The sequence below is a fragment of the Vulpes vulpes genome, chromosome 16, assembly GCF_048418805.1.
Source record: "Vulpes vulpes isolate BD-2025 chromosome 16, VulVul3, whole genome shotgun sequence".
In the NCBI taxonomy this organism is placed as follows: domain Eukaryota; kingdom Metazoa; phylum Chordata; class Mammalia; order Carnivora; family Canidae; genus Vulpes; species Vulpes vulpes.
The window spans coordinates 52788941-53040252 of NC_132795.1; the positions used below are offsets into that span (position 1 = coordinate 52788941).

Genomic DNA, 251312 nt, shown 5'->3' on the forward strand with positions numbered 1-251312 from the left:
GACGTGAATGCAGGCTGCGGGTGTGCAGGTGGGAGGCTGGGGTGCAGGAGTGGCCTCCGCACACCTGGGATGGGGGAGGTCTTCAGAGCCTGGAGCAATTCCCAGTTGCCCAGCAGGGGGCGGAAGTGTGCAGGGGGCTTGAGCCTTGAAGGTGGAGTTAAGTCAACATTAGGAAATGGAAAAAAAGAAAAAAAAAAACATTAGGAAATCGAGGTAAGGAAAGTACAGCTGACCCTTGAGCCATGCAGGTCCAATTACAAGGGGCTTGTTTTTCGGTCTATACATTGCTATCAACATGTTTTCTCCTGTGGTTTTCTTGATAATGTTTTCTTCTCTCCAGCTGACTTTGCTGAAAGAATACAGTATACATATATCTGTGTGTGTGTGTATATATATATATATATGTATATTTAAGATTTTATTTATTTGATGGAAAGAGAGCACAAGCAGGAGGAGGGGCAGGCAGAGGGAGAAGCAGACTCCCCGCTGAGCAGGGCGCCCCACATGGGACTCCATCCCAGGACCCTGGGATCATGACCTGAGCCAAAGGCAAACGCTTCACCGACTGAGCCTCCCAGGTACCCCAAGAATACTGTATATAAGACACGTGACAGAATAGGTGCTATTCAACTTGTTTCTGTTACCGGTAAGATCTCTGGTCAACAACAGGCTATAAATAGTTCAGTTTTTGGTGAGTCTGAAGTTACAGGTGAATTTTCAACTGCATGGCAGGAGGGGGGTTGTCTGCACCCTGAGCCTCCGCATCGTTCAGAGTCAGCTGTAGGGACCCCTGGGCGGCTCAGTGACTGAGCATCTGCCTTCAGCCCAGGGCGTGACCCCGGGGTCCTGGGATCAAGTCCCACATCGGGCTCCCCGCAGGGAGCCTGTTTCTCCCTCTGCCTGTGTCTCTGCCTCTCTCTCTGTCTCTCGTGAATAAGTAAAATCTTGAAAAAAAAAAAAAAAAAGAGCTGTATTTCCCAGGATATGTTCAGTAAGGTCCTGCTACCATGGCCAGGAAATAACACTGCCACCGTGTCACGGTTCTGTGTAGGGCGTCGCGAGAAAGTCACTGCTTTCTGAACCCCAGACTGGTTAAACCAAAATCAGGGGTTTCAAGATGAGAATGAAAACAAGCCTGTAGGAAAGCTGACTTACGGGCAAACCCTCGTTCGCACATGGGGGCCCCAGCCAGGCTGATCCCGGCTCCCCGGCCAGTGGCACCCCCTGTTCTCCCACTGAGCCACCCCATGTTGGAGGCGCTCAGGTGCAGCTGCGTCCTGCGGGGGACTGAGCAGAGTGGGGCAACACCCAGGCCAGCGGGAAACATCAGGACCCTTGTGTCTGGACCGCTGTTCAGGATGAGGGGAGCCCTGCGAGCTGCTTGGGGAGGGCCACGCACAGGTGGTTTCCCTCGGGTCTGGAAAGAGCACTGCTACTGCCAGCGGGCCCGTCACCCAAGCTGGCCCAGTCGAAACCAGAGCAGAGAGGCTTCGAGACTGAGTTGCTGAGGTGGAGTCCCCTTGAGAGAAGGACCATGAGCTCCAAGGGCTGGGTCTGGGGGCTGCCCAGTTGCTCTCTTTCCCTAGGCCCAACCGTTCAGGTCTTCCTTCCACTGCACGGAACACCTCTGATGCCCTTCCTCTCTGCGCTGTTAGCCTGAGCTCCCTGCACCTGGCTTCTGATGCTGCGACAGACAGCATTGTAACCTATAAGAAGTCACTCTGGGTACAGCAAGGAAAACCGAGAAGTGTCATCTAGATGACAGAAGGCGGTGGTCTGGAGAGAAAAGAGATGCTTAGTAGTAGCATCAGCAGGACTTGTTGGGGGGATGAGTGAGGAGGAGGTGGGAGCGAGGTGTCAAGGGGGATGCCCATGTTTCTGGAAGGTTCTTTCATGGCAGGGCTCTGCAGGGGAGCAGGGCTCAGGGGAAGGAGGACCTGTAGTTTTAGAGATATCAAACTTGAGGAGTCTTGGGGACACGCCAGTGGGCTGTCACACCGGGAGTTAAGGGGCTGAGGCTGGACTATGACACAGAACTGAGGGCCCTCGGCGGCGTGGAGAGGCGTGGAGACGGGAAGGCTACCCCAGCAGATGGCTTGAGGGCAGAGGTCTGCCATCCCAGGCTAGCCCCCAGGAACAGGCGGGCACAGCGTATCATGGAAGCCAGGGGTGAGTGTTGCATGGGGTCATGGAGCTGAGACCCAGAGGTGCCCTGGGACTTCACAACCCTGAAGTGCAAGGTTGCAGCGTGGCAGAGAGACCCACGAGGAAGCGGATCAGCCGTGTAGGCAAGTCTTTCAAGTAGGGGGATGAGGGAGAGAAAACAGGGAGGGAGCTCCCAGGGGGCTGTGCACCCAGCTAAAGGTCATTGCTTTAATGGCTTCACTCATTCATTGCACCAGAGTCACTGGGTGCTCACTGAGTGCCTGGCTGCTCTGGGTGCTGGGGACACTGCTAAAACAGAGGGGCCAGTCTCTGCCATGGTGGAGCACAAAATCCCTAGGTGCTGGAGGAGAAAGCACCTCCTTGAACAGTTTTGCTGAGGTGTAATGCACATACAACGAATGCTCATTGTGAGTGTACACTTGAGTGATTTTTTAGCAAATGTGCAGAACTGTGCAGCCACCACCACAAGCCAATTTTAGAGCCTCTCCGTCCCCCACCAAGATGCCTCATGTCTGTTTGCAGTAACTCCCCCTTCCTCCTCCCAGCCCCTGACAACCACTAACCTACTTTCTGTTTCTGTAGATTGGTCTTTTTTGGACATGTCATATAAATCCTACAATATGTGTGTTTTTGCCTGTAGCTTCTTTCACTTGGCGTGTTTCTGAGGTTGTAGCACGTACCAGCGTTTCATGCCTTTTTCCCACTGAGTGGTATTCCTGCGCACGGGTGGAGAGACCACGCCGTGTGTGCCCACCACCCAGCTAATAGCTAATGGCCCGCGAGTCGTTTTCACTCTGTAGCCACCGTGAGTAACGCTGCCAGGAGCATATGTGCAGTCCTTAGGGGGACCAATGTTTTCATTTCTGACGGGTAGGTATCTAGGAGAAGGATTGCTATATCACAGATAAATCAAGGTTTTTTTTTTTGCAAAGATTTTATTTATTTATTCATGATAGATATATATGTAGGGAGAGGCAGGCTCCATGCCGAGAGCCCGACGTGGGACTCGATTCCGGGACTCCAGGATCGCACCCTGGACCAACGGCAGGCGCCAAACCACTGAGCCACCCAGGGATCCCCTAAATCAAGTTTTTAAGAAGCTATTCCCTGAAGCAGGTTGTGCCATCTTGCATTCCCACCAGCCTTGTGTGTGGTTTCGCTCTCTCCGTGTCCTCACCAACACTCTTTTTTTTTTTTTTTTTTTAATTTATTTATGATAGTCACAGAGAGAGAGAGAGGCAGAGACACAGGCAGAGGGAGAAGCAGGCTCCATGCTCCGGGAGCCCGACGTGGGACTCGATCCTGGGTCTCCAGGATCGCGCCCTGGGCCAAAGGCAGGCGCTAAACCGCTGCGCCACCCAGGGATCCCACCAACACTCTTTTTAAGGACAGCCACCTTCATGGATGTGAAGTAGCATCTCACTGTGGCTTTGATTTGTATTTCCCCATGACTTAATGATGACGAGCCTCATTTCCCGTGCTTGGGGAGCATGCACTTGTCTTCTTGAGAGAAACCATATTAAAGGGATGCATTTTTCACTGCTAGTAGGAGATGGAAACTTACCCTTGGTCCTGTGGTGGAAGGTTTCATTGACTCTTCTGTGAAGCCTTTACTGACTGCCCTTGTCTACGCTGGTCTCTCCATTCTCTTAAAATGTAAAGATAAGTCAGATCATATCTGAGGCTTGATGCCCTCCAAAGGAACTGCCCCTGGATCTTAGAATAAACTCGGGCTCCCCACCTCTCTGACCTCCTCTCCCACTGCCCTCTCCATTCTGCACCTGCTCATTTTGCTGGAACCGCGAGCCTCTGAGTGTGCCCCGCTCATCCCTGCCTCAGGGCCTTTGCACTGGCAGTCCCTTCTACTTGGAATTCTTTTCTCCTTGCTCATTGTGGGCTGGCTCCATCTTACTGCTGTTTGGAGCAGTCTAGCCCTTTCCTCTTTGAGAAACTTTCCTGACCATCCTTTTCTAATGAGCCAAAGTCTTTTACCACCTTCTGTCTGTTTCAAAGCATGTTATCACTGTCTGGAATTATCTGAATCAGGTGTTTACTTCTTTTTTTTTCCCCCTTTCTCTGCCACAAAGCCATCAGCAGGGCTACCCCAGCATTCAGCTGGCACTGGCCCGGCAATAACAGGCCCTTCATAAATGACAACTGGATAATGGGCCAGAGGGAGACTCAGGTGTCTGCTCACTTGTGACTGTCCTCACCCTCCACTCCTGTGGCTCTTCCTGCCCAGGCCTTTGCCGTCCGTCCCCAGGCTGAGGTGAGGCAGAACTGGAGACCCGGGTGACATTCTGGCCTGCGTGGCCTCGACGGTCACCCGCTGAAGCATTTTTGGAGGGTGCTAGAGTGGCAGGTGCTGGGGGCATCGGCAGGCCAGGGCAAGACCAGACCATGTTTGAGGAATGGCTTAAAATCTGAGGAAATTTACTCCTAGGAAGGGATTTAAGGGTAACACAAAGTATTTGAGGGGGTGCAAGGTGAAGAGGAGTCATAGGCAATGGGATATGTAATGGGGGTGCCTCGGGGCAGAACAAGGAGCGGTGGGCAGAAGAAAGGAGGAGATAGATGTTGGTTTGGCTTAAGGAGGCCCTTTCCGGGGGCACCTGGATGGCTCAGCGGTAGAGCATCTGCCTTTGGCTCAAGGTGGGATCCCGGGGCCCTAGGATCTGCCTCTCTCTCTCTCTCTCTGTCTCCCATGAATAAATAAATTTTATATATATATTTATATTTATAAATTATATATATATATATATTTTTTTTTTTAGGAGGGCCTTTTGGTTAGCACTGCCTAGTTCTGGAATGGTTCCTCTTGTGAGGTAGTGAGCCTCCTGTCCCCGGGAGAGTACTAGTCCCCACGGTGTGGTAGAGAGGACACACCATGGAGGAGGCAGCTGGAACAGGTGGCTTGCCAGCGCCCCCCCCCCCCAAACCTCTAGGAATCTGCTTGGCTGAAGGTGTGAGCTGCACTGTCCCAGCATTCAGAGGTGCCCTAGGACTTTGATCTGGTGCTCCTGGAAAGGGAGAAAGCGCCCTTTCAAGGCAGGGGGAGGACGGCGAGCAGTGTGCGTGTGCCAGCCCAGGCACTGGGCAGCAGGGAGAGGATGTGCCCCATGCCCAGGCCCTGAGAGTGAGTTTTCCACCCGCCTGCTGATTTGTGGAGTATCCCCCGGCCCCCGGCAGGTCGGCGGTTGAGGGCAGGGGCTTGTCTCATTCACATCGGCATCCCCAGTGGTGCTCACAACAGTGTCCAGCACTTAGCTGGTGCTCAATAGACCTGACTTCCAAGCCTGGCTCTGGAACCCGAGTCCTTGGGAGAATCCATGAGCCTCCCTGGCCATGTGCTCTCAGCTCCTTGAGCTTTCCCAGTCGGCTTCCTCGGTCCCTCACTGTGAGTGGTGATGTGAGGGTGACAGTCATCCCTACCAGCCAGCTGGTGTCTCAGTGGCGATGATCACATGTCGTTGTTGGTGGGCCCCTCCGTTCCCACTCTCCCCTGGGCAGGGAGTTGCCAGGTCCCACCCAGTGGCCTACGGAGAAGAGCACTCTGGCAGGTGGAGGCAGGTGGTGGGAGGGCAAACTCCGGGCTGGCAGAGGGCTGGGCGGGGTGAAGGCTGAGTCACAGCCACAATAACTGAGGGGTGTGTCCTGGTGATCCAACACTCACTTCCACTCACTTCCGGCCAGGAGGGTGCTGTGTGGCTCATGCCTCCAGGCAAGGGAGCCCAAACAAAGAGGCTTTGAGAAAGAAAGTAAACAGGAGGACAAGTGGAAAATTTCAGCCACCAGCCACCTGGGAACCCCCTTAGCTTGAGATGATCTTCAGAGCACCAGCTCCCCACCGACACATGGCCCAGCCTGTCCCTGGCCTAGAGTGGCGTTCTGGTCTGCGAATCCAGGTGACCCTCCAGGTACCCACTTCGCAGCCATCCGTGCCCCCATGGCCCCGCACTGTCTTCTCCAGGACCCCGGCTCAGGCAGTGCCCACAACCTGGCATGCTCTTCAGCTCGCACGTCCACCTGCTGAAATCCTGCCCCTTCCCAAGACCCAGTTAAAACACCATGTCCTTGAGACTTCAAGCCGTTTTCTGATGCAGCACCTGCCCCGTCCTCTGCTGGCCCTTGACATTTCAGGCCTTGGGGAGCACGCCCTGCAAGTCTGTTGGTGTTCCACACTTCCCTTCTGCTCCCCTCTCTCTCCCACACTGGATCATCTTCCCTTCTCCCCTCTCCCGGCTTGAATATGGCTCTGGTGGCCTCAAACATCTTCATATAACTCCACACATATTTACCCAAATATGTCACAGGTGCTTTTTCTGATCTCACAGTTCTATGACACAAGAGTCTGTAAATACGAAATGATTGCCCATCGAAAAACATACATTGCCGCTTCTTGGTACTTATCCAAAGGAGCTGATGACTCAGGTCCACACAAAAACCTGTGCGTGAACGCTCACAGCAGCTTTACTCATAATTGCCAAAACTTGGAAGCTACTGAGATGTCCTTCGGCAGCTGAATGGATACACTGTGTTGCGTCCAGATAACGGAATATTATCACAGATAATAAGAATTGAGCTATCAGATCACAAAAAGACATAGAGGAGACGTAAATGCACGTTGCCCAAGTGAAAGAAGCAAATCTGAAAAGGCCATACACTGTGTGGTTCCCCTCCATGACATTCTGGAAAAGACAGAACTCTGGAGACCGTGAAAGACCAGTGGTTGCCAGGGGTTGGAGGGAGGGAGGGCTGGGCAGGCAGAAGATGCAGGATTTTTAGGGCAGTGAGACTATTCTGTATGACACAGTGAGATGGACACATGTCATTGTGCATTGGTCAGAATCCATCGAATGTTCGACAGGCTGAGTACTGCAATCTGCAGTTTGGTGGGTAGGGATACTGGTGCATCAGCTGTAACAAATGCGCCGATACGGATGTAAATAGTGGAGAGATCTCGGGTGGGGGAAATGTGGGCAGGTGGGAACTCCGTACTGGCTGGTCAGTTTTTCTGTAAACCTAAAACTGCTCTAAAAAAGTCTATTCATTAAAAATAAAAGAAAGCACCACTTTTTTTTTCTCTCTCTCTTTGGCACTGATGTGAAGATGTTCCTCCTTCGGAGACTGCTTATCTCCCCTCCGTGTGGTTCTTCTCTTTTTTTCCCTGAAGGCCTGAGCCACAGGAAAAGCTCCAGGAGCTTTGGCTGTTTCCTTCCAGGCCCGGTGCTGTAGGCAAGAGGTTTGCACATCTGCACATCCAGGGTTTGGGGCGCAAACAGTGTCTGAGTCCCAGGTAGGGGGCTCTGGGGCCCTGGCAGCCCTGGTTGGGCCCATGGAGCGGGGCTCTCACAGCCACAAACGCGGGCAGAAATGGCTGCTTCAGATCCTGCCATCATCCCTCCCTTCCTTGAGCTTGGTTTGTCACTTCTCTGAACCTTGATTTTCTCATCTCTAAATGGAGAGGATCATTCCTACCCCACAGTTGGGAGGATTAAAATCCATTCCTGGACCACTCCCTACTGTCAGGCATGGGCATGGCTCCTGGCCTCTGGTCGGGACGGGAAGGCCCATGTACTTAAAACATGTCCAACCTGAGATTTGACAAATGAAGAGAGCAGGAGAGTTGCAGGAGACGACTTCTGTGTTCTCAGGAGGCAGTTTCCACATTGCCTTCTGGAAGAGTCCAGAGGAGGGCCTCCAGGGAGGAGCGGTGTCTGGGAAGGCACGTGAGCCATTAGTCGGCAAGGAATAGACAGTAGGAACCAAAGCAGGAAAGTTGGAGAGAGCACAGCAGGGCAAGTGCCTGGAAGCCGCCTCTGACACCTGCAGGGCTCCAAGGCCAGTGCTCAGACAGGCCTCCAGACCAAGGACACCAGCCAGTGACACAGCCCCTGCTCCCCCTGTGCCCTCTCTGCTGAGAGGCCCAGCATGGTCTGGGGGAGTGCGAAGCCAGACAGAACCATGTGACCTGGGGAAAGTCACTTTACCTCTCAAACCTCAGTTTCCCCAAGTGCTCAGTGGGATTGTTGTGAGTTGCTATCCATAAACCACCATCATGGGGCCTGTTACCACGGAAAGGGGTCATTTGGGTGGCAGCCATGATTCTTATTGGGGGCCGGGAGAAGCCAGGGCCATTTGAACCCCTTGGACCTTTCCTGGGTTCCTCAGTCGGTGCCCATCATAGGCTGACAGAAGGCCCCACCAACTGCACGAATGAGGGAATGGCAGCTCTCTCCCAAGATCTGGTCCCAGGGAGGGCCTGGCTTGCTCTGGGCGCAGAGCAAGAGTGCCATGACCTATCATTAACCCAGGCCCGGCTGGGCGGGCAGGCTCTCCCAGGAGCCCCTGTGATACTCTGGTGGGCCTCCGTGGGTGCACCTGCCCCAATCTGAACCCCCAGCCACAGGCTGGAACCAGCTGCACAGAGAACAGAGTCATCACAGCAGGAAGGGTGCGTGTGGAGCCTGCCAGAGGGACCGCGGAGGGGGCCTCGGCCCTGCTGTCCTGCACCCCAGGCCCCCCAGGAGCAGCCGGGCCCCAAATGCCTAGAACGTGGCTACCAGGAGCGTGCACTTGGCAGGATGCTGGATTCAGCCCCGGCCAGGCGCCCCTGACCTTGGTCTTAATCCAAGGGGAGTTGTTCGCCCACAGCCTTGAGGAATCTGTCTGCCGCTGACCTCAGGCCAGCAGCCCCTCACTCCCACTGCCCCCGTTTCCTGCCCCTGAAATGCGTCCTCCCAAGGCTTGCTTCTCGTCTTCGAGGATCTGCTCAAACTCTGCTTTGCTCAGGAGCGACCCAGGACCCCCAAGTGTTTGCCCGGGGCCCTCAGGAGCCTTGCTCGCAGCCTGCCTCCTCTGGTCCGCCGTCAGCAGGAGGTGCTCACAAGTGGGGAATGCATATTCTTCATTCATGCCTCACTTGGTCCCCAGTATTAGGTGTCTGCTGTGTCAGAGGGAGAGGTAGGGATAGTGTGGGGACAGAATGTTGGAGAAGGAGCCCTGACCATAATGACTGGAAAACCTGTACAACTCACCTGACTTTCCTGGGCCTCTGCGTCCTCACCTTACAAGGAGGGTAGGACTCACCCGGTCGTCCTTTGGGGTCTTCTGGCTTTGATCCTCTGTGGTCCAAATGCTCTCCCCAGCCTCTTCCTGCCAATCTCTTCCTGCCCTGCTGCCTGCCCGGTACTGCTCACGTGAAGTCATCACCCCCGGTGTTGACTGCTTATTCTCACTTTCTCGTCCATCATTCACACACCTGGGGAAGAAAAGGAATATTCCTGAGTCACACACACTTCTGAGGCTGTGCCACATGGTGTTCATAGCTCTGGGTCCGTTGATTCAAAACCATTTGTCCTCACCCTGGCAGCCCCTGGCTTGGATCTCTCCTCTGCCACCCAAACCCAGAGAGAAAGTGGTTGCCGTGGGCTGCCCACCAGGCAGAGGAATTGCTTGAACTTGGCATGGAGGGTCTTGGCCTTGCCCCCCTTCCCCCCCAGTGGGGCTGTGTGGATCGGAGGGTGGTTCTGAAGTGCTGTTCTCAGACTCGGTTGGCGGCTCCCACGGAGGGAGAAGGGGGACACGGGGATGAGGCGGAGGCAGGAATGGAGCTCGGGAGGAGCAGAGGGCCGTGGGAGTGGGAATGCGGTCGGCAGGGTGGGGTGGCCTGTGAGAGAGACGGCGCCCACATTCCTCCGTGGTGCTAACCTGAGCGAGCGAGGCCACCTCCTCTGGAACGAGGTCTGCTCTCCCGAGCAGCAGCACCCTTTGGCTCTGCTGCTCTTGGGCCAGGGGTGCGGGAGATGGAGAAGCAGCTCGCATGTCCCTTTGGGCCTGCCAGGCTCCCACCCGCCCACTCTCCCCTTGTCAAACCAAGGCGTGGATCTGGCGAGCAGGTGCACGACAGCGTGGGCTAGTAGCTCTATGGAGATGGCACCTACTGTGTGCCTGGCACTGTATGAAGGATTTTTCATCTATTATTGAATTTATTTATTTTTAAAATATTTTATTTATTTATTCATGAGAGACAGAGAGACAGAGAGAGAGGCAGAGACACAGGCAGAGCGAGAAGCAGGCTCCCTGCGGGGAGCCCGACACAGGACTCAATCCCAGGACCCCGGGATCACGCCCTGGGCCAAAGGCAGACATTCATCCACTGAGCCACCCAGGTGTCCCCGTCTGTTCTTGAATTTAATTCCCTAGTGGCCATCTTGTTATTGGGGGTGAGCCAGCACTCCCCCGTCCAGATGAGGACATTGAGGCTGAGAAGTGAGCTGACTCTCCCAAAGCTGTATCCCCAAAACTATGCTAAAGAATGAAGTCTCTCAAAACAGAAGGAAAGCAAAGCAAAATGCAAAGAATGAGGAACCTCTGAACCTGTGACTGAGTCCTAGGCTTTCCTAATTGCTGGTGGAAAAAAAAACAAAAAAACTTTTTAGTAAAAGATTAAATAGCCCGTGTAGCGCAGGCCTCTCTTCCTTTCTTCTGACGCTACCCAGTTACACATTAACCAGAGTGGTGGTTCCTTGGGATCCTGCCCTCCGCTGCCCTCGGTAGTTTCTTGTACTACTGACTACTGCAGTGATGGGGGTATTCTGACACATAAAATCCTGGGCCTGAGACCATTCCACCAAGAAGTGCTCCACCCACCCCAGGTGAGGAGGTGTGGCCACCCCTGAGGCAGAGACCTGGCCCCCACCTCCAGTGTTTCACAGATGGTGATTGAATGTGTCAAGGACAGACACATGGACACAGGTCCTCTGGTCACAGCTGGTCTGGGGGCCAGGAGGAGCCCTCGATGCCTCCCCACTGTCTTCAAGTTGCGTCTTTATCTGTAGCACTCTCCATGAATCTTGTGTAGCACTCTCCATGAATCTCCATGATCTCATGTGATCAATAGCAGCATTTTATGGGTGTGCTTTCATTTTATAATGTAATTATGGTATACACCTTCCTTTACAAGTTGACATTCATAACATTCATCTGTTACAAAAGGGCAAAGTCACTTTTTTTTTTTTTTGGAGGCACATTTTGAGACCAAGGTTTTTAAAAAAATTAGCTTGGGTGTCTAATTTCATTTTGTATCAAGGAAATCTGGAATCACAGAAGTAGTTGCATATGGTAATACTGTGAAACAAAATAAAACAAGATTTTGTTTTACAATCACAGGATGCCCTTTCATTTAGCTGATCCGGGAGCCCGCCAAGGGAAAGATGATACTTTGGATTCAGAGTGGAATCACTGTTGGCATCCAGAACTTTCTCATCCTCCTGAACTGTGGGAACTCAAAGAGGGAGTGTGGGAGTGAGTGGATATGTTCATCTGAGGGGAGGAAATACTTTACAATGTAGTACATAAAGTCTAGGCATTGTTAAGTGCTTCCTTCAAAGTTTCAAAAGGTTCACTTTCATGGATTGGTTTCTTTATTGTCACCTGTTCCATTTTGGTAAGAATGGCGACACTGTAACCTTGAACCCTCTTCCCCCCAAAAGAAACCCACGAGCCTTGGCACTTAGAGAAGAATCCTTCAGGAATGGTGCTTTCAAGCCTTGGGAGGCATAAGAACCAATTGAGGAACTTGTGGAGAATGGCTCCTGATGCAGGGTGTCCTGGAGACGCCCACTTTGGGAGATGCTGTCCGGTTGGTGTGACCACATCCTGCTGACTTTGCGTGGGCCCAGGCTCCAGGCCTGAGTGTCCTGCCCAGCAGAGTTGTCGTAAGTGCAGCTGTGAACTTGATGGTATAATTGTATGAGAGCAGACGTGCACAGGCCAGAACGAAATGAAACAAAGCGAAGCAAGAAAGGCCAGGATAATTGCCTCCTAATCAATGACACATTTGCAAGGAATCCAGATCTTTCTACAACTTGGCAGGGAAGAGCTTCATTCTGAGGTAAATCCAGACATGTGCTCCTCTAGCCACAACAGTTAACACTTTGGTGGCTCTAAAGTATTCATAGTTGATACAGAGGACCACTTGCATCTGGCTTATTTGATCACAGTTAAAATTTTTTATTTATTTTTAGTATTTAATTTTTTTAGATTTATTTACTCACGAGGCACACAGGGAGAGAGGCAGAGACCTAGGCAGAGGGAGAAGCAGGCCCCCTGCGAGAGTCTGATGTGGGACTTGACCCCCATCCCAGGACCCTGGGATCACAGCCCAAGCCGAAGGCAGACGCTCAACCACTGAGCCACCCAAGTGTCCCCATAGTTAAAATTTTTTTAATGATCAATATATCCTGAGGCACTCTTACAAAATGTGTGTGTGTGTGGGGGGGGGGGAGTTCCTTAGAAACACTCAACAAACGATAACTATGCCAGGATCCATCCTAAGAGCAAGTATGGTCTCCCAAATCTTTGAGGTTTCCCTGAGCACTGGATTCTACGTTTATCCCTATTTTACAGTTGAGAAAACAGAGACCTGGAATGGCAAAGTAACCTGCCAACACCCATAGCTATTGGCTGCTCAGATGCCTTCCCCACCTTATTTCCCCTCATGCTTGCCATGCTCTGGCCAAGCAGAACCCTCCTCTCTTCCTGGAGAGCAGGTTTTCTTGCCTCTAGGTCTTTCCTCGTTTCAGTTCACTTTGGCTCATTTAAATACCACTGCCTCCAATTTTGTTGCCCTCCCCCTGGAGGGTTTCTGGTTCTCGAGGATCCCTGCTGGCCGTCCATTGGGAGGTCTCTTCTAGACTCTGTGTCTTTGCCCAGTCTTCTCAGGAGGAGAAGCAGGACCCAGGTCCATCCCTCCCTGAAATGCCAACTCCCCCCTCCCGTGCCCTCCATAATCTAAATACTGGGGTGAGTGAATGTCTGTGGCAGATTTTGACTTTTCTTCCTGAACAAGGAACATATATGTGTAAGAAAGACTATTTTAGGGACACCTGGGTGGCTCAATGGTTGGGCGTCTGCCTTTGGCTCAGGGCGTGATCCCAAGATCCAGGATCGAGTCCCACATCGGGCTCCCTGCGTGGAGCCTGCTTCTCTCTCTGCCTATGTCTCTGCCTGTGTCTCTCATGAATAAATAAATAAAAATTTTTTAAAGACTATTTTACCAGCAATACAAATGTATCTGGGTGGTTTTTTTTTTTTTTTAAGATTTTATTTATTTATTTGAGAGAGAGAGAGAGCATGAGCAGGTGGAAGGGCAGAGGGAGAAGGAGAAGCAGACTCCCAGCTGAGGAGTGAGCCTGATGTGGGGTGCAAGCAATCCCAGGACCCTGAGATCATGACCTGAGCCCAAGGCAGATGCTTAACCGACTTTGCCGCCCAGGTGCCCCTGGAGAATGTTTTCACCTCAATGAAAATGTTTTGACTTGGGCTGTTTACCCAGGTTGCTTAGTGGGGAAATGGCTGATAAAGGACTACCTGAGTCAGCCTTGGTCCCAGACCCCGGTAAGGCATGTTTTGTGGAGAGGAGGGAGCAAAATGGCAGTTGGCAAAGTGTGACCACATGTTAACTGCTGAGATACTGAGCGCTCATACCTGCTCTCCACGCTTTTGCTTTTTTTTTTTTTTTTTTGCAAAAAAAAAAAAAAAAAAAGCCCTGTGGGATGGGCTCTGTTATCACCCCCACCCACATCACAGATCAGGACAGAGAGAGGCAGACTGCTATAGTAACTGGGCCAGGGCCCTTCAGTGGGGAAGGGGCAGAGGCAGGATTGGGCTCCAGGCCAGTCTGAATATCACTGAAGGAGGCTGGACACAATATTGTGAAATGTTTGTGGGGATCCAAGTTGGGATGATTACAGCTGGCAAAAGTGGAATTCTCTGGAAAAATACCCAGATAAGCTGCTGGGATGGAAGGCAACGGTGTCAAATTGCTAGGTGCAAGAAAATGAGAGAGGAATTTTGGTTTTGTCCTAATGTAAGGAGTGAATTGGACAGTTAGGGAGTCAGGGCCAGGGTCCCCAACAAGAAAATACAGAGTCAGGACAGCTAAGATAATACAGCCCTGACACCCTGCGCTACAGCTTAGATGGGACCACACTCACATTCTGCTTTGCAGCCCTTGCAGAAATGACTTCTGCAAAATGTCCTAAAATAAGACAATTAACCACAAAAGCATTTGTCAATATCTTGGGCAGTGGGCAGTTAGGACCTAAGCACCCAGATGTCAGGGGGAAAAAAAAGTGGACATTAACCTAATAGACAGATTCATGTCCAAAGCCCTGATGGGCATGACTCAGCACACACCTGATTACTTAAGATAGTTCTGCAAAAGAGCTCATAAAACCCCCTAAACTTAGAACTCCTCTTGGGAGCAGCCCTCTCGGGGGGGCCCCCTCTCTCCCTCTCTGGAAGTTTTATACTTTTGCTCAATAAAATTTGCTTGGCTGCCCCCACTCATTGTCTGCTCTACCTCTTCATTCTTCGAAGCAGGGAGACCAAGAGCCACGGGTGTAAAAGGGAACACAAATCCTTTCCTAAGAAGGAAAGAAAGAGACCAGAAAGGAGCCGATGTGCAGAGGCTGGAGTGCTGCCTGGGTCACGTGGCAAAGAAGTGACTTTTGGGACTAGGATGCCAGAAAGGCTCAGGAGGTGTCTTGTTGCTGGGCAGTGCCAGGCTCGCTGCCTCCCCGTGGTGCTCCGTCTGCGGGAACCTCTGCCAGCCTCACCAGTGCTTGGTGGGAAGGGGCATGTGTGTGTGCGCGCGTACCAGGAGAAGGGGATGGGGGCGAGTGTGTGGGGATGAGCAGGAGGCTGGAGGCTCAGGTGGCCGGCACCTGTCCAGGAACCTCTAACCGCAATTGGATCATAAGCACAATCGAACAATTTAACATTTGTGTCCTGAGCTGCGGAACAGGATGTCAGGGCCGTATTATCTTAGCTGTCCTGACTCTGTATTTTCTTGCTGGGGACCCTGGCCCTGGCTCCCTAACTGTCCCACTAACTCCTAACATTAGGACAAAAGCAAAGTTAACAAATTAGCAACGCTATTTCCCTAACAGTTTGGAAAGCGAAAAACCACTCTCTTTCTTCGTGGACTCTCTCAGTTCCTATCCACAGGTAGTAGAATCCTACAGTCCTCACCATGCTGTGTCCTCCTTTCCCTCTGACCACGGTAGTTTAAGCATTTTCCGGTATCGCTGCACTGTGCTCCTGACTACTCTCCAGGCAGGTGATGTGGAACCAGCATGGGCCTGGGTTGGAGGGACCTGGTTGGCTGGTTTGTTTCTTTATTTTAAGGACTTGATTTATTTATTCATGAAAGACACACAGAAGCAGAGACACAGGCAGAGGGAGAAGCAGGCTCCCTGCGGGGAGCCCTGTGCAGGACTCACCCAAAGCCCCGGGTGAAGGCCCTGAGCTGAAGGCAGACGCTCACCCACTGAGCCCCCCGGGTGCCCCCCCCCCCCCAGACCTGGTTTCTGATCTGGCTCTGCCGTTTGCTCTCTTTACTCCAGCCACCCACCCCTCCCGCCCTCCCAGCTGCCCGGGCTCAGGCTCCAACTCCCCCCCCCCATAGTCTCATCACCTCCAAGAGGACGGCGGGAGGCAAGGCTTGGAAAGTGCTAAGGGCAGCGCTCCGCGAAAGTTAGCTAAGTTAGCTATTTTTTTTACCCCTTATTCTCTCTGTAGAATGGGGCTAATACTTCATCAGTCAAGGTCTGGTAAGAACTAGAAGTAAAGTTCATTGTGCAGTGCCGGGCCCTCCTATGCCCTCCCTGGCGGCCCCGTCCACACACACTGTCTACCCGGCTTAGAATAAGCGGCTCAAGAGGGATGGACGCTCGTGGCGGGAATCTAAGGAAGCCCTGTCGACATCGGCTTCTCCGAGTGCCCCCAGGAGAGGAAACTTTCAGAACGACTACTTCCCCAAAGTCCCCGTCAGGTGAAGTGCTGCCCTTCCGCGCCCCCGGCGCCTGGGTACCAGCAAAGCCGCCCGCCTCCGGGCCCACCGACCGAGCCCCAGCCTCCCACCGCCCGGGAGCCACCCCGGGACAGTGACCCCCAGCGCCGCATCGGGCGGTTAAGTAGGCACTCCCCCTTTGATGGACAGGAGGCAAAGCCAATGGCGCTCGGGGGGAGGTCCTTTCGCGCGCCGGGGGGCGGGCCGCCTCCGAAAGCCCTGGCCCAATCAGGGGAGCCGAAGGGGCGGTGGGGCGGGGCCCGGCGCCCAGCAGCCAATGGGGCGAGCGCGGCGGGCGCGGCGGGGGCGGGGCGCTCGGGGCTGGCGGCAGCGGCGGCCGCGGCGGGGCGGGGCAGGGCGGAGGAGCGCGGCCCGAGCGAGGGCGGGAGCCGGAGACGCGGTCGCGGCCGGAGCGGGGTGCGCGGGAGTCGGGAGGCGAGCGGCGGCCGAGGTGAGGGGCGCGCCGCGACGGTTGGGGCGGCGCGGGGGCGCGGGGGCCGAGCCCTGCCAGGCCGCCGCGCTCCGCGCCCGGTGGGGGGAAGCCTCTGCGGGCGGCAGCCTCTGCGGGCGGCGCGCGGACTTCCTGTCGCCGTGGGAGGGGGCGTGTCCGGGGCCGCGGGGCGGGCGGGGGTCGCGGGGGGAGGAGGCGCGGGCGCGCTCCGGGGCGGCGGCGAAGCCGAGGGGCTCCGGGGGCGGCTGCGGGAGCGGCGCGGGAGCAGCGGTGTGGCTGGTAAGCGCCCGCGGGCGGGCAGGGCAGGGCCGGGTCCGGGGGGCGGCGGGGGCGGGCGGGGCACAGCCGCGGACGAGCCTGTTTGGGGCGCTTTGCCGGCCGCCCTCCATTTCCTTCCTCCCCTCGGTCGGCGCGTCCCTCCTGGCGCCCCGGGGGTCGGGGCGGCGAGGCCTTCCCGGCGAGCAGGTCCTAGGGCCGGGGGGACGCGCAGGGGAGCTGGGGCCGTCGGCCCGTGCCGCTCTCGGAGTTCCCCAGACTCCCTGATGCTTACAAACGCGGGCGCCTTCTCTCCTCTGGGGTTTCGGAGCCTGCCAGGGCACCGGAGGGGGTCCCGGGCTGGAGGGGTAGCGATTGCCACTCCGTAATTTCAGTGCTCGGGGCTCCCCCCAGAGAAGGGAGAGTTTCGTTTCGGAGGGAGTTGGTCGGGAGAGCAAGTGCGCAGCGTCCTTGGGGCCCGCACAGCTGCAGCCCCGGAGGATGCTGCTCTCCGGTGGGGGGCCCAGGGAAAGATGGCCTTCAAGGTGGGGTGCGCGTAAGCACTGTGGGTCTTCCCTCCCCTACTGCAACTGCCCTCTGTGTTTTTGCGGTTAAGGGAGGGTAGGCTGCCCAGAATCTCCAGGGCTACTCATTACACTGTTTACCAAACACTCCCTGGCTACCCTGATGAAAATCAAGAGAAGAGCTAAAAGAATTCAAACCTGAGCTGCTGACGGTGAGCTCACAGCTTCGTTCCCTCCTCTGCAGTTATATGCTGGAGGTTCTGTTTTAAACCTCCTGGGGCTGCCAGCCTGGAGCCCTGGGCGTGGAGACCAACCAGGTGGGCGCTGCTGAGCGCCAGCCCTCCTGTTCTTGCCCCACATGTTCTTACTCCACTTGATTCACAAGCCTGCTTGCAGCCTCCACGTACAGGCATTGAATAGGAGCCAGTGCAACTTGGGTTTCTCGTGATTCACACGGGAAACTTATCTGTGTGCATTTAAACTTAATTTGGAGCTTGGCAATCAGTCTCCTTGATGAGGTTATACTAGTTCACATATGAGGCCACTAGATCAAACACTTTTTTGCGGTGTGTGATTTTCTTGTGGCCATTGTCTTCAAGCTTTAAAGAAACTGACCGGTAGGCTGCTGATATTTATTACTTGGGAAAGTAACCTAACACAGAGGAGTAGAAGAGCGATTAAGTCTGCACTCTTGATTCACTTTTTGGGAGAAGAATAAAAACTCATTTCAGTGGAAAGGGCATGCTCAGCTCATGCTGTTTGGGAACTGGAAGTTTATTACTTTTAGTTTCAAATATATGAGAGGTCATAATGCTTAAATAACCGAAAAGTATGCCTATGTCAAAAACAATGAGTTTTGGACATAGCCTGCCACGGGGAGATGAGCTTGTCTTATCCTAGTCCTGGATGCCCAGTGCAGATCTCTGACAGCCAGACCATTTCTCAGGTGGGAGCTGAGGGGCATTTGCTCTTTATTTTTTCATCTTCTTCTCTGTTCACTTGAAAGTCTGTGTAGACTGGATTCCTGCTTCTGACAGGGTCATCCATTGATTCCAGGATGTTATAGAATATCAAAAGATTTCAGTAATAGTGCGTTGTGTTTAGAGAATGGGTAGCATTTACCAAGTGCTTTCTGGCCACCCTCACCTGAACCTCCCAGCTGACTCGAGCCTGCCTTATCTGCCATCAGATTGTCATGGCCGCTTTGCAGAGGCCACCTTAGATTATGGGGGTAATGACTACATTCATGTGAGCTGTAGTGCTGGCTCAGTTTTTTTCCCCAATTAGGTTGTTTGGAACTGCAGAGGCATACCTGAGAGCAGTGCAGCAATGCCTGAGTTATGAAGTCAGTTTACATTCCACAGGTAGAGACCTTTCTTTATGGCCCTGGCAATGATCCTTCACATATCTGAAAGCATCTTAGTGGCTGAAACCTGACTCCTGATGGGTCCCAGTGGTGGTCTCTGGGATGGCTCTGTAGGAATTCCTTCAAATATTTAGTATTCAGATGATTATGTTCTGTCTGCTGACCAGAGACAGTCTTAAAAGAGGAATTCTCAAAGTATACTCAGAAGTATTCTGTGCCATGCAACATTCTTGGCATATGTGTAGTTCCAAAGATAACTATTTGAAGGACAGTGGCCATCTAAGAGCACATGTGTTGGTAGTTTGATTAAAAGCACGTAAAACAAGTGTCTACTTTATGTATTATTGACTTCTTTTTGTTCCCATGATTGCACATTCGTTTGCTTAATAAAATAGCACCATGTAATCTCTTTTATTTTCTAGAATAAAATCTTTATTTTGTTTGTAATTTTTTTAAAAAGATTTTATTCATTCATTCATGAGAGACACAGCAAGGCAGAGACACAGGCAGAGGGAGAAGCAGGCTCCCTATGGAGCCTAATGCGGGACTCGATCCCAGGACACCAGGATCACGACCTGAGCCAAAGGCAGATGCTCAACCACTGAGCCACCCAGGTGCCTGTTTGTAATTATTATTATTATTTGTAATTATTTTTAAAGACTTATTTATTTGAAAGAGAGCCTGTGCACATGTGTACGGGGCGCGGGGTAGGGTGGTAGGGAAGGGCAGAAAGAAAGGGGAGGAGAGAGAATCCCAGCAGACTCGGTGCTGAGCGCTGTGTCTGATGCAGGGCTTGATTCCATGACCCTGAGATCATGACCTGAGCCCAAACCAAGAGTAAGACACTGAGCCACCTCTTAATTTTTTAATTAAAAATTAAAAATTAAGGCCTCTTAATTATTTTTAAAGATTTTCTTTAGCCTCCCCCTCCCCCTCCCCGGCTCCACGTTTTGCCTCCCCAGGCAGGACCTGAATTTACAACCCTGAGACCGAGACCTAAGCTGAGATCAAGAATCAGACGCTAGACCAACTGAGCCACCCAGGTGCCCCTTAAAGATTTTTTTAAGATTTTATTTTTACTTATTTATTCATGAGAGACACAGAGAGCCAGAGACACAGGCAGAGGGAGAAGCAGGCTTCCTGCAGGGAGTCTGATGCAGGACTTGATCCCAGGACCCTGGGGTCACGCCCTGAGCTGGAGGCAGACGCTCCACTGCTGAGCCATCCAAGCGTCCCAAAGGTTTTATTTTATTTTATTTTTTTTAAATTTTTATTTATTTTCATTTATTTATGATAGTCACAGAGAGAGAGGCAGAGACACAGGCAGAGGGAGAAGCAGGCTCCATGCACCCGGAGCCCGATGTGGGACTCGATCCCGGGTCTCCAGGATCGCGCCCTGGGCCAAAGGCAGGCGCCAAGCCGCTGCGCCATCCAGGGATCCCCTCAAAGGTTTTATTTTTAAGCCCTCACGCAATGTGGAGCTCAAACTCACAATTGCAAGATTAAGAGTCACATGCTCCACTGACTGAGCCAACCAGGTGCCCCGAAATCTTTATTTTTTAATTGAGATATATTTGACATATATTTGTGTGTATTTCGTTAAGCAAATTCAATATCAGAAAATCATTGGAGTGTTTCTTGGCTGCAGGCACTGAACTAGGTAGAGAGAAGGATACACAGAAATGAAGAAAATGCCGTCTCCACCAGGAAAGACCTCAGCAAGAAGCCTTGAGAAAGCTGAGGGTAGAAACTTTGCTATGAGTTTAGCAACTGTATGTGTGGTGGCTTGTGTAACACACTCTGTGGCTGTTTGAGATTTGTGTGGTGCTTTTCCTCCCTAGAAATGTGGGATGGTGGGGTGGGAGGATTGTGGATGGAGATGAGGAGCCCTGGGCCTGCCTCTCCCTCACTAACCTCGAGGCCTAGGACAGTCACATATCTTAGGGTCTCAGTTCTTATATTTGTAAGATGAGGGGCTGAGAGGTTCTTCACCTTTTGAGAATCTGATAAAAATTGTGGGCTCCTTCGCAGAAAGCACGCAGTTTCAGAGGCCTGGCCCAGATTGAAGACTCCAGGACTGCCTCATCTCTAAGCTCCCTCTCATCGCTGATTATTCTGTAATCCTATTTTCTCGGTCATCTTTGAGCTAATAATAATGATGACTTGTATTTATAGAGGACACATTCTAAAGCATTTTCACCTCTGGGTTTTTGTTGTTCTTAAAACGTCTGAGCAGCATGGGTGGCAATGGATATTCCTTCTTGTGATGATCAAAGGGGTACAGGCAGGGTGGCTACAACTCTGGTGGAATTACACAGCCAGAGGCTTGTCCTGGGACCAGAACTGGGGTACCTGATTGCCAGCTTGGGGTTTTTCCATTAGGTTTTGCTTCCTTGGTGGTTGTTGTTACGAGTTATGTTTGCCAGTGTAAATATCCCAGAATGTGTCACTTGTAGAGAAAACTATTTGCTCATCTGCTGAAAGGGCTGTTTTTTTTTGTCTGAATTTGGATCACTAAACACCTTCCTGCCTGATTGTCAAAAGGATACTTATTTTGTTTTTGTTATTTTTTTCTTACCATATTTTTCGTAGGGACATATTTGTAGGAGTTAGGTGCTTTGAGCAGACTTGTTTAATGTTTATTGATTAAAGGGTACATTGAAGTGATTATTTCTCAGTTGCTTAGCACTTGAAGCAGTTGTAAAATAAATGTTAAGTGAAAACTCCAAATGTTGGACTTTTCTATCCAAATGTGTACTTACAGATGAGACATCCCTTGCGGCCTGTGAGGCTCCTCTCTGGGCCTATAGCCGCTGGGTGGGTTTGAGAGTTGGATGTGGATTATGCCAATGACCATGACTATCCAAGAGTGGCTTCTTGTCACCTCTGGCCAGATTCTAAGTATTGTAGGGACTGATTTTTTTATTAAGAGAGCACAAGAGTCTCAGCTAGAGCTCATGTATGCAAAAGAACATGGAATTTTAAAGACTCACAGATGTTGGTGGTTTGTTACTGATGAATCATCATAGTAAAGGTGATTTGAATACTCATGGAAATATAGGATGGTGGTATACAGTAGGTATCACTCAATGTGGTGTGAATCTATGTATGGTCCTGTCTTACTGTTATGTTACGTCTGGTACTATTATTCATTGTCCAGACATGGATAAAGGTATTTGTTCGTTTCACAATACACTTCTGTAGGATACCTGCAAGAATGAGGCAGATATGCACGATCTCCCTGACATTGAACAGAAAGCTTGGCGCCATATGTCAGCTTCCTTAAATGCATTGCTCCCCAGCGAGAGGAATTGGTAGAGGCTAAAAGCAGCAGTGAATTCTGAGCATTAAGCAGTTGAAAGTCACCAAAAAAATAGAAGCCTGGCCAGGAAATGAGGCTGTTGGAGGACAAGGCCCACAACGAAGGGTAAGCATCAGGTTGCTGCCACCTTGCTGGGATGGTGTCCAGTTAAACACATGATCTGCCATAATGCCTTCTTCGTTAGCTCTGCTGGTATTTACAAGCCCTACTCTAACCAGGAAACTTGCATCCTTAGATTGGCTCTTCTCTTCCAGTAGCTTCCTGCCTGTGATTTAAATATCGGTAGAGTGGCAGAGCTGTCACTTGTGAACTCCATTAGGCTGCCAATGTTGAAGTGCCTGCTTTTTATTTTAATTTCACTCCTGAGGGGCAGCTCAGGTGGCTCAGTGGTTTAGAGCCACCTTTGGTCCAGGGCGTGATCCTGGGGACCCGGGATCAAATACCACGTCGGGCTCCCTGCACGGAGCCTGCTTCTCCCTCTGCCTGTGTCTCTGCCTGCCTCTCTCTCTCTCTTTATTCATGCGAGAGACAGAGAGAGGCAGAGACACAGGCAGAGGGAGAAGTAGGCTCCTAGGGAGCCCGATGTGGGACTCAATCCCAGGACCCTGGGATGATGACCTGAGCCGAAGGCAGACACAACCACTCAGCCACTCATGTGTCTCAGGTAGCTCATTTTTTATTTTATTATCTTATTATTTTTAAATTTTTAAAAAAGATTTTATTTATTCATGAGAGGCACAGGGAGAGAGGCAGGGACACAGGTAGAGGGAGAAGCAGGCTCCCTGTGGGGAGCCCCATGTGGGACCTCATCCCAGGTCTCCAGGATCACGCCCCGGGCTGAAGGCGGTGCTAAACTGCTGAGCCACCCAAGCTGCCCTCAGGTAGCTCATTTAACAAGGATCACTGGAGGTGCCCCTGGAGGCTCCAAGATTGACGTCAAAGTTTCCAGGAAGCAGTGGCTGCATTGGAGCAGTGGCTCCAATGAGAGGGCTTCCAGAGGGATTGGCAGCAGTCTTGCCTCAGTTTCTTTGCCTGCATTTACATTTTTAGTTGATAATGCAGTGGCTCCTGGGTTCTGCTGCCTTTCCCTCATGGTTTTTGCTCACATATTCATGAAGTCAGTAGGTAACTTTCACCACTGGTTCCTGCAGAAGGTCATGTTGCAGTAAGGTATAGGAGGTAACATGGTTTCAGAGTCACACAGCCTCAGTTTGAGTTCAGCTCTACCAGGAGATAACTGGGTGGCCTTCCTTTTTTTTTTTTTTTTAAAGATTTTATTTGTTTATTCATAAGAGACAACAGAGAAGGAGGCAGAGACAAGAGACACAGACAGAAGGAGAAGCAGGTTCCCTGAAGGGAGTGTGATGTGGGACTTAATCCCAGGACCCCGGGATCATGCCCTGAGCCAAAGGCAGATGCTCAACCAGTGAGCCACCCAGGTGCCCCCTAGGTGGCCTTCCCTAGGCACATGCTTTAATGTCTTCAGAACCGGGATACTGACAGCCCCTTCCTCATACGACTGAGGGAGGGCAGTATGGGGTATTGGACCTTGAGAGGTCAGCTCCTGTGCCAGGTCCATAGTGCTGGCTCAGTAACTTTGGTATTGCTCAAAGTACAATGTCTACTTAAGTGAATTTGCTAATTAAGTAAAATGCACTGTTAAAGTGCTTCATTTGATGTTATGTTATCCAGTTCTGTTGAAAATCCTCCTACCATGTGTTCTTCAGCCAAAGTATATTCAATCTATTTGGACCTTTCTTTGGTGACTCAGGGTTGTAGGGATGATGTCGGGGTTGTTGATGTGGGTGAGGCCTCTGGCCCTCCTTGGGATACCTCCCATCCTGGCACTTGCCAGGCCTGGTCCCTCCCCTGTCTTCTCACCACCCCTCTGCTTCTGCTTGCTTCTGCCTGCTTCTGCCCTTTCTGGTGGGTTGAGGGCCTGAGGGTGGTCCTATTGTCTTTGGGTTGTGAGGAGCGACCCAGCTTCACCAAAGCCTTGCTCCTTCTGGGTTGGTGATTCTGTGCCTGAGTTGAATGTTCTAGGTTATAGAAATCTTGAACCTGGGATGACAGGCTGATACTGTGACTGGAGGCGTGTGGTGAGGGTGATGATGGCTCATGCTGAAGTGATGAAAAATATCAAGACTTGAGAAAGCAAGTTGTAAGGTGTATATAGACTCCTCATCTGTGTAAAATATTTAAATATATACAGCAATAGTAAAGTTGCAGAAACTAATGGAAAGTTTCTTTGTTTCCCAGACTGTACCATTACTCTTTTACTTTTAGAATTACTGTTTAAGTAATAACTTGATTTCATAATGAAAATAAGTATATGGATATATAAACAGCTTGGTTGTATAGGCATTTGCAGTTTACCAGAACTTTCCCATAGCTTGCATTTTGTTTCCAGAGCATCCATGTTGGTTGGCTTCCCTCCTCCTTATTCAGAGGAGAAAAAGACGGAGGCCTGGAGGGTTGGTGGTTTTGCCTCAGGTGAACTGACCATGCCCCCACACAGGCCTCCACCCTAATTTGGGCTCCCAGGCTAGGTATGGGGCCTGCAGGCAGTCTTTAATATATAGAATAAACTGTGCTTAGTGTTTGGAAGTTTCCTATTCAGTTGAATGAAATTTTATTATAAAGTGATGCCCAAACCATAGTTTGTGAACATTTTCATATTTTAAACTGTTTGTGTTCCATTGTACCCAATTATGTTGTCGCCAACTGAGCATTCCAAGTCTGTGTGAGTTGTGGTCTTCAGAGGAACCACAGAGCAGGCTGTGCTCCCTGCATAGACCTCCAAGCCCGCTATTAGTGGGTTTTGTAGCTGACTGGTTGCTGGAGGATAGAGCTGCCTTGCCTGGGTGCTATTTAGCTTGGACATGACAGTGTTTTAATTAAGCAATTGTGATGTCTGCACCAGCAGCATCAGCTAAGGAGTCTGGCCAGGTGCCAGTGAGGAGGCCTGTAACAGTGGGGGTTGGTCAGGGGTGGGGGGTCACTATCTGGGACAGGCGTCTAGGTTCCAGGATTTCTGAGGGATCGAACAAGAAGCTTTACATTCCTACTCATTCTTGCAATAAGATGGTGTTAACTCTGTTTTACACATAAGCAAGTCAGAGCTCTGAGAGATAAAGTGATCTTCACAGGGTCACCATCAGAGCTGGCCCTCGGCCTGACTCTGAAGCCACATTCTTTTTTTTTTTTTTTTTTAAAGTAAGCTCTAGGCCCAACCTGGGGCTTGAACTCACAACCCTAAGATCAAGCGATGTGCACTTTATCAGTCGAGCCAGCCAGGTACCCCTGAAGCCACACTCTTGTCAGTTATCTTGCTGCCTTGAATAAGTGGATTCTGGGTCACTTGCCCTTGTATGAAAATACATTTTTTTAAACATTAATCTTCCTCACCTCTCAGAAACAGAAGAGACAAGTTAAGTGGTCTTTTGTTTTAAGATAATACCTGCCACTAACTTGGTTAAGATAACCTGAAAGTTGGTAGCAATTTACCCAGGAGGGAGAGGAGGGCAGAAAAAAGGAGCTGCTTCTCAACAGCCTAGCTGCTTGGTGTGTGATCAGCATGGTGGCCATCATCCACCTGTCCACGGTCTATGCGTCTTCTATCTACCTGTCCACCTGCTGCCCCTGTCCTGCTCCCGACTGGTGAGAGGGGGAAGCAGCATGCTTGGGAATTCCAGAGCTCCTGGCTTAGGTGCACCCTTTCCTTACCTTCCACTGGCTGTATTTTGAAAGGTGTCATGTGCTGTTCAGAAGTAGTGAGTTGAAGGAGATTAAATTACATTTCTGTAGAGCATTCATTTTGCACTATGAAAAATTGTGAAAGATCTTCACATTTTGTTGACATTGTGATATCAAATGAAGATTAGTTGAGGTAAATTATAAATTAGAGCAGAGGGTGGTTTTTATGCTTGTGATAATTGTCAAAAGGCTTTTTCCTCCCATTCTTTTATTAATTTTATTATTATCATTATTATTAGTTTTTTAAAATATTGAAGGTGCAATATAGAAAATAGGATTTTCTGAATAAAGAACTCTTTGTGTTTTACCTTGCACATGCGTAGAGATTTTTAATGTACCTTAGGTGGATAGCTGTCACCTATGAGTTGCCTGCTTTGTTCCAGGCTTCGGCGCATTGCCTCTGTCTACCTCTGAGGTTACTAGTTTGAACCCAAGGACACTGCAGGTAGTGAGACCATGTGCCAAGTCCAAGGACATTCAGGTTGTCAATAGAAGAGCAGCTCTGAAGCCTGCATCAACCACACACCTCTCTTTCACTAATCTTTTGCTGTTCGGATTTTGTATTCAGATCCACTTAAATGTTTTATAAGGTTTTTTTTTTTTTTTTTTACTGTTGTCTTTGATAAGACTTTTAATGATTGCATAATCCTGTGGATGTAATGGGATTAAACCATTTTCCAAATGCTGGCGGTTTTAGGTAATTTCCAACTTTTTTGCTATTGTAGATGAGTCTGTAGTTTGCAACTTCATTTTCCTTTTTTCATTTATGTGATTAGTTCCTGGGAATAAATTCTCAGAAATAGAAATCCTGGATTAAAGGGTATGAACATTTTAGAGTGTTTTGAATACCTCCTCTGTTGCTTGTGGGTTTATTTTTCTGATGTTTATAGGTGAAAGTATTGAAAGATTCTTTCTCTTTAAGATGCCTTGGCCTCTAGAACTTCCAAGTATCTGTGAGATAAGAAACTTTCATGAGGTTTTCTCAAATGAGTCACGTTTCCTTTCTAGGTTTCTGGATATCATTTTACTTGACTCAGATGCTCTCCTTTCATAAGCAAAGAAACAGGGTTTGAAAAAGCCTTACTACTGTATTTATAATCACCTGAGCTCATGTTCTACATTCCCAAGGTTATAAATGTGGTTGCATCCCTTCCTCAATCTAGCCATCCTGATACTCGGAACCACAGCATCTCTTTGAACTTTTTTCTTTTCCTCATTTACATATTGTATATCAGGAAGGACACTGTCGGGATGCCTGGGTGGCTCAGCCTTTGGATCAGGGCATGATCCCGGGATCCAGGATTGAGTCCTACATCGAGATCCCCGCAGGGAGCCTGCTTCTCCCTCTGCCTGTTTCTCTGCCTCTCTCTCTCTCTCTCTCATGAATAAATAAATAAATAAATCTAAAAAAAAAAAAAAAAAAAAAAAAGGAAGGACACTGCCAGGTTGTTGCCTCCAGAGTCACTGGTGTGGCAGGACAGCCTGGGGATCAAGGGATCCTGCAGATTTTGCCTTGTGTAACAGCTTCTGGAAGCCCTGTTAGAGACCAGCATCTCAGAGAACGTACTAGGAGGTTTATAGCATTGGTGCTTATTATTCTTCTTGTTTTTGTGTTTGTTTTTCTGTTGGGAAGCTTTGCTTTATCCTTCACTCTTCTTCATGGTGTCCCTTCAGCATGGGCTGGCTCCCACTTTCTCATCAGCCACTGTCCCTTTGGTATCTACCCTCAGATTGAGCAGAGTCCTGTTTTCCTGGTGGCTCCTTTTCCAGGGTCCGCAAAAGAAAACATGCTTATGAGGGATGAGGAGGGGCTCAGGTGGGGAGCAGTGCTGGGCCTCCAGGCCTCCTCCTCTGCCTTGGACTCCCGCTGTGCCCCCAGCACATCCTCCCATCAGCTGGGCTTCAGTTAGACCTGGCCTGCTTCCTTTTAGCCCTCTGGTCTGTGGGGCTGTGTGGGGGGGACGACAAAGACTTTTTTCTTGGTTCCTCTTATCCTAGTTAAGAAAGGCTGACATCCACAACAAAACAGAAGACATTACTACATGCTAAGGTAGAAATAAGAGGAAATGATCACAAACAATGCAGAAGCGTGATGGGAGTGTTGCCTCTTAGACAACGCTCGAGTGGGTTTTTGCTGCTGGCACTGCATGGAAGCCTGACTGCGTTCGCTCTGCTAGATGCCATTCCTGCTGCCCCTCCCCACCCGCGTTTCTTCTGTCAGTAAACCCAAATTTTAGAGTCATGCTTTGCTCTGTGCTTGGCAGCCTGTGTTTGTATCACAGGTATGGAAATCGTACTTTGCCCTGGTTTCCACAGATGCCTAAATATGCCTAAGTTGGCTGTTGCCTTGGCAACTGGCTGAGCCTTTGGTGGAGTTTGGTGAAGGCTCTGGCATCCTTGCAGCTTCTCAGCTAAGCTGGATGGTAACCACCAAGCTCTAGAGGCACATGCTCTTAGCTTCCTTTTCTCTTTTCCCACACTTCCTGTCTTATTTCCTGAGAAATGTCTGCTTGGCTGCCCTGACTGGGTGCGTGGCATGTGGGGGACTGATTAACTTCAGGACAGGCCCTTTGATAACTGACCATGAGGCGATTCCTTAGCAGTCTTTCAAGCATCATTCTGGGTTCAACAGGGTGCAGGTTGCTGCCCCATCTGAACTTGTTTTTTGCTTAATTATTATTATAATGATGTTTAAAAATGTAATACTTGTGGAGGCTTATTTTGTGGCAGGTGCCCCACTTTTCATCGCACGATTTCACTTATCCTTATGACAACTTGGTTTGACAGGTGGAAAGTGGGCTTAGGTTAAGTGGCCAGCCTCCTAGCTAGGCCTTGGGGTCTGTGTGTTCCATCAGTGAGAAGCTTGGGGTTGTGGAATTCAGCAAGCTAGGCCTGATGGCATCATCAGTAATGCCAACAGAAAGTTAAGTGTGCCCATTTTGTCCTGGACACCTCCCTTCTCTGATTGGTTCCCTTAGCAGTCAGAAATGTAATCTTTGTCTGACTGTCACATCAAATTGCCTTGCTCAAGGATGGAAACATGATTGGAACCTAGTTTCAGGCCCTCACATGGTAGACATTGTAGACACTTGGAGTTACCAAATATATATGTATTTACTGTTAGCAGAATTGCATAACCTCATCCTGGGTCCCAAACAATTGCCTCGTAAATGGCATTCGAAATGCACATTATTTAAAAAAAATGAAATGCACACTATTTAGTGCTAGGCTTAAAGGAGGAGGAGATTTAGGGCACTCCGGTGGCTCAGATGGTTAAGTGTCTGCCTTCAGCTCAGGTCATGATCTCCGGGTCCTGGGATGGAGCCCCGCATTGGGGCTTCCAGCTCAGCGAGGAATCTCCCTCTTCCTCTGCCTCCTCTGCCTCTCTCCCTGCTCATGCGTGTGCGCTCTCTCTCTCTCTCTTACTCTCTGTAGCAAATGAGTAAATAAAATCTTTAAAAACAAGAAAAGAGACTTATAGGCACACTGTTTTTCCCACATCAGACAGTTGTTTTCTTGTTTTAATTTTTAAGGCCCTGCCCAGTGGACAGAGTAAGTTGCTTTTAAAGTTTGTATCCTCTGTAGAGGGTGGAATGAAATAGCATCTGTGATCTTGACTCAGCCCCTGACATAACAATCATTATTCTGACTGGAAGTTTGCAAGCTGCCATCCTCCTGGCATCAACAGCTGCTAGTTCTTTAAATATTTACATTTAATAAGTTTATAGCTCTGTTTCCTTCTCAGGCTTGCCACAACTTCATGCCAAACACATAACTGTACCTTTAGGGTTATTCTGAAACATGGCTGCATGCCAGGGTTAGGTTTCTCTGCAGCCAGCTCACATCATGGAGGAGCAGGTGGACGGGGTTCTGCTTGTGCTAACTCAGCATTGCAGTGTCCAGTTATTATTCCTGGTTAGTTGGAGCAGGAGCAGCCCTGAGGCTGGGAGAGGGAAGTTATCCCCTTGTCTATGCACCTAAGGGATGACTGTTGGAAGTCAGGTCCTGAGGGAGTTGGGGAGGCATTCTAAATAGTTTCTGGTCTAGGGCAGCCCTGGTGGCTCAGCGGTTTAAGCGCCACCTTCAGTCCGGGGCATGATCCTGGAGACCCGGGATTAAGTCCCACATCAGGCTCCCGGCATGGATGGAGCCTGCTTCTCCCTCTGCCTGTGTCTCTGCCTCTCTCTCTCTGTGTCTCTCATGAATAAAATGAATGAATGAATGAATGAATGAATGAATGAATAAATAAATAGTTTCTGGTCTAAAGGGGTGAGGCAGGGTTGGAAGATTCCAGATGTGAAGTCCAATAACATGGAGGTTAGGGAAGTGGTAGGGGTGCAGGGAGGTGGTGGCTGATGAGAGAATATGTAGGATTTTTGAGTTGGGGAGGCAGCTGTGTGGCTTCTCTCAATGGTTGGGGGCAGATGTTCAGGGGCTGCAGTGGACCCACAGACCTTCCACATGTGTATCAGTGTTGTCCTATACTGGGTCCATGGGACTTCTCCCTCGAGCCTTCTTCCAATGTGACTCTCCCCACAGGGTGAGGAATCTGAAAGGCCAAGGGTTGTGTCTACCTGGAACCTGTCCGTGCTTCTCCTTCCAGATCATGCATGGACATAGAGATCCTGGAGTTCCCCCGAGACCCACTTATAACAACCGTGTGGGCCTCTTCCCTGGCTGGGTCCTACTGAGGGCGGACTGTGCCTCTGAGTATACATGCTTAAAGCTGAGAGGTGGCCAAATGGTTGTTGTGTACAGGTAGTGTATGCGTGGAAGGAGCTGGGGTGTGTTGGCTGGAGTGTTCCATGATTGCACGTGGGGGTCTTGTGGTACAGGGCACTGCTCTGGATTCATTGTATATTTGGTTTCTTGAAATACAGAATCCATGCTTATTTATTGAGTGTGCTTGGCCCTGCCATCTCTGTTGCTCTTGCCACCCTGCAGAGCTGGGAGAGATCCCTCCGAGTTTGACAGCTGGGGTTGGGAGAGGTGGGTTCCAGAGGTTCAGCTGTTCTTGCCACTAAACCAATCACAGATGGTAAGGATCACTTGTAGTGTTCCATTTTATCTAAGATCTTTTAGGGTTTGACAAGTTGAGATCTTTTGGATTTTGTTAGCATTCTGGCACAGCATCAGAAGATTCCAGCCTATATTGTGGTCTTATTTTATTTCCACTTTAGTTCAATGGACTTTAGCCTGGAAGATTCCCAGTGACCAGTTTTAATGTTGACATAAAAAACTTTTCCTTGCAGCAAAACACAGATACTCTGGCTTTTGGGTAAATAGTTTTTCTAGAAACAAGGCATTTCACTTCTTCAGCAGCCAGGCAGTGCTCTAGGAAACTTTTAGGGCACATACTACTACTTTTTAAAAAAAATTTATTTATTTATTCATAAGAGATACAGAGAGGGAGGCAGAGACATAGGGAGAGGGAGAAGCAGGCTCCCTGTGGGGAGCCTGATGTGGGACTTGATTCTAGGACTCCGGGATCACACCGTGAGCCAAAGGCGGATGCTCAACCACTGAGCCACTCAGGTGGGGCACCCACTTCTTGTGTCTTCTTGTCCTCTGGGAGGGGAGGACACAGTGTCTTGTGTCACTGCTCCAGTGACAGTGTCCCACTGTACACATGACTTTTGCCAGGGCTGCTGGAGCTGGGGTAATTCCCCTCCAGGGGCAACTGCTAGGTTGAAGATGGAAATGAACTTGGGAACTACCTGAGGATTGTTCAGCCGTCCGTGTCCCTAGCTCAGTGGGTCACAAAAGCTGGTCTGAAGTGGTGTTGTCACCAACATGAGAAAAAGAAGGACTGTGTTTTTTATTTTATTTTATTTATTTATTTATTTATTTATTTATTTATTTATTTATTTATTTATTTATTTATTTATGTTTTATTCATTTATGATAGTCACACACAGAGAGAGATAGAGGCAGAGACACAGGCAGAGGGAGAAGCACGCGCCATTCACCGAGAGCCCGAAGTGGGATTCGATCCCGGGTCTCCAGGATCGAGCCCTGGGCCAAAGCCGGGCGCTAAACCGCTGCGCCACCCAGGGATCCTGGACTGTGTTATTTTTATATGTTAAGATTAGCAATTACCTTTTCTTGGGAAGGGCTCTCTTTTAGCAGAAAATTATGGCCATTCTATCTTTTAGTTTTATTTATTTATTTTTAAAAAAGATTTATTTATTTATTTATTTATTTATTTATTTATTTATTTATTTATTTATTTATTTATTTATGATATACATAGAAAGAGAGGCAGAGACACAGGAGGAGGGAGAAGCAGGCTCCATGCCAGGAGCCCGACGTGGGACTCGATCCCGGGACTCCAGGATCGTGCCCTGGGCCAAAGGCAGGCGCCAAACCGCTGAACCACCCAGGGATCACCTATTTATTTATTTAAGAGAGAGAGAGTACAAGGGGGCAGAGCAGCAGGCAGAGGCAGAGGGAGAAACAGGTTCCCTGAGAAAACAGGCTCCCTGAGCAGGGGAGCCCGACTCAGGACTACTTTTACACATCCCATCCCTGGTTCTGTATCTATCCCAGGACCCTGGGATCATGACTTGAGCTGAAGGCAGATGCTTAACTGGCTGAGCCACCCAGGTGCCCCAAACTGGTAGTTTTAAAAGAGTATTCTTATTTGACAAAATAAAAAGTAAGCAGCTTTATGTTATTCTCCTCCCAAATTTTATTCTCTTTAAATAGGCTCCATGCCCAACATGGGGCTTGAACTTACGATTCTGAGATCAAGAGTCTCATTCTCTACCCACTGACCCAGCCAGATGTCCCTATTCCTCCTAAATTCTAAATAGTTTTATTGAGTACAATTAACAAGCAGAAAGTTGGATATGATTAAAATTTATAGTTTGATAGATTTTGACATGTGAATATACCTGTTAATACACTATCATCAAGATATTGAACCTATCCATCACCCTCAAAAGTGTTCCTGAGCTACTTTAGTCCTTTGCATCTGCCCCTCTCCACTCCTAGGCACCTGTTGGTCTGCTTTCCATTTGTATTTTCTAGAGTTTTACAGAAATGGAATCCTATACTATGTACTTGTTTAAGTCTGGTTTCTTTCAGCAAAATTATTTTGGGATTCACCTATGTTATAGCATCTATTAGTATTTCATTCTTTTTCATCTAGTGTGTGGTTTTGCCACAGTTCGCTCATTCACCTGTTGATGGACATTAGGGCTATATGGGGTTTTGGCCTATTACAAGTAGAGCTGCAGTGAGCATTTGTGTATAAGTCTTTGTATGTCCATAAGCTGTCATTTCTCTTGGGTAAATACTAGAGTGGCATGGGTGAATGGTATGGTAATGTTTAACTTCTTAAAACACTGCCAAGCTGTTTTGTGTTTCTAAAGTGCCACACCATGTCACACACAGCTGTGTGTGAGAGTTCCAGTTCCTGCATGTCCTCACCAATCCTTGCTATAGTCTGTCTTTAATTGTTGCCATTTTGGTAGGTCTGTAGTGGTGTCTCATTGTGGTTTTAATTTACATTTCCCTAATGTCTAGTAATATTGGCCACCTTTTCGTATTTACCTAGTGCTCACTTTGGCAGCACATATACAGATCATTTTCCCGTTTAAAAAAGTTGGTTTGCTTATTTTATTACTTATTTTTGAGATTTTTTTTGTTCTGGATACAAGTCCTTTATCAAATACCTGATTTGTTGGGATCCCTGGGTGGCGCAGCGGTTTGGCGCCTGCCTTTGGCCCAGGGCGCGATCCTGGAGACCCGGGATCGAATCCCACGTCGGGCTCCCGGTGCATGGAGCCTGCTTCTCCCTCTGCCTGTGTCTCTGCCTCTCTTTCTCTCTGTGTGTGACTATCATAAATAAATAAAAATTAAAAAAAAAAAAAGTTTAAAAAAAATACCTGATTTGTGAATATTTTCTTCTGGTGTGTAGCTTGTCTTCAGCCTCTCTCTTTTTTTATTTAATTTTTAAAAAAGATTTTACTTATCTATTCATGAGAAACAGGCAGAGACATAGGCAGAGGGAGAAGCAGGCTCCCTGTGGGCATCTCAATGCGGGACTTGATTCCAGGACCCCAGGATCATGACTGGAGCTGTAGGCAGATGCTCAACCGCTGAGCCACCCACCCAGGTGCCCCTCTTTTCATTTGGTTAACAAGTGTTTTTTGAAGAGCAGAAATTGAAGCAATTTGATGAAGTCTCTTCTATGGTTTTTTTTTGGGGGGGGGGGGTTCATGTCATAGTTAAAAATCTTTGCCTAATCCAGGGTCAGACACACAGAGAGAGACAGAGACACAGGCAGAAGGAGAACCAGGCTCCCTGTAGGGAGCCCAGTGCAGACTTGATCCCAGGACCCCGGAATCATGCCCTCAGCCAAAGGCAGATGCTCTACTGCTGAGCCACCCAGGTACCCCTCACACATATTTTCTTATATCTGATGTAGAAGCTTTATAGTTTTAGGTTTTACATTTAGGTCTTTGATCCATCTAGAGTTATTTTTTGTGTATGGTATAAGGTATGGAATGTTGTTTATATTTTCACATGTGGATAGATATCCAATTGTTTTAGCACTGGTTTTTAAAAAAATCCCCCAAATTTTGGGGGAAATTTTTAGTGAAATCCAAAGGTCTAGGAATTGTGGTTCTAGGCACACAGATCTCCTCCCTTTTGTAACTGCTTACTAGTTATCAGCTTTATGCAGACTTGCTTTTCTTCATTTCACTTGTGACTTAAGCCCCTTGACAGCTGAGGCCCTCTCACTGGGTCAGGTGTGAGAGGGGCTGAGGGAAGTGTGCTGGGGTCTCCTGTGATCTCTTCCTCTATTCTGGGTTTTCCAGAGCCCTGGGTACAGAGCCTTTAAGGACTTTTTGGTGGGTAGGTTCTGGGCAGTGTCTCCTGTGTAGAGGTGATTGTGGAGGCCTTCTACATACAAGGAGATGAGGGGACAGTAAGCCTTCTGTGCCTGTGTGGGTGAGGTGGGGCCCAGACTAGGGATGTGGGAAGGTGAATGGGGTCATTCACCATCTGTGTGGGCTGGCAGCAGTGACCTGTATCAGACTGAGGGCCCTTAGCCCAGTTTTAGGACCGTGTGTGAGGGGTAGGGGTGCTCGCTCTTCTTTGCCCTTCAGTCCCAAAGGGGTCTGAGCAGCCTCCACCTTTGTACTGATATGCAGCAGCTTCACAGGCAGCCAGAAAGTCTTCTTCATCTGCTTTTTGACCTGTGCACAGTTGATCTTAACTTGTGTACTGCTGGTACTATTAGTACTGACACTCCTAATATCATCACTAGCATTTAACAACAGGTGAGTTTCTCTTGCGCTCTAAATCCTTTGTATGCATTAACCATTTAATCCTTACAACATCCTATGGTGGGGTGGCAGGGGGTGGGATCTACAGCCCATTTTACAGATGAGGAAAGAGGTGCAGATTAGGTGACCAGATGTGAAAGGTCTTTGGGCCGTGCTTATCATTACATTACTGAATGTTGGAGGAGGGATTTGGTTTAATATTTTTCATTAACCCTTTTGAACCAAAATAGAAAGGGTGTTTTATGTGCTCTTTTCTGAGTCTTCATTTCCTTATCAGCAGTGGGAACAGTTGGGCTGCTGTTTGACAAGAGTAAAATTCTTTGTGGCTCCCTGTTGCCATCACAATAAAGTCCAAACTTGTGATTTGGCCCCAGGCTACCCCTTCAACCTTATCTCTTGCCATACTGAACTTGTGTGTTTCTCCCTTTCCAGAGATCCTGCTATCTCTGCCACAAGCGCCTTTTTGTCCAGTCTTTGCCTGCCGAACTCCTACTCATCCTTCAAAACTCAGGACTACTTTTACACATTCCATCCCTGGTTCTGTAGAGTACCAGACCCTTACCTGTCCCAGTGCTTCTCATATGTGGTATGATTGCCTGACTACCTGCTGGTCTGCTGAACTGGAAGCTCAGTGAGGTGGAGGCTTTTTTATTGGAATCTACCTGCCTTTTATATTGGAATCCACAATTCTTAGATCTGTGCTGGCATATAAGAGGCAGGGAGACATTTGTGGCATGAACGAATGTGTGAGTAATATGCAGACCCTCAATTCTCAGGGCTGCCTTAAATAGGGGAAGTGACATTAGCTGCAGAAATTAGGTGTATTTAAGGGATCCCTGGGTGGCTCAGCGGTTTAAGCGCCACCTTCAGTCCAGATCCTGGAGACCCAGGATTAAGTCCCACATCAGGCTCCCTGCATGGAGCCTGCTTCTCCCTCTCACTGTGTGTCTGCCTCTGTCTCTCTCTGTGTCTCTCATGAATAAATAAAATCTTTAAAAAAAAAAGTATCTTCCTTTATTTTTATTTTTTTGATAAGTATTTATAATTACTTTTTAAGATTTTAGCAGTGCTAAACCGCTGAGCCACCTGAGCTGCCCGCATCTTCCTTTAAATCCTGAGCTGGGCTTACGTAGATTTTTTTTTTTCCTCTTTGAGATTTTTTTTTTTTTTGAGACTAACTTTTCTATTGTGTTAAGAAACATACTATTTCTTTGACCGTCTTTTAGATCATGGATTTAAGTTTGTGTATTTTTTCCCCCAAATGTTATGATGGCATAATTTTTATGGCAAGCTCAGTAAATAATTTGAATTTTTGAAAATGTTTCTTTGGAATGTTGGAGCCAACATGGATTAAGTGTAGTTTGGTGTCTCTTTTTGAAAGAGAAGGAAGTTTGATGAAAAACGTTAACTGTGTTTATTTAGTACAGAGAGCTATTTAGAAATGTTTTGCTGCATTTCACTCTGGTCCACATGCCATGACTACACAATTTTATTCCTGAGCTGCTGTGTCCTAGGAGCAGTTAGACCTCGGGCCAGTGGACCTTGAGGCTGGCCTCATAGGGGTTGGTGAGAGATATGAACTTTTGAATTAAATTTTCAGTTCATTGCAGAATATATTTTCCCCTTGAGTTACTGGGAGGCAGGGTTCCTCAGTCTCACCTGTCTGGTTTTTTATTTGGGGATGATAGTGGAGCGAGGTAAGGGAAATACAAGGTTAAGTTGGATCTTTATGGAAATGAGTTAAAGTTTTATTTGGCTGTGGTCCATTCCTGTTCTTGGCATGTGCCTGACTTCTGAACATGGCACCAGTGGGGTGTGTAGCTATTGTTCCTAACTCAAAGTGGGTGGTCTTGAGCCACCATGGTGATTGGCCAGTGAGGTTCCTAAGGGAAAAAGCTGGCTGTATTCAGGGATGTCACCTAGGGGTTTGAGTTGGAGTCCTCTGTGGAAAGCTAGCCAGCCCATATGATAACTGTGGTAACTGGTCCAGCACCTACCACGTGGTAGGTACTGCACATACATTCCATCCAACTCTCCCTGTAGTGCTTCAGGACTAATACCACTATCTCCTTTTTATATATAAAGGAAATGGCTCCAGAGAGGAAAAAGGACCGTGTTCACGGTCCTGTAGCTAGTAAGTACAGAGCCAGGATTTAAAGTTGGTCTCTCTTGGTCTTTGACTTATGCTATGGGTTTGGTAGATGTGCCACATATTTTTGAGTTCCTTGGCATAGACCCCTCTCTCAGTGTCCAGTGGATCTGTGCCAGGCTGCAGAGAGCAGTGAGCGTAGCTGGGGATGTGAGCATGTGACCTCTGCTCACACAGCTCTGCATTGGGTTGTCAGTACTGATAAATGTCCTGTGTTCATCTGAATGCTGTGAAGTACATGGCTCTGTCCTGCTCTGTGGGGCTGGTGGGGCACGGATAGAGCTGCAGACGCTCCCCAGTCACAGGGCCTCCATGAACGTGTGGTGTGATGGGCAGTCAGGGTGCAGGATCTGAGATGCCGTAGGAGTGGGACCAAGGGGCTCTGCTAGTAGCACGACTGGAAAGGTCGCTCTTTTCAATTTTGTTGAGCCACATTGATGCTGCCTTTGATTTATACTTGTGGGTCTTTCAGCTGGGTGGCCACTGCTCTTTCCTAAATAGCTGGGATGTTTGCCAGACTTGCTGACCACTTCTGTGGCTGAGCTTTGTGGCTTACAACAGCGGGATCGTTTTGCTTAGCTTGGATCGCTTTTCCTTTTCCGTTGGGCAAGTTCTCTTTTGCTAGCTATCATTTCCTTCTTTTAAGTCTCCCAGTGGAGCTCCTAGTCTTTTTTTCATGTCTCTCCTTTGTCGAATACTTCTTTTTTCTGTATCAGTTCTGGGAAAAGGGAAATTGACTTGGGGTGGCTTTATCAAGATTACAGAGCAAGAGAATCATCAATTTTGAAATGACAGCTCCAGCCTCCTGGCTCTGGACATTTGCAGTGGGCCAGACCCTGAGGTTCAGTCAAGATGACCTAGATGTGTCCTTTGCACTGGTCCTGTGGGTGTGGAGACAGGCAGCCAGCAGCTCTCTGTGGACCCACAGTGGACAAGTCAGTCCTGCATTCCTACAGCAAGGCGGGGCATGGTGGAGGTGGATGTGGGTGGAATTGCTTCAAGTGGAGATAGGGCTGTGGAGCCTGGGGCGGGAACCTGGCTTTGTTCAGTAAATCCAGGGTGGGGGTAGTGTGGGGGCACTTGCTGGATTACAAGGATTTTTTTTTTTTTTTTTTCAAACTCCACTCTTCCTCCAGAATATGATGTGGTATAGAGGCGGACACAGGTCAAATCAGCTGAAGCTGGATAGCAGGTGTGTGTGGGGGGTGGGGGTGTGGAGGGTGCAATTCATTGTGCTCACTTGTTTGTGTTTGTGAGTGTTTCAAAACCAGATGGACCCTTCTGAGGGGTTGACTGAGGGCTGGTGCATGGTTTCGCTGGTTGGGGGTGCTGGTTAGTATAGGGTGGTCCTGTGGAGCCCTGGAACTGGGTCTGGCTATGGTCAGGGTCGGGGGAGGGGACCTAGAGTTCCCCCCGTGGAGCCTCCACGTGGACCCATCTTCAGGCTCTAATGAGTGGAGTGTGGAGCCCAGAGAAGTAGCTCTGGGGGTGAGCATCCTGTTGTGGGAGGTGTGCTGTGCTGAAAGAGGAGAGGGCTTCCCTCTGGTCATGTTGTTCCCACACACTTCCTGATTTCATTTTTTATAGGAAGCAGCCGGCTTTCCTGACTTTTGGTTACCTCAACAAACAGACCAACATACATCCATTTTTAGGATTTAATGTAGAATAAGGAAAATGAGTTATTGGTCCCACCTCTGTTTTCCAGCTATCTTCCCCACCCCCACCTTGCCTTTTTTGGGCAAGCAGTTGCCTTTTTTGGAGTAGTCTGTCATAACAGCTTGGCTTTACACTCTCATCATTATTAAATTGGTGGCATTCTTGATGCACCAAGGGGAGGAGACCTGTGTATCTGTAACGGGGAGGTGTTCAGCCCTTCCCCAGGTTGTAACAGTTAAATTAGGCCACAGCTTTGCAAACTCTTGACACAGGTGAGTTAAGAGAAATTTAGTTTCCAGTTCTCCTTCTGGTGTACTTTGCTCCTTATTCCCGGATGCCCTAGAGCACTGAGTAAAGGGAGTGGTTTTTCCACTTGGAGCCATCTTTGCATCGGGTGTAGCTACCCAGCTGTCCTGGGTCAGTCATCATGCTTTTGTCTCTGGCAGGTGAGTTCTCACTGCATTCCCCAGATTCATTTTGGGGATACGGGCAAACACAGGCTGGGAGCAGAGTTTTATTAGGCTAATAACATCAACATCAGAGTACCTTCAGGGAAGCCTGGGGCTTTTCTTTCAGATTGGAAATTGAGAATTCTGAATTAGGTACTTTTATTAATTTGACCTGGTCTTTTTTTTAAAGATTTTTTTAAAATTTATTTATTCATAGAGACACAGAGAGAGAGAGAGAGAGAGAGAGAGGCAGAGACACAGGCAGAGGGAGAAGCAGGCTCCATGCAGAGAGCCTGACGTGGGACTCGATCCAGGGTCTCCAGGATCACACCCTGGGCTGCAGGCGGCGCTAAACCGCTGCGCCACTGGGGCTGCCCTTGACCTGGTCTTTAAACAGGTTGCACAGCTGTTCTATTTTCACTGATGGTAGGAAGAATGTTTTTAATGCTCTGGTAAGGGCTGTGCCCCATAGGTTGTGTGTATCTCCTCCAGCCAAGTCTTCTAGTTCATTTCCCATGAGGCAGCACTGTTACTAGTACTTGACGCCTGACCAGTGGTCACTCGGCATTTGTCTCATGAGCCAGGGATACCAGTCAGCTAAATGAAGAGGCTGGATAAAGTAAGAATTGCAGGGAGCAATGAATGATTTAGGCATTTATTTTTATTTTTATTTATTTAAAAAAAATTTTATGTATTCATGAGAGGCACAGAGAGAGAGGCAGAGACATAGGCAGAGGGAAAAGTGGGCTTCCTGAGGGCAGCCCGATGTGGGACTTGATCCCTGGGTCCCAGGATCACTCCCTGAGCTGAAGGCAGACGCTCAACCACTGAACCACCCAGGATTCCCTAGGCATTTTATTTTTAATTAAAAAAAACCCATAAGTGTATCTCATGTGCCAATCATTTATTGACATTTTCTTTTACTTTGAATCTGCAGATCAGAACTATTCATTGGGTTCTTGCATAAACCATACCCATAACCTGTTGTCTTCCATATTCAGGTTTTGCTTGAAGAGGATTGAGAACTAATACAATGCATGAAGCAACTTGAGTTGCTAAATTCTAGATTTTTACAGATTTTCACCCAATCCTTTATACTTGTCTTATCTGTGTCACCCACATCTGTAATTTAGAGTTTATAAAAGTTAAAAAAAAATTAGCAACTTGTGATTTTCATAGAAACTACTGTGGAGTTATTACATGAGTTTACATAGTTAAGAGAGTGTATGTGTGTATATGTATATACATGTATGTGTATATCCATATATGAATGCTTTTATACATATATGTTTATAGGTGCAATTGGCATAAATAAGTTTGGGGATGTTTATTTTTTATTTTTATTTTTTTAAAAATTTTTATTTATGATAGTCACACACACACAGAGAGAGAGAGAGGCAGAGACTTAGGCAGAGGGAGAAGCAGGCTCCATGCACCAGGAGCCCGATGTGGGATTTGATCCTGGGTCTCCAGGATCGCGCCCTGGGCCAAAGGCAGGCGCTAAACCGCTGCGCCACCCAGGGATCCCCGGATGTTTACTTTTAAAATAAAAACTCCCAGTTATCTTACCACCAAAAGATGGGTTTATTTGAGAATAAGAGAATTGCAATTTGGGACAGACAGACAAGCTTTGGCAAAACCAGAGGCAAGTCCAAGGGAATGAAGGAGAGGTAAGTGCTTTTTGAAGGAGAAAGGGGTAAGCTGGGAAGGTTGTTATAAACTAAAATTCCATTGGAGTAACCTGGGAGTTCAAAGTATGGTGGTTTTTCATTGGCTGAGCCCTTGATGGAGAAGGAAAGCATCTCTTCCTCTCACTGGAGTAGCATGTGTGCCAGGTCAAATCTGTGTAAGGTCAAGTCCATCTCTTGCTGTTGGGTCTGCAGTTGACTAACCAGTGGAAGAGCTTGGGAGCTCCCCCTGTCAAAACTTCCCAACTCCATTTTAAAGGAGCTTTTGCGTTATTAATTTACACAGGGACAAACACTGGCTTAGCACATCAGGCTGCATGTGGGTCTGTTTGCAATGTGCAGTTGATATGCCAAGGGAATCTTTTAGTAAATTATGAATTAGATCGGAATTTTGCTTTCAGGAAGCTTCCAGCCTAGTGGGGGTCATGTCTGTATTTTAGTAACTAAAACACAAAGAGTGGCAGATAGGGGCTCCTGGGTGGCTCTGTTGGTTAAGCATCTGCCTTCAGCTCAGGTCATGATCCCAGGACCATGGGATAGACAAACCCTGCTCCGGGCTCCCTACTCGGCAGGGAGCCTGCTTCTCTCCGTCTCCTCCTCACTTGTGTTCTCTCTTGCTCTGTTTCTCTCTCAAATAAATAAATAAAATTAAAAAATAAAAAATGGTAGATACTTTCAGAGAGAACGTGTACTCCCAGCAGAAAGGGATCAGAGATTTCATAGAGAAGCAGGTATTTGATCTATGTCAATCATTTCTTTCTGTATTTAGTTGAATATTTCTCTCTGAGTAGAAATTCAAACAGATGTAATATCATTGGGTCTTGGGAAGTTGTAAGAAAATCTAAAGTAGTTTTGAAATTTCTGTGTCTCAAACCTTTGTAGAGGCACAGGCTGTTTCTCCTAAGTGACAAAACTTCCTGACACCTCTGTGCTCTGCTTTGGGGAATTGGGTCAAGAGGGATGATGTTCCTTTGGAGTCAGAAAACAGTGTATACCAGTCCCGGGTCTGTGGTCCTAAGCTAATGTGAGCATAATGTCACGTCAATGGAAGACAGTGGGTAGGGTGACCTGACAGACTGGGAAGGAACCAGGGGAGGATTGATTGTCTCCAGGGGGGTGGAGGGATTCCCCAAAGCCCAGTTGGAATGCTGTTGCCAGAAGAAGATGTGGGTACTGGGCAAGGAGCAGCCTGTTTAGAAATGCATGATAGGATGTGTAGGGTGTACCATAAAATGGGATAATATACTAACCAAGGGCCAGGATGCACTTTCTTGTGTGTCTCAGATGAGTTCCCCCGAACTTCTTTAGGCTAAAAAGTATAGCACATCATCCATAGGAACTCAAGAAGTATTGTGATATATGGGAATTCAGGAAATGTTTCCAGACTGCTTCCCAAAACTTACTGTTGGTATGAAAGGTGAAGGCTTCTTATGCTCTGTTTGTGGGTGGGTGAGTTCAAGTGAGGAGAAACTGTCATCTGGATGCAGAGAGCCCAGCTTTCCAGTCAGCAGTCTGACAGAGGGTGGACTCTTGGCTCTGCCACCAACCTGATGTGGACCTTGTGCCCTTCTTTTGTTGTGTGTAAACAAAAGCTGTTTGTACTATTCTTTATTAGATTTCTCAGAGTAACAGGTTATTGCCTTTGTTACTTTATGTTCATGCCAAGTGCAACAAAAGATATACACATGGAGGTCGTAGTAAAGCTCCAGTCCCAACACTGGAGATAAATCAGGACTGACCTGGTGCAACAGAGCCTTCCACAACTTTCTCTAGGCTCTCACCAACATCAGCGCATGTTTGAGTAAAAGCAAGAACGTTAGGCACCACTCAGCAGCTGGCTGTTCTCACTTCTCTTTAACTTACTTTGAGTACAAAATACCTAACAGTGAGCTATGTGTTGTAGGTGTTTATTGTTGAATGGAGTGTGTGAATGAATCCCTCACTCTGGATGTCTCCCCACGTCAGTAGTCCTTGATAGTTACGCCAGATTGAATTGCTTCAGCTTTTTTGTAGGCAATAATTGCACCAACAGGGTGTGAGTTGTGTGCCTTTTCTGGGCATTTCCACCAGCACTAGACATTGTGTTTGCTAATCTTAGGGGAGAAAATAGCATCCCACTGTTATGTTACGTTTTCCTGAGTATCTGTGAGGCTCTCATTACACATATTTATTAGCCATTTGTATTTCTTCTAGGAGTTCTTTATCCATATTTCTTGTTCATTTTTTTCTTTTATTGGATTTTCTTTTCTGTTTTTGGGAGCTCTTGTATATTGGGCTATAAATCCTTTGTTGTATGTATTGCAAATATGTCCCTTGGGCTATTGTTTCTATAATTTGTTTTTATTTTGTTTAGATGTCTTTTCCTATAAAGTTTAAAGATTTTTATGTGGTCATATATGTCTCTTTATAGCAGTTAGATTTCCTGTTCCACGGTCTAGAGAAGACTACAGACCAACTTCCTGTGTATGTGTATGCATATGTTTGTTTATATTTACTTGCAACATTTCTAAATATATTTTTAAATCTATTTCTAAATAGAACAGTAATATGAATATAGTGGTATATTGAAAGATTACAGAGAGTAGGTGGGTGGGGGGATAGTGAAATAGATAAAGGGGATATGTGGTACAATTATTGTGGTGAGCACTGAGAAATGTATAGAATTGTTGAACCTTGAAACTGATATAACAGTGTATGTTAATTATACTTGTATTAAAAAAAAATTTACTCTCCATAACCAAGTAAGGTTTATTTTTGAAACTACAGAGGTAGCCTAACAGGAAGTATGTTGGCTGGAGAAAGCCTTGGCTCAGGGCTTAAGAGCATGGTGTGTCCCAGTCCTGATGTCTGTTATCAGTCTGGCTTTGGCTGTATTATTTAAATCTCCTGAACTTCAGTGTCATCTGTAAAATTAGCAGGACAAGAATAGTACCATCATATAGGGTTGATGTAAGGGGTGAATGTGGGATAATACATGCAAAGTGATTAGAGCAGGGCTTGATGCAGAGTAAGTGCTCAATTGAAGTTATGCTTAACAATTCAGTATATAAAATTAAAAAGAAAACCTATATTGACTATATCAGCAGATGTTTTAAAAGGCATATAATAAAATGTAGCAGCTAATCCTTTTTTTTTTCTCAAAGATTTTATTTATTTATTCATGAGAATACACAGAGAGGAGAGAGAGAGAGAGGAAGAGACACAGTCAGAGGGAGAAGCAGGCTCCATGCAGGGATCTCGGGTCTCCAGGATCACGCCCTGGGCTGAAGGCGGCACTAAACCGCTAAGCCACCTGGGCTGCCCCTAACAGCCAATCCTAATAAAAATCTGAGTAAAATGGTCAGAGAAGGAATCTACATTAATATGAAAGTATTTTTTCAGAACTTGGCAGCGAGCATGTTAAGCCATCATCCCATTAAGCTGCAGCATGACAGGGAGGTGTGCATGCAGCAGTGTTCCTCCACACCTGTGAACCCCCATATGATCCTGTGGGTGTGACAGGCTCTTGGGGAAAGGGCCAGAGGAATAGCTGTGGCGGTGTCTGCGCAGTTGGAGCTGGCCCTGTGCCTGTCTTCCGTCTGGAGCATGTGACCACCTGTCCCTGAGGACTTCCTACTGGCCTTTTACCACCAGGTGTGGCTCCTGGCCTCACCCTTCAGGAACCAGGAATGAATTCCTGGGGTTGGGTGGGGAAAGAGGATTGTTACTGTGACAAGCCACTTCACCAAGGCCGGGGGAGCAGTAGTTGGGTAAGTACTGGGAATCAAGTGTCTAGAGTGCTGGGGGCCAGCTGCAGGCACGGGTAACCTGGCAGGTGCCCATGGTTCTGTCCTCTCTCTGAGAGAAATTGGCTTGGCCACAATTTCCAACCTCTCCCTTCTTCTTCCACATGCAAATTAAGCGGGCGGCTCTTGAAATGAGAGAGGGAGGCAAGGCCTGGATACTCTGAGCTCTGGATGGCTTCAGGTCAGATTGCAACTTCTAGATTCACCTGGAAAGTCTTTAGGGGCTGGGAGGTGCGGAGTCTTAGCATTGGTCTTTGGCCTGATTTTGTTGGACACCTGTGTTTCTCTCCTTGTGTGTATGTTATTCTTTCTGTCTTCTGTAATATTTTATTTACTCATCAGAGACACAGAGAGGCAGAGACATAGGTAGAGGGAGAAGCAGGGGATCCTGATGCTGGACTCCATCCCAGGACCCCCAGATCACAATCTGAGCCAAAGGCACATGCTCAACCGCTGAGCCACCCAGATGTCCCCTCCTTGTGTCTTTCTTTTTTTTTTTTCTTTTCTTTTTTTTTTTTTTTTTTTAAATATTTTATGATAGGCACACAGTGAGAGAGAGGCAGAGACACAGGCAGAGGGAGAAGCAGGCTCCATGCACCAGGAGCCCGACGTGGGACTCGATCCGGGGTCTCCAGGATTGTGCCCTGGGCCAAAGGCAGGTGCTAAACCGCTGCGCCACCCAGGAATCCCTCCGTGTGTCTTTCTTATGGTACTTGTCTGATCTGCCTCTAGTTTTGAAATGTTTTATTAGACAATGTAAAATTCATGTAAAACGACAGGTGATGAATATGTAAGTTTTGAAACATAATAATAAAGATCTCAAATCAGCCTCCCAGCTTGGGAATTTAACAATCTTGCACCATAGGAAGCTCCTGGGAGACATTTCCTGCCAAGGGGTAAAGGTATTCCAGGATGTTTTATCATTTGCTCATTACCTTTTTAAAAAAAAGAATATTGGGGCACCTGGCGGCTCAGTTGGTTAAGCATCCGACTCTTGATTTTGGCTCAGGTTATGATCTCAGGGTCCTGGGATTGAGCCCTGTGGCAGGCTCTGTGCTTATCGGGGAGTCTGCTTGAGGATTCTCTTGCTTTCTCCTCTCCCTCTGCCCCTCCCCCTGCTCATGTTCTCTCTCAAATCTTTAAAAAACAACTTATAAATGTTTGTATAAATAATATATTCACTTTATGAGCTTTGTAAAAAGGGAATCATAAGTAATTTGCAAATTCATTTTTACTGCTGAATAGTATTCTGTTGTGTGCATTGTATTAGGGTTCTCCAGAGAAACAGAACTAATAGAATATGTGTATCTATAGAAAGAGATTTATTTTAAGGAATATGCTCACATGGTTATGCAGACTGACAAGCCCAAATCTGTAGTCTGGGCCAGCAGGCCCAGCCCTAGCAGAGACTGGTACAATTCCAGTCCTGTCTGAAGGCTGACAGGTAGAGGATTCCCTCTTACTGGGGAGGGTTTTTTTTTTTTTTTTTTAATCCTGTTCTTATCTTCAGCTGATTAGATTGGGGCCCTCCCACATTGTGGAAGGCAGTCTACTGATTAAAAGGCTAACCTTGGGGCATCTGGGTGGCTCAGTCAGTTAAGCTTCGGACTTTTGGTTTCGGCTCTTGTTGTGATCTCAGGGTCATGATATCGAGCCCCATATCAGGCCCTGTGCTCAGCAGGGAGTTTGTCCCTCTCCCTTCGCTCTTCCTCCTGCTCCCCCCCCCCCCAATAAAAAAATAAAAATAAAAATAAGGTAAAATGTTAATCTTATTTGAAAACACCTTTGGAGAAACACCCAGAATAGTGTTTGATCAAAACCTGGACACTCTGAGACCCAATCAAATTGACACATAAAATTAATCCCATTTGTAAACATCATCACCCACACTGGCTATTGTTGCACTTTTTAAAAAATTATTTTTTATTTTTTTAAACAGAGAGCATGCAAATGTGTGCACATGGGGAGGGGCAGAGGGAGAGAGAAAGAATCCTAGGTAGACTCCCATGCTCAGCACTGCACCAGCCAACTGAGCCTTGACAGGACCCTGAGATCATGACCTGAGCTGAAATCATCAGATGTTTAATGGACTGAACCACCCAGGGGCCCCTATTATCATACTTCCTAATTGTACCCACCTAGTGGCTGTCAAATGTTCCTCTCATTCTGGCCTTAATTTATGGATAAGGTTATGGTTACAGATGAGGTTATGGTTACAGATGAGGATGAACATGTTTTGATATGGGTGTTAGCAATTCATGGGTTCTCTTTGGGGATATGTCCGATGAGTCTTTTCCTGTACTTCTCTTTGGATTGTCTATATTTTTCTTATTTATTTGTGTTGGTTCTTCTTCATTCTGCATAGTGGCCAATTTGCTGGTTCTATGAGACAGAGATGTTGCCTCTACCTTGTCCATGTGTTTTTATTGTCATCATGCTATCTTTTTAAATTTTTATTTATGATAGTCACACACACACACACACACACACACAGAGAGAGAGAGAGAGAGAGAGGCAGAGACATAGGCAGAGGGAGAAGCAGGCTCCATGCACTGGGAGCCCGACGTGGGATTCGATCCCGGGTCTCCAGGATCGCGCCCTGGGCCAAAGGCAGGCGCCAAACCGCTGTGCCACCCAGGGATCCCCTCATCATGCTATCTTTTGTTAAACATTTTTAATTTCAGTGCAGTTTACTATATTAATATTTTCTTTAATGATTGGTACTTTTTTTAATGGCTTTTTATTTTTATTTTATTTTTTAAAAGATTTTATTTATTTATTCATGAGAGACGCAGAGAGGGGCAGACACACAGGCAGAGGGAAAAGCAGGCTCCATGCAGGGAGCCTGACGTGGGACTCGATCCTGGGTCTCCAGGATCATGCCCTGGACTGAAGGCGGCGCTAAACCTCTGAGCCACCCAGGCTGCCCTTTTAATGGCTTTTTAAAGGAAATCCTGGGGTGCCTGGGTGGCTCAGTCAGTTAAGCATACAACTTTTGGTTATGGTATCAGGGTCCTGGGATTAAGCCCCTTGTTGGGCCGAGCTTAGTGTGGAGTCTGCTTGAGATTTCTCTCTCCCTCTCCCCTTCCTGCTGGTGCTCTCTATCCTTCTCCCTCAAATAAATAAATAAAATCTTAAAAAAAAAAAAAAAAGGAAATCCTTTCTTGTCTTGAGGTCATAAATATTTTATTTTTTTATTTAAAGATTTTATTTATTTATTCATGAGAATCACAGAGGCAGAGATGTAGGCAGAGGGAGAAGCAGGCTCCCCACGGAGAGCCTGATGCTGGACTGATCCCAGGACCACGGGATCATGACCTGAGCCGAAGGCAGACACTTCACCAACTGAGCCACCCAAGCACCACTCTCCCCCCACCCCCATTCTGCCTTTTAATAGAAGTATTTTGGTTTTAACTTCCTTATGAGTAAACCAGAAGGACAGAGACTGTAAGTGTATCTCTATATCCCTTAAAATTAGTATTTTATGGTGAGCATGTGATGAGAGCTTAATAAATGCTAATAATTGAGTATTGGTATTCGGTTTGAATGAGTTAGTAAGTTAAACTCACTCAGGTTTGGACCTGTGAGAGAGTGTCATGATGGGACTAGATACCCCTTTCATAACAGGCATAGAGGATATGGTGGAGCGTAGCTCCTACGCAGCACTAGCCAGGTGGATTTGCTGACTCTCCCTGACCCACCTTCTGGTGCAGCCTCCTTGAAGGTCAGCTGGGTCTGCAGAGCAGATATCTGTGCTCCAGATGGCTGCCTTGCATTGGTCTGCAGTGGAGAGAGAAGGAAAAGAGGCCTAATTTCCATTGCTTATGATTTTTTTAAATTTTGTTCCTTTTTTCTTTAAGATTTTATTTATTGATTTATTTGAGAGAGTGAGAGAGAGAAAGAGTGAGTGAGCACACAAGCAGGAGGAGTAGCAGGCAGAGGGAGAGGGAGAAAGGTTCCCCCCGAGCAGAGAGCCTGACTTAGGGCTGGATCCCAGGACCCTGGGATCAAAACCTGGGCTGAAGGCAGACACTTAACCAACTGAACCACTCAGATGTCCCATTGATGTACAATGTTATATTAGTTTCAGGTGCACACATAGTAATTTGACAATTTTACACATTATGCAGTGCTCACTCACCATAGTAAGTGTAGTCACCATCTGTCAGCATGCAGTGTTGTTACACTATTATTGGCTGCATTCCCTATGCTGTGCTTTTCATCTCTGTGACTTATTTATTTTATAACTGGAAGTTTGTTCCTTTTTATTTTTTAATTTATTTTTTAAAAAGATTTTATTTATTTATTCATGAGAGAGAGAGAGAGAGAGGCAGAGACCCAGGCAGAGGGAGGAGAAGCAGGCTCCATGCAAGGAGCCCTATGTGGGACTTGATCCCAGGTCTCTAGGATCACGCCCCGGGCGGAAGGCAGACGCTTAACCGCTGAGCCACACAGGCATTCCAGTTTATTACTTTTTAAAGATTTATTTTTATTTATTTTAGAGCATGGTGGGGAGGGGCAGAGGGAGAGGGAGAGAGTCTCAAGCAGACTGTGTCAAATATGGAGCCCATTGAGCCCATCGTGGGATTCAGTCTGAGGACCCTGAAATCATGACTTGAGCCAAAACCAAGAGTGGGACCCTTAACTGATCGAGCCACCCAGGCACCCCAGAAGTTTGTACCTCTTAATCTCCTTCACCTGTTTTGCCCATCCCTGCACCCACCTTCCTTCTGGCAACCACTAGTTCTCTGAATTTATGTCTTTGTTTCTACTTTTTGTTCTGTTTTTTTAGATTCCATGTATAAGTGAAATCATATGGTATCTGCCTTTTTCTGACTTACTTCACTTAGCATAATGCTGAGTCCATTCATATTCTTGCAAATGGCAAAATCTCATTCTTTTTTATGGGTGGCTGATATTTCTGTGCATATCTAGGTACAGATACATATATCACATCTTTGTTACCTATTCATCTATTGATGGACACTTGGGCTGCTTCCATGTCTTGGCTATTGTAAATAATGCTGTAATAAACATAGCGATGCATATATCTTTTTGAATTAATGTTTTCTTTTTCTTGAGTAAATACCCAGCAGTAGAATTCCTGGGTCATATAGTATGTCTATTTTTAATATTTTGAGGAACCTTCATAACCATTTGCCACATGGTTACACCAATTTACATTCCTACCAACAGTGCGTGAGCATTCCCCTTTCGCTGCAGCCTCACCAACACCTGTTTCTTGTCTTTTTGATTTTAGCCATTCTAACAGGTGTAAGGTGATACCTCATTGTGGTTTTGATTTGCATGTCCCTGATGGTTAGTGATGTTGAACATCTTTTCATGTATCTGTTGGTCATCTGTATGTCTCATTTGGAAAAATGTCTATTTAGTCCTCTGCCTATTTTTTATTTTTTATTTTTTTGGTGTTGAGTTGTCTAAGTTCTTTATTTTGAATATTGGACCCCTTTTCAGATAATATCACTTGCAAATATCTCCTTCCATTCAGTAGGTTGCCTTTCTGTTTTGTTGATGGTTTCTGTTTTTTGTTTTTTCTTCGTCATGCAGAAACTTTTTATTTTGGAGTAGTCCCAACAGTTTGTTTTGCTTTTTCCCTTGCCTGAGGAGACATCCATAAATATGTTGCTAAGGCTGATGTCCAAGAGTTTACTGCTTATGTTTTCTTTTAGGAGTTCTGTGGTTTCGAGTCTCATATTTAGGTCTTCAATCCATTTTGAGTTTATTTTTGTGTACCATGTAAGAAAGTCATCCAAATAGCTGTCCAGTTTTCCCAGCACCATTTATTGAAGAGACTGTCTTTTCCCCATTGGGTGTTCTTGCCTCCTTTGTCAAAGAGTAATTGACCATATAAGCGTGGGTTTATTTCTGGGATCTTTATTCTGTTCCATTGATCCGTGTCTGTTTTGGTGCTGGTTCCATATTATTTTGATTACCACAGCTTTGCAGTGTATCTTAAAAACCTGGGATTGTGATGCCGCCACCTTTGTTCTTGCTTATGATGTTTTAATGATGATCTCCACCTAGGGGCTCCTGGGTGGCCCCGTTGGTTGAGCCCTTGCCTTTGGCACAGGTCAGGGTCCTGGATCGAGCCCCGAGTAGGGCTCCCTGCTCAGTCTGCTTCTCCCTCTCTCCCTGCTTCTCCCCCCTCCAGCCTCGCTCATGCTCTCTCTCAAATGAATAAAGAAAATCTTTTAAAAAATATTTATTTCATGAGAGAGAGAGAGAGAGAGAGAGAGAGAGAGAGAGAGAGAGAGAGAGGGAGAAGCAGGCTCCATGCAGGGAGCCCAACGTGGGACTCCATCCCAGGACACCAGGATCACGCCCAGGGCCAAAGGCAGGTGCTTAAACCGCTGAGCCACCCAGGCTGCCCAAGAAAATCTTTTCTTAAAAAAAAAAAAAAAAAGAAAAAGAAAAAAAAAAAGAAGCTTGTATTTGGTCACTGACCTCTGCCCTCCAGGAAGAGCACTTAACTGTTTTCCCCTGGGGAGGAATTAGGCATCCTCCAACAGACCAGGAGCATCAAGAGAAAAAATATCCTTCTGGAGCACCTGGGTGGCCCAGTCAGTTAAGCATCTGACTCTTGATTTTGGCTCAGGTCATGATCTCAGTGATCTCAGGGTCATGAAATCAAGCCCTGCATCCAGCTCCTTGCTGGGCATGAAGCCTGCCCCCACCCACCCACCCCCCCACCTCCATGTGTACGCTTTCTGTCTCTCAGAAAAAGAAAATAAAATCCTTTCTCATGGAAATCAGTGGAGAGGTAGATGGAATACAAATAAAATTCGTGTTCAATTGATAGAGGAGCGTGTTGCATGTGGTACCTGTCCTCTGGTGCTCACAGGGAAGAGCTGTGAGGGGACAAAGGTGCTGCTGGCTCCTTGGTGGAATTGACTTTTTGTTCTGTTGTACCTAGGTCTTGGTGGGCCAGATGGAGGGCAGCCAGAAGGAGAGTGGATAGAGGGATTTGGAGGGTTCTAGACCAGGTGTTTCGTATCATTTAATCCCCTCAGCAACTTGGAGGGGGTTGCTGGTCATCTTTCCACAGTTGAGCAGCCCACCCCCTGGGCATCTGGGGAAGGCTGCTGGGCCCAGCCCTGGTGTAGGGCTTGCCAAGCCTGGTGAGCCTGGGCACATGGCCTGAGAGCTTGCCCCCGAAGTCTAAACTGTCAGATATGTAAAGTCCAAGGCATGTTTGGAGAATTTCTAATTCGATAAAACATTTAAAAAACTAATAGAAAAAGCCGTGGCTTTTTCTCAATGTGAAGTTAAAGAACGAAGCCTCAGTGGAGGGCTGTCGGTCAGTGGCACTGTTGTACAGAGTCCTGGTTGCATAATTTCGAGCACTGGGGAGGTTTTGACCTGAATTTTGCAAGACATTCTTCAATTACTGGATAAACAAATAATGAAGCTGCTCATCGATGAGAAACATGGCAAATTCTGTCGTTTGTAAACTTGTTTTGGAGAACAAGGACAAGTTTTTTTTTTTTTTTTTTTTTCTTTTTTTAAAGGATTGTTTTTTAAAAAAAAAAAAAACCCACTGCTGGTTGTCTCTGTCTTTCAGTAACTTTGTTGCAGGGCACTTGGGCAGGAATATTTCACATAAATTCTTCCCTGGGCTGACCTTTAAGTTCAAGACATTTGCTCAGGTGCCCAGGCAGATATCTGGCTGCTCTAAGGTGTTTATTTTGTGTCAACTCCAGCCATAAAAGTTTTCTTAAATCTGGTGCAGAATGAATTAAATCCCCACTTGTGCTTTCTAATTTGAAAATCCAGGTGTGTGCTTTTGTTTCTAGAGATGTGTCCTGTTTTCAAATAGGAAGGTGCTCTTACAAAGCAGCACACTAGTTCTATTAAGTGCAAAGCAATTTAAAAGCAGGAGTGAATTTTCAGTTCTTGTGAAGCCGTAGGCTCAGTCCTTCCCAGCATGGGCTCCTGGTCAGAAAGACCAAGCCAACTCCTGTTTCTTCCAGCCCATTCCCTGTGCAGAACTACAGTTTCAGATTTCCTCCTGCAGCTCTGACCGCAGTTCATCTTTTCTCTCCATACATAGGAAATTCTTTTTTAAAAACAGAATTATCACTGGGTGGTATGTATTATTGGTTTCACTCCTTGAGCCAGCAGACCCTCACGACCTGCTGAGTGAATGCAGAGAGGCACCAGAGGGGAGAGGCTAGGTGGGAAGAGGGGCAGTGGGAGCCTGGACCTGTGCCTGGCCAGCCCTGTGAGCGGTGGGGTGGGGGAGACCAGGCAGGGCAGCCTCGTGGTTTGGGGGTCACTTCTGCCAACCCAATTGATTATCCCAGTAAGACGTTCTGTGTCCTGTGGCATGCCCCATTAGCCACTTTGGGTGGCCTTCGGCTCACGGTGGGGGGGCCTTGCTGTCATTTCAGGGTGCTTACTTTCTTTGAGACTGTTTAGCACATTGTTTTATTTTTTATTTTTTATTTTTTTAAGATTTTATTTATTCACAGACACAGAGAGAAAGAGGCAGAGACACACAGGCAGAGGGAGAAGCAGGCTCCATGCAGGGAGCCTGATGTGGGACTCGATCCCGGGTCCCCAGGATCACACCCCAGGCTGCAGGCGGCACCAAACTGCTGTGCCACCGGGGCTGCCCAGCACATTGTTTTATTTCTTTATGTGTGTCATCTTCTCTGGCTGGACTTTATTTATTTATTAAGTAGGGTCTATGCTCAGTGTGGGGCCCAGTGCCGGGCTTGAACTCATGACACTGAGACCAAGACCTGGGCTGAGATAAAAAGTCAGAGGCTTAATCGGCTGAGCCACCCAGGCCCCCACCCCCCCACCCCCCGCTGAATTTTAAAATGAAGACCTCGGGGGCACCTGGGTGTCTCAGTTAAGTGTCTGACTCTTAATTTTGCTCCTTGTATGTTGGCTTTGCAATCAGTGGGGAGTCTGAGATTCTCTCTCTCCTTCTGTCCCTCCCTCTGCTCGTGCTCTCTCACTCTTTCTCTCACTCTAATCTTAAAATAAAATGAAGCCCACATTGCTGTTGACTCCTTCTTGTGAAGGATATAATGAATATTTATTAGCCAGTTAAATTTTTTATGTTATTTCTGTGATAAAAAGTTTTTATTTTGGAAAAAAAAAGTAGGTATACAGAAAAGTTGCAAAGATAATACAGAGCATTCTCATATACTTTCCCCTAGTTTCTCCTAATGTTAACATATTATGTAACTACAGCACAGTTGTCAAAATGAAGAATTTCCCGTTGGTGCAGTGTTATTAACTAAACTACAGACTTGACTTGGATTTCACCAGTTTTTCCACTGAGATTCTGTTCCAGGATCCAGTCCAAGATAGCACATTGAGTTCAATTGTCCCGTCTCCTTGGTTTCCTCCATCTGTGACAGTTTCTTTTTCACGACCTTGACAATTTTGAAGAGTGTCAGTCGGATATTTTGTGGAATGTCCCTCAATTTGGGTTTGCCTCATGTTTTTTCTCACATTTTGTATTGGACTTAGGAGTTTTGAGGAAGAATACTGCAGAGGCAAAGTGCCTGCCCTATCACCTCAAATCAGGGAGTACAGTGACGTCAGCATGATTTAGCCCTGGTGAAGTTCACCTTGTGGGCTTAGTATTTTTATGCCTTGGTTTTACACATGTTTTACATGGGCTCTGGTTCCCCATAAAGTTGCCATTCCTTTCAGGTGAGGACCTCTGTTCTGCTTGCTTTATGCCTCCCCTTCCCTGACAGGATTCGTGCTGTGGACTTGCCGAGTCACATAAAAACACATTTGGACTGTCTTGATTACATGAGTATTTAACAATTTTCACAATCACAAGTAAAACAAGATTGGTCCTATATTGGTAATTGTTAAAACTAGGCATCATTATTCTAGTCTCTACTTTTTATACGTATGACATTTTCCATAAAAGTTGAAGAGGAAAACATTTCCAGTCTACAGATATAATGAATCCCAGATTGTTTTGATAGTGTAGGTGTTATGATGTTGGTTGTTGCCAGAGTTGTTCAGGCTGTTACTCATCTTAAAAGTATTTGATTCTTCCCCCGAGGCCTCCATAGGAAGAAAAACTTGTGTGTAAACCCATATTAAGTGGTACCACTAGTAATTATATAAAAATAATATTTCTTAACATCTTGGAGGAAGAAAAATAATTGGTGTGCCATCAGAAAATAATTCTACATAGAATGAGGTTACAAATCATTTGGAATTCATTTGTGGAACAGAAAGAAAATCTTTACTATTTATCGTCATTTTTTTTTTTAAGATTTTATTCATGAGAGACAGAGAGAGGCACAGAGACACAGGCAGAGGGAGAAGCAGAGAGAGGCACAGACACAGGCAGAGGGAGAAGCAGGCTCCATGCAGGAAGCCCGACATGGGACTCTATCCTGGGACTCCAAGATCATGCCCTGGGCCAAAGGCAGGTGCTAAACCGCTGAGCCACCCAGGGATCCCTATTTATTGTCATTAATTTGTTGGAAAGAGCATCTGAATCTAACAAATTTGTTTTTTTTTTTTTTTAAGGGTTTTATTTATTCATGAGACAGAGAAAGAGAGAGGCAGAGACACAGGCAGAGGGAGAAGCAGGCTCCATGCAGGGAGCCTGATGTGGGACTCGATTCCAGGACTCCAGGATCATGCCCTGGGCTGAAGGCAGGCGCTAAACTGCTGAGCCACCCAGGGATCCCTGAATCTAATGAATTTGGGCACGGTCTATTATATGTGCACAATTTTGACATTACAAACTGTGAGTCTGGTGTTAAATAAATGTAGCAGAGAAATACTGATACCATTTAAAGATCCTAGTTACCCTTCCTGAGCCTCAAGACACTTTTGTTTTTTTAAAGGAGTTTATTTGAGAGAGAGATCTAGCGAGGATGAGTGGGATGAGGGACAGAGGGAGAAGCAGATGCCCTGCTGAGCAGGGAGCCTCGCATGGGGCTTGGTCCCAGGCTTCGAGATCATGACCTGAGCCAAAGGCAGATGCTTAACTGACTGAGCCACCCAGGCACCCCTCAAGACACTTTTTAATATGTAGGGAATTGTAAGTGGATTTTGAAGGGGAGTGTACTGGGGAAACAAGCACAGAAGGATAAGCTTGCTCTGGGTAAGCTTGCTCTTTGAGTTCCCCTCCCATTAATCTGCAAACACATGGTCACAGAGTGAGGGTTTGGGAAAATGAATGCTGTCACAAAGCATAATAAGCACACTCAGTGCCACATGTTAAGTCCACATCCTGGCCCTGGAAGTTAGTACTCTTGACAATTAATAAAATATCCCCCAGCCTTAATCCAAGTGCATAGGTCCTGTCACAGGACTTCTGACCTATCAGAGGTCTTTGTACAGATTGGCATGTGTATGTTCATTGTCTGAGTTTGGTGGTCACTCAGCTCTGTGGGTCACGTGTGCTGTTAGAAGCACTGGGATCTCTTGTCTCCTCTTAGGGAAGGGGCTGTATGGCTGCTGACTCCCCTTTCTCAGGGTTATCACTGGGAGGGTCAAGTTGTGAGAGCCTGAGAAGTCTCCTTTGCCTGCGTGTGGCTGGCACTGAGGAGGGGGCCCTTCATTTGGTCCTGTTCATCTGGTAAACTAAGATGTGCATATTCTGCATATTGTCTCCCTTAGACCTACCTCTGTATGGAATTAATTTGCATGACGTTGAGGTCTTAAAGAACCTCTGTACTGTGAATGAGATTATTGGTCTGAGGCTGGGACCAGCATCTTCTGCTTTTGGATGCAGCTGGAGAGCCTTGACGCCTCCTGGGACTTAAGCTTGTTTACAAAAATGGTTCATAAAATCTCAGACTTTATGGAGTGAATTGTGGGGTACACCCAGGCATCCCATCTCTTGGCTTTCCCACATGAAATATTGCATTGATGAAGCCTGCTGCAAGGGTACTGCACCTCTCTTGATGATGAGGTATCGGGCTTTGGTTAATAAGCTTCTTGCTCTAGGGTTTATCCAAAACGAGATTTGATGGAAGTCTTGCAGGCAGGGGTGTACCCTCTATATCTGTTGGAGCTCAGAGATTGGGAGTGCTGTGGTCCTGAGCGCCTTCTGTGTGACAGTGGTCTCTCCACAGCCCTTCTACTTGCTGCCATGGAGTCACCCATCTGGCTTTAAAATCTCATAAGGAGGGATCCCTGGGTGGTGCAGCGGTTTAGCTCCTGCTATTGGCCCAGGGCGTGATCCTGGAGACCTGGGATCGAATCCCACGTCGGGCTCCCGGTACATGGAGCCTGCTTCTCCCTCTGCCTGTGTCTCTGCCTCTCTCGCTCTCTCTGTGTGACTATCATAAATAAATAAAAATTAAAAAAAAATCTCGTAAGGAACTCAGTTTATTTCTTCATTCTAAAGTCAGTGCATGGACTCTGTGTAAAATACAAGTACAAATAATCAAAAAGAGAAAATCACTGTCAATACGTTGACGTACACTTTCCCAGATCATTACATTTACTCACAAATGTGATTTTTAAAAACAAATACGATCATAGGATTTAAACTGTTTTGTAACTTGTCCTTCTTTACCTTACTCTCACACGTGGGAGAAATGTGTTCCTCATCTATACTCTGTCTTAAGCTGGGTCACCTGTCACAGATGCACAGCATCAGCTGCCAGGCCAAGCAGCTTGCTTTCTCCCTGTGACTCCTGCCAGGTGGCTCGCAGTGTGCCCTTGAGACTTGTTCTGGACTCGGCACTCTCTGCCACTTAGCCCAGTTGGCCTCTTGGCAAAGTCCCCTTACTTTATTTTCCTTCACAAGACTTTTGAACCAGCCCCGTCCATGCCCATACTTTGTTCCTTATGATCACTATGGGTGTGTTGCATTCAGATTGTGTCATTGATTCCCTGATTTTCTGACATTTATTTAATTGATTTCCTGCTGTCTCACTTTCCTGGGGGTTAACTTTATGCCTCTGCCACCTAAGTATGTGCCTTCCGTATTTTGACCCTATCCCTCCAGAGACCTCTTTGACCCTTCTGTGACATTAACCATGATCAGTATCATTGGGAGCTTCCAGTTCTGTCATCGGGATGACTTCACTGGCTGCCATTTAAAAATACCCTACCTGTACATTGTCTCATTTTATCTTCACAAGCCCTGGGTGATACTTGAGGCTGTCTTCACCTTACAGGTAGAGGAACCTAAAAGCTTGCCAGGTCCTTTATCTGCTCACTGCCTATCTCTGTTGCTTGGCCCCTCTCAGCTCTGTGTTTCCCATGCGGTGTCTGTGACGATCCTGTAGGGGACCAGCCTCTAACCTCCTCACTTGGCAGTACCTTGTCCCATGTCAAAGAACAGTTTGGAGCATTGTGATTGTTTAAGAATAGTAGACTTCAGTTTCAAATAGTCAAAGTAGAAGAAAAACATAAAATTTGTAAAATGAGATGCACTTTTAAGTTTATAATTGGTATTCTATTTATAAGATTATTTTTGTATTTATTTTAGAGAGAGAGATTGCATGATTAGGGGGAGGGGCAGATGGAGAGGGAGAGGCAGAGACTCTCAAGCAGACTCCACACTGAGCATGGAGCCTAATGGGGGCTTGATCTCAGGACCCCAAGATCATGACCTGAGCCAAAGCCAAGAGTCAGTTGCTTAACCATCTGAGTCATCCAGGTGCCCCAATTGGTGTTCTATTTTAATCACATTTCAGACCTGCGAATGGAAGCTTTTAGGGATTAGAGACCATGTCTTTTAAGTTGAATTTATATAACACCAGTGCTTACAGACTTTAGATTCACTCATTAAACTCTAAATGTATACTAATTACATGCCAAACTGAAGTATGGTATTGTTGATCTTTTTTTAAAGGACTATTTATTTGATAGAGTGCGCAAGTAGGGGGAGCAGTAGGCAGAGGGAGAAGCAGGCTCCCTACTGAGCAAGGAGCCAGATGTAGGGGCTCAATCCCAGGACCCTGGGATCATGACCTGAGCTGAAGGTAGACACTTAACCAACTGACTGAGCCATCCAGGTACCCCAGTATTCTTGGTCTTTTCCCATTTTCCCTCTCTTCTTTATCCTAAGCACTGGTCCAAATGGAGAAGAAGTAATGGGAGCATTCTGGAATGCTAGTGATCATGATTTCCATTTATTTATATATTTATACCTCTCCTGGTTTCACAAAGAGTTTGAGTTGGTTGTTTGGGACTGCCAAAAAGAAATAAAAGGCAGAACTGAATTCTTCCTTTGCCATCTCCAAAGCAACGACAATAAAACATGTTTATTTCTGATGAGGACCTCGGAGGTCACCAGCAGTCTCCCACACCATCCCAGCATGCTTGTGGGACCTGACAGGCTCTGCTGTCAGAGAGAACCCCCTGTAGCAGCTTTATGCACTGTGACTGCTGTGTGACCGTGGGCAGGCCACTTCCCCCAGGGCTCTAGTTTTCTCATCTGAAAAATGGGCATAGGACTCTCACTTTGCAGAGTTATCATGAAGAGTCATTGCTTGTAAAGAAACTGGCAAATGTGTATAAAATATCATAAAATAGTCCTTATTTTATCCTCTATTTGGAGGGTTTCTTTTTTTTTTTTTTATTTTAAAGATTTTATTTATTTGAGAGAGAAAGCTCGAGCAAGGGGAAGGGCAGAGGGAAAAGCAGGCTTCCCATGGAGCAAGGAGCCCTAGGTAGGCTCAATCCCAGGATCCTGGGATCATGAGCCAAAGGCAGATGCCTAACCAAATGAGCCACCTAAGCGCCCCTATTTGCAGGGTTTCTAAACATCAGTTCATAATGGTATTTTTACTGCCGTGGTGCTAAAATAGCAACATTGTAATTCTTTACAAAGCTAAAGATATTTAGTTTGAGGCTTTAATTTTTATTTATTTATGATAGTCACAGAGAGAGAGAGAGAGAGAGAGAGAGGCAGAGACACAGAGGGAGAAGCAGGCTCCATGCACTGGGAGCCCGACGTGGGATTCGATCCCGGGTCTCCAGGATCGCGCCCTGGGCCAAAGGCAGGCGCCAAACCGCTGCACCACCCAGGGATCCCCCTAGTTTGAGGCTTTTGATATAATTCTGAAGTTGTATGATTTGCTTTTTAGTGTTAAAATGCCTTTTTTCTTATTTAAATGCCTTTGAAATGAAATAATGGGAGGTGATTGGTTTTTCTTTTTAGTGCTCTCAATGGACAAAATAAAGTTGGTAGCCTTGCACTGGGCGCTTCTGCCTTCAATGGGATACTCTGGTCAGTAAAGCTGGAAGAGGAGGCTCCAGCCTGAGAGGCAAGTGACACAGTGCCTTTTTTACCTGACTCAGCTCAGTGCCCAGTCTCCCTGGGGATTTCTCAATCCACTCCATTTTCCTACACCGAGCTCCCTGCTCAGGTCTGCTGTGCAGCACTTGTCACACTGTGAGGTCCTCTGGGTGCTTGTCTGTCTACCCTACTGAACTCTAAGTTCCATAAGGGTAAGTGTGGGGGATCATTTAGCTTGTAACTTCCAGAGTCTAGCATAGAGAGGGCACATAGAAATAAATGAGGGGGAAAATCACATCAATAAACCTCCAATAAAACATGAACAGAGCATATCTCTAACTTTATTCCTGAAAATATTCCCATACTCACCACAAATCTTCTTCACTCCTTTTTGAATTTAGACCTTCCTTCAGGGATCATTTTCCATCTTCAGTGAGTTGCCCAAGGAAGACTTGAGCTGGTCCCATAATTGCAAGTGACATCTTAACCACTGAGATGTTGTTAGGAGCCCAGGTATATCTTCTCACGGTGGCATTTTATAAAATCTGTAAGAAAAGAAATTAACATATTTTTCATATCACATTGGTGCTTTGAAGTTTTTCTCAATTGGGCTTTCTGCTTTAATTAGTTTGGCTTCATTTTTTTTTTTTTTTTCTTTAGCTTTGGGCAAGTGCCAGGGAAGCAAAGAAGCTTATATAAAGGGTTTTAATTTTTTTTTTTTTTTACTTTGCCAAAGATAGGACGGGTACTTAGTTCAGCTTGTTCTGGCACCTTCTTCTTTGATTGCGAATGTTAGAAATTTGGCTCGGTTTATTCCCTTCTATAGGCAAAATGGCTCTATTTATGTCTTGTTTCATGAAAAATATGAAAGGCTAACACATAGGATTTGAACAATAGCCGCTACCCTCTCCCTCGCCCAGAAAAAAAAAAAAAAAAAAAGATTGACCTATCAGAATGTTTTATATAACCTGTTTAAATTCTAGGACTTAAGATTTATTTATCATTTGAAGAAAAAGAAAAACTAATACCTATCATTATGGCATTAGATTTACTTGTTTACTGACTGTCAAACAGCCATTGGAGCCGGTCACTGAAAGCTGCCATTTCTAAGTCACTGGCTGATGTTATCACGCTTTTACTACTGTGATATTGGAGAGTTGAGTTAACCTGGTTAAAAGTGCACCGTTCAGGTTCATCAGAATCATTAGTGTATGTTAGAGGATCAGCAGATCCAAGAACTGAGACCCAGTGCGATGAGGGTACGCTGGCACTGTGCAGAGCTTGGCGGCATCTTGCAGGCCAGTCCTTGGTGAAAGGCAGTTGCTGCTGTGCTGCCCATGGGGGTGGGGGGCAGTTCTCTTGTTCAGGCTCTGCAGTGGGCTTCTCTCCTGTCTTCTCTCGGTCGTTCCCCTTCCTCTTCCTTTTCTTTTTATTGAGATCTTAATTTACATACAACCAAATGGACCCATGTAGAGACTTGAGCAAATGGAGATGCCTGTGTAGCCACTGTCCCAAGCCAGACAGAGAACATTTCTGTCACTTTAGAACTTATCTCATGCCCTGTACAGTCAGCCCCCACCCGGCCCCTGGTCCCAGGCAAACATTGATCTGTCACTATGGATTTGTTTGGCCTGGTTTAGAATTTCATGTAAATAGAATACCCAGTGCACCCTTTTGCATCAGGCCTCTTTTGCTTGCTGTGAAGGTTATGTGATTTACCCATTTGCCTCTGTCAGAAGTTTATTCTGTTTAAGTGCTGAGGTGTTTTGTGCTGCTTGGTGATGCTGCACACAGCTGTTTCCATGACCTGTATGGAGAAGTGGTTGGAGGAATCAGGGCTCTGTGGAAGTATGTGCATGGTCTGTTTGCAGATCTCCTTCCCCCAACTCTCCTCAGCAATTGAGGAAGGCTGGGGGGAAGAGTAGAGGAAGTACCTTGCCATCCAGGACATCACTAGTCCCAATGATCCTTGAAGAGTTTGGCTTCTCAGAATAGCTCTGTTCTGGTTATCTCCAGCCTCTGGTACCAGATACAATCCTGGTTTGCCTTTTGGGAATTGGGGAGATGGGGGTTCCTAATGGTGTGAGGCTTTGTGACCACAGGGCCTCTTCTAGAGCTTTTGCATGACTTCCACCATCCTGGCAGCTGCTAGACCACCTGGCTCTGTGTTTAGGGCTTGCTAAGTTCAGGGACATGAGAACCGTGGAGCCCATCTAGCACGAGGTGGCCAGGTACCTCCACCTGTCACACCAGAACCTCCACCTGCCTTTGAATTGTCTGGCTATTCCCTGGCCATGTCCGGGCTCAGCTGTTAGCTTTAGTCGAAGAGGGAGGACTGATGCACAGAACTGCAGTTTGTACTGTTTTTATGAACAGCCTGATTCCTATGTGCCCATAACCTCTTTAAGAATCACCTTGCCTGAGTCACTGGTTGTTTCTGGCTGGGGAAGGACCACGGAAGGGAGGAGAAAGAGATGGCAGCTAAAGTGCATGGGGTTTGTTTTTGAGTTGATGACAGTATACTAAAATTGACTGGGGTGATAGTTGCACAGCTCTGTAAATACACTAAAAACCATTGAATTATGTACTTTAAATGGCTGAATTGTATGGTATGTGAATTACATCTCAATAAAGCTATTTTAGAAAAAGTGTGGCAATAAAGCCAGAGCAGACTGATAGAGGAATGGGGGGGGGGGGGAGTCGCATGGTGAAAATTTTATTCTTTCCCCCATGTGACACAACCTGATGCCAGAGATCCTCGTTCTTCCCAGGTCTAGTTCCGAGGCAGGCATGAGTGTGGTACAGAAACGATGGGCTTTGAACACGTCAGGTGGACCTGAGTTCGAATTCCATTCTGCCATTATTTGCTGGATGATACTGAGCAGGTTGCTAAGTTTCTCTGGTGGTTTCCTTTCTGTAAAATGGGGGTAGAAGTACCTCTCTTACTGCATCTCTCAGAAGAGCTCAGCAAAGGCTGCCATTTGCACCATGTGCCGACCCTAGAACAGAACAGCAGTATCAGAGAGAAGCAGCTGGTCTGATGTGGCCCGGATGCCTGTGCCTCGGGCTCGCTTAGTGACAGCTGCACGTGCACCCCGCCATTGGTTGAGGACTGATGTCCTGAAGGTGTGGGTAGTCTTCAGCTAACTGGCTGGGTTTTGTTTTGGAATTTTTTTTCCTGCCTTAATCTGCATGGTTTGAGTAATCGTATGGGAAGCTCTTGGAGAACCTGCTCCTGTCCCCACTACCCCCCACCCCCCACTTGGTGAAGCCTTCCCTGACACCCTCTCGCCCAGGTCACCGCTCCCTTCACTGTGTTCCTTCTGCCCTGCTCGGACAATTCGGGGCAGGGACGTTGGCTTTTACCATGGGGGCCCCGAGGCCTCAAGCCCTGTGCCGGCACTAATGTTTGTTGAATGAATGCCCAATGGTTTCAAGTCTGGTGACAGAAACCAGATTGGAACTGGAAATACTAGTTTAGGCACCATGTGCTGCAAGAGGTTAGCTGTTGGGTTTCCCTGGAGAAGTGTTTCTGTCCCAGTACCACCTTAGGGGGCAGGACAGCTGCCTGAGCCAGTCTTGTCTTCTGCCAGAGGGGTGCAGGGCAGCTGGTTTCCAGCTAGGAAGCCCCCACCTGAGGTGATGGGGAGGGGGAGAGAATGCCTCAGCCACCTGGAGAGCTGGGCTCATTACCCCATAGTCCCACTGCTCTCTGTATTCTCAGTTCACTTCAAATCAGATTTTATCATGTGGCAGCTGTATCCAAGACCCACTTCTAATATACCGAGGGAAACCAAGATGGAGAGGCAGTGTGGTGTAGTGGCTAATAGCTGGATTCTGGAGCTGACTGGGTTTGGATCCTGGCTCCACACCATGTGCTGGCTTTGGGATGCAGGGCAGGTAATATAACCTCCCTGTACCTCAGTTATCTGAGCTGGAAAATGGAAGAGGTGACAATCCCCCGATAGGATTATTTTCATGATTAACCATAAAATAACCATTATATAAATATCAAACAGCTTGTGTTTGTTGGATTACGATAGATAGGTAGGGAGGTAGATAGAATGAGTGAGGGTCTTAAAAAACCAAAATGAGTAAATCTACCTTGCTGTGATTGTCCTCTCTCATAACCAAGAGCCTTAAGTAGGACTCTAGGGCAAAGAAGAGTTTTTGGTCATGCTAGCTGATGAAAAGGAAAAGTAGATAATCAGCTTGCTCTGCCAGAACTCAAGTGCTTATTCTTTTTTAGTGGAAGGAAATACGCCCAGCAAAGGACTTTTGTGACCATATTTTTGTGCTACTTAAACTTAGTTGAAATGCTTGGGAAGATAACTGCCAGGCTGTTCGTTTAGGAAGCCTGACTGTGTGTTGTGGTCAAGTACCTGAAGTAGTCTCCAGAAACATTATTCAGCCTTTTCCAGCCTTAGTGTCCATCACTGGACAAAATGAGCGTCAGAGCCATTCAGCCCCCCAGCAAGCCCCGAGACGAAGCAGCTGGCCTCCCTGCAGAGCAGTGTTGGCCTCTCTGTGAGGGTGCGTGGGACCTAACTAGGCGGACTGGGAATACAGTGAGGTTTGCGATGGGTTGTCTTCTGTGGGTTGTTTTGGGAGCAGGTGGGGGAGAGGGTGGTATAATAATTTTCCAAGTGGTATGAATTATTATCATATGTCAAATAATTGACCCTTGTGTTGATATGGTCTTTGCTTCATTGGTGTTTTTCCATCAAAGAATTTCTAAACATGGATTTTGGAAAGATATTTTTAACCTATTTTGTTTTGTGTTATTGAGTCAGACTAGGGGGCCCATGTTGCAAGGAGGGAATGGGCCGGCTCTGTTCTGGCCACCATCACTTCAGTGCAGCATCTAGCTTGCCATGGCGTTGGGAGTGCACATGAATCTTCTGGGAGGGTACTTCGGGGAAACTGAGCTTGAAATATTCATTTCTTGTGTTTTTACAGAGTGGTTTCAATACCTGCTCTTTCTTGTAGTATTTCTAGTGTTTCTATTTTTTGATATTGTTGCATACTTTTTTTTAAAGATATTTTTTCCTTTTTTTTTTTTTAAGTTTTTATTTCTTTATTCATGAGAGATGCAGAGAGAGAGAGAGGCAGAAATGCAGGTAGAGGGAGAAGCAGGCTCCTTGCAAGGAGCCTGATGCGGGACTCGATCCCAGATCCCGGGATCACACTGAGCCAAAGGCAGAAGCTTAACTGCTGAGCCACCCAGGTGTCCCTGTTGCATACCTTTTAAAAACACTTTTTATTGAAACAATATACATACAAACATACAAGTGCACATATTGTAAGGGTGTTTAGCAGTGAATTTTCACAACTGCAGCTCATGAACAGCTCAGCAAATAGCCCTGCTCAGAAGCATTCCTGGGAACCCTTTCCTGCCTGGTCCTTATTCCATTCTGTCTTGGCTTCAAGCCCCATAGGGTAGTTGTGCCGCCTCTTCACTGTATCTAGAGGGAATTTTACTGTATGTATTTTCGTGGGTGCATACATTTTAAAATGAATCAGGACTTCCTCCTCCCCTAAAATTAATTATTTATTTATATAAATAATATACTTATATAAATAAATATATGTATATATATTTTCTTTTTCTTTTTCTTTTTCTCTTTCTTTTAATTTGTTGTAAAACTCTAGGAAGAAAGGGGGCTTGTAAATTCTAGGAAGAAAGCCCCTTCTAGGGGCTCACACTTGGATATTTGAGTGCCTTGGGAGGCAGTCATGCTGCAGAGAGGCTGGGGTCTCCACCACTGAGCCTGCATCTGTCTTCCCATGCATCTCCCACTGTGGAGCTGCTTTGTCTTACCGTGTGGAGTCACAAAGAGAAGTTGAGTTTTACATGTAGGGACAGTGTAAGATCATCCTGTGCAAGGAAGTCTCTATATTACATTAACTCCTGTGACGCCTGGCACCTTAGCTCCAGTGCAGGTCTTTTCTCCCTCCTAAGTGGAAGGATCAAGTACAAGGAGAAATCCTAGGACTATCATATGCAGTGTAAAGTAGTTTATATGCAAGTTGATTTTGGGGAGGGAGGGAAGGTAATAGGACTTCTGTTCTCAGATCTGCTCTCTCTGACTTTATCTCAAATCCCAAGATTTCTGTTTGGCCCCTCTCTGAAAGGAAAGCGCTTTTGAAAAGAAAAAAAAAAAAAAAAAAGAAAAAAAAAAAAAAGGAAAGCTCTTCTGTGATTCTGTGATGGTCCCAGCAGGCCTGGAGCAGAGGTCTGAGAACCTGGTGCCTGTACGGTGCCTGCAGCAGTGTAGGGGACTGGCCTTATCTAGCTGCAAGGAGCCGGCAGCCAACAGGAAATGATGAAATGTGCTGGGAGAATTCGGCTGGGAGCTGGAGGTCAGACATACCAGCAGGGTCGGAAGGAGGCAGGTACGGAAGCTGATCTGCAAAGTGAGGCGGTGAAGCTGGCGTTTGACAGCAAAACGTGAGTGTGCTATTTAAGGCATATATTTCCTTTAAGGGAGACCTTTTTAAAAGCAGAGTTTTCATTGATATTTTTTCTTCTGAAGAGTGTTTCTGAGTGTTTGATTTAGCAGAAATCTCACCTTTTAAACACACTTAGTTTTAGAGCTCCTTGATGGAAATGTTCACTCAGTTCAATATTAACCGAACAGTGTGGAGTGTTTATCCAAAATGCTTTGAGAAAATGTAAGAGTAAATGTTTGATTTCCTTGGTAAATAGATTTTGGCCTAAACAAATGAAAGACGTGCTTTATAATTTTTACTCTGGTTTTAGAACATATATACATGTTTCATTCCTAAATAGATGGAATAAATTAGAAACTTTGGCATGGCTTAGGCCAGCTTACATACTTCGAGCTGTATTGTTTTCTTTCTGGGGAGCTAAATGAGTTACTTGAGTTAACTATTAATAGAGGGTTGGTTTCTTTTCCTACTGTCAGGCACTCTGTCTTTTACATTCTGCCATTTCCTTTCTTAAACAGCCAAATCTAACCTACAAACACGGAAATGGGACTCGGGAGAAAAAGCGAACAAATTAGCTTCTCCGGTTGACACTAATTGCTGTTTCATGGCCGTCTGCTCCAGACTCTCAGAATTAGCATGTGGCTTGCTCCAAGGCCCCCTCTGCCTTCCTCCTCCGGCAGTTCTTTCTTATTCCTCTTTACAGCTGGACCCGGTGTCCTCTGCTCCGTCTGACTGCTGGTCACTAGACACTATGCTTTTATTTTTAGTAAATAGCAAAATGTAAAAGTTTTATTGTTCCAACAACTGAGAAGCCTTACATGTGTATTTCTTGTTTCTTCTCTGGAAGTCATATTCTGGAATTGAAAAATTATGGTTCCTCTTCCCTCCTTTTTGTTTATGAGTACTGTGCTTCTAATTAGAGTGTTTTTAAAAAATCCTGATACTTGAGTGATCCATCCACTAAGGGAATATGCTTTTGGATTATTGCTGTGAACATTTGAAAGGCAGTGTAATGGTCTTCCTTCTGTTTTCCAGAACGTGCAATACCGGTACAGTCTATGCCACCTAGAGAAGTGTATTTTCTTGTTAGGTTGTTACTGTATGATTTGTGTATTTCTGATACTTTTAGGGTTGTGTTTTCTTGTTTTTTATTAGTCCCTCGAATATGTGATATTTTTCTCAGACCTTAATGAGGTCCAAAGGTTTTGCCCTTGCTGTTGTAATTCTAAGTATCTCCTCAAATTCTTTGCTTCTTCATACTAAGGTATCTTACTGAATTCTAGATGAACTTTAAATGCTGCGTTTATAAGAATAATAGTCATAACTTCAGACTGAACGTATCTTGCAGGTCTGAGATTTATTCCAGTAGTAAGATTCATCCTCTCCTTACCCCCTTTCTTTTTATGCATCGTTAGTCCTCCGTTTTGCCCAGCCATGTAATTCTGTTATTCATTTGGTGGCATAGTTGAAAAGATGGGAACATGATATTTAGAGTTGTAATGGCTCTTGCTGGAGGTATAGTCTGGCCCCTCTTTTCTTAAGAAAAAACAAAAACAAAAACAAAAAAACCCACAAAGGAATTAAGACCAAGACACATATACCTTGTTGACTTGTCCAAGGTCACACAGCTTGTTGGTAGCTGAGCTTCTAGTCAATATTCTAGACTGGCTTCTGGGTCACTGGCCTCTCTTCTACCAGCTTTCTCCACATATTGTCTCAAAATTAATAGGGCTTGGCTAAGAATGACTTTTTTCTTTGATGAATCCCATTTTCATTTGTTTGATTTTCCAAATATTCGGTTTTTTTGGAGTAACTTCCCTAAGTTAGTACCACTGGGCAAAGTATACAGTGAATTATCAGAAGCCTGAAGAAATTGGCATTTCTCCCTCCGAGAGATTTTTTTTCTTAAAAAATAGAGTTCTCGACTATGTAAAGTTTTTCTTGCTTTGCTACTAAACCGTGCCTTACTCAGTTGTTACTGTTATAAGCATACCTCATTATATGATTACCTGCTAGCTGAGAAATCCAAACTTAATAAACTCATAGCCATTACAAGAAATAGACCAAAGTACTTGGTTCTTTGAAAGAGGATTCTTTAGGATCAGAAAGAAAACCCTGAAGTCTGGGGGCATTTCAGTCCCTCTGAGGAAGTATCCACAGCATTAAGTCTGGACTGTGGCAGACTTTAAAACAATACTCTATCATGTAAAAAAAAAAAAAAAAAAAAAAAAAAAAAGAGGGTAATGATTTAATATATGAAAGTGGAATTTATGCAACTTTCCAGAATCAGTTAAAAATAGTCTCTCCTAAAAATTGATTTGACTTCTGAAATTCAAGTCTGGGAATTAGACGCGAATAGAGGCCTGAGAGCAGTGGGTGACTCTTCTTAGACCCTGATGTGGTGCCACTGTCCAGAATCACTTTGAATTCCTTGCAGAGGTTCACAGAGTGGTAGTTACTTGTATTTTCTGAAGTATTTAAGAATATATGCCTTCAAGAATTTCAGAAAGAAGTACACTACAGGAAAACAGGTATTTTCATAAACACTTTCATTGTATTTGAAATTGTGCTCAACAACTTTATACCTATTTTACTTTATATATATATATATTTAAAATTTATTTTTATTTATTTGAGAGAGAGCAGAGTGAGAGAACACGAGTGGAAGGGGAAAGGCAGAAGGAGAAGCAGGCTCTCTGCTCAGGGAGACTCAATCCCAGGACTCCGGAATCATAACCTGAGCTGAAGGCAGACACTTAACCCGCTGAACCACCCAGGCACCCCCTTATTTTAATTTATAAAACTTAAGAACGAAGTAGCATATGTGATCAGTGTTTCTATGCAATAGGGTGGCACTGTGTCTTCCCTCCTGCAGCTCTGGCAGGCAGTTTTGTCATTAACCTTGAAGAAGCTGCTGTTTTCGGTTGAAGAGCCAGATGACCACATCTGAAGGCCAAAGAAAGGGCAAAAAGGGAGCAGCTTGGTTCACTTCTCCCATAATTTAGTTATCTTTGTTTCCCAACTAGCATTTTATCTTTACTGTTATATTTTCAGTACATATTAAGTATAGAATAGTTTAACTGGCTTCCTTTTCTTAATATATAATTGACCTTCTTAATGTATATGTACGTATATGTATAATTATGCATGTAAATATCTGTATACATAGGTATATAATTAGTATATGATTGCCCTAGTCAGTAAGTAATGCTTGATATTCCTCCTTGCCACTTGCTTCTGCCTACATTAGTTTGGATTCTGGTGTGCCTGTGAATCTAAAGATGTGAAGGGGATATGGTACTGGCTTTGCTGTAGACTGAGGAGGGTTAGGGCAGCCCCTGGGGTGCTTTTGGCCCCGAAGCCTCTCAGAGTTCATGCTGTTGGTGTCATCCAGGCCTTCCTCATTTCCATCTCTCTTCGGGGCTTCTCTCCAGGACAGCTTCTAGCAGTGGCCTTAGAACCTTCTCTTAAGACCTTGAGAAAACTTTTGCCAGTATGCTGGCTAGATCCTAGATCCTAGATCCTAGAGCGAGGGAGAGAGGAGAGTGAGTGCACACACGTGTGTGTGTGTGTGTGTGTGTGTGTGTGTGTGAGAGAGAGAGAGAGAGAGAGAGAGAGAGAGAGAGAGACAGAAAGAGACACCATGAGGGAAGTAACAGTGGAAAACACGAGCCATTAATTTGAATGAATGAGTGATTTGCAGTGGTCCCCTTTCTGTGGAGGCTGTTTTTGAAGGCACTGTAGTCCTGTTTCACCAGACTGGTCTAAATACATTTGCATCTTACAGTTCTGCCTTGAAACCAGGGGACAGACTACTTAACATCTCCTCCAGTCCTGGGAATCTGGCCTAAATATTTCTTCTCCTTAGACTCTGTCATGACTGAATCATATGAAATGAATCTTTACATGGACTAATGAAGCATATTGTTCTATTTTTGGTTAACTTAAAGAATCTAACAGGAAGTATTCTGAATTTGAAATGTGTGCCAATGGCCATCAGAGTATTAAGGGATAACAATAATCCTCTCCTCTCCTCTCCTCTCCTCTCCTCTCTCCTCTCCTCTCCTCCCCTCCCCTCCCCTCCCCTCCCCTCCCCTCCCCTCCCCTCCCACATGAAGCCTGTGCTGAATTTCTTTATTTTATTTTATTTTATTTTATTTTATTTTATTTTATTTTATTTTATTTTATTTTATTTTATTTTTATTTTTATTTTTTATTTTTATTTTTATTTATTTATTTATTTTTTTGTGCTGAATTTCATATTCAGTCTTGTTTCCCATCGGGGTTGTTCTGCAGTGGAACAGTTGTTAAGGGGGATCAGGGGAGAATGATTTTGCTTACTTGACAAGATGTTAATGTGGTTACAGGCTAAAACATTGAACTTCCCAATTTGGAATTCTGTCTTTGTTTTCAGTATCGGTAAGGCTAGTATGGTGAGATAAATGAAGTACAAGGCAGCGTGTGGACAGCAAAGTGACCTCTGTATAGTTCTTTTCCACTATGATCTGACGCATAAAGAAAAAATAGCACAGGGCACAGTGGTCTGATGACCAAATACTTGTTGACCTGGAGAGCAGAAATGTTTTGTTAATTTTCCACCTATGAGTGTGTTCAGTGCAGGTTCCTCTAGATCTGGCCTGTGCTGTGTGGAAGAACGTTATACGACAAGGCCCCAAGGCCGTGCAGAGAAGGATCAGAGCCACTCGCAGAGAAGGCTTTGCATATTTCTTGTTCAATGCCAAGACATTACATTTATTCTTGGCCTCATCCAGTAGACTGCTAAGGTTGATGAGTGTGAGTTTGGGATAGTAGATGTTGTCCTAACGGCGAAAACTCAGAGCAAGGCTCATGTAGGCTATGATCATCCTGGCAACCTGACTGCTCGCACTGACAGATGTGCAGGCACCTGAGCAAGCTCTGTGCTTCTTTCCAACCATTCATTAGGTCACCTCCTGGAGGGACAGTTCACCAGGATGCTGGGTGGCTGGATTGGGTGATGTGCTCACTTACGCCTGCATATGTTCATACATCATTCAGTTTGCCCACTTGGCAGAGTCTCTTGTCCACTGAGTGTACCTCAGGTCTTGTGCCAGCCCTGGGGTCCATGATGGTCGAGACTCCGTTCTTACCCCTGAAGAGCTCATAGTCCAGTGGGGTAGAGACTTCTAAGTGCCAGGGTGACGAGTCTTCTCAAAGAGCTGGAGGCACCTTATTCTGCTGTGGAGAATGGAGAAGGTTGGGGAAAATATCACAGTTTGGTAGTGGGTTTCAGAGAGAGGGGCCTGTTGGGCAGATGAGGGAGGCAGAGGACACAGGAGAGGCAGGGAGAGGGAGAGACTGTGCCGAACCTGGGAGTGTGACATGGCCAGACTGCAGCACACAAGTCGATGTGCTTCAGGTTCCTCTGACTTAGCAGGCCCAAACCAGTTCTTTTCCATCCTAAACCAGTTCTTTCTTCTGAACTGTTTCTCTTTGTGGCAGTTCCTATACCTTGCCTCCAGAATGAGGAATTTTTAATCCCTTTTCCTCCTCTGCACCTCCGTTCCTGGCATAATCACTTACTGTGTCCTCTGTTCTTCCTGAACATTGCTCCTCTGTCCTGGTCTCCGAACCATTTCTCTTCCTCTCTGTCCTCTAGAGCTGCCCTGGCCAGTATAGCAGCCACTGAGCACATGTAGCTATTTATATTAAAATGAATGAAAAGTCAGATTAAAAAGACAGTTCCTCAGTTGTACTAGCTGCCGTTCAAGTATTTTGTAGCTGGTGGCTGGTCTGTTGGACAGCCCAGGTCTAGAGGCCTGATGGTGTGTTCTTCACTCTCCATTGGAGGAAGCTTTCCCTCCTGGACTGTGACCAGGTCCCTCCCCATGACCTTCCCCAGGAGCCCAAACCCCTGGCCCTCAAGGGGTTTCGCCTGCTGGCACCTGTTTTACCTCCTGGTATCTAGCTCTTCTCTCTCCTGCCTGCACCCCCCCCCCCCCCTTCTTGATCCTTTCATACGTTTTTACCTTAGTGCCTGCTACACTTTCTCTCTCCAGAATATCATTCCCTGCAGGCTGCAGATCTAGCGCCCGGCTCTCCCTGGCTTTCTTCAGGTTGGTCTCATTTTCTCTTTGTACTCCAGCGTACTTATAATCACATGGTGGTACTTGTCTCTTAGAGAGTACTGACAGGTGCTTATCCTGTGGTGTCGTGGTTTGTCTCTCTCTGTGGCAGGCGTGCTGGTTAGGCTTTGGGGACACATAGATTTAATTTCAAAACCAACCCTTTACTTGCCAGGTAGCTTTGGGAAAGATATTTAACTCGTATTCTCTGAGTTTCAGTTTCTTCATCTGTAAAATAAGTCTGGTATTTTCCTTGTGTTAAATGAAACCAAATGCTTAGAGCTCCTGCCCTGTGCTCTGAGGGCTCTTCCGTTGTAGCTGAGCCATCACTCTAGAGTCATCCTGGTACCTGTCGGCCATGTGAAAGCCGCATTATCTACAAATAATGATATTTTGTTTTCTAATTCTTGTACCTTTTACTGATTTTTCTTCTTGCATTGGCCAGTACCTGCAGTACAGTTTGAATAGAAAAGGTGGTAAGAAGCAGCCTTTTCTTGTTCTTGTGCTATTTGCTACAGTTCTGGTGAGTTGTTTTGTTGGTCTTCTTTGGTTTTGCTTGAGATCTATCATGCCCCCCACCTCCATTGCATTTATTTTCTCTCTCACTTTTTTAGTCTAGAAGTTAAATTCTCTGTCTAGCCCTTTAGTGCTTATGCCCCAAATATCTTTTCTCTCTCCTCTCTGAAGGATTTAAAACATTTTAATTCCACACCCCTCCCAACTTATCCTGGATTTCTTTTCTGAATTTTAAAATCCTAAAAATTAGATACTGTGTTTCATATAATCAATGTTTATATGTCATTGTATTTACCCTTATATTTGCTTACCATTTTTTCTTGTGCTTCAAACTTTCCCTCTGAGATCATTTCTTTTTGCCTGAAATAGATCCTTTAGAATTTTTTTCTTGTGATGTCTTTGGAGGGTGGTGGTGGTGGTATCTATTTTATGTTTGAAAATCTCAAGTTCTTATTAAAAACTAGTTTTGCTGAGTATGGAATTCTGAGATGGCAAATATTGTTGCTCGGCATGTAGAATATATCACTGCAGTGTCTTCTGGCGTTTATTGTTGTTCTTGGTCCAGTTATCATTCTTTTTGGTCTTTTCTCTTTGGCTGCTCTTATGACCTTTCCTGTGCCTTTGAGGTTCTAAAGTTTTACTTTAATTTATCTTGGCATGGCTCTTGCTTTCTTTCTAAAATCTTGCTTGAATTCATTGGGCTTCTTTGATCTGTGGTTTTGTGTCTTTCAGCATGCTGAAAATGGTCTTTAAAGATTGCTTCTTACCCATCCTTAATGTTACCTCCTTCTGGAAGTTTCTTAGATGTAAGTTAGGCTTCACTGTTTTTCCCAAGTCTTTAAACTGTTATATTTTCTTTCTTTGTCTCTCCTTGTTACCTGAGAGAAAAAGCTGACTTACCTACTTATATTCCTTCTTTAAATTTACCTTTTTGTTGTCTTTAGATTCCTTTATGATAATTTAGAGTATAATAGAGTGATGTAATTATAGTTTATTCAGCTTTTAAGATTTTTCAGTGGGAGACACATTAAGATACCTGGTTTACCTAGCTGCTGGAAACAGAAGTCTATTCTGTCATAGTATATGTTTGTACACATACAATGAGCCTAGCACATTCCATGACTCATTCATTCCAGACATGTTTATTTTGCTCCTATTGTGCATCACTGCTAAGGATGCAGGGATGAACTCAACACAGTTCTTGTTCTTCAGGAGCTTCTGTTCTTCTGGGTGGTGAGAGACAGTATATAAATACATAATTTGTCATGAGAAACTGAGTATTATTTAAAAAATAAAGCATCTTTTGGGGGCTGATGTGTCAGAGAAATGGGGACGGGTTAGGCTTTTTAAAGAAGGTGGTATGTGATGATGATGTGAGGGAGCAAAGTCTGCAGACCCTGGAGGAGGGGTGTTCCTGGCAGAGAGGAAGCAGGTGTGAAAGTAGGCCTAAACCTGGTGCATTTAGAGGTCCGTGGGAAGGTCACCGTAGCTGGAGGAGCCAGGGCTAGGGGTTGGAATGAGCCAACACTGAAGCTAGGAGCTGGGGCCAGATCACATGGGACCTTGTAGGTCAGAGTGAGGAGTGTAGATTAGTAATTAGTGTTTTTCAGCATACTGAAAGACAAAACTATTGGCAAGTTTGGTGGCTTGACCCAGGGTAGCTAAAGCAGAGATGATGTGAGGTGGCTACACTCAAGACCATGTAGTAACTGGTGTGCAGAGAAGAGGGAAGAGTGTGGAGGCCTGGGCCCTGTGGGCTTTATAATGGTGAAGGTGCTGCTGGATGGGGTTGGAAGGTGTGTGGGCACCTGTACTGAGTGAATATAAGTAATACACACGGACACGAAGATAAAGGACATGGATTCCTTTACCAGAAATCTTGGATTTCGTGCTTATGGACGTTACAGAAGGGGCCTAGGGCACTGCCTTGTTTTCCTTTTGAATTTTCAAGGGACCTAACCAGTATTCTTAGGACCAAAATTAAATACACATATGCAAAAAAGAAAACCCCCAAACTCACATATTGCCATCTAGAGAGGGTGGATAAAGTTCCCATTTACTTGAATATTTGCTCAAGTGTCTCCCCCTGAGGGAAGACCCTTCACTGACCACCATCCTGTGTGTGCTAGCCCCCAACACTCTGTCCCTACTGGCTTCATGGCCTAGCCCAGCCCTCGGCACCACCGGCTGTGACATTTCCGTCCTGGTCTGTTTGCAAGTCCTCCAGGCCCTGGAACATCCGTGATGACTTTCTCACCCCGTTTGCCCCTGTGCCCCATGTGCCCTGTGCCTGGCATGTCAGAACCCCTCATTACACTTTGCTGAATGAAGCAGTTCACATTTTGGTACATAGCCTCCTGGACTGTTCTTCTGTGTAATCACCCATTCTTAAATCTGTATTTTTAAATAAGCTAAAGTAGTCAGTGATTTAGACCTCAGGTGCTGCAGCAAAGCACGACCTGGGCCCTGGTGGGCATCCGGTGCTGTCTCCAGTCTGCGTCCAGCCTCTCGGAGCAGCTCCTGAGCCTGGGCTGTGGTTGGAGCACCTCATCCTCACTCTCACCTGGCTTCAGACTGCAGGCGTCCCCCTTCTAAACCCCCCTCCTGCTTGCCTTTCCACCGTCCTCTACCCTCTGTCCTCCCTGTCCCCTAATCAAGTGTGACCTTGTCTTCTCTTTCTGGCTGTACTGTGAACTCCTGGGCTGAAGGGCTGGGTCTTATTACGAACTTCACTTTGCTCCTTTCTGCCAGCTCTTAGCAAGGTTTCTGGCATTCAGAAAGTCAGTGTTTAAAAAAAGAAAAGGAAAAAGTAAAAAAAAAAAAAAAAAAGGGATAAGTTTTATACAAAAAATTATAAAAATCTATTTGATTTAATCTAATTTTGCTGAGTTTATCAGAATACATTACATATTTTATTGAAAATGTTTAAAAATTTGGTACACAGGCTATTTCTTGAGCTAGCCAAACTGACAAATATTTTTTTAAGGATAGGCTCTTTAAAAATCCTTTTGGATGGAGCACCGGGGTGGCTCAGTGGTTGAGTATCTGCTTTTGGCTCAGGTTCGGATCCCGGGATCCTAGAATCAAGTCCGTCATCAGGCTCCTCACATGGAGCCTGCTTCTCCCTCTGCCTGTGTCTCTGCCTCTCTCTGTGTGTCTCTTATGAATAAATAAATCTAAAAAATAAAATCTTAGACAGTCCTTTTGGAAGCTTCCCTTTGATTTTACTTCCCCCAGCTCCAAAGCATATAATCATTGCTCCTCACAATCTTGTCAGTTTGTCACACCAGGTCCAACCTGGCCCTGAATCTTTCTCTGGAGCAGAATGCTTTGGCTTGGGGCCTTGTACCTCTGAATGAAACGGAAGATTGTGTTGACAAAGTGGCACCGTAGTTGAGTGCGTAATAGTTACAAACCAAATCCTTCTGTGGTTTGAATGACCTTTTTTTTTTTTTTTAAACTTCAAAGGCACATATTCACAGCACTGCTTGAGAAGTACTTGAGCAGTTTGTTTCCTGGTGGCTCTGATGAGCGTGAGGTTTCATCGGTGATCTCCCACCTGCGCTCGCACCAGGACGAGCTACTTTTCATTGCACGGAGAGCAGCAGCGCGGGGCAGACGTCACTTCTTGGAGTGTCATGAGTGACTCAGGCTGGGGACCTGGATAGCGTGACCTTTGGCACCCTGCCACTCTTTGGCAATGATCTTTCTCTTCTTCAAAGCCACAGCCCTGTCCCAGGGCTTGGCTGCAGAGCCTGTGTGCTCCTGGGCCACAGTCTGTACCTCCTCTGCCTGGAGCGCCCTTGCCTACTCTCCAGCTGGTGAATCCCCACTTGGGCTGTCAGCCCTGTGCCTCTGGGTGGCCCCTTCTGGGTGGTCCCACAGAGTTTTGTGCAGCAGTTTCTCCTGGCACTTGGCGCTGTGGTGGAGGTTAAGTGTCCATCAAGCCTGTGAGCAGGAGGATGCCTCCGTGTCGCGTCTGATGTCCTGGCTGAGGCTGGCCCCCAGTCGCCCTCACTCTGGCAGCCCGCTGTCATCCAAGACCCCCATGCTGGCACTGTGCCAGGACGCAGACAAAGGCCATTTGATCCTCACAGCCTTGAAGGCAGATTGGATTCCATGTTACAGAGCAACAGTATCAATCACAGACCTCTTAAGTATTTTGCCAGGGGTGGCTGGGCCATTAAGGGGTCATGCCAGAGCGCCTCGTGAAGAATTCTAGACACAGGTTTCAGAGGCCTTCTAGATGGGTGCATCCGGGTATGCCGCGTGCTTCTCACCTGCTGTCCTCAGTTTGCAGGTGGGCTGCGGCCCCTCTCGAGAGCAGGTGGTGTGCTCGGTCCGACATGGGGCCGCCGCTCTACACAGGAAAAGAGGCAGCGGGGAACTGTCCACAGAGGCCCTTTGTATGACAGGAAGTCCCACTTGTAGAAGGGGCTGCCTCAAAGTGGAGGGGCTGAAAGAAGCCAAGTAGTTGACCTGAGGCCACTGTGACTCATGCGTGTTGTTAATAATGCCCTTTGTTGAATCTTGGGAACCTGCTTCAGCAGACCTCGGAGGCAGCCTGTAACCTCCTGCTCCCGGCGGGCAGTGCACTCCTCTTCCTCTCTTTTCCTATCATGTCTGTCCTTGGTGAATGACCCCATTTTCTTGCCTGAACAAAGGACAACCTCCTGACCCATTCTGTATTTTTTCCTTCTGCTTTTGCCAGAAGACTCTTTCTGGCTCATCTGGGACTACGTTACTTTTCCTTTTTAGGATTTAAGTAGGTCTCTTGAGTTGTAAAACTTGCAGCTCAAGGAAGAAGTATCCCACTGGGCAAGTGCTTCTGACTGAGAGAAGGAATTTTCAGGGAGTGTTTGATGTGGCTCCTCAAAGATTAGTGCAGGGAGAGTGGGGCTGCATTCTCAGAGTCTCAGAGAGTCTTGGGTAAGGATGAAATGAGGGTACCCAAATCGACAGCCCGGTTCCCTGGAACTTCATCACACACATCTTCTATACCTGTGGCCATCTGTCACCTGTTAGGTAGTACCCTTAGGATGTAAGGACACCCTGAAGTGATTGGGGGAAGTGGTGGCGGTGAGGAGTTGATGTGTCCTTGTGTGCTCTCCATCCCTGACCACCAGTGGGATGTGAGATGAGCCGCAGACTTCCAGGAGGGTTTGTGGGCATGTGCGTGTGCGTGTGTGTAAAATCCCACTTGTGTGAAGGCGTTCTCTGGTTATGTTGTAATAACACTGCTTCGGTTTTTGGCAGGCAGTTTTATGTGTTGTGGTGTGTCTGGGGCTCTTTGCTGGGTTGACATGGTGGCAAATCAATGAGCGCTTGTTCTTTAGTCCCTTAAAATGAGTCTTTGTTGAATGTGACTGCCTGGGCAGTCGGTCTAGAATGCTTACCCTCGTGAGGCAGAAGCCACATCTGTTGAACGTGTTTAATCCTGGGTAACAGATACTGTCTTGAGATTTTGGTGACCTCGGGTCATCACCCTCTTCCACATTTATAGTGGTAGAAAAATCAGAACTGCGAAGACCCTTATCATCTAGCTCACCACCTCCACGTTGTGGAGGAAGGACAAGTGTCAGTAGGGTCTGAGTGGGACAGATCCACAGATGACTAGAGCTCCCTCCCCAGTCATGGGATGCTACCTGGGGCAAGTGACTCAGTGGCTCAGCCTTTGTTTGACTGTGTGTGCAATGAGGCCTATAGACTTGATGTATGAGGGGCCACGTGTGGAATGGCCCAGAGTGTGGTAGCTACCAGTGTGTTACTCCTGTCACCATGTCAGGAGCCAAGAGGGACCTGAGATGTGTGCTGAATTCTGGCACAGGGTGTCAGACCTGCCCCGACAAGTCCTTAGACTTTATTATCTTTGTCCGTTCTTCATCCTTGGGCTGCTGTGGACTTGGGGCACTTGTACTTTTGGCTGCCCTGCCCTGGATTATGTTAGATACATTACTTATGTGTCCCACTCGGTCCAAACATTTAAACTGGCACCACAGGTTGTCAGCTGTGGCCAAGTGAGCATAGTGTGACTCGAACGCAGTGGGAATGGTGAGGCTGGAGGGGGCTGGTGGTTGAAGCTGGGAGGCCTGGCTGGCCACGCTGACTCGTCTTGGAGGGGATTCCAAGTTGCAGCATAACCTAACCTTCCAAAAGGCATGTCAGCCGCTGCGGCAGCATCATGGAGGATAAAAGGAAGGGGCACTAGACTTGTAGGCTGTTAGTGGTCTAGGCAAAAGCCGGTGATGGCTTTACCAAAGATAGCCACTGTTGTGGGAATGGGTGAAGCAAGAGGATTCAGGAGGGACTAGAGTTGTCAGTCAGCTCATGGAAACTGATTTCATGTGGTGGGGTCAGTAGGGAGTTGGGTTTGGGAAGAAAAGGAGTTTCCACCTTGAGCAGTTGGATGAGTGTTGGGACCATTTCCTAATGTGGGAAACCCTAGGGCTGGAGTGGGCTCAGGGAGGGTAAGAAACTGTTTGCAAGGACTGTGTGATGGCTCAGCAGAGGTGTCTAGAAGGCAGTTGAATACGTGAGTCTGGACTTTTGGGCCAGAGACTCAGATCAGGGGACATGATACGATATGTGGGAATAGAAGAGCTTCTTAGGTAACATGTGCTGCTAGAGAGTAGGGCCTGAGTCAGAACCCTGGGGAATGGCAACATCTAAGGCCCGGGCAGAAGAAAGGAGGAAAAAGCAGGAGGGGCAGTGTTGTGAACACTGGGGGGTGTGATTGTAGAAGGAGAGCATGGGGTGGGGTAGGGAGGAGAGGGTAAGGGTACCGAGAAGACCTGAATCTGCAGCCTGACACGGGAATGGCCTTTGCTTTCTTGTCTGATTAGTCCCGTCAGAGATGGGAGAAGAAGCTGCAGGCGGAGATGTATGGTCAACTCTGATAGGAAGCTTAGCTGTGAGGGGTGATTGGGGGAGTGAGGTCCAGCGGCAGGATGAGGGCCCAGCCTTAGACGGGGTGGGGGTGGTGGTGGCGGGGCCAGCCAGTGGGCGCAGATGCCTCTGAGGGGTAGCAAGAAGCATCGGGCCTTCTGACCGTCCACCTGCCCGTGTTCTGCGAGAGGGAAGGGAGGCAGCCAGGGAGAAGGTCTGCAGGAGCCTGTGGAGAGAGCTGGGGAGAGCTGCCTGGAGGAGGCAGTGACGAGGACCCCCACCCCCCACCCTGAGGAGGTATGACTTCCAGGCTGCTCAGGGCTGGAGGCAGGGTGATGGGTTGAGGGTGGTGTTACCACTGGGCAGGTGTGACGGCTCTGGTTCCCGTGGTGCCATGAGGGTAAGAGGGTTGAAGACAGGGCGCTGGCCAGCCCAGGACAGAGGAAGGAGGAGGTGTGGAAATGGGGAGGATTTGTCTGATGAAAGACGACTAGGTATTACTGCCCCCTGAATTTCTGTTGAGTTTTTCCATTAACGTGAATCCTAGTCCAAAGGAAGAAGCATGGTTTTTATAGTTACGGAGGGAGGTTCTATGGTTACAAGTAGGAGTCAATTGAAAGTAAACACTGGGGAGTAAACATTGAGAAAGTGTCCGGGCGTCTGAATGATGAAAACTTTATTGTGTGCCCACTACTCTGCTAGGCACTTTGGCGCCTACAAAACAAATGAGGCTCTTAAACATCTCCCAGGGGCCCGATCTGCCTCTCCCTCTAAGTGTCGCTGACAGGTGGCCCGCCAGCCTCTCCTTGAACTTAAGCGAGGACACTTCCTGAGGATTCCTTCCTGGTATTGGAGAGCTTGAATTTAAGTGAGTTTTTCTTTGTGTAAAGTCATGATCCCTCCCCTTGAAACGTGGATCCAGGTTTGTTATGTGAAGGAACAATATTTCTCTTTCCCCAGCACAAATACTACATGTCTCTTAAAAATGCACATGCTAAAGTTGTTTCACAGAAACAAGGCACTCAGCTCCATCACCACGTGTTCTCATCCCTGTCACCCCTGACTTGATTATTTGTTGGTTTAGACATTCAGTCACTTTGCAAATATTTGAACGTCTACTTCATGCTAAGCAGTGGGGTTACAAAGATGAAAACACAGAATTCTTGGCTTTTAATTTATATGTAATAAATGTCTCTGCTCAGTTTTTTCACTTATACCCAATTTCAAACATAAAATGATTTACCTGCTTGCCCTTTAAAATGGCTATGTGGTATCCACTCTGTCCATTCACCATTGTTTTCTCAGTTTGTGAGCATTGACTTGTCTCTAGTCTGCTGTTATAAATATCACTGGGATGAACATTTTGTTCAAGCTATTTTTTTCTTTGAGTTTATTTGCTTGGGGCATATTCCCCAGAGTGGGACCGCTGGGCCAAAGGTTGATAACTCCCTTGTTCTGTATTTCCAGATTTTTCCATGAAGCCTATCAGCCATGTTAGAGTACATTCTATTTTCCTATACCCCACCCAAACTGGCATTGTCCTTTTTTCTTTTCTTTTTTTTTTTTTTATGATAGTCACACAGAGAGAGAGAGAGAGGCAGAGACACAGGCAGAGGGAGAAGCAGGCTCCATACACAGGGAGCCCGACGTGGGATTCGATCCCGGGTCTCCAGGATCGCGCCCTGGGCCAAAGGCAGGCGCTAAACCGCTGCGCCACCCAGGGATCCCCTTTTTTCTTATTTTTATAAGTTATTTGTTTTTTTAAAAAAGTTGTGCTATCAGCCATGTTAGAGTACATTCTATTTTCCTATACCCCACCCAAACTGGCATTGTCCTTTTTTCTTATTTTTATAAGTTATTTGTTTTTTTAAAAAAGTTGTGCTTTTTCCCCCTACACAGTAATTTGTTGTGCCAGATTTGGCTAAGTTATGCTGCAGTAGCAAGCGAACCCCAAATCTCAGACTTACATAATAAAAATGTCTTATTCTCTCTCTGCATATCCCTTGTGGGGTGTTGGGGGGTGCCATTTTGCACAGTCACGTTGGGACCAGGACGATTCAGGAGATTTCCCCATTCCTATAGCTGCAGTGTGATCCTTCCCAGTGGATGACAGCCAGGAAAGAGAGGGCTGGGTACTTTGAATAGGCTTTTCACTAGGTATGTGGCCTGGCTTAGCAGATGGAACTTCTGTGAGCATTCCTGTCTGTGTCCCAGCTGTCTTTTTTCCTTTGTGCACATTTCTGACAACTTCCTTGTGTGGGGATTAGGATCCTTGGTCTTCATAGGAGTCCTTAATATATTCTCAGTAATAAGATTTTTATCAGTTGTGTTGAATCCATTTTTCTTTGCTTTTTACCTTACATTTTATCGTGCAGAGGTTTAAGTCTTGGGCACATCCATCTTTTTTTTTTTTCTTTCTTTTATTTCTTTAATATCACAAATTTATTTTCTCTTTCTTGGCCCCGTGCCCAACATGGGGCTTGAACTCATGACCCGGACATTAAGAGTTGCACACTATACCTAATGAGCCAGCGACGCGCCCCTACAAGTTTATCATTTTCTTAAAGCCAGAGAATAGACTATTTCTTTGAGTTGCTTCAAATAGACTTTTTGCCTCCAAATGACACTTCACCTCCTCTAAATATATAATATCAGGTGGTTTTAACTAAGTTAACTTTGGTCCTTGGTGATACTTGTTCTGTAACATGAAAGAAATCTGAGCACAACAGTGCAAAACCTCCTCATGATTAAAAACAAAACAAAACAAAACAAAACACTGAACAGAGTAGGAATAGAGGGGAGCTTCATTGGCCTGATAAAGGGCATGAATGAGAACTCATTAGGTTTGGAAAGAAAAGACTGAAAGGACAAGGATGTCTACTCTCATCACCTCTGTTCACATTACCCTGGAGGCTCTACCTAGGGAAGTGGAGCAAGAAAAAGAAATAAAAGACATATAAATTGTAAAGAAAAAAATAAAGCTATCTCTGTTTGCAGATGTCATGTTCTTGTGTATAGAAAACCCTAAGGAATTCACTAAAAAACTAGTAGAACTAATATCTGTGTTCAACACAGTTGCAGGATATATAAGATCAATTTATAAAAATAATGGTATTGCTATACATTAGCAATGGATAATCCAAAGAATTACAAGACTCATATACTGGAAACTGCAAAGTATATATTGTAGAGAGAAATTAAATGTGACCTAAATAATGGAAAGATATCCCACATCCAGGGACTGGAAGACTTGATGTTGTTAAAATGGCACTACTCCCCAAGTTGATTTACAGTTTCAATGTGATTCCTACCAAAAATCTCAATTGCCACCTCTTCCCCCTTTTTGGTAGAAATTGACATGCTGATCCTAAAATTCTTATGGAAATATAAGGTATCCAGAATAGTCCAAATAATTTTGAAAAAGTAGAACAAAATTGAAATATTCATACTTCCTCATTTCAAAAATTTCTACAAATCTATAATATATAAGACAGTGTGGTATTGGCATATAGGGTAGACATATAGATCAGTGGGAGAGAATTGAGAGAACAGAGTTCAACTCTTATATTTATATGGTCACTTGATTTTGGATGAGGCCAGCAAGCCAATTGAATGGGGGAAAGAACAGTCTTTCGACAGATAGTGCCGGGACAACTTGATATCTACGTGTAAAAGAATGAATTTGGACCCTTAACCTCATACCAAATACAAAATTTAGTTCTAAATAAATCAGAGACCTCAATGGAAGAGCTAAATCTATGAAACTTTTAGAAGAAAGCAGGCACAAATCTTCTTCCCCTTGGATTGGGCAGTGGTTTCTGAGATATGACACCAAAACACAAGGGAAAAAATAGATAAATTGGATTTTATCAAAATTAAAAACTTGTGTGCTTCAGAGATACCAAGAGAGTGAAAAGACAGCTCACAGAATGGCAGAAAATGTTTTCAAATCCTGTATCTGGTAGACAGAACAGATATATAAAGAACTGGATTAAAACCCAGCAATGAAAGGACAAATAACCCAATTAAGGGCAAAGGATCTGAATAGACACTTCTCCAGAGATGGTGTACAAATAGTCAAAAAAGCACATTAGTCATTAGGGAAATGCCGATTGAAACCGCATTGGGATGTTACTTAACCCCCACTAGGATGTCTGTAATAATAAAGGCAGCCACTGACTAGTGCTGGTGAGGATGTGGAGACATCTGACCCTAGCCACAGCTGAGGGGTAGTGGGGGTATAAAATGGCACAGCTGCCTCGTGGAACAGTCTGGCTGGCTGTTGGAAATAATTTTTGAAAACAGTTCCTCAAAAAGCTGGAGAGTTGCGATATGACCCTGCAGTTCAACTCCTAGATACCTACCTGAAAGAAGTGAAGACATATGTCCAAACACAAGAGTTTTGCATAAATGCTCACAGCAGCATTTATAATAGCCCCAAAGTGGAAACAACCCAAATGTCCATCAGCTTGGATGGCGCAGTATTTCGTGATAAAAAGGAACAAAGTACTGGTATGTGCTATGGCATGGATGGACCTCGAAAGCATTGTGCTGAGTGAAAGAGGCGGTCATAAGAGATCACATGCTGCAGGATTCCACTGATGGGAAATGTCGAGAATAGGCAAATCCAGAGAGACAGTAAGTAGGTGAGTGGTTGCCTGGGGCTGGAGGTGCAGGGATGGGGTGACTGCCAGACGGTATAGAGTTTCTTTTTGGGGTGATGAAATGTTTTAAAACTGACTTTGGTGATGGTTACACAGCTCTGAACACATGAAAAAAAAAATCACTGTGTACTCTTTAAATGGGCAAATTGTCTCTCGATTTAAAATAGGAAAATTTTCCTGTTAAAAAAAAAAACCTAGCAAAATTCCAACTTCTTAAACCATTGGCCCTCCCACAGCCTCTTTAGGCCAAATGATATCATTCCTTTGTGTGTTCCTGAGATAAAAACTTTGTTGACCCTCCTAAGTTGTGACTTCCAGGATTAAAACACAAAGCACCCAAGGTACAGGAGGAGGAGGCAGAGGCAGAGGATGCTGGCATAAAGGGGAGGGACTGGGAGCAGAGAAGACCAGGGCCTGGCAGGTGCTCCATCTCCAGGGCCTGCTAGTCTCCCTGTGTTCAGAGCAAGGCTAACGTTCTGGTGGCACCACTTGCTGCTTTACCCGCTGACCTTGGTGACTCCGCTTCTGTTCTCCTCCCTTCCCAAATCTGTTCAAGGAGGAGCGGATGTCAGAGAGTGCCTGCAGGGCTGCGGGCGCCTGTGTGTCACCTGTATTCTCACCTCCAGGAGCCTGGCTCACTCAGCACACGCGTAGGCTTGTTGACCCTCTGCTGTGCAGCTCCTGAATTTCAAGGTGGAGAAGAGATGGGCTTACCCTTGAGCAGCTCATAGTCTGATGATTTACTCTGCAGGGCGTCTTCTTCCTTCGTTGCACAGAAAGCTAAAAATCTGTTTTTGCAGTAAGCTGCTCTCTGAATTAGCGAGCAGTTAAGAAGGAATTTGGGTTTTTATGCCAGCGCTCTTGCCGTTTGGTGCTGGTTTTGACTGTGTCATAGATGACTGTGTAATAGGCAGCATGTGTGGGGCTGATCACAAGCATTGGCCTCCTGGAGCCTCATCGCCCCGGAGGAGATCCCCTGCTGCAGGGTACACTGTGCATGCGCCAGGGGAGAGAGCCCCACTTGAGAAATCTAGCAATCGTGTCTGGTAGAGCACTCCCATATTCCACAGTTTATCGGACGCCTGGTAAATGCAGATGCCACTACAATGCCAGCTTGCAAGAAGTCAGGAGCTTTAGCTTGTTCATTGTGATCTCACATTGCTGTAACATGGTAGGTCTCGAGATCTGTTTATTAGTGAATGACTGGGTGAGTAGAGGGACCGATGGCGAGATACAGTGACATCGTTTGTGGAAGGGTCGGTAACTGTCCCTCAGTCCTCCCAGAGCTGGGCAGGGCAGGGAGCAGATGCTGAGGCTGCACAGGTAAAAGCCACCACTGTGAGCACTGGAATTGGAGCTCCCGCACCTTGGTCTTCTGTACAATCCAGGCCCACTCCAGCCCAGAGCACAAAAGTGGTTACGTTTCTCATCAAAGGGTTTGCACCGTGGGAGTGTGTCCTGGCCCTGCTGAGTGTTGGCTCTTGTGGGGACCGCGGGGAGGGGAGAGGCTGGAGTCCGCCTAGGCCTGCTTCAAATAATTTTTCTTTCAAATCTTGGGACTCTGCCTGTACATGTTCTTGAACCACTGTTTGTATTCTCACATTAATATCAGATTTGCAAATGTGTCATTTTTGTCCTTTTTAAAGTAACTTTTTTATTTTTAAAACTGTGGAGCACCAAGTCAATATTTAGCTTTGGGAGATTTTTAGTCTGAGTCTCCACATTCCCAGGGTGCCTGCCAGCAGAGGGAAGTCTCACAAGTATGACTGCAAAAAATCAGTCCTAGGCACAGACCCTTCCGCTGATGTGTTTCCATCGCATGAGAAAAATGAGTTTAGGGGCATGGCTAAGTGCTTTTGGCTCCAGCTCCTCCTCACATTGGGTGAACTAACGGCTGATGGGCTGTACTGAGACCACGTGACTTTGGGTCTTGCCTCCCTTTGCTGCCGATTCTCATAACCTGGGACTGTTTCTACCTAGAACCGAAAGAGGAGCTGGCAATGACCAGGGAGGGGGGTGGCCATCCACTTGTTTGAGGAATTAGCACCCACTTGTTTGAGGAATTAGCACGTAAAAGACACCAGGGGTAAAGCATAGTCATTTTAAGAGTGACTACAGGACTCCAAGTCCAGAGTTTTGAAATGCTAATTTCTCACATAGAGAAGTCTATCACCTCTAATGATCAAGATCTAGTTCAGATGGTATGTTCTCTCTCCCTTTGTCTTCCCTTCACCTGTGATCCTGTCTGTCTTTCTTTCTCTCTCTATTTTTAAAATTTATTTATTTTAGAGAGAGAGAGAGAGAGAGAGAGAACCTGAAACAGCCTCTGTGGTGAGTATACAGCCTGACTTAGGGCTTGATTCCAGGACCCTGGGATCTTGGCCTGAGCCGAAACCAAGAAATCGGCCTCTTAAGTGACTGTGCCACCCAGGTGCCCCATGCTGTCTCATTTTTTGGGTAGTTGTTCTGGGTTATACGTAGCTAAAAGGGCAGGACTCTGCCCCCGTGGATTTCTCACGGAGTAGAAGGACCTCTGTGAGCCTCACAGTTGGCACGCGACGGGAGTGCTGACTCTTAACTCGGCCAGGCTGGTGGGAGATGGTGGAGCCCAAAGGACCTGGGGAATTGCCAGGTGGCCTGTTGGAGCCAGGCATGTCTGTACCTCCTCTGCTCGATGTCCTTGACACACAAGTACGAGGTCTTCCTAGAGGAAAAACTTCCTTATCCACTTCTGAAGCCTGCTCTGTGACAGAACAGCATATTTTAAGATTTGAGTTCACATCCTGTAAGATAATCGGAAAGGAAAGGTCAAGCATCTTAACACCTCCTTGGATATCCCAAAGGTGGAGGCTTTATTAAGTATTTTCAGCTTCTGGGGCTTTCCTTTCTTCTTCATGCCAGTTTTAAGAATAAAATAGATACACCTTTCTCTGGATCTTTCAGAACCATCTCCGTTTTCATTTTTAGGCCTTAGGAATGCACTGCTGAGTATTTGTGATTCATATCTTCTGCTTCTTGGTGAGCCCAGGAAATGGTTTAGAAACTAACCCCCTAGTGAAGATCGAGAGTGAGGGATTTCAAGATACCCTACCTATGCTTACCTAAAGTTGACTGCTTGCCATGCTTCAAAACCATTTACATTCTGCATGGGTCGGAAGGCATCAGTTCTTAGCGCTGTCCCTTTGAATCTAGTGTTTAGCAAGATGATTTTGTTTTACTCTGCAAAAGTGTGGGCAGGGGGTGGTGATGATGTGATCTGGAGAAAGACTGCTGGGTGAGAACAGGGGAGCCTTCTGGAGGTGGGAGTAGGGAAGAGAAGCTGTTCCGGCTTCATGTCTGTACAGCTGGCCCTAGTGTGGGATTCTCAGCAGTGCTGGACTTCCCTGCCTCCTGGGGCTTCATGGGGTCAGTGGAAAGGTCTTGGGGCCCATGTCCCTGCTCCTTACCCCCCAGCGGCCCTTGGGCACATCTGGGTCGGGGAGGGGAGAGCTGAGCTCAGGAAATGCAGGGCACAACTGCTGCTGGGCATGTGCTTGAAGGACCATTGAGCCAGAGAACCAGGGTGGAGGGGGCAGGGGTCAGGGGTTGACATTGGTGGGATAGAAATTGAAAGAGTGAGGTCATTTTGTTTTACACTCAGGATTCTTTTAGAACTCCTGCGTCATCGTTTCCGCTATTGTCTGCCTGGTGGCGGTCACTGTCCCCTCTCACGGGGCAGCACTGCAGTGGCTGTTTTGCCATTCCCCTGCCGTGCCAGGCAGGCCTTCCTGCCTTCAGACACGAGCTTCCTTTTGCCACGTGCCTTTCCCCTGGAGGCTCTCACAGCCTTCAGCTTTGTCTCAGATGTCACCTGTTCAGCAGCTCTAGCCGCTCCCTGTAAAAGTACAGCCTCCTTTCCGCCTTCTGCTGGTCACTTTTCCTGCTGTGTTTCTCCCCATAGCGGCTACTCTGATTTATTCTCTGTCGGCCACTTACACTGGAGTATGACTCCACAAGGATGGGGATATTCGTCTGCTCCATATCCTGTTGGATTCCCCAGCACCCAGAACATAGTGTGACTGTAGGTATTGAAAGAATGGGAAGCAAACAGCGAGTGGGTAGTTACCATTGTATTCCCAAGGGATATATGCTAATTTAATGAAAAGTAAAACCTTCCCTTTTGATTACTGCTTTTATTTAATAAAAAAGGCCTCTTCATTTCTCATTTTGACACAAAATGCATAATATACATTTTCACTGAACACTTTGAACCAGTGGCGGCCCCAGTCTGTCCTGAGCCTGCACTCCCAGGCTCTCCTTAGCGTGTCCGAGTCTGAATAGAACTTTGAAGATCACCTACTTGATGAACAAGGGGAGTCTTGTGCTAAGTCCAAGGTCATTCTGCTGCATCTCATCTCATTTGCACTAGAACCAGGAAAGGGAACCAATATTTATTTTTTGCCACGTAAGAGAGGCATATTCTTGCATTACCGAAGCTAATCCTCATTAAGAAGCCTGCAACGTGCTCATCATCATGCCCATTTTATGAGTGGGATGTCAGAGGCATAGAGCAGTAATGTGATTTGCTAGGGCATGTGGCTAGTAAGACTGAGATGGCTGGATCAGTCCCCTTCCTAGCCACCGCTGCTGGGGACATCCCTGGAGCCCCTCACAGGGTACACAGATCTCCTCAGCTGTGGTGGTGAGCACGTAGAGCATGCTTTCCAAATCTTCTGTTTGATGCTGCTGCTGGTCCGTCACCTGTGTTTCCCTTGGCTCAGTGTGTTCCAGTTTTCCTGCGGTGAGTGTGTTCTCAGGTGGACCTTTGTCACTGTGGGCAACACTCCTGCTCAAAGCTAGCTTGTGTTTGAGTGGTTTTCCTGGGCTTTTGATACAAACTAAATTGAAATCTCAGTGATTATGGGGCTTGATGAATGATTTATGTTGCAAAATACTTTAAAATTAGCCCTAAACAAACAAAATAAATTTTAAGAGATTGCCTAAGTATGGTTACTTCATTGAAATTGGTCACAAAAAAAAAAAAAGAAAAGAAAAAGAAAAAGAAAATGGTCACCAACTGGCAGCAAAGCTTTTTGCAAACAAGTTTTTCTGGTGTGTAAATGAGTGTGTAGTATATCTAAAACAGGTCTTTGGGCATGTGGAAGAGTGGCATGGGAGAATAATTATTTTCATGGGAAAAAGAGAGGAGGGCTATAGCAGTTAGGGCAGGGTAAGGGGAATGCAGGTTAGGAGGCAGGTCCTGGGCTACTGAGGAAAAATGGCACAGATAGCACAGGACTGAGGTTTCCTAGAAATTCTCTCCCTGGGTCCATTCTTCCTTCAGCGACTGTCTCTGAGCAGCTAAAGGCACTGTGACAGGCACCAGGGTACCCCCAGGAGCTAACAGTCTGGTTGGGAAAATAAGGCTCTAACCAAATAATGGCACCATAGAGGACCTATACTGGGACAGTGATGTGGGGGGGTCATTGTTGTGATTGGGGGGGGGGCTTCTCGTTGGAGGTGACACTCAAACTGGGCCTAGCAGGTGGGTAGGAGTAACAAGGAAGGGCAGTCTCAGTGCACTGCCCCTATGGTTGTTCAGGGCCTGGCTAGAGGTGAAACTGGGCCAAGCAGGTAGGGCAGGCCAGTGCAGGGCCCCCCAGGGCTGAGACCTGGGGCTTATGTGTGCAACTGCTACATTAAAAGGTTTGTATAAATGTAGTTGGAGGACATGCCATGGAGATGGGGCCCAAGGGGAGAAGGTGGGGGGCAGTGCACACAAGTGAAGGGGAAGGGTGGTCACATATACAAAATACCTTAAAAAGTTGTACATTAATGATAGAAACTGCACTGTAGTTCCTTAACCACATTTACTAGTATTTGAGCACTTAGTATAGCACACTCCAGGGCTTCAGTTATGCTTTTTGAATTTAGTTTGGCTTTTATTAAAAACCTCGACAATCTTCTTGTCATGAATACACATTTCTGTGCTCTCATCAAACTCTAAAACATATAAGGTCTTATTCATATCAAGTTGCTGGTAAAATAAGAGAAAATTTTCAAAGCTTCCTTTTACTTTCTTTGTCTCACGTTTCTCCAGTAGGGAAAAGGACTGGGAGACTGTCAAAGAACTGGCTGTTCTCATAAGTATTTGAGGAGAACAGTGTGAGTCATTGTAGCTTTTTGCTGGTATTTTAGTATCCGGTTTATTTTTAAACAGTTTTGTGCAACTGGAGTTTCTTCCGTGGTTTCTGTTGCCATGGCTCCATAATATTTCCTCAAATCTGCTTGTTCATCCTTTCACACACTTCAGCATCAAATTTACAATTCCTTAGAATCAGAATATCTTATTATATCCAAGAATGTTTCTCCAGTTGCAATAGCATTTTGCTCCAAAGTGGAAAAGTTAGTTGTTTTTCCCATCAGAGATGATGGGAGGAGAGAGGGTGTAGTTCTGTGAAGGATAGTGCAGTGAGGGATGAGTGGGGGCCCTTAGGAGGCTCCCAATGGTGGTCTAAGCAGAGGACCAGTGACATCTGTGTGGAACCATTTCCCCTTTACATTCCACTGGGACATGGGGGACACAGGATTGGCAAGTTGCCATGTTTGCTTGGGACATGCTGGCATTGGACGTTTTGGCTCAGACGTCCAGCAGACTCTTGGTTCTTAGTTCTTCTACAGTGTGAGTGTCTGTTCTCTCACTCTATTTATTTTTAGACTTGATTGAAACTTCTACCCTGGGAAAATCTCTTGTTTTTGTTTTTTGTTTTTATTTTCTTTTTAATTTTTTTAAAGATTTATTCATTCATTCATGATAGACATGGAGAGAGGGGGATCCCTGGGTGGCGCAGCGGTTTGGCGCCTGCCTTTGGCCCAGGGCGCGATCCTGGAGACCCGGGATCGAATCCCACGTCGGGCTCCCGGTGCATGGAGCCTGCTTCTCTCTCTGCCTCTCTTTCTCTCTCTCTCTCTCTCTGTGTGACTATCATAAATAAAAAAACATTAAAAAAAAAAAAAAAGACATGGAGAGAGGCAGAGACACAGGAGGAGGGAGAAGCAGGCTCCATGCCAGGAGCCCGACGCGGGACTCGATCCCGGGACTCCAGGATCGCGCCCTGGGCCAAAGGGAGGCACTAAACCGCTGAACTACCCAGGGATCCCCTGTTTTTTGTTTTTAAAAGACTTTATTTATTCATGAGAGATGCACAGAGGGGAGCAGAGACATAGGCAGAGGGAGAAGCAGACTCTCTGCGGGGAGCCCGATCCGGGACTCCATCCCAGAACCCTGGGATCATGACCCGAGCTGAAGCCAGCCATCCAGGTGCCTCAGGTCTCTTGTTTTTAAGAATCTGTAGTCAAAGGAAAAACAGTGCTGGTCCTGGCAGTCAAATGCCCTCTCTTCCCTGAATTTAGGATGATTCAAGGAGATACTTTTCTGCATTTCATTGCTTTGAGCAATGTGTATTTCTTAGAGTTATTCAGGATTTAAAAGAAAGTCCCAGAATAATACTGAGCCATAGAGATAGTTTGTTTCCAGTCTCTAAAAGTCTTTATCTCTTTGACTTTTCAGGGCTAACCAGGTTTTCCTCTGACACATAAAGGTAGTATCAAACTAGGTTCTGGGTGGGGCACCTGAGTGGCTCAGTGCATTAACGCATCTGCATCTGCGTTTGGCTTGTTGTGATCCTCGGGTCTTGGGATTGGCCTGCATAGGGCTCGCTGCTCAGTAGGGAGCCTGCTTCTCCCTCTCCCTCTGCCACCCCCTTGTGCACGCACACAAACTCTTTCAAATAAATAAATGAAAGCTTTTTAGAAAAACCCAACTAGGTTCTGGGTGTGTGTTTGGGGTTCATTATAGGGGACAGTCTGACCAAATGTTTTCAAATTCTGTAAATATAAATGTTGACTCAATAATAGAGCAAGTCCTAATACTTGAGAGTTTAAAGCATATAGTGACTGGGCCTTTGGTTCCTGACACAGTTGCTTCTTCTGACTCAGACCCTTTTGCAAACAACAAAAACATACAAAACTGGTTCCAGGTCCTTCGGTGGTTGTTGCCCAGGAAGCTCCAGGTGGGAAGGTCTTCTGAGTGAGTGACTGACTATACAGGCTGGCCTTGTAGAAGAATTTACTTTTTAAGAAACACTGAAAAATTAAATTTTGCTGTCAGCTCAAGAAACATTTTATGGTTAATCATCTGAGTAGTCTTTTTTCCATGTAATCAAAGAGTTGTCAGTATGTGGCTTCGTGAATGAAATTGTTAACAACAGAATATTGCTGTTAAGATCTTACAGATCTTGTAATGTGGTAGTTGTGCGAGGTAGGGCTGGATGAGAGAGGATGGTCAGGGAGGCTCTGAAGACCTCTGGGCGGAGGCCCATGTGGTATCAGGGAGCTTGCCATGCAATTGTCTTGGGAAAGAACATTCTAGGGAGAGGGAGCAGTGTGTGCAAAAATCTTGAGGCAGCTTAGTGTGTGCGAGAAACAGCAGGAAGATTGTAGCTCGAGCAGAACAGGGCCAGTGAGGGAGAGTGGAAGAGGGCAGTAGGGGACAGGTCGTGATGGGACTTGGCAGCAAAGGTGAGCATTTAGGGTTTAACTCAATGTGATGGGTGTTGAGCAGGGAAGGGACAGGATTTAAGTTTTTAAAATGGTTGCCCTGGGGAGCCTAGAAATTAAAATTAACGGTGGATTTTCTGATCTACCTAACATTGGGGTTCCCTGAGAAAACATTAAACTTTTGTTTGCATTTTAACTTTGGAGATTGATTGATTGATTGATTGATTGATTGAAGATTTAACTTACTTTTTCATGAGAGACACACAGAGAGAGGCAGAAACAGGAGAAGCAGGCTCCATACAAGGAGCCCGATATGGGACTCGATCCCGGAACCCCGGGATCACGCCCGGAGCTGAAAGTAGCTGCTCAACCACTGAGCCACCCAGGCATCCCAGCTTTTAGAGTTTATTGATACCACCTGTATTTCTTGTATTTGGGATTCTGTGAAGTTTTCTGGCTTCTTTTTGAAGAGAGGTGTTGTGTAAATAAATAATACTCTGGTGGTTGACAATAGTAATGACAAAATGATCTTTGGATAGTCCTGTCAATTTAAAAATGTAACTATTAACAGTGTATGACATTGTTCTCAGCCCAGCCAGCAGCTGGACGATGATAAGTTATGAGAAACTCATCAAATTGAAACCACATGGGGATTTTGGTATAGAAATGTGACCCCTGTTCCTCCTTCCTTCCTTGCTGTTCCTGTTTCAAGGTGGGTACCCGGCCATGCTGTCTAGCCTGCTGAAGCCCAGGTGCTCTCATTGACCCTTCCCGCCTCATCCCACCCCTGGGCCTCCCCAGTGGAGAGCAGGTACTTCCACCCGTGACTGAAGTACTCCATCTGCCAACAACACGTAGGAGAAATTGTCAGTATCAGTTTTACTTCGTGGGTAAGGAAATCGAGGCTCCGAGAGGTTAGGTAATGTGCCCATGGTTCTCCAGCTGGTGTGTGGCAGGGCTGGGGTCGTGCTTATTAGCTCATTCCCCTTCTCACATGTCACTGCCCTGTGTATGCTGGGCTCTATGCCCAGCTCTGGGGAGCACCTGTGAACAAAGCAGGCCAGGGGTACGGGTCTGTCCCCCCGCTTCCCCTAACCTGTTTGAGCAGGCGTGCTTCCAGAACAGGATTCCTGCACAGGTGCTCAGCGAATGCCAGATAAGTGAGTGCACACACGCATGCATGCCTGCTGACGTTGTATCCTTATTGGAGTCAGCACCCAGTGGAGTGCTGGCCCTCTAGGTCCCCACAGTCAGACTCATGTCGTTCACCTCTGCCCCTTCTTGGGGTTTTCTGTCGCTGTGTCTCATCCAGGAGACAGTGTGGCCTGCCAGCTAAGGGACAGTCTGTAGGACACCTGCTTTGAGTCCCAACTTTGCTGCCTGAGAGCTGTGTGGCTTTGGTCAAGTTTCTGAAACACTAGTGTACCTCATTTCTTCATCTGTAAGATGGGGTGGTAGCGGTGCTGCCTCATAGGGCTGTGCTGACAATGAATGGTGCCTCATACCTGGGAAGCACTCAAGAACTATCGACTGCTACTATGAATTCTGTTGTCTCGTGGGGACAAGAACTGAGCCTCGCTCACTTCTGAGGGTGCTCTCAACCCCCCGCCACTCTTAGTATGGGATCTGGCACTGGACCAGGGCCTAGGAAATGTCAGATGAGGGAAGGTCCAGGAAGAGTCCCATCTGCATGGTGCATCTGGGGGCCTTGGGGCTCCGACGTCATGAGACCCTTTTGAGGAGCAGGGCTGCCAGGACCATGGCAGCTTTTGGCCTGTTGTCCTGGCCTTTTCTCCTGCCTGTCCTGAGTTTGATAGCTTCCCTTGACTTGTCCTACTCAGCTTTCCTCTTCTACCCACTGCGTCCCCTGTCAGACTTGATGTCCCATCCAGTAAATTATTAAATCAGCTCAACTGTTGCATACCCGTCTTAGCAACAGTAACTGAAATGACTCCTCATCACCCCCTTTGACCCAAATGCATTTGTTCTTTGCTGCATCTGCTGTAGCCTCAGTAGCAATGTTTCTAAATTTATAGATTTCATTTGCTTAATATTTTCATGGTTTTAATAAAGGAAGTACATGCAAATACATTTAACTTAAAAAGAATATAATATACCAGGACCCTGAGTATTAGTTCACTTTAAAGTCTTCAAGATAATCTAACTTCTCATTAGAAGCTACTATATTATACATGTGGCATCTGCCTCTAAGATTAGGACTATCAGTAAGAAATAAAGTATACTTAGAGATAAATTTACTTTTGAATTTGAACCATCAGAAACTTATATTTTGTAATGTTTAAATTTTCCTATTGATTTGAACCAGAGATTGAATAATCCAAACCGTGAAAGTGTTTTTGTTTTTTATCAGCATGCTGTTGATTCTTTTAAGGTGACCTACTTGCAGACTTCCAAATGCATTTTTGAAATATTTCAGGGAGTTTAAAAATAAGAAAGACAGTTGCTTTCAAAATTCATTTCTTTGATAACATGTCCCTTTATTTAGTGAGTATGAATGTGGGCATCCATGTGCTTTTTGGGTCTGGATTGAGTGGGTATCTGACCTGTACTGGGCTCCGAGACAGGAGGACATGAAGGCCAACAGAATGTGTTGGGTCCAGAGAGGGGTCTGGGCGGTGGGCCTTGGTGCTGCTGTGTGTTCTGGCTGTGAAATTGGGGGCAGAAGAGAGAGGGTTTTGGGGTGGCATCCCAGGGGCCGGTGGATAGACCACAGAGCCAGAGACTTTCACTTCCTGTCTCATATTGAGCAGGGTTCAGGGCCCAAGGACTTTTGTATTCAGTACAACTGACTTTGTGCTGTGATTGGGATATAAAAATAGACACCATGTGGTCCTTGCCCTAAGGCACCCTTTACCTCCTGATTGAGACAGATCTGTGGATGACTGTGTTTATCTAAGTTTGGATGGAGTACTTACTGTAGGCGAGGAGCATGCTACTCAGGGCAGCGCAGGCTGCAAAGCTTAATTCTGACTGGGAATAAGACTCCATGGAAGAGGTGTGACATTTGATTTTGATCTTGAAGAATAATTTGTAACTTGCCAGTCATCTGGGAGGTGGTTCCAGGGAGAAGGAATGATGTGGAGGGAGGTGTGAGGGCCCAAAAGGGCTAGGCTCTCCTGGGCCCTGGGGATGACAGGAGGGGCTCTGAGGCCTAGAAGGTGGGTAACCCTTCTGCATTGTCCCAGTCAGGAGTGGGTCATCCTCTAGAGAGCACGTCATAGGATTGGCAAGATGTCCCCCGCCATGTGGCAGATGTGCGCTCCATTCTAGAAGGTGGACAGGCTAACCTTATGAGAAAACCTTGAGGAATCGCTTGTGGGGTTCAGAGATGCTCTTTTTGCCCGCAGTTTGGAAGCAGGATTAAGCCCTTTGCAGGTACACTGCTCCCACCTAATGCTCCCTAATTTCTTGACTGCCCCCCATCCACCCCAAGGTGTCACTGTGCCTGACCTCCCAGCAGGGGGTCTACATCAGGAGCCCAGGACCTACGGGGTTAGAGTGCCTGTTACAGTGTATGTGGCAGTCATGCCTCTTTTTACTCATTTTGTAAAGTGTATGTGTTAATTGCTATCAACTTTCCCTTTAAACTTTAGCATCTTTATGTGCAGACCTTATAGCCCAGATGACATTTCTGTGATGTGAACATACTCAGGAAGCATGGGCTGTACTTTGAGGTGTGTTTTGCAGTGAGCCCCTGAGAGTGGGTCCAAGCTGGACTTTGGGGTCCAGGTGAGAATGTCCTCACAGGGTGGCTGTGAGGCTCGGATCTGATAAAGAAGGAAAGTACTTTGCAGCCATGAAGGTCACTGCAAGCACATACTCTTATTATGACTTGGCTTTAATCCACTCAAGTTCTCCCACAGTCTCTTGCCAGTAGGAGGCTCTTGTGAAACATTTGAAGCTCAGAGAAATTTAAGAGTTTAATCCCACACTCTTTAGTGTGGGTAGTGGGATGCTGAGAAGTTGCCCAAGGTCTCAGCTGTTTAATAGCAAATTAGGACTGAGTCTTCCAAACATTGGCTAAGAGCCCTCAGTAACAGCAGAAAATGGCTTCTAAATCATCAAAAATTAAATTCTGTTCAATATAGTTTTGTTGGGGTTATTTGGGGCATGTGAATACCTCTGTGAGTGTGTGTGTGTGTGTGTGTGTGTGTTTGTGTGTATGTGTTTTAAATTGGCATTCCTGGCAGGATGTACCCAGCAATTCCTTGAACCACACTGATTAACCATTGCCACCACTGCCTCCATTCTTGCCTCTTGAGGGGAATTGTGTTCAGACATTCACACTGTCCCACTGGTTTAAAGGACACTGGTCCACCAGGATATCCATGTGCAGGTAACTGGTGTCCACGCTCACCTGTCTCCACCACAGCCTAGGCCTCCTTTCCACATGAACTTGCTCTTCGATTGTCCCTTCTCTGTCCATTTCTTATTCACGTGCAATACTGTGTAATATGTGTATTATACCTCCTACAATATTCTGATCACCATGTGAGACAGGACCCCCACACAGGCAGCAGCATTTTTCTGCCAAGGTGTGTCTTGGGATCATCCTTTCTCATGGGCATGTAATGTGCCCCTGAAATGTAGACAGAGGAGGTCAGATTGAAATCTTATTAAACCATAGCCGGGAGGTTCTCCAACTGTCATGAGAGCGCATGAGCCTGATGAAGCATTAGGACAGTAATGGGCTGTGCCCCCATCCTGGCTCTGACTAGGAAAGACCCAAACCCCTGAGGTCCGCCTGTGAGGGCCTGGTGTCAGGAGTGACAGGAAGACAGCCTGGGCAGCGAGGGGGAAATGCTTGCTATGCAGCTGAGAAAAGCAGACCACAGGAAGGCTCATCAGCTGTGATTGTGGCAAAGACAGACTGCAGATGGCAGGGGAGGAAGAGCCCGAGTAAGGAGAGCGAGGGTCGGTAGGACAGGGCCTGGCCACAGGGAGCCCTCCGTGACTCCCCTGCGTCAGCCACGGCAGGGGACAGTGGGGCGGACCCCAGGGCGGGCTCAGCGGCAAGCGCAGCTAGGGACGGGCCCTGGCAGCCTGGCTGTGCTGGACCGCGGTGGCACTGTGTTTCAGATGGTGGGAGGGCTTCCCTGTTTTCCCTGAACCTTCCCCCACATGACATTCTCTGTGGGAGGAGAGAGCTGCTCCGAGGCGCCAACTATAACAGAGTAAGAGGTGTCTTCCCCCCACTCTACTCTGGCTCTCCTTCCATCTGTGAATCTCCGGAGGCCGTGCCCTGTTTGCTTTGAGCGAAGAGCCTGCACGTCCCCCCAGAGTTCCTGAGATTCCCCTTCTTCTCACCAGCACTCTCTTAGTTTGCCTCAGGGCACTTGGTGCCCAGAAGTGCTTCGCCCCCTCTGCTAGTTTTAGGGACAGTTTCCATGGCCACCCCAAGCTGTCTGCTCACAGATGCTGTGTTTGAATCTCCAGCAGCACGTTTCAGTGTGTCCAGCCCACACTGCTCACCCTGGTGGGTGCTTCTGGAGGGGCCTCCTCTCCTTCCCCTGGCCCGTGACTTGCCCAGCTGTGGGTCTTGGTGTCCTTTCCCTGGAGGGGACAGCCTTTAAAACCCAAGCATCCTGTAGCACATACGCAGCTTTCCGTTGTTGAAATAAATGCACTACACAATGTTCCGGAGATGTAAGTCACTTTGTTTGCTGATCTCTATCTCTTCCTTTGAGGACTGTTCACTTTTCCAGATGAAATCACTGGAAGCAAAATAGGCTGTGCCAGATATTTAAGCTATTTTAAAAAAAAAAAGTGTTCCTGTCTTGTTAATGGTGCAAAGCAGTAGATGACCTCCCTTGCTCCCTGAGCACCCACCACATGGGAGGCGGCCAGAGAGCTAGAGAGAAGCAAGAAGTGCCCTGTCCTTTCTCACAGGGGACTGACTGGACACCCAAGAATAGCCCAAGCCAGGGCTTGAGGCAGAGGGGACCCAGGAGCCTGTGGGCCCCCAGGGGTGGTCAGACCTAGGGGACTGAGCTGTAGAAGGGCTCCCTGTGTGACTGGTAGACAGTTGGGAACTGAGCCTCATACAATACCCCCACCCCACTATTTTTGTAAACCCATTTATGGTTTGGTTTACATATGCAGTGTTGTTTCTTTCCTTTTTTTTTTAATTTAATTTTATTTATTTATTCATGAGAGACAGAGAGGCAGAGACACAGGCAGAGGGAGAAGCAGGCTCCTCATAGGGAGCCCAATGGAGGACTTGATCCTGGGCCCCAGGATCACGCCCTGAGCCGAAGGCAGCCAGCCGCTCAACCGCTGAGTCACCCAGGTGTCCCTGCAGTGTTGTTTCTAAAAGAATTCTAACCATTTGAGTTAAAACATCTCCATAATAATGCTCCAATTACTTTCCACCTGTGGATCTTCAGTCTGTATAAATCAAAACTACTGAGACTTCCATTTTTCTCATTCTGAATTCATCTAGCAAGTTTTTACTGAGTGACTGCTATGTGTCAGACCTTGGGGTCCAGGATGACAGTGAACAAAACAGACAAAAGTCCCTGCCTTTCCAGAGCTCGAATTCCAGAGGGGAAGACAGAGAATAGACAATGAACAAAGGATCAAGTAAATGATAGGATTTGTTGGAAGGAAGGAAGTGCTTGGTGGAGAGAAATAAAGCAGAGAAAGAGTCTGGGAGTATGAGAACTGGTGCAGGAGGACACAGGGGTCCAAGAAGACCTGCCTGGGGGCAGGAGGTGGCCAGCCTCCTGCTGTGGGCTCCCCAGAGGAAGCTGATCCCAGGGAGTGGAGGAGCAAATGTGGCTGTGCGAGGCCATGCCAACCAGCAGAGGCCTTTGGAGGTGACACGGGGAGCGGAGTCGGCACACTCTGTGTGGGGACTCTGGCTTTTACTTTACTTGAGGGCAGTGATGTGGTAGGACCTGAGTTTTGAAAGGATCACTGTTGGGAATAGACTTGAAGGGACAGGGGACACTAGGATACCCAATGAGGAGATGCCTGCGGTCATTGCAGGGGAGTGGTGGTGGTGGATTTGGACGCAGAGCTAGTGGGGTTTGTGGAGGGGCGGTTGCTCCTTGGGCATGCCCGTGGGCTTCAAGCTTCCTCTCTTGAAGCTGTGGGTCAGTCCTGTGGTCCAGGGGGGCCCTCCTCCCTCCGTTCAGCAAAACACAGGCCGCTAACGGAACAAAGAGGGGTATTTTTATTAACTAGTTTTTGTATTGTAAAAGTATTATATGCCAATAGTCATAATTCCTAAATAGTTTAGAAGGTTATGAGGTGGATTGCAAGGTCCCCGCCCCACCCTTAGGACACCTCCAAGAGCAAATCAGAGACCTCACTGGGACTTTGTGTGCACAGGAACACTTTGGTGGACACCAAATTGGTTTTTAATACCAGTGAGCTCAACTCCTGCCTACCATGCTACACCCACTGTCCCCACTTGATATGTGGGCACATCTTTTGTGTCTGCACACACAGTTCCCTTCCCTCTCTCCTCTGGCTGCCCCTGTTCCTGGAGAAGGGTACCGGCATCTTTGATTCTTGATGGACAGTCATTTTCAGTGTTGTTTCTTTTTGTTGCTATTACAAGTAATACCACGGTGGATACCTACATTTGACTCTTGAATGAATTCATCTGTAGGATAAAGTTTCAGAGGAAGCAGTTGGGTCAAAGGGTAGGTGTTTTTCTTTTGTTAAATACACCACACGTTGAGAGGCGGCGTGTAACAACACATAAGGACAAACCTGAAATGACCATGCATATGCATTGCTTGGTTTCCAGAAGCATCTCTTACAGGCACTTGAGGCCCAAATTTTTGGCCAGTAGACCAGACAGAGGGATCTGAGTTACCATGCAGCTTATCAGTGATTCCAGGTCCCCCTACCCTGATTCCTCAGGGCCATCTCAGGCCAGCACATGGGCTCCCACCCTCCTGGGTCCTGGGACGGGCCCAGCACCCAGTGGATCTTTGCTGCTGCCCTCCCTCTTCTGGAAAAGCTGCTCCCCTGTCCTTCACATGCCTGCTCACCCTCACGCTGCGGCTGTTTGTACCTCGCCATGTGTCAGCCTGCCCTGCCAGGATGTCAGCTCCAGGCAGGTGAGACTGTGTCTGTGATGCTTGGCTCTGTCCTGGGGACCTAGCCACAGTGCCTGACACGGAGTAGGTACTCAAACATCAGTTTGTAGAATGAATGGGTAAATTTGCTCCTTACTTTATAAGGAATGATCCTCCCCTCACTCTGGGCCAGACAGTGGCTTAGAAGCATTTCTGGTCCCTTCCCCTTGTGGGTAATGAGGAAACCAACCTTAGGTCCGGTGTGTGCTTGTGGTGAGGCCCGCAGGGCAGCAAGGGCCAGGTCAGTGTTGGCGGGCAGGGGGGCAGCAGGGAGGATAACTTCCCCCTGCAGTCACAGGGGACTCCAGAGGCCTTTCCATCCCCGGGGGACTCTCAGCAACATGCTGCCTTCACTCTGAATGTTCTTGTGTTATAGTAATAGTCTTTTGGCCTAATGACCCGTTCTGTTTTTTCTTTTGGGAACAAATTAAGGGCATTAAGAGGGAGCTAAATGTACTTATGTAATTTGTACTTTCTGTTTACTTGATACCTGTTATCAGACCCAGAGGGGAAGAAGGTTATACCAGTTCCCAGCCAGGGCCAAGGGCACCTTGGCAAGCTCTATTAACCTCTGAGATTCTGTACACCCTTTGAGGAGTAGCTATGACTCATCAGTGTTTATATCCGTCAGTGGCAGAAGTCACTGGAATCCAGAGATCTGGAGGTCTTTCCCTGCCTCGTTCCTGGATTCCAGGATTCTCAGATTCTTGCCAAGTGCCTCCTAGAATGTGCACTCAGCCAACATCTATTGAGGGCCTACTTTGTGCCCAGGACACACAGAGGACCATGAATGTGCATTTCAGAGGGGTGTGGAGGGAAGGGGGTGACGCTTTGTACGCCTAGGATTTCCTTGCTCTCAAGCCTCAGGCTTGCTGCACATATACCTTCAATGGGCAGACAGGGTTCCAGGCAGAAGCACGCTGTCCCTGCCTCTTGAGCAGCTGAACTTTAGGGTCTTCGAGGGGACCCTGCCTGAGAGACCACACACTGCCACACTCATGACCAGCAGTTCACGGGGTGGCTGCCGCAGAGCCACCTTCCTCCCAGAGCCCCTGGAAAGAGGAGAGGAAGGCTGCCAGTCCTGTCCTTTTGCACTCCCTCGGGTCTTTGTTGAGTGCCTCTCTGTGCAGCCCAGGGTGAGCTAGACCTGAGTGGTAAGCCGGCTGCACTCCAGGACCTCCGGCCCCTCCCAGCCTGCTGGACCTCCTGGTGACTCTGTCCCTTAACCAGCCTCTTGCTCTCATCTCTCTCTCTCTCTCTCCCCTCCTGTTTTATGCGATAGGAAATGCCTCCTGTTTTGTGTGATAGGAAATGCCTGTGGTCTTATCATCCAGATCGCTAGCTTCATCCTTACTTAATCTTGTCATTCTGTTATACAAACCAGCCATCAGAATGTTTATTTTGGTAATAAGGTTCCTAAAAATCAAGAAAAAAAATCTTTACTTACTTCCTGATTGCTCCTTTTTCATAGCAGCTTATTCCTCTTTTATGGGTACAATAACCCTCAATTTTCTTGGAGAAGTCTTAAGAGTTTATGAGAATTTCTCTCCTGTTCCCTGAAGTATCTGTGTTTTTGCAAGAGATCAGCTCCAAATAAAAGTTGCCCTGATGATCTTGGTCCCTTCATGGTTGGGTGTTTATTTCATTATTTCATGATTTTGAGGACCCTTGGTTATCAGTTCGTGTTTATCAGAGAACAACAGCACTGGTGTGTGGGCAGCAGTTCCAGGTTCCGGACTTTTTCCGTGAGAGGCTAGGCACTGTCCCAGGCGGGCCTCCCTGAGCGGAGTCTGGGCTTGCTGGTCACAAATGCAGTTGTAACCATTCCTGTGATTGCCCCTTAGAGACTCCCCCTGCCACCCTTCCCTCCCCTCTGCCATCTTTCAGCCCTGTGCTTGGCTCTCCTATCCCGGGGAGGCTCATTCCCACCCTGGCGTTTGGGATGGTTTTCTCGGTTTTCTCCCAGCCCAGGCCTGTATGCTTGCTTCTGGCATGTCCGCCAGCCTGCTGCTCTGCTGCTGGCTTGTTAATAGGTTCCTTCTTATGGGCCCAGCGGACCCTTGCGGGGAGGTAGGGAGAGATGTGTGCACCTCTCTTGAATTGGCTGCTTCGTTGTGATTTGCGGGAAAGAAATAAAGCTAGGGGAAATCCATGGTGAACATATTTTCTTGGCTTTGCTTTTCCCATTATGATGGGAAGGAATCAAGCATAACTCAACATATGCCACCTTGTACCAAAGGTTCATTTCAGAATCTGGTGTTGGGAATTTGGATGGCATTTCCCTGTCACCAGGTTAGACTGTAAAAGCCTAAGACAGCATGCCCCAAGAGGTAGATGGGGACTGGAAGTATGTGCAGCCCTTGTTCAGAGTTAATGGAACTCATTTGGCATGACAGTTGAGTATTGTAGTTCAGTATCGTAGGCAGAAATAATCGGCCAACTACAGGGTGCTAGATAGTGTGACAGACCTAGAGCAGGGCTAGCCTCCATCCCTGTCTTTGGAAAGAGTGGCACTGGCTCATTTGTCTGTCACTTTGCACTTTTCCAGAGTGTTCCCACATCCATTATCTTGCCCGAGCTTCTTCATGCCTTGGGAGGTAAGGGCGCCAGCAGTGTCCCTGCCTTACAGAGGAGGACAGGGCTCTCGGGACAGATGCCTGAGTTTGCAGAGGTAGAGCATGTCTATGCATTTTCCACTCGCTGCCATGCCTCCTTCCCGGGAACTTCACCATTCCATTGAGAAGCACCCAGCTAATTAAGAAATATATGTTATATGTTTTTGGCATTGATAGACATATTTCAGGAGTATTCAGTACCGTTTGGCATTAGAGGCCAGCTCATTCCACAGCATGTCTCCAGGCTTAGCAATAGTTTAGGCTGGGTCAAGGCCCGAAAGAATGAAGGAAGCAGAACCAGGGAATTTGTCCGACCTGATCTCCTTTTGAAGGAACGGGTTTGTGAATTCTCTTATCCTCAGAAGCCTCAATTTCTCTAACATGTTTCTTTAGTCCAGAGGGTGCTAAAACCAGATTCATTTTTATGCTTAGAGACATTTGTGTGTGAAAAAAAATTCTGAGTAAAATTCCCTGATAGTCCGAGGACCTTCGGGGATGTTGTGGACATCATTGTTAATAAGACATCCTGAGAATCAAGCCCCCTTTTCTAAGGGAGCAGCCTGCCCTTCAAGTGGGGTTTCCAAACCTGGGAGTGACTCAGGGCTGGATGAGCAGTGTCTTGCTGCAGTTGGGCAGCATGGAATCAGATGGTCTGGGTTGAGTCCTGGTCTAGCATTTACAGGCTGTGGGCCCTTGACCAGTGATTTGAATCATATGTGCCTCAGTTGTCTTACTGTAAAATGGGGACAGTGTTCATCTTTTGCAGTTTTTGAGGGATAAAAATATGTCTAAAGGTCATGTAGACCCCTGGTGGTGCTAAGAGGTGCTTGGTGCATGGGAGCAGCTGTATTATTGATTTATTCCTACCTGGCCTCCCAGTTAGAACAGCAGAACCACATCCAATTGAAGCAGGCTTGCTGCTTGACACAAACATGACCAACTTCAGCCAAGAGACCGCACTTTGGGGGTATCGTTCAGTCCTTAGATAGTTATTGAACACCTGTGTAGTGCCATTAGGCAGCTCTTCTAGTTCCTTCCTTGCTGGTCTTGCTTTCCCTGTGGGACTGAGCCTGGCTTCTGGGGTATGGCCTCATCTACCACTGGTTCCCACTCAGGAGGGGGCACACTCAAGTGAGCATCCACACACTAGAACAGAGCTCCAGTGTTTGGCTGGACATTAGGGGGCTTTGTTCAGGAAGCTCATTTTTTCTCTTAGAGCGTAGGCCGTGCCCTGTGCCCTCCCATCTTACCTTAGAGTTATTTGCAGCTCTAGGCGCCCTAATCACATGTTCTACCCCCACACCCCCCTTGAAAGAGGCAGTGAAAAAAAATAAAAAGAATAAAGAGGGAATGAAGTGATCCAGGAAACAGGCTGTGGGGAAGAGCTCGCATTGTATCGTCCATGAGTGATGAAACTATGGATGATCCTTCTTCCTCTTCGTCCCTTCGTCCTTTCCTTGCCAAACTCTCTTCTTGAGTTGTCAATGGAAACATCGGTTATTCTGTTTTTCTAAGTTGCAAATACATTAAAAAAAATACCCAAGCTGATTGGTACACTGAGACCGCTTAACATTGGGTATTTCTGCTTTATCTTGTCTTACGTGAATATGTAGAGCAGGCATTATGAGGTTTTTTTTTGTTTGTTTTGTTTTTATTCATGAGAGACACAGAGAGAGAGACACACACAGAAAGAGGCAAAGACACAGGCAGAGGGAGAAGCAGGCTCCATGCAGGGAGCCTGATGTGGGACTCGATCCCGGGACTCCAGGATCATGCCCTGGGCTGAAGGCAGGCGCCAAACCGCTGAGCCACCCAGGGATCCCCTGAGATCTTATTTTGATTGTCATCAAGCATTTATTATCAATTTCACTTTATTTACAGCACTAAAAAGGCAAAGAATATTTCTTCTGTTTGCATTTGACCAATTTAAAGTTTGGGTTTTTCCTGAAGATTTTCCCACTATTTTAGGCCAGTTTAGTTGTTTTCAGTTTCACTTAAAAGAAACTGAGGCCTAGTTCATGTGCTATTTGTATTCCCAGCACTAGCTTCTTGAAACTTAGATCTTTGTTGAATGAATGAATCTGGCTCACCACAAGCAGCTGACAATGGCAGGTCTTCCCCTCCTTCCAATTTTAAATTTATACAAGACCATGTGTCACTGAGTCAGTGATACTTTCTGGGCTCCTTTCTTCCAGTCCCCTCCATCGCTGAGGCTGGTTATGGTTGGTGTGACTTGGGAGGTCATGTGGGCCTAGAAAAAGTGCCTGATCTTGTGCCACGTTGAGTTGTGCCAGTCAAATCTGTTCATAAAAGAACGAATCTCGCTGTGAGAGGGCTCACAGGCTGGGAGCTGATTCTGTTACTTTTGTAAAATCACCAGTCATGAATTTCCTTGGCCTCCCTTGACCCATCTTGACCGCCCTCCATGCTTATAGATGGGAAGCCCTTCTCCTGGGTGCCCATGTAGAGAGCCCATCTGCCTGTAAGTCCTTTTCTAGCTTGCCCCATACCCTCAGGAGGAAAGCCCTCTCGTTCTTGCTTTCTTGGTATTTTCATAGCAGTTTACTCATAATACCCACAAACGGCTCATTATATGCCATGTACTATAATAGGAAGATCTTGCATTTTAGAACCACAAAGCCTAGTCTTGAGTCATGATTTCCCCATTTATAACATTAAACAAGTTACTTGGCCTTCAGTTTCTCATCTGTGCAAAGGGAATAAGAATATCTACCTCATGGGACTATTACAAAAAATAAATGAGATTGTAGAATATTGCTAACATTGCACTTGGACGGACATTTATAGCTTTGAATGCACATATGAGAAAAGACAGGCAGAAAAATAATGAGCTACACTTTCATGTTCAGATCTAGAGAAAGAACAACTTGAAGCCAAAGGTGGTGGAAAGAAGGAAATTAATAAAGGGAAGAAATCAAGGGAAAAAAAGATATTCAACAGACAGGTGAAAGAAAGCAGGTTGAGAGTAGATTCTTTGAAAAAAATACAAATTGATAACTCTGATAAGACTGATCAAGAGAAAAGGCACCAAAATCTAATGTCAAGGATGAAAAGAGGGCACGACTATGGATCCCCTCAGTCTTTAAAATGATCATAGGAGGATAGTGTGAACTACTTTATGCCGATAAATTTGAAAAAATATCACCTGGCTTCCCTAAAAAGCCATAACTCCACAAAGAAATAGAAAATACACAAATAGTCTTTTCCCTTTTAACCAGAATCTGTGTTTAAAAGTGTTTAAACGAACTAGGGGTGGTGGAAGGGGAGGTGGGCAGGGGGTGGTGGCGACTGGGTGACGGGCACTGAGGGGGGCACTTGATGGGATGAGCACTGGGTGTTATTCTTTATGTTGGCAAATTGAACACCAATAAAAAATAAATTTATAAAAAATAAAATAAATAAAATAAAATAAAATAATAAATAAAATAAAATAAAATAAAATAAAATAAAATAAAATAAAATAAAATAAAATAAATTTAAAGAAAACTCCAGGGCAGCCCGGGCGGCTTAGCAGTTTAGCGCCGCCTGCAGCCCAGGGCGTGATCCTGGAGACCCAGGATCAAGTCCCATGTCGAGCTCTCTGCATGGAGTCTGCTTCTCTCTCTGGCTGTGTCTCTGCGTCTCTCCCTCTCTGTGTCTCTCATGAATAAATAAATAAAATCTTAAAAAAGAAAAAAGAAAATGAAAGTGAAAGAGAACTCTAGGCCCCAGTGACTTCACTGACAAATTCTGCCAAACATTTAAGGAAAAATTAAGCCAATCTTACATAAACATCCATTTGTGATAAAAGCTCTTAGTAGAATTCCAGTAGAAAGAAACTTTCTAACCTAAAAAGTGTTATTTTAAAATACTGTATCACAAACATCATGCTTCATGGTGAAAAAGAGAAAGTTCTGTCCTTGAGGCCCGGGATCAGCTTGGTGCTGGTACAGCTGTCACCTTGGGGACTGTCACAACTGCTGAGCACAGTGCCAGGGTAGGCACAGGGCCCTGGACTGAGAGAGCATTACCACGCTGCCACCATGGGACTCAGGTGAGGAAAGCTGGGCTTTCCCTATTCCCATTGGTCAGCCAAGAGCATGCCTTGACTCCAAAGCCCTCTGCAGCTCCAGTGTTATTTGGTTTTGTTACTTGGCGATTCAGGTTCTTTCTCTTAGGAGGAGTCGAGTGTGTCTTTTTTTTGCTGAGCCCAGTGGCAACCTCTTCTTGGCTCCTGGCACTTAGTAGGCTGTTAACAAATCTTATGCAGAACTGACCATCCATTTGTGTCTAAACCATGGCCAAACCCTGGCAAGTGCATCCCTCTGCCTGAGCTCTTCAGGTATTGACTGCTTCTTCCAGAGCAGGCACCTGCTCCTCTCTGCACCTGCTCCCTGCAGCTGTTCCCAGAGCTGGCTAGGCAGCCCAGCCAGTGGCTCAGTTGGGCTACTTTGAGACTTGCCTGAGCCCAAAGCCCAGATATTTCCTGAGAAGCCTGGAGCAGACAACTGCTCTGGGTAGAGACTGTGTCACTGCAAATGTGGGCTGGCGTGCCCCCAGGAGGGCCCTGGCCAAGAGCGTAGGATTGCCTAGAGAAGGGGGTGCTGTGAAACATGGCACCAGGGCCCAGCCAGGGCGGCCTGTCAGCCTTTGTGATATCCTGGAGTTACAGTGACACGTTGTTCCGTGATGGTGGAGCCGAGGTCCAGACAGCGTGCTGGCAGGAAGAGTGTGCACGTGGCTGCAGGCTTTTAGAGCACTTGGCTTTGAAGTACCGTCATCCACTCTTTCAATTTATTGGCCATACATTGCTGTGTTCAGCTTAGAAGCTGTCACATCCATCAGATTAAATCCTTTTAATAGCAACTAGATCTTAGGTTATAAGACACCAGATTTATTTAAAGATAAAGATTTATTCAGATAGTTTTTGAAAAACATCTTGGTGTGATGGAGAGAACATTACCTTGGCAAACTTGTCAAATGTTGTTTCCGCCATTCAATACTTGGGTGACCAGAGGCAAGTTACTTAACCTTCTCGAGCATCGGTTTTCTCAACTATAGAGATAAAGGAATGATAGTGATAATAATTACTATCTAATGACAATTACATTATAATTTACTATGTCCATCCCTGCATGTCTGGCCTCATTGGTCCTCACTATAATTCTGTGATGTATATTCCATATTCATCTCTCTCTCTCTCTTTTTTAAAGATTTTATTTATTTATTTATGATAGACCTAGAAAGAGAGAGAGAGAGAGAGAGAGAGAGAGGCAGAGGGAGAAGCAGGCCCCATGCCGTGAGCCTGACGTGGGACTCGATCCCGGGACTCCAGGATCACGCCCTGGGCCAAAGGCAGGCACTGAACTGCCAAGCCACCCAGGGATCCCCTTCATCTCTCTTTTATAGATGAGGCCTTTGAGGCACAGAGAGGTTAGATAACTTGCATGCTGTTGCCCAGCTAATGAATAATAGGTCTGGGATTGGAGCCTGTGTTCGTGTTCCTTACTATGCTTCTAGACTGTTTCATAGGGAATTGTGAGAGCTAAGTATGATCACATATGAAAAGTACCTACAATAAAGTCTTGTACCTCTGCCTACTCCACCCTACCTGGGCCCTCCCACAGCAAAGCTGGGGCTTTGGATTCCTGACCATGGTAGTTAGGGAAGTTCCGGATCTCTGACTGTGTGATTGGAACACAGGGTGATGGGAAGGAAAGTGGAGTCAACTTTTCCCCACGTCAGGGAGTCTCATGTGGCTGTGGACAGGTCATTGCATCAGTGATCTGTACTCATGAATGTTGCGGTGGGGGTGAGGTTCCTTCCTCTCTCTCTACAGGAGGTTAATCACCCCTTTACCCTTGTCTGGATTTAGAACATTGCCTCATGATCCAGACATGATCCCTTTCGCTTGTTAGTCTTTACTCTTTCTAGCTGAGTTAGACAGTATCAGAATACACTGGCCTGAATTTGGGGCTTCAGTGGCTGGGGTGAATCAGTCATGGGTTGGGAGAGGGAGACAGTCTCCAACACAAGTGAAACATGGAGGAGTCTGGGGGTGGAGTCAGGTGTCAAGGGTGGATCCTTTCCTCTTGTGCCTTACCCAGGGCCTAGTTGGGCCTGGTGAGCCCAGAGATACAGGGATTCTCCCTGTATCTTCGCTTGTTCTCACATGTGCTCGGACTCTTTCTCCAAGGGACAAGGAAGATTGTTTAGTGAGGCTGTTGGTCTAAGAACATGAACTGTTCTCCGGAAAGCTCTTTAGTAAGATGTTGAGAAGGTTCACTTGTTAATATGAAACACACAAGCATATAACATATGCATACATGTTATTTATTGACTTTCTTTTCTCCTTGAGGGAACACTTGAGACTGTGCTATACTAAGGCAGTGATGGGGATGGAAGCTGTAAAATGGGGATGGCTTACTTATTGCCTTGGGAATTTAAAAACCACAACAATGTGCTTTTCTTTTGTAGGTTTGTCTGCGGATTTTGAGCATCTGAAGTTGACCTCTGCTTTAAGCATTTGCTGCTGCTCCCTCACTGCCTGAAGAGATGTCTGTCGCTTATGATGATTCCGTTGGAGTAGAAGTGTCCAGTGATAGCTTCTGGGAGGTAATGCCCATGCTTGCTTCCTCATGAACGTGGAAACCAGTCTGATAGTGCTTGACTGACCTGGCTTCTTTGGGCTGGGATTGGGGGGAGAGATGAACAAACCCCTAACAGACCAGGTCTCTGTGGTCAGATTCAGATGGTGACAGGTGTGGCTAAGCTGTCAATGCAGGCAGTGAACTTACCTGACTAGGAAAGACTGGTAAAGAGGCTAGAGGTGCTTGTCAAGGTCTTATCAATTTGTCTGTTCTGGGATCTTCCTTTTCACGCTTCGCTAGCCATGATGTGACATGGTGCTGCATTTACTCATTACTGGGCTTGGCTTGAGAGGCAGTGTTACTTCTTTTGTGTGGAAAAGTGGGTGACAGTGATGTGACATCATGGTGAACAGTGTGGGCAGGTGGCCAGAGGGCTGACCATCTGTCCTCAAGCCTGTCAGAGCATCTTTCTATGGGTCTAGGCCCTTGAGGAACTCCTTTCCTGAGTAGATCTTGGGGAGATGAGTTATTCTTTCTGGAAGTCACTCTTCCTCAGCCCACTTTTTCCTGCCTGCTGCTTAAAGGAAAGCCCATTTTTTTGTCCTTGAGGCAAAACCTCTGGAAATTTCCAGGCAGCTGTGGGGTTAGTGTAAGGAACACTGGCTTTGCATTTGGAAAGATCTGAGCTCTGGTCCCAGCTGTGCCATTGCTAGCTGTGTGACTTTGGGCAAGTTGCTTGACTGATCTGAGCCTCAGGTCTTCATCTCTAAAGGGAGATGATAGGGCTGCCTTGGTGGCTTAGCGGTTTAGTGCCAGCCTTCGGCCCAGGGAATGATTCTGGAGTCCTGGGATCGAGTCCCACATTGTGCTCTCTGTATGGAGCCTGCTCTTCCCTCTGCCTCTCTCTCTCTCTCTCTCTCTCTCTCTCTCATGAATAAATAAATAAAATCTTTAAAAAAATAAAATAAAGGGGGATGATAATATCCTTCGAGAGAAGCTGCATGATGGAACGAGAGTATAGACATCAGCACCCACGTGGGTGCTTTCCTGACCTCAGACTCAACTAGTGCAGAGATGGGGAGGATGCTGGGGGTTTGCTGGGGACTAGCACGAATTAGTTTTATAGATGTTGATTGAATAGGTATATAATATTGTCTGAGATCAAATACCATGTGATGTTGTCTAATAGAGACAATGATAGGTGCCCAATTTTAAAAAGATGGGCAAGGAATTCAAAATTCTGGTAACACTTTTCAGGGCACCTGGTTGGCTCCGTTCGTTAGGTGTCTGACTCTTGATTTGGCTTAGGTCATGATCTCTGGGTCACAAGATGGAGCCCTGTGTTGGGCTCTGCACTCAGCAGGGAGTCTGCTTGAGATTCTCTCTCCCTCCCTCTTTCTATCTCTCTCTCTCTCAAATAAATCTTTTAAAAAATTCTATTAACACTTAAAGTTGGGCAAAAGGTCATTATTGCCTTTTTATTAAAAGTATGTGTTCTGTGAGCAACTACTATGTGCTAGGTCCTTTGAGTCTCCAGTGGGAAATGTGACAGCCCAATTCCTTGTCACTCGGCTGGTAGCAGTCTTCCTGGTGGATATCCAGGCCAGAGCTCAAATTTCAGTAGCCAGAGAGGTACATCTGCCCCAGGAAACATTTCACAGAAGGCAGCAAAAGTGACAGAGTTACAATTGAGTCCCAGCTACCATAGCAGCAGCTCCCTGGCATTGTTTGGTGCATTCTCTTGATGTGGAGGTGTTCAGGGACGCTGGTGGGGGTTGGGCGTGAAACACATGGAGCTGTATTAGAACAGGCAGTTACAGGATACAGTTTGGAGGTGCCTCTGGACAGTGCTGGAATTCAGGACTGCTCCTCTGCCCCCTTGTGCAGGTTCAGGTTCATGGGCAGTCATGTCTTACTTGCTTGCCCCCAGGGAGGCTTTGGCCTTGCCAGCATTGCAGAAGTACTCGGGGAGCCAACAGTGGCTGTGCAGAGCCTTCCCGTGAGCTCCTGGGAGGCTGGCCTTTGGGAATGCAGGTCCTTGTTAGTTTCAACACTGGACCAAAACTAGATAGAATCCTTTAGAGGTGGGGAAGCTTTGTTTTGTAACTCTGGTGATACTGCCATCTGGTACTAATCAGTACCTGCCTTGAGCTAGATGGCGGTGCAGAGGCCGGCACACACAGCAGGCCTTGTGAGCCATAGGCCAGGAGAGGCAACCAGGCAGGTTCAGATGCATGCTTTGGAGGTGGATGGCCTGGGCTTGACTTCCTGCTTCAGGGGATAGGGGTACTTTGGGCAGGTTGCTGATTTTTCTGTCCCTTCATTTCCCAATTTGTAAAGTGGGGGTAGAAATGGTACCTATATCCTAGTATTGTTGTGAGGAATGATCACGTGTAAAGCAGTGTAGGGCATCGGGACAGGTGCGGACTGAGAGCTGTCCCTCTGACGTGGGAGCTGGAGGTGGTCAGCACACACGCAACACAACACATCATCTGTGCCTGCAGGGTGCATTTGGCAGCATCATTTGAATTACCCAGTTGATGGCAGAAACTGTTCTGGAGAAATGAGGTAACTAAATATAGTGTTATCACAGAAGCCTTTAGCTGCTTCTTAAAAAAAAAAAAAAAAAACCCAATAGATAGAAGTTGCCAGTGTACAGTGTCAGCATGTATTAAATCAAGCAGCTTTAAGAAGTCCTGTTGCTGATTTAAGCTCTTAGGCTCCCTGTGAAATTCTTAGCTGCGATAATGTCAGTGGACAAGAACATCTCCTTTTGCCCGAGGAATGCTAAGGCAAATGGTTTATTTTCTAGTCAGGCTCCACTCATCTTGTGATGGTATCTCTAAAATTATTCTTCAGTTTATAGAAATCAGCAGTGCTGTCACCCTCCTCCTCTGTGTTGGCTGTTCATGGAATGGAGGAACAATTCCTCAGGATGAACCCACCCCAGTGGGCTCTGTGTCACTTGGGTGCCCACTGCCAGCCACTCATCTCTCCAAGCTGCCAGCAGGGTCCCTCTTTCCCACAAGAGGTATCTTATTGCTGATGTGCCCCCCAGACCTATACACATCTACAGAAAGCCTTGTGGCTTGGAGGTAGAAAAGTCCTTGTGCTTAGTTTTACTCCTTTCCACCAAAAGGTACTCACTGGAGAGCGGATCATTCCAGAATCCTCTTCTGCATGCTGGCTGTGTGCCTGCATGGGAGGGACACGACCTGACCCTCCAAGAGGCTTTGGCTGTGACATTTGGAGGTAATCTCTCATGGGAGGAGACTGACACTAGCTGGATCATCGTGTGGGGTGCTGTAAGATTGCTGGAGCGCTCGGGTGCAGCAGGGCTCCTGCTGGAGAAGGGGCAGAAAGGTGCATTAGAAGACAAGCAGGACTGGTATCACTAGGCACTCATGTGTTTGCTAGATGAGTTGAGTGAGCAAGTCCTGGGATGAGAGATCACCCACAGGGACTAATATCAAATGGAGGCATTTGTAGGTATTTGGAGGGGACACTTTCTGTATTACCCAATACTTACAGTAAGCCATTTGGAAAAGAGGAGCAGGCTCTGATTCTCTCAGTGAAGGCTCCCAGAGGAAAGAGGACAATGGCCTTCATGGGGGGAGGAGGCAGTGGGGCCAAGCCGCAGTCTGCCTCTGAGTGTCATGGCATTCAGAGGAGAGGGCCTGCTGGCTGGCATCACCGGAGAAGGCATGTGGCGTTGTAGGACTTGAGATGGGCTGGCAGTCTGGATTGAAGCAAAGTCTAGAAGCCAGAATGAGCACGGCATTGCAGAAGGCTGAAGACCTGGAATTCTTTGGAGCCCAGGGTTGTTTTGGAGGCCAGAAGTCACGTGGGATTGGGTAGGTTGGAGCCAAGAGGAGATTGTTCCCCAAGTGGGTGTCTTCCCCAGCATGTTGGAGCTTGGCCTGTCCTCCACAGGTTTTTCAGCATGGGGTAAGGTGGCTCAGTTACTTCTGGCAAGTCTCCTGGCTCAATCCAGGAGCCTGAGGGCCCTCCCATTGCATTCTCTGCTTCTAGGGCCTACTTCTGGGTCTTCTCTTAGGCCCCAGAGCTGGTGTACAGAGAACCTAGGCTGCAAGGTGTGGGGGTTTTCACATGTCATTAGTGCTTTCAGGGAAAGCCTGGCTGCCTCTGCCTTTTGGGGGGCTCTGGGCACGCAATGGCGGGTGTGTCGCCAGCAGGCCTGCTGCTGCCCGAGTCTTCAGGGGCTCCTTGGTGGCCAGGCTGGAAGGACAAACTGCTAATTTCAGGAACCAGGCCCTGAATCTGCCTCATCCCCAAGGCAGGGCTTCTGCGCAGCTGTCAGCCACATGTGCGGTTAGAGCTCAGATCTCCCTGGAGAAGCCAGGCTGGGGCTGACCTGTACTGCACTCTTCGTGGGCACAAAAGGCCCTTGAGGGAGAAGAGTATTGGGGGGATGAAGAGAACATAAATATATTACTGAAAATGTTCTAAGGATGTTAGACCTAAAGAGTTGGCCTGTACCTCTGGGTATTTACCATCTCCTTCAGAGCAGGCTCTCCTGGCAGCTTCCTCTCCAACTGTGGAGAGAGTATCACACGAGAACGTCTCCACATGCGGTGCTGTTTTGTCTGGAAGACCATCCACATTGAATGGTGTGCATTTTTCCTATCCCTCTAGAACAATTTTCTGGTGACATATTTAGAAGATGCCACTGCCCTGTGTGCATCAGTTCCATGGAGCCTGATTTGGCGCCTGCCATGGTCCAGACCCGGGGCTGAGTCCTGGGGTCCCAAGACGATGACGTAGTCTTGAGACCCCGGAGCCAACATTTGCCGTGTTGGGCAGTTACAGGGCAGCAGGGTAACTCTTGCAAGTGGAAGCTTGAGGTGCGTGGAAATAAATCACCTTGCTGCTCTGCAGCAGTGACCTGTTCCATTTTTTCTCTGGCCACCATCCGCATACGCAGACCTGGACAGTTTCCAATGTGCTGGCCTGTCTGTGGGTGTATCAGCTTCGTTGTGACCCTGCTGCTCTCCCACTGAGCTCCCAGCAGGCTGGTGGCATGCCTTGAGTTCCCTGAAGTTTCTAAAGGAACCCTTGATTCATTCTTTCAGGTGAACTATCTGCTGTGTCGTGACTGAGGATTAGGGCCCTGGCCTCCCCTGTGTCGTGTTCAGTCTGTTCTCTACCTTGAAGCCAGGGCAGCTCATCCAGAAGAGCAAACCTGTATAATTCTTTGCCCCCTGTGGGAAGCTCCAGTTTTTCGCATCACCTCCACAAAGTAAAACCATACTCTGTAGCATAACTAAGGCATAAGCATGTGTTGGCAGCTGCTGGCACCTGGTCCTTCCTGAGGAGCAGCTAAACTGAGCACCCCTAGGTGCCTGTCCACAAAGAGCTGCTTCCCTTCCTGGTGGTCTTTCCTCCAACCTGACCTCATTTCTTTCCCAGCTCCTCCTCCAAGCAGTCTTCTTGACCCCTTTTAGCAGCCTTGGCAGCCTTCCTGCATGCCCATCCAGTGTGTGGTCTCACTGTTTGCTCTGGATCTGAACAACCTGAGGGCAAGGACGTCATTCTCACCTGACACGCTGAATGATTGTTGATTTGAGTGCACCAAGTAAGTCAGAGAAAGGAAGAGGTTTAATGCTAGCTAGTAAGACATGCTTTTTTCATAAGCTTACAACAAAATATTTGGAAAGGAGATATGTATTGAAATAAGCACAATAGTGAGCAGAACCCATTCTTTCAGTAAACATTTATAGAGCCACCACTATGTGCCAGGCCCCGCTCGAAGCTTTGGGGATACAGCATGAATAAAGCAGACAGAAATGACTTTTAAATGGTCCAGGTGAAGCATTGTGAGGATGCGGAAGAGGCTCTCCCTCTGGGCACTCCAGAGCTGTGTCAGAGGTGACTCTAAGTGAATGGAGACTTTTTGTCCCCTGCTCCTCTATCCCATACATGGGTGTGTATTTGGATAGGTTATCAGGCTGTGTGCACGTAAGCTCTATGCTTATGGTCTGGTCTGTGTACTTTTAACTTAGTGATAATGACTAGCATTTATTGCTTCATGCTAGACCCCTGTTCTGGCTTATATGGATGCTCCTGAGCCTCACAACTGCCTTCTGAGATTGTGATCTCCACTTTACAGTTGGGCAAACTGAGGCTCAGGTGGTTTGCTGGTGCCCAGCTTCACATAAAGAGTAGGTGATGGAGCTGGGATTCTGGCCCAGGCACCTCCCTGTAGAACTGCTCTCTAGCCTCAGCTGTCAGCCTCCCAGGAGCTCCTCAGAGAAGAGAAATGTTCTTTTGCTCTGACTGCCCCACACTGAATGCTTCTACTTCAGTATGAAGTCATGTCCTGTGTGGGGTCAGACCCTGGCACCACCTTTGCTAGTGATGACCCCGAGGACCCAGAGAAGTGAGATAGCCCAGTTTCCTAGGCAGTGACATGGCCTTGCGGATTTCTCCTCCCCAGGATGGCTGCAAGAATCGATAACCCGCACAGGGCAGGGGCCTCAAGATTCCTGAGCCTGAGAGGCGTGCAGCCTCCTCACTTAGTTCCCTTCTTAGCCCTGCACGCGAATGTTGCATGCACGGGAACAGGCAGAGGGGGATGAGTCAGGTGGCCTTTCATCTTGTTGGTACGGGCTTGTTCCTCCCTTGTCGAAATGCTGCTGTTCTAAATGCCGCAAAAGGAGCCATTCCTTAAGATAATTGTTTTGCTGTCAAGCTTTTCCTCTGAAGATAAATTATTTTCCCATCTGATTTCAGTGATGTCAAAGTAACTTGTTTTAGTCATGTAAGATAAAACTTTCCCTTTCTACTTAGTAAACAAATAGAATAACAGATTTTTAGAGCTGGTGGGCTCTTAAGTGCTCACTTAGACTGTGCTGGCTTAGCTCCATGGAGACATTTGTATACAGATGTTTGGAGCTGGTGCTGAGGGATCCAAGTATGGAGATGGAGTGAGGGAGCTCATGGTCCTATGGCTGGGGTGTGTATGTGTGTATGGATGCATGCATGCTGTGTGTGGTGTGTGTATGTGTGTAGTGTGGAGGGGGTTAGTAACAGAAATCATGAAGGTAGAACCAGGGATTCATATGCAGGGGACTCAGGAGAGGTGGGATACTGTGAAAGCAGCAGTTTGGAGAGGGGATGGTCATGGAAGGAAGGGGGTGCTATTCCCACTTTTCCAGTCTTGGCAATGTCTCCACCGGGTAATTTGGCTTTGTTCCCCAGGGGTTCACCCTGTTTCAGATAACTAACTGTCCTGCCTCCTTTCACCATTAGAGGAGTTTCTACCAAAAGCTGCCAGTCTTCAGTGAACCCTTACTTATAGACCCGGGGAGACCATCTCCCTTGCCAGGTCAGCGGCTGCTCTTGTGGCAATGAGTGCCGCGCATCCAGCGCCTACCTGTATCGAGAGGGAGAATCAAAGAGTTGTGACTTGGGCACTCGGCATCTGTGTTGTCAGGCTGTTTCCTGGGCACTTGGCTGAAGGACGAGTGTGTGGGAGTGTCCAGAGACCATGAGCTTGAGGGTGGAGTAATAGGGGTGATGGCTTGTAGGTAGGTGTGCGCTATGACATGGACAAGTCCTTGGGTGCCGCTGGGCCTTGTTGACATCTGAGCAATATGTGCTGAGCACAGTGAACTCAGTGGACCACTCTAAAGGAGTTGTTCAGTTCTAAGATAACTTTGTTTCAACACCTCCTTCCTTTGCACTTTGTGTTTTGCTTTTGGAGTTAGATCTGCAAACTGAACTGGGATTTCTGAGTTCCTTTTTTTATTTGAATGTTTAAAGATCGATGATGATCTTTGAAGTTGCTGAAGTCTTTGTGCTTTAGAACTGTCATGTAGCACAGGGCGCCTTTGCTGGGTGAGGAGCCTCATTTTCTTCACCCTCCTGCTTGATGAGGACAGTTCCAGGATCAGATGGCAGGGCCGGTTAGCATTTTGAGTGAGAGTTGAACATAGGAGCTGGGAACCAGAGTGAGGCAGGGGGGCAGTGGCAGGCCTGGTGCTGGGTCACATTCAGCCAGAGCACAGATCAGCCTCCCGGGTGGCCAATGAACGGCAGCAGAGGCAGGCCAGCAAGGGATTGGGTCTGTGACCCTCTCGGAGCCCTGCCAGGTAAAGAGCATTATCCCGTCTTGAGGACGGCGAGCCAGGTGAGGTTAGGGTTAGTCCGGGTGTGGGGGGGGTGGACACCAAGATGGGAGCTCCTGAGTCCTCTGTTCCAGTGCTAGGCTGGTTGGGATCCCAGAGGGTGAGTGAGCTAGAAGGCAGAGGGAGAACAGAAAGAGGGAGTGAATGGAATCCTATAGAAACAAGGACCGCCACAGCGCAGTTGGAAAGCCAGGCAGAGAGTTGATGGTTTTCCAGAGATACTCCTTACTCCCCTGTGCTTTCAAGCACACAGCAGATTTCACAACCCTAACATCCATAGTGACCTCACTGGGGAAGGAGGGCTCAGAGTAGGGGGGTTGGGAGAAGCTGAGTGAGGAGGCCCCGTGCCGGCACCTTGGGTCCGCACTGCCAGTGTGCGTGGAATAAGGTGTCTGCCATGCACCCTGCCAGGAACGTGGCTGGGGATGTGGTGGCACTGCAAAGCCCAGGTGGCACTGCCTGGGACACGGGCAGACTGGGGATAAACTGCCTCGCATCCTGGATTTGACTGAAAGCCTCGTCAGCATAAGTGAGGCAGCTGTGGGGCTCTTTCCAGATTGGCAGAAGCATTAGTGATCTGCTCATTCGTCACCCTGGAGTTCCTCTGTGATGGTGCTCCAAGAGCCGGTTCTTAGCTTTTGTGAGGAGAGCCGGAATGACTCACTGGATTAAGAACTTGGTAAATAAAGGATCATGAGTTAATTCATTGCCCATGCCTCTAGCTGAGGATTTAGCAATCCCCAGGCCCTTCCTGTATACCTGGAGCCGGAATTCCCACTCCCAGCACTGTGCAGGCATTGAGAGGTATTACAGGGTCCCCTCTATGTGCCTGGCATGGAGGAGGGGGAAGAATGAAGCCACAGTCCTTGCCCTCAGAGCCCACTGTTAGCACATTTGGGCATGCAACAGCAGATGTCCGTGGAAGAGGAACAAGGGATGGGCTGAGCCGAGGGGAAGGCTTACCGAGGGGGTGGCATCTTGTATAGCTCATGCTCTGTGGACCTCATATCCTGCCCCAAGCCTTCAGAAAGCAGCCTTGCCTCCCCCCCAGAGTTCCCTTCTGCTCTTACCACAAGCATCATTTCCTTCAGACAGTCCTGACCACCCAGAGTGTTCCTTTCAGAACTGGTAACTGTCTGTAATTGGGTTATTTATCTGACCATAAGTCCCAGGAAGGTAGGGACCACAGCAGTTTGTTCACCACTATATCCCTCGTCCCCCACTTAGTCCTTGGCACACAATTAGGTGTTCATTACACACTGGTGTGTGGCAGGAGGGTGGTGCTAGGCTCTCAAAAATTGAGTTATGAGGGCTTGAGGGGGCAGCCAGCCGGCTGGGTGCATTGACAAACTCTTCAGTTAGAAATCCTGGAATTACAAAGGGCCCCTGGAAATCATCTACCCCTGTCTCCCCACTGCATTTTGTCTCCCAATGGACAAAATGTAGAAATGGCCAGGTCTGGTCAAATGACGCCTGAGCCAGGGTAAGAGCACGCCTGGCTGGGAAGAAACTCACGCTTTCCCAGTGCGTTCAGTCCTTACGAAACCAGTTCTACCTCCACCTTACAGCTGAAGGAATGGAAACATGGGGAGGGAGACCCACACAAGGTCATTTATTTGGGGGCAGGGCCAGATGTTTGCCTCTCCCTCCTGAGGGGTGCCTTCATCAGAGAGGGCCGGGGGCTAAGGGACTCAAGGCAGGTAACAGAAGCTCATTCAGCCAGTTCCGTTGCCATCTGCAGGACTGTAATTAAGGAATCTCAGAAGGGTCATCTTTCATCCTTGTCTCTCAGAAAAGCTGGTTGAAAATATCCTGGAGCCGCTCCATGTATTTTATCAGCTTTAGGTAAAACACTGGACTCTGACTCTGTGGACTTCAGGGAGGGAGGGACACCACCAAGGCTTTTCTTTCTGTCCAGTCAGCTTGGCACAGCTGGCTCACCCTTGAACGTGCCTCTCCACAGTGTAGAAGGAGCAGTTGTGGTGCTTGGGCCTTAAGGGTCACAGGTTAAAGGGCATGAGCCTTGTGTGGGTGAAATCAAGGTCATCTTAGTGGTCTTAGTAGTTTACAGGTTTGGGGTTCCTCCCATGAGCGTTGGCGGCACACAGTGGAATCAGAAGCAGGGCCAGTACATTACTTTTCAGTCTTGAACTGTGTCTGTGGCCTTCCCTGGGATCCGTGTGGCTGGTTGGAAGCACACTCATCACCTGATGTCTACCTGTTAAGTCTTGGCTTTACTCTCTCTGTTCTCAGCCTGAGGAAGATTCTAGAAGGTGGGCTCTGCCTCTTTCTGGCTGCATGATTGTGGGTGACTTTGCCTCTTTAAGCCTTGGTTTCCTTTTCTGTAGAATGGAAACACTAATAGTACCCACTGCCAAGGATTGTCACAGGATTAAATGAGGTGACATATGCAGAGGTGTTAGCATGCTTCCTTGCAGTATAATAGAGCATACACATACTCTATTATGATGCTCCGTATGATGAGAAACAGTGTGTGATGCCAGAGGCTTGCAGCCCAGCTGGGGCAGGGGGGGTAAGATGAACAACTGTGACCCATGTGGAACAAGCTGTGGCTGCAGGCCATGGGGACAGTGTGTGGGAAGGCCCTCGTGGCCCCCAAGTGGACCAGCAAGCAGGAGCCAGTGGTGGGGAATTGGTCCCGACTGTCTGCAAGTGCAGGTGATGCAGGCGCTCCCTCTTGGTGGTCTGGCAGGAACAGCGGTTATCAGGGAGGCCTCCATGGGGAAGACAAGCTGAGCCTTAATAGAGAACTGCATCTGGGGCAGGTAGGATGGGACTCCACACCTACATCCTTCGTCGTCTCTCTCCCTGCCCTGGACGCTAGTCCCTTCCCTTTGCTAGAGATAGGGCTTGTGTGAGCGCAGGCTCTTGTGGACCTTATAGCCTTGCTTTGTGTGTAGGTATTTTTAATTCTCATCGAAGACATCATGCTCCCTGTCATTCTGTTTCTTTTTCTCCACTGTGGGGGAGGTCTGTGCAGGTCGTGGTGTCTACACCTAGCCCTGCATGTCTCGCTGCTTCCCTCCACATCACTGTGCATGCCACGTTCATGCCTGCCATGTGTTCTCCATGGAGAAGACTCCTGTGTGCCCTCAGCCCAAGAGAACATTTCTGTGGGATGTGACTCAGGAAGAGAATTGCTGGGTCCTCATAGGGCATGTGTATGCTTAATGACTTCATTACTGCCTGGTTATTTTCAGGACCACCCCAGTCTGTTTTCCACCAGTATGTATAGTAAGGGTCCTGTGTGCCCCCTCTGTCCCACACTTGGTGTTTCCCATCCTCGAGTCCGCCAGTCTGTAGGGATGAAGAGCCTTGCAATCATCATATTCCCCCATCACACGAGGCTGAGCCCCTTGCTGCTGTGAGCCCCATAGATTTACTTCTTTCTGAAGTTGCCCTAATCATACCCTTTGCCCAGCTTCCCTCAGGGCCTGTCTTTTTCACGGAGATATGTAGGACCACCCTGGGATATTCCAGTTTAGCCTCTTGTCAATTTTGACATAGCAAATGAGGAAATAGGGTTTGCACCCTGTTAACTTTGTCCATGATGTAGGTTTCTGAACAGGAATCCTTAATTTTTGATGTAATAAAATTTATTTATACACATAGGCACACGTCTGTATAAGTATTTGTACAGCTTTGACTTTGGAAATTTTGTTTAAGGATCCTGCCTGGCCCTAAGTCACACAGATAGTCACCTGCATTGTCTTCTAGTCATTTATCGGTCCTGCCTTACATTTTTATTGAGTGCCAGCCACGTGGCAGAGCCAGTGGGAGGCAGTGTAGAAAGAGCAGTGGATGAGGAAGACAAAGGTCCACACTCTCTTAGGGCAAAGAGTTGGATAGTATTTGGGCTTGATGTCCTGTGTGCTGCAGGCTCTGGTCCGCAGTACAGCTTGGGATGGCGGGAAGGAAGGCTGTCTGCGGGCATGGACCCAGGGGCTGGCTAGGGAGGGCAGAGTTTCTGGGGCACAGACTGCCCGTCCTCACTGCGTTGTGCATTCAGTCAGCAGTGAGCCAGCCAGGCCTTCACTGGTGTTCCTGGAGGGTCCAGATTCCATTGGGGTTGTTGGTGATGTTGAGATGAGCCACGGGCAAGAAGAAGCCAAGGCAGCACAGGGGTGGAAGAGTGTGAGCTTTGGGGCAGCCCTGCTTGATTCCATTTTCATTTGAGTCACTGGTTTCACTCTGAGACTGAGATTGTAATCGGGTGATTTGTCACTGTGATGGGTCTGATGGTCAACAACCAAAGAGGAGAGTACAAAGAATAACCTGGGGGGCCAACCAGTGGGAGGCTCAGAGGGGCTGTAGGTCTGTGTTCACTTTCCCCGTCTCCCACCTGGGATCCCCAGAGGTCTCATTGGGCTGCTTCCAAATCCTCCAGGCTTCCTGTTGCCTTTGGCCACTGTGTTCCACAGAAGGGAGTTGGCCAAGATAGGTAGTCTCTAAAGTGAGAGAGGCAGGCCTTCTCTGGAGTCCTAGTGAAAGGCGGTTCTAGGCTGTTTACACCTAGAGGATAAATGAGGAACTGGTGTGACCCGTTTGAGCAGTCGCTCTCAGCACCCCTGTAATTGTAATCCTGCTGGGTTTTAGACAGAGTCCCCTGTCTCCCTTCTTTTTTTTTTCCCCCCGTCTCCCTTCTTTTTTTTTTCCCCCTGTCTCCCTTCTGATACCCCATTATGCAGATGCTCTGCAAAAAGATTGCTGCAACTCTTAGCGCCAGACTCGTCTTAGCTGACTAAATCCAAGGTGTGCCTGACACTGGATTCTCAGTGCCTGGGGTAGAGGAAAACCAGAGGAATGACTGGAGCCAGACTTTGAGACAGGGAGAGGTAGGAAGCCATGAGGAGGGCAAGCTGCTAGGGGGCTCTAGGGCCCTGGGCTGGGGAATTGTGGGTGGAGAGAGGATAGCGTGATTTCTCGGGAGGACAGCAGGGCATTAGTGGTTGGGAGGAGTGTGTGCCGCCCCTCCCCACCCAGGAAGATGGGGGCAGAAGAGTGGCTTCTGATAAACCCCAGAAAGATGGTGGTTCTGCTCTTTCCCAAGCCCAGCCTGTAGTAACTACAGCCCACGAGGTGCCTGAGCACTGGCACCCTGCTACCTCTGTCCTCCCACCTGCCACCTGGAGGACAGAGTGGTCCCTTCTCCTGTCTTCCCACTCTGTCCCCACTGCTATGGCCCCAGCCTGAGGAGGCTACTCTCGCACCTTCCCCCAGGAGCTTCACCCTCCTGAACCCCTCCAGTCCGCAGACATGGCACTCTTCAGAATGACCACCTTGACCCTCGAGATTTCTCATCATCCAACACCCGCATCCCAGCTGCACCCCCCCTTCCCCCATCTAAATCGCTGGTGATCCTCTTGCATTCTGTGTTCCATGTTCCGTGCCTCACAGACATCACGCCTGAGTCTCCGTGCTGGTATATCTTGTCATCAACACTGTTTTCTTCCTGGACACCTTTCTCTTTCCTCACCTTTAACCTGGCCAGCTTCCTTCTTGTCCTTGAAAATTCAGCTTGGATGTTGCCTCCAGCGTACCTTCCCCACCTCTCACTCCTTCCTGCCTCTGGCCAGGCAGTCCCTGAGGCAGATGAGGCTGTCCCAGCCTTGCACCCGGGCCTGTGTATGGTGAGCATCTGTCTTTAGTATTTTGGTACCTGAGGGAGTGAGCCTGAATTTTGAGGAAGTTAGGAACATAGATGGCTTCAGACCTAGTTTTTAAAATGGGCATTTTGTGAATAAATCAGTTAATAATAAGGTTTGGAAGAAATCTTGTTTATTTTTAAAATTTCTACGTCAAGTTATTTGCCATTTGGCCATCTGAAAACAAACTCGTGTTTTCAAAAGCAAGAAACTTTTAAATTACAAAACTGATAAAACAGAAATAGCTAACCATGTATGTCCTCACTTTAACATATCAGTTTGTACGTATTTGAAACTTAACTCTCCTTGCTTTTAAAAAAACCAGTCATCATTATACCTCAATTTTTAAAATGTATTTTAAAAAAGAGAGAGAACACACTCCACCAAAGTAGACATATGGGTGACAGACAGGAACAAGAAAAGACGCTCAGCATCATTAGACATTAGGAAAGTGCAAATTAAAATCACAATGAGATCATCGCTACATACTAAAGTGCCAAAAATCTTAAAAAAAAAAAAACCCAACCTGCCACAGTACCAAGTGCTAGTGAGAATGCAGAACAGTTGGAGCTCTCGGATGTTGCAGTAAGGAATGCAAAATATACAGCCACATGGGGTGATAGTTTGGTGATTTCTCATAAAGCTAGACATATACTTACTGAATAACAATTCCACTCCTAAGTATTTACCCAAGAGAAATGAAGGCCTATGTCCACACAAAGACCTGTCAGTGAATGTTCACAGCTTCTTTATAATTGCCCCACGCTGAAAACAACCCCCATGTCCTTTCAACAGGATGAAAAGGCAAACAAGTCTATGGTGTATCCATACAATGGAATATCTCTTAGCAATTAAAATTAACATAGCATAAACAGTAACATGGATCAGCCTCAAAAGCCAGACCACATAATGTGTGATTGCCTTTATCTTGGACAGCTCGTCAAAGGGTGCTGGGGACGAAGAATCACCTGTCCCCTTCAAAGTCCCTTTAGCTGGACTAAAAATCAAATTGACATGAGACAGGTTAACAGGAGAAAATAAAATTTAATTTGTATATATGGGGAATCCACACAGACATGGCATATTCCAAAGACAGGCAAAATGAGGTACATATACCTGAGCTACTTCTCCTAGGCTGAGGAGAAGTGGATAGGGGCCTGGGACTTCAGAGAGAAGGAATGTGATTCACAGGAAGGTGAAAAATATGAGTAAATGTTTAGAAAACAAATGTTTGCTGGGCCACTCAGAAGCGGTGGGACACAGAGGACTTTGATCAGATAGGCCTTGCTGGGTTCCTCCTATCCATCAAGCCTAGTTGGTGGTATAATGTAGGTATCGATTATGGTAGCTCTCTTCCTGGAGCAGATCCTCTCTCTGAATTCTTTGTGAGCAGTTGTGGGGGAGGTAGAGAGCTTTTCCTGAATCTGCTGGGGGGTATGATTACTTTTTGACTCAGAATAATCTTCATGTCAAAGTGGCCTGTTTTGCGGCAGCCTGCCCATGGCCCCCAAACACAGACCAAATCAGTGTTTTCCAGGGCTGTGTGGGGCAGAGATTGACTGCGGGAGGGCACAGGGAACGTGGTGGGGAGATGGAAGTTTCCGTACTGGGATATGGTGATGGATATACACCGCACACGTTCATCTGAACTCACCTAAGCGTAGACTTGGGAAGGGTGAATATTACCGGTTGTAGATTATATTTCATGTTTCATTATATTTCACTGTAGAGAAACAGCTGTCCATAGTTCTGCTCTTAGGACAATCTCCAGTGCCTCGCTCAGGGGAGCAGGAAGGCCACACTGCTCTGTCACTGGGCAGTTTATGGAGATGAAATAGTGATACCTGGCATATGTCCCTACGTGAGGACTAAAAGGTTGGCAGTTCCATGCCCACATGGAGCCTTTTCCCCCAGCAAAGGCCGGCAGAGCAGACATTGCTAGAGTGTCATAAACATTCCCTTCTCCCCTTGGCCTCAGCAGTGGTCACAGTGCCAGCATTTATTTATTATCTTTTTTCAATTTTATAATCTTTTATTATCAATAACAACAGCTGCTTTAACGTCTTTGTCAGGCAGCTGTTAAAGGGTGGGTGGGAGGACACCCTTAACCCTAACAAGGAAAACTCAAGCCTTTACGTACAAGCAAAATTAGAGCTCTTTTAAATGTCCAAAGCTATTAATTAGTTTAATTGAGGCATTAAACTAATTCTGAAAAAAAAACTAATTCTGAATTAACATATTTGAATAACCAAGAACTAAAATGTTCAAATCTTTTCTAGTACAAAAAAATTAAATTTGCTTTAGTTATAAAAGAACTCTCTCAATATACACAAACTATATACTTCAGACATTCACAAAAATGTGAGCGGAAGGTTTATCAAAAGACATTTAATACAATTAGTTTTCAACAACACCTTGATCCACATCTACAAAGATATCCAGCCCAATTCAACCCCCCTCCAAACCCCACCCCCCACAGAAAAGCACATACTTACCAGAATTTTTAGCAAGTATGGTTTGGGAATTTGTTTTGTTTAAAAAAAGGCCCCCAGGGCAAGTTATTTACAGTTTAATTTCCACTGTCAACTGATCTGGACCTTGACCGGGATCGGGACCTGGACCTCTGGCGATCCACAGATAGATCTACTTGAAGAACCACGTTTCTGGCTCTTCTCAGACAGTGCCAGCATTTAAACCTAAACTCATGCTTCGGCAAACATCCTGCCTGTATTCCTTGCTGCTTCTCAGATTTTAAGAGTTGTCCTTTAAATATGAATGGCAGCCAAGGTACATGCTGATGGGTCGAACTGATGTCTTCTTAGGAGGTAGCCTTTTCTTTTCCCTAAATCTTTTTACAAGGGTTTTGAAAAGCAGAGAAGTGGCAGGTTGCCAGAGAGCCAACATACTATGATCTTGATTACCAGTGTGGATATTGTTGTTGACAGTGATATGAAAGCCACCTTTGCCTCCTGGTCAACTCTCAAGTCCAAATCGAGCTGTGATGAGCTGAGCTCCTCTTGCCACCAGCTCAGCAACAGAGTTGTGTTTTTTTGGTTACTTTTTTTCATCCTGTTGTAAATTTCAAAATGACAGCAAAGCCCTATTTTAAGGGAAGTGAGCTTGCGGTGTCACTTCCAGCTGATTGTGAAATGCTTGCTTTTAGAGGTGCCTGGGTGGCTCAGTGGGTTAAGCCACCAACTCTTGATTTCGGCTCAGGTCATGATCTCAGGGTCATGAAATTGAGCCCGTGTTGTCAGGTTCTACGTTCAGTGGGGTGTCTTCTTGAGAGATTCTCTGTCTCCCCCTGCCTCTGCCCCCTGCTCATGTTTTCTCTCTCTTTCTGTCTCAAAAATAAATAAAAATCTTAAAAAGAAAGAAAGAAATGCTTGCTTTTGCTTTGCTAAGAAAGGGGCAACCGAAGGGTAAAGTTGAAAGCTGTATGTTTTGGTGAGTAGCAGCAGCCTGGCCATGCTCCGGGCCAGAACAACAACTGATGTGGGCTCCCAGAGCTATTCGTGAACCTCAGCGTTGCCTGCTGGACAACGCTGCCCAGGCCACCTCACTTCCAGGGGTCCTTACTGATCCCATGGAAGCAGGGTTCTCTCTGGCCTCCGGGACAGCCCTTCCTGAAGGGGCCAGAGCCCCTTTTGATCTCCCTGGGGGCCCATGTGTTCTGTCTCTCCGCGAGGTCTTCACTAACCACCACTGCCTTTACCTGGAGAATTTAGCTCAGTTGAATTCATTTAGAAATGGTAAGATTGATGAAAGTTGATTAAGATTTTTGAAGACAAGGAAGAAAGGATTGTAATATAACAGATCATTTTTTTGCCACATTTCCTTCCAGTCCTCCAATGTCCAAATTAGCCACTAATATTTTGTCAATTATTCTCTTGTATTTGATAATTTAGATGAGCTGATCTCTTTTCAAGTGTGAAAGTAGTCAAAACTCACCATAACCCTCATCAAAGCAGATAAGAGTCTGAGCTTTGCTATCAAGACTGCCCTACCTGGAGCCTTTTGAAACACTGCATTCAGCAGCAGCCCAGCCACTGCTGCTGCAGGATCAGGGGAACTGTGTCATTCTCTAAGCCTTGGTGTTCTCCTGTTCAAATGGGGACAGTTATTCCTACTTGTTAAGGCAGGGCAATATTTGGAGGTAAGACACCTGCTGTGGTGCCTGGCACATAGTGGGTGCTCAGTAGTGGGAAATAGTATTTATTGCTCTAATCGATAAGTGAAAATAATCCAGCGTGGGAAGACATTAAAGCAGAAGGTACTTCAAACATATTTCTATCTATTTATATAATGATGATCACAAAAGACCTTTAGCCAATTCTGTAATATTAATTATAACATCATTTTAATTTGAGTTACTGAATTATTTTTCTTCCTTTCTTTTTTTTCCTAAATCTCTCTAGTCAGACATCACTTACTCTGGGTAGCCATCCCTGGCCCCTCACTCTGCAAGAGATGCCCTTCTGGGCACCCTCAGCCCCTCACTTCCCTCTGTCAGAGCCCTTCCTGTGCTGGTCTATCTCCTTCACTGACCCACAGGTCAGAGCGCGGACACCAGCCATGTAGTTATTGAGAAGTTTCAAATCACTGTTTTTAAAAATATTCCTGTTAGCGGAATCTTAGCTTATCATCTAATGATGCAGGATGCCTTCTGAGTGGGGCGGGGGGTGTGGGGGGATGGATGAGCACCCAGGAGCCCAGCTGGCATGGAGGCTGTTTGTACAGCCGAGCGGGGCCCAGCCTCACAGTGTGGTTCTGTCTTCTAGGTTGGGAACTACAAGCGGACCGTGAAGCGGATAGACGATGGCCACCGCCTGTGCAGCGACCTTATGAACTGCCTGCACGAGCGGGCACGCATTGAGAAGGCCTACGCACAGCAGCTCACGGAGTGGGCGCGGCGCTGGAGGCAGCTCGTCGAGAAGGGTAGGGAGGCCACGGCACAGGGCGTCTCGACCTGGGTGCTCTGGGCAGCTCTCACAAGAACAGGGCAGCAGTGTGTCTCAGTTCTTGGGGCTGTGATTCATACAGGGGAGCAGTATGATGCCATCACCCAGCAGCACAGACTGTGTGGGCTTTCCTCCCCTGTGGCACATGGGGCTCCTCTCTGCAGGCAGCACCGGAGTCCCCCGTTGCGGCCCTTGTCATCCATGGGACATGCTATACTTGCCAGTTTAACTCAGAAGGGTTCCTTCAGGGCTCAGATTTGAGTAGCGCTGCTATCACATCAGAGGCCTTGCTGCTCCACACTGTGGGTTCCAACACGGAGAGTTGTTGATCTGTAAGCTTGGCTGTGTAGTGCATCAGGTGAGACTAGATGGTGACATCTGGCAGCCTTTCTGATTTTGAATGTTTTTTTTTCTTTCTTTCTTTCTTTTTTTTTTTTTATTCATAGAGACGTAGAGAGAGAGAGAGAGGCAGAGACACAGACAGAGGGAGAAGCAGGCACCATGCAGAGAGCCTGATGTGGGACTCGATCCAGGGTCTCCAGGATCACGCCCTGGGCTGCAGGCGGCACTAAACTGCTACGCCACTGGGGCTGCCCCTGATTTTGAATGTTAACGGGAATGAGTAGAGGTGTTGTACACGTTTTGCCCCCCACTCTCTCCCGAGCAAAACACACAGAAGATTCTGGAGCTTAGTAACAGAACGCTGCTCTGGCTATGGATTGCGCTCAGAATGCACTTCCCAGCAGTAGAGGGGCAGCTTGATGGATTACAGGGTTTCCTGGGACAGAAGCCGAGTAGCGGGACTTTCTCAGGGTGTGCTATGGGCCAGGCCCTTCTACCGTGATGACTGACCTCAGAGGATGGGGAAGCCAGGCCACTGGCCCTGCAGTCCTGGACGGGCGGGGCCTCAGGCAGCTGCTGCTGGGTCTGGACTAGCTGCTCATCTTTCCCCTGTTGAAGCAAGTCGTCTGTGGGGCTTAGCACAGTGCCTTGATGGAGTAGGTGTCCGGGAGTGAGACGGCCATGCCTGGGTACGGAGTAGCCAGGGAAGGGGCAGCTCCTGTGAACCATAACTGTTATTGTTTTATTTCTAACTCCTAGGGCCCAGCTGTTAGCACTGTCCTTTGTGTTTGCTCAGAACCTGAGGTTCACAAAGCCCCCTTGTCCCCCTTACCTGTGGACTCTGCCCCTGTGTCGCAGACCCAGCAGGAGAGGGAGCTGCTTGTTTTGTAGACACAAAGGATTAGAAGTTCAGGAGAGCTCGCCTTCCACGGTTCATGGTTCCTTCATGTCATTACCCAGCTTGAACAGTGACTGTCCCCTGGGAGAGCCTTGAGGTCAGGGCCTGGCTCTTCCCATCTTCATCCTCAGATTGTGTCATAGCCTCCTTCTCTCTCACCTGACCCCACGCTGCCCCACACCCTCAACAAGATGACAGGTCAAATGACGAGCTCCCTTCCTAAGCACAGTGTGTGGGGTGACCACTATCTAGAGATTTCCACCTGGCCAGAACAGGTTCCTGCCTCCAACTCCCCTTCCTCTCCCCAAGACAGGCCTTCCATTCTGCTGTGGAGAGGGTCCTTTGCTTGATGGGGCAGCTCTCGAGTTCTTGCTCCAAGCCAGGCTCCAGGCTCCGCTCCTGTCCTGGGATTGAAAAGAGCAGTGCTGACCGCAGGGAAGGGAGAGGGTGGGCTCTGAGCTGCTGGGGAGAGAAGTCAGTCCACTGCAGAGGTGACTCCTTCTCCGGCCAGCCTTAAGCAAATTAAAACTTCCAAGAGGCAGAAATTCATGTTTTTAAAAAGTTTAGTGACTTTAGAAAAAGAAAATGTGTATGTATAATCCCCCAGTTTCCCTAACAGAAGAATGGTTGAGTAGATCCAGCTTCGGTTCCTTATTCTTTATTCATTCCAAGCTGAAAAAGGAACAGACACTGAGACACTTTCCAAAAAGGAAAGAACTGAAAAGAACCCTCCACCCTACCCCACCCCTGCCCAGCCAGGCTGTCCTCTGGAATTCTGTCCTCACAACCAAGAGGTTAATGGACAGAGTCCCCACACAGGGCCTGTCTGGGGGCCCTGGTGCCCCATAACCAGCAGCTTCTCTTCTGTGCCAGGGCCCCAGTATGGGACGTTGGAGAAGGCCTGGACGGCTCTCATGTCCGAGGCGGAGAGGGTGAGCGAGCTGCACCTAGAGGTGAAAGCCTCGCTGATGAACGAGGACTTCGAGAAGATCAAGAACTGGCAGAAGGAAGCCTTTCACAAGCAGATGATGGGAGGCTTCAAGGAGACCAAAGAAGCCGAGGACGGCTTTCGGAAGGCACAGAAGCCCTGGGCCAAGAAGCTGAAAGAGGTGCCTCCATCCTGCAGGCTGCTCCCTGCCTGGCCTGACCCTGTGTTTCTTGGCTAGTCCTGCCCTGATGCTTTGGGCCCAGGATCTAACAGGGGCAGAGATGGGGGTCCCTCCTGGACCAGAAGCCCCTGCTGGCTAACAGTGACCAATTCCAAGACACCGAAAATTCCTTTGGGCTGGTAGAAAGGATTGATTTAAAATTTTTCTTTCTTTTGTATATGTTTCCTCTGAAATTTGCAAATGATACTGATACTGGTTTTTCTAAAAGTAGCAGCTGAAGCCGCTGAGTCTTTCGCGGCTTTTGCTAGCTAGAGGCTCTTCTACAGGCACCCCCACCCTCAGCACAAAAGGGGCCCCCTTTCCCCGTCCTGTCCCCCACTGCCAAAGCTCTGCCAGCCCCGTTCTTGGGTGGACTTCCTGCTTCCTTCTGTCTCCGCCTGCTGGGTTTTCTCAGGAGCCGTACCACCTCCCTCCTCCTGAGAATCACCTGGAACAGACCTCTGTCTTTAGGTTGTAACAACGGGCTTTCCTTCTTTCTTCTGTGTCTTGGCTCTTGCCACATCTCCTTTATCTTGCTTCTTGTCCATGGCCTTGTGTAATGACAACCATGAGGCCATGGTTACAAAACTCCTCTTTCCTCTCTAGATTGAACTTTGACTTTGGCTCAAGGAAAGAAGGATCTGTTAAATAAAGACACAGCTGTGTGTGTATGCACTTGTGTGCGTGTACATGTTCTAGCTGTGTGAGGTAGCCGTGGAACACGTGGCCTGACTCTGCCTCCCAACAGTACCCCCTCCTATTAGCTCTGGAACTTTGGAACGTCCTTTGTATTTGCCATTCCAGCTGCCTGCCATGCTCTTCCCACAGACAGCCACACCTCCTGCACATTCTTGCTCCGTGTCATCTTGGCTGGCTCTCTCCAGCTGCCTCAGCATGGCGCCCCACCTCTCATCCCTGCTTCCCTCTCCTTCTTGGCACTCATCACCCTCTTGTTCACTCTGTTCTTCAGCTAGCTCTTGTGGTTGCCTCCCTAGCTCGATGGAGAGCTCCCTGAAAGCCAGGGTCTTTGGTGCTGCACCCTGGTGCCCAGAATGGCACCTGACCCGAAGCAGGCACCCTGTCAGTATCTGTTGAGCATACTCCTCCCTTGTACCTAGTTGTAATTATACGACAGGCACAGCTTGTACCTGTTCCTTCCCTTCCTTGGGGTGTTGCAGGCAGAGTCTGTGAAACCTCTAATTAGGATCTCGAACTTGCAGACACGTTAACACTCAGGAGCTCATTCTCCATGCAGGTAGAGGCAGCAAAGAAGGCCTACCATGCAGCATGCAAAGAGGAGAAGTTGGCCACATCACGAGAAACCAATAGCAAAGCAGACCCATCCCTCAACCCTGAGCAGCTCAAGAAGTTGCAAGACAAAGTAGAAAAATGCAAGCAAGACGTTCTTAAGGTAAATGTGGCACATCTTTTTCCATGGTGAATGCACGAGCCTCGCCAGACACCTCTCTGGCCCGCAGTTAGCTTTGTTGCCACTTGGGGTGGAGAGATGGCACAACAGTAAGACCTATTCCTGCCCTCAGGAGGCTCCCACGTGAGCGCCTTAGCTTCCCACAGCCCCCTTGCCCACTTCAGGATGGAGGACAGAACTGAGTGCTGGGCAAGCATGGCAACGGCCGATTCTTCCGCTCAGGGAAAGGTGGTGGGGTGGCCGGGGCTGCTGTGAGAGAAGTGGGAGGGATCAGCTTGTGCAGGACATGGAGGTGTGGATGTCAGCGGCAGGGGCCTGATGCAAGAGCTGACCCGGAGGGTTATGATGACCAAGTGGTCTTGCAAGGCGAGTGAACTAAGGAGCTTCAAGACACTGCTAACAGGGAGCCACTGAAAGAAGGTTCCAGAGCTCAGGGAGGGCAGAGGTGTGGAGGAGGACCACAGCTTAGAAGGGTTGCTCTGGTGGTGAGTGGAGGGAGTCCCATGAAGGTGGAGTGCCTGGGACGCCCAGCACACTGGCCACGGGGAGCTTGGAGAGGTCGGGGGAGCGGGCAGGTTTCCCCGCAGCCCCGGCAGTGAAGGCCCAGAGAGGTGTGGGTGGGGGCTGCGGGTGCTCAGCCAAGAGTCCGTGAACAGGCCCTGTGTGCAGCATCCTGGGTGCCCTTCTGCCTTTCTATGCAGTGTGGGGGAGTGAGGGGGGCCCTGCTGCCGTGGATTGGAGAGATCAAATGGGAGGATGCTATAAACTAGGGGGGACGGAGGGGGGCCTCTATGGACACAGGTAGTGATTCGACCTGGAAGGCCTGAGTCACAGGATGCAAACACTAGACAGATTCATATAATTTAAAAGTTCCCAGGAAGTGAAAACTGACGTGAGCAAGGCCTAGGCCACCACCTCTGCTGGGTGGAGAGGGGTGCAGGGCTGGGGGCTGAGCTGTCTGGAGTCCTCCTTGCTGCAGTGCTGAGGGAGGAGAGATGCCAGCGTGCATTTGAGCAGAGAGGCCCAGAGAGGTGTGGGTGGAGGCTGCGGGTTGAGCCAGGTTGAGAAGGGCTGTGTCCCGGGAGCAAGATGTTGTTCTTCCCCCAGAAGGGGAAACGGGAGAGCCCTGAGCTGCTGTGTTAAACCCACCACCCTTTCAGCCTGGATGGACACCACTGAACCCAGGGAATTTAGGTGGTGGCATCTCTGTTGTGTGACCGAGGAAACAGTTCAGGGAGGCTTAGTCTTGTGCCACCTGGTAGTGAGTGAGGGAAGGCCCGACCCTCTCTCCCTGCTCCTCACTGCTGTCACTGGCATACAGGGGAGGGTGGTTGTGGGGACTGTCTACAGAAGAGTTCATCACTCAGAGCAAGCACCTGAGTCCCTTGGGGAGTGGCCCCGACTGCCCACACCTGGTTCTGGAACTGGGTCCAGTCCAGGAGGGGTTGCCAGGAGGCTGCTTCCACTGCAAGATCAGGTGAGGAGTCTGGGGCTACTCGCTGAATGGGGTGGGCACCTGGGCTCAAGGAAAATAAGCCTGGGACGATGCTCAGGGTTGCTGTTGCCACGTGTCCAGAACGGTGCCTGGAGGAGGGACGAGGCTTCTCTGTTCCTGGGTGTGGATGGAGGGTTGGGGTGGGGGTGAGGGACATAGACACACGTACCTTTCATGTTTCATTGCCATTCACAACAGAATCTACCAAATTGGTCCAGGGTCCGAAGTCAGACATAAGGCACCTGTCAGGATGGCTGGGCCACTTTATAGAAGCTTCCCTCCTGGCTCTGTGGTCCAGCCAGTGACCATGGGGCATGATGGACCTTGTAGGCTTAGAGCTGGCCTGGAAAGGAGGGCAACTTCACCCTCCCACTCTCCTTCTTGAAACAAGTTCTAAAAACCAGCACTGACTGGCTACATAGGCCCGTCTGTGTTTTTCATTGGTCAGGCCATGACTGCATCCTGCAGTACCTGTCAGAAGGGACTTTCTCATGTTCAGTGCTAAGTGTCCCAGTCCACAGGAGAGCGAAGGCTGCCTTTGTTTCACTCCATGGATGTTTCCTAGGAACTTTCTTTGTGCTCTGTGCTAGGAATTCCCCGATAGTGATGACCCTGCTCTGTATCTGGCTTTGCTGGGGCAGGGCTGTTTGTAAGCACAGAGAGGCCCCAGGGAGGCTCCTGTGTGTTGTTGGAGTACCCCAGAGAAGTGGTTTCTCTGTGCTGCTCTGGTGGTACCACCAGGCCCTGTGTATTTAAACCACAGCTGCATGTCTTAAGGCCTCTGACCTAGTGATCCCACGCAGAGCCTCACACGTCTAGGCACAGGGCAGATGATGAGTAGTCAGAGCATTTGGTGGTGCTCTGTTCCTCCTGGGAATGTCCACATTCTGGAAGGGATGACCTTTTCTTGGGGTCACAGAGGATCCAAGCCCAGCCAGGAGGCTCAGAAATAGAACAAGGAACAGAATATGAGGGGCTGCCGGGAAGGGAGACTTTAGGGAGTGGGTTGGGCCTGTAAGGGAAGTCTTGGAGAAGAGGGGTCTCTGGACCATAAAGGGGAGTTTTCCAGGGCTTGAGTCACAGAAGGGTGTCCAGGAGAAAAGCAGCATAGATGGTGAGTAGATTTGGGGTCTGGAGTAGGGGCAGAGCTGCTCCAGAGGCTGCAGGGGCTGGGGTCCTGAGACATGGCCTTGATCCAGAAGGCAGGGGCAGGGCAGCCTGTAATGGTTCAGGGTGGCTCAGCCCTTCCTCAGAAGCCGGCACCATGGTCAGGGACAGAGAAGCAAAGTTCCTGGGGAGCTAGCCAGCCTGTCTGTGATCGCCCCCATTTCTCAGGGTCTCCACAGTGGAAAGGCTGCAGCTGCTGTGTCTCATTTTGCCCCAGGAGACTATGATGGCCTTCCATATTTCCTTTCTGCTCAGACCCCTCGTTGAGGACAGTCTTGGAATGAATGGCTGTATGGGGATGTGACAGGCCTGGGGGACACGGGGACGGGGACTTTTTTGAATGCCTACCTCATGCAGCTTGGTGCTCATTTTGTGTCACCTCGTTTAAATATCAGAATGCCATGAAGTGGAAGTGTAGGCATTGTGGGTTCAGTTCCAGACCACTGCAATAAAGTGAGTCAAATGAAATTTTTGGTATCTCAGCGCACGTAAAAGCTATGTTTACAAAATAGTGTCATTTATTACGTGTGCAATAGCATTATGTCTAAAAACAGTATACACACCTTAATTTAAAAATACTTTATTACTAAAAAACAATGCTAACCATCATCTGAGGTTTCAGCGAATCATAATCACTAATCATGGATCACCATGACAAGTGCAATAATGATAATAATGAAAACTTGAAATATTGTGAGAATTACCAAAACGTGAGCAGAGACAACAGAGCGAGCAAGTGCTGTGGGAGCAATGGTTCCAATAGACTTGCTCCACGCAGGGCTGCCACAGACCCTCGGTCTCTAAAACATGAAGTACTGTGGGGCGACATAAAATGAGGTTTGCCTCTACCTCATTTTCTGCGAGGCGAAGTGAGGCTGTAAGAAACTCCGTGCGGTACCAGGACTTGCCCCCAGGTCTATCTGGCACTCATACCCCGTGCTCTTGCCCTGAGGTGTCCGCTGAGTCACCACTGCTGTGGGGAAGGTCCGAGGCTCAAGGGGGTCCTAGCACAGTCCTTCCCTGAGGAGAGAGGACATGGGTGGATGCTGTGGGCAGGGGTCAGTGTGGCAGTGGTGCCCAACCATGCACCCTGGGTTCCAGAGGGACCGTCCCCTCCCCAGCATTGACCTGTTTGGGCCTGCTGCTTAGCAGAAAGGCCCGGCAGATGCCAGGAGTATGGTTGGCAGTTTGGAAGTGGAGGGTCTGAGACTTGAACTTGACTTTGAAAGTAGAGTCTGTCAGACTCCAGAGCTTATGCTTTGGAGTCTGAGGCGGCCTGAGAAGCTTTCCCCAGCAATGGCCTTAGTGGTGGAGATGGCATTAGAGATGAGCCTGGAGAGCCTGGCTATGTGGAGTGGGAATATTGTTCCAGCCCAGATTGGGTGGGAGCACCCTTCAGGAGCAGAGGTAGAGGTGAGTCTTCTGGGCTGGAATCTGAGGGGTGCCAGGGAAGGAGATCCTTGGATGCTGGGTCACAGCTCCTCACCCCGCTTACTCCTAATAAAGTCACTCAAAACGTCTGCCTTAATATAGTCACCCTATAAGTAGGCCTAGATGCTGATGATTCAGAAGGGGACGAAGGCAGGTGAGGAGCAGGGTGGTGCAGAGCCTGGCTCACCTTCTCTCCATCAGAGGGAACCAGGGTGAATGGAAATGAACCTCTGCCCTATGGTGCCTGGATTGTCTTGTAGACCAAAGAGAAATATGAGAAGTCCCTGAAGGAGCTTGATCAGAGCACGCCGCAGTACATGGAGAACATGGAGCAGGTGTTTGAGCAGTGCCAGCAGTTTGAGGAAAAGCGTCTGCGCTTCTTCCGGGAAGTTCTGCTGGAGGTTCAAAAGCACCTAGACTTGTCAAATGTGGCCAGGTAAGTTTCCTTTTTTTTTTTAATTTTTATTTATTTATGATAGTCACAGAGAGAGAGAGAGAGAGAGAGAGAGAGGCAGAGACATAGGCAGAGGGAGAGGCAGGCTCCATGCACTGGGAGCCTGACGTGGGATTCGATCCCAGGTCTCCAGGATCGCGCCCTGGGCCAAAGGCAGGCGCCAAACCGCTGCGCCACCCAGGGATCCCAAGTTTCCATTTAGAGAAAGAGCACATCACCAGGAGGCCAGTGGGAAATTGCTTTTGAATAAAGCTCAGTCACTACTCTCCAGACTTAGGATGGCAGTGTTTGTCAGAAGAGCTTCTCCCTGGGGGTGCCTGGGTGGCTCTGTCAGTCAAGCGTCTGACTCCTGATTTCAGCTCAGGTCATGATCTCAGGATTGTGGGATTGAGCCCCGTGTCGGGTGTCATGCCCAGTGGGGAGTCTACTTGGGATACTACCCCATTAAATCTTAAAAAAAAAAAAAAAAAAAAAAAAAAACTCCCTGGTTAAGTCCTCCTGCCCAGGGAGGAACCTTGTGCTGAGCCCATGTGCAGGTGCACAGTCGGCCTATGCTGGGCATCCCATCAGCCTGGCCAGCTCATTGCTGGCCTGAGCTGGGCAGCCTCAGGCTGCGCATTAAGGTGAGCCATGAGCCACCAGCTCTAAGTACGACACTCGAGGTCCAGGTAGGAAGGGAGGGCTGCAGCCTGGATCAGCCACAGTTGGCATATTTGGAATCCAGCCAGGAGCATTTCTCTGTGTTTCCCAGGCTGGTGCCCTTCCCTCAGGACCATCTTACAGAGTCCCTTCCGTTCAAGTGGCTGGCTGCCCACTCAGCCTTGACTTCTCGGGGGCCTCTTGGGCAGCACAGGCCCTCGGAGGCTCAGCTCTGGATCCTGACATGGAGGCTGTGATGTTCATTCTGCAGTTGCCTTCTCTTTTTTCCCACGATGCCTCCATTGGGGCAGAGGTCTAAGCTAACCATGGATGTGGACTTCAGTCATCCTTATTGCAGAGCTGTGTAGAAATGACTCGCAAGCTAAGACTTGTCGTTGTTAAGAAATTGCATTCCCTTTGTCTCCTGTATAATTCAATGGAAGGGAACAATTATTGTATCGCCACTCTGCCAGTATTTAATGCTTAGGACAGTCTGTAAAGTGGGTGGCATTATTCCCCATTTACCAAGGGAGAAGCTGAGGCCAGTTTTGGTGGATTGACTTGCCTGGGGCTGCACTGCTGGCTGGGGTAGGGCAGCTGTGCCCATTATGTGCACGCTTGTCCTTGGCTGACATGCCTGGCCTCACTGAGTCCTCGAAGCCAGCCTGGGGAGTAGATGGCAGAGTAGTGTCCTAGGGCTACCATAACAAAATACCAAACCCCTGGCTTACGACAGCAGAAATTTATTGTCTCACAGTTTGGGGGTGGGAAGTACAAAATCAAGATGTTGGCAGGGCCGTGCTCCCTCTGAGGCTCTAGGGGGGAGGATTGTTCCAATTGTCAATTGTCCAATTGCTGCCAATCCTTGGCTTATAGACACATCACCCCTGCCACGTGGCCATCTTCTCTCTGTGTCTTCATGTACCCTTTCCTCTGTGTGTGTCTGTGCGTCTACATTTCTCCCAGCAATTAGGGCCCACCCTAATGACCTCATTTTAACTTAATTATTTCTGTAAAAACCCTATCTCCAAATAAAATCACATTCTAAGATACTGGGGGTCAGGACTTCAACATATCTTGTGTGGAGGACACACTTCAACTTAGACCAGATGGCACTGTGCCCACTCAACAGAGGAAACTGAGACCCAGAGTGGGAAAGGACTTGCCTGCCATGTAGGTGATAAGGGGAAACACTAGGTCCTGTCCTTCATAATCCACTTCCTAGGATGTTGAACTGGTGTGAGCTGCTGCTCCAGGTAGAGGGTGAGTTCTGCAGCCACAGCACTGGGCAGTTTCACTTACAGCTTTTGCACCTTCCAGCTTTTTTTTGAAGGGATGAGGGGGAACTTTCCTGATTCTGGACCTGTTTAAGTGGACCCACAGAGGTCAGTGCCCATGTGGCCAAGATGCTGGCACCTGCTGCATTATCTGACATAGAGCACTGCCCTGCCACCTGGTTTGATTTCAAGCCAATTTGTGGGAAGCCAAAGCTGTGGCTTGCAGCCCATGGTGGTGTTTCGTCTGCTGTGCACACTGAGGCCAGATAATCATCCAGCCAAGCCAGGGCAGAGCATCCTGGTCCGAGCTACAAAGCCAACTCTGTGTGGCCAGAGCCCACGCCCCCGCTGTGGCCAGGCTCTGGGGCAGGGTGTATAGGGGCCATCCCTGCCTTCCAAGAGAGTCATGCATTTCCTCTCTCTGATTTAGCTACAAGAACATTTACCGTGACCTGGAGCAGAGCATTAAAGCTGCTGACGCGGTGGAGGACCTAAGGTGGTTCAGAGCCAACCACGGGCCAGGCATGTCCATGAACTGGCCACAGTTTGAGGTAAGAGGAGGCTGTGCCCAGGACCCCTTTGGTCCGGCAGGGGCTGGGCCCACAGGGTTGAGATGTATGCTTTCTCGTTCCAACTGGTGATGGCCTTTGCCCTGCTTAGGAGGCAGCCTTTAAGCATGGCTACTCTGGAACCCACGTCAATGTGGAGAGTCCCAAGGGCACCACTGCAGGGCCTTTTGGAGTTCAGTGAAGGTGCAGTCGTGTTCTCGCTTGTTAGGAACCATGATGGTCGCCTGTTGACCATTGGCATTCTCTAGTTGCTGATGAGTCCTGGGAGCTGCGCAGCTCCCCGCCTGCTCCGCAGGATGGCCACACCAGCCACAGCGCACACCAGGCTGGCAGGCCTCAGGCCTGGGACGGGGAGAGATGGGGCTATGTGTAGCTCTTCTTACCCTTCCCACAGGGGACTTTTTCTCGGTTCAGACAGTAAATTCAACTCCTTTTGGTTCAGGATTAGCTTTCCTCTTTTCCTGATTTCATGAGTGTGAGCCTTCCAGTATCTTTACCTGCAAAATGTGAGAGCCTGGGGCTCTTGGGCCTCTTCCAGCCACAGTCCATCTGCGTTCCCACCCTCACTAAGTCCTGCCACCCCCTCTTCTGAGGGAAGAGATTTTCCCCACCTGTCGTAAAGCAGGAGCCAGGAAAGGCTTGGAAGGGCTATGGCTGCTGCCTCCCGGGGAGGACACCTGGCACGAGGGCCGAGAGGCTTCCCCTGCCCCCGGGGACTGCTAGAGTACAGGCTGCACTCACATCTGGCCTCACCGCTTAAGAGCTGTGGGACGCTGAGCCAGTCATTTGTTCCCATGTGTAAAGTGGGGATGACAACAGCACCCGTCTCCTTGGGCAGCTGGGAGTCCATGCTGGCCTCTAGCCCCACCCTAGCTACGGTTGTGTCAGATCTCACACATGTCCCTCTGTCTTCTGGAACTTCTCAAGAAGCTGCTCTCATGACAGTGTGGGTCTCTGCAGCTGAGCACATTCCCTGCACTGGTGTTAGGACATCTCCCGACAGGAGGCTGAGAGCAGACCATGCCCCTTCCACGGAGGCACTGGGATGAGCTAGAGGCCCAGGGTCCCCCTGAGTAGAAGTGGCCCTAGAGGGGAAAGCACATAGCCTACCCCCCCCCCCCCCCCGCGATGGTGCACGGGGAAGAAGCGAGCTGGTGTGTCCTCTGCACGTGCCGGGATTCACCCTGCAGGGGTGTATACTGATCCAGAGGGGCTTGGGAAGCCACCTATGAAATGCAGCCCTCCCCTCCCGCCCCAGGCCCTTAGAGTTGTCCACCTATACCTAGAGAGCGTAGTGGTCTGGGAAGGAAGATCTGAGCTGACAGGCTGGCTCGATGGTATGGGCGTCCTGGCCACTGCAGCCCTCCTCTCGTGCCTACAGGCTGGGAAGCAGCGCCCACATGTGGCCTGTGCTTACGGTTCTTATAGGATCATGCTTGACTTTCTCTAATGAAACTATTTGCCTTTATTTTCCATGCCGCAGGATGAAGTAAGTTTCTTATTTTGTGGCTAATGTATAATCCCAACCCTCCAGCAGTGTGTGTCCGGCCCGCATGGGTCTGTGTGTGTGGGGTCCACAGCCTGGTTCTGATGGCATGTGGTGGCCTTCCTGCCCTGCTGTTCATTGTCCACACTAACAGTGGGCCCCTCCTTCCCAGGCCGGCCTACCACTGATCACACGGGTCCTGGAAGCCACGCATTCTGGACAGATTTATATTCATATGGTTGCTCTGAGTCAACTTATTTCAGTTGAGAGAATAATTAATAAATAGATGACCAGGGTCTGGAGTCAGGGGCCCAGGTCTGCCATCAGCTCTGCATGGGCAAGTCATTTTCTTGGGCCTCAGTTTCCTTGTTTGACAAGTTGGCAGGTTAGACTTGATATTTCCAAGTTGGCCTCTAACCCGGAAGTGTTACATGGACATGTGTGCCAAGCTATGGACTCAACACACCAAGGGTTAATAATTCAGTCAAGGTTATTTGGTGATGGGTGGGGTCAGGAGGGAGACCTTTCCGGGGAATGAGGTCATGGCCCCTTCCTTCTGTAACCCACTTTGAGTGTTTCTCAGTGTGGATGATAAAGCTGTTTCCATGTGGGAAAACTAGTAAACCTTTGGGGAGGTGAGTGCTTGCTGTGCTGTGAGCTGCCAGAGGGCACCGCTTGCTCCCCAGAGACCTGCTGGGGTGGGGGAGGGCTAGCTTACCTGCCCCTGACACCTCCCACCCCCCACCCTGCCAAGTTGCCGTCCCCACAAGGGCTTGCCCAGAACCTGCAGCCACCTCTCCTGTTGCACTTGCTCAGAGCCAGAAACCGGTCAGGGACTAGATGGGAACTAGCTCCTGTCTACTTTGGAAGGCTCAAGGAAAGCCGGTGAGGCCTCTGGCGACCCCTGCTGGCCTGAGGAGGCTGGAGGCTTAGTGCCATGGGGCCCCGGGGCAGGATGGGGAAGTTCCTCGACACCTGAGTGCTGGCTGGTCAGATTCTCCTTCCAGAGAACAGACCCACACAGGCTGGAGTCCCCACCTTTAGCAGTGAGGAGGGGGTAACAGGGGGGTGCTGGGAACCCGAGGTCAGCTGGCAAGCAAGGTGAACCGAGGCCACGGGGCTGCATGCCACTAACTGTGCAGGACAGACCCTGGCTTTCTGCCCAGTTGTTAGACTGATGTGGCTTCAAACCAATGAGTTTCCCCATTTCTCTCTCTCGGTGCCTGCTTGCCCAGGAGTGGTCTGCAGACCTGAATCGAACTCTCAGCCGAAGAGAGAAGAAGAAGGCTGCTGATGGCGTCACCCTGACGGGCATCAACCAGACGGGCGACCAGGCTCTGCAGAACAAGCCCAGCAGGTGGGCATGAGGCAGCTTCTATCCTCTGGGATAGGTCCCCTGGGTCCTCTGGGTGGGCTGGATGCTTCCAGCCTGGATACTTGGGAGACCAACCCCCTCCCCCCCATGAGGCCTTGTAGGGGGGGGAACCCCACCAATGTCTTTCCAGATGCTCCTTGGGCATCCAAACTCTGCTGGGCAGTGGCCCAAGAGCATCTCTGGGGAAGATCATCAGCTCACTTGATGCTAGAGCTCTGAAAAGATCCAGAGAAAGGACCCTTTGGCACAAACATGCTTCTGGCCCCAAGTGAGGGCAGGAGCCGATGTCAGGTGCTGGTCATTGTGTATCCCCAGTGGTACACACAGGCAGGTGGAGATTACCATTGATGCCATCCTTTGGGCGGGTGCAGGTATCCCGGTCAGGTTTGTACTTCTCTGTTCTGTATGCAGGTGCTTGATTTCGGAGGGGAGTGGTGGTACAGGAGATCATTGTCAAGTGTCCCCCCTTTTCAAGGCACATCTTTGATGAAAGTGTTGGTTATTTTATTTCTGACTTATCTGCTGAAACTGTTTGGTTAGAAGAGGTGGCACCGAGGGCATTAGAACCTCATGGAAAGCGTGTGCTAGACAAGGTCTGCTCTGGCCTCCGAGTCCCAGTAGATAGATGTTGCTCTCATCTGCAGAGCTGAGGCTGCCAGCTGCCCCTCCCTGGAAGCTGCTCTTGCCCCACAGGCTCTGGGCCCAGAGGCTTCCATTGCCACAACAAGTAATAATACAGCTCATGGTTGTGGTTTCCTAGGAGGGTCAGCACAGGTACTGGAGGCCTTTCTGTAGCCCTGAGTGCTGAAGCCCCTACCTGGGCTCCCTGGCCAGACACAGCCAGTTGTCACTCAGCTGCTGGGTCTCTTTCTGGGCAGGTGGGCTTGGTGAAGTGATTGGAGCAGTAAGCGCTGTCCCAGGGATCAGGCTGGCACCTGTGTGACTGGGGCTGGTGGGAGAGGAGGGTCTGGGAGAGTCTAGGCAGGCCAGGGCTGCTGCATGAATTCTGCTTCCTGGTACCAGCACCCCCTCAAAGAGAAAGGTGCTGGGGAGAGAGGAGGGCCTAGTGGTCTCAGACATGCGGCTCCAGTGTGGCAGTGGGCAGGCTTGGGTCGAGCGCCCCTCTCCGGGCCTGAAGCCATGAGGCAGTTGCCAGCCCCTTGAGGTCACTAGTAGTATTTGAGGCATTTCCTCCTCTCCTCTCCCCTCTCCTTCCAGCTCTCCGTGCAGCGCTCAAGTGCCAGCTCAAGTGCCAGCCGCATGCAGTCCCTAACTTGGAGGCTGGAGGTGGTCCTGGCCCCACAAGCCCCACCTTGCAGCTGAATTGCACGGTGTGGCACCAGGGCTCTTACTGTCTTATTTTATTCCGCAGCACGCACACTCACTGCATCCTGGCTGTCAGCCCTCAGGCTGGGCCTGGGTCTGATCTCCCTCAGGTCCATCCCCTCGGGGCCTGGCTCACAGTAGCTGGCTGATAACATTTATACAGATGGATGTTCTCTCTCTGAAGCACAAAGGGTCCTTCTTTCTTAGAAAGTGCTGTTTAGCAGGTTTAGGAGCTGATTTTAGAAGCTCTAGCCCCAGAAGAAGCAGGGAGGAGGATTTTGGAGCCTTTGTAGTTAGAAGGAGGGGAATGCTGCGCTGTGGGGTCTGGAGAGCTCCAGGAGCCCCTCTCGCTCTCAGCAGGGGGGGCGCTGAGCCCCACAGGCTGGCTGCCAGCTCCCAGCATCACAGTGTTGGCCACAGGCCCAGATGGGAGGACTGTGGGGAGAAGCCACAGGCCGGATATCACTTGTGCTCCAGCGGCAACCTGTCCGCACCCCAGTCTCCTGTTCAGGATAGACCACACCCACAGGCAAGAAGGGAAATGGACCTGCTGTTCTCCTTAGACACTTTAAATGTGTTTAACCACCAGAATATCACTAAGTGTTTTTGCTAAAATATTCTTTCTGCTCAAATGACAAATCCTCCTCTTGGTTGAGGAGCCAGTTTGCCCCTTCAGCCCCTGGCCCTGTGATCCTGCAGCTGGGAGCACCCAGGGCCGGGGCAGGGTGCTGAGCTGGGGTCCCCTGAAAGCTCTCTCTCTCCCCATAGTGACCTTAGTGTCCCGAGCAACCCCGCACGGTCAGCGCAGTCTCTGTCCAGCTACAACCCCTTCGAGGATGAGGACGACACGGGGAGCACCGTCAGTGAGAAGGAGGACATTAAGGCCAAAAAGTTGGTGAACAAACGTTTCCCTCTGGTTCCCACCTCGCTCGCTCTCTGTGTCTCCTCTCTCTCTGTCTAGGCTCTTGCCCCTTTGGCACTCACAGCAATGCATGGGGCCTGCAGGAGGTGGCCCAGCTGCCGGCTGGTGGACGGTCTCTGGCTTCTCGATTTCTCAGGGAGGGGGGCACCTATTAACAATCTGTGGTGGTTCTTTCTCTGTCCTCCATTAACCCTCGTCGAGGCCCTGGCACACCACCACAGGAAGACGGGTGTGCTGGGCAGCCCTGTGGGGAGCCTGACTGCACTGTGATGCTGAGGGGCTGTGCTCCTGCGGAAGGAGGTCCCTTGCCAGGCCCCGGGGCTCCTGCAGCCTCCCTGGGCAGGGGCTGAGCCTCCAGGCAGGGCCTCGTGCCTCTGTCCCATACTCAGGGTCCCCGGGTCCACCCTTTTTCTTGCAGTGTGAGCAGCTATGAGAAGACCCAGAGCTACCCCACTGACTGGTCGGATGATGAATCTAACAACCCGTTCTCCTCCACGGATGCCAATGGGGACTCAAACCCATTTGACGAGGACACCACCTCGGGGACGGAAGTGCGGGTCCGGGCCCTTTATGACTACGAAGGACAGGAGCATGATGAGCTGAGCTTCAAGGCTGGTAGGTGGGCTCCCCGACTGACACCTGGGGCGAATGCTTCCAACCTGCTTGGGGAGTTTTGTTTGTTTGTTTGTTTTTTTAAGTTTGGGAAATTCCTGCTAGCTGCATCTGTGGGTCGTCCTCCCACATTTCAAAAGCAGCAGATGCTCAGTGCCAAACCTTAGAAGGCATGAAGGGTGCCCCTGGTGCTTTTGCCCAAGGCACCACTCCCAGCAGGACGGAGGGCTGGGGACAGCAGGACACTGGGGCAGGGAATGTTCATCGCCAGCACCAGCTGTTTTCCCAGGTGCTTCCCAGGTGGAAGCAGCCAGCCTGCGGGTCCCCAGGGGAAGGTTTTCTCCAGAGACCCCAGCTGGCAGAGGAGCCCTTGGCGAGCCACCTTGCCCAGACCCCGGGACCACACTGAGTACCTCTGGGCCACTCAGCTTCATCTTTGGGTGCCTTTGAGCCTTCCCCCTGCAGCCACGTAGTATACTTTCTACTACCGGCACAGCTTTGTTGCCAATACCTGAACTTCGTTTTGCAGAACAGTTTGCATCCAGATCATGGGAGCTCTGTGTACACCGAGTCTCTGGGCTTTGTCTTTTTTTTTTTTTTTCTATGCTAGTTGCAATTCGCTAAAATGGGTTTCAAACATTAGCTTGAAAGCGCTATGTTAGAGTGTGTCCGAGGAGGAAGCACAGGTGCCTGGTGCCAGAGGGGGCCCACAGAGAGCCAGGTCCTCCTGCCTTGTCCCCTCCTCAAAGCCATCCCAGACCCGCCATCACACCTCTGAGTGGGAGGCTGGGCTGGAAGGCAGCACGCACAGGCTGACACCTGCCCTGCCCTGGGACAGACCCCTGCATCCAGCCGACTGCGGGCCGGAGGGCCCTGTCTGTGCCTGTCAGCTGCACAGCCCTGCTCCGCAGGCCGGGCAGCTGGCCTCAGACACTCAAGCTCAGGGTTGGTCACCAGGCACCCCTGTTGGTTGTAGGAAGTTCGTATGCACCTGAACTCGACTTTGTCCAGGTTTTCTGACACCTGGGAGTCATTCTTCCCTAACTTCGTCAGTTGGTTTATTCATTGTAATTTCTAATTCTTTCTCCATCTTAGTTGTTGGATTTGTCTGCAGTTTTATGGATATAAATGTTTCTTTTTGCTCCAAGTGAATTGTTAAAAGCGAACTGATTGAAACCAATGTTTTGAATCACCAGTTCACATTTTACAGCCTCAAAGCTCCCCTCTTCACTGTGTTTTGTCTCTTCTGTTGCAACGTCTGCCCAGCCAGCACTGTTTTCTTCAGTTGGTAGCACGCTCGCTCCAGTGCCCTCTGCTCCTCTGGGTTTCAGGTGCCTGAGAAACCTCTCCCTGGGCCCTTTCCAGCCCCTGTGAGTGTCACAGAGCTCGGACAAGGGAAACACCAACCGTCCAGGGGTCCACAGCGGGCAGGATGGACAGGAGGAGATGGAGCTTTGCCCTCCTGTGCTCACTTTCGCCCCGTGTTCACTGCTGGTGTTGCTGAGTTAGATCTGCATGGGAACCGGTGCTGAAAGAGTGGCCCGGAGGCTGGCAGGAAAGCCATCCCTCACATGGGAGTGATGGCGGCTCTCGCTCACCGGCCGCTCACTGGGTGCTGGCCACCGCCTGGCTCCTTCCCTGCTCTCACTTAGTCTTCCCAGCACCCGGTCTGCAGATGGTCTGCAGACGAGGAAACCTGGCCCCAGCGGCAGGGCGTGTTGCCCATGAGCAGGGGCCCTGGGATTCGAATCCAGTAGCTCTGGATATCAGTCCCACAGGCCTCTTCATCACTTTAGCTGCTATACCAAAGAGAGACAGGGAAATGCCTCCACAAGGCATAACTGCCCGGGGAAGAAATTGCCACCAAGCCTGAAAAGGGGACCCAAATGCCAGTGACCGAAATGCCAGTGAGAAATGCAAAGCTCCAAGCTGAACAAAAGGCAAAAGTTGTCCTGGGGCTAACAGACTTCCGGCATTTGCCTGGACCGAGGCCTGAGCTCCGGGGTTCCCACGCTGCCCCTGCAGGCGGTCGCTGGCCAGAGCCCCAGGTGGCTCCTCGAGCGGCCCCTGGTGCTAGGCTGCTCTGTTGCCCTGAGTGGGAGATGCCAGCCAGACCTGGACCTTCCCCACCAGGGCCCTGACCACACTTTGGTCTTCGCCCCCGTCTGTCTCCTTGAAGGACCAGGACTCCATCTGCGTCCCCATCAGGGTACCTTCTCCCCTGCCCAGGCCTGGCCTTCATGTCTGAACAGACAAGCGGAATCAAATGATGCTAATAAACAACACCATGGGGAGATTCCAGAACTGTGCCGATGGCTTCCAGCACACTGTATTGGGAAGGGATGATTTCTTTAAGTCATGGGATGAATGCCCTGAGCTGGGGGCTGGGCTTAGACTGATGGGTCCCTGCCCCTCCCACTGCAACCACTCCAGTCACACTGAGTCAGGATAACAGGTTCCAGAGGAGAGTGAGAAGGTGGAGCGGGCTGGGGCTCGGGGCAGAGGACAGCAGGAGAGGGTGGCAAGGGGGGTGGCACAGCCGCTCGGAAAGGGTTCCTCCGACCCAGCCTGGGATGATTGGGAAGTGCGGAGCCCATGACATTTAATTCTGCAGTGTCTGTAGGAGCTGCAGGCTTTAGGGACCCTGTGCGAAACCTCTCCAAGGCCCCTTTAAAGTGCAATTTAGTAGAGAAATAAGTAGGTCTGGCCCCACCCCACCCCCAAGAGAATGCCTGCCCCTCCCGCCTAAGTTAAAAACTGTCTGTGGGCTGGGGGTGGGTTGAGCTAGTAGGGCGACTGTGCCCGCTCACCAGGACTGCTTCTTTCTTGTTTTGAAGGGGACGAGCTGACCAAGATAGAGGACGAGGATGAGCAGGGCTGGTGCAAGGGACGCTTGGACAACGGGCAGGTCGGCCTGTACCCAGCAAATTACGTCGAGGCAATCCAGTGACGGGCCAGCCGGCTGGCTGGCGGAGGATGGAGGCAGGGGCCCCAGGAGCTCCGTTGGCCGCCGGCCCCGGGCAGCGGCACTCCGGTAGCAGCCGGCCGTGCGAGCGTCCGCTCCTTTTCCTGCAAAACCTGATGGCTCCGTTGCCCTTGGCTTCATGGTGTCTCTCAGAGGCAGACGAGCTGGGTCATTTCACCTGGGACTCAGCACCTTTCCACACGCGGTGTAGCCGGAGAGGTCTGAGCGCAGGAAAACAGTACAACAGAACTCGCCCCGTTCCCCCGTCCTGCTCACTGTGCGTGTCGGCTTATCATGGATCTGTCTGTTCTTGACCTTGCCTTTCCTCCTCTCCTGAGTCATGGTGGGTTCCACTGATTACTTCCTCTGACGAGTCCCATCATCCGCAACGTAAATGAACAAACTTACATGCCATTTTCTGAGTGAAGACTTTGAGGTTTTTAATTTAAAGGCTGTGTACAGTTATACTTTTTTATATACCTGTTCTTCCATTCATTGATACTTAAATTATGGCACAGAGTGATACACACCAGTCTTGAGGCAGCCCCTGTCCGTGCTGCACTGTCAACCAGCCGGGCCGCGCTGGGGGCAAGTCTCAAGGCCGGGGCTCAGTGAGACGGGCGGTGTTTGAGGCTAGAGGTTGCAGTGGAAAGGTGGGGACACGCTCGGCTGGGTATCTGTCGTGAATGCCCTCCGCACTGGAAGCATCCGTCGTGAGTTCCGGAAACAACCTTATGTAGTACTCCAAATGTCCCCATATTTAAAAACTTATTTTCGTTCTGCTCGCGTTCCAAACTTCATACTTGCAAATTAACAATTTTATCGATGATTTGGAAGGTTCAAAAGTAAGACTAACTTCTGAAGCACATGCGTCTGTAGGTTAAGATGCTTTATATTAGACGGTCACGTCTCGGTGTATATCTGTATATATCATTTGATATGCAGAGAATCTAAAGAGTTTGTCTACTGTTTGAATGAGATTTAATGGTTTCTGACAGAGGGTTTCATTTGTAAACTGCTTGAAGACTGTGACATTCGGGCACAGGCCTGGCTGGGCCAGCTCAGGGCTGGGGGCGTGCGGGCCTGGGTCTGTGTGCCGTGGAGGCGGCTGTGGGGAGGCCTGTCTTGGCCGGCCAGCCCTGGGCCCCCCTCCAAACCAGCCTCAGTCCTTTCCGTAGCAGAACACTGTAAAACCTCCCGTGTCCTTCCAGCAGCTGCAGGCTCCACTCCTCTCTGTTGCTCATGAGCACATGGAAGCTGGGTCTCACCCTGAGCATAGGGGTCTCTTCTGAGTGGCCTTGGTCATCGGGAGCAGATGCGCTGGGGCAGGAGTGACACTGTAATCACAGGGCAGGGGGTTGGGGGGAGGGAAGGCGGGAAAACCTTTATTTTGTGTAACCCAGACATGGGGGAAACGGCCGCTGCCATCACAAGCTATGCATTTTCTCAGTGTTTCCAGCGAGCTTGATGTCTTGCTTGGAAAGTGGATGTGCGTCTGTGTTTGTCATGACAACTTACCAGCAGAAATCCTCATTCCTTTGCTACAGATTTACCAAAAATTGTCAAGTCTTTTCAGTTAGGAGTTTCTTTAAATGTATAGTATTTTAGAAAAAAAAAGAATCAATAAACAGTTGATCTCGTGTGACCGTCTGGAGCCCTGCGTCCCTCAGGCCCATGCCAGCATCTCCCAGCTCTGGAGCTGGGCGAGATCCCAGGCATAAGACCACGGCCAGAAGGGTTGTGTGCCCTGCCACCCAGAGGTTGGGGATTTCAGGCACCCAAGCCCCTCGATTCCACTCTCCCCGGAACCTGGTACTCTGTGGCCTGGGCTTCCCCAGTGTGGACAGCAGGCTGGCACCGCCTTCCCTCCCTGAGGTCCAAACAGGAGGATCCAGAGGAGAGTGTCCATCACTGGGTTTCTTTGAACACATTCCCTGAGCACCTGCTGTATGCTGGGCCCTGTGCTCTGCTCATACCGTACCAGAGAATCACATGCCCATCTCCAGGGGCACCCCGGGGGGCTCAGGTGGTTAAAGGTCTGCCTTCCACTCTGGGTCATGATCCCGAGGTCCTGGGATCGAGCCCCATGTCAGGCTCCCTGCTCAGCAAGGAGTCTGCTTGACCCTCTCCCTCTGCCGTCCCCCAGCTTGTGCTTGCTCGCTCTCTTGCTCTCTCTCAAAAATCTTAAAAAAACAAAACCAACCATGCCCATCTCCAGACATCCCCGAGTGGGCTGTCTTCCTAACCCATTTTACAGAGAAGCACACGGAGGCTCCAGGAGCCACATCCACTCAGGGAGTCCCGGCTGGTCTGTGGCACAAGGTCCCTGTGGGATCCTCCCCCTCACTGGGGTGGCCCATGTTGAAAGGCGGCCAGGGAGGTAAGGAAGGAGAGATGTAAGGGCTGTCGCAGCCCAACACCAAGCCCCGATACGCTCATCCAGACAGGGCCCCTTCCAGAGTGTGGGCCTCGGGGAGGCGGGCAGCCGGCGGCCGCACTGCCTCATGAGGAGCTGCGTCGCCACCATGGGGTGGAGCCCTGGTGGCCCGGCCCTCACCACCGCCATGGGGAGGCCGCAGTCCCCCGAGGAGGACATGGAAGGTCCAGGACCTCCAGCCCCGCGACAGAACTGCGGGGCTCCTGGGGGCCGCCCGCCCTACTGCCCCACTGGCAGGTGAGGAAGGGCTGGGAGGAGCTGGAGGGGGGGCCCTCAGACTCGGCGGGGCCACCTCTGCCTGGGGGCCCTAGTCCCAGGGAATTGGGGCTCCTGACTCGCCCCGCAGCTGCCCCCGGGAGCCCTGGGCACCCAGGCGCCGGACCTGTTACCATGCTGACGAGTGAAGCTTCTGGCATCCTCGCTGCCCCTCCCACAGCCTCCTCAGGAAGGAGATGCGGCTCTGAGCGGCTGGAGCCGAGGCCCGGGGCTCCCCGAGCTCCTGCGAGGAGCGGGCGGCCGCTTCAGTGTGGCTCCTGGGGCCTCGGGGCAGACATGGAGGGGACCCCTTGACCCCCTGGACGGGGGTGGGAGCTGAGAAGGGCTCCGTGGGCCACCGGCCCCGCCCCCGGCCTTGCTCGTGGGGAAGCAGGCCAGGTGGGGGGCAGGAGTGATGTGCCCATGGTCACAGTGAGTGGTTGGGGGAGCCGAGCATGGCCTGCTCCTGAGTAGCCCTTCCTGGCAGGGAATCCGCTGGCCCTCTCCACGGGTCATATTCGTCCAGCAAACATTTATTGAGTACCTACTGTGTGCAAGACTAGGAGAAAAACGAAGGAGGACCTAGGTTTGCCTTTAGGGAACTCCAGAAGCTCAGGGAGGGTCCAAGTCATTTTGACACCAGGGAGGAGAGGGCAGGATGGTCCCCTGAGAGTGTACCTGGTGGATTCTGGATGCCACCCTACAAGTCTCAGGAAATTAAGGCGAACAGGGCCCCCAGCCCAGCTCCAAGGCCCTGGGGGTCACAGTACTATGGGGTCCTTGACCTGTTCCCCACACTTCCAGTGGGAAGCATCCCTGCCTGGCAAGAGGTCAGGGTGGACTGCATACTGGGGAGGGACCCCCCCCCACCTGTGTGCGACCCGACACCCAAGCAAGTGCCTGAGCCTCACCTTCCACAAAGTGGGGATGACCCTGGGGGTGTCCAGAAGCGGGAGACCTTGCTGGGCAGGCGCCCTCTGCCCTTCATACCTGCAGGAGCACTGCCCCAGGGAGGCCAGACCCGGGCCCAGCCGGATCTCACAGGCCTCTTGCTTGAGGTACAAGGTCATCCTGCACCAGGTGGGGCCACTGCAGAGCAGAGTTAGAGGAGCCGGGCTGACCCCAGCACAGTTTCTCAGCCCACTGTTTCTCACCAGCCTTGGGCTTAGCATTTTTCAGCTCCATGCCAGGTCCGGTGCTGAGCACCTTTCTCTGCAAAGGGCCACATAAGGGCTCCTCGTTATGCATGAACACCGCTTTGTAGATGAGGAAGCAAATCTTGAGAGGTTGCATGATTTGTGTGAGGCCATCTAGCAAGTTAGGGGCAGGGCTGGGGTTTCAACTCCAATGCCTAACTCCAAAAAGCAGGTGCCCTGGTACACCTGGAGGATTTGTTACAGCCTTGCTTGCTGGGCCACATTCCAAAGTTTCTGAATCACGAGGTTGGGGATGGAGTCGGACTTCGCATATCTAATCTAATGTGTCCCAAGTGATGCTGACCTGGGACCGCTGGTCTCAAAGCACAAGGAAGAGCTCCCAAAATACCAGCCATTCCTTGTGCCCCTCGATTTGTTCATATAACCAGCAGATGCTCCCAACCCAGCTCTGGGACACGGGAGCCGGGCCCTGGGGACCCAGACACTGATTGCCCACAGTCTGGCCAAGGCAGTGGGAGATATGCCCCAAGAGAGTGCAGGAAGCAAGGGACACAGGCCAATGTGACATCCCATCCCTCACTATTCCTAGGACTCTCATGCCAGGGGCAGGGAAGGTTAGGTGGCAGGCTGGTGGCAGAGGGAGAGGCGTCCCACCAGGGTCAGAAGGGCACCTGTGTCACTGATGAGCTGCATGTCCTCAGGTAAGCCCCTCCGTCTTCCTGACCCTTTATTTCCTCATCTGGAAAATGGGGAAGTGGTTCCTGCCTTTCCTTTTTCATGATCGCATGCGGTCTAGAGTGTGAACCTGCTTGATAAAACACACAAATCTGGGGGCCACTTATGGAAGTAGTCTCACCCCAAAGGCCATCCCAACTCGGCCGACCTCAGGTGGAGACTCCAGATCTCCCCAACCAGTCCCCAGGCACGAGTGCCTCCTCCAAGCCACGTATCCGTCCATGTAGGAAACGACCCAGGGGGCTGGGTTTTCCACATTTTCTCCCCTGAAACTCAACAGTTTTAAAAAGGCATAAAAATGGGTTCGATGGTTAAAAGCATGGACCGTGAGGTCATATTCCCCGTGCTCCAACTGGGCTGTGACGGTACCAGCAGCATGGGCCTGACTGAAGTACTTAATCTAAGCCTTGGTTTGCTTGTTGGTAAAATGGGAATAAGAGCTTATCGTTTGTATTTCCGTCTGTGCCAGCCCCTGGGCTAAACCCCCCAACCCTCCAGCAGCCCCATGAACTAGGGAAATGTTATATCCCTAGTTTTACAGGCGAGGCGCTGGGGGCACAGAGAGGTTGGGTGACTTGCCCAGGGTGCAACAGCCCCCCGGCAGCCCAGCGAGCCCTCGGACACGGTGGTGCAGTACAGGCCCCGCCACTAGGCCGCGCTGCTGCAGTGACCCCCCCACCGGGACCCCAGGTCCTCCCTGGCTCTGGAGTCACAGCACTGGCTCCACTCGACTGAGCAGCAAGCTGGCCCCAGACCTTCTCCCCTTGAAGCTCCTAGAGCAAAACTGAAAAGATCCAGTGAAGCCCATTTTGGCCCATCCAAATGGAATTCAGATAATGCTGCTTCAGACTCCTCAAATCCTTTGTGGGAAGAGCTAGGACGTGCACAAGGGAAGGAACGGATGAACAGATGAGCTGCGTCAGTAACATCATTCTCATTTTTAAAAATGTTTTACTTATTTATTCTTGAGAGATGCAGAGAGGCAGAGACACGGGCAGAGGGAGAAGCAGGCTCCTTGCGGGGTGCCCAAGGTGGGACTCCATCCCGGGATCCCGGGGTCACGCTCTGGGCCGAAGGCAGATGTCCAACCACTGAGCCCCCCCAGGCGCTCTGTAACATCACTCTCTTTAAGGAAAGGATAACTGATGGGCAGACACCATGTGGCCACCGAAGGCCGCAGAAACCCGTGGCAGTGACAACACAAACAGCCCCGAGCGCCACAACCTTGGATCAGCAGGGCAAACCTTGGGCTAACGGACCATGTGCAGCTAATGGGCCACCTCTGCCCCTTTATAGTATTTTCCAGTAACAATGTCCATGCTTTTCGCTTATTTGTAAACAGAACAAAGGCTCAGATGGAAATCTGGAATTTAAGCAAAAGTATTCAGAAAAACAAAGCCACCCATGGTCCGGGGGTCCAGAGGCAACCACAGTGGTAATTCCAGATTATTTTTTCTAGTCTTTTTTTTTTCCCCTATGTGCATGTGTGTAGCACATGCATTCTGTTGTGGTTGTCATCAACGTGTGTGTTTTACAAAATTGAGCTCATACTATAAACATAGTTGGGCACCCTGTTCCCTTCTCTTAATATTTCAAGAGCATTTTCTCATGTCCCTAAATATGCTTAGATTAAAAATAGAATGCATGGTATTCCATGGGCCATAAGTCCCACACCGCTGAGGATTTTTTTCCCACTTTTTTCATTTTTTAGGTGTATATATACAGTAAAATGTTCCCCATTTAGTGTACAGTCCAGTTTTGACAAAAGCACAGTCATGGGGACACCCGGGTGGCTCAGTGGTTGAGTATCTGCCTTTGGCTCAGGGCGTGATCCCAGGGCCCTGGGATAGAGTCCCACATGACGTTCCCCACGGAGAGCCTGCTTCTCCCTCTGCCTGTGTCTCTGTCTCTCTCTGTCTCTCATGAATAAATAAATAAAATCTTAAAAAAAAAAAAAAAACCCACAGGGGATCCCTGGGTGGCTCAGCGGTTTAGCGCCTGCCTTTGGCCCAGGGGGCAATCCTGGAGTCCCGGGATTGAGTCCCGGGATTGAGTCCCGCGTCGGGCTCCCGGCATGGAGCCTGCTTCTGTCTCTGCCTCTCTCTCTCTTTCTCTCTCTATGTCTATCATGAATAAATAAATAAATCTTAAAAAAAAAAAAAAACACAAAAAGCACAGTCATGTAATCATCACAATCAAGAAATAGAACTGTCCCATTGCTGCCCAAATTTGTCCTAGTTCCTCCATAATTCAACCTTTCCTTATATCCTTAACCCTGGGAAACTGCTGATCTGTTTTGTTTCTATAGTTTTGTCTTTTCCAGAATGTCCTATGAATGGAATCATACAGTTTGCAGGCTATGTCTCCCCTTCTTTTGCTTCCCATAATTAATTCGAGATCCATCCATGTGGTTTCACACATCATCGGGGTAAACATCCTTCTCATTGTAGGTGGTCTCCGTGGAATGAACTCCCCATGTTTGCTGAGCCAGCTGAAGGATTACTGGGGGCGTTTCCAGTTTTTGATGACAAATGCACTTGTTACAAACAATCAGGTTTTGGTACACACACAAGTTTCATTTCATTTCGCAATTATTTTTGCTAATATTTTAATATTGCAAATACTACAGCAATGCACAATTATTACACCAAATCGTTCATCCCATTAAAGGAGGTAATGGCCCCAGCTGACATTGTTTTAAGAAATCAGTCAAGAACATCAACTCGATAACAAGCAAAGATCAGTAAGTGTTTTACCTTAAATACTTAAAACGGGGCATTTGTGAATCTAAGTGCGCACTGCCTGAGTGTTGTAGGGGTTTGTGGAAATCAGATAATGTCACTCATGATTCCCTGTGCTCATTTTCAAATGCACCTGACCTGTACAGAAACGGGGTAAGAGACAGCATGCGCTGTCAGCACTAATGCTCCCTGGTGTCCTCCAGGGGCGAGGGGCGAGATCTGTGCCTATTCTCACTCTGTGATTCATCATACGACTGTCTAGGCAAGTCTATCCTTGAAGTGGCATCTGGCTTTCGGCAAGTTCTTGCTTAACTGAATGAATTAAATAGACTAAATGGTGTTTCGCTTGGCCACAGGCACCCCAGGATGTCTTCATGAAAGGTAAACAGGGACGGTGCACAGCAGGCAACGCGCACCTGCCTCATGGCTGGTTCCCTCTGTATTATTCTTCTTAAGTCTGTAGTAATGAATTTTTGTCTGTCCTCTTCTGAGGGTGAGAGGATCTCTTATTAGCTTTTGGATTTGGTGTAACTGGGTTTTGCTTCTACTCCTCCTCTGGCAGCAACAGATCTTTGAACACTGTGGGTTCAGGGTTGGCTGCTCTTATGTTACAGAAGGGATGTGGGTGGGGTTTTGTGCCCATCCCCCAACAACAGCTGGACACCTGACTGCCCGAGGGGTTTCTCTCAAGTGTCTTTGCCTCCATCTTTCTTTCTTTCTTTTTAAATATTTTATTTACTTATTCATGAGAGACACACAGAGAGAAGCAGAGACACAGGCAGAGGGAGAGCAGGCTCCCTGCAGGGAGCCTGATGCTGGATCCCAGGACCCCAGGATCACGCCCTGAGCCGAAGGTAGATGCTCAACCACTGAGCCACCCAGGTGCTCCGTGCCTCCATCTTTCTTATGAAGAACAATTTCTCATGGAAGTTTATGGAAAAGAACTCGTGAATGAATGTAAACTTTTTGTATCTGAGGCCTCACGCTATTTCAGACTGACATGCCAGCCCACACTTGGCCTTTACAGATTCATTAAAATTTCAACTTATTTCCTCTTGCCCACTTGTATGGTGGCCACCTTTCTCCATTGCTCCTATCTTTGGGGGCGCTCGATTCTCTTTGGAATTCGGTTTACTTGGTTGATTTGCAAACTTAGCCACCTGATAGGCTTAAGAAGACTTATGATTTTGTAGACTATCCAGTCTGTTCTCATCAGTATGCTTGGGAATGGCGCTCTTTGTAGCTTTGTCTATTCTAAGCCTATCCCACACATCTCTACTGAATGCATACTGTGCGCCAGGCATGTTCTAGGTGCTGCAGACAGAGGTACACAAAACAGATCTGATCTTAGTAAATTTATGTTCGACCGAAGGGAAGCAATATATATATATAGTGTTACATATTGTCATGTTAGGTGGTGATAAGTTCTGTGAAGAACACTTAAGCAGATGACAGATGAGCCAGTGATATGCATACACCGGTATTTCTCCTCCTATAGACAGTCTGTACTTCACTGCCCGTTTTTTCTTCTCCTCGTGATGTGGTTTTAGCATGCTGGTGAGGTCTAGTTTTGAAATGTTGGTGTGGTCAGGAGCCAACGGCCAAGAAAAGAACTCTTGAGAGGTCTTTGGTTCAAAAAGGTGATTTTATTAAAGGAAGGGAACAGAACCCCTGCGCAGAAGAGCTGCTGCCCTGGGGTTGGCTGATTATAGACTTGGGAGTTGGGGGAGGTGAGGAAAAAGGGAGGTGGACAAAAGGACTGTGATATACTCAAAATTTACATGAAAGCAGAGGCCTGGCTACTGCTGAGTTAAGGTGGTTTTTCCTTCTAGTAAGACAGTTGGGGGCTTCCTGGAGGAATGTTGTACTTTTCCTATTAAAGTCCTTGTCAATAGGCTGCAGGTGTTAAAGAAACTTAACTTTGTTTACATGTCCTTTTTTTTTTTTTAAAGATTTTATTTATTCATGAGAGAGAGAGAGAGGCAGAGACACAGGCAGAGGGAGAAGCAGGCTCCAGGCACCGGGAGCCCGACGTGGGATTCGATCCCGGGTCTCTAGGATCGCGCCCTGGGCCAAAGGCAGGCGCCAAACCGCTGCGCCACCCAGGGATCCCCTCATGCTCTCTCTCTAGCTTGCAATCTCTCTCTCAAATTAATAAATAAAACCTTAAAAAAAAAAAATGCTCTTTCCCTGTATATCACTAAGACATTGATAAACTGATAGAGACTCATATCCTGCAGGACTATGATCTTTATCAGTTAATCATTTGATTTTTTTTCCCTTCCCTTAGTTTTGGGGCATCGAGAAGTACCTGAGGAATGCCACACTTATCTCACAGTGGGTGTTGTGTGTGTGAGGTGTCATCTTGTGCTTTGTGCCCAGCTGCCTTCTGTTCCCTTATCACTTGGGGGATCTCTATGTTGTAGAGTATATAATTCCCGGCATCCAATATGTAACTTGGTAAGTAAGCTTTCAGCTCCAAATAGTAATCATCATTCCCATCAGAAGGGCTATGACTGTTCCTCATAAACATGCCAGGTGTTCTGTGTAGGGCCAAACCAATACTGAGACAGGGAAACTGAAGGGACCCCATTTTGCTCCTTTTCCTGCTTCTGTTCTCGCTAGGACCTGCACCCCCGCCTTACACATGCCTTAATGTATGTCCTCTTTGTTAAGATCAAGAAGTTAATGATTTCCTTGGAGACCTCCAGCACAAAAGATAACATCCAAGGACTGACCAGCTAGGGTCATCACGTAAATCTTCCAAGACCCTGGGGCTGCAGATACCTGGATGCCAAGATCCCTGGCTCCAGGGCATAAGTGACTGACGGAGGACACTTGAGTTCTGGTCCTTGTTTGGACCAATTCTGGAATGCCTGAGACATGCACACCAGACCACAATCCTCAATAAAAACCCCAGCCTCGAGCAAAGGACGGACTCTCTCTTCCTAAGTCTCCCAGACACTCCATCTGCTATGCTCTATCACTTATGCTATTTATTTATTTTTTAAAGATTTTATTTATTCACTCATGAGAGACAGAAAGGCAGAGATATAGGCAGAGGGACAGGCAACCTTTCTGCAGAAAGCGTGATGTGGGAATCCATCTCAGGACCCCGGGATCACAACCTGAGCGGAAGGCAGACAGATGTTCAACCACTGAGCCCCCCAGGCACCCTTCACTTATGCTATTTAATAAACTTTGCTCTCACTTCCTCTCAGAGTTTTATTTCTATCCTGCACAAAACCAAGGACCCTCTTGGCTGGTCCTGCAGGACTCCCTCCGGGTCCCAGACCGGCCAGCGTGCATCAGTGTCACAGGGGGACACAGAGTACAAGAGTATATGCTTCTGACTCAACAGAAGGAAGAACTTTGGGTCACAGCCCTCTGCAACAGTGACTTACTGTTCTGTTAGGTAATAAATTTCCCTTCCTTGGAAAAGGTCCAACCCTGGGTTTATCTGAGTCCACATCCTTATAAAACTTCCAACTTCCTCTTAGGGTATCTACCGGGACAGGCTGAGTGAGCATTCCCTGCTTCTAAAAGTAGGAAAGACGCAGCCAAAGGCTTTTCCAGGGCTCCCTCATGCTGTCGGGCACTGATTATCTGTAGCGCCCACTGCACCGACAGAGGAACAAGCCAGGCTTTCTGGAGAAGAGGACTGACCTGACCAAGGGCACAGCTAGGAGGGGGCGGGCGAGTCGGGCTTGGAGCCGAGGTGAACCTGACCTCGCCCTGCACCACCCAGCCTCGGGCGGCAGTTCTGGGGAAGCACCCACCTTCCTCCGAGACCTTAAGCCCCTCCGTGACTGGCAGCCGCCGGGCACGTCCCGCTGCTCCTCGGGTCTGAATTCACCGGTCCCGACTGAGCCTCAAGACGACTGCGACCTCTCGCTGACCCGACACCCAAACAGGCACTTGAAGGAAACCGATCCTCGGGCGGTGGAGGCTTCCCATCCAGGGCTCGGCTTCAGCTTAATGCAAAAGAAAAAAGAAAAAGCAATAAAGGCGACCAGAGAAAATCGGGCATCCGATGGCGGCAGGTGGGTCCTTCCCCTCGCGCTTCCCCCCTGGCTCCTGCAGGGATGCTGCGCGCTCGGGAGGACCAGGTGAGAAGACCTCGGCCACGCCTCACTCCGTGGGTCGAAGCGGCGGCCGAGCAGCTCCGGCGGGGGCGGGTCCCCACCGCCGAGCGCGCGGGAGCCCACCCCGGCCTGACCCAGCTTCGCCCGGCTCGGCCCCGCAGCGAACTCCCCAGGCCACCGCCGGGAGGAGGGGCGCCGGGCTCCTGCGCACGCGCGGGCGGCGCCGGGGCGGGGCTCGAGTGGGCGGAGCCGCCGAGCGAGGCCGCGAGAAGAGAGCGGCGCGTGAGCCCCGGTGGTGGGCGTGGCCCGGATGGGCGTGCCCAGTGTGGGGGCGTGGCCTGACCGTCACGCGCAGCCCCGCCCCCTCGGCCGCCGTCTGTCTCCCGGAGGCGGCAACCGCTCCCGCTCGGCCCTTCCCGGTTGGCCGGGCCGGCTGCGCCTCGCGTCTCCGCCGACCATGGGGGACCCCAGCAAGCAGGACATCCTGAGCATCTTCAGGCGCCTTCGCTCCGTGCCGACCAACAAGGTAGCGGCCGCCGGGCGTGAAGAGGCTCGCTGGGCGCCCGTGTCCCAGCCCGCGGGGGCCCCGCTGCCGTAGTGGCCGCGGCGGCGGGAGGAGGAGCCCGCCGGGCCTGTGACACGTCGCACTTGCGGCCGCGGCGCCTCGGCCTCGCCTGGGTCCGGGCCGCGCCGCCCCCAGCCGCCGCCAGCCTCAGCGAGGAGCGGGGAGGGCGCGCACCGGGGCCCCGGGCGCGGCGGGCACCCGGGGGGTCGTGGGGGCGGGACGCGGCAGCATCTGGGGGTCCCTGGGGCCGGGGGCACGCGCTTGTGGTTCCTGACGCCGGGCGGGGGGGCGCCCACGGGGCGGCTCCTGGGGGGGCGGAGTGGGCCCCGGGGTTCCTGAGGCAGCTGGGGGCGAGGTCTGGGGCCCCCCACCCGGAGAGCGCTGGGGGGGCGCACCCCGGGGCCCGTGTGAGCGGGGCGGACCCGCAGGCCACCTGTGACCCAGCTGGGGAGCAGCACCGGCCCTGAGACTCCAGCTGGCGGCGCTGGGAGCCCGGGAAAGCCCCTGCGGCCCCCTCTGCGCCCCGAGCCGCCCTCTGAAGGTGCTCTGGGGTGCCTGTTGGAGCCTGGTTGGTCACCTGTGTCCTGATGGCAGCCTCAGTTTCCCTGCCTGATGAGCGGCCGAGTGGCCTCTGCGATGGCTTACAGCTCTTTTCCCTTGCTAAGAAGGCCCGCCACAGACCCTTTCTCTTTCTTCCCCTCGCGTCTCTTTGGAAATTGGGGTTTTTCTTTTTCTTATTCTTTTTTTTTTTTTTTTTTTTTTGGTCTCCAGAGGTGGTGGTTTTCTCTGTGACTTTTACAACTTTTCGCAACTGGCCCGAGATGTTGTGATGACACATCGGGGCTAACGTGACACCCTCCACTGAGGATCACAGGTCACACTGGGGCCTGCAGAGTGCAAAGGGCTGTCAGTGTGTCAGCGTGGACTCTCCCCTCCGCTCCTGTGACAGGAATCTGTCTGGTCCCCACTGTCACCTCCAAAGTGAACAGCTGTTAATGATCATGGTCATGAGCCATGACGTCATGCCATAGGAAGATCCCGAGTTTTATAAAATTTAGAGTTCTTTAAGTCTTGGTGGAAGGGAGCCCATACTTTGTACAGACTCAGAAGAGTGAGAGAGCAAAAGAGTTTACTGGAGGTGATGTCGGATGAGTGTAGGAAAGTCAGGAGGAGTAAAAGCTTCAGAAATTCTCTTTGTGCTAATTTCTTTGCTGTTTCCTTGATTTTTAAGTTTAGATTAACCTGCTTATAGGGAATGGTTGCTATATAGCGAGACAAGATTAGGACCCGCAGTTAGTAGTGTAGAAGTTATATTTTTTTAATCTGCTTTAGCTCAGAACCAGTGTGTGTTCTCTTTGAATTCATCAAAGGGAAGGTGCCCTCTCTTAAAGAAGTCATTGTCTTTTTTTTTTTTTTAAGATTTTATTTATTTATTTGAGAGAGAGAGAGAGAGAGAGAGTGGGAGAGCATGAGCAGGGGGAGGAGCGGGCTCCCCACTGAGCAGGGCTCGATGCCCAGACTCTGGGATGGTGACCTGAGCTGAAGGCAGACGCTTACCCAACTGAGCCACCAAGGCACCCCAAAGTCATTGTCCTTATGACACTTTTGAGGAACTTGTGTGGGCTCGCTGGTGACTGTGTTACCTTGGGCAGGTTACTCGACCACTTTGTACCTTCTTTCCTCCTCTGGAAACGGAGAGAGTGAGGAGGATCTAACCTGAATGGTTATTAGGAGGATTAAATGAGAAAATCCGAGAGAAGCACTTAGAACAGTGCCTACACGTGCTAGTCTTCAATAGCATCGGCTGTTGTTTTGTTAGGATCGTTATTATGAACAACACACCTGTGGAAAACTTTATATTCTGGAATAGGATTAATAAAAGCACAGAACAAAAGTATTTTCCAGTAATGTTGCATAGTCCAGAAATGTGCTACATTTCTTGATGAAGAATTTTTCATTTGATCCTTAGTAAGAAACCATTATCTCAGCAAAGATGAAAACGAGTTTTAATGTTATGGAGGAGTTGGTGAACAGGAAGCATTTTTTTCAGAAGGGGCTATAACAGAGAGCTCTAAGATACACTGGGAAGGTACTTCAAGAGAAACGACAGGGTTTACTTTCAGAATATGTTATCTGGTTTCTTCATCTCATGTGTGATGAATATTTACTCTGGACCAAGGTTTTAACCCAGAAGGTCAGTGTTCCAGTTTGAGAAATCCTTCCTTGTCTCTATGTGTTCCTTAGTTTTATTGCTTGATTGCTTGAGTTCCTCTGTCAACAAGTATCGTTGAGCAGCTGTAGTCCACGGGGCACTGTGCAGAGCAATGGGGTCCACGGATGGAGGGGGACAGGCTCCTGCCCTCAGGGAGCCTCACGTCTGGGGGCTGGAAGACAGATGAAGGTGAACCCCCCCAACCCCAGCCAAACTGCACGAGGGGCAATGTGGTGAGCGGTGAAGAGTGGACTCTGGGCCAGGCCGCCTGGGGTCCAGTCCCCAAGATACCACTCCTCAGCTAAAACTTTGTAAGTCCTTAGTTTTCTCTAAAATGGAGATGAAAACCGCACTATGTAATTTGCAAAGAACGCAAAATGTGCAAGATGAAAATGCAGGGCCCTTGTTTAAAAAGTGTTGAGGATGTCAGGATGAGACAGCAGAGCATGAAGCAACCACAGGCTTTTCTACATGTGGGGCCCTGGGCAACTGCACAGGTCTCACACACGTGCCCAGAAGCTGGCCTTGATGGGGACAATAATAATACCTCCTTATAGGGGTGTGATGATGGTTCAGTTGGTCAATAACAGTACCTGACATGGAATAAATTTGCTCAACTCTAGCTGTTGTTTGTCTGGTACTTACTCTCATCATTAGGCAAAGCAAATTGTTAGGCAGAGGCATTTCTTTTTTTTTTTTTTTGTGGGGGGGGGGTCAGAGGGAGAGGTAGAGAAAGAATCTTAAGCATCGTAGAGCCCGACGGGGGAGGGGGGGCTCGATCTCATGACCCTGAGCCGAAATCAACAATTGAGCACCCCAGAAGCATTTGATTTTCATCACCATAACAAGTGCATTCTGCTTAGAAAACCCTATCTCAATTCTGGCGTGGGGTTGCGTATCAAAACAAAGCGCCATCCCGCTCTTGAAGCTCAGTCTCCTGCTCCAGCATTCGTGAGGGCCACACTGGGATTCCTTAGTGCCTCCTGAGGTCAGGCCCCACAGTTCCCGCTCCCCACCACCCCTACAAACTGTTCTACCACCTGTGTTTGCATGCAGTGAGTGCCTGCTTTGTGCCAGGCTCAGTGTCCGGCTCAGGTGCAGGAGAGGGGGCCCCTGGCCTCTTGGAGTGACATTTGGTAAGTCCTCATCGTAGCTGCTGGGTCAGGCGGGTGCTTGGGTGGCATGTTTAGAAGACCCCCTGCTCCCTTCTCAGCCTTGTGAGCAGACCGCCTCAGGAGTGACTCCCAGTCTTGCCTGGTCTGGGCTGTGCACCATCTCCGTGGTCACCTCCCTCCATGGGGCCACTTACTGCAATTTAAGATTCTGTTCTTGAGATTTCAATTGCTTCTTGGACCTTGTCTTTTTTTTTATTTATTTATTTATTTATTTATTTATTTATTTATTTATTTATTTATTTATTTTTAACTTTTTGTATCCTCTCCCTGCTTCTTTCAACTTGTAACTAATTGTCTTGCCTATGAGGCTGTGGGCTCCATCCACAGGCTCCATGCCGGCTAACCCTTCCTGGACTACCTTTGCACATCTGCTTTGTGTGTGCCAGGTACTCACTTGGTAGTAAGTGCACAAATGTTAGTTGAGCGACTGGGGGATTGCAGATGACCTCTTGCAGAGGGACAGCACCATTGGCAGAGTTGGTGATGCTGTTTGGTGCCCCATGGAAGGGGATTCCTTACTCACCTGGCCGTTACCACAAGGCATCTTGATGTCTGTGTCCTTCCCTCCCACTGCTCAGTGAGCTCCAGAAAAGCCAGCATGTGGCCTGGCAGAGGGTAGGGATTCAGCATAGTGTTTGTGGAATCTCTGACACCAGGTAGTTCTGAATACCTCAGTGCCTGCCATAGTGTCGGGCATACAGCAGGCAGTCAGTAAATGCTGCCATGAATGGACTGGCACCTTCTGTGTCAGTTGTCACCCTGACCCCACTATTCACGCAGGCTTTTCACGTGAGTCACAGTGAGGGGCTTTGGGAAATCTGCTGGTGTTTTCACTTTTGTGTTGCCCTCAGAAGGCCAGAAGCCAGGTCCTCCTTGATGACTAGAGTTGGAACAACCTTCGCATAGGTGGCTCTGTCTACAAAGTGTTTCTAAAATATGGGGCTCTTTTTCTGGTGGGGGGGAGATGGGGAGAAGAAATGTTCTCTTATTAGTACAATTTTTGCTATTCTGTTTTTCTGACTTTAATTCATTATAAATATGGGTTTCCATTACAGACTCTGTATATTTTAGTTATGCTTTTTTTTTTTTTTTTTTTTTTATTCATAGAGACACAGCTAGAGAGAGAGGCAGAGACACAGGCAGAGAGAGAAGCAGGCACCATGCAGGGAGCCCGATGTGGGACTCGATCCCGAGTCTCCAGGATCATGCCCTGGGCTACAGACGGCGCTAAACCGCTGCGCCACCGGGGCTGCCCAACTCTGTATATTTTAAAGTCATTTTATGCTCCTGTTGCCAGGCGCTATGAGATGAAGAATGTTCGGCCTCAGTCAGTGTTGAGGGAGGAAGGCCCTGGGTGTCATGAGGTTGCCGTCAAGCTGTCAGCTGGGGCTGCCTCTCTGAAGCTTAGGGTTCCCGCTCCCAAGCTTACCCTTGTGGTGCTTCGCCGACCTCTGCTCCTCACTGGCTATTGGACTTGTGGCCTCAGTTCCTCACCACGCGAGGATGTCCACTGGGCTGTGTCCCCCTGACACAGCAGCTTGCTTCCCCCAGAGCCAGTGATCCAAGGGAGGGGGATAGCAAGGAACAGGAAGGAAGCCACAGCAGCTTTTCCAACCTAACCTCTGCCTTATTACTGGTCACAGAGCACCCTGCCCGGGTGAGGGTGGCAGTCACACCTGCCATCCCATTGGCTGGGGTCAAAAGGACCATGTGTGAGCCCTGCCCTCTGGTGGAGAGCCACTGTCTAGAGGGCCACAGGGCCTTGAGCATTCTCAGCAGGGGGACATCCTGGCTTGTGTGTGTGTCCGGTAAGAATCCTGTTGATGCTTACTTAACATAAAATCATTTATAGGAGTACCTGAGTCGGTTAAGTGTCTGCCTTCAGCTCAGGTCATGATCCCGGGGTCCTGGGATCGAGCCCCATGTCAGGGCTCCCTGCCCATCGGGGAGTCTCCATCTCCCTGTGCTCCTCCCCCTACCTCATGCTCTCCCTCTCTCTCTCAAACAAATAAATAACATCTTTTTAAAAATATATAATTAAATATAATGAGATAATACTAAAAGAAATTGAAAGTTGAGGTTTAAAAAAATCTGAGATTTTAAAAAAAGATTTTATTTATTTATTTGAGAGAGAGAGCATGAAAGTAGGGAAGGGAGAGGAAGAGGGAAAAGCAGACTCCCTGCTGAGTGGGGAGCCCCACATGGATCTCAATCCCAGGACCCTGAGATCACGACCTGAGTGGAAGGCAGATACTTAACTGATGGAGCCACTCAGGTGCCCCTAGGTGAGATATTTTGTAAAAACCAGTTTAAAGGTGTAAAGGTGAAGCAGCTTTCAAGCTCAACCACAATCGTCTCCTATAAGATGCTTCGTTTGGCTAATATGGATGAATTAATTAGTAACTGAATTTTGAAATTTTCTTTCAGGTGTGTTTTGATTGTGGTGCCAAGAATCCCAGCTGGGCCAGTATAACCTATGGGGTGTTTCTTTGTATCGACTGCTCAGGGTCACACCGGTCACTGGGCGTTCACTTGAGTTTTATTCGGTGAGTCTTTTTTCATCATGGGTGGGAGGGATCCTGTTGTTACACAGGTCTTTTTCCCCTTTTTCCCTTCATGTTTGTTTTGACATGAGGTAGGATAAGAGGCGGCTCTGAGTTATGGGAGATTTGAATCTTTAGAATTAGGTGAACTGGGAAAATGGATCCTTTTCTATTCTATTGCTGTTCTGTAGAGCTCTGTGCCAGGGACCTGAGGCTGTGGCGCTGAAGACAGAGTCAGAATGAAGGATTTGAGACATTCTTCCTCTGCCTTTATCACCTTCTAATAACCAGCAGCTCAGAGGAATCTTACTATGACACGCTTGTGACAGAGGGGGTTTGGGGTGCTGTGAGTCCGTCACACACCCTATCAGGAGGCGAGCTGATGTAAAGGGCGAGAAGCCCTCATTATAGCATGGGTGTGCTTCCGGCCCCATCCTACAGCCCTGGCTCCTGGAGGTCACTGATCTCACAGACCCTGAATGAATGATTTTTGTATACATTTTAGTGAGAATTTCAAGTGCTTGTAAAAAGAAAGTCTTTCATTTTTTTATCTGCAGACCTGGGCTACATCGGCTCCTTCTGGCGAGTATGTATCTTCTACTCAGACAGTCTGGCAGTAGCCTAGATGGGGCTTTTGTGTGCACCCCCTTGGACACAGCCCCACAGTCCAGTGGGAGGTGAAGTGCCCTTGTGTGAAGTAAAAGTAATTAACAAAAGGACCCCTAGGCAGGCTCAGGACTTGGAATCCCAGCAAGGCCTGCACTTCAGCCCCCGGGGGCCTAGGCCACCGAGCAGCCCTGGTTCTGATCTCCATTACTGCTGACCCCCTCCAACCACTTCACCTATTTCCCTGTCACTTTTTTCCAGGGGAGGAGCCAATAGGCAGGCAGGCTATTTGGAATTGTGGCGAGCAGTTTAATTTTATATTATGACCTAAGGAATATTGATACAATGTGATTATTATGAAGAGCATTAGCTCCTGTAAGATAAAATCAGTTATAATTTGTGATGAGATATTTTACATGATGGCATAAAAATTGTGTAGTAAAAATAATAAGATAAATTTTTAAAATATATTAACTTAAAAAACCTTTCCTGTTGTACTTTCATGAGTTCTTTTTTTCAGAAATCGGTTCATAGAGGCATGATGAGCTAATAGCTGTATAACTCCATATGTAATGAATTAGAAAAAGGAGTTCTTTTGTGCACTCTTCCTGGTTTCATTTCCTGTCTTTTCTTTTTTCTTAGAGATGTTGGTCCCAGAATATTTTGACTATACTACCCTATCCTGTTCTTGTCTCTTTTTTTAAATGTCGAGGTCTTTATGTGCCAAGGCAAGTTTCTTTCTTTTTTTTAAAAGATTTATTTATTTACTTATTTATTTGAGAGAGAGAGTGAGCAGGACAGAGTATGAGCGGGGGGTGAGGGGCAGAAGGAGAAGCGGACTCCCTGCTGAGCAGGGAGCCCAATGTGGGGCTTGATCTTTGGACTATGGGATCACGACCTGAGCTGAAGGTAGATGCTTAATCAACTGAGCCACTCAGGGACACCTTTTAAGTGTACTTCCCCTGACCCCTGTTCAGCTCCAGACCAGTTGTTACCAGTTAACATAAGGCAATGTGTAACCGGCCATCTTCCTTTGTTCTTCCCCTCTTCCTCTCTGCCAAGTCCCACCCATTATAATCTGGCCCTCCCTTTGCTTCACCACCAAAGCATACCTCCAGTTTCAACCATTCCGGAAATCAGGCGGGTTTCTGACGTGTTCCCGGGTGAGGGAAGGACTGACCAGAAACCTAATGCGGCTAGACAGTGGAGTCTCCTCCGGCTGCTGCAGGTTTAATGACTACCCTTTAAAAAGTCAGATAAATATAACTATGAATCCCAGTGTTTATAAATGATTCAGAAGCAACTATTAAAAAATCCCGTGTCACTGGAGGTCAGCAGTATAGGAGTTGGGCAAGAGAAAGCCAAGGATGATAAGGGTACTCAGTAGGGTTTTTGTTTGTAAGAGGTGGAGGTTTGCTCTTTGGATGTTTTTTTTAATTGGTTACCAAAATTACAAACACTAGCCTAATGGGGAAAAAAAAAATGCAAGCAGTCCCAGAGTTCATAAAGTAAGAAGTGAAAAGTCCTTCCTCTCGAATCCCTTTCTCTTCTTCTTCCTCTCCCCCTGCCAGACACAGACACACACACACACAGACACACACGTTGTGCTCCCCAGGCACAAACAGATTAGCAGTTTAGTTTATGGAATGTTTATTTAAGTGGAGGTTTGGGGGGTTTTTTAAAAGTGGAATTTCAAGTCAACAACTTTACAACGGAAAAAATTTATGAACTGTTGCTTTTGCCAACCTACAGGGGAAAGGTGGGTTAGGCATCCATGGAAATGGCCAACTGCCACTTGGAGCAGAGTGGATGTAACCGGACTGGCCCCTGCCCACCAGCTGCTGGGGCTTGACCTCTGCGCCTCCGCTCCTGGGCAGCTGGGCCTTGCTGTGCCTCTTCCTCCTCCAGCTCTGTTTCTTTTCAAGTTCACTGTTAAGTATTTCATGAGTTTATGAAAGGTGAATGGAAGCTAGTCCTCCCTGCAGTGGGCTGAGGGCAGGAACAGGCTTAACTACAGCATTAACAAGAGGACAAACTGTAAAGTGCCACCCAGGACATGGAAACAGCATCGCATCCACTTCTGTGGAAGATTAGTCCAAGTTGAAAGGAGGAGGAGACATTTGCAGTGAACTTCAGGGTTTTGGTGACATTTTGATAATGGAAACAAGGCAGGGAAAAGGAGGTGAGCACTCAGACTTTAAGGAAAGTTATAGAGGCTGGAAAAAGTAAAATATGCAGCAGCTAATTTTTATATGCATAGGAAAAGGAGGAGATAAAGGATTCCAAGGGGGAGATTTGGGTGACATTGTAGAGGGTCTTTATTACTAGGCCAGACCCTGTACTTAACTGCTGAGGGGTTGAGGGGCAAATGCAGGCAGGCTGGCCTGGGCCCTGGATGCAGCAGGTGCCCACAGACATTGGCCAGATAGTGCCTGGTGGGCGTTAGGAGAAAGGGTGCTGCAGCCAGCTGCTGGGGGCCCAAGTCCCAGCACCATCCTGGACTGCCTCTGGGTGTGCTCCTTCCTACTCTGTGTCTCCTTCCCTTGAAAGAGGGGATGAGAAGACTGCTACTCGTTGCAGAGGTTTTCGGGAGGAGAAAGTGGGTGAATCCATATATAAAGCCTGGCATGTGGTGGCCCCCAGGAAGTGCTGCTGCCGATCAGGGCCGAGTCATCTAAGTGCCTGCCCAGGGGATGCAAGAGGAGAACCGTGTTGTGATGTGAGTTAGGAAGGCAACACCTCCCATGGCCTTCTGTTAAGTAGCCAGGCCAGTTTATGAACAGCTGGCTGGCTGCCTGGAAGCTATTCCTGGGCTTGTCTATAAGGAAAAGTCTAGATTAATTGTGGTAAATGGATAAAATTCCATTTAAAATTTTTGATTACATAACTTTGTCCTGTTTATTTGGTGAGATTCCTTCTGATTTCAAAATCTATTTAAATGTTCCACTTAATGGACAGCCACTAGTGAAGCTAATTCATGGAATTTTAATTTTAAGAAGGTTCTGTGTTGATGCATAAGGATTGTAGAGGTCGTGGGAAACCCATTTTCTCATTTACCTAGTTGGTAAACAGGAGATACTTTGTTAAAGGGACACTAATTCTTCAATTTTTCTTACTTCCTCTGCTTTACTTTTTCTTCACATTGTCACAGACTATTCCCTTTAACACATTTCTTAATCTAAATTAAAGGTAAGAAATAACCGACAGTAAGTCACTTCCTCATGTCAGAACAGGCATGCATGAGCAATTAAATTTCCTCTTAATATTGACTATTTTCACAGGCCACTGTCATCAAAAACTTTTACTTTCAAATCCCAATGTTATGTTTTCCCTCTTAGAGCACTAAATCCTGACCATTCTCCCTTCCCTGAGGGTGGCGAGGTTGGGCAGGTCCTTTCCACCTGATGATAAGACCAAGCATTTCAGAGGCTCCCATAGGGGTCAAACTGGACAAATGGATAGAACATCTGAAAACATCAGAACAGTACATCTATTTTGAGCAGAGACACGTTACCAATACTTAGATCAGAAGCCACTGAGAATGTGAGGCAAGGAGACAGAGTTGTTGAATGGCCCTGGAAAGCTTGTCATGTTCCCTGCGTGGTAGAAGAAGAGAAGCTGGTTGGGGTCCCTGTGGCACAAGTGCTGCTGGCCTGGTGTGGCCTGTCTGTGGGGAGGAGAGCAGGTGGCTGGCCCCTCGGAGACTCGGCTGCTAGGAAGGAGGAGAATGGCTAGGAGCCACTTGTATGGCTGTCATGTACCCTGCAGGCTCAGCGTACTGCGTCACTGTTAACACAAACTCAGAAGTCCTCAGGATCCTGAACATCAAGGAACTCTTGTTTTCAAAAGTTTAGTGTCTTGATTGTGGGGGAAAAACGTGTTAACATTTGAGAATATTCTTTCCATTTAGATCTACAGAGCTGGACTCTAACTGGTCTTGGTTTCAGCTGCGATGCATGCAGGTTGGCGGAAATGCTAACGCAGTAAGTTCATCTCAGACTCACTGTTTCTTTTCTTGTATAAATACGTGTTATACTAGGAAGGAAGCTCGGTGTTTGCATGTGCGAGTTTGGGGCGCCCTATCAGATAGCAAAGACAGGAAAGGCTTGGGAGTGGATGGCCCAGGTGACTTGTTATCTGTTAAATACCTAGTACCTACCAGGCTCTGGGCTCTGGGTGTGGGGATATAGTGATAAGACAAATGAGATCCCTCTTCTTAACTTAGTAATTTCTGGGTAAAATATACCTTTTTAAAAAAAGATTTGATTTATTCATGAGAGACACAGAGAGAGAGGCAAAGACATAGGCAGAGGGCGAAGCAGGCTCCCTCTGGGGAGCCCGATATGGGACTCACTCCCAAGACCCTGGAATTACGAACTGAGCCTAAAGCAGATGCTTAACCAGCTGAGCCTCCCAGGTGCCCCTAAATATAACTTTTTAAGTGTTTAATTAACTTATAATTTTACAAGAGCAGATTTCCTTAACTCCCCTTACAAACCTAAGTAAGGACCCTCAAATATGTTAAACTTCATTTACAAATTCAGTATATCTGATTCATCATATTGGGTTGCTCATACAGATTTTTAGAATATCTTCATTAAGATATGACCTTTGTAATTCATGTCTGTGTATGGACCCTTATGGAGTGGTTGAACAGAGTTTCCTCTGATTATTTAAACATTTGTTTTACCACCTTGTTTATGCTGTGGTCCCTGTTGATGAAGAAATAGTTCTGGGCAAGGTGAAGGTCAGCATAGCTCCTAACCAGTTCCAATTAGTGGGATTCCAGTGTAGTTGAATTCAGACTGAAGTGAATGGCTCATGAACTAAAAGTCCAGAGTGGAAGGTGACCCCCCAAAGTAACAAAATAATCTGGAATGATGGAAGTGCTTTAACAGAGAGGAACGAAGGGCCAGCGATTTCATTTTGTAATGCGAATCTCATGTCTAGTTTTACCAAAATATTCATGTTGCACGTGTGGAAGGTATTACTTTTACAAGGAAAGGTTTATATTAAGTTTTGTGGTTTTAAATTGTTTTTGTAAATTATGTGGTTTAATTACTTTTCTTTTCCCCAGTATTTCCCAAAAATCCTTCACAAAATGAAGTAATGTTTTCAGTTATATGTTCGATTTAATACAGCATTCCTGTTAATTTGTGTGTTTTCCTCCACAGTCTTCCTTTTTCCATCAACACGGCTGTGCCACCAATGACACCAACGCCAAGTATAATAGTCGTGCTGCTCAGCTCTATCGGGAGAGAATCAAGTCACTGGCCTCCCAGGCAACGCGGAAGCACGGCACTGATGTAAGTTGCTGGTGGATGGGGTTGTCTCCTTCAGATGAACATTTATTTTAGTAGAAAAAGGGGTAAACAGTAAAACCTTCTAACTGGATTCTCTTGCAAGGAAACAACCTGTAGTTGATTCTCATTGTTCATGGCAGTTATGCTCTGTGAGCTTGCTGTGAGCATTTGAATGAGTAAATGCCAAAGCATCACTCCTACAGGAAATAGAGGGGTAGGCTCCTATAGGCTTCTGGTCACAATGTTTCCATCAGCTGATCAGTACATAATCTCATTTTACATGTGCTTCTGCTTAAGGGCTCCTTTTTAAATTTTTTTTAAGATTTTAAAAATTTATTTATTCATGACAGACACAGAGAGAGAGTCAGGGACAAAGGCAGAGGAGAAGCAGGCTCCCCACAAGGAGCCCAATGCAGGTCTTGATCCTGGAACTCTGGGATCACGCCCTGAGCTGAAGGCAGATGCTCAACTGTTGAACCACCCAGGTGCCCTAAGGACTCCTTGTTGAACAGATTATGTAATTAAGCATGTGATATACTTAGTATATTGCTATAAAAATGTTTAATATATATAGATGTAACTTAATATATTATTAATCTATAGTTATTGACTCATTAACATTGAACTCACTGCCCACAGCACTAGAACTCATTCCTGAATGAAGCTTACCTGACACTATTTTCTCTATGAGGCACATCACAGCCTGTATGTGCTTAGGAGCATTAGGAGGACTGCAGCCTAGCCTGGACGGCCTGTAAACAAGGAAATCACCAGCAAAGCACAAATATGTGGAAAATGTGGCACTAAATAGACCACAGAAAGGACACATTTAGTGTTGGAGAGCTTAAACGAGAAGGCGGAGCATCACTTTGTTCAGTCTCAGCCGGGAAGGTGCACCTTGGGTGGCTCAAATTCTCTGCTGGTCCGCACACGTCTGTGAAGGACCACAGATGTGTCTCAAGTACCGATTTGGGGGTTACGAGTAAACTCTGACGGGTGGGTAAAGTTGCAAATACAGAACCCACTATTCTCGTGGAATTGACTGTACTTTGGAACCTGCGCTTAGAAATGAAATCCTTGCTTCTCCCTCTGCCTGTGTCTCTGCCTCTCTCTCTGTGACTATCATAAATAAAAATTAAAAAAAAAAAAAAAAAGGGATCCCTGGGTGACGCAGCGGTTTGGCGCCTGCCTTTGGCCCAGGGCGCGATCCTGGAGACCCGGGATCGAATCCCACGTCGGGCTCCCGGTGCATGGAGCCTGCTTCTCCCTCTGCCTGTGTCTCTGCCTCTCTCTCTCTCTCTCTCTCTCTCTCTCTCTGTGACTATCATAAATAAAAATTAAAAAAAAAAAAAAAAAGAAATGAAATCCTCAATCATTCCTTTTCAGAAACGGCTTGTGGATCTGGTAGGTGACATCCTCGAGATTTGGAAGCATAAGTTAGTGGGTTAGTGGGTTAGTGGGATTACTAAAATGTGCTCAAGGGCCCCGTGTAGGCACGTACTGATTGTATAGTAGTGGAAAGTACCCATCTTTACCAAACAGGTCTCTAGAAGGGGAATGAGAGTATAAAATAAAACCCTTTAAAGGCAGGTGAAGGGCTAAGCGGTGCTTTCTGTTTTTGTTCTAGCTCTGGCTGGATAGCTGTGTGGTTCCACCTTTGACCCCTCCGCCAAAAGAGGAAGATTTTTTTGCCTCTCATGTTTCTCCTGAGGTATGTATTATGCCTTATACTATTTTATTGTATTTTTTTAGGATTTTATTTATTTATTAATGAGAGACACACACACACAGAGAAAGAGAGAGAGAGGCAGAGACACAGGCAGAGGGAGAAGCAGGCTCCATGCAGGGAGCCCGACTGGGGACTTGATCCTGGGTCTCCAGGATCAGGCCCTGGGCTGAAGGTGGCGCTAAACCTCTGAGCCACCTGGGCTGCGCACCTTACACTATTTTAAAGTATCCCTACTCTTGCAGTTATTTTTTTTTTTTTAATTTTTATTTATTTATTTATTTATTTATTTATTTATTTATTTTTTATTTATGATAGTCACAGAGAGAGAGAGAGAGGCAGAGACACAGGCGGAGGAAGAAGCAGGCTCCATGCACCGGGAGCCTGATGTGGGATTCGATCCCGGTCTCCAGGATCGCGCCCTGGGCCAAAGGCAGGCGCCAAACCGCTGCGCCACCCAGGGATCCCTACTCTTGCAGTTATAAAGGGTGTGTAATTAAACATTTCAGTCAGGAGACAGATTAAGCTGCTCTAACAAACATCCCTGAAATATAGTCACTTAAGACAGAAATCAGTTTCCATCAACAGTTCAGAAGTCGTCTGTCCAGGGTTGACCAAGGGATTTATTTTGCTCTTCCACATGTTGGCTTCCATCTCAAGCTCCAAAGTGTCTGCTCTAGCTCATGACCTTTTGCAGCAATGGCAAGGGGGGCAAGCATCTAAGAAAGCAAGTGCCCAATCCTTTTACTAAAAAATGTAGAGGTAGTGCTTATTACTTCTGCTTGTGTCCTGGTGGCCAGAGTTTAGTTATACTTCTGTACCTAGCTGTGAGGGAGGCCGAGAAATTATTACTAGTAGTCTGCCACAGTTCAGTTGAGAACTGTGGAACTCACAAAGAATGAAGAATTTTTTAAAAATTAATTAATTAATTAATTTAGAGAGTGTGAGCAGGGAGAGGGGCAGAGGGAGAGAGAATCTCAAGCAGACTTCCCCCACTGAGTGTGGAGCCCAATGTGGGACTCAGTTTCACGACGCCAAGATCATGACCTGAGCCAAAATCAAGAGTCGATGCTTAACTAATGGCCCTAAACCCAAGTTTTAATAGGAGTTTGAATCTCATTGTCCCAATTTAGCTGTGGACCTAGAGCATATCTCAAGGCTATTGTAAGAATGTCAGTTGGGTAAGCATCTGACTCTTGATCTCAGCTCAGATCTTGGTCTCAGGGTTGTAAATCAAGCCCTGTGTTGGGTTCCATGCTTAAGTAAAAGATTGAAATCAGTACTTATGCAAGGAATTAGGAGCTGGCACAGAGTAAGCCTCTAGCCAATGTGCCAAAATCCTTATCTTCATTGTGTGATTTGGTAGGAGCAACAGTAATAATCCCCAAGTCACTAAGATTGGGGAACATAAGACCTCCACAGCCTAAAATATTTACTGAGTGGTCCTTTAAGGAAATGTGTGCAGGCCCCTGGCTTAGAGCCTCAGATGTCTGTTTGCTGCCCTTCCTCCTCCTGGTCCCACTGGGGTGGGGGTGCATTTGCTTACCTACTGCTCCACCTGTTCTTTAACCCATTTTCAAGTACACATGTGGAAGGGTGTATACATTGCTAACCCTTGATTTTTTTTTTATTATAATGTACACATACATGTTCATTGACCTACATGTTCAGTAGTTACTAGAAGTAGTTATCAAAAAAGGGAACAGAAAACAAAACAAAAGATAAGACACTCTGTCATGATCTTTGCCTCTTGTTTAATATAGAACGAGATACAAAATATCCAGACTAGTAGCTGAGAAGTGTTAGGAATAGAAACGACAGGCTGAAAGGAGGAGACAGAGGAAGAGTTTGGTGTGGACTAATGTTGGAATTAGTATGGAATTAGAATTAGTATGAACTCATGTTTATTTTGCTGTGTCTCTCTGGACACACACGCACATGTGCAGACACACATGATGGAGCACTGATGACAAATATGTGTGTCTCCATGGGTGAACACACACACGGATGTATTACCTGGCTCTGTCTACCAAGGGGCCCAGAGACAGGGACATGCTGGTACACAAGTGCACCCAGCTACTCACATCTGGATTTCCAAATGCCAAGAGGAATCAGGTCTACCTCTGGAGAAATGGCAGATTCTAGGACTGGGACCACTAGGACAGCTAAGCCTGGAGCATCTTGTAGTGCTGAAAAGTGAGAAAGTGCTGGGTGGAGAGGGTGACAGATAGAGAGGGCATGTCAAGAGGACTCAGGAACCAATCAGAAGGAGTTCCCAATGATCAAAGCTGGAAAAACTTCAACAACAAATTATGTAATGACCGTTTGGATTATAATCCAAAGAATAAATAAACATCCACGAGTCCACTCTAATAGAAATAGGTAATTGAATAAATAAATCAAGAGAAGGGACGATGTTCCTTAGAGAAAAATTCAATCATATATGGCAAACAGACACATGAAAAGATGCTCACCATCACTCATCATCAGGGAAATGTAAATCAAAACCACAGTGAGATACCACCTCATGCCTGTCAGAATGGCTAAAATCAAAAACATAAGAAACAACAAGTTTTGGCAAGAATGTGGAGAAAAACATACCCTCATGCAGTGTGGGTGGGAGTGCAAATTGGTGCATCTACTGTGGAAAACAGTATGGAAGTTCCTCAAAAAATTAAAAATAGAACTATCATATGATCCAGTAATTCCACTACTGAGTATTTACCCAAGGAAATGAAAACACGAATTCAAAAATATATATGCATCTGCTGTTTATTGCAGCATTATTTACAATAGACAAACTATGGAAATAGCCCAAGTGTCCATTGATAGATGAATGGATAAAGAAGTATGTAAAATGGAATATTATTGGGCTATAAAAAAGAATGACGTCTTGTCATTTGCAACAAAATCGATGGACCAAAAGGTTATAATGCTAAATGAAATCAGAGAAAGACCAACACCAAATGATTTCACTCATATGTGGAATTTGAGAAGCAAAACAAACAAACTCTTAAAAAAAACCCAGACTATTAAATACGGAGAACAAACTGGTGGTTGCCAGAGGGGAGGGAGGTGGGGGAGAGTTGAAACAGGTAAAAGGGATCAAGAGCACACTTATGTTTTTTTTTAAGGTTTATTTTTTTTAAGGGTGGGGTAGGGTGGGCCAGAGGGAGGGAATCTTCAAACAGACTCCCTGCCAAGTGTGGAGCCTGACCTTGGCTAAATCTCTTAACCACTTAACCAACTGAGCCACCCAGGTACCCCAAGAGCACACTTATCTTGATGAGCCCTTGGTAATGTACAGAGTTGTTGAATACCTGAAACTAATATGACACTGTATATTAATTATACTTCAGTTTAAAAAAAAGAAAGAAAAGAACAGACATGTCTTGAGTGGCTCAGTTGGTTAAGTATCTGACTCTTGGTTTCAGCTCAGGTCATGATATCAGCGTCCAGCCTTCATCAGACTCCAGGATCGGCAGAGACTGCTGGAGATTCTCTCTCCTTCTCCCTCTGCCCCTCCCCACCACGTGTGCACTCTCTCTCTCACAAATAAATACATAAATCTTAAAAAAAAAAAAAAGAATAGACATGTTTTAATATTATCTTTCCTTCCTCCTAATCTAGGCACTTAGAAGGTAACTATTAAATTATTAGCTTTTCCTTTGCTTTGGTTTTTTGTGACTTTTCTTTTGCTTACTGATGGCCTTTCTCACCTTGCTGCAGGTGAGTGGCACAGGGTGGGCCTCAGCACAGCCAGAAGTATCTTCTTTGCCACCAAGGAATGTGGAAACCACTCCAGCTAATAATGAAGGTAGTCTTCAGAACTGTCATGTAAAGCTATCCTTTGGTTCAATGGCATGCTATGAAACTACGAGCAAATAAGATCCTTGGGGTACCTTGGTCAGTCAGTTAAGCATCAGACTCTTGGTTTCGGTTCAGGTCGTGATCTCAGGGTCATGAGATCAAGCCCCGCACTGGGCTCCACATTCAGTGTGGAGTCTGCTTGAGATTCTCTCTCCCTCTCTGTCCTGTTCGTGTTCTCTCTCTCTAAAATAAATAAGTAAATGTAAGAAAGAAAGAAAATAAGATTCTTGTATTTAATAATGAAAGATGCCCCTGGTAGATTATATAGTGGGAAAAAAAAATTACTAAACAGGGAGTATGATTTCATTTTTATAAGAAACTGAAACAAAAACATCTACACACAGAAAACATGCTAGAAGGTACATGCCAGATTGTTAACTGAATTACTTTTTACCTTCAACTTGATACAGTTGTGAAGTAAATGAATTTGTGTAATGAGTATGTTACTTCTATACTCAGAAGAACAAGGTTTCAATTTTAAAAATGATTCTGTAGTTAATATCTAGTGATTTGCATTTGGTGATTTTAGTATAGGCTTATATTAATTTATTTTTTAAGATTTTATTTATTTATTTTAGAGAGAGAGCGTGAGCAGAAGGGGCAGAGGGAGAGGGAGAGAGAGAATCTCAAGCAGAGCTGGATGTGAGGCTTGATCCCAGGACCCTGAGATTATGACCTGAGCCAAAGCCAGGAATTGAAACCTTAACCAACTGTGCCACACAGGTGCTCTAGGATTATATTTATTATAAATATACCTATATCAATTGCTTGCATTAAAAAAAATCACTTATGTGATATGAATAACAAGGATGAAGACATCAACTTTTTCTGTTTTAAGGTTGAACATTTTTTGTTAGCCATAAGGTGTGTAAATTAACAACGTTTGACAGCTATACAGGGAATCCCTGGGGTGTGACTCCATAAGAAGTGTTGGCTGGTATCAAATGAGCATAGAAAAAAAAAATGAGCGTAGAACTACTTTTGGGAACTTGGTGAGATAGGAAGGACCAAACACTCAGCCAACTTTATGACTAAGATTCTTACTCGAGAAACTTTCTGGCAAAGGTTTTTGTTTGTTTGTTTTTGTTTTGTTTTGTTTTGTTTCTGGAGGGCTAGAGAGTAACTGGTATTTATCAAGAAGAGAGTCCTAGAACAGTGGTCATTCAGATTTCTGTGAGAGTGGGGTTGGGGAGCATGCTGTAAGGAAAAGTCACTTCATTTGTGTTGAATTATAGGCATAAGGGTAGGAATGTCTGAGATTCCATCAAACAATAGATTTTAGGATGCCTCTTTTTAATGTTACTGATCTTAGGAGTTGACCTGTCAGCAAACCAGGATGGGAACATTTTGCATCCTGGGAAACAGTGAATGGAGTTGGAACAAGTGCCTAACATTTTGGAAAAAATAATAAAGCAGAATTCCATCTTTACTCTTTACATCAACCTAAATTCAATTGAATCAAAGATTTACATATAAATCATGAAAATATGAAGATACTAGAAGAAACATGGGTAAAACTTTTCTGTCCTCTTGGAATTGGGAAGTCCTTCTAGGTATATTCAAGCCTCCTGAAAGAGATCAACAGATCTATTACAAATAGAACACTTCTGTTCTGAAGAAATGCTTTAAAGACGAGTGATAAACAGTTGCAATTTGTAGATAGAAAGCTTGTTTCCTTAATATGCAAAGAACTTTGGCATGGCTGGGTTTCATATGATTTGATCATACGTGATCATATGTGATTTTTTTGCCCATTTTGTTTTTTGTGAAAATGACCCTAAATGCCTGCTAAGAACACACCTCTAAGTGGTGTTTAGCTTTTTAATTTCTTAAACCGGCACCGCAGCTACACTGGCCCTCCAGTTCTCTCCTATGTTTGCTTTATGTTTTGCTTGCCATGAGAATATCTCCCCTGGCCGTCATGTGGCTGCATCTTTCCTGGAGTCTCTGCTCGAGGGCCTCGCCTCACACAGGCCACATCCACCCTACCGGCACTCCTAGTCACAACCACATTTATGTGTCTGGTCTCCCTCTTAGCGCAGCACACCTTGGTTCTGGGAATTACCGTGCCCTGTTGGCTCAGTGGGCTGTGAGCTCCTCCAGGGAGAGGTTGTTTTTTAAGATAAGTAATCCACCTGATCCGTTGATTGGTTTGTCATCATCCATAAAGACAGAAGAGAAAAAATAATCCCAACAGTCTCCTGACTAACACAGAGAAAAGGCGGGCTTTGTACCTCCTGAAAATGCAGATGACAGTTGGAATATTGTTATTATTACAACTAATTAGCATAAAAGGCTTTTTGAGGTTGAAGTTCACATGCACGGAGGTCCATGCAACCCCTGGAGTCCAGATCTCGTTTGTTTTACTAATGAGAAACTAAGGTGACTAAATGCAAAACAAGATTTTGTTCTTGTACCTATTTTATTTTTTTAAGATTTATTTATCAGAGATCGTGCTCACAAGTGAGTGGGGGAGAGGTGGAGAGAGAGGGAGAGGATCCTCAAGCAGATTTCCTGCTGAGCGAGGAGCCCCCCATGCGATGCCAGGCTCCATCCCAGGACCCTGAGATCATGATCTGAGCCAAAAACCAAGAGTTGGATGCCCAACCAAGCACACAGGCGCCCCTGTTCTTGTAAATATTTTAAGGTCTACATTCTTAGCTGAAGAGTTCCTCCTAAAGGCGTTATTGTTCAGAATTCCACCTCCCCTCACCCCTGCAGCAGCACTTCCTCCTCTCTTCCCTACCAGTCTCAGCAGCAGCTCTCAGCTCTGCACACCCTTGTCAGCAGGGGGTGATTGGGTGCAGTCTTAAGTCAATTTAAGGCTTACCGTAGTGAAAGGGGAGAACAAAGGAATTTTGACCCAACGGATTGTGGGTCCTGAGATCCTCTGCTGGTCCTCCACTGCCCAGCAGTTCCTGGCCCGTGGTAGATAATCAACAAATGTGCAGTCAGTCCTTTTTCCACAAAATGCCATTGTTCTCACTCATCCTTCTCTGCCTACTTAAATGCCCTAAGTAGAGTTTATCTTTTAAATATTTATAGGGGCTCTTGGGCAGCTCAGTTGGCTAAGTGGTAGACTCTTGATTTCGGCTCAGGTCGTGATCTCAAGGTCCTGGGATGGAGCTCCTTGCTCAGCCGGGAGTGGGCTTGAGGATTCTCTCTCCTACTCCCTCTGCCCCCACCCTCGCTGGTGTGTGCTCTCTCTCTCTCTCAAATAAATAAATGTTTTTTTTTTTTTTGAGAGAGAGAGCACGTGAATGAGGGAGGGGCAGAGGGAGAAGGACAGAAAATCTTAACCAGGCTTCACACTCAGGCATGGAGCCCAGTATAGGGCTCGAGCTCATGACTCTGAGATCATGACCTGAGCCAAAATCAAGAGTCAGACACTTAGCTGACTGAGCCACACAGGCGCCCCCAAGTAAATAAATCTTTTAAAATAAATAAATATAAAAATAAGACAGATGAGTTTCCTCTAAACCTCCTTTGGGCCTGCCCTGTTTAAAATAATAGCTTTATTGACCTATAATTCACACATTTTAAAATTTACCCTTTTTAAAATTAAATGGTTCAATTCAGTGGTTTTGTATATCCACAAGATTGTGTCACCATCTTCATCGTGTATTTAACATTTTCCACAGCCTGCAAAGAAAGGCTGTACCCATGACCTGTCCCATTCTGCCCTGCCCCCAGCCCCTGCTTCCGTCTCCAAGGATTTGCCTGTTCTAGACATTTTGTATTAGTGGAATCCAACAATGTAGCATCTTCCATGACTGGCTTCTGATGCTTAGCATCATGTTTTCAAGGTCTAAAGGAATAAAATTAAGATAACAAAATATTTTTTAAAATGAAGACAGAATTTCCTAACCAGAATCATTTTTTAGGCAAACTAGAAAACAGGGCAGATTTCCTGACACTCAAAAATCATGTAGGTTTCTATCATTGATATGATCGGTGTTAGAAATTACAAATGTTAACATATATTGGGTGTGTAATCCACATATGTACTGGGGATCTCGGAACAGTTTATTTTAAAACAGCAGATCATAAGGAGAATTTCAATGATATTAATTAGGAAGACCACTAACATTTTTATCCTATAAAGCAACAGGATAAAAAGTACACTTCTATTTCAATGGACTTTTAAAATTCATTTTTTAAAAAGATTTTATTTATTAATGAGAGACACACATACACACACATACACACACACACACACACATACCACACACACAGAGAGAATGCAGCAGAGATACAGGCAGAGGGAGAAGCAGGCTCCGTGCAGGGAGCCCGACTTAGGACTCGATCCCAGGTCTCCAGGATCAGGCCCTGGGCCGAAGCCGGTGCTAAACCGCTGAGCCACCTGGGCTGCCCATAAAATTCATTTTTTTTAATCAAAATTCTTACAATGACAAAATAGAGTATGGAGCTAAACAGAAAAACAGTCATTGACAAAATTGGGTAAGATACGTGGTACCGAGAAAGCAGAATTTATTACATATTCAAAAGCACATTTGATGACTATCTTTTCCACATTAATATCAATTTATTTTAACTTTCAGGTGGACCAGAACAAGGACCAAGCGTGGAAGGTCTTAATGCACCGACGAAGGCTGCTTCAGGTAATACGCCTACAACTCCATATTCTGATTTACAGAGTGAGATTCATTAGGACAAACAATGAATCTTGTCTTTACATTCTGAGTACATTTTGTAATATGGCATTTGTGACCATTAATCAATTAATAAGATTTTATTGAGCAAAAAATGCTATTCCATTTTAGCCAGCGAGAGGCCCATGAGTTGCAGCAGCTGGTCTACCTGGCTGAGGTGGCTGTTGATGCTGTTGATTTGCCCGTCTGCATTGTGCTGCCATGAGCATGAGCAGAGCACCGTGTCATTCCCATTGACTCTGCCAGAACTTCTAGTATTTTCTTCTCTTTCTGATTTTACAGTGGTCTTTAATTTTTCATTATGAGGGAATTATATTCTGAAATTAGTGCATACCATGTGGCATTAATTGGAAAGCAAGTACTTTGGTGAAAAAATAGCTAAACTATTAGAAATGTTCTAGATATTTTCATCCTGTGTTAATAGCCTTGTAGGAGGTTGGGAACAGATTATATGACTACTGCCACATGGATCCAAAGGGAGGTGATGGAAAGAAAAACTTCTTTAGATATCTTTTTCACACTTGAAATGTAATGATTTTATATTCTCATTAGGGTTAAATTTGAATCTTTCATTGTTTATGGCTTTATGCTGTCTTTTCCTATTAAAGCACATTCTCATCTTTGCAAGAAAAAAAGTTCAAATTTTATTCTTACTGAGTCTCTTAAACATAATTCTAGAAACAGAATATATAACCTATAATTAAAGTTTACCCAGAAAACAGTTTTTAAGGAATTCTATCTTAAAGCATCATACATTTTTGTGCAATTTAGAAAGTACTACTGCTACGAAAACAATGGAATGCTTTATAATTCTTATTGACTAATATGATAAAATTTGTATATAAGTCAAGGTGAAAAAGCACGTTACTGCTTTAGTTGTATACATAATGCCTGGTTAGCTTATTATTATTTTTTTTTTTTTTTTTTTTTTGCAATTAGCAAGAGGGTTTATTGGACGTTTGCGCAAACGGGCTTTTTTTTTTTTTTTTTAGCTTATTATTTTAAATAATTCTAAAAGTTTTTGAGAGCAGATCTTAATAGGAGAGTTTGTTTAATACACATAAGAAATGCTCCTGAAGAAAGTAGTGTATGGGGCCAGGCCAGTCTCTTTTTTCCTCTTCAGTGTGGTGTGCAGAAAACATTATTCTGAATTTGGTTACTACTTGGAAATACCAAGAAACTCCATTTAACCAAGCTCTTAATTTAAAATACACTCATATGCTTGAGTCTTCCTGGTGACAAACCAAGGTGGAAAATGTTATAGTCTCTTAAATAATGATATGTGATATCTTAAGATTTTTTTTAAAGATACACTAAAAATAAAAAAATTATGTATTTCTATTGGTCTGACTTTCTACTTTTTATTTTTTGGCAGAGGTGTCCTCTATCATAAAAAAGAAACCAAATCAAGCAAAAAGAGGAGTGAGTATTGTGTGTAATTACCTAGTAGCTCAGCTCTAAAAATAGCCCACGCTCTGGAGAAAGCCACATTTGTCATTTCCCTCTTATTTATTTTGAGCCATATGGTGTGTAATACATGTGGCTTTGATAGAGAACCTATGCTTTGTGCAATGAGGTGAATGTTATACGTAGTGAGGATTTTCTAGAATGAAGGTTTGGTGACATTTTTCTGTTGATGACAAAATTCTAAAAAAAGGAATCAATGGAGGCTCCTTGGGAGTTCTGTTGTGTTTGCATTTCTGTAAGCAATGCCATCACTCAAGGCTTGGAGGATTTTCATCCGCTGAGCTTTTGGATGTCACAATTCCCTGTAGAGCCCCTGCTCTGGAGGCAGGCGCCAGGGTCTGAATTCCGACTTTGTCACCTAGTGGCTATGGGATCTTGATCAAGTCACTTAACTTACCTGGGCTTGAGTTGCTCATCTGTGAACTGGGGATAAGAAAAATGCCAACTTGACCGGGTCGTGAGGACTAAGTGAGAGAACAAATGTAAAGTGCAGCTCACAGGGCCTGGCAGGTAATAAACCTCAGTATATGTTAGCTGTTGCTGCAAAAGCTTTCAAACAATTTGGGTAGAATCTAATTTTATATACCTTCTAGCTTGGGGCCAAAAAAGGAAGTTTGGGAGCCCAGAAAGTGACGAATACGTGCTTTAATGAAATTGAAAAACAAGCCCAAGCTGTAGATAAAATGAAGGAACAGGAAGACCGTCTGGCCAGGGCAGCACCTAAGGAAGAATCCATGTAAGTTTGATTTAGTTACAGGAATGTTTTTAGTGAATAAAACTATTAGCCAAACGACTCTGAGGTTCGCTTTCCAAATGCCATGTAATTATTATTATTATTTTTATTTATTTATTTTTGTGTTGGTGCTGGGGAGAGGGACTGCCCGGATTGGAGACATTGGAATGCTAACGTAGCGTACTTTGAAGTCAGGCCAGTCGTTTTACATTTCATCTGAGCGGAGGAGCCGCCACAGCCAGAATGAAGGGGGGGTGTTTTGGAAAGTGAGTTTGGTGGTGAGACTAGGACCAACAGAATGGGACAAAAACTGGAAGCCAGGAGGCCAGGAAGAGAATGGTTATAAGTATACACTTAAGGCTCTTGAGAGGCTTTATTTGTGTTGGAAACAAAAGAGTGGTGTGGCCGCCTGGAGAATGCATGAGCTGGGTATGGGAGATCATAGGGAGAGAAGGAAGCAGGGTGACCACGACACAGAGGGGAAAGGCAGCTTGGGTTCCTAGTTCTTATGCCTGTTGATTTTACTTAACTGGTCTCTCCTTTTCATGTGTATCTTACCAGTTTGGGCTTGAGTTACTGTAGACTGAAGAAAATAATAATGCTCATTTTATGAAGTTTAACGCTTTGAGGATTACCTTAGTTAGTGCCCATCAAAGTGCATCAGACAGTCCCTGGTGCCAAGTAAGTGCTCAGTGTGATTTCTTGCCATTCATACTAACAGTTTGCTAAGGGGCTTTCTAGTTTTTAAGCCCGGAGAAGCTATTTCTCCTTGTCATTTACCTCGAAGAGCACAGGGGGCAGCACTGAACTGTAGGTAGGCTAAGTAGGGTTTGAAATGCTTTCTGTAAAATGTACTTCCCACTGTACATTTTACATTCCTCACAGACCTCACTTCGATTTCTCCAATCGAGGTTCTTGACCCTGGGAAAGGGGAAGGTCAAATCTGAAGCTTTAGGGGCCGTGGACAGATTGCGGGTGCGTGGTTTTCCTGGAACGTCTAAAATCCAGCATCTGGTCACATCAGAAGACAGGGAATACAGGAAGCTCCAGCTCCCTCCCTGCAGGTCAGCTGGATGGAGATTAGCACATGAACCTTAGAAGCCACACCAGCCTTAGCTGGTAGCTTTCATTAGGACAGCTGAGTACAGCATACACGCAAAGATGCGGGCCAAGCGATGTTTACGAATCTGATTTGGGAATCCGCTTTGACAGCTTTTTTGGCCTGTGCCCGAAATACCACCCTCCCGCTCGGACTGCTGGCAGCCCAGTTCCACCCAAGAAAGTATACATGTTTTATCTTTAAGATGCGACAAAGTGTATTCTTCCGCAAGTGAATTTTTTTATTTATTTTTATTTTTTTAAAGATTTTATTTATTTATTCATGAGAGACAGGGAGATGCAAGTGAATTTTTTAATGGCTGTAAATAAAGCTATTTCAGTTCAGTAGACTGTCAGGAGTCCCAGGCCCACCCTCAGAGGAGTCTGCACAGTTGGGGCAGGAGAGTCGAAGAGGCCGTGCCATGGCAGAGCTGCTTCCCTGGCTGCTCCTGGGCGCTGTGCAAGCCCTCCCTGCAGCCGGCACGAGCACTTCAATTCCATCAGTGCTGGCAGCCCCATGTCACATGTTATGGGAAGCCCGGGCAGTAACGTGCGTGCTTATAATGCACAGGAGACCCAGTCCCGTGTCAGGTCCCGAGAAGGAAGGCTCTCCCATCACCTCTCTTCCTACTAGAACTTTTTTCTTCCATCCATTCATCTTCTCCAGAAGAATCCATTGCTACAGTTTTATCCATGATTTTCTTTTTTCTTTTTTTTTTTTTTTTTTTTATCCATGATTTTCAACAGATCTGTTGTCTTCCTCCAAAAAACATACTCAAAGGTATTACTTTCTAAGTGATAAAACTGAATACATTGCTGGAACCTGTTCTGTAGGAATAATAGTAAAGAATGCAAACTGCCAGATTAAAACAAAACAAATCCTGCTTGACTTACTAAGGAAGGAAACAGCAGAAGCCTTTTTTTTTCTTCATTTTTTTTCTTCATTTTTTTTTCTATTTTCTGTTGACTTCTTTTTCTAGTAATAAATTCCGTTGTCGGGGATCCCTGGGTCGCGCAGCGGTTTCGCGCCTGCCTTTGGCCCAGGGCGCGATCCTGGAGACCTGGGATCGAATCCCACATCGGGCTCCTGGTGCATGGAGCCTGCTTCTCCCTCTGCCTGTGTCTCTGCCTCTCTCTCTCTCTCTCTGTGTGACTATCATAAATAAATAAAAATAAAAAAAAAAAAGAAATTCCGTTGTCATTCCCTTGTTAATACAGAGAAATGTATTTATCTTATTGTGGAATTTACATAGTGCCTTATGAGGAATTCATGACATTTTACACAGTTTTATAAATGGGTAATGGCTTAGAGTTCCTGATAAGATAGGTGTAGCACTTGTCAGCGGCCCGAAATTTTGTTGCTGTCTTACTAATATAAGATACTCTTGTTTTTGCTGATAGAGGCATAATTTCCTTTATGAAAAATTGAGTATTTATAACATGGTTAGAAATCTGAAAAAAAAATCTGAGAGTCAGGGACAGTGTTGTGTACCTCTCTTTACCCCTTTGGTGCATCATTCATAACAGGTGCTTGATAAACACATCATTAGTGTCTGATAGCAGAGAAGGAACTGGTAGCTGAGGAATGAGTACTCTGTTTTAAGTGCTCTTAAAAGCCTGATTATATAGAGATCCTCTGAAGAATCTTTTTGCAATTAAGTAACTCCTTATTTTATCTATTTGTAAAGTCAAAAATATGTGTGTGTGTGTGTATGTGTGTACTTAAACCAAGCAAACCAATGAGACTAACCTTATACTTTTGCTATGTAATGTGGAAGTATAAATAGAATATTAATCCAAGTAAGGAATTCTGATTTTTACTATTATTATTCGATGATAGCTGATATGAACTAGAACTGTAAGGTGGGATCAACAGCAATCAAAAAGTGGTTATAAACACATTCAAATTTTCTCAAGCATCTACTCGAAAAAGACCTTTAGGAGAAAAAAAGGCCAATTTGCCTTCATAATTATTAGTTATGGAAAGAAGCATGAAGCTCAAATTATAAGTGACTTTTTAAATTTTGCTTAGCTTTTTAACTTGAAAACACAGAATTAAATCTAATGTAAGGAGCATTTGGTTTTTCCGGCAGCGTTTCATCACTGCGATTAGCCTATAAGGATCTTGAAATTCAAATGAAAAAGGACGAGAAGGTGAACATGAGTGGCAAAAAAAAGATAGAGTCGGAGAGACTCGGCATGGGATTTGGAAATTGCAGAAGGTATGTGGCTTCCAGGATTTAAACCAGGTTGCTGGGATACCAGGGTGGCTAAGTGGTTGAGTGTCTACTTTTGGCTCAGGGCATTATCCTGAAGTCCCGGGATCGAGTCCTGCATCAGGCTCCCTGCGGGAAGCCTACTTCTCCCTCTGCCTGTGCCTCTGCCTCTCTCTGTGTGTCTCTCCTGAATAAATAAATAAAATCTTTTAAAAAAATAAACCGGGTTGCTGATTGTGAATGGCTTTTCCTTTTTTTTTTTTTTTTTTTTTGGCTTTTCCTTATTAACGTCAGTGTGAGACATACTTTTTCTTGATTCCTTCCTTTCTTCAATTTTTTCCTTTACTCTGGTAGCCAACATAGCATGAAAAATTCCAAATTCGAGTCTCAGGAAAAAGAAAATAGGCCTGACCAGTTGCTAAGTGGACGCCACAGACAGAACTGATAGGTGTGACTGTATTTTATTTAATTCGCGTTGTTCCAGTCCTCACTAAGGATTTTCAGTGCTTACGCCAAAAAATATATATGCCATTTTTATTGCTTGTGTTTTTAACCCCACTAATACATTTTTGTTGTTCTTGAAAGTAGAGATTAGGGCAGCCCCAGTGGCTCAGCGGTTTACGCCGCCTGCAGCCCGGGGTGTGATCCTGGGACCCGGGATCGAGTCCCACATCAGGCTCCCTGCATGGAGCCTGCTTTTCCTTCTGTCTGTGTCTCTGCCTCTCTCTCTCTCTCTCTCTCTCTGTATCTCATGAATAAATAAAAAATCTTAAAAAAAAATAATAAAATGTTCCTCAGTGAACACAAGTGTCCTCATGAACTAATGTAATTTTTTCCCGTTTTATTCTGTTTCCTCAAGTGGTATTTCACATTCCGTGACTTCAGATATGCAGACCATCGAACAGGAAACACCCATCGTAGCAAAGCCCAGAAAGAAGTACAGTGATGACAGTGATGACTCCTATTTTACTTCCAGCTCGAGGTAATCCACTAAAAATTGGCTTTAAAGGGTTGTTGTTTTCCAAAGCAGTGACTCTCTTATTGGCATTAGGGAGCAAATACAAATCTATTAATTTCTTTGCTTTTAAAAGCTTTAGCTGGAGTCAGGGGTGTCCTTTGGGAAAAAATTGGGGAAACATTCATAAGTGGACCATGCTTGCTAATATTAAGATGTTTGGTAATAAAAATCAGCAACCAAGCGTTAAAATTATAGGTGGGAACTTGGGTTTATCTAAGTGTGAAATTGGAGAACTAAACAAGACCCCAGAGGTCCAGATCCTTTTGTGTCAGGATACCCACTCCTGGAGCTTCCAGCTGGCAGGGTGGAGTATTGAGTAAACACTGCTGTGTGTGCGTATCGATTCATGGAAAACACTCATGCGCTCACGCTCCAAAGTCTCCCAGGGTACACTAGCTTCTGGTCCATCAGCGTTCACCATCAGATGAGGACAAGTTGCCTGACTCCGGTGTGAAGCCGACCGTGGTGAGTGCCACGGTTCAGGCTCCGGGGCCCGAGGGGCAGAACAAGTTTGAACTTGAACTGACTCACTTTGGGAGGTTCCTCTGAAAACCTGACTGGTACAGGGAGAGTATTGCTAAAAAGGCATCACATGGGGGTCGGGGGCCGGGGGCAAGAGTGTAGGCCTGGGCTCAGACGGCCTGGATTCGAATCCTGACTGGGCCACATAATGACTTAATGACTGTGTGACCTCGGCCAAGTTACTCAGCCTCTCTGTGCTGCAGCCTCCTCATCTGCAAGTTAGGGATACTTGCAGTGTAGGTAGTCTACCTCACAGTGTAGGTAGGGGAGGGCTACATGAGTTAATGCAAATGGAGCGTCTGGAACAGTGCTTGACTATTGTTTGTGTTGTTTAGCTGCTATTATTATGTAGAAATTCAGTTCAAGAGACATGTGATGCAGTCTGAATGTTTAATTACTATCCTTAGATACTTAACCACACTGAGGGCCACCTTCAAGTTTGGAGTTTAGGACAATTGAATGTGTGCTGCTCGTCAGTAGTGGGCTCTGTGGCTCCCATCTGGAAGGACATTACTGTCATCTTGCAGTTACATAGGCCTGATGCGTTTTCTTAGATACAGTGGGTATATACTTTATATATACAGGATACAAATGCATGTTGACTATTAACTGAAAGCCAATTGTGAGATATACTCGTCAAAGTTCATAGGTTAGTACTATCCTTAAAAAATTCTTCTCCCATGGCTTCCCATTATTTCAAGTCCAAATATTTTACCAAAGAAAGTTCGAGGTTTAATGGTGTTCCCTGTCAGTGCTCTGAGTAAACTGTGTAACACACAGGTTTGGATTTCTTTACAGGTAACTCCCAAATCATGCCTTTTAAAAGTATTTAAATATACTTTTTACAGGATAAAATTAAATTTCTTTTTTTTTTTAAGTTTTTTTTTTTTTTTTTTTTTAATTTGAAAGAGAAAGAAAGAGCACAAGCAGAGGGAGGGGCCAAGGGAGAGGGAGAAGCAGATTCTCTGCTGAGCAGGGAGAGCCTATGGGATGGGGGTGGGGGGAGCTCGATCCCTCCTGGGATCATGGCCTGAGCCAAAGGCAAATGCTTAACCAACTGAGCCACCCAGGCGCCCCTAAGATTAAATTTCTAACTTGATTTGAGAGCTGCATGCACATCAGATCATTTCAGATTTGCGCTTTAAGGAACAAATGGGTCTTGGTCAGAGGAGACTCTAAGTGACTCGAGTTCTACACTGGCCCAGGTTCTGCACTGACCCATTTGGCTTCTCCACAACACCTTTTTGATTATTTCACTGCTCATTAGCACCTTCTGCACGTGAAAGCATAGAAAAGTAAAGAAAAGAAATCTCAAGTTCAATCAGCCCTGCTGCTTGGCAGCCAAGTTGCGAAGGAATGGCTGCAAGTGAAGTTATCCATGGAATGGGCCTTGAGAAACTTCTGGGAAATGTCACTGGCCCTGGGTTCCTGATCGGCTCCCAGGGGTGCTTTATCTGCCTTGTCAGTAGCCTCAGAAATCCTGTGGCTTTTTCTTTCTCCAGAAGCTTAGTCAGAAGAGTCATAAGGCCTTTATTGCTATGAAACAGTTATTTCTGGTTTGAAACCTGGGAGCAGGTGTTTTTACATAGACTGCACTTAGTGGACTCCTGCCAGAGAGACCTTGGGGTGTCCTCATCACTTGCAGGTTGTGTACCGGGGGCATGAGTGCCTTTTCTAGGCCTGCTTGGATATAATCACTGCTAGTAGGGCAAGGACGCTGTTAGTACTCTGGCAACTGAGGAAAAGTAAACACAAAACACTCTGGGAGAGCCAGCATATTAGCTCCATGAAGAGCTTGCACTGCTTCCAAATTATTCATTAGCCCATTAGAACTTGAGCATTATGAATTATGAAAGAGAGCTGTTTCTATTAAAAATAAGATCCACCATGTCTTTGGGCTTTTTAAAATTGAGTTCCATTATATTCAGGATATAAACAGTGTAATTATATACTGAGTACAAACTAATGAAACTAGAACAATTTGCTCAGCCTTATGTAGCCAGCACGGCCTTCACCGGGACAGACAGTTGTCTACAGCTATAAATCAGATGCGTGTTGTTGGAGTGCTTTTATCAAGGGATGGTAAGGAACATCTTCAGGGTTGGATGAAGACAGAGTGGGAGAGCAAAAATATGAGTGAAAAGCTTGGAGAACCAGGATCTAGCAATCAGAACATTAGAACGTCAGTAAAGATTTGGAAATCGGGGGTGGCTGTTGTGTTTCTGAGGCCAGGCAAGTGTCCCATAGCCCTTAGTCCTGTCGGCTGAGGCCTGGTGGGGCAGCCAGCTGTGCCCCTGGGGGGGGAGTGCTGCATGCCTCCCGCATCCCTCAGAGCGCAGAGAGCCCGCCCCCACGCCCACCCATCCCAGCACAAAGCATACTGCACAGCGCTCCTGGTGATCGGTAGGATCCTAGCAGGATGGCTTTTTCTCTCCTTCTGAATTTCGAATAGTCCAGTCATTGAAAAAAAAAAAATTCGACGCCCTTATATTCCAAGAGAAGCACTTTGGCTTATATGAATGAAGACTATTTCCTTGGAGTGACACTAAATCTGCAAAGTCCTATGTCCTAGCAGCTCAGAGTTGTGAAGAGCCTGGAAGTTTCAACCTCTCCCTGTCCAGTACTTCGTGCCCTGTCCTGCCCCCAGGTTCCCCCGGGGGACTGTGCGGTCCCCACCCACACCTCACTCCCTCCCTCCTCAAGGCAGCCCTTTGGTCCAGGGGCAGCTCCGTGAGGAATGATGTCTTTACCTAGATACCTCGTGGGTTTCTGAGCTCGGATCAGCCAGGCCCGTGAAGGCAAGGACTGAATAGGTCTCCTTGCCCTGTGTCCTCATCTAGCAGAGTGCCAGCTCCTCCTAGATGCTCACGAAGTATTTTTTAAATTCCTATTGACTTGGTCTTAATTCTTTCACTTAGGCCCTTACAGGTAAGTCTCTCAAATAATTGAAGATGGCTTTCCAGGCCAATGTGGGAGCGCATGTTGCAAGCCCTCTTTCTCTGAACCGCTGGAAGTCTTGTCCAGGTTTCCTCTCGACAGGGACCTGTTGTCTCTATTCCTCCTGGGCCCACCCACCCATCAGGCACAGAGAGAGCCTGGCCCGTTGCTCGGTGACGGACAGATCCACTCTGAACCTGCATCTTCCTTCCTGGGGAGAGAAGGCTAGTGTAATGGGGTTTGTTCTTAACAACCTCCTCACCAGGGAAGGCAGAGGGCACTATTGGGAATTTTTGCTTTCTATTATCCATGTAAAATCACACCATCTGCTTCAAACGACAAGTTTATCCTTCCTTGCTTTTTTCTTTTAACCCAGAAAAAGAGTATGCTTGTTTTTAACATTTCCACCCCTCAAATCTTAGCTCACCTGAGCCCTTGGCCTACTTGTCCTTATAGGGCTCCTGCTGCCCCCTTGTATTCATCTTTGACAACAGGCCTCTTGGGCTGCCCAGGCTTCCCATCCTCATACAACTTCTTCTGACATTGGGGCTTGGTGCCCATCCCATATCCCAGGTGCTTCTCTTCTTAATCTGCAGGAAGTCTGGGTGACATCTTTGAAAGCCCCTACATCTTCTTCCATCCTCCTTCCTCTCTCAGGATCTAAGCCTTGGAATCTGCCTCTTCTGATCGTATTGAACTCCACTTTTCAAAGGGGTGTGGACCCGGCAGGGCTGTTTTCCATCCTGAGCTACGGTGCATTCCGAGAAGGCATGGCCACTTTTCATCAAGGCTCCGGCATATCCGCCTCACCCTGTGTCTCTGTCATGCTCCAGACAGACCCTGCTGCTCCTGGTCAAAGTTTGAAAGCTGCCATGGAGTTTTGCTCTCTGAGCAAGGTCCTGCTCAGTTGATATTCAGTGATGCTTGGCCAATGAACATGTAAACCGATCTTGAAGGCCAGCATCTCCTGAGAGATGCTTACAGATTGAGTTCACGCCAACCTCCGGGTGTGAGAGCATCTGCAAGTGGCTTTGCATCTGACTCTAGGAGGACGCTAATGAGCATCATTTATATGGAGTGGCAGTTGGGAGTTATTGTTAGGATTGATGGCTTACGCTGGAGCTAATGTGGCAGGGATTGCCAGCAAGGAGCTCCTTGGATGGGGTTTTTGTTGCGAATACCTAATTAGGCAGAACTAGATGCAAAGAAAGCAAAACGTGTGACCTCGAGTGGGTAGAGACATTTGAAGGTGTCATGTGCTACCGGATGGGCTAGGTTATGCTGCACAGACAAGTATCCCCCATCTTAAAGGCTTAACACAATGATTTACTTCTCATTTAGCTGAGGGTACGGGTGATTGTCCATTACCTGCCTTTGGGTGGCACCTTGACTTTCCTGACAGAGGGAGGCTTCTCCTGCCTGAGGCTGTAGCACCTAGAAAACACCACCTTGTCTTCCATGGGGCACGGGAAGAGGGGACAGGGTGAGTGGAGCGCAGACAATTTAAAGGCCTTGGCAGTGACCCACCTCACACCTGCTCCTGTCTCCTGGGTCAGCTCTAATTACGTGGCTGTTCCCAGGGAATATAGGGCCATATACCCCATGTGGGTTGACATCAGTATGTCCTCCCGAGTCACTATGTCACTCTTTTTCATACAGGTATTTGGACGAGCCGATGGAGTTCAGGAGCAATTCTTTTTCCAGCTGGGACGACAGCTCAGAGTCCTACTGGAAAAAAGAGACCATCAAAGATACTGACACCATCCTGAAAACCACAGGCTATTCAGACAGGTACGAACACAGAGCAGCGGGACTGTGAATAGTGAGGCCACGCATCTCTAGGGAAATTCTCTAAGAAAGTAAACAATTTTATTCTACTATTTCAAGAATATTCTTTTTTTTTTTTTTGAAGATTTTATTTATTTATTCATGAGACACACACGGGGAGAGGCAGAGACACAGGCAGAGAGAGAAGCAGGCTCCATGCAGGGAGCCCAATGTGGGACTCGATCCTGAGACCCCAGGATCATGCCCTGGGCCGAAGGGAGGTGCTCAGCCACTGAGCCACCCAGGCGACCCATGAATATTCTTCGCATCCTGGTCTGTTTTCTGACCTCGCAGTCTTGCCTTTCCCAGAATGTCACATAAATGGGATCCTACAGTAACGGGCCTTTTCAGACTTCTTTGACTTTTCGTAGTGCATTTGAGACTCTCGTCATGATGTTGTGTTGCTTCCTCTTTATTGTGGAAGTGTGTGTCTGCCACCTGTCGAAGGGCTAACTCCCGTTGTTGGTGATGATGAATGAAAGACTTTATAACCTCCTGTCTAAACCAGGGAGCTGGGGATCCCTGGGTGGCTCAGTGGTTTGGTGCCTGCCTTCGGCCCAGGGCATAATCCTGGAGTCCCGGGATCGAGTCCCACATCGGGCTCCCTGCATGGAGCCTGCTTCTCCCTCTGCCTGTGTCTCTGCCTCTCTCTCTCTTTCTCTCTCTCTGTGTCTCTCATGAATAAATAAAATCTTTTAAAAAAAATAATGATAACAATACTTGTCAATTATAACATTTAAAAAATAAATAAAATAAACCAGGGAGCTGTCGACAGTGGAGGGAGACACAACAAATACGTTAGGATGGGAGGTTTGGCCTGGGACTGTGCCAGGTGACAGGAGTGTACAGCCATCCTTCTCATTTTGTGTCCTGCCCAACGTGGAGCTGGGTTTTATGAGCAGTACAGCAGTTCTACTCAGCAGAATTGATCTGTGGTGCTGAAGAGTGAAATGACTGGTCTATTGAAATAGGACAATACTTTCAATTGTTGGGTGGTTTGGATGTTTATTCATATTTTTATTAGAATTTTCAGGCTTCTTAAAGTGGCCTGAAATCCTTTTTACAAAATTACCACTGTCAGCTTTTTAAAAAGTAAAACGGTATTGGTATACATTATAAATGAGGAATGCACTTGCCTCACCTCAAATTAGTTTAACCTATTTGGGCTGGGTTTTTTTTGTTTGTTTTCATTTTGTATGCTGAAAACACTTGAGATCCATACTTTTAGCAAATTTCAAGTATGCAGCACAGCTATGATTTACTAGAGTCAGCATACTGTGCTTTATGTACTGTGGTCACCGTACTGTACACCATCCCTAGAACTTATTCATCTTGTAAAAGGAAGTTTGTGTCCTTTTAACATCTGCCCATTTCCTCTACCTCCAAGCCTGTGAGAAACAATATTCTACTCCCTGTTTCTATGAGTTTGACTTTTTAAAAAAATTTTAGGTTTCACATATAAATGAAATTGTACAGTATTTTTCTTTCTCTGTTGTTTTTAAAAACATTTTATTTATTTATTTCAGAGAGTGAGCAAGAGAGAGTGGGGGCCGGGGGGAGGGTGCAGAAGCCAGGGGAGGAGCAGAGGGAGAGGGAGAAGCAGGCTCTCCACTGAGCAGGGAGCCCAACACGGGGCTCAATCCTGGGACTCCGGGATCATGACCTGAGCCAAAGGCAGATGTGTAACCGAGTGAGCCACTGTCTGTCCGGTTTATCTCACTTAGCATAATGTTCCTCAGGTTCATCCATGTTGTCACAAAATGGCAGGATTTCCTTTTTTTTTTTTTTTAAGGCTGGATAATGTTCCATTGTATATCTTTATCCATTCATCCATCAACAGACATTTAGATTGTTTCCATACCTTGGCTACTGTGAATAATGCTACAGCAAACATGGGAGTGCAGAGATCTTTTCAAGATACTGATGTTGTCTGCTTCAGATGCATAACTGGGAGTGGGATTGTTGGATCAAGTGGTAGTTCAATTTTTAATGTTTCGAGGCACCTCCATGCTATTTTCTCTGTGGTCATGCTAATTTGCATTCCCACCGACAATGCATGGGGCTTCCCTTTTCTCCAGTTCCCATCAATACTTAACCTCTTTTGGTAATTGCCACCCAAACAGATGTGAGGGGATGTCTCATTGTGGTTTTGATTTGTATTTCTCTGATGATGAGTAATGTGGGGCGTCTTTTCAGATACTTGTTGGCCACACACTTTCTTCTTAGAACTGTTTTTTCTGTATTTCTTAAGTTTTGGTATGTTGGGTTTCCATTGTCGTTTGTTTCAGGATAGTCATCTTATTGCCCTTTTGATTTCTTCTTTGATCCACTGGTGGTTCAAGAGTGTGTTGTTCAATTTCCACATATTTGTGAATTTTCCAGTTTTTTTCTGGTTATTGATTTCTACTTTCAACCATTATGGTTGCAAAAGACACTTAATATGATTTCAGTTTTCTTAACTTGTGAAGACTTAACATATGATTTAAATGTGTTCTGTGACCTAACATGATTTGTCCTAGGGAATGTTCTGTGTGTGCTTAAGAATGTGTGTTCTGCTGCTATTGGATGGAATGTTCTGAATGTGTCTGTCCCTTCAGTCTTACATATTGTTCAAGTCCAAGTTTTCTTGACTTTCAGTTTGGGTGATCTGTCATTATTGAAAGTGGTGTACTGAAGTCTTCTATTGTGATTGCAGTACTATCTCTTTCTCCCTTCAGACCTGTTAATATCTGTGTCATATATTTAGGTGCTCCAATGTTGGGTGCATATGTATTTACAATTGTTATGGCCCTCTGATGAATTGACCTCTTTTTTTGTTATATAATGACCTGTGTCACTTGTTACAGTTTTTATTTTTTATTTTATTTTATGTATTTTTAATGAGGTGGGGAGGGGAAGAGGGAGAGGGAAAGAGAGTCCCAAGCAGGCTCCATGCCACCGTGGAAGCCCAACACAGGGCTTGAGCTTATGACCCTGAGATCATGACCTGAGCCAGTATCAAGAGTCAGCCTCTTGTTTTTTTAATTTTTATTTATTATTTTTTTATTATTATTATTTTGTTATTTATTTATTTGTTTGTTTATTTATTTATTTAATTTATTAAGAGTCAGCCTCTTTGAGCCACCCAGGTGTCCCTTTATTTATTTATTTATACATTCATTCACTCATTCATTCATTTATTCTTGTTTTAGACTTTTTTAAAAAGATTTTATTTATTTATTTGAGAGAGAGAGAGCACAGGATACTGAGAGGGAGAAACAGGCTCCCTGCTGAGCAGAGAGCCCGACGTGGGGCTCAGGATACTGATACCATGACCTGAGCCGAAGGCAGACGCTTAACCCACTGAGCCACTGTTACATCCCCCTGTTACAGTTTTTGACTTAAAGTCTACTTTGTTTGATATAAATGTGGCTATCCTTGCTCTCTCTTGGTTTTCATTTGCATGGAGTATCTTTCAGTCTCTGCTTTCTGCCTATGTGTGTTCTTAAAGCTGAAGTGAGTCTCTTATAGGCAGCGTATAGTTGGACCTTGTTATTTTAATCCATCTAGCCACCTAAGTGTCTTTGATTGGTTAATTTAATCCATTTATGTTTAAGGTAACTATTGATAGGTAAGGATTTACAATGCCACCTCACTAGTTGTGCATTGGCTCTTTGGCAGTTCTCTTGTTCCTTTCTTCTCTTGCCGTCTTTATTTATGAATTGATGATTTTCCATAGTGGTATGTTTTGACTCCCTTCTCTTTATCTTTTTGTATATAATGTAGATTTTGGCTTTGTGATTACCACGAGGCTTACGTAAAACGTCTTATAGTTAGTTATAGCAGTCTTGTCTTAAGCTGATAACTTTTTAACTTAGGTAGCATACAAGAAGTCTACCATTTTACTCTACCCCCCCATGCACACACACTGTATGTTTCTGGTGTCACAATTTCCATCTTTTTATATTATGTATCTGCCAATAAATCATTGTAGTTATAGTTATTTTTACCACTTTTGTTTTTTAACTTTTACACTAGAGGTGATTTATATACTAGCATTATAGTATTCAAGTATTCTGAATTTGTGTACTTACTGCTACCAGTGAGTTTTATACTTTTTTTTTTTTTTTAAGATTTATTTATTGGAGAGAGAGAGAACAAACATGCACATGAGCAGGGAGCGAGGAGAAGTGAGGGAGAGGGAGAGAATCTCCAGTAGACACCCTGCTAAGTGTGGAGCCTGACACAGGGCTTGACCCCATGACCCCCAGATCATGACCTAAGCCAAAATCATGAGTTGGCCATTCAACCAACTGTACCCCCGGTACCCTTTCATGTTTTTATGTTATTAATTACCACTCATCACTTCAGCTTGCAGAACTCCTTTTTAGCATTTCTGTGACACCAGTCTGGTGGTCAGCAGGGCTTTTGTTTTTGTTTTTTGTTTTAGCACTTTGAATATATCATCCCACTATCTCCTGGCCTGCAAGATTTCTGCTGAGAAATCTGCTGATGGCCTCACAGGGATTCCATTGCATATGAAGAGTTTCTTTTCTTTTGCAGCTTTCAGAATTCTTTGTTTCTTCCTTATGCTCTATTTTTTATTCCCATGACTTACTCATTTGGTAATTGGAGGCCTGCATCTCCTTCTCCCCTTCACCCATCCTCTCTTACCCCTTATGTCTAGAAACTGTCGTTGCTTTTCCACACTTTTAGTTTTGATCCTGCTTCTTGTTTGTTTATTCTTTTTGTTTTTAGATTACACTTGTGAGGGGAATCATGTGATATTGATCTTTCTCTCTTTTTGCCTTTGATTTATTTTAAAGATTTTATTTATTCATGAGAGATACAGAAAGAGAGGCAGAGACATAGACAGGGGGAGAAGCAGGCTCCCAGCGAGGAGACCAATGCAGGACTTGATCCCAGGACCCCGGGATTACACCCTGAGCCAAAGGCAGATGCTCAACCGCTGAGCCACCCAGGCACCCCTTGTTTTTGATTTTTGACGGTTTTATGATAATGTGTCTTGGTGAAGATCTCTTTGCATTGAATCTTTTTGGGGGCTTTTGATCTTCATGTACCCAAGTGTCCACATCTCCAGATTTGGGAAGTTTTTAGCCATTATTTCTTTAAATAAGTTTTTGCCCTCCCCCCCCCCCTTCTCTTGATGGAGAAGATTCTCCTGTATTGTATTATCTCTTCTCCCATAATGCATAAATTTTTTTTCATATAGTGTCCCATAATTCATGTAGGTTTTCTTCTTTTTCATTCTTTTTTTTTTTTTTTGTCTTCATTGTAGCTTTTTTTAAAAAAGATTTTATTTATTTATTCGAGAAACAGAGAGAGAGGCAGAGGGAGAAGCAGGCTCCATGCGGGGAGCCTGACATGGGACTCCATCCCAGGTCTCCAGGATCACGCCCTGGGCTGAAGGTGGCGCTAAACCTCTGAGCCACCTGGGCTGCCCTCATTCTTTTTTCTTTTTTCTCCTGTGACTGGATAATTTTAAATGACCTGTCTTCGAGTTCACAGATTCTTTCTTCTGTTCAACTAGGTCTAACACTGATATCCTCAGTCATCAGCTCCAGAGTCTCTGTTTGATTCTTTTTTATGATTTCTGTCTCCATGTTGAGCTTCTAGTTTTGTTTGTATATTGTTTTCCTGATTTCATTGAGTTGTATGTGTTCTTATAGGTTGCTGAGCTTCTTGATCTTGAAATCTTTGTCAGGCAATTCCTTGGGGTCAGTTTTTGGAGAATTATGACATTCCCTTTGTGGCATCATGTTTCCTTGATTTTTCATGCTCCTTGGGGTCTTGTGTTTCTGTCTTTGCATTTGAAGAAATAGTCACCTCCTCCTGTCTCTCCTGACTGGCTTAGGGTGAGAAATGACTTCACCAGCATCCTTGCTAGGGATTCTGAAGCTTTCTCAGACCTTTCCTATGTGTATGCCCACTCAACACTACTTACTCCTTTTTAGGGGTGAATTCTTGAGATGGTATGCCTTCTCTCAATCCTACAAGGCCAGGCCAGGTGCCCAAGCCTCCTGTTTGCTTTCCCTTGGTACCCTTGAAAATACTCAAGTTTGCATACTTTTTCCCAATCCCACAGAATCAGGCTAGCTTTCTGCACGTGCCCAAAAGCTTGTACTCACCATCTGTGGGGGCATGTGCAAGGAGCCGGCAATGGGGTGGGGGCAGAGTGGGCAGGGGTTAGTTGCACAGAACACTGGAAGGCACCCATGGGCCAGTTGAGGGTTCCACAGGCAAAGTGTACCCAGCGGCTTGTGAGCAGGCTTCCTCATGCCGTCTACAAAATGGTCAGCAGCACCTGCATGCTTTTGATGAGTTCTGAGCCCTGGCTGCTATGCTTCCAACCCCTAAGCCATGCAGATCACCTCAGTATTCTGGATGGGGTGGGAAAGAAGGAGCATCCTCTTCAGTGTCCCATGCAGCTGGGGAAGTCAGGCACCTACTCACCAACCTCTCACCTTCCCCTGTGGGAGATGTTGGAGGCCAAGGGGATCTCTGATAGTGCTGAGCTGTGCCGCCTTGGGGGAGAGGTGACCCAGGCAAAGTGAAACTGTTCCTATAATCCTCTCTAATGTGCCTAGTCTTGGATTGTTAGCTCCAACGATCCAATGTGTTGGAACCTCTCTGCTGCACTCCTACACTCCCAGTAAAGGCATTCTTGTCTGTGAATGATTGTCAAAATCAGTGTTCTATAGAGGGATGGTGGTAGAAAACTTCTATTCCACCATCTTGCTGATGTCACCCCTATTTTGGCTATTTTAATTGTAGATCTGCTCGCCGTAAGCCAGACTATGAGCCAGTTGAAAATACAGATGAGGCCCAGAAGAAGTTTGGGAATGTCAAAGCCATTTCATCAGATATGTACTTTGGAAGACAAGCCCAAGCTGATGTAAGTGTCCGGAGAGTTTGCATATGGGCCTCGTAGAGCAAGGGACATGGGGATTGTGGGAGGAGGTGCTAGGCACAAAGCAAGATGGACTCAGGTTGTGAAGGCCACTGCCCTGGGGGTGTTAGCGAGAGGACTCAAGCCCAAGTCTTCCTGACCTCTTTCACAGCCCCAGCTGCCAGAGGAGCAGCTGGAAGGTAGGAATCAGGTCTCACATTTCTCTAATTCCTCTTTCCATTTCATGTCTTTAGAATAAATTTCAGGAAATTTTCTTTTTTCTTTTTTTTTTTAAGATTTTATTTATTTATTAGTGAGAGACACAGAGAGAGAGGCAGAGACAAAGGCAGAGGGAGAAGCAGGCTCCTCACAGGGAGCCCGATGTGGGACTCCATCCCGGGACACCAAGATCACACCCCGGGTCGAAGGTAGACACTTAACCACTGAGCCACCCAGGCGTCCCCTTTTTTTTTTTTTTTAAGATTTTATTTATTTATTCATGAGATACACAGAGAAGAGAGGCAGAGGGAGAGGCAACTTTCAATACAGATGTAATTTGTTTAATTTTTAAATTATCATTAATGAAGTTCAATGAAGCAGACATGTTTTTGGAGGGGAGATATATGTATTTTCAGGTTGCTGCCTCTTAGTGGAGTCTCACTAAGCAGAAGGATCAGATAGCAATGAGGAGGTCTCAGGTTTTGTTCTAGTGTTGGGGTCCTGGCTTGCTTGCACAAAGCTCTGGGAGTGCGCATCAGTGCGGGGCTTCTTGGATGGCACAGGACCCATCACTAAAGGGGACTGAGTTTATTGTGTCGCTGGAGAGCTCTGACCAGGACTTCCAGAGCACTTAGAGCCACCTTCCAGAGCCCCCTTCTCTTCCTTCACCTGCTAAAAATCTGCTTTGTTTTAAAGTTGACAACATCTAAGTTTAGTTACAAAACACCTAGTGGGTCCTAGAGGTGGCTTGTGGTGGCCTCTGCTGGCCACTGGTGCGCCCACCCCTGCTGATATGTCATCCTCTCTGGTTTCCCTCGCACTCAGCAGCTGTCAAATGACAGCTCCTAGCTGATTCTTTGTGCACAGCTGCTCTAGGAATTTGGAGCCTAAGGGTTTCTATTCCCTGTCTTCTCTAGTATGAAACCAGGGCTCGGCTGGAGAGGCTTTCGGCGAGTTCCTCCATCAGCTCAGCTGATCTGTTTGACGAGCAGAGGAAGCAGACGGCAGGTAACGGGTGCAGTGGGGGGCAGTTGACAAGGTTGGTGTCTGCAGTGTCTACAGCTCAAATGCACTTTCTCTGCACAGAACTGTGTACTTTTCCATGATGTGATTCTCTGACCTCCTCCATGAGTCAGAGCAGAAGTTACTATTATTCCAGGTTTTGTTTGTGAGGAGACCAGGTCACAACATTTCACCTGCATCCCCCAGGTTGCCCGGCAGGTCATCTTCCCAAAACATTGCCTCCTCGTCCAGTGGGAACGTAGTGTCTGATTTGTGTGGTATCACAGCCTTGCAGGGGGACAGCCCCGAGCTCCTAGCGTCACTGAGCACTCCCTGCCTGAGGCCTTGGGCATTTTGTGTCACCCTAACCTCAGATTCTCCTCTCTGAAGTGGGTGGATAATAAGGCCCCCACAAGGTTGCACTGAGGCTTCAGTGAGGTGCTGCGTGTAAAGTGCCCATGCCCATGCCTGGCATAGGCCCCAGGGGAGGCAGGATCAGAGTGGGCGGGTGGGGGGGCACTCCAGCAGGCTCAGTCTTCCAAGGAAGGCAGAATGTGGCTTTGGAAACAGGCAGGTAGAGAGGGATTTCCTGTCTCCCTCGGCCTTCTTAAGGTCCAGATCCCATTGAAGAGAGTCTGGGAGCCCCAGGGATTCCAGCTCAGAGCACAGGCCCGCCATGGACGTCCAGAGCCGTGCCACTCTCCGCTTGTACCTCTGGGTCCCTGTGCCGTGTTGGCTCCCACCCAGGCCTCAGCCAGGCTACAGGGCTGAGGGAAGCCTGTGTGTCGCTCTGCGGTCACAGCTAACAGTAAAGGAGCAGTTTCCTCAGAGGTCACTTCAGGAACCCACTCAACAGCAGAGTCCAAGGGGAGGGGATCTCCAGAGCCAAGTGTTCCAGGCCCAGGACCACCTGCGCCCTGTCGTTCCCAGCCCTGGAGGAGCTGGGCATGGGCATAGCTGACCAACACGGGCAGCCCCCAAACATAGCAGTTTTCTGAGTCCAGTGAGAAACAACCTCAAGAAAGAAGGTCATAGAACAGACCTGAATGCCTAGGACCTTCGGTGCTCGGGTGTGAGGATGCTAGAAGATCCGCTATGGCCCTCAGGGCATAAGGAGCACACCAGGCTGCTTGCTGCTGTGGGAAGGAGTGGCTCAGCCCGGGGTGGGGGCCTGCTGGCCCCAGAGACAGGTGGGGGTGCTCAGTGCCGCGCCCCTGCCTCACACAGTGGGGCTGTGGCTCTCCCTCTGGCCACTTTCTGAGCTCTTTTCTACACTGGGTCCGGGTAGGGGCAGGGGTGGCTCTTGGACCTGTGTTCTCACCTCAGGGCTGTCAGCGCCCTGGCCTCTGGTCAGGGCAGCTTCCTCTTGCACCTGCCTGGGCAGAGGGGTGCTGGCCCTGTGCCCTCGGGAGGGGAGGTCTCCGCAGCCCCGCCTCCGCCCCCCTGGACCAGTGCCGGCTCACCTCCTGGCAGGGGTCAGCTCAGCCCAGAGAACCTGAGGTGTTGAACATCACCCCCCCACACAGCTGTGTGTGTTTTTGTAATTCAAGTTGTTGGAAGTTTCACTCTGAAACATCGTTTGTTTAAAAAGAACAAAAAAGCAAAACAAAAAAAAAAACATTGGGAGATCAAATGAAAGCAGCCTTTCCAATTGTTGAAGGAAAATTGTGGCCAGCCTATGTTTACTTTCCTGTCCCCTTTCAGAGAACAAAGGTCCTTTAATTGTTTGGGCCTCGCGTAGGTCCCAGACAAACCCCGTCCATGGGAACCCAGAGTCCTGGTAAGGGTGACCCCTCCCCTCCCCCGCCTCCCGTCCCCCACCTCATGCGAGCCCAAGGCTCAGACCCTGGTCACCCTCACTCTGTGTCTTCCATCAAGCCCATCATCAAAGTTGTCTTCCGTAACTGCCCTAAATGTAAGTGCATTGAACAACTCTTATTAAATATTTACTTTCTGTTTAGAGTGCATTTCAGCAAACAGCAAAGGGTGGTTTAAGAGACTGTTCTGTGTCCCGCGTGTTAGAAGCTTTCCCATCTGTGGAACATCGGCGCCCTTGAGTAGATCATGGTAGACCTTTACAATTTCTTTGTGGTGGGGGGAGAAGCAGTTCCAGATTGAAAGCCCTCCTGGTGAAGTGAAATACTTCCTGGGGATGTGGTTAACCCAGGAGCGCTGATGTTTCTCGAGGGCCCTTCACTTTCAGGGTATTGAAAGGTCCAGATGAAAAACACACATAAGCACCCACCACCGGCCTGGCACAGCACCGGGGCCTGTGGTCACTCTCCCAGGGCAGGGGTGCTTGGGGGACACAGGACTGCCATCAACGGGGCACTGCCTTGCGAGGCAGCCACTCAGCACACGAGTGGCTCCAGACCCTGCTTGTCCCCCGGGCAGGGCCAGCGACACTACAGACCCCTCTACCCTGGGCCCCAGGCTCTTGTGTGCCCCATCACCCTCGGGTTCCCCAGGCATGTTTGCTCTGTCCCCTTGGGCCCCCCGGGCCACCCTCTTCTTTCCTGCCCCCTCAGACCCAGAGCCCGGGCACAGGCTCTTCGGGGCCTGCAGATCTCAGAGCGCTGGTGGTTCTATGTGGTCCACTGGTGACCGTGTTGGTCCTAGGTCGTGGCTGTGTGGTGGCGCCGCCAACCCAGAATCAGTGGTGACCAGGGTGGCATTGACATCAGTGTGTGGCCGCTGTGCCTCTGGCGAGAGGCGCCCCGCGATGCTCCTGTTCCTAACGAAACCCGGCACCCAGTCCCCTCGGACATGCCTTTTCTCTCCGCTCATCTCTATTTCAGGGAAATGGGTCCATGATATTCTACTGAAACTTCTTCGTCCTGGGTTAGAGCGCAGCTCCGCCAGCAGCCCCACTGGCCAGGGCCCCCGATGAGCCCCTGGGGGCGGGACCCACCCGTGCTCACCTCTGCACCCCTGACCGCTGGCTGCACCCCTGGCCCAGAGAAAGCCCTTGCGTCTGTTGAGTGGGTGGGTGGTCGGGCAGTGGAGGAGTTCTGGGAGCGGGGTGCCCACTGTGCTAGGGCCCTTCCAGCATGACCAGGAACATACTGTGCCCCAACGGTGACATGGCGTGGCCAGCATGAAGTGCAGCAGCTCAAGCCGTAGGAGGAAATGCACACGTTGCAAGGTCCCTGCTCTGTTGTGGCTCCGGAAGCCTGAAGGGGGGCAGCCCCGTGGGCCCGCATCTCCAGGGGCGGTGGGCACTGGTGGGGGGTGTGACCACGGTGTCACCCGGCCTTCCTGATGGATGCAGGGCTCCACACTGACCACGTAACATGGTGTGGCCCAGCTGGCCTCCCCCGGCCGGGACTCTCAGGCCTCTGCCCCAGCCTTGACATCTTCCCGGCTGCTCAGCCAGAAACCTGGGAGTCACCCTTAATTCCTGTCGTACCAGCATGACCCCACACACACACACACCAGCCAGTTGGTCCCTGAGCCTCCTGGGGACACTCGGACCATCTGCTCTGAGGCTTCCCCGGCGGCCTCTACCTGCGGGCGCACTCGCTTCGTGTTGTCGGTGGATTGTCTGCCTTCCCCCAAAGGCCTGAGCTCTGGAACTGTGGCCATGTCCTCAGCCCTGGGCCAGGGAGCCTCTTCCTGAGGAAGCAGCTTGAACTGTCATTTCCTGGAGCCTGGAGTGCGACCGGAGTGCTCTTAGGCTCGGCCGCCTGGCCCTTCCAACCTGCTGCCCTGGGCAGCCCCAGCCCCGGGGACACGGCACCCACTTACCAACAGGAGGAGGGAGACTTCACAGACACAGGACACTTGCTGTCAGTCTCCAGAAGCAGCGACAGAGCTGCAGGCGGAGCGTGGAAAGGCAGCTCCTCGCCGGAGCCCTGACCGGCTCCTCACGCTCCTTACGCTCAGGGAGCTTAGGTCGTTAGTGGGGTTAAGCAGGTAAGGGAGATGCACAGAGGCCCAATCGGGTCTCTTATACATGCTTTGGGAGGCGGTCGGGACACACGTTGTGTTCCCAGAGGCGGGGGAGCCAGGCCCTTCCTCTTGTCGCTCGTCCCCTCATGTCTACTATGGCTGCTCCAGCCCTCAGCATCACATCTGCATCCCAGCCAGCAGGAAGGAGGGAGAGGGAGAGGAAGGGGCTGGTGCTGGCCCTGCAAGGCTCTTCGGCTTACATCCCATTGACCAGAACCCTGCCACCTGCACTCACCTTGTTGCAAGGTTAGATTCTGGGAGTTGGAATCTCAAGTTGGAGACTCTGGTCAAGTGCCTCTGCTGAGGTTGCCCCTGTACCCTCTGGTCCAGGCCTAGGCAGCCACTGTAGGCCTTGCTCGGTGACCCTGGCTCTGTGCACTCAGGATGTCACACTAGCTCCTCGTTTGCTCTCAAGACCCATCTTTTAGGCCGGTGGCACTAGCCGGCGAGTGGCCACTCTGGGACGTTCTTAAACCCAGATCCAGTGGCTGGGCGGGGCTTCCACGCTGTTATCGGCAAAGGCCCCCAGAACTGTGAAACTCAGCCAGAGTGGAGAGGGGAAGAGCCCTGCTCCCTGCGTGGTGGGCATGGGAACAGTGCTGGGGACAAACACTGTGTCCCTGCTGGGCGGCGGCGATGCTGGAGGGTAAACATGTCCATCCTGTTTGTTCTCCGAAAGGGAACTGGCCTCTGTTGCTTCAGGGGCAGGTGGGTGCAGAGGGGTTGTGTGCGGGGAACTGGGCTCGGCTCCCTCCAGGACCTGCAGGCTTCGGGCTCACTCTGGGTGTGAGCACCCCCGGCTGCCTGTGACATCTCAGGGACAAAGGTTCACCAGGAAGCCCCGGTTGTCACTTGTGGGGCTGTCACCCCTCGTGTGAGAGAATACTGGGGCGCCTCACCTGCGTCGCTGGAAATGGGCTCATGTTTCTGTCAGGCAACCAGAACCGAAGCAAAGAAACCCAACAGGAAGGTTGGGGTGAGGGGTCTGGCTCTACCTGGGCTCCAGCTCTGAGTCAGAAGACAACAAGAGAGAGAGAGAGACACTCCTCTGCGCTGGCTCCCTCCCTGGCAAGCCCCTTTCTCCCGTCCTCCACCAGCCTGAGTGGCGAGTGGGGGTCCCACCAGCTGCAGTGGTGCCTTAGCCTCACCGGTCACCCCAAAGCAAGCAGACGGCTCCTCTATCGAGAGGATAGGAGTCCAGGGGGCCCCGATCGGCCAGGCCCAGGGCACGTGCCCCCCTCACCCCAGGCAGTCCAGGGGGCCCCCTCGGAGGGAGGGAGGAGAGCCTGTACCAAAACAGGTGGAAAGGATGCTGAGCTCGCAGCAGCTGTCTGCCCTTCTGCTGGTTACCGATGACTTACCTGGCGGGTCCTGTGCTAAGCACCTGGGTGGAAGGAAGCAGCCCAGAGAGGGTGAGGGAGCTCTCCAGTGACACACAGCTTGAAAGTGGCAGTGCCAGTATTCGAACCCCCGACGGCCCTAAGACCAGTACCACGTCCTCTCTCACGTGGGGTCTCGCAGCCGGTTCACCGTGGGGCTGGTGCAGCCACTGAGTCCCAACGCCACCCCAGCTGCTGCTGGCAGGCAGCGGGAAGGGAGGGGACCCCACGTCCCCTGAGGCCATCGAGCGCTCTGGCCACCGGCCGCACTGTCTGTCGCAGCTGTGGAGTGACAAACCGGCATCTGCTCTGTGTGCAGGAAGCTACAACCTCACGAGCGTGCTGCCCACGGCGCCCGACATGGCCCAGTTTAAGCAGGGAGTGAGGTCTGTTGCCGGAAAGCTCTCAGTCTTTGCCAACGGAGTCATGACGTCCATTCAGGTCAGTGACGCTGGGAGGACATGAGCAGAGTGGGATGGTGGCTTTGAAAATGAGATCTGGACCACTCTTCAACTGCTGGCAAATTAGATTTCATATTATCGATTGATAGGTTTGCTGCAGTGTAACCCAGGACATCATGGAAACCAGAAATTGTCATTTTATTTTTGCTTACATTTTCTAGTAGGTGACTCTAGGGGAACTGCTACAGGGATCGTCGTGATCCTGAGCTACCTATTTCCTATACCGGGGACAGAGAAATAGTAAGAAGGAAATAGAAATTACCCATTATCCCCCCCCCCCCCGCCCCAGGGGAACTTCTGTTAATGCTTTGGTATATTTTATTTTAGTTCTAGAATTGTATGCCTATCATTTTAAAATTCAAACAGGATTATAGTGTATATATATGATCTGACGTTCTCCATGGTGTTTTGTTACGAGCATTTCCTTGTAATTAAAAATTCTTCAGAAGCTACACTCTATGGAGTGAAAATACATGACATTTGTTTCACTATCCCCAAGTTGGGATTTATTTTCCTTTTAAAGATTTTATTTATTTATTCATGATAGACAGAGAGAGAGAGAGGCAGAGACACAGGCAAGAGAAGCAAACTCCATGCAGGGAGCTCAATGTGGGACTCGATTCCGGGTCTCCAGGATCATGCCCTGGGCCAAAGGCAGGTGCTAAACCGCTGAGCCACCCAGGGATCCCCCCAAGTTGGGATTTAGATTGAATTTCAGTGTCTTAAATAAGGCGCATCCTCGTGTACAGCAACGTTAGGCTATCTCTTGAGGCTTATTTCAGGAACTTTCTTGTCTATGGCGTTATCATTCTAGGATGCTCTTTTTTTTAAAGATTTTATTTATTCAAAAAAAAATTATGTATTCATTTGAGAGAGAGAGAAAGCACACACAAGTAGGGGGAGGGGCAGGGGGAGAAGCTGGCTCCCTGCTGAACAGGGGGGACTTGGGGCTCTATCCCAGGACCCCAGGATCATGACCTGAGCTGACGGCAGCTGCTTCACCGACTGAGGCCCCCGGGTGCCCAGGATGCTATTATTAATATCCACAGGCTGTAGGACCCTAATGTGGGCTGTGGTGCCTCTGGAGGGGCTTCCCAGGTTGGGGAGGTGGTGGGGACGCCCCCACAGTGGAGAGTCCCCTCAGCCCCGAGACAGCTGCTCTTCTCACTGCCACTGATAACATAACCTTTGTTAGAATTCACAGGATGTTTCATGTCCCTGAGGTCAGCTGAGCCCCCATCAATCCTTCCGAGAAGGTGACAGCCATTATTTTATGGAAGGTCATCCCCATTTTATAGATTATCCTCCCCCTTTTATAGCTTCATTTTATGGATGCAGAAGCTGAGGTTCTCCTCCCACATGTGTGCCTCTGCCCTCCCTTGACACCTGCCTCCCAGGGGCTCACCACTGGGGCTCACCCCCCAGAACCTTGCCCCCCTCCCCAATGCCCTCGACTGTGCAGGAGCCACAGACACACCACAGAGGCCAGGGCAGCAGGATGCTCTTCCGCCCAGGCCCACACAGGCCTCAGCTCCAGGAAGCTGTGGTCACCCGGCATCCAGTTAGTGTCCTCTCCTCGGGCAGGGGTGGGGAGTGGGGGCAGCGTGGGTGCCAGGTGCCAGACAGGCAGTGTCCTGCGTTCCCTGTGAGGTCTCTTTGGGTAACACCAGCATTCAGTGCGTGAGAGAATGAGGAACCGAGGCTGAGTGCGAGTAAGCTCTTCTCTTGCTTCTCCCTGGGCAGGATCGCTACAGTTCTTAAATCCCACATGACAGTACCTATTTCTGGAGAAATTCCTCTTTCCGTGAACTGGTGACCACAGCACAGACTGCAGCGAAGACCAGCAGACTGTTTTGCCTCTTTGTCACGTAGTATATATGCATTGCTGATTTTTAGTATTTCTTTGGAGAAATTCTCATTTTTGATGTAGTAGAAGCTTTATTGTAAGTTCTGCTGTGCTTTCCTGCCATCACACGCCCCGCTTGGGGCAGAACCGTGCACATGCTTGCTTAATTTTCTTGGGATCTAGTTCAACAGCCAGGGGCCCAGAGACCAGGGCTTCTCTGCCTCCCAGGACCGAGCACCTTCCTTGGGTGGGGGGAGGGGTGCGGGGGGGCTCCGTGCTGCCAGACCGAGGGGCTACGGGCTCCCTCAAGCAGCCGATGCTACAGGGCCTGCAGGGACAACTCACAGCACACGGTTCACCCAAAAGGGAGCAGAGAATAAAAACGAAAGATTGCTTCACTTCTATTTCCACATATTAAGGTAATTTTAGAATAATGTTTAAAGTCATCCATCTGTCCCTTTGTAAATTGCTTATTTTGTATGATCCATAAATTAAAAGATAATTTTCAGCGAGTGCTTTGAAGAGACCGAAGCTTCTGCATTGCCAAGGGAATTAATCTTTCCACAAGGTGTTGTTTGAATTTATGGGAACTGTGAGGTGAGAACTCCCTGAGTGTCTTTACAAACCAACACACCGTACAGAACTGAAAATGAAGAAGGGAAGAAGATAGACCCACGGAAAAGATTTTAGTATATGGGACAAGAGTAGTTGTAACGGGGTAGTTTTGTTAATATTTTTTATCTTAATCTTGGTTTTCAAAAAATTACAGAATGTGTATAAATGAATAAAGAAAAATCATTTGGCTGTGTTTTAGACAGCATTAGAATATATTGTTCAGCACAGTAAACTATATTTGAAATTTGATGAACCAGAAATGTGGTTTCAACTGAATATTTTGTGAATTTTTCTTAAAAGATCAAATTTGTAGACTAAACATAATAAACCCTTGCAGCAGAGCATGTCACCATTTATTTATTTATTTATTTATTTATTTATTTATTTATTTATTTTCAAATGCTCCCGTAATGAATGGTAAATCAGGGCCCATGACAAGACATGGTGTCCGTTTGAATCATGACGTAACTGCCGACAGATATGTTTGTTGGGCGCCCAGTGGGCAGCTGCCACTCACTGAGGTGGTGGGTCCCAGGGCGGCGGCAGGCGGGGTGTCCTTGCTGAAAGTCAGGGTGTGCACGACAGCGTCTTCCAAGCCCAGGGGGCTGCAGTGACAGGACAGCACAGTCCCGGGCGCTGAAGGCCACAAGTCCCAAGGTCAGGGGGCTGTTGGGGGGTTTTCTGGAGAGGAGTCTCCCTCAGGCTTGCAGGAGGCCTCCTACTTGTCCTCACGCAGCCTTTTGTCTCTGATACGGCCTGGAGGTGTTGAGACTCTTCCTCCTCCTGCAGGACACCAGTCCTCTGGGATCTGGGTCCCACCTTCTGACCTCAATTAACCTTTTTTTAAAAAAAAATATTTAGATTCAATTTGGTAGCATATAGTATAACATCCAGTGCTCATCCTGTCACTTAACTTTAATGGCCTTAAAGACCCATCTCCAAACGTAGTCATGTTGGGAACTAGGGTTTTGACATATGAATTTTTAGGGGCACACCGTTCAGTCCGTAGCAGTGTAAAAAATTCCCACCCCGGGTTGGCCCTGCTCCAGGCAGGGGCCTGGCTCTGCCGCCTCCAGGAAGCCCTCCGGGGAGGCAACACTCCCATGCGCTGCCCGGGGCAGACTGTGCCCCCAGGCCTGGACTTCCTCAGAAGGAAGGGCCTGGGGGCCCCACCCCCAGCCTGGCTGCGCCGCCTTCCGCGGCTTTCCTGTCCCTCGGGTGTGCGTAGGGCTGCGTGGGCACTGAGGCCTGGGCTTGCGTCCCTGGCCCATTTAGCCTTGGGCCTTGCTGTTTGCTCAGCTTCAGTGTCCCTGTGAGTGCTCCGTATGCGGTAAGGATATTAGTTAATAATTGTTCTGACAAAACATGTTTGGGATCTTTGCATTAAAAAAGAAAATGGTGCTCCCCGGTCTGGTGGAAACTGGCCCAGACTGGCCGCCAGTTCAGCGGCGCTTTGAAAACCATGTTTATTGTGCTTTCGTTCCGGCAGCAAAGCTGGTAAGGACCAGATGATGTTGCTGAGGAATTGAGAAAGGGGGGGCGGGGCAGGGTTCACATGGCCTTAGGTGGGACCAGCGCGCCCTGGAAATGGGCATCTACCTCCCAGCGCAGCAGAGGCTCCGCGCCCCCAGCTCCTCCGCCGGTGGGCCCCGCACCCCCCTGCCCAACTGCCCTTCTTGCCCTTCTTGCCCTTCTCGGTGCTCAGCCTGAAAGCCGGGTGTCAGATGCGCCCCCTCCCCAGACGCACCCAGAGTCTGATGCAGCAGCCTGGGGTCCGCTGGCCTCATTCACCTGCCCGCGCCCACTGGTCCCAGAGCACAAGCCGGGTCCTTGTGCCTGCCTCCCCCACCCCCCCCCCCCCCCCCCCGTCCCCCTGCACCCCCTGCTGACCCACTGCACCCCTTTCTCCTGCCCCGGTGCCCAGTCTCCTTCCTGAAGTGCAGTCTTTGAAGTCACCTTCTCCATGAACCCTGATCTCCTTTTCTCTTTTTTTTTTAAAGATTTTATTTTAGGGGATCCCTGGGTGGCGCAGTGGTTTGGCGCCTGCCTTTGGCCCAGGGCGCGATCCTGGAGACCCGGGATCGAGTCCCACGTCGGGCTCCTGGTGCATGGAGCCTGCTTCTCCCTCTGCCTGTGTCTCTGCCTCTCTCTCTCTCTCTGTGTGTGACTATCATAAATAAATAAAAAAAATTAAAAAAAAAAAAAGATTTTATTTTATTTCAGAGAGAGAGAGAGGGCGTGAGCAAGCATGAGCGCAGGGCGGGGCGGAGAGAAGCAGACTCCCCGCTGAGCAGGGAGCCCCATCCCAGACTCTGGGACCCGGACCTGAGCCAGAGGCAGAGGCTCTTCGGATCCCATCCTGCGCTGCCGCTGCCCTTGCCCAGACCTTGGCCTCCTGGTTGCTCCCTCCTGGTCCGTGTGTGGCCAGAGCCAGGCTCCTTAGCTCCCTTAGAACATGAGCGTCGGGGGGGGGGGGGGGGGGGGGGGGGGGGGGGGGCAACTGCTGCTCCGTCAGGGTCACTGATCCCCCGGGGCCTAGTGTGGTACCTGGCACGTATTTTGACTTGGGGAATTGTGTCCTGCCACTCCCTCCCCGCCCCGGGAGGGTGCTGTGCAGGGTGACAGGAGAAGACAAACGCCTGGTATTAGTGTTTTAGGCCATTTCTGCCACCAGCAGCCCCATTCTGGTCGTTCCCACCGCTTTCGCTGCCCACGCCGGGCTCCCGAGGCCCGCAAACAGTCCCATGGGCCCAGCCGCTAAGGTGAGTGGACGAGTGACAACCCCAGGACACATGGTGGACCGTGGCATTGGGGCAAGATGGGGACACGGGCGCCTTGGCAGCGGGTGTGGCACCTGAGGCGACGGTGAGGACCCAGCCCAGCGGCTCCCTCCCCAGCCTGGCTGCTCGTGGCACACGTGCGCCCTCCCTTCCGTTCCCGGTCCTTTGTCCTCTGTAGTTCCTATCATTCCGCTTGCCCGGGTCCTTCCTCTCCTAGAACCAGAGCAGCCTGCTGTAGACGGATGGATGGCCGGACAGAGGGACAGAGGGATGGTGAGGGAGCAGACACCAGGGACTCTGGCCACACAGGCTGGTTTTGCAAACAGGCTTCTAGGGCCGGATCTCCCTCCCTCCATCCACCCACCCTCCTAGTCCCTCTCCGGGCCTGACCTCACACCCCCGCCCCCAAGCCTGGGTTTTCTGGGGTAGCCCCGGGGGAGTGACCTGGCTGTGCCCCGGGCCCCAGTCCTCTCTGCCCTACCGCCTGCACCAGACGTGACCTCAGTCACCTACATCCCCAGTTCCTCCCTGGCACCCACAACTTTCCTGTCACCTGGTTAGCTGCACCCCCGTCTCTACCGCACACCACAGGTGTGGGTGCTGGCATCCCCGGGGGCGGTGCTTAGGGAAGGCACAGGTTCCCACAGCACCCAGGGCTCAGCCCGTCTTGAGGCCAATACTGACAGGCAGTCAAGTCAGGTTCTGGATCTTCTTGTGAAACAACACCCAGGACGCCACTTCCTCGAACCCGATGAATGCAGGCAGCCGCTGCCCTCACGTCCACACCGCACCCCCACACCTCACCCCCCCACCTGGTCCTCCTCGGGTGCCAGTTAGCAGCACCACCCGCCAGCACCCGCCAGCCCCCACCGCCTGCTCAGGCCTCCCGTTGCTGCTCCCACCTTCTACATGCAACCAGCCTGCGGAGCCTACTTCCTGAGGGTCCCCATCCCCACAGCCTCCACCTGCTGCCTCTGGCCTGGGGGACTCTGCGGGCCTCGGGCCCTCCCCCAGCCCGGCCCCAGCCGCTCAGTCTCTGCAGAGTGGCCTAGTAACATCCGTGGCCCCCGCCTGGACCCTCCCTGGCTCGGAGTCCTGTTACTCCGCAGCATGGCCCAAGGATCACAGGTCTGGGGCCCCGGGCCCCTCACCGGGCTGGGGTGGCCAGGCCCTGGCTCTCCTCCAGGCCTCTCCGCAGTGGCCACCTCTGCCAGGAAGGAACCCCCAGAGCGCGTGACCCAGAGCTGGTCCTGGAGGCGACTGGGACTGAGTGATGCTCTCATCACTTTATCTGCGGACAGGGAGGAGAGCAGAGCCCATGGCAGGAACCATGGGAAGCGCACGGCCCTCCGAGTGGAGTCCCCAGCCCTTGGGGGCTGGAGTGAGGCCCTGGCAGGCAGGCAGGAAGCAGCTGAGGCCCAGGGTGGCCCAAGGCCTGCTCAGGTCATGCGTGGGGCTGAGGGGCAGCGCCTGGGGCCTCCCAGGACGATGGGAGCAGCAGCCTCACTCACCCCAGGTGCACACACCTGTGCCACCATCGCGGGGCGCCCCTGCAGGCCCCGTGTGCGCAGGCCTGTCCCCTGAACACCGATTCACCGTTCGCCCTCTGTCCTGCTCACTGTTCGTTTTCCTCAGGCCTTGGAGGCGAGGCTCTGAGAGGCCCATGCACGGCCCCAAGGCCTCCTCTCTGGCGTCAGGTGTCATACGTGTGGGGAGAGAAGCTCCTAGGCTCTCAGCTGGGATGCTGTACAAGTGGAGGAAGTCAGACTGCCCAAAGGAAACCCAACCGAAGTGCACTAGGGTGGGCCTGGGGCACCCACATGACGGGGCCCGAAGAAAAGCAACTCCAAGGAGCCCTTGGGACTGGACTCCCCAGCACTTTATTTATTTTACAGATTTTATTTATTTATTTTTATTTATTTTTATTTTTTTTTAAACTTTTTAAAAAAATATTTATTTATGATAGGCACACAGTGAGAAAGAGAGAGAGGCAGAGACATAGGCAGAGGGAGAAGCAGGCTCCATGCACCGGGAGCCCGACGTGGGATTCGATCCCGGGTCTCCAGGATCACGCCCTGGGCCAAAGGCAGGCGCTAAACCGCTGTGCCACCCAGGGATCCCAGATTTTATTTATTTATTAATGAGAGACAGAGAGAGAGAGAAAAAGACAGGCAGAGACACAGGCAGAGGGAGAAGCAGGCTCCACACAGGGAGCCTCACATGCCCTGGGCCGAAGGCAGGCGCTAAACCACTGAGCCACCCAGGGATCCCTGCTCCTCAGCACCTTAACCAGAGAGTCACAAAGCCTTGGAGAAGTGCAAGGCCAAGGGGAGGGGACTGGGGTTTTCAGGGGCAGCGGAAATGAAACGTAAATGTCTAGGCAAAACTACAGGGGGAAGGTCGGTTTGTGCAGGTTCCTCTTGGTACCTTCTGTCTCCTTCCTGGGTGTAAACCCCACCCCCCCACCCCATCCTGTCCCGAGAGGGGGTTTGTGGCCTGCTGTGTTTCAGGGGTTCCTGCTGGCAGGCTGATAAGGGAAGCTCTGGGGAGGTACTTCCCGCATCTGGTGGCAATCCTCATGCAAAGTGGCACCTCTGGTCCCTGCAAGAGGAGCTGCACATACGGGCTGCGCCCCTGTCTGTGGGCTCTGGGAGAGATCCCCTTCCTGGAAGCTCATGGCAGGGGCAGGACCAAAGTCCCTGCTTTCCTCCTGGCTCCAGCCCGGGACTGCCCTCCATACCCGGAGCCTCTCCATCCCTGAGCCAGCAGCCGTGGGAATCCCTCTTGCCCTTGCAATCCCTCTGGCTTGTCCTGCAGCTGAGTCTTACCTCCTGCCTCCAGCCGAAGAAAGTTCTCTGCTATGAGGGGCTCATAAGACAAATTGAGCCTACCTGGGTAATGTAGGAAAATCACCCTCCCTATTGTAAGGCTCATAACCTTATTCACACCTGTAAAGTTCCTATTGTCTTTATGACACATTTACAAATTCTAGGGGCATCTGGGGGGCTCAGTTGGTTAAGTGTCGTCTGCCTTTGGCTCAGGTCATGATCTCATGGGTCTTGAGATCGAGCCCCATGTTGGGCTCCCTACTCAGCAGGGAGCCTGCTTCTCCTTTTGCCTCTCCCCCCACCCCCGACTCATGCTCTCTCTCAAATAAATAAAATATTTTTTGAAAAACATTCACAAATCCCAGGGATGAGGGCATGGACATCTGCGGTGTCTATTTTACTTTCTGTAAAACCCCTAGCCCTCCCTCTGGGCTCCAGGATTGCTGCCCTCTAGGTAGGACATGAGAACATCCTTCTCTGGTCATCGGGGCCACCCAAGCAGGAAGACCCCCAAATCCAGGCATCAGCAGTTCTCCCAATCTAACAGTCCGGCTGATCTGCCTTACAGTGACTCCCACTGCTGATGAGCCCCGGGTGTGGGCCCAGAGTACGAAAGCAACATTCTGGTGCCCCGCTCTTAAATATGAACAGACAGCTAAGGGTCACCAGACTTTCAAGGAAAGTATTTAAGGTGAAGAGTGGACACCAATCATAAACAGGGCAATTTGGAGGGAGGTGGTCATGCAGGAGATTAAAGAAAAAAGAAACTTCGAACTATAATTAGAAGCCTCAGAGAGGGGGATCCCTGGGTGGCTCAGCGGCTCAGCGGTTTAGCGCCTGCCTTTGGCCCAGGGCGCAATCCTGGAGTCCTAGGATCGAGTCCGGCATCAGGCTCCCCGCATGGAGCCTGCTTCTTCCTCCTCCTGTGTCTCTGCCTCTCTCTCTCTCTCTCTCTCTCTCTCTCTATGTCTATAATAAATAAATAAATAAATCAAAAAAAAAAAAACCAAAAAAACAAAGGAACCTCAGAGAGAGTGGAAAAGATACTGTATCTCTTAAACAAGGCCCGGATTCTATAAAAGAAACAACTGGAGAAGAAGGAACTCTTAGAAATAAACGATGAGACAAATGTGGGGGCTACAAGGCTCAGGACATCCGGGAACAAATGCCAGGGGCTGACCTCTGAATAAGTGGGTTTAGAAAGTGAGAACAGATAAAGCAGAGGGAAGGAAATCTTCACAAAAACCATCCGAGAGCATTTCCATGGAATAAAGGACACGCACAGGTGAGCGGGTGCTGGGTGTGCAACACACAACCTCAGCCCGGACACAAAGCCACTTTGCACACGGAATCCGGATGTTTCACGTGGATCATTCGGAAGCGGCAGGGTTGACTTTTGCTTCTAACAGAGGAGGAAGCTGAGGTTCAGAGATATTAGGCCTTGCTCACAGTCGCACGGATGACCCAGCACCGTGCCCAGACCTCCCCTTGACCCAGACAGAAGCTCTGAGGCCTCCCTGCCCCTCCCAGTCACCCACCAGGCCCTGGGGCCTCCCTGACTCCTAGACATGAGCCGTCATGTCTGGGGCCTCCACCCAGAACTCCACTCAGCCCTGGATGAACCCACATTTTGGGTGATGGTGTTGGAGTGTGGCACCGTCACGTTGGAAACAAGACAACAGGAGCCTCAAAGCCTCCCACCTTGCCCACGTCTTGTCTCCCGTCAGGATTCAGGGGGCTCTGTGTGTCTCCACCTGCCACCCCACCTGTTCCACAAACCGAAAGGAAGCCCAGAGAACAAAGGGCTCATCCAGGCTTAGGACTCAATGCAGGTCTCCCTGGTTTTCCCTGGAAAACTTCTGTTTCCTACGGCCTCTCACGGCTGAGCAGCTGCATGGCCAGGTCTGCTCACGGAATCGGGACCCAAATGCAAAAGAGGAACTTGGATTCCTTGTATGTGACCGTGGCAGGGCCACTGGACCAGAGGGTGACGGTGCAGCATGGCCTTCAGAGGGGGCGCCTGGGTGGCCCAGTGGTGGAGCGTCTACCCTCGGCCCAGGACATGATCCCAGAGTCCCGAGATCGAGTCCTGCATCGGGCTCCCCGTGGGGAGCCTGCTTCTCCCTCTGCCTGCGTCTCTGCCTCTCTCTGTGTCTCTGCTGAATAAATAAATAAAATCTTAAAAAAGAGTGGACTCCAGAGGGAGGAAGAGCGAAGGCAGGAGCAGGAGGCAGGACCCAGGCTTCCCAGGAGATCGGGGTGGGGAGAAGTCCCTGGAGGGCCTGATAAGGTGCTGGGTGACAGATCCCCCATCTTCCCATGAGATGTCCCACCGTGGCGCACACGTGCTGTCACAGAGGACACGGTAAGAGCGGCTGACTCGTGTGCACAGTGAGTCGCCGAGCTTTGCCAGGGCTCGCCAGGCACCAGGCATTCTTCATGCAGCTCATCTTCGCAAGAGCTCTCTGTGGTAGGAGAGCGTGAAACTGAGGCAGGAGGAGGCGCCCAAGGACAGACCGCTGGGCAGTGGCGGAGCGGGGACCAGCTGCATGATTCCGGGCCTCCCTCCTGCGTCCCCCCACCGCGTCACCGGTAGGAGGTGAGTCACGCAGCCAGAGGAGGCCAGCAGAGGGTGGAGGACGAGGCTGCCCATGCTCAGGGGCTGCTTGGGGCTTTCTACCTTGTAGAATCAGCTGGATCTTGGATTCAGTCAAGCCCACAGGCACACCCTCCCTGTGACATGTGAAAAGATGGATAGAGACCCCACATGACCCTGGAGGGCCCCCATACCCTTGCTACCCTAGGGAAGTGGTGGCAAGTACTCCAGACCGGCAGCCACCCCTGCAGGAAGTGGGACAGCCAGACAGCAAGGGGACTGTTTGGGTGCCTCTTTACGAGAAAAAAGATGAAAAATTGTGAATACAGGTTTTTTCAAAGATTTTATTTATTTATTTGAGAGAGAGAGAGAAAGAGAATGAGCGAACGGAGCAGGGAGAAGCCGAGGGGGAAGCAGACTCCCTGCTGAGCAGGGAGCCTCACGAGGGGCTCGATCCCAGGATCCCTGAGATCATGACCTGAACCAAAGGCAGACGCTTCACCAACTGTGCCACCGAAGTGCCCCCAAAATTTGGTATTTTTTAAAAAGATTTTATTTATTCATGAGGGACAGAGAGAGGCAGAGACACAGGCAGAGGGAGAAGCAGGCTCCATGCAGGAAGCCCGATGTGGGACTTGATCCCAGGACCCCGGGATCACGCCCTGAGCTGAAGGCAGATGCTCAACCACTGATCCACCCAGGTGCCCCCAAAATTAGGTATTTAAGTGAATATCTAAGTGAGTAAAGAAATGATAATAAGATCTAAAAAATTAACACAGTTTCACTAGGTGCCTAACGCACCTCTATAATATTTCCTTTGTTTTCTTTTTTTCAACTTACATGCTTTCCGATCGCCTCTTTGGAAAATGACCATTTTGTAGTATATTTTACTGATGGAACAGAATGTTATTTCTGCCTTTCCTCCAGCATTGTTGATTGAATCTTTTATCATTATTATTCCAGGTGGTTTCCACTGATGATTGATGACAATTTAATTCCCTGCATACACTTTGACCTGCCTGGTATTTGGAAGAACGTTTTGTCAACTAGCTTGTGGCTCATTTCAAGCTTTGCTGAACATAGTACACTGTGCATTGTTGAGAGTTGCACATTGCTTCCCCATGACCCATAAATCCCCTGGGCCTGGCTTGGTTTTTGCATAAATGTCCCTTTGGCTCAGTGCCCTACTTGGTCAAGGAAGTGCAAGAAACTTTCCTGTCAAGTTGTGGGCTGAGTTTAAGCCAGAAAAACACCGTGTCTTCAGACAGTGGCAGATGGTAGGAAGGGTGACAGCAGACACGCTTGGGGGATGATTGCCACATCAGCCCCACCCTGCCAAGCCTAGAAGCCTCTCATTGGCCCGTAGGCAAGTCTTGGGGCAGAACAGTGCAGGGAGTAGAGAGCCAGGAGGGGAGGCCTCGGTCGTGGTCTTGGTCACCTTTAGAACTAAGCCACAGAAATGTCCCTATATGACAGGGCTCAGAGGTGCACCAGTGACAGACCACCAAGAGGGACGGGACTCAGAGTCACCAAGTCATGTCCGGGGGCCCAGTGCCCAACAGCTCTCCACTGGGACATGCTAGGGTTGGGACAGTTACTGAGAAACATGAATTTCTCTCAGACCAGAGAAACCTACAGCTAACCCCAACGGGTGATGGAGACTCCTGCCTGGCAGGAGGTGGCCGGGGGACAGCAGTTTAGAGAGACATGTCCCCAAGAAACTGGGGACTTGACCAGAGACCCAGAGGCAACCCAACTCCAAACTGCCCCTGTCAATGAGGCTAATTTAGGAAAAAGAGCAAGAGCACAGGCTTTCATGTGAGAACAAAGCCACATTTCAGTTGTGGTAGAAGTGGTCTCCAGCTCGTGGGCCGTCCACCAGACATGTCAACCTCTTCCCACCCAGCAGGCATGGCCCAGGCCACCCGGGCACCGCGGCTGAGTCCTCCTAGGCCCCGGCAGGTGGAAGACAAAGGGGACCGAGGTTCTTCTCCGGTAGGAGGGGGGCCCACCAACTGGTTCCACTCATTGTGTAAGGCTGAGGCTGGGCAATGGCCTAAGAGGCCTCACCCTGTGACTTGCCTTTCAGGAGCCAGGGGAGGGTCTGAGCCTCCAGGGTGTGAGGTCAAAGACTGGGGAGACCGAGACCAACAGAAACAAATGCACAGTCCCGAGAGGTTCCGGGGAGGCTGGGCTGTCAGTCGGGTCCCTTCGTGCCACAGTCCTGCCCAGCCAGGCTCAGCAGGAAGCACAGCCCTGCCATTGGGGGGTGGGGAGGCTGGGCCACAGATCAGAGAAGCTTCTGGTGCCCGTGGGAACACGGCACAGCGTCTCTGGGTGGAGAATCCCAAATTCCTCCAGGGTGGGGCATCAGGTGAACAGAGAAGCCAGGTTCCTGTTTGCAGAACCACAGGCGGGTCACCGGTCACCATGGGCGACTCCCGCGGTGCTTTGTGCGGCTGCAAGAGGGAGGTTCTGGAGGTGGGGGGCAGACTCTGGAGGTGGCAGGGGGTGGGGGTGGGGGGTCAGGGAGAGACAGAGAAGAGGAACCGGGAGACCTGGCTCAGGTGGCCACCTGTCACCTGGTAGATCTTCTAGAAAACTATTCACCAAAGCTTTGGGGAGGAAAATGGTGACCGTGGCTGAGGGTGGCCTCCAGGGCGTGGATGAGAGCAGAGGCTGAGGAGGGGCAGGGGAGCACACCCGAACTGGGAGAGGACTGGGATGCAGTTGCCCCCCACAACAGCCGGGGGCAGGACTCCCGCCTGGGCGGCACCTTCACCCAGAGTTCCCGCCACCCTCGCACTCTCACCGGTGCGGGGGGCGCCTGGGTGGCTCAGCCAGTTAGGGCTCTGACTTCAGCTCGGGTCATGGTCTTGGGGTCCTGGGATCCAGTCTGAGTAGGGCTCTGCACTCAGTGGGGAGTCTGCTTCTCCCTCTCCCTTGGCCCTTCCCCCGGGCTCAAGTTCTCTTTCCCTCTGTCATATAAATAAGTAAAATCTTAAAAAATAACAATAACTGGGGCTCCCATGGGAACCACACAGTTGGGTAGGGGTACTCCAGGAAGAAGGGGGGATTCAAGGCAGCAGATGCCCTCCAAAGAGGGGGGCACACTGCCTGAGCATCTACTCTGTACAGGCACTTTGAAACCCCATAAAATATTCTCACCCTCAAGTTGCAAGTGAAGAAACCAAGGCTTCCAGAGGGTGTGAGATGGCACAGCGAGTACATGGTGGAGCCAGGATCAGAGTCCCCACCTCTGGGTGCCAAGGCCTGGTGCTCCCCGTTGCTTCGTCTTTGCAAACTCGCTTTCACAGGGCCACCTGCCTTCTTGCAGGATCCTAAGGCCCGGCAGGCAGAGAGGCCACAGCGGGTCTCTTCCCTCATGCCCAGGACAAGGCATTTCCCCAGGCTGGGCCTGGGCACATCCCTAGTCGTCTCTCCAGGCGTGGAGTTCGCACCGGTAGAGAAAAGAACCACTAACACTTTGTGACATTAAAAAATTAAAATTAAAAATAAAAAAACACTTTGTGATATAAAAAACAAACAAACAAACAAAACCATTTTGTGACATAAATTCACCAATGCGTGACGCAAGGTTGAGAACGATGATTCGCGGAACTGTCCCCAATCCCTTAATAATCACTGTCCTAAAGGTTTGTACGGGAGCCACAAAGACTGGCCAGTTCACCTCAGCCGGATGCATTTGCATATTATTTGCCTGCTAGAGTTTACATGTGCTATATTTGCATTTTCTTTACTACTATAGTGTTGCATTATAGTCCTCCAGCTTGGAGCTGGAATTCTGGCTCAAAGTGACGTCCTCAGGCGTAAACGAGACATATAAATTCTAGAACTCTGAATGACGCGCTGAACATAACCAGGGCAGCGGGAGGACGATGCCAGCCCAGGCAGTGAACTGCGTGCTCTGGGCCGCAAATCTGCAGGTGCAGTGGTTCCTCGGAGAGGCCGGAAGGGGAAGGAGCTGGTAGGATGACGATGGGGAGCAGACCCGGATTTTATCAGATCCTTCTGGGCCTGCCTCCCAGGGCAGTGGCAGATGCAACTTTTCCAATTAGCTTAGGAGTGGCAGCCGTTCCTTTTCGGAGACGGCGTCGTGGCTTCTTCCAGTAAACCCACTAGTGTTATTTCTGGAGCAAGCAAGAAAAAAAAAAAGGAATCTTTCTTTCCACTACAAAACTGATTAAAGGTGATGCCAAAGGCAGGGGAGATGTCCGAACTATAGAGACACCATTCAATGCTCCCTTCTAGCAAGGAAAGAGAAACATCTGGGAAGGTAGGAAAATTTAGGGGCCGAACTGTGACCCCACCCAAATTCGGAAGTTGAAATCCTGAACCCTAGTACCTCCGAGCGTGATTGTATCTGGACACAGAGGCTTCAGAGGTAATGGAGTTAAAACAAGGCCGCTGGGGCGGGGTGGGGGCCCTTAGTCCGGAAAACCTTGATCTCAGACTTCTGGCCCCCAGAACGGGGCATGGGGGCGGGAGGGGGCATGAATTTCTGTTGCTTTGGTGCCCGGCCTGTGGTATTTTGTCACGGCGGCCCCAGGACACAAGGACACTGCCCAAGACCGACTGCCGGCTACCACGTTCAGAAAATACGGCGTTGGGCAGCCCTGGTGGCTCAGCGGTGCAGCGCTGCCTTCGGCCCAGGGCATGATCCCGGGATCGAGTCCCACGTCAGGCTCCCTGCATGGAGCCTGCTTCTCCCTCTGCCTGTGTCTCTGCCTCTCTCTCTCTCTGAATAAATAAATAAATCTTAAAAAAACAAAACAAAACACAAAGACACGGAGGTCACGGAATATCAGCTCTGTGCAGAGCTGAGTGGCAAGGAGCCCCACGTGGGGGCTAGTGGGCAGTTTTGTCTTTTTTTTTTTTTAAGATTTTTATTTTTTTATTCCTGAGAGACACAGAGAGAGAGGCAGAGACACAGGCAGAGGGAGAAGCAGGCTCCATGCAGGGAGCCCGACATGGGACTCCATCCCTGGTCTCCAGGATCAGGCCCTGGGCTGAAAGCGACGCCAAACTGCTGGGCCACCCGGGCTGCCCCAGTTTTGTCTTTTGGACAAAACCACTGGCCTCTGGGCTCTCAGCCTCTCTTGGACAGTTTGCCGATGAGCGGGAAGGGCCTGATGGCTTCTGTGTGTCCCTGAGAAGCTGGGCCTGGAGGAGAGATGCTGTGTGCGTGTAACTGTGCCCCTTTATTTCAACAGAGGAAAAGCCACATTGGCCTCAGTCTGGAGGGAGCACCAAATACAATCGGAATGAGAGGTTGTGCACGAACGTCTTTCCATTTCTGTTACTCACAGAGCCCTGCTCTGGTGGGGAGGGAGAGGACAGCGAGGAATCCCACCGGGCTGTAGCCGGCAACGATGGGTCTTTCTAGCAAGCTGCAATGCCCCCTGTCCCGGGCCTGGATTTCCGTACACAGGTGTAAGCTTCACCCCAGGAACTCTGGAAACACGGGATGTGACCTCCCCCCCCTTTTTTTCTCCTTCCTGACACTGTTAATTCCAGTAAAAGCCATTTCCTTGATTTCAAATGATTGGCCAGCGTGACACTTCTCAGTAGTATTTTGTTTTGCATGGATTTGTTTTGTGGCCAAATATCACAATTTTCACGGCAAGACAAGCTGTGGGAACTTCAAGAAGATAGAAGTGTGGTGCAAACAGCTCGGTCGCTGATAGTTTGGCTCTCTCCCAATCTGCTCCAATGAAACCAAAATAATAGGGGATCCCTGGGCGGCTCAGCGGTTTGGTGCCTGCCTTTGGCCCAGGGCCTGATCCTGGGGACCTGGGATCGAGTCCTGTGTCACGCTCCCCACATGGAGCCTGCTTCTCTCTCTGCCTGTGTCTCTGCCTCTCTCTCTCTGTCTGGATCTCTCATTAATAAATAAATAAAATCTTAAAAAACAAAACAAAATAATAATTTTAGCTAGCATATAGTAAAGACGCCCTTTCTGTGTGTCTTGTATTTCCACACTCATGTAATCTGTGAATGAGCGCTTGAGGTAGGTATTCCCAGATGAGGGGGGGCGACTTGGCCACCGTCACGCAGCTGTGAAGTCGGGACCGTGCAAGCACCCCAGCCATCTGGCTCCACTGCAAGACTGCTACTCTTTATTTTGTTTACCGGGCCAAGGATTATATTAATGATGCAAATTATTAGCTATATCTAAATGCTGTGGCTGAGGGGCGCCTGGGGGGCTCAGTTGGTTAAGCATCTGCCTTCGGCTCAAGTCATGATCTCAGGGTCCTGGGGTCAAGACCCGTGATGGGCTCCACAGTCGCGGGGAATCCAGTTCTCCCTCTCCCTCTGCCCCTCCCACCCTCACTCATGCTCGCCCTCTCTTTCTCTCTCTCTAATAAATAAATACAATCTTTACAAAAATAAATGCTGTGCAGAGCTTGAAGAAACCCTCTCCAAAGCTAAATACCAGCAGAGAGGCTTAGGACTCTGCTGTCACGAAGCAGCCCCGGGTCAGGAGGGTGACGTGTAGTGGGTTGTGCATCTGGGACCACACTGCAGGCAGAGTCCCGGGGGGCCGCCCGGCTTCTGAGCCCAGATGTGATCTGAGCACCCAGACGGCCCCATGGGAGTCAAGGTCTAGGACACATAGGACAAGCCACCAGGAAGGGCAAGCACCCTCATGGGCAGGAAGACAGGACACTGCTGTCCACAGGTGGTTTCTTCTTCCACCCAGAAGCTTACTTTGGCTCTAAAGCTCTTTCAGTTGGGCATCTGGGTGGCTCAGTGGTTGAGCGTCTGCCTTTGGCTCAGGGCGTGACCCCGGGGTGCCGGGATCGAGTCCCACATCGGGCTCCCTGCAAGGAGCCTGCTTCTCCCTCTGCCTCTTTCTCTGTGTCTCTCATGAATAAATAAATAAAATCTTAAAAATAAAGATCTTTCAGTTGATAGGATCAAGACCCTCCAGATCATTCAGGACAATCTCCTCTACCTAAAGCCAACTGATCACAGACATTAATCACATCTACAATATACCTTCACAGCAGCGTGTGGATTAGTATTTAATTGAATAACTGGGTCTGTGGTCCTGCCAAGCTGACCTGAACCTGACCACCACAGGCCACAAGTCAACCCCAATGGCCTATGGGATTTTCCACTTTTGGAGGAATGAGGAATCAGGAAACATGACCAAAGGCTTATCATGCAGCCTAAAGATGCGTTTAGGAAAAGACTGGTCAAACTTGTCAGCATTCCCCTGGGGACAGGATCTGGAATTGTTTTCCAAATTATTGCTGTTATTTTTTTGAAAGAAGGTTTTGAACTCAAGTATTCCACGACTGCAAATGTACCCATAGGATGAATTCTCACATCGTCAAAGCAGCCCTCTCTAAGCAGGGCCAGAAGTACCCCCCCCCCTCCACCTCCCAGCACCCTCCCCATGGGGTCTTCTCAAACTCCCATCAGCGTTGTCTGCTTTGCACTTTTTGTGTGCTGGGCTTTTCTCACTCACTAGGATGTTGGAGATCTTTGTCCACGCTCTTGCTGGGTCACCGTGGCTTGCTCCTTCTTGACGTTGTACGTGGTTCCATGGTGTGAATACTCCACAATTTGAGGACCCATTCTCTTGTTGATAGACTCTTGGGTGTTTCTGATTTTGGGTTATTATGAGCGAAGCTGCTATGAACGATCAGGTCCAAGATTTGGTGGGGGGGGGGCATGGAGAACATTGGTGTGATTTCTGTTGTGCGTACCCGGGGGTGGGATACGCCAGTCATCCGGCCTGTGTCTTTGGTGGATGTTGCCACAAGGTTTTGCAAGATGACCAATGCACACTCACCAGCAGTGTGTGGGCCTTGCCATCACTCCCCCACCTACCTGGAAAGTGGCGATGGGACAACACATGGTGGCTGTCTCTTCCCTGGAACCCTGCTGGTGGGGATGCGGCCCTATGACTTATTGTTGTGCGTCTCACTCTCACTTCCTTGCTGACTAACACATTTGCGCATCTCTGTGTTCATTAAGCAGCCACTTCCAGATCCTCTTTCGGGAGGTCATTGATTCATTTCTTCCCCCACTTTACCACATTGCCCTATAGGAGTTCACAGTATATTCGAGATACAGATCTTTGCCATACGTTTCTGTTTCAGATTTCTTTTCTCACTCTGTGAGCAACCATTTTCTCTCTCTTCAGGAGCAGAAACTCTTAAGTTTAACATAGCCTAGTTTATCAATCCTTTCCTTTACATGAATGCTTTTTGTGTCCTTTTAATGTCTTCGTATAACCCAAGTAGTGAAGATATTCACTTATGTTTTCTTCCAGAAGGTTTATTGTTTTGCCTCTCTGGGGTTTTTTTTTTTTTTTTTTTTTTAAGTTATTTTTACATATGGTGTGGGGAATGGTGTTGAAATTCACTGAGATCCCCATGGCTATCCCACTGAGTCAACACCATTTATTAAAGGCATGTGTTACTGTCCCTGTTGTTGATTTTTGAACACTTCCCTGGGGCCGTCCACTTGCCTTCCTGTCAGCAGCTCACCTTGCCTGTTGCCCGTTGGCATCCCCATTCTGCAGAGGAGGAGACTGAGGCTCGGGAGCCAGGGGACCTGCTGAGGCACCCAGCTGGTGCCCAGCAGCTCCAAGGCTGTCGTGAGGGAAGAAGGGTGGTGACCAGCCTGTGCATTTGGGGTGAGGTTCCAGTTCTCAGAGCCCTCTGCATCTGGAGAGGGGCTTGTGACTCCAGGGCACTGGCCTCGACTGAGAAAGTGGGAGCTCAGAGCACAAAGCGGAAGGTGGATCCAGCGGAGCAGGGGACAGACACCCTCCCGGCGGTGGATGCTGAGACATCGCCGGGGTTTCCTGGGGGAGGCATGGACAGGGCTGGTGGGCTGAGTCTTCGTGGACCGTGAAGGCCCCGAACACCAAAGGCATTTGGAAATGACAGGAGTCTGCCTCTTTGATTCCTTCCTCTCACTTAGAAAAATCCCACCTCAGGCCAGGAAAACCCAGCCATGGGCCACAGAGACATAATTGGTCATTAATCTGTGGGTCTTATCCATCCGGAGAGGGGCGGAGCAGCAAGGGAATCTGCCAGAACTGGAGCCAGATGCCCAGATAATTTGGTTAGGGCCAAAGCTGTGCAGACAGACAGCCTGACAGGTCCTGGGAGGGCCCAGGCAGGGAGGCCCCGGCTTCCAGAACCACAGGCCCTCAGGGCTGGCGGGGGAAAGGATGAACAGTCGTCCTAGTTTTCGGATGAGGAGGCTGAGGCTCTCAGGGCCCAGAGGCTCCTGGAGGATGAGGAGCGGAGGGCGGGTGGCGGGGAGTCGGCCGTGGCCTCCTTCCTGCCCTGTCTTCTGCTCCGGCCTAGTGGGACTGATGGGCCCTGGCCTTTCTGCCCCTCCTGCCTCCCCCTCACCCCCAGAAGGAGACCTAGGGGCAGATTCAAGTCCAGGGAGTCGGCCTGTCACTCCTTTCCACCTATGTCCATGACTTGCGACAATTTCAAGTCCTCTCTCGGATCCCGAATGATTGATGCACCCTTGGCTGTGTTGTCCTTTGTCCTGCTTTTCTGAGGAACAATTTTTTAAGTTGATTAGGGGACATTCCTATCTCCTGATTGTTTTGTTTTGTTTCAAATAGAAGGTCAAAGCGGCTTGGACTGGGGGAGCCAGGGCGAAGGCCAGATATGCTCAGGGGGCGCTTCCTTCTGCCCTTTGGTGGGAGACAGTAATAGGCCTGCTGAGCTCTCCCGCATGGAGACTGGTGGGGTCCCCAGACGGCAGGACTGGGGCCAGGCGGTGGGTGTGGCTGGAGGCCCCCCGCCCCCTGCCAGTCTCCACTCACCCTGGCCCTGCCCTTTGTTTTGGGTTGGAGGGTGCTCTACTTTGTGGGAAGAATTTCCAATGTAAAATGTTGGCCATGAGTGGGGTAGGGGGGCTCACTCCTTCCTGCCAGGTCTGGGCCCAGCTGCACACACTCAGGGTGAAGAAAAGCCAGGCTTCTCACTGAGCCCTGGGGTCCTGGTGCCTGGTCCCCCACTGGCTGCAGCCTGGGCCTCTGCCCGCCATCTGCAAAATAGAGATAGTTGTCCAGTCCCACCTTCAAGGCTGTGGCAAGATGCAAAGCGACCTGGTTGTCACGCTCCCTGCCCATGTGTGCTCACGGCTTCCCCTCCTGGAGACTCATCAGTTTAGTGAACAGATGCCCAGAAGGCCTTGGAGCCAAGCCAGCCCCCCGTGGATGCTCTGTGGCCAAGAGCCATAAATGAATGACAGGAGCCAGAGCTCTGGCCTCTGGGAGAGCAGGACTCATAAGATTATAGTTTATGTGATGATGGACTGGCTGTCCGGGTGCCGGGCTGAGGCCATCGGTCGGTGGCTGGCTGCGTGCTTTCACCCCCGGGCCTGCGAGAGGCCCCGCTGGGGCTGTGCCCGGCCTTTGGCAGAAGCAGCCAGGCACCTGGAGAGACCACCCCGCATGATGGGACATGCTGGGGACACAAGGGAGAGGAGGGCCCGGGACACCCATCGTTCTTGGTCCCCTATCAGCCTCCGCACTGGGGACCCCGAGACCACGACTCTGCGGCCACTCAGGTAGCCCCCCCATATGACACGGCACTTGAGCTTTACGAGAAGCTCCCACTTGATCTTGGGCGCAAACGCCTCATAAGAAAGCGGGGGAACAGGCAAGCTTTGCCAGGTGCTGTGCTCCCAGCCCAAGCCAGAACCTTCCAGGCCCCAGAACCTGCCATGGGCAGCACCGAGCCAATTTCTGCTTCCAGAGGTGAAGTGACGGCCGGGGCCCCGCAGAGCAGGACGCCCGTGGGACCCCCAGCAGGACGTCCCTCTCACTGTGCTGCCCCAGCTGCCCTGGACCTGGCGCTGGAAGGAGTGGCTTTAAGCTCCAAGGGTGGAATGGACACAGCACTGCGGGCTCCTCTCTCCTCCCCCACCAAAGAATCCCAACCTCCCTCTGGGGTGAGCCACACCCCGCAGCTGCCCCAGGGCTGTTCTCCCCACAGCCCTGCCTGCAGGCCGGGCCAGGAGCCAGATTCCGTCTTCCAGAGGAGAGAGCTCAGGTCCAGGGAGGGCAGTGGGCTTGGCCAGGACCACACACGATCCTGAGGTTGAGGACAGAGTGTGCCCAGCCGAGCCTGGGACTGGGCAGTGATGCAGGAGCACCCCTACCTGGTGCAGGGGGTGGTGAGAGCCACTGGGCCCACGAGGCTGGGGAGGGTGCACGGGCAGCTCTCAGGAGAGGATGGGGCTGGAGGGGGCCACAGAGAGGTCTCCACAAGTCCCTGCCCCTGCCTGTGGCCTGGATCAGAAGCCAAGGGAGCTGCACTGGGGTGGATGGGGGGGGGCACGGGAGCCCAGAGTTAGGTCTGACCTTCCCAGCTTTGGGCAAATGTATCTAGGTTCACATTATTTTTAGTTACTCTGCTCAAGATATGTTGTGACTCCTCTATTTGTAGATTCATGACTTGCACCACTTCTGGAAAATTCTCAGCCATGATCTCCTCATTTGCCACGCGTCCTCCAAGCCTGCCTTCGGACACTCAGTTCAGGCTCTGCGGTACCTTCTTGTTCTACGAGGCGTCTCTGCACCTTGCGTCACACATTCAATCTCCTTGCCTCCCTGTGCTGCATAATGAGTGGTTACCTCATCCCCGTGTTCCAGCCAGTTCTTCATCATGTGCCTGCAGTCAATGAAGCCCCTCTCTGCTGAGAATTTAATTTTTAAAATTGTATTTATTTTAAAGATGTTATTTATTTATTTGAGAGAGAGAGAGAGAGAGAGAGCTCAAGCAGGGGGAGGGGCAGAGTGAGAGAGAGAGAAGCAGACATCCTGCTGAGCAGGGAGCTAGATGGGGACTCGATCCCAGGACCCCGGGATCATGATCTGAGCCAAAGGCAGATGCTTCACCCAGGGAGCCACCCAGGCACCCCTAAAATTGTATTTTTAATATCTTCAGTTTCTATTTGGCTTCATTTTAAATCACCCTGACCACTGTTGATGGTCTCTTATCCCCTCATCACTATTTAATTTCATTTTTTATATTTCTAAATATTTGAAACTTGGTTGTTTTACATTCTGTATCATCAGATACAGCTCTCTGTAGTCCCTGGTGGGGGCAGGGAGTTATGTCTCTATTTCCAGCATGTTTTACTTCAACTGACTCTCTGTCATAATGGCTTATTTCCATGTGCACATGTGTGCTTGTGTGTGTTTTGTAAACTCATATGTTGTTGAATTTAATCTGGAAATCCAAGGGGCCCTAAGAGGGTTTGCACTTACTTCTGCCGGGAGCCAGGAGCTGGGTCATTACTAACCAACGACTGTTAGGAGCTAGTTGGACTGTTAGGGAGTCAGGGCCAGGGTCCCCAACAAGAAAATATAGAGTCAGGACAGCTAAGATTAAAACAGCCCTGATACCCTGCATTGCAGCTTAGACGGGACCGCACTCACATTCTGCTTTGCAGCCCTTGCAGAAACGACTTCTGCAAAAAGTCCTAAAATAAGACAATTAACCGCAAAAGCATATCTCGGGCAGTGGGCAGTTAGGACATAAGCCCCCAGATGTCAGATCATCAGCCCGTGGACATTGACCTAATAGGGTGACAGATATGTGACCGAAGCCCTGATGGCCATGACTCAGCACACCCCGATTGCCTAAGATAGCTCTGCCAAAGAGCTCATAAAACTCCCTAAACTTAGAAACTCCAAGGGCAGCCCTCTGGGGCCCCCTCCCTCCTTCTCCAGGAGCTTTAGACTATCACTCAATAAGCACTGCTTGGCCGCCCCCCACTCTTCATCGGCTCTACCTCTTCATTCTCCTGGGTGGCGAGACCAAGAGCTGCAGGTGCTAAAGGCGGAGAAATCCTGCAGCGGGACTCCGGGGCCTGTGGAGGATCCTGGCTTCCTGTGGGGGGAACGGGTTTCCTTGCTCCTTTCATGCCACCTGGCCCAGGGCTGCTTCTCCCAGGCCTTCTCGGGTCCCCTCCACACTCACTGTCCACCGTCCTCCCGCTCTGTGGCTGGTTCTGGCCTTGGCTCGTCTCCTAATTTGAGAATTCTGACCAGCAGGTGCTCCCCACGCAGACTTCGCTGTTTCCCACCTCTGGGCTTCTGCTCAGGCTCTTCTTTCTGCCTGGAACACATTTTCTTTCTTTTTTTTTAAGGTTTTATGTATTTATATGAGAGAGAGAGAAAGAGAGACCACTCACAGGGGGAGGAGCAGAGGGAGAAACAGACTCCGTGCTCGGTGTGGAGCCCCACGTGGGGCTTGATGCCATGACCTTGAGATCATGACCTGAACCAAAATCAAGAGTTGGATGCTTAGTTGACTGAGCCACCCAGGCGCCCCGGAACACATTTTCCGGCCACTTTTCCTCTTCGTTCTCACTAGAAGTCCTTCCCCAACACGCCCTGCCGAGACGGACACCTCCTCTGGTCTTCCGTGGCCCCTGGACACGCCACACTGCGCCATCCGTCGATCAGCCTGTGTCTCTCCCCAGACTCTGAGCCCGCCGGGGGACTGCTCAGGGAGGGTTTGCTGAAGGGGAGCATGAGTCGGCCTCTGACACCCCCGGGGCTGCCGCTGACTGAAGGCCCGCTCCTCTGGCCACAGCCCTGCCCCCTGCAGCCCTGAGGGGGCCCCGGAGCCGCTGGTCACCACTGGCAGTGGTGGGGTGGCGGCCCACATGGTGCAAGGCCTGCCCCCCATCCACAGCAGTGCTCCAGGTGGCGCTGCCCTGAGGGGCGAGCGTGGCTCCCACGTGCGTCCACCTCGGGAGGCCTGAGGCCCAGGCTACGGCTGTCGCCTCCCTTCCCTCTGGGCTCTGGGGAGCGGAGGGGCACCCAGGGATCCTCAGTGTCTGGCCCAAACAGCTAAAGGCCTCAGCCTGCTCATCCTGGGGTGCAAACGAGGGGCCAGAGTCAGTCTCCGGGGCTCCCGCCCTCTGAGCCTGCCGTCTGACCCTTTCCCCGAGTGTCTCTTGCTCTCTGCCCCATCTCTGGGCCCCTGTGTCTCTTCCTGCCCCCATCTCTCTTGCTCACACTCTCCGGTCCCCTGTGCCCCTCCTGGCTTCCCTGTGCTCTCTAGACCCGGCCAGGGCCCCACCCGGCCTCCGGGGAAGCTCCCAGCCCCAGCCTGCCAGCCTTAAGGGACGCACACAGATGCTGTGCTCTTGGATCAGCGGAGACCAGCTGGAGCCTCCCCCAAAGCACATTTCCTAGGAAACTGGAGGAAAGTAAAAGCCAAACAATGGAAAGAACAGCGGTCCCAAGAGGGGGAGGCCAAGAGGGTCTCCTACCAGAGCGTCCCCAGGGCTGAGCCTGAGCCTGGCTCCAAAGGCCTGGCCCCATCCCACCATCAGGGGCCTCCCACCCAGTCTCCAGGGAGTCTCCCATCTGGGCCCCAGAGCCCTCTCTGCTCCCCTGTGGACCCTGGCAGGGGAGGTAAGGAGAGCAGGGTTGGCAGGGTAGGGGTGAAAACCCTCGTATCTGACATAAGGAAGAATAGAGTGACCTCCGAGAGGTCAGCAGGGACGCTCAGGATGGAGGGCACTCTGCCCCCACCCAGTCTGTGTCACCCTGCCCCAGACCCTCACGGTTGTTCCATTTCCTGCCACACCAGACGTGACCACTCCAGGGGAAGAGGATGCTCTGAGCAGCCCCGAGAGTGTCCAAGTCATGGGTGCACTGGTCCAGAGGCACAAACGGGGAACTGACCTCTGGGCCTCTCGAGGCACCCTGGGCCTCCGGAACCTCTGCCCGCACCGCAGCTGAAGGCCGCTCAGAGCCCAGACCCAGGGCTTTGCAAAGTGGAGCTGAGGACAAGATGCTAATTTTTCCCAGTGGTGGAAAATGTCACAGGTGGAACCCAGGAGACTTCAGCAGTGTCTTCCTGACTATATAGAAGAAGCTGGACTCCAGGAGAGAAACACGGGAGCTCTCTTTCTTCCCGACTGGGGGCATTGGATGCCCCATGCTTGGGGCCTTTCTGCCTCCCCAAGATTTGGTTTTGAAGGAGTCCAGAACATTCCACACCAAAAATATGCCACTTTGGTATATGGATTCTCTTGAGCTGAAGGTGTGGCCTGGGCACACCGGGGTGCAGGAGCACCTGGTTCCAGGGCCCCAAACAGACTGGGTAGTCCACTCACTGCTGACAAAATCCTAAGGGAGGGAGATAAATGGTGGTGACACAGGGAAGTTTATCTCAGTGAGGCCAATGCCTGGAAGGCAGTGCACCGACATCTCAAACGCTGTCCCCAAAGAGCTAAAAAGACGTCCAGGTTTATACAGGAAAAATGTGGGACAAAGGTCAATGGGTTGGAACAGGTGGACAGTAAGGGTCAGGTTGTCATTGTCGTGGGCTCAGTCACCTGGGGAGTTACTGGCTCAGGGTGGGCCTATTGCTTGAGGGGGTAGTTCTGGTTCCCATCAGGGGATGCTCTGCCTGCAGGGTCTTTCACCTGAGATAAGAGATACTTGGGAAAGGACTTAGAAAGTTCGAGGTCAAAATGGAGGTAACTGAAGTGCTCACTCTTTCAAAGGCACTTGAGAAGCAGTAGACGCAGCCAGGGCTCCCCACCCTCCCCCTTTTCTACCTAAAAGCTGGTCATAACATTTCCCAGGAGAAAGGTGCCCTCTCTGCACCAAGGAGAGAACATTCTTATCACCAGAGACTGGGGGTTGATGCCAAATCAGATGTGGACAAACGAACCTGCTAAAGCAAGCCTTGAGATTCTCCCTCGAGATTCTCTCCTAGTCACTGGCCAACCATCTACTGGCCCAGCCTTGCCCCCTCATCTTGTCACATCCCTACAATGTGTCGTTCTTTGTTTTGGAAAATATATAAGCTTTTGGGCCTAAGAGCTCTTAGATCCTTCGTTTTCTTCTGAAGACTCTTGTGTACACATAGAAACATTATAGAAACCTGTACACTTCTCTCCTGTGATACTGTCTCATGTCAGCTAAGCCTCAGGCTAGCCAAAAACTAAAAGATCTATTAGATGGGAGAAGATATTTGCAAATGACGTATCCAATAAAGGATTAGTATCCACAGTATATAAAGAACTTATGGGCAGCCCAGGTGGCTCAGCGGTTTAGCACCGCCTGCAGCCCAGGGCCTGATCCTGGAGTCCTGGGATCGAGTCCCACATCGTGCTCCCTGCATGGAACCTGCTTCTCCCTCTGCCTGTGTCTCTGCCTCTCTCTCTCTCTCTGTCTCTCATGAATAAATAAATAAATAAAAATCTTAAAAAAAAAAAAAAGAACTTATACAACTCAACCTCCCCAAACCAAATAATACAGTTAAAAAATGGGCAGGAGACAGGAACAGACATTTCTCCAAAGAAGACCTACAGATGGCCAACACACATGTGAAAAGATGCTCCGTATCACTCATCGTCAGAGAAATACAAATCAAAACCATAATGAGGTATCACCTCACACCTGTCAGAATGGCTAAAATCAAAACCACAAGAAACAACAGGTGTTGGCGACAATGGGGAGAAAAAGAAACCCTCGTGCGCTGTTGGTGGAAACGCAAACTGCTGCAGCCACTGTGAAATGAGTGCGGAGGTTCCTCAAAAAATTAAAAATAGAATTACCGTATGACCCAGCAATTCCACTACTGTGTATTTACCCAGAAAATACAAAAGTACTAATTCAAAGGGATACATCCCCCTCTATGTTTACAGCCACGTTATTTACGATAGCCAAGATATGGAAGCAGCCCCAAGTGTCCATCGATTGATGAGTGGATAACGAACATGTATATATATTTATATATTTATATATTTATATATTTATTTATTTATATGTATATATATATATTTATTTATATGTTTATTTATTTATTTATTTATTTATAATGGAATATTAGCAATAAAAAAAAGAATGACCTCTTGCTATTTGCAGCAACATGGATGGAGCTAGAGAGTATTATGCTGAATGAAATAAGTGAGTCAGAGAAAGACAAATATCAAATGATTTCATTCACATGTGGAATTTAAGAAACAAAACAAATGAACAAAGGAAAAGAGAGAGAGAGAAGGAAACCCAGAAACAGATTCTTAACTACAGAGAACATGCTGCTGGTCACCAGAGGGAACGAGGTGGGGGGGGGGGGGGGAAACAGGTGATGGATGAAGAGTCATCATGATAAGCACTGCATAATGTATAGAATTGTTGAATCACTAAAAAAAGAAAAACAAGAGCAAAAGCCTTCCTCCTTGCCCTCTGGCTCCTGATCATCCCTTGTCTCTCTTTTGCTTTCAAACTTCCCACGAGAATGGTGTACACCTGCTGTGTCCACCAAGTCCCTCCGGCCTGTCCTCCCCAAGTCCCACATTGCAGGGACGTCAGCCTTTTTCCTCCTGAACCCTGCAGGTCACCCGAGGGCAATCTCCCCGGCTCTGGGCCACTCCTGAACTATTATTACTGGGCCCTGAGGCTCTTTCTGGGTCTTTCATTTCTTCTGGTCACTGTTACCACTCCTGGGACGATGACAGCCATCAGAGCCCTGGCACCAGCCCAGCTGGCTCTGCTGATCTCCAGGTGGACCTGTGGATGTCCCCCCCCCAGAGGAGTCACACCTCAGACGACATGACACATCAAAGCTGAACTCACCGTCCTTCCTGGAGCAGCCACTCCTGCCTCTCTGTGCCTTTGTCCCTGCTGTCCCCTCGGCCAGGCACTCCCTTGCGCCACACTGACCTGCTATGGACGAAAGGCCTCTCATGCTTCAGGACTCAGCTCTAGAGCAGAGATGGTCAGTGCCGCCTGGAGCTGATAGGGTCCAGCATCGCTGACATCGATCATCTCTGGCGACACCTCCATCCAGGCCGGAGGAGCCTGGTGCCAGGCAGGGTGCTGCCGGGGGACCTGCAGGCCAGTGTCTTCATTTGTGGAACCTCCAACTCACCTGCTTCCCTGGGCTGACCTGAAGGCCATCGTTTCAAGTGGGGAGGGGGGCCAGGGTTCTTTCTTAGACCTGAGCCAGGGGCTTGAAACCAAACCACTCACAGGTAGACGGGCACTTTGGGCTGACTTTTGGGGAGAAACCTCACTTCATTCATTCATTCATTCATTCATTCATTCATTCAACACCGCTGGGCTGGAATCAAACCCAGGCCCTCCCTCTAGAAGCTCTTGGGCAGCAGGGCCGAGAGAGGAGAAGGCAGACGGTATCTCCTGCATCACCAGGGCCGGGGCGGGGGTAGGGAGAAGAGAAGCGGGGCAGACAGCCAGGCTGCTGGGCCCCCATGGACGTGAAGGCTGACCCACCGCTGTCCCCACGTTTGGGAAGCAGAGCTGGAATGTAAACCGAGTTTCCTCTAAGACCTGCCAGGGGTGGACGGGGGCTTCCCCAGAACAGTCTATAGCTGCCATTCACCTCCCAGGGCCAGGAGCACTCTTGGCAGAAGCAGCAGGAACCTGCAGGACCTTGTGGGTCAGGGCAGGACAGGATCTCCTTTCTCAGAGTGGGGTTCCTGGACCAGCAGCACTGGCAGCCCCTGGGAACCATGCAGATTCTCAGGCCCCGACCCCGATCTCGAGAATCAGAAACTCCAGGGATGGGGCTCAGCCACCCGTGTTTTAACACACCCGCCCGAGGGGCCTGGTTCACTCGCCTAGTTCAAAGGCCACTGTCCTAGAGCCCAGAAGACCGTCCGAGGGGAGAGTACGGATGTCCAGCATGTGCTGGGCTTTCTGTCCCTGCACGCAGCAGGGCCAGCGTCACCCTCTGAGGCTCCAGAGGGTCACATGGTTAGCCCAGTGCAGAATCAGCCCTCACATCAGGTTGCTGTGCCCCGGAAGCCTGGCCTTTAACCATCAGACCAAGTCTCGTAGCCAGCACGCACACAGCCCTGGCCAGGCTGCAAAAGGCCTTCTGGTATCTGCTTCCTCTGTTCTTTGTATCTCCTCTAAGTGCTCCGGCCAGGGAAGCAGCTCTATGGGCTGCTAGGTTGGTCAACCCGTGATTCACGGCGCTGACAAGCGAAGCAGAAAGAGGGAGGAGGGTGGACAGATTTGGGGCCACGTCCCACATCTGGTTCACTGACCTTGGGCGGGTCAGGGGACCTCTCTGGAGTTCCATTTTCCTTATCTGCAAACCAGGATGATACTCGCTGCCATAGAAGCTGGAAGCAAGATTGAGATCATGTAAGAACCACTTCCTCTTTCTTCTGGAGCTCAGCCACAGTGACACAAAAGAGGAGCATCTGAAGGCCTAACTCCTCAGGGACAGAACCACCAGGGAAGAAGGTGGAAATAACACCTGCAGAGGCTGGGAGGCGGAGAATGAGACTAACACATCTATCACACCCACAAAAAGAAGACCACCAAGCTGATGTGGGCTAAGCCCAGGAGCTGCAGAAACCCGCGAGATTTGGCTCAGACAACAGGGGTGCTTGTAAAGGGATGGGGATCTCTGCTTTGAGCTGTGATGGAACGGTTTGCAACAGACTGATGACCCCTCTAAGATCTGGGATCTGGGAAAGCCAGGTACGATGCACAGCCAACCCAAACCAAAACATGGAAGCAGTCTGAGGCATTGAAAGCTACCCAAAGAACCCCCTAGAAAGAAGAGGGTCGAGAGCAGAGCCCTACATTCTTCCTGTTTCGCCCAGAGATCTGCAGATTTTTGAAGCCTTACAGGACAGTGGGTGAAGAAGCCAGGCAGCAGCCTCTGAACAAGCAAAGCAGAGGTTGGGTAGGTGGGGGCAGGGAAGCTGGGCCCTTCGCACTGGCTGCCATATTGGCTAATGAAGGAGCTCAGCCCTTTGCCAGAGCAAGGACACTTGTCACTCCTGTCCATCAGGAGGGGGCTAGGGATCCTGGGCCATTCTCATTCCCTTCCTCTCTGAACGAGGGTTTCCCATGGCAGTGATCTTGTTCACTTCATACCCTCGTGCACTAGGAGTTTTGAAGTTGGATGCTTGTCTCTTAGCCTTTGGACTAATCACTTCCCATGACCGGTGGAGTAGAAAAATAAGAAATAAAAATAATGGGGATCCCTGGGTGGCTCAGCTGTTTGGTGCCTGCCTTTGGCCCAGGGCGCGATCCTAGAGTCCCTGGATCGAGTCCCGTGTCGGGCTTCCAGCATGGAGCCTGCTTCTCCTTCTGCCTGTGTCTCTGCCTCTCTCTCTCTGTGTCTATCATAAAATAAATAAATAAATCTTTAAAAAAAAAAAAAGAAATAAAAATAATGAATAACAAGTAACGACATGGAAGACAGAAATGACAGAATCAAGAAGGCCCATTTAACTGAGATTTTTGAGGTGACCCTGGCTGGCTCAGTCAGAAGAGTACGTTACTCTTGTTCTTGGGGTGTTGAGTACAAGCCCCATGTTGGGTGTAGAGATTATTTAAATAAGTAAATGAGCTTTAAAAACATTGAGATTATTAAACACTATAAAAACAGAACACACCTTTCTTTAAGGCACCACTAGGAGGACATTCTGAAAAATCTACTATACATACAGGAAGACTTGACAAATGCCCTCACGGAGATGTAGGACAGATGATACTCTCTGAGCATGATGTGGAAGGAGATAATAATATGATGTATTTGTTTCCTAGGGCCGCCATATAAGCACCACAGATTAGGGGAGTGGAAGGTGGTGCTTAAACAACAAAAATTTTCTCACAATCCCAGAGGCCAGAAGTCCAATATCAAGGTGTTGGCAAGGTTGGCTTCTTCCAAGGCCTCTCTCCTTGACTTGTAGATGGCCACTTTTTCCCTGTGTCCCCACATGGTCATCCCCTATGTCTGTCTTACTGTCTTTATATAAGGATGCCAGTCCTGTTGGGTTAGGACCCACCCACATGACCTCATTCTACCTTGCTGACCTCTATAAAGGCCCCTTTCCAAACACAGTCACATCCCGAGGTCCTGGGGGTTAGGACCTCACCACATGAATTTGGGGGAATGCAATTCAGCCCATACTGTAAAATAAGCAACCCCACCTCCTGGCAAAGCTCCTATCATCCAGAAAATTCTAAAGTCTCTTAAACCGTACTGGGAGGGTGGGGGTGGGGTGAAAAGGAAGTCAAAATCTAAACTGCAGTCAATCAGAGAAAGACAATTATCAGATGATATCACTCACATGTGGAATTTAAGAAATGAAACAGGAGGGGAAGGGAAGGGAAAACTAAAACAAGATGAAATCAGAGAGGGAGACAAATCCTAAGAGACCCTTAATCACAGGAAACAAACTGAAATAGGGTGATGGGCGTTAAGGAGGGCACGTGATGAAATGAGCGCTGGATATTATGTAAGATTGACGAATCACTGAGCTCTGCCTCTGAAAGTAATAATACACGATATGTTAATTCACTGAATTTAAATTTTTTAAAAATTTAAAAACCACAGAACATTTAGAAAAGACTGTAGTGAAAGCACATGTCAGAACCTTTGGGATAAGGAGTAAAGCCGTGCTCTCTCTATTTTAAAGGACAGGACCTATTTACATTCACAAGCAAGAGAGAAAGAATGAAAATCACGGCACAGAGAGGTTGGGGAACATGCCCAAGAACATGGATATTTATTTTTTTTAAGGATTTTATTTATTTATTCATGAGAGACAGAGAGAGAGAGAGGCAGAGGGCAGAGACACAGGCAGAGGGAGAAGCAGGCTCCATGCAGGGAGCCCGACATGGGACTCGATCCTGGGTCCTCAGGATCAGGCCCTGGGCTGAAGACGACGCTAAACTGCTGAGCCACCAGGGCTGCCCTGGACATGGATATTTAAACGGCAGCACTGTGATAGCCTCCCCTTTCCTGCAAAGAAAAAAAAAAAAAAGGATTTAAAAAGCATGCAGCAGCAAGGGACCACCTGAATAACCATAAAATAGTTAAGCCAGGAGACGCTATCCGGCAACAGATAGAAGCGAACAGGGGGCCACCTTGCCCAGTTCCAGAGAACTTCAATCATGAACTAGCTTTTCTCCTAAGCATCTAGAAAGGTATCAGCTGTGTCCCATCACTAAGACAATTGAGAACAGAGGCCTCCAAATCATGTTCTGTAGATCTCTCAGTGAACCTGGTTGAGAGAGACTTTGCTGGTTGTGCTGCCATGAAAAACCTCCAAGGTACGTTAAGGGAAGAAGCAAGATGCAGAAGCAGGCATCCAAAACACTACCGTGTGCATGTGTGTGTTTTAAGGACAGATCTGCTTGTATAGGCCAAGGATAGTTCTAGAAGAGCACAGAGAACCTGCTAACAGCAGCTTCCTCCGTGAGGGAAATTAGGCAGCTGGGGGTTAGGGTGAGAAGGAGGCTCCCTTCTCCCCCCTACACTTGTAATTTGTACTATATGCAAGTATTACCTACCCTGATACATTTTGGGTTTTTCTTTTGCTTTGTTTTTGTTTTTGTTTTTGTTTTTAAGATTGATTGGAGAGAGACAGAGACAGAGAGCATGAGTGGAGAGAGAGGCTGAGGGAGAGAATCCTCAAGCAGATTTTCCCTTCAGTGGTCCTCGATCCCACGACCCATGAGATCATGACCCAAGGCAAAACCAAGATTCAGATTGAGCCACCCAGGCGCCCCTGGTTTTGTTTTTTATAGTATTTTTTTTAAGATTAAAAAAAATATTTTTAAGTGTATCTACACCCAACGCAGGGCCTGAACTCACAAGATCGAGAGTCGCACGCTCTAATGACTGAGCCAGCCAGGTGCCATTTATTTTTACAGTGTTTTTTTTTTTTTTAATTTACAGACTTTATGTTGTAGGGCAGTTTCAATTTCTGGAAGACTGAGCAGATAGATGTTCTTAATCAAGTTGAGGAAGTTCCCCTTGCTATGCTAGTTTGCTGAGTGGTTGTGGGGTTTTGTCAAACGCTCTCTCTGCAACTAGTGATGTGGTTATGTGATTTGTCTCCTTCAGCCTTTGATGGGATCGATTACATGAATTGATTCTTGAATGTTGAACCAGCCTTGCATACCTAGAATAAATTCCACATGGTCCTGGTACATAATCCTTTTCGCGCATTGTTGGGCTCAATTTGCCAATATTCTGTTGAGGATTTTTGTGTCTATGCTCATGAGAGATATAGATCTGTGGTTTCTGTTCCTTGTAAGGTGTCTGTCTGGGTTTGGTATTGGGGTAATTCTGGGGACATAGAAGGTTAAGAATTGTTGCCTTTGCTTCTATCCTCTAGGAGGGATTATAGATCATCGGTATCATTTCCTTCTCAAATGTTTGGTAGAATTCACCAGTGAAACCATTTGGGCTTGGTGCTTTTCTGTTTCGGAAGGTTATGGAGGATAAATGTTCTATAATCTTATAATTAAATCTTCCTGGTTTTTGTTGTTGTTTTGGCAGGCCACAGTCCCAGGCTGTGACTTTCAGAGGAGTTTCTTAGCCATTTTCCCCCCTCCCTTATGTAAGACCAGAAGGCCAGAGGACATGGAGTTGACTAATTTCTCTTTCCCTGATGGGATAAAGTTCTGGTACAGTCCTATGTTTAAGGGCCAGCTTTGCTACTAAGGGAGTTCCAAACACCCCCCTCACTCCTCCCAAATATGCTGCTTGGCATATTGATTATGTTGAATTAGAGGTATTTGAAAAGCAGATACCAACAGCGTACACTCTGACCTTCCCTTTTCCCTTCTAAAAGCAGGAGACAAAATGCCCATGTCAAAGGTGCCCTCTCTGTACCAGGAGGAAGAAACACTCTTATCATAAGACTGAAGGTTAAAGCCAAGAGAAATGTGCACAAACAGACCTTGTTAGAATAATTCTTACCTTCCTTTATCCTTCCTGCATATTTTCATTACTTTTATGCAATTGCTACTCTGTCTTCAATCTCGTATCTGAGCACTTGGGCCTCATCATTCTTGGGGTCTTTGTCTTAGGAGGGCACCCAAACACATAAATAAAATCTGTATGCTTTTCTGCTGTTAATCTGTTTTTGGTTTTGATTTTTTTAAAGATTTTATTTATTTATTTATTCATGAGAGAGAGAGAGAGAGAGAGATTGAGGCAGAGACACAAACAGAGGGAGAAGCAGGCTCCCTGCAGGGAGCCTGACCGGGGACTCGATCTCAGGTCTCCAGGATCAGGCCCTGGGCTGAAGGCGGCGCTAAACCGCTGAGCCACCCGGGCTGCCCTGTTTTTGATTTTTTTAAGATTAATGTAAGGGCACCCGGGGGGCTCAGTCAGTGAGCATCTACCTTTGGCTCCAGTCATGATCCTGGGGTCCTGGGATCGAGTCCCACATCGGGGTCCCTGCTCAGTGTGGAGTCTGCTTCTCCCTCTCCCTCTTCTGTTCCCCCTGCTTGTGCTCTCTGACAAATAAATAATAAATTCTTTAGAAAAAATAAAAATAAAAGATTTCTGTATTTATTTTAGAGGGGGGAGGGGCAGAGAGTGAGGGAGCGAGAGTCTCAAGCAGATTCTGTGCTCATGGAGCCCGATGTGGGAGTCAAGCTCATGACCCTGAGATCATGACCTGAGCCCAAATCAAGAATCGGACACGTAACCCACAGTGCCACCCAGGCGCCCCTGTTTTTGGTTTTTCTGGTAGGCTTCATGCCCAGCATGGACCCAACATGGGACTTGAACTCACGACCTGACCCTGAGATCAAGACCTGAGCTGAGATCAAGAGTTGGACACTCAAGCAACTGAGCACTGTCCCCCTCCTCCCCCACCCCACCCCCCATTGCCCCAGCCTATCTTCCATCAGTCCCGCCTGGAAACCCTAAGAGAGTGGAGTAAAATATATACTACCTTTGCATTACAGAGAACAGAAAGAACAGAATGCTTGTGATGTATTTAAAAATAGTTGGTTTTCTCCTTTCCCTGCCCAAAGTTTGACATGAAAGTGTGGGGGTTTCCTTACACTTCTATCTCTCAAGCTTGTCTTCTCTGAGCCTCTAGCCACTGTCAAGTATGATGGCTCAAGTGCTCCTGCCAAGACCAGCTCCAGCTGTGGGCTCTGACTGCTAGGCAGCTGTGATTCTCCGTCACTGCCTCTCTCTCCAGTCTTTGGGCCACTTGTTTGCCCTGTGACCCCAATTCTCTAATGGATCTGAGAAGAGATGTTGATTTTCAGTTTGCTCAGCTTTCTTTGCTGTTGTTGTGAGGACAAGGGTGATGGCCACCTCCAAGCTCCTTACATGCTGCTCTGGAAATTGAACATTTGCATTTTTTTTAAGAGGGGGGGAAAGAACCCTATCACTCTGATGTTAATTACTTGGCGACTCTCTTGACAGTGCCTTTCGATCTTGGTGCTGCTCAGGGCTCTGTCCAGATATCCATCAGTAGGCTCCAGCCCAGATCTGTCCTTGGGGCTCTAGCTCCAACCCTATCTGCCGCTGGCCTCCCACCCTGACGGCACAGGTGCCTCGATGCATCTCAAACACATGCTCAATTCAAATTCACCATGATTCTCCCCCAAACCAGTGACATCCAGGTTCCCTACCTCAAATGACAGGCATCCAGGGGCCCAGGCCAGGAACCGAGCTTCCTTCCAGATGCCTGCCTCTCCTTGCCCCACAGCTCCCGGGGCTTGTGGTGTCTGCAGCCGGCTCCTTTGCCCACCGTCACCCCAGGCAGCTGCTGTAGAGTGGTCTCAGCATTCCTTCTCTGGGTTCTCTGAGTGGCCTCCTCGTTGGCCCCTGTCAGCACCCTCTGTGCCTTCCCGCTGCCAGGGACATCTTCCCCTAAGACATTCACTTGTGTCCCGCCCCACCATGCAAATGGCCAAGGGCCACCAGGTGTTTGCAGGATAAACTCTAAACCAGTTCTCCTGGGTCGCAACATTGGTTAGATGACCCTGGTACCTGGTCTGTCCTCCGACTAGAATCCCCTCCCTGTTCCCAGCATCCTCCTCTTCTGATACCACCTGCTTCCTTTCCAGAATAGACCAGGTGATCTTGCTCACCCCTGTGTTAGACTTAAGCAGGCAGATAGAATATTCCAGGTGAAGGCAACACCTGCCCATCTGTCCACCTCCCACCCATCCTGTCAAGCTCAGCTCAGACCTGATCTCCTCCAGAAGGCTTTCCCTGGCTCCCAGACTTGAGTGAGCATCAGTGGTATGCTAGCAAACTAGCCACCAGCTCTCCAGGGAAGAAGGCCTCATCTATAGAGTCGCCAATGTTCATGGTGTAAATACTCCTCCTGGGGCCAATTTCACACCACCAGGGTGTGATATCTGTGAGCACGAGTCGGGAAGGAATGCCCACCATTGGCTCCCTCCAGCTGCTGGGAGCTGGCTCCAGCACACAACTGGGGGATGAGCCTCTCCGGGCTCACATCACACCTGAATTCTCCTCTATTGAAGTACTGATCACAAGGAAGTGCTAGAAAACAAACATCTGGTGGCCCAACAGAAGGACAGAGGAACTCTACTCCCCGCCTGATGCCTGCCTGGCTGTGTGACCTGAGCTAAGTGATCCAGCCTCACTAAGCTTCTGATTTGTCATCTAGAAAATGGTCAAAGTCATATGTTCTTCCTAAGCTTGCACAGAAATTAAATAGATGGAGGGGCGCCTGGGTGGCTCAATCCGGTAGGTGTCTGACTCTTGGTTTCGGCTCAGGTCGTGATCTCGGGGTCGTGGTATCAAGCCCCCTATCAGGCAGGAGCTCAGGGCAGAGTTGCTTGAGATTCCCTCTTCCTCTCCCTTCCCCTCCGTCCCTCCCCCTGCATGTGTATGTGTTCTCTCTCTCAAATAATTATTTAGAAAAAGAAATTAAATAGATACAAAAACTGTAAAGTCCTGTTAAGAAGCTAGGGGATCAGGGACGCCTCAGTGGCTCAGCGGTTGAGCGTCTGCCTTTGGCTCAGGGTGTGATCCCGGGATCCTAGGATCGAGTCCCACATCAGGCTCCCCGCATGGAGCCTGCTTCTCCCTCTGCCTGTGTCTCTGCCTCTCTGTGTCTCTCATGAGTAAATAAATAAATAAAATCTTAAAAAAAAAAAAAAAAGGAAGAAGAAGAAGAAGCTAGGGGGTTAGTCAAGGAGAGGGGAGGGCCATTGTAAGGCTGAGGACCAGCAGGATTGAAGAGAGGAGTAGGAGGGAAAGGCTATGTCCCCTCTGTTGGAGGAACCCGTGAATCCAGGGCAGGAAGGCAGACGGTAGGTCCAGAAAGGTGGGCTTTGGAGGGCGGCCTAAAAGGGCTGGACCTCATCCTCAGCTCTGGCATCTTTGGGAAGTTCAAAAAGAAAACCTGTACCAAACATCCTAGAAGCAGGAGACCAGTCAGGGGCCGCTTGGAGTGGGTACCGAGCTGGCTGGGAAAACCCTTCTGGAGTCTGGGGCTGGATGTAATGACAGAGGAGGAAGCTGGAGGCAGGGCTGTTTGTTTTCTTCCCCAGAGATGGGTTGACAGCCTTGGGTATATCTCAGTTGTCAAGCTCAGGGGGCAAGAGGTTCGTTAAGCATTATGGGAAGTTCTCTGATGCAGCCAAGGATTGGGGAAGAGCCTCATCCTAGGGAAGAGGATTTGGTGAAAGAAACCCAGGCCCCTTGCATTTGCCAGGGAGGAAGACTTCACTTCAATTTCATCCAAGGCCCCTTCTTCTGGGCCCTTGATGGCTCTCTGCTAATCCGGTTTGGCAAGACTCAAAACCAAGCCCCTGTGTATGATCCGGGGCCTTGCTACTCAAAGAGCGAGTTTGGGGCCACCAGCAGCAGCAGCAGCTCCTGGGAGTCTGCACTGTAACGGGTCCCCCGGGAATAGTGTGCAGCCCCATATGGCAATACTACCCGTTGTCCGTCTTGCATTTCCAGAACCTCAAACACTGTGGAGGCTCAAAAAGGACTGAGTGTAGGACTGATGGCTGGCAGAGGGCTGCTGTAGGGGATAGAAGGAGCAGGGGTGCTTGAGAGATTGAGGGAGCGAGATCACCCAGACTTGGTGGCCCTGGTCCTGCAGCTCCTCCATGAGCTGGACGAGGACTCAGCTTTGGAAGGAGGCCAGGGTAGGATGGAGGCCAGCCCACATGTGCGTGAGACGCCTGAGAGGGGTCTGGAAAGGGGCCAGGGACTCCAGGGTGGAAGGGCTGGGTGGAGAACGAAGAGTCCTCCGGAGGATGGCCAGTCAGAGGCCAGGAGGCTAAGAGCACAGAGGGTTTATGGTAAATGGCCAGATGCCACCAGGAAGTCAGAAAGGCAGCCTGTAAAGCCCCAGTGAATTCGCGGATGGAGCGATCACTGTCAGGAGACTTGGTCCCCAGAAGGGGCAGCCACAGCTATGTGGACTTCCTTCCCTGAAGCTCTTCTGTGTCATAAATGAAACTGAGAAATCCAATTCGTCTGGAGTATTCCAACTTGATTACAAACTTGATTAAGGAAATCTCTGTCAACAATTTAAACCGCAATTACAGATTTCTCAAGGCAAGGTCCGAGAACAGCATGGTCATAACATTTATACTTATAAACTCTTCTAAAATGTCAAGGCCATAGGCATCATTCCCACCCTTGCTTTTGTTTCTTCTGAGGGGTTTTGCTGTACTTGTTTGCCTTCTCCCTAGGGTTTCGGTGATGAAATTTGGATACCATCTCATGTTTGCAATAATCTCCCAGGACAAGCTGAGGTCACTGGATCTGGATGTTTGACTCTGGTCCTCAGGGGCTGGGACACAGGGCTCTGTGGGCTCTCCTGGGATGAGACTTGGCTAAATAGCCATCGTGGTCATCCTCTGCAAAGCCCCTTCCTCCTGGACAACTCACAGTGACCGCCACGCTGCGCACCTGAAGAAGCCTCATGCACCCGAGCGGTTCCATGTGGTCCCCAAGGCCTGCAAGTCCATCCTCCTTTCTGGTCTATTCTAGGCCTCCAGTCCGGAGCTCCACGTTTATTCTTTTCTGATTACACAAAGCAAACACATCTCTCTAATTTGTTAACAAAAATGAAACAAAAAAACCAATATGCACAGACCAACACATCCCAACTTACTAAGCTCAAGGAAAACTCAAACAAATCATATGACAGTCATCTTTCTTCTATCACGACTCTCTTGGAATGCTTTACGTTAACCTTTTCCTTCTGGGTATCATTCCAGCCATGACTTTTCACAGAGTGAATTTATTCATGTTAACCCCATCATCATCTCAATGGATAATTTTTGATGCTCGTATTATCACAGCCTGGCTCATGTTGGGGGAGACTTCTGATCCCTCCATGGTCTCTCCTCGGCTCCCCTAATAATCCTGAGGATGGCTTTACTGCCTGGCCACTACAGGGTATGCTGGCTCATTCTCATTTTCTCCCTATGTTCCAAAGGATCCTGGTTTCCTTTCGTGGAGAAAGCCTTGGAGGCCAAAGTCTGGGCACAGCGGGGGGGGGGGGGGTCCCTAAGATGAGGGGATGGTGGTCAGAGACTCCTGTGGCTTATAGGACCCTGGTCAGACACGAGGCCAGGAATACTTTTTTGTAAGATTTTTAATTTATTTATTCATGAGAGACACACAGAGAGATGCAGAGACACAAGCAGAGGGAGAAGCAGGCTCCTCTTGGGGAGCCCGAGCGGGACTCGATCCCAGGACCCTGGGATCATGCCCTGAGCCAAAGGCAGACGCTCAACCACTGAGCCACCCAGGTGTCCCAGAAATATTTCTATATTTTTAAGGTCCTCAGTTTACAACAAATTCTTGTGGTCTGTGGTGTGTTAACAATATTGTCGTTGTTAATCCTATATTGACAGGATTTGGCCACAGGCAGGTCAGTGTAACAACTGGCAAGAGCCCCCAGCCTCGGGGGGCGGGGGCGGGGGTGGGAAGCAGATAAGGGCAGGCATGAGGGACCAGGAAGGGAAGGGTCACAATGGAGGAGAGACGGGCCTTTGGAGAAACCTGGCCCAAGGTAGGAGAGAATCAGAGGTCACGAGGGAAAGGAGGGGGTTGTTTTGTTTTTTGATTTCTTATCCTTTTTATTAAGATGGGAGAGGCTCCAGCTTGCTTATGGGTGGAGCAGAAAGTGTCAGTTAGTAAAAGGCTGAATCAGTTAGGATTTTTCTGTGCACAAGGAATAAAAAAGGATCTACCTGATCTGGTTATACCAAACTGTAAAATGGGGGAGGCTGCAGGGCCACGCAGGTCAGGACAGGGGACACAGACGCTCCAGGGACGCCTCGCTCGCCTGCCTGTGTCTCATGGCTCAGCCTCCCGGGGAGATGGGCCCTATTCTAAGATGGGCCGTCCCGTCATGTGGTGGCCAGGCACCCTCGAGCTCTGGACTACGCACTGCCCACTCCTCGTCCAGAAGAAAAACACACCCAGAGCCGTTGCAGGAGGAGAAGGACACATCTTTCTCCCAGCCGTCTACAAAACAGCCCAGGGCAGCCAGACTGTGTGTCCCTGGCAGCACTTTCCACATGGGTAAACTGAGGCCAGAGCAGGGCTGACACATAGACTCTTCCATCCCCACCCGCCTTCTCCATGCCCTCCTCCCAGTTTCTGCAAACAGCCAGGCCAGAGCAGACGTGAGGGGTTTGACCCCAGGGTCTGCCAAGGGCTAGCGGTCACGCAAACTCCAGTTCCAATCGCTGTCTGCCTGGACGTGCTCTGTGAGCTGGGCAAGTGCCAACTCAGCCTCGATTTCCTCATCTGTAAAATGGGGATGGTGACAGCACGATCTCAGAGAATTGTGAGTCTGAATAAGCTGCTAGGAGGGACACCTTGAAGGGATGGCTGTCCTTCCCCGTGGCCTCTAGGAAGAGCTTGTGGGGCCGGGCACAGCCCAGGACAGGGCTCCCCTAAAAAAGTCATTTCCTCTCAATTCTCTTCCCAATCTTCTGCTTAGGTCCAGGAGCAAGTCTATTCTATGTGCTGGCCTGTCTTTGACACCTGGTTACACCTTGTGAATCTCACATTTTAGTAAGGAGAAGGTAGGAGGGCCAAGGGGTCCCCAGAGCTGTAGAACATTGTTTTTTTTTTTTTTAGATTTTATTTATTTATGAGAGAGAGGGAGAGTACAAGCAGGGGGGTGCGCAGGGGGAGAGGGAGAAGCAGACTCCCCGCTGAGCAGGGAGCCCGATGCACGGCTCCATCCCAGGACCCTGGGATCATGACCTGAGCCGAAGGCAGATACTTAACCGACTGAGCCCCCCAGGTGCCCCTATAGAACATTGTCTAATGTCATTTTTACTGTTGTCTTCTATTCTAGGCTAGTAATAGTGGTGTCCTATCTAGGGCGGTGAATATAAAGTTTCCATGCTCTTTATTTTACAGATGAAGAAATTGAGGCTCAGAGTTGACGAGAGGTCAGACTCCAGGGTCACAGAGCGAGAGTGGAGGGGATAGGAACCAGGTCCCTTGCTCAGGCAAGTGGCAGTTAGCAAAGACTGTTAATAAGAATACTCGGTATATGGGCCTTCTGGGTGGCTCAGGGCATGGATCCCGGGGTTCTGGGATCGAGTCCCACATTAGGCTCCCTGCATGGAGCCTGCTTCTCCCTCTGCCTGTGCCTCTGCCTCTCTCTGTTTGTCTCTCATGAATAAATAAAATCTTTAAATACATATATATAGAGAAATGAAAAAGCCAATGCAAAGAAAAAGGATTGTGAATATTACCAGTGGTGAAATCATGCGGCGTATTCTACGCATGGGCTGAGTGTCCAGTTACTATGTTCCAGGCACTTCCAGGAGGGAGACATGGTAGTGAGCAGGTCAGCAAGAATCCTGCTCCGTGGAACTCACATTCTCATGCAGAGGACTGGCATCAAAATAACTGTATAAGTGAAACAGAAAGCACATCACACGGTGGTAAGTGTAGGTGGGGAAATCGAGGAGAGTACAGTGGGGAGAACAGGAAGCACACGTCTGATCTGAGGCCTCAGGGTCAGGGAATCCTGACTCAGAAGTTGACACCGAAGCTTGAACCGATGTAGGCAAAACTGTTCCAGGCCAAGGGCCTGTTCCTGTGAGAGCAAAGGCCCTGGGCGCGGTGAGTGCCAGCAAGGAGCCAGCCGGCTGGGCAGGATCCCCATTGAAGAAAGGAAGGAGCCAGGATGAGGCAGGGGCAGGGGCTTCTCTTCGGAGCTCAGTGAGGAGCCACTGGACCGGTTTGGGCAGAGGAGGGATGTGGCCTGACCTCTGTCTCCTATCATCCCTCAGGCTGCTGTTTGGACAAGGGGGTGGGAGAGGCAGGAGTTCAGG

At 48.5% G+C, this 251312-nt stretch overlaps 2 protein-coding genes and 1 long non-coding RNA gene across 8 annotated transcripts; 2 read left to right on the forward strand and 1 right to left on the reverse strand.

Annotated features, from left to right (window-relative positions):
- Positions 1-16362: 16362 nt before the first annotated feature.
- On the forward strand, positions 16363-150374 carry PACSIN2 (protein kinase C and casein kinase substrate in neurons 2). Of its 6 annotated transcripts, none has more exons than XM_072741661.1 (11): positions 16363-16475; positions 110308-110445; positions 129018-129174; positions 131311-131546; positions 132841-132996; positions 137368-137543; positions 139908-140028; positions 142768-142889; positions 145002-145124; positions 145574-145770; positions 148605-150374. In XM_072741661.1, exons 2-11 carry the CDS (start codon positions 110386-110388, stop codon positions 148715-148717), a joined length of 1461 nt encoding a protein of 486 aa, XP_072597762.1. In that variant the 5' UTR covers positions 16363-16475; positions 110308-110385; the 3' UTR covers positions 148718-150374. The 6 variants fall into 6 exon arrangements, with proteins under 6 accessions (XP_072597762.1, XP_072597763.1, XP_072597765.1 ...); XM_072741662.1 differs by lacking the exon at positions 16363-16475 and adding an exon at positions 16662-16754; XM_072741664.1 differs by lacking the exon at positions 16363-16475 and adding an exon at positions 44527-44688.
- LOC140595907 (uncharacterized) lies at positions 146807-160321 on the reverse strand. Its single transcript, XR_011997844.1, has 2 exons — positions 159837-160321; positions 146807-150069 (listed from the first exon to the last, which is right to left on the reverse strand). It is a non-coding gene; the product is annotated as an uncharacterized lncRNA (long non-coding RNA).
- Positions 160322-160368: 47 nt separating this feature from the next.
- On the forward strand, positions 160369-211339 carry ARFGAP3 (ARF GTPase activating protein 3). Its single transcript, XM_026017342.2, has 16 exons — positions 160369-160668; positions 166522-166640; positions 171154-171226; positions 172418-172549; positions 174174-174257; positions 178002-178089; positions 182705-182764; positions 184191-184237; positions 184876-185018; positions 188207-188335; positions 189189-189311; positions 194466-194597; positions 201408-201528; positions 202659-202749; positions 208393-208514; positions 210278-211339. Exons 1-16 carry the CDS (start codon positions 160453-160455, stop codon positions 210293-210295), a joined length of 1698 nt encoding a protein of 565 aa, XP_025873127.2. The 5' UTR covers positions 160369-160452; the 3' UTR covers positions 210296-211339.
- The last annotated feature ends 39973 nt before the right edge of the window (positions 211340-251312 follow it).

Excerpts from the sequence above, each read along its gene's own strand:
- PACSIN2 (XM_072741661.1), top strand. The coding sequence starts at position 110,386 with ATGTCTGTCGCTTATGATGATTCCGTTGGAGTAGAAGTGTCCAGTGAT. Across the intron at positions 131,547-132,840 it reads GGGCCAAGAAGCTGAAAGAG|GTAGAGGCAGCAAAGAAGGC; the intron begins GTGCCTCCATCC and ends TTCTCCATGCAG. Across the intron at positions 132,997-137,367 it reads GCAAGCAAGACGTTCTTAAG|ACCAAAGAGAAATATGAGAA; the intron begins GTAAATGTGGCA and ends ATTGTCTTGTAG.
- ARFGAP3 (XM_026017342.2), top strand. The coding sequence starts at position 160,453 with ATGGGCGTGCCCAGTGTGGGGGCGTGGCCTGACCGTCACGCGCAGCCC. Across the intron at positions 178,090-182,704 it reads CACTCCAGCTAATAATGAAG|GTGGACCAGAACAAGGACCA; the intron begins GTAGTCTTCAGA and ends TTTAACTTTCAG. Across the intron at positions 202,750-208,392 it reads GCAGAGGAAGCAGACGGCAG|GAAGCTACAACCTCACGAGC; the intron begins GTAACGGGTGCA and ends CTCTGTGTGCAG.